We start from the raw sequence: 232,038 nt of genomic DNA, 5'->3' as shown, positions 1-232,038 counted from the left end.
ATGCACAAGGCTCCAGGTTCCATCCTCAGCACTTCAAATAAACAAAGAATAGCATGTATTTTTGTTCATAATGTTTCTGTCCTCTATGCCTTTCACTGGGATTTCTATCAAAATTGTGTTGAGACTGATGCCTTTTGAATTTATGACTTACACATATGAAGACTTTCTGAACTCTGGAAGTGAACACATTCTATGTTTATTAGGTAACCCCTAACAAGAGTGTATCTTTCTATTATTTCAAGGTTCCCTTGAAGAGGCTCTGTTTTGACAGTTAAACTATGTTTAATGAAATACTGTCTGCTTATCCCATTAAACATCCAAGGGGTGTTTTGAAAAAGAGGCTACAAGAAGTCTGTCATTTCTTTGTACTGAGAACTTTATAACCTTGAATCAATTTATTCAACCTCAGCTGCTCATGATAGCTCACATCTGTGATCCCAGCATTTGGGAGGTGAAGGCAGGAGGATCAGGAGTTCAGGGTCATCCTGCCTCTATAGTGATTTCTAGTCCAGCTTAGGCTACACGAGACCACCTTAAAGAGAAATTATATTTCAGTTGATTAAGCTGGAATATGAAAATATAGTTTTCTGTCTTTAACTTTACAATCAAACCTTAAATAGTTAACAGCATATGTCTGTGTGATGTGTATAAATTGAATATTTTAAGATAATAGGATATTTATGCCAGGAAACTAAACAAATTAAGCTTCAAGAGAAAAAAATATATACAAACTCAGCACGCTAAGAATAATATCACTAAAACCATAAAGTATTTGTATGCTTCTGGTGAAAGTCTATAAAGACATCTCATCTTCACTGTATTATCACAACTGATTATGTTAATTTTCTGCAGGAATGTAAGACATGTTCCAAAAAATCAAATGCTCTATTGTAACTAAACTTTGAAGGCAATTGTAAATAAAACAATTGCAGTTAGTTTTGTCTTACTGATTTTTCTTATGGTGCTGGACATCAGGCCCTGGGCCTCATACATGCTAGACTCTAGGCCTTGCTTAGATCGATCTTCAAAATTAAGCTAGGACTGGTTAGATGGTTCAGCTGGTAGAGGTGCTTATTGTACAAGCCTGGAGATGTGAGTTCAGTCACAGGACCCCAGTAAAGGTGGAAGAGAGAACTGATTCTACAGAGTTGTCTTCTGACTCCAACTGCATGTTGTAGCATATATAAGCACTCACTAATAATTAAAAAAAAAAGTTTAATTAAAACCAAGATTTTTTACACAAGTTTGTGGTGGTATTGTGTTCCCCAAAATATTGTGCACCCTAATAAACTTATCTGGGGTCAGAGAACAAACAACCACTAGATATAGAGGCCAGAAAATAGTGGCACACACGCCTTTAATCCTAGCATTCCAGAGGCAGAGATCTGCCTGGATCTCTGTGAGTTCAAGGCCACTTTGGAAACAGCCAGGCATAGTGATACACACCTTTAATCTCAGGAAGTGATAGCAGAAAGCAAAAAGGTATTTAAGGCATGAGGACGAGGAACTAGAAATGGTTAAGCATTTAGGCTTTTGAGCAGCACAGTTCAGTTGAGAGGCATCCAGTATGAGGAAATAGGACCAGCTGAGGAATTGGCAAGGTGAGGTAGCTGCAGCTTGTTCTGCTTCTTTGATCTTCCAGCATTCACCCCAATACCAGTCCTGGGTTTGTTTTTATTAATAAGAACTTTTAAGTATTGTGCTACACAAGTTGATAGTGTTAGAAACGTGAACAACAGGCTGGAAAGCAAGCCTATGTCAATGTTACAATCAGTTTTACCTGTAAGTCAATTTTTTAGTTTTAAAAGCCATTTTATGAAAATAATTAAATATTTTTCAGATTTTCTAAAATTTCTATTTATAAAATGAAAGCCATTGGACAATGTTAAAGTTTGTCATTTGAGAATGCACTTTATTGTGTTAATAATTAATTTTCAAGCTCATGTGCCTAAGCTAGGTCTGGGGAGATGATTCCATCAGTGTTTGCTGTACATGCATGAGGACTTGCGTTCAGATCCCAGAATTCACATAAAGGGCAGTGTATGTCTGTGATACCAGTGTTGTGGAATCAGGGACAGGCAGATACAGCCAAATCAGTGAGCTAGAGGATCAGTGGGAGACCCTATCTCAAAGGATAAGAAAACTGCCAGGGGACATCTGATCGTAACCTCTGGGCCTCTGCACACACTCCCAAATACATATATGCACATGTGTCTGCATGCATCCTCAAATGCACACACATGTACGTACGCGCGCGCGCGCGCACACACACACACACACACACACACACACACACACACACACAAACACCTGTGTGCTGCTAAATTGAGCACTGCAGTTCACACAGTTACAGGAAAAAAAGGCAGAATGTTTGCTGTGTATGCAATATCAAGTTTTTATAATAAAATGTTTGGGAGGAGAATTTTTGTAATTTTCTTTGTGCTTGTCAGGTCAACTGCTAAAGTCATGTGTCCTGGTATTTTAATTTCTTTCCCAAATATGAAGTACTCTCAGCTCTTTCCCATGATCATTACCATTCAGATTGTACTACTTTTCACACATGTATAATTTCCTATAAATATTCAGCTTATAGACTTTTTCCTTCACCAGTACTGTTCCTCCCACCTATAACATCCTGAGAATGTTCATTCTTCGAAGCCCTTTGGTAAAGAAAGCTTATCGTTTCTTTTTCTTTTTCTTTCTTTCTTCCTTCCTTTCTTTCTTTCTTTTTTCCTTCCTTCCTTCCTTCCTTCCTTCCTTCCTTCTTTCTTTCTTTCTTTCTTTCTTTCTTTCTTTCTTTCTTTCTTTCTGTTGTTGTGACAGGGTTTCTCTGTGTAGCCCTGGAAGTCACTCTGTATACTAGACTGGCCTCAAACTCACAGAAATCTGCCTGGCTCTGTCTCCCTGAGTGGTGGGATTAAAGGCCGGCACCACCACCACCTGGCTTTATCATTACTTAATATTTGAAATGATATGAACACATCTTGCTACACATGTTACTGAAAAGGCCTTTCTGTTCCTGCCTTCCTCTGTAGATTTGTTTTTCTAACAACCAGGAGCTTTTCTTCTATCTCTGCTGTCTGGCATATTGTTGATACTTCATGAACTCTTACTATGTGGTGGCTTAAAACAAACGGCACTTGATGAGGCCAGGCAGAATTGGTTTATGAATTTACCAGGCAAAGTATGGTAATGCTACATGCGGTGGGTAGGATACTAGAGTTCAGATAAGGGTTTGTCTACCTAGGAATTCCTGCTCTGTCTTGACCCCCAGAATAGCAGTATGGAAGTGGTACCATCTTTTAAGAGATGGTGCTCAGTGGGAGGTGACCAGGTTTTAAGAGGTACTGATGCTTTTGTCATGGAAATGTGTGCTTCATCTCACAGGGAGGCTCCAAGAGAGCACCTTGCTAGATGAGCCCTATCCTTTGTGTGTGCTGCTGGCTACTCTTGAATATTCTCCCATCCGTTTTAATGCCATCTACTGTGAGACTCTCCCTAAAAGCAAGCAAATGCCAACCATGCTCTTGAGTTTCCTGAAATATAACCTAAATAAAACTTTTCTTTAAAAAGGACTCTACCTTTGGTATTTTATTACAGCAACACAGATGGACCAAGAGAAGGGTGATATTTCTTTTTTTTTTTTTTTTTTTAAGATTTTTTGTAATTAAAAATTTTCATTTATTTTACACACCAATCACAGTTTCCCCTCCCTCATCCCTTCCTGTTTCTTCCCCTCACCTCCTGTCTACCCCACCCACCCAACTACTCCACCTCAGTTCAGATAGGGGTGGGCCTCCAATGGGAGTCAACAAAGCATGGTATATCAAGTTGAGGCAGGACCAAGCTCCTCCCTCGGCATCAAGACTGAGTGAGGCATCCTAGCATGGGGAATAGGTTCCAAAAAGCCAGTTCATGTGCCAAGGACAGGTCCTGATCCCACTATTAGGGGCTTCACAAACAGACCATGCTACACAACTGTCACCCACTTGCAGAGGGCCTAGGTCAGTCCCATGCCAGCTCCCTAGCTGTTGATCCAGAGTCAATGAGCTTGAACAAGCTCAGGTCATCATGATCGTGACTCACCTTGCTTGTACAATCCCTCCTCCCTCTCTTCAAATGGACTCCCAGAGCTCGGCCCAGTGCTTGGCTGTGGATCTCTGCATCTGCATCCATCAGTTACTGGATAAAGGCTCTCTGATGACAATTAAGGTAGTCACCAATCTGATTATAGGAGAAGGCCAGTTCAGGCACCCTCTCCTGTAGTGGGTAGCCATCCTAGCCTTGGACTGGAAGTTCCAACCCCCACTGAGGCTTAGTTAATGGTCATGCCCACAAGGCGGGGCTGAGGGAGGAAGCTGAAGACCTAGGATGGAGAGGAGAGGCTTCTCTTGGTTCTGGGACCCTGGACGCTGGAGGTAGACAGAGCAGAGTTCTCCAGAGAACACCGCCGGACTGCACCATACCTTTCCCAGATCCTGCAACCTATCCCTTCATTTGTAAGTTACCCCACAAAATAAACCTCCCTTTTAACTATGTGGAGTGGCCTTAATAATTTCACCAATACTCTCCACTGTTGCTAGAAGTCCTAGCTGGGATCATCCTTATGAGTTCCTGGGAGTTTCCCTGGTACCAGGTTTCTCCCTAACCCCAAAATGGCCCCCTCTATCAAGATATCTCTTTCATTACCCTCCCCCTCCACACCGCCCCCAACACAACCAACCTGATCCCTCATGTTTCCATTCCCTATCCCCTTACCTTCTCTCCCACCCCAGACCCTAATTTATCTGGGAGGTCTCATCTATTTCCCCTTCCCAGCGAAATCCATGAATCCCTCTTAGGGTCATCCTTGTTAGCTAGCTTCTCTGGGGCTGTGGACTGTAGTCTAATTATCCTTTGCTTTATATCTAATATCTACTCATGAGTGAGTACATACCATATTTGTCTGGAGAAGGGCAATATTTTTTATGCAATAGAGTTATCAACATACAAGCTTCAGAGAGTTTGAAAAACCCTTTAAATTGTTATAGATCTAGTCTTTTGTTTGTTTGATTTCTGCTTTTTGGGTTTTTTTCCTAGTGCAAGATATGTTTAATTGTACTCTTAAAAGGATTAACAGCAGATTCAATATTTTTTTAACAATAGAAATCCTCCCAAGGAATTTAAATTGGTTCAATTGGTAAATTGGTCTTGACATTAAAATATATATATCTAGGACCTAAAAAAGTAGAGACTTCTACACAAGTATTTCTTTACTTTCCAGACTTGTGTGCAAAGTTCACTGAAATGGAAGAAAATTCTAGTTGTTCAACAATAGGGAGATAGCTTAATGCATACACTTGTTGAGATAATATATATCCAGAAAAATTAATAAGAATTATTTAAAATGGAATGAAGCTTAAGAAAAATGGGGTATTTAAAGACAAGCATGAAATTCCACTCCTGGGACTAGATTAAAGAACTGCTTATGTGCATTCACCTGAAGCCATACATCAGATTCCTCATTGTAACATTATTAAAGAAAAATAATTAGAAATGGCCATATGTCTGTCAGTATAAGAATGGCTAGATTACAGTCTATTTATATTCTTATAGAATTCTTTGCAGTAGTGGAAGATGCATGAAATGTAGCTATTCATCAGCTTGATTAGTATGGAGTCCCCTAAAAACAACATTGAGAAGGGAAAGCAAGCATGTTGCAGGGAGTGTATTTATAGTATAATTTATCTTATAAAAGAGCCAAGAATTGGGAAATAAGATATGTTGTTTGGAAATATATGTATTTTGCAACAATGGAATGATTAGTACAAAATGTAAGTTTAGAGGGAAGCAGGAACTGCGCAGATGGCTGTGAATAAATTGGAAGTGCTTATTTCTGAAGCCACATATGAAGACATAGGTTCTCCTGCTGCTCCTGACCCCCACAGAAAATTGGTTTCAGGACTCCAAACATGTCAAAAGCTGCAGATGCCCATGCCCCAAACATAAACTGGTGTATTATTTGCAAATAGTCTACACATGTTGTATAGACTTCAAGCCATTTCTGACTTCTAATAGCTACTGTAATGTACAGGTAAATAGTTGTTAATAGTTGTTTGGAGGTAGCAACAAGGACATTCTACATGTTTTTTACATCACATTTTTTAAAGCATTCTGATCCATGGTTGCTTGAATCAATGGATGTAGAAGATAAGGATATAGAGGGCTGACTATTCTTTATACATCATTGTATAACAGACATTGTTACATATGTAATATTGCATAATGAAAACTTTTAAAATTACACTTATTTGTTTGGGTTGGAGGAAAAATGCCCTGCTGTGGTGTGTGTGTGTGTGTGTGTGTGTGTGTGTGTGTGTGTGTGTGTGTATTTGTGTTTAGGTCAGAGGACAATGTTTGGAAGTCAGTTCTCTCCTTCCAGCTGTGAGTTTCAGGGGTTAATCTCAGGTCATTAGGCTTGGTGACAAGTGCCTTTAACAATTGAGCCAATCTCACTGGTGGGCCATGTACAGTGAAAACAATAGAAGAGAGTTAGTAGATAAGCATGATTTCATCTGTGGAGGTTTGGATAAGAATAACACCGCCCCCCATAGACTCATATGTTTAAATGTTTGGTTCCCAGTTAGTGAAACTGTTTGAGAAGGATTAGGAGGCCTTGTTGGAGGAGGTTTGTCAGTGGAGGCTTCAAAATCCCACACCAGTCCCAGTCTTGTTTTCTCCCTTCAACCACTGCCACCACATAGCAGATCAGACGTGACCTCTTAACTACTTCTCCAGCAGCATGCCTGCTTGCCTGCCACCATGCTCCCTGCCATGATGTTAATGGACTAACCCTCTGAAACTGTAAGCAAGCCCCACATTAATACTATCTTTCAAAAGTTGCCTTGGTCATGGTGTCTCCTCACAGCAATAGAACAGTAGCTGAGACATCATCTGTGTCAAAATATATATCTATAAAGGAGATATTTGGGGAAAATACCATAACTTGATTATTTGTGCTAAAGAACAAACAAAATGAATACAATGTTTTTATTTCATAATGGTAAAAGAATAAATACATCAAGAGACTACAAAATTCCTGTGTGTATGTACCTAATAATATGGGCTCAAAACAGATGAAGGAAAAACTAATAATTCTTTTAAAAAATGGACAAACTCACAATTATGATTGGAGGTTATGATACCTCTCTCAATGCAAATAACAAGTAGACAGATGGATGTTGTATCTATATAGATAGATAGATATGGCTATATCATGTGTACTTGGTGCCTAAGAAGGCTAGAAGACTACATCAGATCCTCTGAAACTGGCATTACAGGTTGTTATAAGTGGCCATGTCAGTGCTAAGAATTGAACCCTGGTCTTCTGGAAGAGCAGTGAGTGCACTTAAACCACTGAGCTCTCCAGACTATTGTTTGTTTTCCTCTCTGTGTAGTTCTGGCTGACATAGAACTTGCTCTATAGACCAGACTGGCCTCAAACTCAGAGATATGCCTGCTTCTATCTCTTGAGTGCTAAGATTAAAGGCATGTGGCACCACCCAAGTGTTCTCAGGTCACCAGGCACAAATGAAAAACCTTTACCACTGAGCCATCTCACAGCTCCAAGATGTTTTTTAATACAATAAAGTTATCACTCAAAATTAACCACCATTGCCTTGCATGGTAGGGCATGCCTTTAATCCCAGCACTAGGAAGACAGAGGCAAGTGGATCTCTGTGCATCCAAGGACAGCCTGATCTACATAGGGAGTTCTAGGCCAGCCAGGGTTACATGGTGAGATCCTGTCTCAAAATGAACAAGAAAGAAAGAAAGAAAAGAAGGAAGGAAGGAAGGAAGGAAGGAAGGAAGGAAGGAAGGAAGGAAGGAAGGAAACCAAATTAACCATCACACTAAGTTTTAAAGAGCCATAGAAATATCCTCACTTATTTGAAAATCTGGGTTTTGTCTCTGGCTCTTGAAATTGTTCCAGAGTAGTAAAGGTAAAGGGGATTTTTTTTTTGAATCCTAAGAAGCCCTTGTCTACCATACCTGAGTTAATAATTGTTGGAAAATACTTAAAGATGGCATAGGTTGCCAAGTGAATCAAACACACTATTTCAGAAGGTCTAGACTTTTAATCTACCTCCTAAGGTCTGGGGAAGAGAAAAAGCCTAAGAGTGATTTTAATTAGCTGTGGCCAGTAACTTCATCAATTAGGCCCAGGAAATGACACCTCCTTAAACCTCTAACTTGAGTTTGGGGATGCTAGGATGGAATGTACCAAGATAGCTCCTGGAATTTCTGTTGCCAGGGCTTTAACATCTCATCTACTTGGTATTTCTAAGGTTTAGCCTCTGTAATAAATAGGTAAACACAAGCAAAGGGTCCTCCTGAATTCTGCAGTCCATTCTATCACAGTAGCAAACTAGAGTAAGAAGTCATAGAAGCATTCAGTCAGAGTCAGCACAGGAGGCCAGGACTTTGACAGACATCTGACCTGGGGCACATCTTAGTGGGACTGTATCCTGAGGCTATAGGACCTTATACCTTGTCCAGGTAAACAGTGTCAGAACAGCAATAAAGTGTGAGAAAGCCTGTTGGTGTCCACATAGAACTGGGGAATAGCCTGCATAGACATTTAGTGTCTGTCTTTGTTGGGGTTTCTATTGCTATGAAGAGACACAATGATCATGGCAACTCTTACAAAGGAAAACATTTGACTGGGGCTGGCCCACAGGTTCAGAGATTTAGTCCATTACTGTCATGGCAGGAAGCTTGGCAGCATGCAGGCAGACATGGTGCTGGAGATATAGCTGAGAGTTCTACATCACGGCAGGCAGCAAGAAGAAAAAGAGACACTGGATATTGCTTGAGTGTTTGAAACCTCAAAGAACACCCCTAGTGATACACTTCCAACAAGGCCACACCTACTCCAGCAAGGCCACACTCTTAATATTACTACTCCCTGGTGATCAAGCATTCAAACCTATGAGCCTATGGGGGCCATTCCTATTCCAACCACCACAGTGTCAAAAGTGGAATATGTGAGAGCATCATAATTGGCTTTTCTCCCTTTTTCTTTTCCTGCTGTGAGATGATGTGTGCAAGTTGATGGCAAGGGCTGTCCTTAGTTTTGCATTCCCACTAAAATACAGGCTAGTGTCCTTCATCCTCAAGAAGCTCAGAAAATACTAATAAATGAGAAACAGAATCCTGGGCAAATGTAGTGGACACTGCCTATGCACTGCAGCCCAGGACTTTGAATTAGTGCCTGATTAAAAAACCAAACAGGCTGGTGTTTGGGTAAGCAGCAACTCCCCTGTAAAGAGAGATGCTTGTAAGGGACCCTGGGAATAGTACAGCCTTCCATTTAGTAGTGTAATGATGCTGATGCAGTGCATTCTTAACGAGGCCTCCTCTGTGGCCTGAGCTAAGGATCCTCACACTTCCACACACCACTCCTCATGCTGAGTGGGTAGGAAGCAAACCTCCTCTGAAGTGTGGATGCTTTGGGTGCCCTCCCCTGACTGCCTTCATTTTCAGAAACTTGCAGAACAGATAGGCTACATTCCACCTTTACACACACACATACACACACACACACACACACACACACACACACACACACACCAATTTCTAAATGAGCCATTGTCTTTAATCACCATGGAAAATGTATTATACAGTCTTGCTTAAAGGGTTTTGTTTTGTTTTGTTTTTTCTTTTCTTGCCAAGAGATGAAGTTCTTCCAGATAAGGATAAAAACATCAAGGATTTTCCAAGAAGATTCTGCTTTAGTTGAGATAATAATTTGGGGATAATTAACTAAATTGTATAGACACAAATCCCCAGAGGAACTGCCTGAGATGCAGAGGACTTTAGGTGCTGAAAGAACAGATCAGAGTTAGGCAGCAGTTACTTTTTTGAGTTTTCTGGCATTAAAATGAAAAGGGAGATCCATGAATGTCTGTCATTCTAGTCACTCAAGAGGAACAGTCTTGTATCCTAGCATTATAGTGAGGCTTGGTGAAGCACCTGGGAACACTCAAGGCTCATCATGCATGGTAGTTCCCTTCCTCTCTCCCTTCGACTTTAGAAGTTTTCAAGGAGAACATTACAGAACAGGAGAGTGTTATTTTTTATCTAGTGAGTGAAGAGCTGGATCATGTACAGTGAAGTTTGGCTTCTGATGAGAAAGCCAACACATAGCCTGAGGTTGCAGTCAGCCCCATTGCTAGGTTTGGGCAACATTTGGAATAGCATGAGATATTTTCCCAGGATGAGTTGCTGCTGTTTCCGTGTTTTCCATAGGTGAGCCAAAGGGCTGACAAAGGCAATGTGATATCTTGGGGGCATCCTATGGCATAATGGGAATCACCGTGCTCACCTGTTGGAAATGGGTGTATGTACACACCTGTGTTTTGTGAAGTGAGAAATATGCATGCTTAAGAGCCTGCATACTTTGAGTCTGATCTATGCCCTAAGTTTGCACTGAGCATGGGCAAACCATTAACCCCCATCTGAAATAATTCAGCTTTCCATGGGTATATCAGGAGACTTAGTTGGTGTTCTTCATGGGGGTCTTCATATTCCTGGCTTCTGTTATGTGAGAGTAAAAGACTGTTTGTGGGGTAAGGTCATTGTTTCTGGTTAAGATTGAGTAATTCATTCTTTAAGCAACATTCACTGAACACTCACCATCTACCAGACACTACAGTAGACCCCAGAATGCAGAAATAGATGATCCTCTTCACAGGAGACTAACTAAAAGGGAACATGCTGTGGAATAATCCTTCTGTTCACTGTATAAATTACACTATGATTGGTTTAATAAAGAAGCTGACTGGCCAATAGCTGGACAGGATAAGGTTAGGCGGGAAAACCAGACTAAGGACACTGGGAAGAAGAAGGGTGGAGTTAGTCACCAATGAAACACGGAGAGGAAATAGGAGGTGCAAGAGGAAATAGAGGTAACACCACATAGCAGAATGTAGATTAATATAAATGAGTTAATTTAAGCTGTGAGAGACAGCTATTAATAAGCCTGAGCTATCAGCTGAGCATTTATAAATAATATTAAGCCTCTTTGTGGTTATTTGGGAGCAGCTGCCATGACACAGAAAAACTCTGCCTACAAGAACACATGGTGCCTTTATAGTTACATGGACACTCAAATCCTAAACATGGAGAAAGAAACTACTAGGTCACTGGGGAACTTTTAGAAGTTAAGAAGAATATAAAACTTCAGGGCTGGGGGTGTGGTTCAGTTGGTAAAGTGCTTTCCTAACAGGCATGAAGCATTGGCTTGGAAACCCCAGCCTCACATAAATTGGACTGATGTCATAAACCTGTAATCCTAGCACACAGGAGGTAGACGAAGGATGATCAGAAGATTAAGGTTATCTTTGGCCTTATGCATTTGAGGCTAGCCTAGGATACATTAAGACCTTGTCTCAAAAAAAAAAAAAAAAAGTTGATAATGGTGTGATGTCTCACATCAAGAAATCTTAGCAATACAGTGGTGGAGACAGGCGGATTTCCATGAGTGCTTTATATAGCGAGTTCCAGGACAGTCTGGGCTGCAATGTGAGACCTTCCCTGTCTGAAAAGGAAATTAGTCCCTCATTCACAAAGTGACACTTGCCTATTTCACTTGACATGTGTAGCTGGTGGTTACTTTATTGGACACTAGAAACTTAGATTCTGTTCCCTCAGAGTTTGATCAGGGAATACCATGAGATATCCTATTTTGGCAATGGCTACATAGATGTAAGCTTTCTGGACATAAAATTGATTCAAAATAAAGTCAGTCTCCAGGAGCTCACAATATAACAGAAGGCTAAGGTCCATCATGAAAGTAAGCTTAAGACAGATGTGATATTGCATGCCTAGGATTACAACATGGGGAAGCTGAGGCAGGAGGATCATGGGTTCAAGACCAGTCTGGTTACACAGAAAGTGAGACTCCCCCAAAAGAGAACTGTCTGGTGAGATGGCTCAGCAGGTAAAGTGCTCATAGCAAAAACAATTGGACTTGAGTTCAGATCCATAGCACCGATGTGTAATTCAGGCATGGACATGAATTTACAGCCATGGTATTCACGGGAGAGTGGATGGGGATAGGCAGATCTGGGTCTTACTAACTAAGCAGTTTAGCTAAACCATGAGTTCCAGGTTCAGTAAGAGAGTGTCTCAAAAAAATAATGGGGAGAACAATAAAGGATATCTGACGTTGACCCATAACTTCTACACATGTGCAGGTGGGCATACATACATATACACTTAAGCAAACACATACATATCATATATATACTTGTTCACAATACACATATTAGACACAGGTGCACTTATGTGCATATCACATACATTCACATACAAGCTCAGAGCATTGTGGAAGTTGGGGCCCAGATGGGGCCCAAAAACATTCTCTTCAACTGTAGCCCCAGGGCTGGGGTTTAGTTGAGAGTGAAGATATTCTGAGGATGCGTGAGGTCCTAGGTACAATTGTTAGTACCAAACACATTTCAAATCTGATTGAGAGGATGTTAGGAAATTCACAGTATAAGCAATAGAAACTGTTTCTTCCATTGACTCATTAAAGGCATGCTTCCCAAGCATAGAACCTTGGCTTGTTGAATGGAGCTTTCACTAATTTTCAGTCTCCTTTTGTTTGTGAGCTTGAAGGATCTGTTCAGGATGAAGCCTGTGCAGGGTGCCTGGTACTCTGCCAGACAGAGAGGCCAGTGTCTGAGAGAAGCAGAGAAGCCTGATGTTCATCCTTCTGTGGCAGGAAGTACTGTAACCTTCCCAGGCCAGTACTATTCTCTACTGTGACTCACTATGTAAGGGGCAGGCAACATTTACCACCCACTTCTGCAACTCATAAGACTCCATTAATCTGCAAAATGTCCAGGCAATTTATTGACTTGATTATTCTTCTTTGCCTAGAGCCATTGTTATTTTACCTATTTAAATAAAGGGCTGGGGATGATGATTGTAAGTACTCTCTGGAATTTGGGGATAGTTTCCCCAGTAGCCTTTGGCTTTCTTACCATCATCTTCTGGTTTTAGACACCCTAAGATCTGCCCTTGACACTGAAGCCCATCCATTGAGGCTCGCCATATATCTGTGTCTCTCTAAGTTTTAAGAAGGTTACAAGGGTCAGCTTTTAAAGAACAGGGATTGAGACTCAAATTATTGAACTCACCCCATGATTTTGACAAAATTGGTTCACAGGTCTGAGCCACAGTTTTGTTTGTTTGTTTTTGTTGTTGTTCCAAAAAGAATGGTAAAAAACTTGTCTTGTGGCTGTTTGGAGGAAGCACTAAGAGATGCAGAACAAAGCTGGGCCTGGTGATGTGGTACTATATTGGGGAGGTTGAGACTGGAGGACTATAAGTACAAGGCCTGTCAAAGCTACTCAATGAGTTCAAAGACAGCCTGGGTAAATTCTCTCTCTCATACAAAACCAAAAATTGCCTTCCTGCCTCTGCTCAAGGTTCAATACTGTAGTATATATCTCCTGTTGTCCAAAACACACACATTGAAGAATGAGACACAGGCTTTATAAGTCATATTAAGTAGTTGTGCATCCAAGGGGAGTTTTATTTTTCTTTCTATGAGCCTCAAAAAGTAATAATAGTATGGTTTCCGTATATTCAGGTTTCTCTTTGTAGGGCATAGAACTTAATCTGTAAAACTTTTCCCAACACTGGATCAGAAGGATTCAATCCCTACCCTCAATTTTATTATTACATGTTTTAGCTTATATCCATAAAATAATTTTTTCCTTTTGTGTGCAATTGTGTATATTTAAAGGAGCTGCTTGAGGACAAAGATTTGAGTAGTCCACTGAAAGGAAAGGCATTTCAGAGTGAAATCTGGGCTCAAATTTCAGCTTTGCTGTTTAGCTCCTCTCAAGGGGTCTGAGAAGGAAATGTTTTTCTCTATCTTCTAAGGGTCAGTAGCTAAGAGATCAATGACTTGAACTAGCAGAAGACACATTACCAGGAACAAAGGAATGCCATGTTTTATCAACAGTCACATGCACAAGAGATTATACAAAAAGAAGTAAACCTCAAGGAAGTGTGGGCCAGTGTGATGTTTAGAAATAAAAGAAAGAAAGAAAGAAAGAAAGAAAGAAAGAAAGAAAGAAAGAAAGAAAGAAAAAAGAAAGAAAGAAAGAAAGAAAGAAAAAAGAAAGAAAGAAAGAAAGAAAGAAAGAAAGAAAGAAAGAAAGAAAGAAAGAAAGGAGAGTTGTCATTCAGGGGATAGTAAGTCATTGGGAACTGATTAGGCAATAGATGGCTGAAACTGGAAAGAGTGATACCTTCATAAAGGGATGTTTATGTGTGGTTTCTGTCACTCAGCTCAATCACCAGAGTTGATTTGGCTGGCTAGGCTAGTGCCCCCTTCCTCTCTCACTGCTTTATGTGTGTCCTTCCAGAAGCTGCAGGCTCTACTGAAGATGACACTCTTCCCTGATGGAGAACTATTCTTCCAACAAGGGCATATGAGAAGTTGGGCTCCCCTGGTAGAACTTACAAACAAGTTCTCATGGTCCACCATCTCCTAATAGCATCATAGCTTGTGACCAAATTTTGACATGTGGAACTTTGGATCCAAACTGTAGTGTTGCTCATCTGTATGGGTGGTGGGGGCAATCATCCTAGTCTACTTATTAGTGTCAGGAAGGAAAAATAGACTAGTACAAAGAGCAATGTCAATGTTGTAGTCTGTAAAAAGTTATTCTTGTTGTTAGTAATAGCAACTGCACTATCTTGAGCTGCTACAACTTCAGAGGGTTCCTGCCAAATCAAAAGCATCTGGACACAAACCACTTCCAGCCACACAGAATGCCTTCGTCCAAAGAAGTAATAATGCCGTCTTTGTGGTTGGATGGCTGTTGTCAAGGAGATGGCTTCAGATAGCCCAAACAGCTGATGGGAGTGATGTCACTTCTGGGCTTGGCAGAAAGAAAAACCACAATGAGAAAAACAGGGCAATGGCCTCTCTGTCTCTAAGCATGAATATGCTACAGTAGCAGGAAAAACAACTTCCGATATAGTTTTCCTTTGTATAACTGATTCTATTTTCAGTTTCACCAAAGGTTAAGCTCATTATCCACAAACATGGTTTTACTAAATAGGACAAGGGATTAATCCTAATGGGAACTTCCTATAGGTTCTTTATAGTTCTCTACTCCATTTTGTGTGTGGGGAAGCCAAAGCACTGAAAGGGGGAGAGGTCACAGAATAAGTAGTAGTTAGAATCTAGGCATCTACAATTCCTGTCCTGCAATCCTATCACAGCTACGTGGAGACAATTGCTTAAAGAATAGAGTCTGGTGATTATAGCATCTAAGTACAGTGCTAGCTATACTAGACTTCATGCCTTTCTTTGATTTCTGTTTTTGTTTTTACATTTCATACATATATACAGTTTGTAATGATCATATTCATCACCTTCCATTACATTCTGTTGTCCCTATGCACCCCTGATGACTCTGTTCTTTCCAACTAGTCTCTTTTCTTCTTTCAGGTCCTTTTTCTCCCTCCTGAGTTTAATTAGGGTTGCCTGTATGAGCATGGGTGGGGGATTATTCACTGGAGTATGTGCAACTTACCATGGAAGATAATGACACCTCCTCAAGCAATCACAGATCTCATGTCTGAATTGTAAGTTCTAAGATGGCAAAAGAACTGAACACTTGGGGAATATGGCCCTTCTGAATCTTTTAGGACATTGGAGTTCAGAGGCATATGGGCTCAAATCACAGCTCTGACTCTTGCCAGTTTGTAAAGAAAGAATGTTTGGGGTTACTGGGGAATGAGCATGAGTATGAACATGTGCACATACAGAATTACTATTGACAGAATTCCTAAAGTTATCTCAGGTCATCCTCACAAAAACCTTATAGGATAGGTACTAGCCCCATTCTCCCAGATTGAGCACTTGAGCTTGTCAGTCGAAGGCACCCACTGGTTCCCCCAGGACCACAGAATATGGCAGGTAAAGGTCTAATCCTACAAGTCTGGAGCTTGTGGCGCCCAGCACAAACAGCCTTGTAACTGCATAGTGCCCTGTCAAAAACGGCAGGACAATCTGCATTGCTACTAGCCACCACTACTGTTCCACACCGATGCATCCTCCCCTTCCCTCCCTCTTTCTCCCCATCCCTCTCTTTCTCTCCTCCCTCCCTCCCTTCCCTCCCCTCCCCTTCCCATTCTTCTCACTGCTGCAGATTCATTTAGGAAGAGTGAGGAAAAACTCCTAAGAGTGGGAGGGGCTCCAAGGGAGGAATAGCTGAAATTCCAGTTCTGTCAGGACCATTATCTGGGACAGCACAGAGTGGCTCTTCTCAGAATATCTTCATTCTGTACAAGAAGGTTAAAACATGGTTCCAGAGAACCCAGATCTTGATGCCAGGAGCTAAGGATCTTGTTTTAGTGGATAGTAAACTTGTATATTACTTTGGACAAGTCATTTCTTCTCTCTGAGTCTCAGTTTACTGATTGTTGGTGCATAAGTCCTAATGGTTACAAAATTCACTTTAGTATGACTGACCCCTTTATAGGTATGAGGCTTCAAACTCAAACTGTAAATTATTGTTTATACCAGCGCTCCACAGGTGGCATTTTTCTAAATCGAGGCAGAACTCAGTTATCTGAGTTTCAACATAAGGCAGAAGCCTTTAGGGTAAAAGAACCAAGGCGCGAGTGTGGAGTCATGATTATAAAACAGCAATCAGAATTAGATACTATGAGCTGTCCCACCTCCCGCTTAAATTAACTGACTAGGGCGGACTTTCACCCTCAACAAATATGGCCCCCGTCTTGGCTTCGGCTCGAGTGCCCTCACACACAAAAAATGGCGGCTAGCCTCTCTCTTAGTATAACGGGCTCAAAAGCGGAGTTTCTGCCCTGAGTTAAGATGGCGCTCACACACGCTTTCCCTGCCCGGTTTTCCCTGCCCGGTTCCAAGCCTGTGCAGGGCGGCTTCAGGGCGGGTGCCTGCTGACCCCGCCTTGTTTCCGTAGGAAGAGGCGAGGGAAAGATGGCGGCGGCTGCGGTTTGAATTCCAGCGGCGCCGCCAGACTGAGAACAAGAGCTGGGTTGGAAGGGGCGGGACCTGGGGAACCCAGCGCGCCGCGACCGCTTGGGGAACCAGTGGCGCCGCCGCAGACACCGGTGCCACCATCTCTGTGTTCATGATGGACTCGGGGATGGAACTGGACGTCACCCTGCCTGGGAGCCTCAGCAGCTGCAGGTGTGCCCCTGGCCTTGGGGTTCGTGGTAACAGGGCTGGGGTTTCTATGGATGGTGGTTCTCTCTCCTGAGGCCTTCGGTTTAATTGAGAATGGTCCCGGGTGCTACCCGTGTGTGTTGGGACCTGGGGGTGTCCAGTGGGGGGTGTCCAGCCCGCTTCCCTTTCGTCTATGGTGTTCTGGAACATACTTTGGGAGAATGTGTAGGATAGGTAAGGGACTTTTTGAGAGTGGGAGGAGGTAGGACTAATTGGGATTTCTGTTAGTAGGGGCTGGTTGGGACCAGACCCGAGGGCACTTGGTGATTCATTATTGTTTGGGGGGTTTGCATTCATTATGCGGAGTGTAGCTGTTATTCTAGACTTTGTTTCTGGGGTCACACAGGAGCCACCCAGGACAGAAGCATCAGTGCAGGAATTAAGAGCCTTGGCTGGAGATGGACAGAATTGGATTCAAGTCCAGCCTATAAAGTGACTTCTGCTCTGTAAAATGGGCTAATGGTAATCTGCACTTATGCACTCACATTATTGGATAAGAATGAAAAGAAACAATGGCTGGCCAGCAGTTCTCTTGGCAAGTGTAGAGCTGACACACACAGTGTTGAAAAGGATGATCTGTGTTACCATCACTACCACTGCTACAAGTTGTGTCTTCTTTCCAAAGCCTTTGGGACCAGAAATTAGATTACTTTGGACGTTTGGAATGGTTTGTTGGCATGAGAACTAAACTAGCCCAGGGTCTAACTCAAGGGATCTGCTAATACACTCCTTTCCTTCCTCTCCCAGCCCTGACAGGACAGATGCTACATTCTTTTCTGGTAATTCACCTCTTAATGGGCTCTAGGCCCTCTAGGCGATCGCCAGCTTCAGGATGAAGCTTTGTAATGTGGCTTCCAACTTTCTTCATAGCCTGCTCCATCTACCTTTCTAGCCTCCTCTCTCTCTGTCTGGTTCCCAACCCTGTCTCTTCCCCAAGCTCTTTGCCCTATGCCTGACTGACAAACTCTGTGTCAGGAATAATCTTGCTTTGTTATTTCTTGCTGCCTCATTTGCCCTTCCTTCACGTTTTGCCTTGTTAACATCCCTGTACCACTACTAGGAAACACTCATTGATATTCCCACCTTTGCTGGGCTATCTGTACTGTTCTAGGTACCCTTGCCTGTCACTGTCAGAACCTTGTCAACAGTCACTAGCACTGTTTAATAGAAATATGACCTGTGGTGTGTATTTAATTAAAAAACTGCCTTATAAGCCAGGTGTGATGGTGTTCACCTTTAATTCCAGCACTCAGGAGGCAAAGGCAGGTGGATCTGAGTTCAAGGCCAGCCTGGTTTATAAAGTTCTAGGACAGTGAAGGCTACACAGAGAAACCCTGTTCCCAAAAGCCAAAATAACAGCAACAATAACAAAAACTTTCAGGTAGTCACAATTAAAAAAAAGAAAAAAAAAAAAGAAGTGAAATTTCTTTCTTTATGGTGTTGGATGTTGAACTCAGGGCCTCACATGTGCTTAGCAAGTGTTCAATCACAGAGCAGCAGCACCATTGGAAGCAGGTGAATTAATAACACACTTTATTTAGCTTAATATTTCTGTATGTAATTCTAGCAAAATCTATAGGAAAACTTGTTAATGAGGTATTTTACACTTTTCAGTCTTAATCTTTGACATATGGTATGGATTTTTACACTTAAATTCCTTCTCAGCTTGGACAAAGTGCATTTCAAGTTATAGTTAATGGCTTGTGTAGGGGACAGTATGAGTGCTGACTGTTAACATATGGTCACCAGATGAGATGGAGACCTATTTTAGAACAGGAACTAGTTTTGTTCATCTTTGTAATCCCACTTCCTGGCCTAGTATCTGGTACACAATAGGAGCAGTGTGGCGCTTATTAAATCACTGAGTGAAAAATGATTCTCTGAGGGGCTGCTTTTGTCTTCCTGTTACCTGTGGGACCTCTGAAGCTCAGGGAGTTGAAATGAATGGTCTGGGGTCACATGAAAACTCCATGATGAATCAGGACTTAAATCCAAGCCTCCTGACTCCAAAGCCTGCCTGCCTTGTGGCTAGTCTGAATTAACCAAACTGAGTATTCAGGGGCCCTTGCAGATCTTCTGGCACTGCACTCACTGGCCCTTCAAGAGTATCAGAAATACACTGGGAGGGATAGGTCTCCATTAGGTGACTACAATGGGAGAAAAGAGTTCCTGTGATAACATTATACCTTTTCATTTTAATATGTTGCTTTCTGAGCATCCTTCTCTTTGTAATTTGCTAACCCCACATTCCCAGCCTAAACTGAGTCCAGTTTGTTTGTGAACTTTTGTTTCATTAGATCAGGGTACACTATTTGCTACAAACCTAATCCTTGTTCATGTTTCAAACAGCTTTATTATCCCTGGGTAATTTGGACCCAGGGACTCTGGTCCAGTTAAGACTTCTACTTTTTTTGTTTTTAATGTAGAAAAACCCTGTGCTTGGCAGTCAGTATGACAGTACAGATGACAGTATAAACCCTCATTCAGCCACTTACTAGTTATGCTGCTTTGAATAAGTCACTTCCCTTCCAAGCCTCAGTTTCCCTTTGTTGATAAACTTATTGATGGCTGTGCAAATGAAGTAAGAAAGAGTGCACATATGAAGCACCTGGCACATGCCAGAGAAGATGTGAACTCAGCTTGTGTTCTTAACTCAAACCACCATGCACACACCGTTGGCTCTACAGGATCCTCAACACTGCAGCCCTCAGTTCATCTCTTCGTTTACATGCCAAGAGTCTGTCTGCACTCAGCTGCGAGTGTCCTGGGGCCTGAGCGCAAGCTTATTGAATCTCAGGTTGCTCTAGCACATGGCCATTAAGTGCTTGCCGCTGTGTTAGGAGCAGACTGGAAGGAAATGTTTAGCCATATGCACAATTTGATTTGTACCATGGTCATGGGTGCCAGGAGAAAGGCTCTGAAAAGAGGATGTGGGGGTGAAATCAGATGAAGGCTTGATGGTAGTGGGAGGGCTAGCTTGGATCCAGGGTATTCTTGGGCCGTGAGGCTTAAGGAGAACGGTGGTTCCTCAGTAAAGGATCTGAGTTTGATCCTCAGGACCCATATATAAAATGCTGGGCATAGTGATGTGTACTAGAGAGGCTGAGATTAGAGGATCCTTTGGGCTGGTAAATTAGCCAGGTTAGCCTAATCTACAAACCCCAGGCCCAAGAAAAAAGACCCTGTTTCAAACACAACACAAAACAAAACAGCCAAGGCAAATGGCTCCTGAGGAATGGGCTCCAGGTTAGCCTCTCACCTCCAGATATGTCTGCACACTGTTGTGCATGCACCACCCACACTGCCATGTGCCCCAAACATGAACAGGTGCATGTACATGAAGAAGTAAAGCTTACCCATTTAAAGTAAACTACAGAATGTAAATGATGTGCCAACATCACCATAATCCAAGTATAGCACATTTTCATTATTTGAAAAGAAACCCGTGTCCCTTAGCAATCCTTCCTCATTTTTCTGTTGTCACCTTGCCCACAATCAATATTTTTACTCACAGTATTCTCTGTTTACATATAAGGTACCTTACAGTACACATTCTTTTGTGAGATCCATATTGCAGCATGTATCACTACCTTTTTCCCTTTTGTGAAATAATAGTCTGTTGTACTTATGTACCGTGTTTTTTTCATGTCAATGGATGTTGCTTCTTTTTTTGTTGTTCATTATGAATACCATTATGGACCTTTATTTGGATATGAGTTTTGTGTGGGTGTGTGTTTTCACTGATATTGGGTTCCACCCAGAAGTAGAACTGTCAGGCTATATGTGCTTGTTATTTGAGGGACTATGGAACACAGTTGTAAAGATGGGGCACCATTTGTCTCTCTCACCAGTAGTGTCTTGCAGGTTCTGGGTTTTTGTACTTCACCAGCACTTTTCATTGGCTTTTTGACTTGAGCAATCATTGCAGGTGTGATATGATATGTCACTGTAGGATATATATCTTTTCATGTGCTTCTTAACCATTTGTATATTTTCTTTGTTGACATGTCTTTTTTGCCCAGTTTAAAAAATGTGAATTATTTCAGCCTGGCAATTTCACTTCCTCATATCTGCTCTAGAGGCATCCTCATACATGTACACAATGGGACCAGTGTACAGATGGTTTTTAAAAGAACTGCTTGGAAACAATTTTTTTTTTTTTTTTTTTTTTTTTGAGACAGGGTTTTTCTGTGTAGCTTTGTGCCTTTCCTGGAACTCACTTGGTAGCTCAGGCTGTCCTCAAACTCACAGAGATCCTCCTGCCTCTGCCTCCTGAGTGCTGGGATTAAAGGCGTGCACCACCAAGGCCTGGCACAAGTTGAATTCTTGTTAGCAGGAGATTGGGTAAATGCACATCCTTTCAAAAGCGTCTTTCAGACTGTTTGCAACCCACTGCTGCCTCTTAAAAGTCAGCTTCCTAGGTTACAGCCAGACCTTTTAAAAGTAGGACAGAACGGAGACAGTTTCAGGCATTAAGGAATTCTTTTATGGATCATTGCCAGTAAAGTTTGAAAATTACTGCTGCAGAATGCTTGGTAGGGTTACAAATATCGACACAGACCCATGTGTATAGTCACCAAAACTTTAGGATGAATCTGTAGCTAGGGGAAGGGTGGTAAAGAGTATCACACACACTATGATTGCATTGTGTGTGTGTGTGTGTGTGTGTGTGTGTGTGTGTGTGTATCCTTTTGTGTACCATCATGCATCTTCCTCTACCTATTGCTCCCCACCTCCATTTTTAAGACAGTTACTCATTGAGCTTGCATATTTTGGCTAGACTGGCTGACCAGCAAGCCCCCACTTGCACATTTTAGCATTACCCCTACCAGTGATGGGGTTACAGGTATGTGCCATTACACCCGGCTTTTATATGGGTTCTTGGTATCCAAACTGAGCTGTTTATGCTTGTACAGTGAACACTTTGCCCACTGAGCCATCTCCCCAGCCTGCATTTGTCTTCTTTTAAACCAGAAAGTAAAACTATGATTCTCTGCATATAAATGCCAAGGAGAAGGCCAGCAGGTACCTTGTTTCTGAAGTCAGTGGTTTCCTCTTAAATAAGTAGGTTGGCACTCTTTAGTGAGAAAGAGCTTTAGGTATATCTGATTTTTATTTTTATGCATTTCTTCTCTAATTAAAATTCATGTCATACAGTGAAAAATAAAGTTCAGAGACAAACAATAGTGAATTTGTTCATGCAGTTGTTTTTTCAGGGTGATGTCCTGTTCTGCCCTAGCTCTGATGGCACTGCCAGTGAAAAGCTTAGTCTCCTTTGGATCTTCCAGTGCAAAAGGATAATTATTTCTGGCAAATAGAGGCACAGAAAGAGATGGCTTCTCTGGAGAGGCAGTAAAATAAGACAGGAGGATGAGGTAGAGAAGTGCCCTGCCCCCTGGTGCCCAAGGCACACCTCTCTTGGCACATGGTAGGTGCTCAGCATTTTATAAATGTTTGCCCATTCATTCAGTAAAGAATGGTGGCCATGGCCTGTACTGAGGACCAGAAGACCCTTCCTCTTCTCATTCATTCTGCATCATCCCTACCTCTGGCATTAGGAGGCCAGAGTAGTGAGGATGTGCAAAGTGTGGGAAGTGAAATCATGGCATTAGTGTAGGTTTTCTACCTTTACTTTTGGAGACCTGTGTTTTCATTTAGAAAGAAAGGAACGAAGGAAGGAAAGTGAGGAAGAAAAGAAGGAAGGAAGGAAGGAAGGAAGGAAGGAAGGAAGGAAAAGCAAATTTAAAAAGTCGCACCCATTCAATGGGTGGCCAAACTCAAATTTAGTTTTTAAAATTCAGTTTAGAAAATGGACTTTGTCCTTTTAGTGATGCTTATTGGAAGAAATAGAAAATTAAGATGAAAGGAAACATCTTATTTCCCTGTGAGTGATACTTTTGGTTCTTTGGAATATTTTCTTGGCGTTAGGTGTTTGTAGCTCACCACCTTTCTAAAAAAGATGTAGAATGACTTTACATATGATTTGTCATGACTGAAGACATGTTTATTTTGTTTTCCCCAGTTATTTTTATAGCTGGCCTTCTTTAAGTGCTCATTTTCTTGGTGTTGGGTTTTTGTTTTTCCAGGTTTTTTCTTGGTCTGATCTTAAAGCTCTTGTTTCAGGTCAAAGTTTGTTTTGATCAGGAATTGTCTGAGATGGGACATGTTCATGGAGTTAGAGGCAGGAAAACAGGTTTGCCCTGGAGTAGTGCTTCCTTTAAATCTTCTTTTTATGTTATATCAGGGAGGTGTTAGACATTGTCTTAGTCAGAGTAACCTTTGCTGTGATGAAACACCATGACCAAAGCAACTTGGGGCTGGGGGAGGGCTTATTTCACTTATACTTTCAACTAACAGTCCATCACTGAGGGAAGTCAGTGCAGGAACTTGCATAGGACAGGAAACTGGGGGCGGGGGTAGAAGCCTTGGAGGAGTGCTGCTTATTGGCTTGTTTCTCATGGCTTCCTCAGCCTGCTTTCTTATAGTACCTGGGACCACCAGCCTAGGGATGGCACCACCCACATTGGACTGGGCCCTCACCCATTAATTACTAATTAAGAAAGGGTCTTACAGTTAGATCTTCTCAATTGAGGTTCCTTTGCTTCAGGTAACTCTAGCCTGTGTCAAGTTGACAGCACAGACATAAAAGACCTGGATTCTAGACTTGGTTCTTCACTTTGCTTTAGGACCTTCTTTTAGAAAAGGCATGCACCTTCAGGGAATTGGCAGTTGGAACAAGTGTAAATATTTCATAAATTGCAAAGCACTGAATGTGTGAGGGTGACAGTGATACTCTGCTCTTGTTTGTGAAGCAGAATAATCTGCCAGGCATCTTGTTGGGTACCACATGTCTTGTTTACTTTTTACCAAGCCTGTTGCTCTGTGAAATAGTTGGTGTTCTCCTATTGGAGTGGAAAAACTGTGAGACTGGGAGAGGTGCAAACAGGACTTAGAACAGACTGCAGTGTCATGTCTGTTGTAGTTTAGATTTCTGTCACTGTCCCCAAATCCTCACTGAACTTCATTAGACAATATGACAATGACAGTGTCTTAGATCAACGACTTCTGCATTTTTGTTTGATGTTCCTCAAAGTCTGAATTTGTGTTTGTATTAATAAACTTTTCTGCTTTCTGAGATAAGATACCATGACCAAGGCAACTTACAGAAAAAAGAAATTTATTTGGGACTTAAGTTTTAGAAGGTTAGATCTGTGACTGTCATAGTGAGAAGCATGGCAGCAGGCAGGCATGGCACTGGAGCAGTATCCGAGGGCATATGTCATGAGACAGCAATCATTGGGCTGAGAGAGGGAAACTAGGAGTGGAGTGGGCTTTTGAAGCCCCATAGCCTTCCCCAAGTGGCATACCTCCAACAAGGCCACACCTCCTAATCCTTCCCAAGCAGTTCCATTGACTGGGGACCAAGCACTCAGATATATGAGCCTCCTGGGGTCATTCTCATTCCAACCACCACAGTGCCTAATTTTTAGAAGTTTAACTTTCGATTGTGATGACCAGTTGATGATGTCTAACAGATAAAATAAACAACCCAAGTGGCTTTTAACTGGCATAGTGCCTCCACTTAGTGCATACTTGTAGGTTAAATAGCTAAATTACTGTCCACCATGAATGTCACTCAGCTCTGAGAACTGGAACTCAGAGCAGGACTTTCAGCTCTAGAGCCTGAATTCTTCAAGTTCATTGCTTACTACCTCCTGGGCAGTTCAGCACTGTGTCCTTCTTGGCTGTGGCCCAAAGACCGTTACATGAGGTCCATGCTGTCTTACAGGTCTCTTTTGATCAAGTGCTAGATCATCTCTCATCCCACTGTGCTCTCTCCTAGTGGCCTTCACCCTATTCTGCCAAGTGATCTGGATGGCATCAGTGACACTGCTGGCTTGGGAAATGGAGGTAAGTGTGCAAACCAAGAAAAAATCAGGAGTAGGCTAAGACCATGAGCATCTGAGACCTGGACTTAGTATCTATTGCTCTGGGGCCCAGAGCCCACTTGGCCTGGTCCACAGTAGCACTCAGCATCTTGTACACATGTGCTGATTTGCTTTTAACCTTCATAAACATGGACTAGAAGAGTCCATGTCCTTAGACTTGAGTTTACTTCCTGTTAATAAACAGCTATGTGGAGGCTGGACATTGAATTGGTACCAGCTCTGACACTCGGTTCTGTTGGTTTCTACTGCTGAATGCTTAAGGCCCAAGAGAGTTGCTGTCTGGATTTCATTGTACCAGGACTTTCTAGCAGGCTGTGTGTGGGCTGGGGTCTAGTCTCAGGAAGTAGCTGCTCAGAATGTAGGAGGTGTTGCTCGATACATTGGTAACATGTTATGTTTAAGCTAGATTATGGGAGACTTCAGTCTGGGTCTTGCATTCTTCATCATTTTCATTCTAGAAGAAGTGTATGCCATCCCAAGTGTCTGTGTGGGTAGTGCTAATAATTTGCCTTGCTGAACTATCTTAGAGATATTTTGACTTGTGCTTGTTTTCTCTTCTCTAAAGTCAGAAGATATGTGCAAAAATAAGCTTTTGGAGCAGACAGAATGTGAATGAGAAGGTTTATTTCTAGGAAATGATATAACATAATAGGTCATCCCTAGGTTTTTCTTTGGGATCTGTTAACTTTTACTTGGAACAAAAATTTGATGAGCAGAAAGTTGTGGGGCCTGCCCTCAAATCAACCCAGGATGTACTTGCCTTCTTGGCAGACTCTGGCCAAGCATTGGGATTCAGCTTGGAATATCATTGCCTTCAGACTGAGAACAGATGGACAAGAAGTTACTCTGATAAATCATTTGATTGAGGTTAGGAACAGAGATGTGTTAGGTGCTGTGATAAGGATGGGTGAGGAAGGCAGTCAGGTGAGCGTTGCCCAAGACACTGGAGCTGAGACTTGGCATGGGACTGAGGTAAGGGAAGGATGAGATCAGCTTCTCCAACACATATGGCTGAGCACCGACTGAGGACAGTAGACAAACCCTTGTGCCCTTAGTTAGGGACACAGGACTCTGCACATTATCTCTGTCCACACTTGCCTGGCCTGGGGTCTTCTGTTCTCTCTGCCTGCTGTGTTGAGAGCTCAGTTCAAAGCTCTCTACCTTCTTAGGCTCTCCCCAGTTATTTAGTATCCTCTCTCCTATTGAGCATTATTTATATTTGTTTTCCTTATTCCTGTTGGCCTCTTTCCAAGTATTCAGAATCAAACACATCCTCACCCGTTTGCACTCATCCCATCCTAGTCCCTGGACTCTGGCCTGGGTTATCCCAGTTGTCCCCTAGCTGTTGCTATTGTTTCTCTCCTGGACCCCTTTACAGTCTGTTCTCAGAGAGGCAGCCAGAGGGAGCCTGGATCTCTCATGTTGCTCTCACTCAGTCCTCCAAACAGCAGTGCAGTGGTTAGCTGAACCTGCAAGGCCAGCCTTCTCACTTTACATTGTTCTGTCCCAAATCACCCTTTAGCATAGTATGTGGTCACCCAGTTTTGTCTCTTTCCTCCCTCCAGGGTGGCTCTATTTGTTTTCTCTTGTAGGCAGACCCAGGAAGCCCTGGCAGGAAGCAACCTTTCAGTACAGCTTTGTCAGAGAGTGGATTGATTGTTCAGTCTTTCTGACACACTAACTAACGAGTGTCATGATAGTTTTTTTTTTTTTTTTCCCTTGGTTTTGCCCACTTGCCTGGGAATCTCTTGGGGGCAGAATCACTGTCTCCTTTACTATTGTTCTCCAGAGCTCAGGCTTGTGCTCAGTGCAGGGCAGGTGAATGGTAAATATTTTAATCAATTAAGGAAGCTCTGGAGAAACTGGCTCCCAGCCAGACCTGTACTCACTCCTCAGCAGAGTTAGAGTTTCCTGCCGTTGCCTGCTTTGGGAAGGAAACTTCTTGGAACATAGGTTCTATGTTTATGAGTTGCTTTAGGAGGCTGTTCTTGTGTGGCGGTAGAGGTTGAGTAGCCATGAAAGATTTTAGGCTTTGTGTATGGCCTACAAAGCCCCAAATCGTCATTGGTGTTTTAAGAAAGTTTGCCAACTCTGCTGTCAAGTCAGTCTGGTTCTGTCTCTATTACTGACATGTGAGGAGGAGGACGTACATGTCCAGGACTGTCTACTTCATCACATGCCCCTTGTATTTTTGGGTTCATCCCTTGACATATGTGGCTACATTGGGATTAATGTAGGTAATTTGCCAGTATTGAGAATGTAGCAATTAGAGCGTTCTCTGGACTCAAATCAGTAAATGCTAACAAGTAAGAAGTGCCTGCAGGTACACTGAGTGCTACTCTGTTTTTCTCTTCTGGGCTCTCAGCCCCAATAGGAATGTTGGGCAGCCTGAATACCCTAATGATTTTCTTTGTCTGTTTTGTCTTCCTATAGTGCTCCCAAATGTGTCAGAAGAAAAGGTCTCTCCCACCAGAGCCCGGAACATGAAGGACTTTGAAAATGTAAGTGAAGATACCAAATCCTCCTCCTGCTCTAAGAATTCATATCCGCTGCCACCATGTAGTCAGAGCAGGAGAGAACTGTTGCTCAAGAACTGTTTGAGTAGTGCCAGACGTGGGGTGTGAGGGTGATATATGCCTTGTGGTGGATCTCTCATTGCTTGGGGCCTTACCTGTGAGGTGTTAACATGTACACACAGCCAGTCTGTCATAAAGGTTCTGGTAGGTTCTCACAGGTAATTGGTTTGTTTCTGGTGTCTTGAAGATGAGAGTTACCGTACAGTTCAGCGAAGTGGAGCTGACAATATCATAGGTACCTGATTTATAAACCCTCATTGGTCCTTGCTACAGCTCTTGACGTATTTTTGCCCCATTTTACAAAGGAGTTCTCAGAGTAGGAGAGACTGATTTATGGTCATATAATAAATTCATAAGAGGCAGAACTGAGATTTAAATTCACATTTTAGAAAATGTAGATTCTTTTAAGATTTACTTTAATCTATTTTTGAGTGTGTGGTATGTGTATGTTGTGTGTGTATGTAGTGCATACATGTGACTATGCTAATGTGTGTTTGTCTGTGTGGGTGTGTGTAAAGGCCAGAGGAAGATGGCAGTTATTTTCCTGTCACTGTCTGCCTTATTTCCTTGAGACAGGATCTCTCACTGAACCGGAAGCTTTTGCAGCTAGGCTGGCAGGCTGACAGCAAAATCCCAGGATTTGTCAGTATTGGTAATGCAGTAATCTAGAGCATCTCTGCCCCTTCCAGTACTGGGTTTGCAGGCATGCATGGCCCTGCCCAGGTTTCCAGGTTTGTATTTTTTAAGTGGGTGCTGGAGATTTGAATTCAGGTCCTGATGCCTGTATAACAAGAATTCCTCCCCCTGAGCTGCCCAGGTTTGTTTTTTTTCGAGACAGGGTTTCTCTGTGTAGCTTTGGAGCCTGTCCTGGACTAGCTCTTGTAGACCAGGCTGGCCTCGAACTCACAGAGATCCACCTGGCTCTGCCTCCCAAGAGCTGGGATTAAAGGTGTGCACCACTACTGCCCAGCCCAGGTTTTTTTAAAATTTATTTGTTTTTATTTTTATTATTATTATTTTTTAAGTGGGTGCTGGGGATTTGGATTCGGGTCCTGATGCCTGTATAACAAGAACTCCTGAGCTGCCCAGGTTTGTTTGTATTTTTTAAGTGGGTGCTGGGGATTTGGATTGAGGTCCTGATACCTGTATAACAAGAACTCCACCCTCTGAGCTGCCCAGGTTTGTTTGTTTAAGTGGATGCTGGGGATTTGGATTCAGGTCCTGACACCTGTATAACAAGACGTCCACCCGCTGAGCTCACTTAAGCATTACTGTTCTGCTGCATTGTCCCTCCCTGTCATTTTGTAGACTTCGTGGCTGGTGAATGGAGTGTCGATAGCCTGTACCCAATGCTGCGCTGTAATTGTCAGAGAATGGATTACTGGTGACAGATTTGGCTTTGATGCACAGTGATTTCCAACATTGTGCCTTTCATTTGTTAGCAGAGGGGGCTTGTTGTCAAGTAACAGGAAAATAAGGTTATTTTCCCAATTCCAATTCTCTTTAACAAGTTACCTGCTCAACACTCTCATTTATCATGGGAAGAATTAAACTCTTCTTCATTTGTAACCAAATGAAATCCATACTATGCAAGACACAGGAGATATTTATCAGAGAGAAGATGGAGGACACAGAGAGAAGGACGCCTACAATTATGCCTCTCTCTCCCCAGTTGTCTTTGCAGAACAGAGCAGTGCTGTCTCTGGATTTAATTTAGAATACTCATTACTGCTAATAGTTATCTGCAAACCACCAGTGACCAATTGAAGAAATGACTTGTCAGATCTCTAATGGAAACAAGTAATTTTTGAGCTCTGAGTTGTTATAATTTCAGCTGTACATGCGCTGTTACGCTGTGGGGTCTGGGGCCTGAACTGAATGAGATTTGATTATTCCACATCATGTATAATTAAAATATGTTCTCCTGTTAAATGCTTGTTCTTATTTGATCATAAGAGTAATAATAGTTGGTGTTTAGGCCCTGGCTCCGAGCTGGGCACTTTCAGTATGAATCTCTTCATGGACATCCTTTTAGTATTAAAGCATCTTTGCAAGATCAAGAGTTATTTATTGTTGAAGAACACAGTTTTAAATTTCATTATCAGATGAAGAAATTTAGCAGCATTGTATAAGTTTGGCCTTTTGAACCCAAAGGAATACTGAATCCTGAATCCTGCCCTAGTTAAGATACATAAGAGATACTGAGGCTTGGGGATGTAATGTAGCAACGGTGTTCTCAGAGGACCTTACTAAGGACCAAAACTTCTTCACATAGACTGTCTGTTGATCCCCTTTTGCTGGTGGCTTTCGGCCAGCCGCTTGACCTCCCTGTATTTCCTCTCCTTTCAGTGGGCTGTTAAGAGGATGAAGCCTCTGTCCTATCATTGGTACACCCATGTGTCTGGTGGCCCCCCTCCTCCTTACTGTCTTATTACTGTCGTTTTTCTCACTAGGCCTTGTGATTGAAGTTTCTCTTGCTCCGACTGTTCTTGATGGCCAAAATCTCATTTTTCTTGAAGGTGAGGGAGAGCTCTCTATGCCAATATGTTTTAGAATTTATGTTTTTTCTTTATGACTGTGGTCCTTTGGCTGCTGTTAGGTTTTTATGGCATTAATATTTTTTATTGTAGCATTTTCGAGAGCAAATTCTGCAGCTGAAATTGAAATGACCACACTGTTCTCACTGTCTCCCTTTCAGGTCTTTATAAGTCACTGACATTTTTCATTTGGCCTGAGCTACATTTTGTAGCTTCAATCTCTGTGGAGGTACTCTGAGCTTTCTGGGAGATGCTTACAGGAAAAGAACTTGGCATCTAAATCGGGATTTAAAGCAGCATGCATATTAGAGGGAGACAGAATAATGTTGAGTTAAAAGGGAAACTCCTGCTTTTCTCCTTCTAGTCTCAGGTGACTACTGTGTGATCAGCAGCAGTTGTGTTTAACTAGAGTTTAGGAAGACATTGATGTGCTTGTGGTTTTGCTCAGAGTTTATCTGTCCAATAAACAGTTTCACAAGGACAAGCCAAGTTGTCTGTCAGGGGTTAGGGAATCTGCAGTGGGTTCTGCCCAGGTAAGTTTCCCTGTTATGATCTGATTGGAAAGATGGGAAGGAAGACAGTTTGGTGATGCAGTGAGTGCACAAGCAGAGGGAACTGTGTGGTCGCCTGTGGATGTCATGCACAGGTAGGGTTGGGCAAGGGAAGAGGGCTTGGAGATACTATGTAGACAAGGATTCATATGTAGTGTTGAGAGAACATGTTAATAAAGCCAGGAAACTGTGAGAATGTTTTGCTCAGAATGACGCTATCTCAAGGAAATATAGCCTAGACTTAGGTCCAGTTCTGGACTCTTGTACTGCTGATTTTTGTCTTGAAGGAGAAAGGGGACCAGTGATAGATAAGGGAAGTAAATGACCGGAAATTGTGCTTTCAAAAGATTACCCAACTCTGTGAATGTAAGGAGTAGAGTTTTGAGGGGGACAAGGCTGGTGGCAAGGTGATAAGGTTAGAGGAGACCTGAGAGGTCTAGTATAGAAAGAGCAGAGGCAGACCCTAGGGCATGAAAGAGATGAATGCAGAGTGGAGTCCAAGCATGGAGGCAAGAGATGTAGAGAGTAGGTTAGATCATGAGCTTAGAGATGTGGAGAGTGGAATCAAAACATGGGGTGAGGAGGGAAGCAATGGAGAGTGAGGTCTTATCATAGAGGCCAGAGATGCAGAGACCTGAGTCAGAGCATAAGAGAAATATGTAGAGAGTGTGATCATAGCTGCAGAGCTAGAGGAGCTCTGGTCATTTGACAAGCCAGGGCCTGGAAGCCCAAAGGACTAGGGACTCACTCAACCTTTGAACCCAAGCCTTATGGCACAAGATCTTCCTTGGGGTTTTACAGTGTTGTACAAACACTAATGTGAACCCTAGGCTCCTTCCTTTGTGTATTGAAATTGGTACCTGGTCATCGACTGTCTGTATTGACTGATGTTAAAGTCAGCTGGACATATGGAAGGCCTTATTTAGTTCACTGAAAGACTGACTTTGAGCTTTCTAGATGTTGTGTAGTAGGGTCTTTGGGACCTGGTGAAGTCGGCATTTTGTGAAGGCCTGTGTTTATCTGCTGGGACCTGGACTAGGCACATTGGGCCTTAAAAAATGATTGTGGATGAGTGAGGAAGACTTCATATCTGGTGTGAATAGAAGAGTTCAACTCTGGCTTTTGACAGAGAGTGGCATGAATACTTTCCCTTTCACTTGTGCTCATGGAAGCATCAGTGAGGGACCAGTGTTCAAAGGGTGTGTTGGACCTTAATTGCCTCCTATTAGACCTTCAGGTTTCTCATTTCTCAAATTTACATATGAGACTATGGTAACTATCCTTGTGCATATTGTCTTTATATTTGCATAATTCTTTTTTGGGGGGATAAATGACTGGAAATGGGAGTTCGGGATGCCCCAAGCTTTAAATCAAAATCACCTGTAGCCCAACAGTAGACCCTAGAGTAGGATTGACTTCCCACTGGTATCTTCTCCAAGGAACTGGGAGAAACCTGGGTAGGTGAGGCTGAAAAGCTGGTCTGCATCATGTCCCAACCTGATCTACTAGAGATTCTGGAGTTCTTAGGTCAAAGCCCTTATTCCTACTTGTTGAAAAGCTTGGCCTCAGCTGAGGCAGTTGCTCAGATTTGAGTGTCTAATCTGATTGGCAAGGTTCGTATCTTGAAATTTGCTCTGTAATACCTGTGCTGCAGGTCGTTTATCACTGGAGAGCAGCCCCCTTGTCCCCTACTCCATGTCTGTCTACAGTCTGTTGGCATTCAGAATCACTGTGATCTGTGACCAGCATGGATTTTAAGGTGGTGAAAATTGGGTTTTAGGTCTCATTTGATAACTTACTGACTGGTGGTCCTGTATAGGTGGCTTCCGGAACTTCCTGTGAAAGTGAAGCTCATGAGTTATTTCAGAGCTACATAGCAATTTTTTTTTGAGCCTTTATAGGAAGAACCTAGCATCATGTCCAGCCTGCTGAAGTCTGCCCTAAGCTGATGGTTTCTAGCCACTGCCCCAAATTCTGCATATCAGTTTCTGTTTTCTGCTGGTCCTTTTGTGTTTCCTTGTCCTGGAAATAAAATCCCTAAGTTCTTGCCATGGCCCCCAGGGTCCTGCCCAATGTGATTGGCAGTTCCTTGTTGCTTGGTGCTTAACATGTTCCTGTCTCTGTGGCACAAAGCGCTTCATCACACAAACTGCTCTTCTCCACCATACCCAGCTTCTTCCTGTGTCAGGGTCTTCACAGATGTTCCACCCTGTCCTGGGACACTGTGTCTCCCTTTCCTTGGTTGTCTGGACCTTCATGTCTTAATTTTAATGTGACCTTCTTAGAAAGGCTATTCCTAGTGCTGTGTCCCAGTTCATTATTTTGTCTTCTAGCAATCAGTCAGCACCCTGTCTTTTTCATTCAGGCTCTTACAGCTGTTTGTCATTATGTATGTATTTGTATACATGCTAACATGTATCACTTTTCTGTCTTGTACTCAACACTGAGCCTAATAAAATAGTAGACTTTTAACAAGCATATGCTGATTGAATGAGGAACTGCATGACATACTGAACCACTAGGTTTTGATTGCTTCCTCTGTGAAATGGGAAACATAATATACATCTCATAAGCTTGTGGTGAACACAGTGCCTGGCATATTAGGCCTTCAACAAATAGGTTATTCTATGGTAGTTGTTAATAAAATGAATGGAGATAGCACAGCTAGACAGAGGCAGATTATAATGAGGATGGGGCATGTGGAACCAGAGTGACAGGAGAAAAAGCAGAAATGAAAAGGAGGTGAGGCTAAGGGTAGGGAGAGTGAGAAGCAGGGCAAAGGAACAAGAACCTGGTGGGATACAGACAAGTGGAAGCAGCCAAGCCTGTGGTGCACAGAAGGAGGTCACAGCCACTCTTTGTGGACTTATCTGTGTGACATGAGCTCTTTGCAGTATCCAGGAGTCATTTGGCTTTTGACTGCTAATTGTTGGGCACAGGAATTTGTGGAGTGGCATGGCATAGATTGAGCCTTCTGAGTTTCCATACTTCTGTGTGTCCTGGCCATGCCCTCCAGAAAACCTGGCCAGATGGTTGGCTGGGCAGTCTAAATTTTTACAATCTTTTTGATGGCCATTTGGAAAGAGATTTTGATAGTCATAAAAATAAAATTACTCTTGAGCCCAATGATCCATTTTGGGGAAATTTATCCTAAACAACCAACCCACTGGAAGGGAAAGAAAAAAAATTTCTGTTCATGAAGGTATTTCTTGCCACATTGTGTATAATTGTGAAAAATTGGGAACAAGGGAAATTATATTTTACATTTGTCATCTCTTTGACTCTTTGGAGCAAGCTTGTTTTGAGGCTATTTCACAAATGAGGAAGCAGCAGTTGCAAGGATGAAATGACCTGCCTGTGAGCCTGGTTTGAGTTTAGACCTTATCTTTGATGTTGTGAAGCCTGTGCACTTTTTACCACAGCACACTGAACCCATGAATGCTCATTAGAATAATGCTGAGTAATTGACTATCACTCAAGGCAGCGAAATTTTATACTATCTTTGTGTGTGTGTGCACACACACATTTATGTGTATGCGTGTGTGTTCATGTATATATGTGTATGTAAAGGTCAGAGGTCATCATTGAATGCCTTTTGCAATCTCTTTCCAACTTGTAATTTGAGACAGAAGTTTCTCACTGAACTTGGAAATTACTGATTTAGCCAGCAAATGCTGGGGATTTTCCTGTCTTTATTTTGGTAGTATAGGATTACAGGCTTACATTCCCACCCCTGACTCCTTTAAATGAGTTCTGGGGGTCAGGCTTGGATCTTTATGTTTGCATAACAAGCAAGCATTTTACTGACTAAGTTATTTCCTCAGTCCTAGTGCAGTCTTTTAAAGTGATAATTAGCACACACATAGTGCATAGACACACATGGAGGCAAAATACCTATATATAATCTTAAATAAAGTGATAATTATGTTTACCTCTGTAACAGCATAAACCATACATAAGGTGTAATATTACATGAAAGCAATGGAATATACAAACTCAGCTATGTTGTGATGCTGTAAATGTTTGTTTATGAGCAGAGACTGAAAAGCATATGCAGAGAACTGACTGATGAGGTGGTTATGTACCATATGTAATCCAGTTGTTTTTAAACCAGCTTTTTTAGATTTAATTTTATTTAAGTTTGTGTGTGTGTGTGTGTGTGTGTGTGTGTGTGTGTGTATATGTGAGATGTGCACATGTGTACAGGTGCCCAAAGAGGCCAGAGGTATGGGATTCCTCTGGAGTTGGAGTTACTGGCAGTTGTATGCTGTCTAATATGGGTGCTGGGACTCCAACACAGGTCTTCTGAAAGAGCAGTACATGCTCTTAACCACTGAGCCATCTCTCCAGCCCTTAGTTTTTTGTTTGTTTTGAGACAGTTTTTTTCTCTAGTCACATAGCTATTGCACTCACTATGTTGCCCAGGCTAGACTTTAACTCACTATGATTCTCTAGTTTCAGATGTACTAGGATTGTTGACATGAGCTGCCATGCTTGGCTGGGATCCATGATATTACTGCTGCAGTTTTGTTTGTGAATCAATAGATATTTGCCTAGGAAAGTGTTCTTGATGGTTTGACGACTCTGGGGAGTGGATTGGCATCAGAAACAAATTCCAAAGCATCCTCCTCACTTCACTAACTCATTTGGCTGCTGTTGGCAGAGTATTCTTATACATGGTATTGCTCACTAGAGATGAAGTTTGGGAGACAAGAGTGCATGGGCTTCATTATGTCTGGGTGAGATAAGAATTTTTGTACATGCAAAGAGGGTAAAAAAAATGTTAACCCAAAGCTGTGCTTGTGGAAGGTTACAGTGAGAAACGGCTCCTTTTAAAAGCTCTGCCCTCTTTACCGATTACTAAGTACGAGGCTCTGCCAGGTGCTTAGCTCATTTAGTTGTCACAACATGCCTTCAAGGTAATTGATTTTATTCTCATTTTATAGATGAGCCAACAGTGACTCAAAGATGTTAAATAATCTTCCCAAGGTCACATGACTCAGAAGCAGCAGCGGAGTTGGTTTCTGCCCTTGCAAAAGAATGACATGCTAGGCCTTTGGCATTGGAGCTCTGGCAAGCCAGGAAACAGAGGGAGGTACTTTGCTTCTGTTGAGGTGGGCCTAGTTCTTTTTTGTGCAGTTGACTTGGTTTTCTTCTCCTTTGGGTGGAGCTTGCAGCCAGCCAAGGCTTTTGGTGGAGAGTGAGAGCAGGAGGGAACCAGAGTCACATCTTGCAAATAGGACCCTCTCATTTCAGATGACTGCAGTTCCCAGCAGAGTGAGCTGAAGGCTTTTGAGGGCTGGAGCGTGGCAGATGCAGCACTAGTGTTAGATTACTTTTGAGCACTATGTTTCTAAGTCATATTTGGTGGGTTTTATATTTGGGAGTGTTTATTCCTCTTGCATAGTAAGCAGTTCTCAGTTCTTCCACATTATGTTTTTTTTTTTCCCCCTTGAATTTGTTTCTCATAGAGGGGAACATATGCACAAGGAAAGCATTATTGTAGTTTGAATTCTTTTCTGCAAAGTGAGTGAGTGTGTGTGTGTGTGTGTGTGTGTGTGTGTGTGTGTGTGTGTGTGTGTGTGTGTGTGTGTGTGTGATAGTGAGTGTGTGAATATGTATGTGCAAGTGTGCTTGTTCAAGTGTATGCTTGTGTGTGTGTGTGTGTGTGTGTGTGTGTGTGTGTGTGTGCGCGCGCGTGCGCGCGTGTGAAAGTCAGAGGCAACCTAAGTGTTGATTCTTGCCTCTTCACCCTGTTTATGTCAGACTAGCTGACCTGAGAGCTTCCTGGGATTCACCATTCCCCTTCTCATGAGAGGGTTGCTAGCAATGCAGATGGGTGCTACTGCATCTGAGTTTACATGAATTCTGGGGTCCTGAAGTTAGGTCTTTGAGCTTATGCTGCAAGCATTTTACTCACTGAGCCATCTCCAAAGTCCTCACGTCGTTTAAATTCTTATGCCTGTGGTAGGCACTATACTAAATACTGTGACTCATTCTTTTAATACTTATTTAATTCTGGCCCATTTCTGCAGGTGGAAGAACTGAAGCAGACAGACAGAAAAAACCTGACTGTGGTTATGCAGCTAGTAAAGTAGTTAGACTGTGTTTTTGTTCATTTATTTATTTATTCACTTAAATGTTCTCAATACAGTGCTTAAATTTGAGAAACTGATGAGGGGTTAGGTCTTACCTAGTCCACAAAAATGCATTAAATTCATGTAATGAATATGATAACAAAGAAGAAACATGTAAATAGGTAAGACGAACATAGATTATGAAAAGGCATAGCTGTTGCAGAGGGTGGCTTGATGGCTGGTGGAGATGGGTACCACTTGGTCTTGCAGTTTGTTGATGATGCTGAAGCTCCAATGGAAAGGATAAGACAGAGGTACCAGAAAATACAGCAGAAAGAGTGCTGAGGCTTAAGGATCAGAAAGGAAGTTAGTGAGGCTGGACCATTGTGAGCAGGGGATATTTTGATCGCCGATGGGTCTGGCATGGTGGGCAGGAGCCAGATCATATTGCACTTTGCGACATATTTGAATGTAAGAGTGATGGGAGAAACAAACAGACAAATGAAAAAAAAAAGCATTGAAGGGTTTATGCAGGAGAGTGGCATGAGCAGATCTGTCTGAAGACAGCAAGGCTCTCTTTCCTTGACCCAAGTATCTGACCAGTGTTCTAGTTCTCTCTTGTGTTTCAGACAAGTGCACACGAGATGGAGATGTTTTCTCTCAGAGGTAAGGTGGGTTGAAAGGTGAGTGACCAGTGGGACAGTCAGTGTTGCTAAGATGGGGAGGACAGAGGAAGCACCAGGAGAGTTACCAGTCCAGCCAGAGAAAACTTGAGGCAAGTGATGCTAGACAGAGAACTGACTGGCCATCTGGCCAGACGGCTGGAAAGACAGTGTTTATGTCAGATTCTTTTCATTTGGGTCTTTTTGACATTTGCTTGACCTTATGAAGGCACATTTGCTTTTTCCTTATGCTTAAAACAATTCTTTATAAATAGGACAAATATTCTTTCAAGTGTTGTTAAGAATTTTAGTTTTATGTACAATGTGAACATTATAAGCAACTGTCATAAATATTTTATTGGTAGCTGAGTAGTAGAATAAGCTTTCTCTTTATAGGAAGCATCTGGCACTGTAGAGTTTTGTTTGAATGAATGTTTTATGTGCTGTTTTCTTAAACATTTAAAAGGAGCTTTAATGAACCTTCCAGTTGTTTCTTGTGCTATTCTTGTTAGCCACAAAATTGAAGCCTTAAGTATTATTAACAAGAGGGCCACGGTAGAAAGCTTAAAAAGTATATTGAACACAGAATATGCTTTTCATTTATCTAGTTCTAAAACTGTATTTGTTAAAAAGAATTGTGTATGCGGGATATGGAGATTGTTCACTGATTAAGAACATTTGTGGGCAGTCATGAGGACCAGAGTCTGGGTCCTAGCACCTATGGAACTAGGAGTCTTGCACATGCCTCTGACTCAGGCTTCAAGGTCAGCAGAGACAGGAGCATTATTGGGGCTTTCTGGCTTCTATTCTATGAGTTCAGGTTCAGGGAAAGACCCAGTCTCAAAGGAATAGACAGGGAGTGGTAGAAATGGATATCTGATGCCCTCTTCTGGTCTCCATGTACATGCATACACATGTACATACACAGACACTACACACATAAATTAATCTTTAAAAACAGAATAGTATATGACCTTAATTATTTTAAAATTGCCAAAAAAAGAAGCCTAATGACTATGTACATGTGATGATGTGCTAGAGTCCAAGTGTGGCTATTCCTAATTTTACCATATTCATCTGCCTATGTCAATTGTCTTTTTTCTTTTTCTTTTCTTTCTTTCTTTCTCTCTCTCTCTCTCTCTCTCTCTCTCTCTCTCTCTCTCTCTCTCTCAGGCCTGGAACTCACTGTGTACACTAGGGCTATCTTATTTAACTTCATTGAAGTATAATTTATATAAAATAAATTTTACCAGTTTTAAGTATTGGATGAATTTTGACTTGTGTGTTCCTGTAACTAATAGTAACTAAAATATATATGATTATAGGTTTGTTTTGTTTTTGTTTTTGTTTTTTGTTTTTGTGTGTGTGTGTGTATGTACAGTTCTAGGCTTTTGCAACCATTACCACAATTAGCATATATAACAATTCCATAGTAACAAAAATTCTCCTGTGTTGTCTCTTTGTGGTCAAACCCTCTCTCTCTCTCTGCCACAAACTTCTGACAAACAGTGGTCTATTTTCTCTGTCCCTATAATTTTCCTTTTCCTGGAATATCACATACCTGGAAGCATGTATTAATGTAATGTTTGGGACAAGCTTCCTTCTGGTGGCATGTCCTTGAAATTCATTCATGGGCTGCATACCATAGCTGCTGATGCTCTTTCAAAGTATTGGTGTAACTGTTTGTCCATTAGAGTTTTGAAGAGCTTTTGACTTCTTCCCAGCTTTTGATGCTTCAAAATAAAGCCACAGCAGCCCTTTGTGTCCAAGTTTCTGTGTGAGCATAGGTTTTGATTTCTTTAGCATCAGTAGGAGTAAAATTGTAGCATCATTGGTAAGTGTAGGTTTTGGTCAGAAACTGCCAAACTGCTAATTGGTGTCGCTGTTCCACTTTACATCCCACAGAGCGAGAATTTTGCTTGCTTCTCATTTCCTTCTGCATTTGCTGTTGTCAGTTAAAAAGTAGTTTTAGCTCTTATAATAGATGTATTTCTCATTATAGTTTTATTTTATAGTTCCCTAAAAGCTAAGGATGTTGAAATGTTTTTTGGTTTTTGTTTTTTGTTTTGTTTTTGGTGCCTGTTTACCGTCTGCATATCTTCTGCTGTGAACTTTCTGCTCAAGTCTTCTGCCTTTTTTTTCTCTAAGAAAAAATTGGGTTTTTGGTTTCTATATTTGGGTTATGTTTGGAGAGGTATTATGTATTCTGGATGTAATTCCTGTGTACATATGTGATATGCCAATATTGTCTTCCGGAGTGCAGCTTGTCTTCTCATTCTCTCAACGCTGGTTTCAGAGCAAGCATGAAATTTTCATGAAGCCCAATTTACTGATTTTTTCTGTATGGATCATGCCTTCAGTGTTATGTCCAAAGAACTGTTTGCCTTGTTCTAGAGCACAACAGTTTTCTTTTATATATATTTAAAACAATCATATTGTTTTATGTGTCACATTTAGATTTGTGAGCTAATTTAAATCAGCTTCTGTTTAAGATGTAATTTAGGTCAAGGTGAGTTTTTCCATAAAAGGATATCCAGTTCTAATGCCATTTGTTGAAAGGAAGACTATCCTTTCTCCTTTTTATTCATTCATTCATTCATTTATTTATTGTGTGTGCATGGGCAGTGTGCACCACACTGCATGTGTGGAGGTCAGAGCACAACTTGACAGCTTTTTCTTCTACTGTGGGGTTCTCTGCCTTGGTGCAGACCCTTGAACTCCTGAACCAGCTCTCTGCTTGCCTTTTCCTTTGCTTGCTTTCACTCAGATGACAGAACTCTCTTGGCCATGTGTGGAAGGGTGTTTTTCATTATTTCCTGCCTCTACATTGCATTCTCCTCTTTGTAGATGGTTTCAATTTATCTGTTTCAAGTAAACTTTATAATCAGCTTGCCTGTGTTTACAAAAAAACCCTGCTAGTGTTTTAATTGGATTTGTGTTAAATCTTTAAGTAAATTTCCAGAGAATTGATACTTTGGTAAGCAGAGTCTTCTAATCCAGGCATTTGTTAAGAATCTTTACTTACATTGGTTATACGGGTGTCATCTATGTTTTGTATTTTTAAATACACAGTTGTGTGTCTTATTGGGCTTATTCTGAAGGGTTTCATTTTTGGAGCTATTGCAGCTGTTGCTTAAAAAGCTCAGTTTATGGTCATTTGTTGCTACTCTATTGAAGTAGAATGGATGCTTGCATGACCTTGCCAGAATGACTTTTAGGTACTAGAAACTTATTGTAGATTCTTTCAGCTCTGTTTCTTTCTTTCTAATGTGAGTGCCTTAAATTTTGCCTGAGTGTGTGTGTGTGTGTGTGTGTGTGTGTGTGTGTGTGCGCGCGCGCGCTCATGCATGCATGTTTTATTATACTGCCCAGGACTTTAAATACAGTGTTGAATAGCAATTCTGAGAGTAGATATTCTTTCTTTATTCCTGAAGTTAGAGTAATAGCATTCAGTTTTTTTTTCCTTTGGGAAATAAACAAACAATATATATATATATATATATATACATATACACATACATATATATATATGTATGTATATATATACACACACACACACACACATATATACACACATATAACATATACGTATATATTATGTGTGCTACACACACACACACACACACACACACACACACACACACAGTAGTTACTTTTAGCAAATTAATGAAGTTTCTAATTCCTAATTGGGCGAGTCCCTCTCCATGTCCCAAATGCAAGTTGAGTTTGGTAAAATGTTTCTTCTGCATGTGCTGATAGGATGATACTCTTTTGACTCTTTGGTTTGTTAGTGTGACCGCATATGTGGCTAGAGTGAGGAGCAGTCAATTACCCTTGCGTTGGTAGAGTAGGTTGTTCTCATAAAGCCAGGTAGAAAAGACCCACAACCTGCCATTTCTGGAAGAAGTTGAAAAGAACGGGCAGTGCTGACATTGCTTTTCATTTAAGTATTTGATAGAAATTGTTACTGAAATCATCAGCATCTGTATTTTCTTTCTTTCCTCTTCTCTCTCTCTCTCTCCTTCCCTCCCTCTCTCCTTCCCTCCCTTCTTTCCTTTTTTTCTTTGAGGCAAGATATCATATAGCCTAAGGCTGTCCTGGAACTCACTGTGTACTCAAGACTGATCCTAAACTCCTGGTCTTCCTGCCTCTGCCTCCCGAGGGCTGGCATTACATCTTATACCATCATGAGTGGTTTATGTGGTGTTGGGGATGGGACCCAGGGCTTCAAACATGCTAGGCAAGCATTCTACCACCTAGGTTACATCCTCAGCCCCTGTAAGACTTTAATTACAAATTTAGTTTTGAAGATAGGTACATCACTGTTTAGATTTTGTTTTCCTTTGGTGAGTTGGTTGTATTTACTCTCTGATGTCTGGACAGATAATCGTGCATGTTATCCTTTTAATCATTGTGGATTCTGTGTTGATTTGCCCTAGTTCACCGTTTTTTCTTGTTTTTTATTTTCTTTGAACACTGGGAATTAAACCTGGGGGCTCAAACAGGCTTCTGTTTTATTTCTTCTCTGATGCTATTATTAGAGATTTGTTAGTTTCATTTGTAATTTGAAAAAAGTAAATTTTAAACTCAAGTTTTCTCTGTTGATTCCCTCCACCCTTTAAAAATTTTTTAACATAATTTCTTTATTGAATTTTTGGGAATTTCACATCATGTACCCCAATTCTGCTCATTTCTCAGTCCCTCCATATCATCCCCTCTCCCCTGCAACAGCCCCCCAAAATGAAAATTAAAAGAAAAATCAAACTAAAACAAGCAAACAAACAAAAACAGAAAGAAAAACAAAACAACAAAACCAAACCCTCTTTGTTTCTCCATCTTTCCCACCTCTCCAACACCTCCTCATTCGTCTTGGAGGTATTGGGAACTGCGATGTGTAATACAGTACACCCTTTTGTCCAATCAGCTTTCCTTGCAATGTTCATTGTAATGAGTCATTGGTTTTGTTCAAGGCCTCTGGTTTCTGGTACACCATCATCACTGGATCCTCACCAAAACTCCTCTCAAATATCCTGCTGTTTCCTCAGTCACGGAGATCCTGCAGTGATCTGTTACACAGGACCAGTCTCTTCCTGAACTCCAGCAGGTCCTAGATGAGGTAGATGTTAGGTCGGGCAACTCCAGGCCCAACTGTGCTTGAGCTGGTAAGTTCAAGCCATTGGGGCCACCCTCCTCAGGCGAGGGGTGGAACCAGCTCCTCTATGCCCATGCCATCAGGGTCATCTCTCTATTACTAGTGGTGAGGGTTGGGAAGTATGGTGCAGCTCTCTTGATGCAGTGTCCAGTGAGTGGCAGGGTCAGTTAATACAGGGCCAGCGAAGGACAGGACTGGCTCAGCATGGCCCTGTGATTCCATTAATGGTTCCTATGGCCCCTGAAGTGGCATGGGCCACTGACATAAACACAGACCCCAGCTGCAGCAGGACCATGGCCCCAAACATGTCCCTTGGCAGCAGCTTGGGCCTGGACAGCGTCCTGGCTCCAGGTGGAAGCACAGCCTACTCAGATCAGGATATCTCTAGTGTGGGCATGACACCCAGACACTAACAAGGCTACAGGTTGGGGCCCCAGCCCTGGGGCTTTTGTCTAACCTTTGGTGGCAGCACAGACCCTAGCTTTGGAGGGACGATGGGCCTAGACATGATCCTTGGCAGCAGCTGGGTCTGGATGTCACCATTGCCTCAGGTGGCAGTTCAGGCCACTCAGATCAGCACAGTCCCAGTGATAGCATGACCCTCAGACACTAACAGGGCTCCAGATCTCAGGCAGCCACATAGCCTTTGATTAGAACAGGAAACTTGGACAACAACACAGACCCTGGCTGCAGTAGGGCCATGGACCCACACATGGCATTGGGTAGCAGCTCAGGCCACTCAGATCTGCATGGCCCCAGCTGCAGTATGCCCCTCAGTCACCAATATGTACTCAGGTGGCTGACCTGATCTCAGTGGCAACATAGACCATGGACTTCAGCACAGACTCCAGCTGCAGCAGGACCACAGACTCAGATGTGGTCCTTGGTAGCATCCCAGGTCTGAATGTCACCAAGGCTCTAGGTGGCAGTGCAGGCTACCCAGACCGGCATGGCCCTGGTGGTGGTGTGGCCCTCAGACGTCAACATGGCCCCAGGTGGCAGCCTCTACCCTGGGAGTCCACATGGCTTTTTAGCAATAGGAGCTATGGACATTAACATAAACCCTAGCTGCTATAGGGCCACAGGCCCAGACATGGCCATTGGCAGCAGCCTAGGCCCAGAATGACACCATTCTGGATGGTAGCACAGGCCACTTAAATCATTATGGCCGGTTGCAGCATGGCCCCCAGAGTCCAACAGGCTACAGGCTGTATCCCAGATTTCAGGCCTTTGCGTGGCCCCTGGTGGCCACATGGGCCATAGACTTGAACACAGATACTGGCTGTGGTAGAACCACGGACATGGTCCTCTGTACCAGCCTGGGTTTGGATGTCACCATGGCCCCAGGTGGCGGTGCAGACCATCCTGATGGGCATAGCCCCAGCAGTATAGAGGCCATCAGACACCAACTTGGCCTTAGGTGGCAGCCCAGACCCTGGAAATCCAAATGTCCCTCATGGTAACAGATGCCACCCACATCAAACAGACCCAGGCTGCAGTAGGGTTTTTTTCCCCTTTCTATTTCACCAATTTCTAGTCTTGTATTTATTTTACCCTTAATTTTGCTTTCTTTAGGTTTATTTTGCTCATTTTCCTGCTTCTGAGCTACAGGCCTCAATTGTTGACTTGAGACCTTTCTTGGCTAAAGTATTTGACAGTAGAGATTTCCTCCTCAGCATTGATGTCACTGTGTCCAGCCATTTTTAATATATGGTATTTTTGTTTTTGTTTAATTCACAGCGTCTTTTAGTTTTTTTTTCCACAGATGCATCTTGATACATGTGTAGACTGGTTAGAAGCATGTTGCCTTATGTCTAAGCATATGGGGATTTTTCACTATTCTTTTTAGTTCCTGACTTTTAGGATAATTGCATTATGATCAGAGAGTATAGTTTGGCTTTGTGTTCCTAAGTGTGTTAAGGTTTGTTTTGTAACCTAGAATATCTTGGCAAAGTCCCTGCTCACTTGAGTGTCTAGTTAGCATCTCTTGAATGTAAGGTAGACCTTGCTGGTTGATAGTATTGTTTAAAGTTGCTATGCATTCTTTCTGACTTTTGCTTTGTTTTTCCCTTCTTGATTAATGAGAAAGGAGTATTGATAACTCAAACAGTAACTAATTGGTGCAATTCTCCTTCCTGTTCCATTCATGAATCTGATACTGCAGTGCCGGGCTTGTGCACATTGGGGTCCTTGCTTTTTATCATCATGCAGCATCCCTCTTGTTCTTGACTGAGTCTTTGCTTTGATGTTATCATAGCTTTCTTGTATTTAGGGTTCACACACTGTATTTTTTTGTATTCATTTAAAATATTTTTAACCTTTATTTTTGTTTTATGTGTGTGAGTGTTCTGCCTGCTTGCATTCAGTGTGTGTGTGTAGACCAGAAGAGGGCATTGGATTCCCTGAGTATCAAACCTGGGTTCCCTAGACAAGCAACCAGTGCTCTTAATCTCTGAATTGTCTCTTAAGCCTTCCTTGTTTACTTTTAACTAACTTACTTCTATCCTTAGGTATATAGTATAAATTTCTTTTGGTTTTTTGAGACAGGGTTTCTCTGTGTAATTTTGGTGCCTGTCCCAGATCTCACTCTGTAGACCAGGCTAGACTCAAACTCACAGAGATCCACCTGGCTCTGCCTCAATTAAAGGCATGTGCCACCACCACCTGGCATATAAATTTCTTGTATATAGCACCTAATTTTCTTTTTAAATATCACATTTACTTATTATTACTATATTTTATGTATGTGTGTACATGTGTGTGCTACAGGCATGAGTGTGGAGTTCTGAGGACAACTTGCAGGAGTTGTTTCTCTTCTTTTGCCGTGGGAGTCCTAGGGTTCGAACTCAGGTTGTCTGGCTTCTTAGCTATCTCATCAGCCCCATAATTGGCTTTAAAATCTTTTCTAACAGTCTCTGTATTTTAACTGGAATATTTATTACATTTGTATTTAATGTACATCAATGTGTTTTGACTTAATTTTTTGACATAAAATTTTTAAACATTTTCTAATTTCTTATTTTTCTTTTCAAATCTTTTTTACAGTATTTGAATATTTTTCATACTTCATGTGAATATACTTGATCTTAAATAGATCTTTGTATAGTTTATCTTCAAATCTTTAAGACATTTTATAGCTGATTTTGAGATGACTTCTCCCTCCATCCCACCCCCTCCTCCCTCCCTTCTTCCATTCTTCCTTCTTCTCTCCCTCTCTCCCTCCGTTGCCCTTCGTGTCTCTTCCCTCCTCTTTCCATTTCACCATAGTAAGATGTGACAAGGTTTCTGTTGTCTTTATCCCAAATGTATTATAGTAACATGCTTGACACCTCTCTCCAGTCTATGTTATGATTTTACTTCAACTGTCACATCCATTTCAAAGAGTTTATGGGCTTTTCATTTGAATAGTTTCTATAACTGAATATACAGGTATTAACAATTGACATTTCTTTTCCTTCTACTTCCAGGGTTCCACACTTCATTTTCTTTCAATCTGAAGAACTTCCTCTGTCATTTCCTTTAGAGCAGGTCTGTTGCTGATGAATCTCTGTATTTTCCTGTATTTGAGAGTGCCTTGTTTTCTTTCATTCATCAGTATTGTTCCTGATATAGCATCTTGCATGGCAGTTTCCTTCAGCCTGTAATGTTGCCCACACCTCTGGCCTCTAGCTGTGATGGAGAAATCTGCTGCCTTTTGACTCCCCCCCAACCTCCCCATGTAATATGTCAAATTTCTCAGGCTTTCAAGCGTTGCTTTTGTCTCTAGTGTACACCATGGTCTAGGTGTGAGGCCTTAAACCATTTTTCCAAATAGAATGTCTTAAATTATTTCTTTGTGTATTTCTTTTTCCTGAAACATACTCCTTTTTTAAAAATTTATCCTTTAATATTTCAGAGACTTTGATGAACATTAGAATTTTGGATTTTGTCTCAGAGGCTATATTAATGTTTTTCAAGTTTTCTTTTGATTCTTCTTTCCTGTTGGATTTTTATTAATTTGAATTTGGGGTTGCCTCTGTTTTAAGTCTATTTAGTTGTATTTTTGGCTATTCTAGTTTCCAGTTTTAAAATTTCTGCTTGATTCTTTTTTATAACATCGGTTTCTATACTGGTACTTTTTCTGATTTATTCATTTCAAGGCACAAGCTCTACATGTTTTTGTGAAAGTGGTTTGAGACAGTGTCACTATGTTGCCCAGGTTGTTCAGCCTTACCACCCTCCTTCATTCGCCTTCTGGATATACCACCATGTCTGGCCCAGCTTTTACATATTTATAGAAGTTGAATGTGTTTATTTTCTTCTCACAGAAACCCATGAGATTGATTTTATCATTTGTACGTTAGAGATAAAGAAACAGGTGCCGAGCTGGGCGGTGGTGGTGCATGGCTTTAATTCCAGCACTTGGGAGGCAGAGCCAGGAGGATCTCTGTGAGTTCGAGGCCAGCCTGGTCTACAGAGCAAGATACAGGAAAGATGCAAAGCTACACAGAGAAACCCTGTCTCGGAAAAAAGAAAAAAAAAAAAAAGGAAGAAAGAAATGGAGGCTCAGAGTCGAAATGAAATGTTGTACCCTTTCTTCATCTCTCCTTTTCCCATTTTACTATCTCTCCTCTTATGTAAGTAATAGTCTACCTAGTCTATTGTAGATGTAACCAGCTTGTTAAATAAGAAACACAGAACCGATTGCAGAGTTAAAAACCACGAGGTCAGAGCAAAAGCAGAAAACCTTACCCTTCACTGCTTCTGCGGTTCTTCCTCTCCGCAAGAGACCTACTTCTGTGCATCCTGTCTATTTAAAGACTTTCTGTTCTGTTTTCTCATTGGTTGTAAACCCAGCCACATGACCTCCTTGTCACTGCCTGTTTGTACAGACCTCCAGGTCGTCTATGGTTGGTATTGAGATTAAAGGCGTGTGTCTGCCATGCTGGCTGTGTCCTTGAACACACAGAGATCTGCCTAGCTCTGCCTCCCAAGTGCTGGGATTAAAGGTGTGCCCCACTACTGCTCGGCTTCTGCTCTGGCTTGCTCTGACCTCAAGGCAACTTTATTGACATACAAATAAAATCACATTTCAATACAAATAAAATATCACTATATTTCCCCTTTTCTATTTTAATAAAAAGAAAAAAAGGAAAAAGTTATAACTAATATAAGAAAAACTATATACAAAAGTACAATAACTATATATACCATATATACAAACAATAAATACCTAAACAATGTCTAGTCCATTTGTATTTGACAAATTCAGAGAAAATAATTCCATTATCTATCCTATTTTGGTAAGTCCAGAATGTACCTGATTCACTTTTTATCCTAACTTATATAGCTAACGGAACTGTCTTATAACGTCTTTCAAATTTATACACTTACAGCTCTTAGTGAGTTTTTCTGAAATCCTTAACAAAGATAATTATAACTATAACTAACTGATCTTCAACTCCCTCAGAGACCCAAGAAGGAAATAATACTACCTAATAAAAAATAAAAACAAGAAGTGCATGCAAGCAGCTTCAAAAAAAAATGTGAGTTGACAGAAACAGCCAGCTGCCTGGACAGTCACCTGAGGTTTCTCCACAGTGTTGGGGCATCATCTTCAGCCTACAGGCTTAGCGTATCTGACAGACTCTTTTGTGAACTAAGATGTATACAAGGTCAACAGTTTGACCTCACATTTGGTGAGAGCAGTCCATGTACCAGAAACACCTGAATTCCATTAGTGTCATGTCATGATTCAGGATTTTAAATTCTGGAAATTATTGATGTCTTTTCAATTCAGCTGTCCATTTTTCTTGGCTGTGTATATGTGGCTTCATCTTGGCATCCTGTTCTTCTCCACATCTCTCTATTAAACGCCAGTCTACTATTGAGAGAGGTGAGCTTAGTTATTCTTCAAGAATAACTGTTTCATCTGCTGTTCCATTGCATATCAGAAGCCATTGGCCCACTCCCTGTTCAGCTGCCTTCGAAGAAAAGGGCATGGTACCTTTTACAGATTGCAAAGGTCACTCACTTCAGGGATGGTGCCATATTGTCCTGGCTTCAGAAGATGCCTTTTGTTAAAGCCACAACCACACTTGTTTTGGCAAGAATTGGTAGTCCTTGGTTTCATGTCCTGTCTGTCCTGTTTGTCAGCAGTTGATTCAAGGATACTTTGTTGTCCAGTGGCTGACTTTTGCAACAATGAAAGTTAGTTCCATATGCAGTTTCTTCAATGCCCATATTTTCTCTGAAGTAGATTGGTACTGCCAGGAGCCGTCATGTCTCATAGTCATAGCAAAAAAGAAAAATTCTTAAGTTATTAAAACATTTTAAATGCCATATTCTGTAGATCTCTGAAGGGTTTGAAGATGACCTGTCTATCTAAAATATATCTGTTTGATCTTGAAAACACACCTAATATGACTACAAGTTCAATTGTAATGTCTAATCACAAATTTTCATTTCTATATATCCTAATAGTTGGTAATACTAACATTCAAGGATTAGCAAATTGCATTACATTGTTAAATGAATGGTATAAATACAATATCTCGAACAAGATTAGAAATACGTATATGGTATATTCTAACAATCTCAATCTCAATAATAATAATTTGTATACAATATAAAACAATCCAATTGAATGTAAAGTATTTAAAACTAGTAATTGTCTTTTTCTTTTCTTTTTTTTTTTTTAACAAGCACCTTTTGCCTAGCCCTTTTCCTAACCCTTAACAACAACTTGTAACCAACCCTCCTAAACAATGAAAACTATCCCAGACCCAATACCCATAAAAAGACCAAAAAACCACCCACCCCACACCACCCCTTTGGGAATGTGGGCGTCGAATTCTTAAAATTGCTTCCTGCTGGGTATGGGCGAAGTTATCTTTATTCTGAAAAGAAAAATTTTGGGTTAATTGACAAATTCTAGGAAAGATAACTATATTCTTTGTTATCCATAATGTCAAAGTTCAGGGTTTATCTCAAGTCCTTATTCAAGTAGTCTTTGAAACTGGATCATCTCAGCTAGCCATCTCAGAATTGCTCTAAGCACTTTGTAGTCCAAAGCTGATCTGTAGATGATGTTTGTCAGCTTAGTGCTATTATATTCCACGTGGAATTGTCATTGTGGGGCCCCATCTTCTTCCTGGAGATTTCAGTTGAGGTTAGGCCTGGCCGTGATTTCCTGCAGAAAACTGAAAAGAGACTCGAACACAAAGACATGTATAGGCAGCTAATCGAAGCCCTTTCTCTAGAATTAATTAGTACTCTATATGACCATTATTATCTTAACAAAGTTTAAAATATATATATATATATATACATATATATATATATATATCATAAATTTTGATATAAAATTCATACTTTAAGAAAAGTTTAAAGAATCAGAATAGAGTCAAAGAATTGAGATTAGTAATAGAATAGTCCCTTAATTAATTTGGTTTTTCTTCTGTCCCATGTCAGAAGATGGCTCTTTCTTCTGGTATGATACAGGGAGTTTTCATTTTCCTTTTAACAACATGCTTGAGTTTAAAGGAGGAGAGAGCCATTCTCCAACTCCAAAATCAGCTTGAAGCTTTAATTGAACTGGGACTACAAGAAGACTAAGAGTATTAATTTTTTAGAGAAAGAGCAGAAACAAACATTTAGAAAGATTTATGAAATTTTGTAGATGATATACCAATAGGCCATTTTACTCTTTTTTCCTGGGACAGATGATTTGTCCTTTTTCTTCAGTTGTCTCATTTGTCCAGTGTTCTTCAGATTCCTTAGCCTTCATTCTCCTAAAAGACAAAAACAAAAACCCTTCCCCAAGACTAATTTTGGGGAGGTTCCCTTTTGGCAAGTTACATCTGATTAAATGAAAAGGCATGTATTAATGTTATAAGTGAGTTTAAACTGGATGGTCATGTTGGTTGATGAACTATCACCTCCTCTAATTAAGAGGTCTCTCTTGTTTAAATCGAACCTTTATCAATTTTGATGGTATCCACAGCTTATCTTCTCCTGCAGAAACAAAAGCAAAACCTCGTCCCCAACGTAACACAAACCCTGGTTTCCATTCTGAGGTCAGCACATCCTTGAAGTATATAGGCTGATTTAATTCTGTTGTTTTTTCTATTAACCAATGTCTCTCTGCAGCTGTTGTTCCTTTCTCATTAGCATTGAGAAAATTCAAAGTTAATAGAGCATTGTGCAGTCTATTTCTGGGGGTTTTTGTTACCCCTTTTTGTTTATTTATCATGTCCTTTAGAGTTCTGTTGGATCTTTCTATAACTGCTTGGCCTGTAGGATTATGTGGTATACCTGTAATATGCTTTATATTATAATAAGCAAAAAACTGTTTCATTTTAATAGAGACATATGCTGGAGCATTGTCAGTTTTAATTTACGCAGGTATACCCATGATGGCCATAACTTCTAGCAAATGAGTGATTACAGAATCAGCTTTCTCAGAACTCAAAGTAGTTGCCCATTGAAATCCTGAATAAGTATCGATAGTATGGTGTACATATTTCAGTTTTCCAAATTCTGCAAAGTGAAACACATCCATCTGCCAGATTTCATTCCTCTGAGTACCCTTTGGGTTACATCCTGCTGGGAATGGTGTCTGATTGTAGAAGGAACAAGTAGGACATTTCTTTACAATTTCCTTGGCTTGTTGCCAGGTTATGGAAAAATCCTTTTTTAAACCTTTACTATTGACATGATGTTTCTTATGAAATTCTGAGGCCTCCAGCACATTTCCTATCAATAATTTATCAATCTCATCATTACCTTGTGCTAGAGGGCCTGGCAGACCAGTATGGGATCGGATGTGAGTTATATATAAAGGATGACTCCTTTCCCTGATTGTATCTTGTAATTGAATAAATAGTGAAGTTAATTCTGAAGCATCAGGGATAAATTCCGCAGTCTCAATATGTAATACCACTCTTTCAGCATACTGAGAGTCAGTAACTATATTGAGAGGTTCTGAAAAATCCATTAATACCAACAGAATAGCATACAATTCCGATTTTTGAACTGAATTCTAAGGACTTTGAACCACTTTACTTAAATTTTCTGATTTGTAACCTGCCTTTCCTTGTTTGTTGGCATCTGTATAAAATGTCCGAACTCCAGATATGGGTTTTTCACGTACAATTCGAGGCAAGATCCAATCAGCTCTCTTTATAAGATCAATTCTATTGCTTTTAGGACATTTGCTGTTAATTTCTCCCAAAAAATTACCGCAAGCTCTTTGCCAAGGTTCACTTTCTGTCCATAATTTTCCAATGTCCTCTTTAGTTAAAGGTACAACAATTTCTGCTGGGTGTATTCCTGCTAATTGACGAAGTCTCAATTTTCCTTTCAAAATTAAGTCAGAGATTTTTTCCACATAAGTTTTTAATTTTTTATTTGGTTTATTTGGTAAAAATATCCATTCCAATATAATATCTTCTCTCTGCATTAATATTCCTGTAGGAGAATGCCTAGAAGGTAAAATAACCAAAATGCAATCCAGCTTTGGATCAATACGATCTACATGTCCTTCATGTACTTTTTTTTCTACCAAGGCCAATTCTTTCTCAGCTTCAGGTGATAATTCTCTTGGACTATTTAAGTCCTTGTCACCTTCTAAGGTTTTGAACAAATTATTCAGTTCATCATTTTTTACCCCAACAATAGTTCGTAGATGAGAAATGTCCCCAAATAATCTTTGAAAGTCATTAAGAGTCTGTAGGCGATCTCTCCTAATTTGTACCTTTTGAGGTCTAATTTTTTGTAGCTCTATTTTATATCCTAAATAATTAATAGAATCTCCTCTTTGTATCTTTTCAGGAGCAATTTGTAATCCCCAGCCAGGCAATATTTTCTTTACTTCTTCAAACATTCTTTCTAAAGTATCTGCATTTGAGTCAGCTAGTAAAATATCATCCATATAATGATAAATTATAGATTTAGGAAATTTTTTTATGTATCACTTCCAAGGGCTGCTGAACAAAATATTGGCACGGGGCTGGACTATTCAGCATTCCCTGTGGGAGGACTCTCCATTGACATCTTCTAACCTGTTGAGAATTATTATAAGTAGGCACTGTGAAAGCAAATCTTTCTCTGTCTTTTTCTTGTAGGGGTATTGAAAAGAAACAGTCTTTTAAATTGATAACTATGAGAGGCTATCCTTTAGGTAACAGAGTAGGCAAAGGAATTCCAGATTGTAGAGAGCCCATTGGCTGAATTAATTTGTTAATTGCTCTAAGGTCTGTTACCATTCTCCATTTACCAGATTTCTTTTTAATAACAAATACAGGAGAATTCCATGGGCTAGTAGATTCTTCAATATGCTGAGCATTTAACTGTTCTTCTACCAGCTCTTCTAAAGCCTGGAGTTTCTCTGATGTTAAAGGCCATTGATGAACCCATACAGGCTTGTCTGTTAACCATTTTAAAGGTAGAGCTGTTGGTGCCTTTGGAAGATCATCAGTTTTTCTGCCCTGTTCTTGTATAATATGGATGGCTGGTGACCACTCATTAGAATAATACCTTCTAATATTTCTCTCAGAAACATGTGCTAGTTTATTATTTATTTCTGAGGTTGGAGGGATGTTAATCTGAGTATTCCATTGTTGTAACAGGTCTCGACCCCACAGGTTCATGGCTATGTTAGCCACATATGGTTTTAATCTGCCTCTCTGTCCTTCTGGGCCTATACATTCGAGCCATCTTGCACTCTGTTTAACTTGAGATAATGTTCCAATTCCTAACAGTTGAACATTTACCTCCTGAAGAGGCCAAGATGGATGCCAAAATTCTGGTGCAATTATGGTAACATCAGCACCTGTGTCTACCAGACCAGACAACAAAACACCATTTATTTTTATTGTTAATTTTGGTCTTTGTTCATTTATAGAAGTTTGCCAAAAAATTTTCTTTATGGTCTCTCCTGAATTTTCTGTTCTCTCTGTCTCAGTTGTTCCATTACTCTGAGTAGCCTGGTTTATTCCAATAGGCATTTGGTCATTTAACTGCTCTGAGTAGGGGTCTCCTCTACGATTGCAGGAAAGGTCTGAACTGGATTCACTGTAGGGGCCTGCCTGAGGCCCCTCTGGGAGTTTCCCAAAGACTGAGGCAAAGTATTACCTTGTCTGTCCCTTGTTGATCTACATTCATTGGTCCAATGTCTTCCCTTACCACACCTTCTACATACTCCTGAAGGAAGGGGCATTCTGTTGCCATTGTTCCTTGAAGAAACATTGTTTCTAGAAGTGCCCTGTTTACAGTCCCTTTTCAAATGTCCTTGCTTTCCACATCCAAAACATCTAACATTCCTCAAACCTCTTGAAATTGCTTCTCCTACCCACATATTATCATGATCATGAGCCTCAACATTAACCGTGTCTCTAATCCAATCTTCCAAGGGTGCAGATCTCGCCTTTAACGGCCTGATTATTCTCTTGCATGCTTCATTTGCGTTCTCAAAACCAAACATTCAATTATTATCTGGCTAGCTTCTGAATTTGGGACCATTCTCTTTACTAAGCTGAAGTCAGTCTTTGTAAGAAATCTGTGAAAGATTCTTTTGGGCCCTGTATAACCTTTGTAAATGACTCAGTTTTCTTCCCTGGTTCCTCAACTCTGTCCCATGCATTCAAGGCTGCCATTCGACATAGAATTAGAGTTTGCATATCATATAAACATTGTGTTTGTACTGCAGCATATTGGCCTTCTCCAACAAGCTGATCCTGGAAGATTTGTATACCTCTATCACTACATTGTTTTGCTATGTTTTTAGCTTCCTGTTTGAACCACATTTGCCACTGGAGCTGTTGTCCGGGTTCCAGAACCGCCTGTGTCAGCTCTCGCCAGTCCTGTGGTATAATTCTATTATAAGTTGACCAGGAGTTTAACATTTGTTTTACATATGGAGAATGCATGCCATAAGATACTATTGCCTCCTTAAACCTTCGTAAATCTAACATTTCAACTAGAGTCCAAATATTTTGTGTAGTCACTTGACCAGGTTGCTGTTGTATGGTTACCAGATAAATTAAGGGTGATTGCGTGAAAACAGGCTTTCTTTCTGTAACCTTATAATCCAATCTTGAAACAACTTCACTGTTAATTTCTTCTGTCTGAATCTGAATTTCTCTATAATTCATTTTGACAGGTTTAACAAGTTTTTCTAAAATTTTTATCCTGGCACTTGTCTTTTTAAATTGTAAAATAAGGATAAGAAGAATAATAATGTACATAATTCAATCAACATTCATCTTCTCATATAGTTGTTCTATTACCATACTGCCTAAAATTTCAAACAAAGCCCAATTTTCTTCCAGTGTACACATAAAACCCATTTTTTTTTAATGTGGAAAAAAATCTCTTTTAAATAATTTCCTTTAAAATATCTAATATAAATGACTTGCCAATTCTGCGTAGAACAGTCCAAGGAAATTTCCAAACAGCTACCTAGCGTCTGAGGTGGGAATCCAGAGAGAGAGTGAGAGAGAGAGAGAAAGCAAGAAAGCGTAGCCACGTTCTGACTAAAAGCTTGAATCCAACCGCTTCAATGTTCCGGTCTGAGCCCAGTCGAGCCTGGGCTCCAGCTTCCTTAAGCTCCGACCGACCACGTGCACTGGCATTTCAGCCAAAAGCAGCCTATCTGCAGTTGCGTATAGCTCCTGCAATTAGCGGTAGCTCCCGCAGGCCTGAGTTGTTTGTAGCACCGGCTTTTTAAGCAAGTAACTGCAGCCCGTAGCTAAGGTAGGTTGGGCCTGAACTGAGCTAGGCCTGGGTTAGACCGGGGCTAAGCCGGAGCTAGGGAGCCAGGCCCGCCCAGGCGGGAAGCCGGACCCACTGCCAAGGCAAGCGGTTTTTTAATGAATTCTTGCCACGTTGGGCGCCAATTGTAGATGTATCCGGCTTGTTAAATAAGAAACACAGAACCAATTGCAGAGTTAAAAACCACGAGGTCAGAGCAAAAGCGGAAAACCTTACCCTTCACTGCTTCTGCGGTTCTTCCTCTCCGCAAGAGACCTACTTCTGTGCATCCTGTCTATTTAAAGACTTTCTGTTCTGTTTTCTCATTGGTTGAAAACCCAGCCACATGACCTCCTTGTCACTGCCTGTTTGTACAGACCTCCAGGTCGTCTATGGTTGGTATTGAGATTAAAGGCGTGTGTCTGCCATGCTGGCTGTGTCCTTGAACACACAGAGATCCGCCTAGCTCTGCCTCCCAAGTGCTGGGATTAAAGGCGTGCCCCACTACTGCTCGGCTTCTGCTCTGGCTTGCGCTGACCTCAAGGCAACTTTATTGACATACAAATAAAATCACATTTCAATACAAATAAAATATCACTATAGTCTATCGTATATAATGTTGTATGACATAATGTTTCTATTTAACAGTACATCTTGGAGATAATTTCATATGCGTACACAAACTGTTCTTTGTTATGTCTTTGTAATACTCCATTCAGTGGGCATACCATGATTTACTTAACCATAGACTATTGGCTTTAGTAATTTAAATTAACCATGTACTATTTAACTTTAAGAACTCTTTAAAGTTCTTTAAGATACATAACATTTAAAATTCTTTAAGATGCATAAGATACATGCTACACATATGTGTGAATAGTTCAGTGAATTATCGAAAAGTTAATGCCACAGCCATCATCAATGAATGACAAGAAACAGTAGTTTTAGCACCCCAGAAGAGTCCTTCATTGATATTCCTAAATGCCACCCAATTTCCTCCCCAACAGGTAATTGTCATTCTAGACTCATTTCAAGTACCTTTCTACCCATGCTTCTGTCATTCCTGATACAGTCAGTTCTGAGGAGAGGAATCCCCCCACACCACCCCCAACCCCCAGGCAAAGATTTAAAGCATGTAGCAAAGAAGCACAATATGGGGATGGTGGGAGGGCTTTGAAAACATTTAGCTGCTTAAGCATGGTGGTAGTGTTTTTTTTGTTTGTTTGTTTGTTTGTTTGTTTGTTTTGTTTTGTTTTTTTGGTCATAGGAAGTTAATTCAGTGTGTAGGTTAATGTCTCCTTAGAATTAGGCTAGTCATTTTGTTAGCCTGCTCAGAATGCTGGATCAATTAATCAAAGTGTCAGCTGTTTCCCATAGTCAGTGAAGTCTACCTGGCAGATCAGGTTGCAGAAGAGTCCAAGCAGTATATGTGCCCAGCTAATGTAATATTGGTGTGATCCTTGATCTTGTTGTGTATAATGGGGGTGGTACTTTCACAGTGTAGCTTAAGAGTTGATTCTCGAAGTGAACCAATTGAATCTACCAGGCTGAGCTGAATCCCCAGGAGAGTCCTTACCCTGGAGGAGGTGGGAGTGGGGGGTGGATTGGGAGGAGGGCTAGAGGGTGCGGGAGGAGGGAGAACAGGGTGGGAGGAGGAAGGACAGGGGAATCCGTGGCTAATATGTAAAATTAAATTAATTATAAAATTAAAAAAAAAGAAATAAACACTTCCACCTCCCCCCCCCCAAAAAAAAAAGAAAAGAAAAGAAAAAGAGTTGAGGCTCCACATACTTATCTAGGTCAATATTTGTCTACACAATTGTATCTCAGTAAATATCATTTTTGTGTAATAGCCCTGCCCCCTTATTTTGACAAATTTTAAACTTACAGAAAAGTTGTGAAATTATAGATCATTATAGATTTACCAGTTAATGTTCTACCTTAATCTTCCTTTTTCTTTTCCTTTATCAGCACTCTTACTTAGCTGTAGGGAATACCATACAGCACGCTATGTACTTAGGTATGGGTCATCTTGTTAGGACACTCTCCTAGAAAATCCTAATGTTACAACCTAAAGTTGTTTTCTAATTTCCCCTAGTTATCATTACCATATGTAATATATATTTAAACATTTGAGAGTCTTCCATGATGCCTACCAGTCTTGTTTCCTGTAAGCTCACATTGTTTAGAAGACCCCCACTCTCATTTTTACCAGATTGTCATTAGGGTTTTTGAAGAAGTCAGCTCTATTGTTTTGCACAGTCCTTCAACTTAGATAATTCTATTTGACTCCTTGATGGGATTTGGGTTAATGACTGCAGGCTGGAGTGCTTTAGGTGAATTGTTTGCTCTCAGTGATTTATTTCCGGAGGCACATGACATGGCTTTGACCCATCAGTGGTGATAATAGTTATAGTCTCTTGATTGAGTTGATATTTGTAAGATTTCCAGATTGTGAAAGCCCCCTTTCTTATGTAACTCGTAAGACATCCGAGGGGGATCTGTTGAGCTTGAATATTTTGCTCTTTGGTGATCTGCCCTCTGATGCCGTTTCAGGTGTTGGTGGTTCTATCTAAGTCGGTATTACTGTAAAGTTATGTAGCAGTGCCTCCTGTTGTCCTTCATTTCTCTCTCTTCCTCTCCCCTTCCTATCCCACCATCCCATCCCCACCCCCAGTCTCCTCTTTTCCCCTCCTCCCACTGATGTGGAGTCATACGTTCTTTTTCACTGTTCAGTCCCCTCAGCATTCATTTTGACGCTCACAGTGTCCTACTTGTGCAGGGAACCATCTGTCCTGGCGGATTGCTATCATTGTAACCGGGGTCAGCTCTTCTGGCATTTGGCCCAGCTGCTGTAGTGACTGTCCTGTGCTTACTTTGCAGCACATCACCGAGCTGAAGAAGGAGAACTTCAACCTAAAGCTCCGCATCTACTTCCTTGAGGAAAGAATGCAGCAGGAGTTTACTGGCCCCATGGAGCACATCTACAAGACAGTGAGTAGGCACTCGGGCTGCTGTCTCTTGTGTCTTTGCTCCTAGTTTTTCCCAGAAGACATTTGACTGGTATTTGTTTTTAGAGTTAGCATGAACAGCTGTTGTCATTTAATTTGGATTGATTTTGGGGAAGAACATGTTGCTAGAGCAACCCTCAGTAAAGTGAGGTGTGTGATCTTAAGGAAGTCTTAATCTTTTTGACATCTGACTTCTGACTCACAGTCCTGGTCTCAGTTGTCTTTTTCTAATTATTTATTCCTTTGAAACTGGCAGTGGAGCAGTAGGATAGTTTTGTAATTGAACGGCAGTGTTAGCAACCAGCCACCCCTCTCTTTGGGCTTGCTTCCACAGTGAAGTGATGATAGCCCTGGGGCTGTTTGGATGGGTGACAGGTGCAAAGGGGGTGATGGGTGAGCGGTTCCAGCCAGCAGTCAGTGCTGAGCAGCCACCATCACTGGCTTGTGGATTCTGGCTACCCAGAGTTAGGCTGGTCAGATTTTCTGCAGTTTGACTCCTCCATCCCTATGTGCTTGCTCAGAAGTGTCAGGAAAAGTCTCTTCGCAGTTGAAGCCTTCACCTGCAGGTCTGTGTCTGTAAACAAACTTTGTTTCTGAAAGCTGCAAGAAGAATTTGGCTTTCTAGAGATGCCATGAGTCCAAACAGTACATAGGTGCCTGTTTCTTAGCTTTTGCTGGTAGATTGGCCCTTGGCCTAGGAATTAGTCCATCTAAAGATGCTCTCGGCGGCATGTGGGATGAGAGTTGGGGGGCCTACATAGGCTTTCTTGAATAGGAATCTCGCTACCTTTCTGAAAAGCTTCCTTTTCCCTGAAGGCACAGTGTCTTCTGCAGTGTCAGTGTAGAAAGACAAAGAGGATGCAGTGGTGATGCAACCAGAATTTGAAGAGGAAGCAATAGTTAGAGTACACTGTGCACTGTGGCCAAACATCTCAGGACTTGAGGTGGCAGATGTCAAACTATCTGCTGCCCCCTGGGTCCACAGCTCTTTGGGGCTCTTACACGTTGGTCATTTTACTGTGATTCTCAAGACAGTCCCAGACAGTGCAGATTATCTGCTCTTACAGTGAGGAAACAGAGGCTTGGGGAATGTCAGTAACCTGCCTACTGTCATGATGATACACAATGGGTTTTAAGTCTGACCTGCTGCTTACTTCTCCTTTTCACTACTGATGGCCTCGTTGAATTATCTCTCACCAAGGTTCAGAATTTTAAGAACATAAAATATGTGTCGGAAAAAGATGTTCTACTCTGATCCTTGGGACCCTGGATCTAACCAGTATTATTGATGTCCTGTGCAGAGGAGTTTTTTGTAGAAATTTATATAAATGTCTATGTGTAACCCCCTTTTGCATAAGTACCATCAAGTTCTTTTCTGCATTTTGCAGTTTTCATTTAATGCTTTCTTGGATGTCTTTCCCGATAGTAGTTTAGGAGCTGTTTTAGCTGTTCTTTTATAGCTTTATAATAGTCCATTTTGTTCTTTGAAGGCTTTCCGACTCTTGTTTTGGAAATGGCTCTCATCTTACACACACATTTAGAACTTGAGATGCTGTGCTTGGGGAACATAGTCATGCTAGCTAGCCATCAGTTCACACACAAGCCATGCCCACAGAACACACTCTGTCAGCTCCTACTCCTATTCTGCCCTGTGGGAGCCGGTGGAGGAACCCAAGGCTTGGAGCGTGTTTCTCACAGGGGCATACATGAAGACTTTGTGCACTACCGCTCAGGGTTTTGTCTGTTATGCAAAGGAATTGTTATTTGAGAGAAAAATTCTGCCTTGTCGAAAGACTTCTTGAGTTCCTGTCTGACAGGGAAGAGGGCAGCACAGGCTTCTTTCTCTCCATGTTATTTGGTTCCCAGTCCTTACCTCATGGAAGCATCTCGGTCCTCTCTTAATAGTGTGGGATCCAACAGCTACAGCTCTGCTTTCTTATCCCCTGGATGTGTCTCTAGGACAGGGGCAGGGTCACACTGCAGGCTGCTTTGTTCACATGAAGGAAAAGCTTAGGTCTGTCATGTTGGCTTCAGTGTCCTTAGTGCTACGACTGTCACTAGCACTCAGGTGTCTGTGAAGCAAATACACGCATGTCCACTGACTTGCAGACATCTTCTTGAAGAGGCCCATGTCCTTCAGTGTGGGCTGCACTCTTGCCTGAGCATGCTCTTCCCCCCAGGGATAGTTGGCAGGAAGGAGGGAGGCATGTCCTTTTGATTACACATTTTATGAAAATGTTATTATTTTTAAAATACAAATGGGTAGAAGAAAATGTAAAATCAGTATGAGTTATTAAAAAAAATAAGAGCAAGAATTTAGAGAAATCTTGGTTTGATATCAGACCTCTGCATGCTGTGTATGAGTCTCCAGGACGTGAGTCCTTTGTGCATTCTTTCTGGACTGCATTTGTGGCTGAGTCAGAAGCCCACCGTTACTCTGCTGCCTCCCACAGGCTGGCACCTGCCAAAAATTCTGTCTTTGTATTCTCATGTGAGTGAATGTGAGCCCAAGGCCATGTGCTACTTCCTTTGTTCCAGTGCCTTAAGGGAAAGAAGGTTGATGACTTTGTGATATCCCTTAGTGAACAGCTCCCCACATAAGCTGGGCTTCTCCAGAAATTTCACACTAAAACAAGACAGGCCATGCTGTGGCCTCCCATTTATCCACTCACAAGTTTTATTTTATTTTTGTTTTTAAATCTGTAGCACGTTCCTACTGCAACAACCACATGCGTGATTGTAAACAACTAGAAGTAATTGCCTTCGAATGAGAAGAGCAAACTGTAAATTTTCTTGGCGGAGGGCAAACAATTTTTAAATCAGCCTCACTTGTATGACATTTATGCCTAGATATTTGAATGCTCCGGCTGTTAGAACATTTACATAATTGTTCCAAGTCTTAAGGAATCCATGGCTTTCATTTGAGACCACCAGTACTTAATAATTTACTTTTTCTGTGCCTCAGGGCTTATGAGGGTTTTGAGTCTAACATCTGCTATTACAAGTGTGGCATTGCCAGTCCAAGTCAGAAGTAGTTTGCCCACCATCAACGCTTGCTACTCCTGTACCTTACTTACACTGTATCTTTTCTTACCTTGTCGTCTTGGAAAGAACATTGAACTCAAGGTGGAAGTGGAAAGTCTGAAGCAGGAGCTCCAGGAGAGAGATCGGTTGCTCGTCAAAGCCTCGTGAGTACCTGTCACCCCAAAAGCTTGGCCATTGGGTCCCGTGGGTGGGTGATGGGCTGGGCAGCAGAGCACAGCCAGCTGCTTTTCTAAGCCATTTGTTTTCCGAGGAGCTTGTAGTTTTCATTTAATTGTTTGTCAACTGTTTTTAAAGTCTACTGTGGTTATAGGAAGATATACAGCATGGTGCATTTTATGAAGCAAGCACATATGTGAAATTCTCATCTGAGCCAGAAAGGAAACATCACCAAGCTTCCTGGAAGCCCCCTTCCCTTCATGTTCTCAGAGCATCCCCTTTTTTTGCAGAATACCCTCTATTCTCAACACAGTTGCTTAGTTCTGCCTATTTTGGAACTTTATAAAAATGAGATTATACATTAGGTCTGCTTTTTGTGTCTAGCTTCTTTCCCTAGCAGTTTGTGAGAGTCAAGTTAGCTGTGTTGTAAGTGTTTAGGGAGTTCATTTGTTCTCACTGATGAAAATGCCTGGGACTAGAAGGGGTTCTGGTGGGTGAGGATGGGAGGCAGAGGGAGGGTTTCAGCCAGTAACTTGTTTTAAGCTTGTTGTGTGTACTAGGGACTCTTGTAGCATTTTATTTAAAGGGGATTATAATGCTTAAAAATTAGAAAACTACTATATTCATTGATTGGTTCATTTATTTAAATTTTTATTGATCAACAACTTGTAGACCTGTTGGTTGGTTCTTCCTCTACCATCAGTATTCATCACACAATTAACAGCACCATACACTGAAGACCTTCAGAGACAGTGAGTGACTTATACCTCAACCTCCCATAGCCATAGGCTACTCTGAGGTGCATTGTGAGCAAGTGGAGTGTTATGGAGCTGTGGTGATGGCATGTGCAGCACATCGGATACCAGAGTGTGTTCAGTTTTGCTCCAGAAGAGTGGGATTTCTTCCCAGGTAGTCCACAAGGGCTGCTTAGAAGTCTGTGTAGCAGTGCTTCTCTTGTCATGGCAGTGGAACTCCTATTGGGTATGGAGGGCCAGGAACATGCTTGCATCACTCTGGGCTGGGCTACAACTGCGTCTGGTGGCTGCAAGTTGGCTGTTGTGGCTTAGGGGCAGACCAGAGACTCCTAGGCCTAGGCTTCTCTGCTGAGTGCTGCTGAATGAGTGAACAAATTAATAAATGTACCCAGACTAAGAGATCTTCATGGTTACTAGTTATTTCTTTTGGAAGTGGCTCATTATTTGGGTACTGAAGCAAGTCTGCTGTACCAGGCCTGAGATGAGCATGTGAGTTTGGTCTTCTCCATACTCATTGCCTCAGTGCTGCAAATCTCGGGTAGTACTTGGTTTTGACAAAGCACATATACATTGGAAACCCAATTCACAAAGGCTCATGTACGTTCCTCAATATTATTACTTTGGATGGGGTGTTTTGGGTGCTTCCATGCATGTTTATATATTTCCCTAATTGCCAGGTACCAGGCTTTGTACTCAAGGCCCTTTGTGATCTGAGTGGTTTTGTTAACTTACTCAGAAAATATATACCAAATGACAATTGTGGGTGGCACTGTGTGAGGCCTATGGTGATCCAAACAGCTACATGAGACTTGCATTCTTCTGGGAATGATGATGATGAGGTATTTACATTAGCAAATGTATGACTCCAGGTTGGGAGAAGAACCGTAAAGAGAAAAAAAGGAACTGTGGGTGTCTATAGCTGTGGCAGTAGATACAGCAACAGTGAAAGAGAGGGAAGGTCTGACTGTAGAGGTGACATTTACATGAAGTATGAGTTGCCAGGAGAATTAGGCAGGTGAGTGGATGGAGGTGTGTCAAAGAAGAGGCTGTGGCAAGTCTAAAAAAGGAGGAGCAGAGTAGCACACTAGAGATTTTTGTCTTTGTTCTAAGGGTAGACAAGTTGTTTGCTTCTTGGAAAGGCCACTCTGAATTTTGGGTGGAAGAGGTATTGTGAGGATGCCGAGAGACCAGTTCGGAAACAGGATGGGTGGGTGAGGTGAGAACTGAGTGCTGACATGAATGGTAGGCTAATGAGAAGACCCCCCGGGAAGCACAGTTCACACACAGGCCTTGGTGATGAGTGAGAAGGGAGATGTTGGTGTATTAGTCACAGCTCTGTCGCTGTGATGAAATAACTTGGCAAAAATGATTTGGGGAGTGAAAAGGTCTATTTTAGCTTACAGTTCCTGAGTGAGAGCATCCACCATGACAGAGAAGGTGTGGCAGGAGCAGGAAGCTGGCTGATAGCATTTATTGATCCACAAACAGGGAGCAGAAAGAGAAAGCGGGAATTGCCAGTCTGCAGAAGCTCAAAGCCAGTCCCCAGTGGCATTCCTCCTCCAGCCAGGTTCTGTAACAGTGCCATCAGTGAGGAACCAAGTGTTTAAATGCAATAGACTGTGAGGGACACTTCGTACTCAAACTACCACACAAGGAGAGGCTCTCTGCAGTTCAAGTCATGAGCTCTAGTGATGGACGCTGACATTGACTTTTAACATTTCACCTCCGTCTGCCACCTCTTCCCCAGCACATCCCAGAGGTTCTATAGCTGTTCTTCCTCTTGCTTCTCTAGCTTCTCCTGAACAGACGCCTTCTCTTCTTAGCCTCCCAGCCCAGTGCCTTCCCATACTCTCTTTGTTCTAAAAGAACCAGACAAGGGTCCTTATAGCTTCTTTTAGCCTGCACTGGCCTCTTCCATAGACTTCTCCATCATATGGTGTCTATCCCACATGGGTAGCTCTTTTCCCTGTCTACAATACTTTCACACCCACACATAGCATTATTCAGGCAAATCTCAAGGAGTACTCCCATCTTATAGAAGAATGAATCAGGCTTAGTAAAGAGAAGGGCTGTGGTCTTAGACAGAAAGGTCAGAACTTGGGTTAGGGGTGCATTCTCTCTCTCTCTCTTTTTAAATCTTTCATGTGTTGATGTAGTGTGTGCACAGTATATCTAAGAAGCCTTTCAGTGTCTACCTCATATCTGCTGATGGGCCTTTCCCTTTTGCTCCTAACTACCCAGAACCTAGCAGTTTGTCTGTGGTAGATGTTGATGGAGATGTTAATGTAATGCTGTCAGCCCTCTTTTTTCTGAGTTGAGTTTTGGTTGGGGAAGGGGTAGGACATGGGCTCTGCCTCAGGAAAAGAACAACTCTAATTTGAATGGAAATAATCTAGAGGAAATGTTGAAGGTTAAAAATAGTAAGTAATGAGAGTGTTTATGGAAGGTTCTTTCACATTGAGTGGAAAGTTGGTGTATACCTCTTAGGTCTGATGGTCTGTCTGCTTGATCTACACTTGTAGCCCAGATTCTACAAAAGAAAAAAAAAAATGGTAGAGGGAGAGAACAAATACTGGTCCTGATCCTCCTTTGTCCCAAACCTGTATGTGCAGTGCTTGATAATCTAATTGTATGAGGCTGCTAGTGTTCCCATTGGAGTGGAGAGAATGCTGAGACCCAAGGAGATTGTAGCAAGTTGTTTCTGGTGCAGCTCCCAAGTCCACCTTGCCTTGATGTGAAGTGAACAGATTTGTATGCTGGTTTTCCATTGTTCTGTGTATCAGTACAATAAGGGGACATTAAAAACAAGAGCAGTCATATTGTTGGGAGTAAATTTTATCTCTGTAGCTTTAAAACACAAACAAAAAATAATAATTCCATTAGCAGAGGAAAATTGCACCATACTGCCGAGTATAAATTTTATTGCTACAGTAACTGTAAAATACAAAGATGATAAATGAAAAGTTGGAACATTTATTATTGTGAATATATTTTATTGGTATAACTAAAACACAAACAAACTGAATAATGCTAGTAGTTGTTAAAAATTGTACAGCCTCTTGACAGTGTATGCGATTCAGGCTGTGAAATGGCAAGATTAGATGGGCTGATGCTGGGGAGACCAAAGCTCAGCAGAGGGAAGGGGCCATACAGGGAACTCCAGAAAGCACCAGAGCTAAAACATCCATGAGCATCCAGGTAGAAGAAATTTAGGACCAGAAACATCCAGATAGGAGCTGGAAAGATGCTGAGTGGGTTAAGTGTTCATTGTGCAAGCCCAGGGATCTGAGTTTGGATTCCCAGCGCCCAGGATCAAGTGTGGGTAAGGTGTTTGTACCCCAAAATGCTGGGGATAGGGCAGCAGGGGAGATGGGGCTTGATGTTTAAGGCGCTTCAGGTTCAGTGATAGATCCTGTTTAAGAGATAATACTAAGGTGGAGAGCAATAGAAGACAGTGTTGTCACCCCTTTGTCCTCCATACATATGTGTGCAAATACGGCACATTCACAGAGAGGGAGGGAGGGAGGGAGGGAGGGAGGGAGGGAGAGGGAGGGAGGGAGAGGGAGAGAGAGAGAGAGAGAGAGAGAGAGAGAGAGAGAGAGAGAGAGAGAGAGAGAGAAATCTTGATCTACAGCTTGGGAAAGAGAGGAGGCCAGTCTAGAATTCATTTTGTTGTCTGTAATGCCCCTTGAGGAGTGATAGAAATGACTGTGAGTCACTGTGAATTGGGGGCCGCACTGATCCCAGAAATGAGCTGAGTGAATGGGGGCTGAGAGCACTTAGGGCAGCTATGGGAAGTGAACATGTTGCCTCTGTTCTGGCCAGGGGATGATCTATTCTGAGCTCAGAGTCCAGCAGAGGGGTGGCAGGAGGTCTCTCAGCAGCACAGCAGGGCTTGTGCTGCCCTGGCCTCACAGGAGAGGCTTCACAGCAGGATGTGTGGGGTTGGGGGGGGGGGCAACATTTAGAGTGCTGAGGCAGGCCTGTGGAGGACCCCCGTGTGGTAGCCCATTAGTTCCAAGAGGTAATCATCTCATTTTTCACATGAGAAGGCTGAGGTGTAACAACTAATTTACTGAGGCTAGGTAATTTACCCAGAGCCACACTGGGGATGGGATAGCGGGAGAATTTAGAAACAGATCTGTCCAGCCCGAGCCGTGGTCCTCCTTTCAGTTATTCACACTGAATTACATTAAGGTGATAGTATGATGGCTTTCTGAAGCCTTGCTGAAAGGAAAAGTAGATATAAATAAGGCCTTTATTAAATAGCATGTGATTTTGAGGGAAACTTGGAGAGCCAGCACAGCCCTCTGGGTGGCACTGTTGTGGATGAATAGTTCATGTGGCCCAGTGTGTGAGCATCTGGTTATGCCGCTTTGGGTTAGGGCATTTTATGTACTCCTGAAGTCAAGTGAGGGACTGAGTGGTAAAGAGTTTCGTTTGGTTTTCTGCTGTGGTTTTTCTGAGAAGCCAGCTTTAGGTGGAGCCGTTTCCTCGGGTGTCCTTCTGGAGAGTGCAGTCATTTATAGTGCAGTGAGGACTCAGGTCTCACAGCCGCCACCACTGCCTTTCTTTCTGCATCACTCACTGGTCATAGCCCTGTGTCTGGCTTTAGTGTCATGCCTGCCTGATTGTCCCCCAGAGAGAATATTCTAAAATGTCATAGCCGAGTGCCCTGAGAGCATTTAACATCACAATTCCAGGTAGAAGGTACTTGCACCCACATCCCTCCCTCTTCACTCATCATGCCCTAAGTCCTAGCCTGTGTTGGATCCATCTTGCTTTACTAAAAATGCTTGTCCTCAGGCTGGTGCAAGGTGGAGCATGCAAGCCTTTAACCTCACAGATCTGTTAGTTGCATGACACTTCTTTATCCACTGGTTTCTAGGTCTCCTTTCTTATACCTCTGATGTAAGAGTACTGGTGGGAAAATTGGCCGTTGCTATCATGAGTGTTAAAGTATGATTACCCTTGGGCTCAGAGATTCCCTTTCCAGGGGTGTGTCCCCAGAAACTATTAAACCATGGCACCGACGTTTAATGAGTGGTTGCTTTGTACTAGGCACCTCTTCCCAGATCTTGGTGTATCAGTCACATATGTTACATCAGAAACAATTTAGGTCTTTAAAATGTCGAGAGTTGACTTAATAAAGTGTATTCTATATAGTGATGTACTCTTTAAGGTGATGATATAGATTTATATTTACTGACTTTTCTAAATGGTGTTCTCAGTATACTAAGTGATCAAGTGATCAAGTTAGTTCATTAGTATACACTAAATGGTTCTGTTTAGGTAGACAGAGCCCAAAAGGCTGTGTGTTAAAATATTAATAAGTATCCTGCGGGATAACCCCCTTCCACTGTTTCTGAATTAAAATATTAATTTTTTAAAGGAAACTTAACTCAGGAGAATGGGAGAAATGACTGGCAAATAACCCTTGTCTTTGGGGCTGACGAAGTTACCATGAGACAGGCACCTGACTGCTGCCCTTTCCCTCTCTGCAGCAAAGCAGTGGAGAGCCTAACTGAAGGGGGTGGTTCTGAAGTCCAGCGTGTGAAAGAAGATGCGAGAAAGAAGGTGCAGCAGATGGAAGACCTCCTGATGAAAAGGATACATCTTCTAGAAGAAGTAAGTCTGGAGATGCCAAGGGCCCTCTACTTACGGTCAATCCTGGGGAGGTGTTCCTTTCTCCTTGTACGTCATGTTTCAGCAGAAATGCAGCCACCCTCGTCATTATTGAGTGCCTTCTGGGTCCCAGCCTCATTGTTGGCATCTTACACATGTAATTTATAACCCCTACCCTGTTGTCTTCCTTCTTGTGAGGACACTGAGGTACAGAGAGGTAGTGACTAGCCTAGGTGGTTGCCGAGGCCCACTGATGGAATGACCATCTAGCCTTTAAGCAAGCCCAGACTCAGATTGCCTGATGCTTGGCTATTTATTGCCTGTCCACCCAGCTCTTGTTCTTAGCCTTTGTCCAGTATCTTACCTGAACTGAGTGGGTACATTTCTCTAGTAGAGCCCTACATAGCTTCTTGGGCTGTTTATTCTGTCAGGCCGTGACTATAGTTGGAACTCAGATGCTTCCTTGCTGAACAACCACCTCTGGAAGGACAGTACAAAGTGTTCCTCAATTTTAAGCTCATATTAAGTACCATAGTTAGAGTAACCCTTTTCTGAAATGCCTGGGACCAGAAGTGGTTTAGATTTGAGCTTATTACTAAACATTTGTGCATAACTAATGAAATGTCTTGGGGATGGGCTCCAAGATTAGACATGGAACTCACTTACATTTCACATCTTCATTATATATGTAGTTAGAAGGGAATTTTATGAAATATTTTAATGTGCCTGTGTTTTGACTATAACCTATCACATGAGGTCAGGTGTGAAATTTTTTTACTTTTGACATGTTGATAATCAGAAAGTTTTATATTTTGAGCCTTTCAGAATTTGGATTGGAATAATCCATATATATTAATAAATTATTATTATGGTGGGATTTTTTGTTTTTTTGCTTTTTTTTTTTTTTTTTTTTTGAGACTGTTAGATAGTGAGGCTGGCCTCAAACTTGCAATCCTCCTGTTTCAGCTTCCCAAATACTATAATTAGAAGCATACACCATTCAGTCTAAGCATTTCTGTTGCTGTAAAAGACATCATGACCACAACATTTCTTATAAAGGAAAGCATTTAATTGGGGCTGGCTTACAGTTCAGAGGTTTAGTCTATTACTGTCATGGCAGGAAGATGGTGGAATGCAGGCAGACATGATGCTGGAGAGGTAGCTGAGAGTTCTACATCTGGACTGGCAGGCAGCACAAAGAGAGAGACACACACTGGGCCTTCCTGGCTTGAACATCTGAAACCTCAAAGCTCACTCCCAGTAACACACTTCCTCCAAAGACACCATACCAAATCCAACAAAGCCACATCTAGGAGTGCCACTCCCTGGTTACCAAGCATTCAAATCTGTGAGCCTATGGTGTTGAGAGTATTGGGGGTGTTTGGGGAAGGGCATTCTTATTCAAACCACCACAACCACACCCTTAATCAAGACACTTGAAAAAATTGTCACCTTGATGCAACACCTTGTTTGTCCCATGAGTACTTGCTGGTGCTTCTGCTCTGTTGTTTGCTGCATTTATCCCATTGGATGAAGAAGCATTTGCCTGTGTGAATTGAGCACAGAAGCATCGGAGTGTAGCACTGACTGCAGTAACAAGAGCATACATGAAACTATGAGAACTCACCACAGGGAGAGGCCCTCTGCTAAGCCTCATATGTGTACTAAGAAACCCATGAGCTAACTACTTCCATTTGTCTCTCTCTTTCTCTCTCTCCCTTTTTAAACATACTGAAATAGCAGGCACAGAGTGGCCAGGTCATTTGCTCCAGGTCACACAGGTGGTAAATGTCAGGTGATCTTGTTGGTTTTAAATAAGTGGCACTGGTTACCGTGCAGAAAGTTCACGAGGCTTGACAAAACCCAGTATCAGAGCTTTGTTAAGAGGAAGGGGGAGGGGGATGGGAGAGAGTGTGGCCAGGCCTGTGGAAGGAACACATGAGGAGGAGGAGAGAGCAGAAGAAAGAGGGGAGGAGTCTGTGTCCAGCTTTTAAGACCTGCACATGCACAGGAAGGCTTACTGAGTTACACCATGCATGCATAGACTGCGTGACCATGCTGTGTGCATTTGCACAATCATGTATCACACTGATGATGTAAAGATGTAAGACCCCTTTCTTAGCTACTGAACTGCACATGTGCAGTCATATAGCTGGAATGGCAGAATCCTAACAGATCTGGCTGTATTTTAGGCTGCAACATTCTACTGTCTCAGTCCAGAGCACTTTGGGGTTAGGTCAAGATCAAATATGATATAAAATTGCTTGCTCAGAGCCTGGCATTTAGTAGGCACTCGTAAATAACAAGCATTATTGTTTGCTGTTGAAGAAATATGAAGTGACAGACAAACTTCCAAGACAGACAATGTTAGTGGAGATAGTGAAGGGAAAGGGCAGGGGAAGAGAAGCCAGTTTGTAGCTTCTGGGATGACAGGTATCGGCAGCCTCACAGCAGCTCCTTGGAATGGTGACTGTCCTGTTTTCTAAAATAAGAACCTGGGGCTTAGAGATTAAATGACTATCCAAAGTCACACAGCAAGAAAGTGGGAGAGCTGCATTTTGAACCTAGTTCTGTTTGACTTTTCTGTCAGCGATGCAATCTGAGGCAGTGGCCTGTGTGGGGGGAGAGTCAGGCCTACTCCAGGTCACTTGTGTGAGCACCAGAGCCTTTCCCCCAACACAGACATGGCTTGAAAGATTTAGAAGATAATTTCCGTGGTGGCTTCTCCGAGCACTCAGGAAAAGCATAGTTTTTTACCTCCTAAATCACCTTGGAGATACAGAAATGCATTTTAGAACTGTGTAGTCATTATCTTAAAAAGAAATAGTGGGGGGTGATGGGCTGTGGGATGAATTTGCATGGAGATTAGGGGACTCTGGGATTTACACATGTTTAGTATTGAAAAGTGCATTTCTCCTTGTTCTCATTGAAGCTGTAAATATTGATCTGATTTTTCAAAACCAAAAGTATAGTTCTTGTAGAGTTGACTCTTTTCCATTGGAAGTGCTCATTACTCTTCCGATACAAGAGGGAAAAAATGGCTGGCAAATGTATTTATTACTGATTCTGTCCATGTATAGTACATTCAGGGAGGGGAAATGTGCCGGAGAAAAAGTCATAAATATTTATATTTTAATCCAATTTCCTTTCAAAATGTTCCCAATTGTATTGAAAAATTGCATCAAATGCATTTAATTTAACTGTAGGATGTGAAAGCCGCCCAAGCAGAACTGGAGAAGGCCTTCGCAGGGACGGAAACAGAGAAGGCTCTTCGCCTCAGCTTGGAAAGCAAGCTCTCAGCAATGAAGAAGATGCAGGAGGGGGACCTGGAGATGGCTCTGGCTCTGGAAGAGAAGGACAGGTCTGGCTCTGCTCCCTGGGAAACGACCCTCATCATCTGGTGGGGAGCGGATCTTCCCCATCCTGCCCTTCCCTCCCGGCTGTCAGTGTTCTTCACTGGAGTGGAATGACTGACCGTGGAGGATCCAGCAGAGCAAGATAGCAAACGGGGATCAGAGCAGGGCAGGAAAAAGGAAGGAGAGGAGTGAGTGAGAGACGGCCACTCCACAGTTCATGTTATGAGTACACTTAGATCCTAAGTCTAGTGTTCAGTTCCGGCTGCAACTTCCTGGTAGCTGAAGGAAGAAGCAATCCTGTGGCTCTGAGATTCACATTTTCCATGAGGTAAAAGAGGCCTTGGATTCAGGATAAGCCCAGTTTTGCTTGGCACTATCAGAGGGAAATTTCTCTTGTGGTGCTTTCCACAGGGTGGAAAAGTGGTGATGTCCCCACAATAACTACTAGTAAATTTTTTGTTATCTCTTTTCCTTCATGTTTTTTAATGCTGGCTGGAGGCCCAAATCAAGCAGTACTATAGGGCAAAGAAGAACATTGTAGATCAAATGCAGAGTTCTTTAATGCACAGTGCTGTTGGCTCTGAGAAATGGACAGGCACTAGGGCTGTTAGGCCAACTTTAATGACCACTGTGTCTTGTAGCCAAGCTTTTGACAAAAACGTCTTAAGACAACGTTGAAATTTTTCTCTGACATTTTGATTCTCATATCTTATTGGTTGGTCTCTAAGTGGAAGGTAGAGCTAATGTAGTGGAGACACACTGCTAGCATAGGTGGCTGAAGAGCCCCACCTATTTGGAATTGGGTGAGATGGTCCCAGAATGAATGGTGTCCTCCAGAGGATTCTGCCTGTGGTTTCTTTTCTCATCCACTCAGTGCCCTGTGGAATGGTATACCTTGCCACATTAGTTAGTTAATTAATAGCCTAGGCTGGCAAAGACTCACTGTGTGGCAGAGGCTGGCCTTGAACTCTTGCTGTTCCCTCCCACCCCCTTCCCAGTGTAGAGTTTAAAGGAGCACGTTACCCTGCCTGGCTGTTTCAGTTCTTGTGACCAAGTGTTATTTGCCCTTACTTCTGACTCAGTGCCACCTTTTGATATTTAGGTTTGCCACTTGGTTTTCAGTTTAGGGTTGGGAAATAGACTGAGCATACCTTCTGGGATTCTCTCTGAGAGAGGTCCGAATCAGTGCTGAGGGAGCCTGTGGTCATGGTCTCCATATTTCAGTGCTCTTTCACTTCAGGAATACAGAGGACTGTATTTATTGTGTATACTGTAATCTTTTTTTAGGTTCCCTTTTTTCCTTTTCAATTTTCTTTTGGCTCATTAGTTAGAGGAGGATTTTTAAATTTAAATTTTGGGGTGTGTGGCTGTGTGTGTCTATTTGTTATGTACATGCATCGAGGTCAGAAGCTGGCCCCCTTTTCCTAGTTTTGATCTGTGAAATGAAGTGTTGTGTCTGGATCTTGGTAGAGGGAATGAGTTATCAGCCCCATCTATCCCTTTTTGATTCATTGTTTTTCTTGACCATGTTGCCAGGAAGAGGAAGGGTTCCTTTCTCTGATTTCTTCCCCCAGGTACCATCCATGAACAGTCAAGAGCTACTTGGACTGGGAAGAAAGGAGAAGGCTCAGAAAGGGTTTGCAAGAAATTATAGGACAGAGTCTTGTGAGGGTCTTGACATATTTAGCACTTATTTAATTGGCTCTGTTGGATGCTTATGCCCTTTATTCAACAGGTATTTTTTGTGTGTCTTCTGTTCCACGCAGCAGTGATTAAAGTAGTCAGGGAGACTTCCATTGTCAAAACCAAAGCTTATCAAGTTGGCTAGGTGGAAGGGATAAAAGGCAGGAACAGAAGGATTAGAACTGGATGGGACAAACATTGGTTTACCATTAATGTTTACAAATTCAATGTAAAGGGTCCAAGAGAAGCTTTCTCATGTCAAGTAGATGTCCCCTTAACTGAGACTCTTACGGATGTTTGAAACCTGACTATATCTAGCACTTCACTTGCTGTGCACCTTTACTTCCCAATACTTATATATCTATGTTAAAGTTTAATTGATAAATTAGAGTGAGAGATTAAAAAAGCAGACAGTTGTGGCAATAGTCTGTAGTAAAAATATGGGAAAGTGGTCTCTTTTATAAAAATATGTACTGGGCTCACCTTTGATGATGTAAGATGATATGTGGTGACATGAAATAGATAGGATAAATGACACAGGCATGATTCACTGTTAGGTGACTGTGTAAGGGTTACTTGATTGTAAGCATCATGAAACTGTTCTGACAGTTGTGACTACTAATTGATTAACAGGGATGTAGCATATATAGTGTGGATATGCTGGATAGGTCACTGGGTCTTGTGCAAGAATCTGGACTTCATCTGAAGGGCATGGGGGAATCCATTGAAGGGTTAAGGGGAGGAGTGTGGAGAAACTAGATTTAAACTTATTGCAAATTTTTTGTTTGCCTTGGGGATGGATTGTCACTGGGCCCTCTTGCTGATGCAGACATCCAGATAGATGATGGCAACCAAGACTGAAAGTCTGGAATGGGATGGAGGTACACAGGTGGTAATAGGAGGTAAAGTGGACACAGTGGGCTTGAAGGGCTTTGGTAGTGAAGGGAAGACATTGTACTGATACCCCTCCTTCAGTTTTGAGAATGAGTGGCTGATGGATGAAGTTTACTCAGTTTGAAGGAAGATGAGCAGTGAGTAGGTTTTTTTGAGGTAGGAATGGGAGGATGATGCTTCTAGTTAGGACAAGAGTTGTATGAGCTGTGAGCATCTATGAGTGGAGGTGTGGATGAGTGAGTGGAGGTGTAGGTGAGTGGAGGTGTGGGTGAGTGGAGGTGAGAATGAGGGGAAGTATGGATTTCTAGATTCAGGCTGGAATTGGAGGAGATGATTCATGCCCAAATCAATGCTAAGCATGCCTTTGGAACTACAGAGACAGAGGTTGTTCTGCTTATATATAATGGACAGATAGGTGTTGTAGAATATTATTTTAAGGTGTGTTACTTTTGTTTATGTTGCATTTGTATAACTCTATGAACCTGTGTTACTGTGCCTGTCTAAAACACCTGATGTCTAATAAAGAGGCAAATGGCTACTAGCAAGACAGGGGAAAGGATAGGCGGGGCTGGCAAGCAGAGAGAATAAATGGAAGGGAAAATCCAGGGGAAGAGGAGAAGAAGCAGTAGCCAGACAAGAAGGAAGACTTCAGGGCTGGAGATGGCTCAGCGGTTAAGAGCACTGGCTGTTCTTCCAGAAGTCCTGAGTTCAATTCCCAGCAACCACATGGTGGCTCACAACCATCTGTAGTGAGATCTGGTGCCCTCTTCTGGCCTGCAAGCATGCATGTAGGCATAACACTGTATACATTATAAAAATAAATTAAAAAAAAAAAAAAAGAAAGAAAGGAGGAAGACTTCAGGGGCCAGCCACCCAGCTACACAGCAAGCCATGGAGTAAGAGTAAAATTTATAGAAGTAAGAGAATGGGAAAAGCCCGAAGGCTAAAGGTAGATGGGATAATTTAAAGTTAAGAAAAGCTGGTCAGAAACAAGCAAAGCTAAGTCGGGGCATTTATAAGTAAGAATAAGCCTCCATGTGTGATTTATTTGGGAGTTGCATGGTGGGCCCCCCAAAAGAGAAAAAAATCCACCACCAATAAACATTTTCATAGAGATGAATTTAGGGCTCTGTGCTTGGGTATAGGAATCCTATTCGGGGAGTCCTAGAAGTTGTCCATGAAGAGTGTTGGCATGTGCAAAGTCACAGTCTGCACACTGTGTACAAAGACTGCACATGTAGGCCATCAGGGTGTGCTGCTTAAGCTTGGTTCCTTCTTTGTTTGGGGAGAGGACATTTGGGAGGGTGTGTACACTGGTCCAGGTGGTGGCTTCTCAATGGATATGGATGGTCAGGTTGGGGTCTTGCTGAAGGCTGCATCTTTCTGGCATTTGCACAGGGCTGGCTAGACAGGTATAGAAACCTGGTTTGTCAGGTCTACAAATGTGTCAGCCTCAGAGATGAAGGTGTCCCAGTTAAACTCCCAGAGACTAGCAACCAGCTGTCACCTTGATTTTTCCCTCAGGATATGACCATTTGGTAAATCTCTAGGGACTAAATCTCACTGAGCCCATTGTTTAAGTCAAGGTCAGAAGGTTAGCCCAGCATAGCAGCAGGGATCATCAGCTCTATCCAGGTGACATGGATATGGATCAGCCACATGGAGGAACCTGCTGTTGGGCATGGCAAGCAGTTGAATCTTGGGGTGGTCCCTGTTTGCATGGTTACTCCCAGTGTCTTCCTGGGCTCCTACCCTCTTTTTCAAAGGGTCATTTTCCCTACTTTAGCTTATTCAGTCTGGGCTTTGAGCTGTTCTGCATCTGAAGGTGGTCATGTTGGGGAGCCCTATAGGTTGACTATAGCCAATGGATAGGTTGTCTTCAAACTAAATAGTAATTTTTAAAAGTTTGAGTTAGTTGCTGGCATTTAAAACATTGAATTTCACACAAGAGTGAGTTCTCACTTTTATTGAGCTCAAAGATGTAATACGTGCGGGTGTCTTATTGGCTCAACACTGCTGCTCCATGTGATGGTCTGAGCCTTCAGTGGTTGTCCTGGTTCCAGCCCCCACCTTTCATTTTAAACCTACATTTGATGCGTTTTAGCTCTCCATTTGCTTATTGATTATATCAGAGCTGAACCCCTAGAGGGCAGTATTGCGCCTCCCTCTAGGTTCCTGGGACATCGAGCAGATCTCACTGGTGTTCTGATGCCAGTGCACTGCTAGGTGTTTTCTGCTGCCGTGTCTCCCTTGTCGCTTTGACAGGGAAGCCAGGTGCTTCAAGAGGGCAGCTCTGCCAGACCTCCAGGCCTCTACTTCTACAAAATTGGGTTGCTTTCTAGGCTTAGCTACCAAAGGGCTTGTTGGAGAGTCCTCCGACAAAATAATTGTTGAATATTTAAAAGGTAGTATTATGTATAGGGCTTGTTTGGAGACATGGCTTAGTGGATAAAATGCTTGCCATTTGAGGATGAGGACCTGAGTTCTGATTTCCAGCACTCATGTAAAAGCTGGGTGTGATGATATACATCCCAGTATTGCAAGGCAGAGACAGATGGTTCCCTGGAGCTTGCTAGCCAGCCAGTCCAGCAAAGCCAAAATAAGGTGGAAACACAATTGAGGAAAACATTTGGAAATTGAGCTCTGATCTCTACAAACCTTCATAGATAAGCACCCATATACAAAACATGCCACACACATATATGCATAATTTAATTAGCACGCCAACTGTCATTTGTTGTTTTCAGCGGTATGTCAGAAGTGCACTTTTGCTTTAACTTGTCCGACACAGGCTCAGAGAAGTAGAAATTTAGCTTGGGCACAGATGTCACAGAGCAGTTGATGAAGGACATTGAATTTAGTTCCAAAGAGGGAAATGTTCACATCTTCTGGAAGGCATTATGGTTGTAGGTGGCAAAGCTTCTCTCAGACTTGGAGATGAAAGGTGCAGTTTAAGGAACTCTGAAGTTTATCAGGCATAGGAGGGGCTTGGGCAGAAGGTATTGAGAGCATATGCAAAGGCATAGAGAGGCATAGAATAGCTTGGGAGTGAGCTCTCTGAGCTGCTGAGGACTGATCAGGATCAAGATGAAACTGGGTTGTTATGACTTAAGAGCTGTGTACCTGGATGCCCTACCCTGAACTTTGGCTGTTAGCTTGAGATAGTGGTGTGTTTTTAAGCATCGTCTGCAAGCTGTGGAGAGATATCCTTGCTTTTTAAATCCTCACTCTCCCAAACAGCTCTTGACGGATTGTTTGCTTAGACTTCAGGGACAGATTTCTTTTGGAGAGGGGATTTCTTACTCAAAACTTAGCAATCTGGTGCTGTTGGTGGTGGGGGCAGCTGAAGGTCTCTGAGCAGGTACATGGCTTGACCAGACCAGGTGCAGCTCAGAGCTAAATTCCTGGATCAGGTAGAGACAATAAATTCTGGTCTTTGCTCTCTGCCCCGCAGAATGTGATTCTGTTTGTGTGTATTCATTGGGCACATCTACTTTGAAGATGTCTGGCCCTGCTTCCTACCTCCTCCTGCTTCACTGAGTTAAGAGAGCAGCTCAGAATTAATATTTAAATTTTGTTCTCTTTTAGACTGATTGAGGACTTGAAGCTGTCTTTGAAGAGCAAAGAAGCTTTAATTCAGTGCCTTAAAGAGGAGAAATCTCAGATGGCATCTCCTGACGAGAATGTGTCATCTGGAGAACTCCGAGGACTTTCTGCCACTCTGAGGGAAGAAAAGGAGAGATACGCTGAGGTGAGGAGACAGGGCACAGCAGGAGGGGGGAGCATATCAGACTGTTCCGTGGGAAGTGGGGCGCTCTTCAGTCTACATGGTTTGCACAGTAACTTCCACATCCGAGAGTTGAGTTCCCTGTCAGCTGAGGAATCTGCAGGAACCGCCTTTGTTAGGGCCTGCCTTTGTTCATGTATCTCACTCATACTTCTGCATCTGTATTTTACCATGTGTTAATTTGCTGTCACCTTGGGGCTTCTTTTTCATTGTTAGGGCTTTCTTAGTGTAAAATTGTGGTGCACTGTTCATGTCCATTTTTCCTTTGTTGTTAGAGGCAGACTTGCAGGCCATATTTGGTGTGAAACATCAGAGGCTGTGGGGGAAAGGGATTAACTGGTTCTGGGCCAGGCAGCACACAAGATGCTCAGCTTACTACCCTGTTCTGGCCTTCCAGCCCTTTGGCCAAGTAGAGATTGTGATCCCCTGGCTGAGTTTAGGACTAGCCTCAGAATAGTCATATTTCTCTAGACTCTAAGAAGTGGGTTGGCAGTAGTTAGGTCCAAATCTCCTGGACTCCTCTTCACTCCTGTGACCATGGCAAGCTATGTTGACCTTCATTCTCCTTGGGTGGAGGATGTCTGCTGCATGGTCTGTTCACACAGGGTATGTTCTGGAAGCTCAAGAAAGCTGGTGATTTATTTACGAGGAGGGTTCCTTGTCCCTGTGACAGTAGCAGACTCCTTAGCCTCGTCAGTTAGTTTTCCTTTGGAACAGGCTTGCCACTTCACTTCTCGGGCTCTGCTCTCTAGTGGGCCCTTCACCTTTTCTCCCGAAGCACCTCTTTACTCTGTGGGACTGATAATCAAACTGTGGGCAGCTGTCTTCACACTTTTCCTCACTCATACCACATCAGGCCGTGCAGGAGGGCACACTTGTGTTAGGAGGTCTGCCGCAGTGGAGGGGAGTGAGAGAATGAGGTGCTCATGGGAATGGCTGTGGAGAAGCCTTCGGGTGGTCCTCCTCTTTCTCACTTGTGAATGCCTTTCCTTAGGCTGCACAAAGGGAATGGCAGAAGGAGAGAAATCACTTGGAAGAGAAGATCCAGGTATGTTGATTCATTTTAAGACTGTATTGAATGAAGACTTGCTCCCTTCTTGCTTCTTCTGTTCTGAGCACAACAGATAATTGTTGGTGACAGTAGCTGCTATTTATCCAATGCTGCTGAGTGTCAGGTATGCATAAAGCACAGTAGAGGAAGTTCCTCGGTCCTTGCCATCACTCAGCTGTGGACATCCCATTTTGTAGATGTGGTAGCTGAGGCTCAGAGGGTGAAGTCACTTGTTCATGATTAAATAGCTGGGAGGGAGGAATCTGTCTGTGTGATTCCAACACCTGGGCTCCAAGGGCCCTTAGTCACAACAGCTGGAATTTGTACAGTGCCTGCCAGCTTAGAAAGTACTTTCACATCTATTATCTCCTCTGATCCTCATAACAGCCCAGGAGGGAGGCAGCAGTGATTATCTTAAGACGTGAACTCAGACTATAAATGTAAGGCTCAGTCCCCATCAAACCAAACTCTCTGCTAGCTTTTGTAGCATTAAGGAATGAAATTAATGATCTGTTATTTCCTCCAAATAACCTGGTGCAGTTTCGAAGACTCTGATGTGACTGTATTCAGATTTTAGCAGGCACTGGAGTCCTTCCCATAGGAATAGCTGTCAGCTTCTCAAGCGATCAGATCCCCTTCCCTTCACCCGGCCCTGTTGCCGTGAGCAGTAACACAGTAACTGGGAGCTGATGCCACGGCGTTCGGCTCACTAGGAAACATTAATCACAGGTTGACAGGAATAAGATAGAATAACTGCGTTTGAGTGTGCTCTTAAAGATATATTTACAGTGCATTTTGGTTGGAACACATCAACTTCGTGAATCTTTTTCTAATCTAATTTAGGCACTTCAGGAGGACCTGAGAGAGAAGGAAAGAGAAATTGCTACAGAGAAGAAAAATAGCTTAAAGAGGGATAAAGCCATTCAGGGCCTAACCATGGCATTAAAATCAAAGGAAAAAGAGGTATGTCTGAGGAGGGAAGTGGGATTTTTCTTCATTAGTTTCTGTGGCTTGCCTGTCCTCTCCTGAAGTTTTAGCTTTAGACAGAAAGTTTGTAAGTGTTGGATAGGGTGGAAAGTAGCTTCTCTAGTCGGCTGGAGTTGGAGCAAACTGCAGTCAGTGCTGTCAGGAACTAACTATGAATAAAACATATATTTTTTAAAAGTTTCTAGCAGAGATGTAAGTAAATTTTAATAGTGTATGAACATCATAATTTCAACATGTAATCAGTAAGACAAGCAATGGTGAGCTATTTAGCATTTCTTCCCTCTGCACCAAGTTTTGTGGAATATTAATTTAAGATGTGTTACATTTGTTTATGCTGTGGAATATTTGTTTAATGATGCAAGGACACAATACATTTGTGTGCTTAAATAAAATTAACCTGGGGTCAGGAGGCTGAGTCAGTAACTAGCTGACAGAAAGTGATAGGGAAGAACCATGTGTAGTTAGGGTTCTTAAGTGGGGAGCTGAGCACAAGGATGCCATGTTTTTCCGGAGACTCGAGCTAGGAGAGAAGGTTAGCTTCTTGCTTTTCAGCGTCTCTGAGTGAGTAGAATTTCACCTCAGCCTTTGAATCTTGAGTTCTTTGAAGGGCTAGAGATCTAGGTAAAGTCTTCTTTAGCGGCTGTGTTAGAGCCGGTGCCTGAGGGAACAGGATTCCTGCCTGGCTACGGCCAGTGCGGCCACACTGCTGCTAGGAGCTGTGGCATCGCAGTTGCTGATTAGGACAGAAGTTGCTTAAGGGGCAGCTGCTGAAATGAATGAAAAACAACCCACGGGTCAAAATTCAGCTGTACTTCTAGCATCCCAATCAAGCCCTCTACCCAGGCATGTGGCTAGTGACTGACCTAAAGGAGAGTACAGACTGACTCTTTGGAAAGACAGCTGAAATTTGAGATGAAGGCATTTGGGAGGCAAGTCTGTGGCTGGGAAGCAAAAAGCCCACCTGGCTTGTTGCCTCTGGGATCCAAGATGGTAGCTGATGGCTCTTTCCTTGTCACTTGGTCCTGAAGTCTGTTATGTCTCAGTGATTAACTAAGCAAGGCCCTCATTCACTGAAGAGACCCTGCTCTACTCCTATGTGATTGGCAGGTCAGAGTGATGGGTGTTGGAACTGAGGGAAGTGTAGGCATTGGGGAGGCAGAGGGAAGGAAACCTGGTCCTGATTAGGGTGGATGTTGGGAATGGATGGTGTTTAGAGGAGAAGATGCTGAGCTGAGTCCTAAATGGTAAGAAGGTGTAGGCTGGGGAAGAGATGCAGATGGGAGAGATTTTGGAGAGAGAGAAAACAATGGCTAAAGACTGCTGTGTGATACCAAAATTGGTCTTCAGTTCCTAGGGCACAAAGTACACACTTTAAATGAGACTGTAGGTGTTTTACATGTTGCAAGAGCCCAGGGGTGATGGGGGCTGATCATATCAGCAGCTTGGGGATGGGGGCCGATCATATCATCTGTTTTGGGTGTTGCCTGGCTTAGTAGCAGAAGCAGTGATCACATTTTTACCTTAGAGAAGCATCTCGTTGTGTTTGGAGAGTGGTTTTAGGGGATAAAGAATGGGGTCAAATGTAAGTAGCTCAGGCAAAAGCCAAGACAGGCTTTATTAGAATACAGGTCACAGCAAGCAAAATGGAGGAAGAGGACTATATTCAAGAAATAAGATTAGAAATAATTAAAAAGTAGAAATAAATTTGGAAAATCTGATGGTTGTATATAAGAATTCAGAAAAAGAACAGTCAAGATGACTCTAGGTGTCTGGCTTACGTGACTGGGGATGTGTGGTGTCACTGACATGGTTCAGAGCATAGAAAGTGGAGCATGACATTGAGACAGGAGCATTGGCCTTGAAAAATGTACAGGCCTTCCTGGTTAGGAGACAGAGCAGTACAAATCAGAAGCATGGGTGAGAGGGATAGCTTGGCCCAATGCAACTGACTTGGGTGTAGTATGAATCTTAAAAGTTCTTATTAATAAAATCAAACCTGAGGCCAGTTATTGGGGTGAATGCTGGAACATCAGAGAAGCAGAACAAGCCACAGCTACCTCACTTCGCCAGTTCCTCAGCTGATACTGTTTTCTTAGACTGGAAGCCTCTGAGTCCTCATCCATAATGAATCTCAGCTGAACTGTTACTCAAAGCCTAAAAGCTTAACAAGCTAAAAGCTTCTAGTTTCTGGTCTTCACGCCTTATATACCTTTCTGCTTTCCGACATCACTCCCTGGGATTAAAGGCGTGAGTCACCATACTTTGCTGTATCCTTGAACACACAGAGATCCAGGTAGATCTCTGCCTCTGGAATGCTAGGATTAAAGGCGTGTGCTACCACTGCCTAACCTCTATGTTTAATATTGTAGTTGTTCTGTTCTCTGACCCCAGATAAGTTTATTAGCAAACACAGTATTTTGGAGAACACAATACCACCACACTTGGGAATCACTTGTATCTAGTCATGAGTTAAAATTCTGAGAGTTGACCAATATATCCCAGGAAAGCATAGACTGGGAAGGGAGGAAGCCAAGAATGAGACTACAGAAATATTATGAATTCAGGGATGGGGCAGGCAAACCCACAGGGGACAGCAGGAATGGTTAGAAGCCAGGGATGAGACTACAGGGATACCATGAATTCAGGGATAGGGCAGGCAAACCCACAGGGGACAGCAGGAATGGTTTCAGAAATAGAAAACTGGTGCTGAGAAGCTAGGGGGTGCAGTGTCAGCTGCAGTTGCAATTTGGCCTTTGAACATAGGAGCTATGATTCATCCATCTGATGCACAGGGGCCCGGATGGATTAGGAGACCTTCATTGTGTTGTAAGTCTAGAACAGTTCCAAGGCGTAGTGGTCAGAGTTCATGGTGGATCCCAGAGTAGAGACGTTGAGACATTTTGGGAGAAACCACACAGTTATTGGATGAGTCATATGAGTGGGCAATGTTAATAGTAGCAATGCTCATTATTTTAGCACCAGTGTACATTATATTGCCACATTTAGCACTAACAACACCATAGTTGGATGAGTGGTGTTCATCATGTATTAGTTTGTTTTTCGTTACTATAATGAAATATCAGAGACAGGATAACTTTATAAAGAGGTTCATTTCACTCATTATTTTCTGATGCTTAAAGTTCAAGATCATACTGTCTGATGTGTTCAGCCTCTGATGAAGGGCTAGTGGCAGATAACAGAAAGGCAGGCAAGAGGAGCAGACCATGTTGTCAGATGAAGCCTGAGAGATTGGGACTCCTCTAGAACCTTCCAGGAGCATGTTCCAAATACCCAAGGACCTCTCACTAGGATTCACTTCTTGAAGTTCCCACCTCCTAACATTGTCATGTGGAGGATCAGGCTTCTGATACATCGACACTTGGGGGACATACTCTGACTTTAAGTAGACCATGGATGGCAACAGGTGAGGGGATTGAGTCTCAGTGAGGGTAAGCTGCCCAGTTAACTACTCAGAGCTTGTCTGCCTATTAAGTACTACAGGTCAGGGGAGAGCATGTGGGCTGTATAGGAAGGAGAGCCCAGCTATGTATGTGGCTGCCATTTGTTGTTTCCCTAGGTTGAAGAACTCAACTCTGAAATCAAAGAGCGCACTGTTGCCTTCACCAAAGCCAGAGAGGCTCCCTTGAAAACACAGGCCACACAATTTCAGGTAAGCGTTTTCATTAGTGTAAGTGGCTATCTTAGGTTCTCATTCCAAGAGAGGCCTAGACTTTGCAACTGAAGGGAAGCTGGGAGATTTTAATAAGGGGAACCATTGGTGGCCTTTAGTGATAGAATTAGTTGAGTCTAATTAAAGGTTGGTCCTCCACCAGTTTTGAGAGCTTCTCTGGCTGCTCTTGTGGTGGTGGTGATAGCCACTCTCATAATTGGGAGTGCTCAGTTTACTTTTAGACAGCATATCTCATTTAACTTTCAAAGTTTTTAGGAAAATAATTATCAGGCCCTTGTATTCATGAGGATTTTAAGGCTCATTGAGGGTGTCACACAGCTAACAAGTGGTAGAGTCAGGATTTAAATTCAGCAGTTAGAACTAATAGTAGCCATTTGATGAACACATACTTTATACCCAGTCCTGCTACATGTTGTCTGTAAATAATCCCCTTTGTGTAACGTTTGACATAGACACTTTTTATATCCTTGTTTGATTGATAAGGAACTTTAGGCTTAGAAATGTGACCAGCTCAGGGTCACCACATGGCCAGTGACAGGGCCAGGATTTGACCTCATGGCTCCTGGCATTACACCATTGGAGTCCTTTGCTTCTCCTCCCTAGCTGCCTCTTCCTTCCTGCTGCTTTTTGAATTTGTGGTCCAGACTTTGATGCCTTTGATCTCTTTTGTGTCTACAATGTTGTACTTCAAAAATGCCTCCCACCCATCTTCATGACACTCTCTTTCCCAAATTTTAGTTTTGTCCTTTTAATTATTTCAGCATTTTCCTATATAAGCCATTTACTGATAAGGAATCGGTGATGTTTCATCATCTGGTTAAGTCCATACTTGCTTAAGCTCTCCTCTCACCTCTGCACTGGGGAGGGACTGCTTCTGGTGGTAGGTTAGAAGTTCAGTCTGATTTAGGACTCTCTGACATCCAAGATCCATACCTTCTGCCTTATCTGTTGCAGAGCTTTGGCTCACAATAAGAATAATTTCAGTAATTTGGTTTAAATCATGGATGCTAGCAGCACAGACAGATCTCTGCTTTTGGGATCTCAGACTTGCTTCTTCTGCTGTTTTGACAGTAGATGATGAAATTAAACTGAGCTTACAGTTTTATACTATTTCCCCCTTGCTTAGAAAATAACAAGCTTTAAAGGCCAAATTCTTTGGAAAACCATCAATATTTTCTGTTGCTTAAAAAAAGATGCTAGCAGTTGATAGCCAGAGTCCTGGCATCCTTATGAGCCCTAGTATAGTTTACTTTTCCATATTATGTTGGGGCTTGAAGGAAAGAAAGCAGCCTTGTAAACTTGACTGCTATTCAAACATACTACATGCATTTAGTAATTTAATGACCCTTGTTCCTGGTCAAAATGCAATATATGTGGAGTGAGGTCTTGAAGTTGCAGCATGGGCTGGGTCCTTGTCTGCAGTCCACAGAGACCATGTATTATTTGTGCATGGCAGATCTCAAAACATCTCTTGATGCTTCATCCAAATAGGAGGCATGCTTTTGACCTTTCCAGAGTTTGTGGAGGCAGGACTAGAGTGGCAGTCTGTTTCCAAAGTGTGTCTTTTGTCCTGTTCTGATTGTGAGTATGCACTGTTTATATGAGTGCTTCATTTGAGGTATATGTAGTTTCAATGTTGCACAAACTTTTCAGTGTGTGTCTTCCATGTAAAAGGACATATTGGGCTGTGGTGTGATTTCAACTTATTGCAGTCTCTGAGTTTAAAAGACATTGTGGGTGCTAGAGAGATATCTCTGTGGTTAAGAATATCTGCAGCTCTTCTGGAGGGCATGAATTCTGTTCTTAGCACCCAGGTAGGACAGCTCCAAGGAGATTTGAAATCCTTTTCTGGACTCTGTGGGTAATTTCACCTATGTGACCTCTCCCAGACATATACAATATACATAATTAAAAATAAAATATATCTTAAAAAAGACAAAGGTCATGGAGTTGATTTGACATCAAACTTGACAATGAAGTAGCAGCAGGTGATAATTAAATTCTTGTGATATTTAAGTTCTTAGAGTGGCTGCCAAGGTACAGATGCACAGATTCAACTTCAGATCACAGGTGTAACTATGTGCAGGTTACTGTGTGGGCTGGCTGGTGCTGCTCTTCTTGCCCATTTAAAGTTATTTCTGGATAGGAAGTGGCATTCTCCTCCAGGTGTAAAAGTGAAAACACTTACTCAGAGTATACTTAAAGTAGTAGAAAGAGAGGAGTAGAAATGACCTGTGGTCAGATTTTTTCTCATTGGGATCATCGGCTCCCCAATATTGACACAGAGACTTATTATAAATTATGAAAGCTCAGCCAATAGCTTAGGCTTGTTAACTCACTAGACCTTATAACTTAACCCTTTTTTATTTACTTTCCACCTTGTGGCTTTATTACCTCATCTCCATAGTGCTCATCCTACTAGCTCTGCATCCCTGGCGTTGCCACCTTCTTCCCAGCATCCTCTCTGCCTGGAAATCTTGCCTAGCTATTGGCCATTCAGCTTTTTTTTTTTAACCAATCAGAGTGACACATCTTCACACTGTACAAAAAGATTATTCCACAACAATTATTAGCAAACTTACCTCTAAGTATGTTCACTGTTAATACCTTCACACACATGCATACACACACACACACACACACACACACACATACACACACAACCTTAAAAAGTTAAACAAAACCATGTGTGTGTGCACATATGTATGTTGTTATGCATGGAAGCCAGAAGTCAACGTCCTCTGTCTCTCTCCATCTTATTTTTTAAAGAAGGGTCTCTTGTTGAACTTGGAGCTCATCTATTAGGCTAGACTGGCTAGTAAACCCCAGGAATTCTGTCTCTACCTTCCTGGTGCTGGGCTTACAGATGTGCAAAGCTGTTTCTGGCCTTTGTGTGGGTATAGGGATTGAACTCTGGTTCTCGTGCCTGCAGAGCACGCACTTTACTAACTGAAATATCCCCAAAGCCTCTTTATTATTTTTTTAAGGAGATTGGGGTTCCCATGTGTTACTCAGTGTGTTAGTTAGGGTAAGTATGTTGTGAAGAGATACCATGACCATGGCAACTATTATAAAGGAAAACATTTAATTGGGGCTGGCTTATAGGTTCAGGGGTTTAATCTATTTTTGTCATGACAGAAAGCATGGTGGCATGCAGGCAGACATGATGCTGGAGAAGGAGTTAAGAGTTCTACATCTGGATTGGCAAGCAGCAGGAGGAAAAAGCCATACTGGGCCTAACTTGAGCATCTTGAGCCAGCCCCCAGTGACAGATATCCTCCAGCAAAGCCACATCTACTCCAACAAGGCCATATCTCCTAATAGTGCCACTACCTATGAGCCTATGGGAGTCATCTTCATTCAAACTGCTACACCCAGGCTGGTCCCAAATCCTAGGCTCAGGTGATCCTCTTACCTTGACCCCTTGAGTATATGGGACTACAGCTATGTACTGGGCCATTATATATTTCTTGTTCTAGAATCCTTTCTTTAACATTCTTGCCATGGCAGCATGGTATAGATCTACTCAGACTTTGTAATTTTCATATTGAAATAATTGTCAGCTCACATGTATGTTTCAGCATCTCTTTATTCAGTCTTCCAAGGTAACATCCCCAAGCCACATAGCTAAAACTGGTCCAGGGTGTTTGAATTCTTTTATAGTGAGCAAGAATAATTTGCCTAATTTTATATTTGGCCTTTAGTTTCTGGCCACGTATAATTGGGCCAAATATTTGCTACTTGGGCATCTTTCAGGAAAAGGTAAAGAAGCCTCTAGGGAAGGTTTTCAAGGGGCCGTTTAAGGAAAATTTAACATGGAAAGTGTTTTTATGAAATGAGTCGAATGTGTGCATTTGAGTTCTTTGTCGTTGGATATTTAAGGTGGCTTTGCCATCATTATTCATGTAATAATCCTGCAGAACTTCCACCACTTGGTAACTGTGAACAATAACTATGTTTAACAATCCACTAACTGATGCCCATCTCTAGCTTTCCCTTCAAATTTAGGCTTCTTGTTTTTATTCTTGCCAGTTTATTGGTGTTAATTAGAGTCTTTACTGGTGAGGGCATGTGGTGCTGTGCCAGAGAAGAACACAGGCTGGGAATAATTTGAATTCCAGATTTAATTATGGGCAGTCTGATGATAGACTAGTCATTTAGCAGCCTTGAGCTTCATTACTTACGGGCATGGTTTGACTCCTTGTTGACGACGAGCATTTTGCAGTCATTGCTGCCTTTGCTTCTTGAGTTCATTTGAGCACCACCATCACCATTAATAACAACTGGGTCTCATATCCCAGGCTTGTGCTTCTTTCTGTTTAACTTCAAAGGAAACAAAACCAGAAGATTCCAGAAAGTTACGTTGGAACAGCTAGTGTTCATTCTCATTTCAAATTCCTGTGTCCTGAATGTCAGTTAGAACATGGGGCCAGATGCCTGGGCTCCGGGGAGCCTGGAACAGGCACAGCTCCTAAGACTCTAGGTTAACTGTGGCTGTAGTCTACCTCCTGAACAAGTTGGTTGACTACCTGAACAGCTAAGAGGTGACTAGTGACAGGCAGAGATGGATTTCCTGAATCTGGAGCCTTAACTTCAGTCTGAGTTGTGACTTGGACAACACAAGTATCATTGTTTCTTGGATCTTTAATCTTGAGCTTCATCTAATTAGAAGGACAAACTTATTAAAAAGTTTACTTTTGGCCTGTGTGATAGTACATGCCTTTAACCCACTTGTGGTACAGCACTTAGGAGGCAGAGGCAGGTGGATCTTTTTAAATTTGAGGTCAGTGTGGTCTACATAGCTTGTTCCAGACCAGTTAGATTTACATCATGAGACCCAGTCTGAAAAAGAAAAAGTAAAAAGAAGTTTATTTTCTTCCTATGGAAATATTACATAGACTTCACAAAATCAAGTTTTTAGGAAACTAGAAAGAATTAAAAATGTGTCATCTGATCATGACTCAAACCATGTTACCAACGACATAGATTTTCTTCTACATATAGACTTGTATTTTTAAGTAATTTATATGCTGGGCTGTGTTTTCACTGAACACTAGCTTAGATGTATCCCTGTGTTTTGATACATACCATATTCTTTCTGCGGTTTTGGATTCCTGTACATTAGGTTGCTTGTTATCAATTGTAGTTAGAGTTTTCCTGCCTGGCCCAGTCAGGACAAATCTCTCTTACCCGCCAGTCCCACAGTCGCTCAGACCCAACCAAGAAAGCACACAGAAACTTACATTGTTTACAAACTGTATGGCCGTGGCAGGCTTCTTGTTATCTGCTTCTTCTATCTTAAATTAACCCATTTCTGTTAGTCTATACTTTGCCACATGGCTTGTGGCTTACCAGTGTCTTTACATGTTGCTTTTCATGGCGGTGGCTGGCAGTGTCTCTTTCCAGCCCTCTACTTCCCAGAATCCTCTTCTCTCTTGTCCCGCCTATACTTCCTGCCTAGCCACTGGCCAAACAGCATTTTATTTGTACAGAGTGATATCCACAGCAATCAATTACTGTTGTAATTCTGTGATGATTCTTTTTTTATTCTCAGAGTAGATCTCAGGAAGGAATCCCTGGGATGTACATAGACTTGTTTTTATCGTGCAAAGAAACTTGGTCAGTTTATAATATCAGTTCATAGAGGACAATGTTAATTTGCATTCCTTCACATATTTCCAGGATTCTAGTTGCTTAGCTGGTTCTTAAAGTGTTACTGAGGAAGAGTGTTATTTCAAAACAAGCTGAATAGCACCAGATAATCCCATTTAAACAATCTTACTTTGTAACTTAGAACTTACTTTTCAATTGGTTCTTTTTATTTTTGGTGGTTTAGAACATTTTGTTCATTTTTGTATATTATGTAAATATTTTCTTAGGCGAATTGTCTATTAATGAAATAAAGATATTCTTGATACAATAGTACTTGAACTCTGATATTAGAATCTTTCAAAGTAGACTTTGACTATCATGTTGATCATTGACTCCTCCTTTTGTAGCTAACTCTGGGTGTGAGACATACTAACAAAGGAGAACATGGCTGGTGCTAGGACCCACCACCGCTTGTCATTTTTTTGTTTGTTTGTTTGTTTTCTATTTGTTATTGATTGGCTGATTGTGTTACTGGAGTTTAAAGCCAGGGCTTCACACATACTACGCAAGTGCTTTAACACTGACTACACTCCAAATCCCATTTTCTGTACCTTTAAAGTTAACTAAATCATCTTTTGAACCATTATGAAAGTAACATGCTCGGTTACCTTAAAACATTAGAAAATACAGAGAAACAGAAAAGTCAACTATATTCCCACTGTATTGAAGTCAGTTTTGTCAACAGTTTGTGTTTCTTCTTCTCCTTCTCCTTCTTCTTTAACAGCACTATGGGTTTTCCTCCCTTCCCAACAAAACCACAACCTAACCTTTGTCCTGTATCCTCCCAAGATGCTACTCCTTGGGCTTTGGATACTGAATGCTGCCTGTTGGGGTTTTTGTTTTAGTTTTTGGTTTCATCCTTTTTTCCTGGAAGGCAAAAACAGGTCTTCTAGGTTTGTTTGTGCAAACCAGCTCTCTTTGCCCTCCCTCTCTCCTAGGGGTCTGAGGACTATGAGTCTGCCCTGGCGGAAAAGGAAGACCTGTTGGCCGAGCTGCACTCAGAAAACCTCACAAAGAGCACTGAGAACCATAGACTGCTCAGGAATGTTAAAAAGGTCACCCAGGAGTTGAGTGACCTGAAGAAAGAGAAGCTGAGACTAGAGAGGGACCTGGAGGAAGCCCACCAAGAAAGGAGCAAACACACCCGCACCATCCATGTGAGTGCCTCCTGCTCTCCTGACATGATGGGTGGTACATCAAGGCTGGGTCCTGTGATGGTTTCTGTTCACAGGAAGGTGGATGTTGTGCAGAAAACTGAAGAATCTCTGAAAAATCTAAGGATTTTTCTTATCTCCTTAGTGGAAATGACAAAGCTTGACACTGCCACTCACCCCTCTCTCATTATTGCCATCAAATTGACAATAGTTTGTGTCCTGCTTATTCATGCATTATGTACTTCTGCTATGCTGGATTGTGAATTGGTTTTGGTCTCTGTATATTTGGTCATCCATCTGGTTGCTCTTCAGTTGACTTAACCAGACTCTTATTTCAAAGCACTGGGTATTTTCACCTTGTAACCTATGCTTCAGCAAATGCCCCTGTGTGTAAGCATTTATCCACTGGCTATTTCTGACAGAGGTTTAATTACTGAGTCAAAAACCACTGACATTTAAAGACTACTTTATAGACATCAAACTGTTCTCCAGACAAATTGTGCTGGCTCCGATCTGTTTTAAGACTGCTCTATTCAACACTGGGTATTAACATTTAAAAATTCTTCCTAAATTTGTTACACTATTAAATTTCAGTTCTATCTGAACTTAAGTACTAAGCATGCTTTAATTGAATCCCTCCTGAGAGTCACGTCTACATCTACAGCCTTGGTGCATCAGGCAGGACTGAGTCTGAGCCCAAGTGGTCATGGATTCTGTGTTATGACTTACCTCTCCAGAGTCTGGAGTGAGCGGTTATCATAGATAAGGCTTGGAGGAGAGCCCACAGGGTACCACTGGCTCTTAGCCGGGATGCCAGGATTCACAGTTGCCATACCCGTGTCAACACTGAGGAGCGAAGTACAAACGTTGGCATGTTGTAGTAAGTATTTCAACAACTGTTTAGAGAACAATAATGGAGGTTTAGAGAAGAAACCATCAGCTACGCTTCCACCACCTGAGTGAAGCGACTCTTTTTTTCTTGTCAGTGTTACTTTCAGGCTTATCACTGCCTGTGCACTGTTGGATCATTCACATTGCCTAGGCTTCTTGCATGTTGTGTAGGACACAGAATGTCCATGGTGAATGGCACATACTCTCACAGATTGCTTTCACATGAGAACTTAATAATTTTCTCCTAGGGTTGGACATTTTGGCTATTTAAATAATGCCACAGTGAACATTTCTGAGTATGCAGACATTTTTCTCACAAAACTTTGCGGAGTGAGGGTGTTAGATCACACAGTGCAAACATTTTATGTTAGGTAATTGTGCTTCCCGGTTGTTATGAGTCCAGAGGGGTATCCCATTGTGTGCTGCCACTAGAGATACTGCAATAGGCCAGTTGTGTTTCCTCTATTTTGGATGCTGATGGGAATGGCTAGTGTGGTTTCTGAAGCTTTTGCTTTTCTGTTGATTGCAGAAAAGGGAGGACACATAATGTACTGCCCCTGCTGTCTTCTCATCGGTCCAGCCAAACAGTCTGGTTCTGAGGCTCCCAGTTTGGGTCATGTGCTGTTTCTGTTGGCAGGAATGTATATGTGTGTGTATGTACATGTATGGCATCATTGGCAGCCTCTGTAAGAATTATAGGGGGTGAGCAGGCACCCAGAGAACATAGTGCTGTTGTAAGGCTCTAGGAAGACCATGACAACAGCTGTATTCGTAATGCTTACCTGGAGTGAGCTGGCTTGGGACACACAGCTTCCTGGCATCTTTTGTGACTGCTTTTATGCATTGTTCTGTATGTGTTTCTGATAGGGAGGTCTGGGCAGTTTCATTATTTTTGCTAACATATTTCACCCCATTGCCATCTCTTGGTTATAGTCTAGGAGTCTAGCTGTGCCCCTCTCAAGAGGCATAGCTTTTTACACTGGATCATGGAGGTACAGTCTGGGGAAACATGCTGAGGTAGTTATTTTGCTTCATGGTACTAGGATAAAAACACAGGTGGAAACATAGCCATGCATATCTTATCAGCTTGTTGCTGTTAAGTAGGTTCTTTAATTATTCAAAATGCCTCCCACTCGACAGCTGCTACTGGCATTGCTTTGTTTTGACAGAGACAAAACCCTAAACCTCCCAGTGGCTTCTGTTTCTGCCCTCAAAAAGAGAAATCTACTCCTAATTCAGCATCATTGAATACCTTATTAAGCCCTCTCTACTAGGCTTGGACATGCTTCCAGAGCAGAGATAGAAACATGCCACAGGAATACATAGGAAGGAAGTGGCTTGCATATTATCGAAAGCTCCTGAGAAAAATAAGTCACCTGGTTTATGTCGTGTGAGAATAGGCAAGTGCTCTACCAACTGAGCCTTGTCCCTAACCTCACAATATTTACATTTTGAGTTTGGCTTACTTTGGCTAACATAATGATTTTTTATTCCATATATTTTCCTTGAAAATATCACAGTTTCATTTTTCTTTAAAGCTGTATAGAATTCTACTTTGTTTATGCATTAGTTATCTTTCTGTCGCTGTGATAAAATACCAGGATAAAATCAACTTAGAGGAAAAAGGGCTTTATTTTGGCTTATGGTTCCAAAGGGATAGAGTCCATTGTTGCAGGAAAGGCTGACAGCAGTTAAGGAAACCATGGTAGCAGGAGCAGGAGGCTGACCGATCATGTTTTCCACCCATATACAGGAAGCAAAGAGAGAGAATAGGAAGTGGAACAAGGCTATAAAACCTCAAAACCCATGCCTCACCGTGTTCCTCTAGCGAGGCTCCACTTATTAAAGGTTCCATAACTTCCCCCCAAAATACCACGAAATAATGCCTCCAGCTGGGGACCAAGTGATAAAATACATGGGGCATTGCTCAGTCAAACCCCCACAAAATATATGTCAGGTTTTCTTTATCAAAGTATTTGATGGGCATCCAGGCTGATTCTATTTCCTGGGTTTTGTCAATGGTACAGCAATAAACAAGGATGTGCAAGCATCTTTGTGGTATGTTGGCTTTGAACCCTTTGGGTGTGTACTTAAGAGGGATGTAGCTGGTTCATATGGTTGTTCTGTTTTCAGTTTTTTGAGGATGCTCCATACTGATATTCATAGTGGCTACACAAGTTTTCATTCCCACAGCAGAGAATAAGGGTATTTCTTTCCCTATAGCCTTGCCTGCATTTCTTGTTTTATTTTATATATATGATATATGTAAATATATATTTATATGTATATATATATATATATATATATATATATATATATTTATATGTATATATATATATGATAGCCATTATGATTAGGGTGTGATGAGTTCTCAGAGTAGTTTTAATTTGCATTTACCTAATGGTTAAGAACCTTGAACACTTTTTCATGTATTTACTGACCATTCTATTTCTTTTGAGAACCGTTTTATTGAGTAGATGATTGGGTTTTGGTGCTTAGTTGTTTCAGTTCTTGGTGCCCTAAATGTTATTCTAGGGCTGGTCTTGTACAGTCAAGCCTTAACCATGAGGACACTGAAATCCAGTGTTAGATCTCTCCTGTACTTGCTTAAGTTTTGCTGTGTTCAATAGGCAGGAAAAGAGTATTGGAAAGGAAAATATTCAAGTCCAGGCCTTCTTCTCTGTCAACATTCAGTTCAGTTTTCAAATCCTTTTTCGTAATGGAGACTGTTGTCAGGAGTGACGGCAGCAGGCAAGCATGATCCCTAGCTGTAGAGTGTACCTGCAGCTTTTAAAGCAGAGGGGGCAGCCTTGTCACATGTGGACACAACCACATGTTTGGGCCCAGAGACTGTTACTCTCTTTACAGATTAACCAAGCCTCAAAATTTAGGTGGCATGGATTTTGTCTCTAATTTCAGAACTTTGCCTAAGACACTGTGTTGCAGTGCTGGCAAATCAGCAGTAGGTAGGAATATGGTGCATTTGGTAGAAAGGAAGATTTTTAAATTCTCTGCTTTCTATAGACCAGATTAATGTGTTCTCACGAAATCAAGCCTGCTGTGTTCTGGTTATTTGAAGCTTTAAAAAGTAATTTTTTCCTCTGTATTTCTCAAACACATCTGGTAGATTTTTTAAAGTTATGCAATTAAATGAGCTTAGGAATACAGGTAAAGGCATCAGACTGTCAAAGGAAAAGATGGCAAGGGCTTTGGAACCATAGCAAATATGGTAAGCCTGTCGTGGTGTCCTTTGTGGGCCTGAAGAGGAGGATTTAATGTTTGGCTGGCAGTTCCTAGTAGCAAGAGCAAAAAGGGAATTCGTGTACAAGGTCTCCAGTGTTTGGGAGATTAACATTTTAAGATAAAAGACTAGCTTCAGCTGACACTGGTGCCCAGGGGAAGAATTGTGTCTGGTGGGTTTTTTTATAAAGAGAACTGAACAGTTACAGAGTCTTGAACAATAGGCCACTCAGTCAAAGCAGAGCTGTTCAAGCAAGATCGATGCTGTTCAAGCCAGTGAGCTTGTAAGTATTGAGGTTTTTAGTTCCTGGGGCTGGGTCTAGCTGTTTCTCATTGTTCTATTCTCTTGGACAAGAACTTGAAAACCAGTTGGAAATACTCCCGCCTTGTTTTTAGAAGAGCCCCAACTTAAAGTTCACACAGAAGACCTATAACAAACAGACTTAGTTTGTGTGACATTCTCTGAATCCTGATAGTAAGCCAACTAGCTCTCTCTTAGATGTGATCGAACCATGCTTTGCCCATGCCAGGAGCATTCATTTCCTGGCTCATTGTGTATGGGGAGACAATGCCTTTACTGGGAGCAGTTTGGATTAGAGACCAGTGGACTTGCTGTGCCTGACTGTGCAAGCACATGAGAACTTGGCCCATGAGGGTCAGCTGTCATGTTGGCTTTAATTGCCTTGATTGCAGACCATGTGCCAATTGACTTAGCACATGCTATAATTTGTAGTTTTGTTTATTCCTCACACATTTATTGAGTGCTTGCAATGTGCAGGCACTGTTAGGCTTTGGTGAATACCAGCTTTAATTTTACTGTAGGGATCTTATAATGAGAGAGGTCAAAAATTGAGGACAGCAGACAGTTCTTCTGTATCTTGTTATATGCCACATCGACACCAGAGGGACCCGGATCCCTTGAATCAAATTCAGAATACATTTATAAGGGAGCATAAACAATTATTCTCAGTTCAGCATCCTGACTGTGACCTCTGTAGGCCTTGACAAGGAGGTGACTTGGACCCTCATGTCCTTCTCTCTCTGACTTAAATGCTCTATTTGGCCCAGAGACTTAAGATTTCTTTCTTTTCTTTTCTTTTCTTTTCTTTTCTTTTCTTTGTCTCTCTCTCTCTCTCTCTCTCTCTCTCTCTCTCTCTCTCTCTCTCTGTGTGTGTGTGTGTGTGTGTGTGTGTGTGTGTGTGTGTGTGTGTAGTGGCCTGTGTTGGGCTGTGGTTGAGCTGTAGTCCCCAGTCTGTCTAACAGTGCTTGCATCTGTCATGGGATCTGTCATCTGCTGCCCTGACAAGTGTGTGCTTCAGTACCTGGGCACTTAGCTCTGTTGGATGCATTTGCTGGCTATAGGCCAAAACTCTAATTAAAGTTCTTACTGTCACCAAGCTGGCCCAATCCTGTGTGCTCTACAAGGAATAGATTTAATTTTAGGGTAGTTCAGCTTGAACCCCTCCAAATCTCATTGTACTCATTGATGGATAGCCCCAAATAAAACTGGGATGGCATAGAGCCTCAGTCAATACATGACATTAGACAATAGAGTTTCAGGCTGATAGGTTAGGCTTAGGACCATAGATCCCAGAGGGAATGTTTTTACCGAGCTCAAAAATCTCCCTTTGCTTTTTTTTTTTTTTGAATCAGGTGTGAAATGTTTTGAATCGATGTCCTTGTAGCATAATGTGCAGTTTAAATGAACTACATAGGACGTTGAGTCCCGGGCTGGTGGGATGGCTGGCTCAAAGGGCAAAGAAAGCTTTCTGTACAAGCCTGACATCCTGAATTCTACCTCCATAACCCACATAAAAGTAGAAGGAAAGAAATAACTCTTACAGTTCTCCACTAACCTCCAAATACCTGCTGCAGCACCTGCACCAACACACACACACACACACACACACGCACGCACGCACGCACGCACACATACAGGTGCACACATTCACAATAATTATAAATGAAATAAGTTTAAAATCCCTTATTTTTCTAAGACAATGATTGAGTCACTGGACTGAGTCCTGTTCCAACACTTATCACCTGTTGGGTGTGAACCATGGTGTCCATTTCTCATCTGCAGGGTTCATGTGGATTGGATATAGCACCTTCCATGATGTCTGCTATGTCATGGTGGTTACTAAGTAGAGAAATGGAGCAGTTTTAGCACGTATCTTTGCAGAAGTGTTCACCAACACTGGGTTTGGGTTGGAGCCAACTACTTGCCTTTTTTAAACAAATTCTCACCCTTCTAAAATGATATGGATCCTACATATTTTAACATTAAAGAAATGAGTAATGAAATGTAATATGTGAGAATGACAGACCACTGTCTACTGGAGTCCTCTGGACAATGCTAAGTGTGGTTTATGCCTTCCTAGCCAACCAAACTGCACATTTGAATCTTCCTTGATCAACAGTAACCTCTACTCTGAGGAGCATGCTTGTCTTTTCTTTTCCAGCTGACTGAAGCCTTGGAAAAAGGGGTCAGAATGCCCTCGGGTAGAGAGGCTTGGATATCCTGGTAGCTCTTGCCCAAGGCTACTGTAAATGCTGCTTTAAAAGGCTGACCTCTTTGTTTCCTGATGGCACAGCTGTGGTCTCCATGAGCCAGCAACAGGGAGACTTTGTTACCACTACTTATTTCATCATTCTGCTGGGCTCTGTTCTGGGTGCAGTAGGAAAGTCAAGTCAGGCACCGTCACTGAAGGCATCTTCTGGAGAACTGGGATGGAAATGCAGACAGAGCTGAGCACAGTAAAGTGCGTTCAGTGTTGATAGCAGGTAGACCAGATGCTCCCAAAGGAGCAGAGCAGCAGTGCTGAGGGGAAGCAGGGTAGATTGTAGCCTAGACTTGAAGAAACCATAGTTCTTGGTGTAGGGGTAGGAGAGGTAGAAATGCCTTCCTGGTAGAGGGAAGATAAGATGACTGCTGTAGTGTGGGGGTGGTAATAACCTGGCACCTAGGAAGCCCGAGTGGGGTGGGAGGGGCAAGTTTGTACCCTTGTATCCTCTAGGTGTGGTTTAGGGAGATGTGGTATCCTGTCTGCTGGCCCAGTCATGCTCTGGTGTCTACTCAGCTTAAGTCCCAGCTTCTTTGTCCATTGTCCAGGCAGGTCTTATTCATCCATCCATCCGTCCGTCCGTTCATCCATCCATCCGTCCGTCCATCCATCCATCCATCCATCCATCCATTCATTAATTTATAAAAGACAAGTGTCTTATATAGCCTCAGTGAACCTTAAACTCACTATGTAGACAAAAATGACCCAGAATATTTGCCCTACCTGCTTTCACTTCCCATATGCTAGAATTTTATGTGTACCATCTGTGCAGGACTGTCTCATTCTAACAACTTCTATTGATTTTTTTTTTTTTATTTTAAGATTCTTTTTTTAATTTTATGTGTATGGATGTTTTGCATATATGTGTAGTATGGGCATGCTTGGTGCCCACAGAGGCCAGAAGAGGGCATCGAATTCTTTTGAACTGGAGTTACAGATAGTTACAAAGTTCTCTTTGGGTGCTGGGATTTGAACCTGGGTCCTCTGGAAGAGCAGGCACTCTTAATTGCTAACCCATCTTTTCAGCCCCTATTATTATTTTAAAATTATGCATATGTGTGTATGCCATGCTTTTGAGTATCCATGGAGGTCAGAAGAGGGTATTGGATCTCCTGGCATTGTACTTACAAGTGGCTACCAGCCACCTGATGTCGGTGCTAGGAACTGAACTCAGGTCCTCTGGAAGACCAATAAGAATTCTTAGCCACTGAGCCATCTCTGCGGCCTCCCTTCTCTTTGTCTTTTATTGTTAACATTATAAGTTTGTTGCTTAAATGAACCAGTGTAGAAAGAAGGACATACAAGTGGCAGCTCCTCAAAGTGCTGTGGGATAGGGGACCCAGTATCATACCCCACTCCTCCCTAGACTGCTTCCAGAAGGCTCAGTGAGACTCGGTGGTGCCCAGCTTACAAATACATCTCATGCTGATTCTGGAAATTGTCCTTGTGCCACTGAATGCCTATATCTCATTAAGATTTTGAAGAAATTGCTTTGTATATTTAAAAGTAACCACTGAGCACTTTGACAAGCTTGCTCACAGCAAAACCTGATAAGGTTGAAATTTGATGGATGAGAACCTTCTCATTCTCCATCTGGCAAGAGATAAAACAGACTCACTGGATGGAGAAGTATGAGGGTCTGGCTTTTCATTTCTAATGTGATGTTAAGATTTGAGGGATATTTTAGTTTTCAAGTAATCCACTTTTAAAACCCAACCCACCTGCTCTGAGAGAGTCCTTGGATGCAAAGACAGCGCTCAGCTCAGTGTTAGGCCTGGAGTGCACCTACAAATCTAAAGGGAAAATTACCCATTAGTGAAGAAATTCAGAGTGCTAGGAGACAGCATCCTGCAAATCTTGGATGCAGTATTCACTGGGGAGCTAGGTGGAACTGGTGTAGGATTGAGGTTTCCAAACTTTCACTCAATCCTATGCTCATAGCAAATAAAGCATCTGCACCCTGGGAACACTGAAGATTCCTTACAATGGTGTTTTTTTTTTTTGTTTGTTTGTTTGTTTTGTTTTTTTTGCACTAAAAGCAAATACAAGTTTCTGTGCTCTTTCTCACCCCTGTTGAGACAGTTTGTGGGGATGCTCAGGAACATATAGTTACATGATTCCTGTAGTCAGCCTAGGTTGGGCTACTTGGGCTTAGTCTGAAAAAAACCAGTGCTGTGAGCCAAGTGTGGTTAGGGCACATCAACAACCCCTTGGCTTGGAGAGGCAGGAAAATCAGAAGTTCAGTGTCATCCTTAGCTTCATAGTGAATTTGAGGCTAGCCTGGGATCCATGAGACCCTGTTTCAGCAAACTCAAAACAACTCATCAGTGTTGTGAAAAAAAGTAACAATAGACTGGCTTTCATTAGTATTGCTTGCTTCACTTATTAGCACATACTGATTGTACACATTCATGGGATTCACCAAGACATTTCCATATATTTATACATTATGTATGTATAGATCATGTCTATGTACCCTTCTATCATCATGTTCTCTCTAGCTTCCCACTTTCTTTCCTGTTACTGAGGAATCCCTATTTTCAGTTTGTTTGTTTCTATGCATGGAGCAAACATACAATGACTTTCTTTCTCTCTGTGGCTTGTTTTTCATGATGTAGTGTCCTACAATTCCATGACAGGCTTGTATTCTTTATGGTAGTATAGCCCTCCACTGTGTGTGTGTGTGTGTGTGTGTGTGTGTGTGTGTGTGTGTGTGTGTAATTTTTTATGTACTCATCTGGTGATGGGCATTTAGGCTGACTCCATATCTAGCTGTTGTGAGAAGTGACCTAATAAACCTAGGCTAGCATCTGAAGGAAGCACAACTTATAATAAGCGTTGGAGAAACCAGAATAGTCAATCATACAGACCTGTTTTCTTCAATGGAAGGAAATAATGATGCTTAGTCACTTGGGAAGCCAGAGTGAAAAGTGGTCAATCAACTTGGTGATCCTTTGCTATTTTGATATTAGCCAGCCTCCATCTGTATCCCCCAATATCATGTGTTTTGTCTCTCAGTGAATAGAACACATTCATATGAAAGAGGACCTTCCTCTTTCCTTCCTCTGAGCCAGTGGCTCTCAACCTTCCTTATGCTGTGACCCTTTAGTACAATTCCTTATGTTGTGGTGACCCCCAAACATAGAATTATTGTTTTGCTACTTTATAACCATAATTTTGCTACTATTATGAATCACAATGTAAATGTCCAATATGCAGGATATTTGATATGCCAATTCCCCAAAGGTGTTGTGACTCAGAGGTTGAGAACTGCTTACTGCTCTAGGCCCTAGCCCTGAGCTCTGTTTATCAACCAGTAGAACTCATTCTTACTGTAAAGTTCACAGTGGTTTGCTACTTTGCAAGGGAATTTCAGTGTAGCCAGCCCTGAAGCTTTGTTTTCTTGGATCGTTTCCCTGCTCACAGTGAGACTTGGAGGCTGGGGGCACAGACAGACAGACAGTGACATGATTACAAGCACAGGCACTGACATGGTCACAAGCAGAGCCAACTTCATTTCTCTAGGAATGGGATCACAGAGTAGTTTTTGGGAACATTATCTTTTTTTGTTTGTGTTTTGACAGTAGTCATGCTTACTTGAGTGAGATGGTATCTCATCGAGTTTTTTTTTTTCTTTAAGATTTTATTTTCTTTATAATTATGAGTATATGTTTGGTTTCTGTGTAGGTATGTACATATGAATGTAGTGCCCATGGAAGCCAGAAGACTTTGAATCCTGTCCTAGTTAGGGCTTCTGTTGCTGTGATGAAACACCATGACCAAAAAGCAAGGTGGAGAGGATAGGATTTATTTGGCTTACACTTCAGCTCTGTTGTTCATCACTGAAGGAAATCTGGACAGGAACTCAAACAGGTCAGGATTCTGGAGGCAGAAGCTGATACAGAGCTGCTTACTGGCTTGCTTCCCATGGCTTGCTAACCCTACCTTCTTATAGAACCCAGGACCAGCAGTACAGGGGTGACCCCACCCACTATGGGCTGGGCCCTCCCCCATTGATCACTGATTGAGAAAATGCCTTCCTGCTGGATCTCATGGAGGCATTCAGCTGAGACTCCTTCCTCTGATGACTCAGGTTGTGTCAAGTTGACACAAAACCAGCCAGTACAAATTCCTTGGAGCTTGACTTACAGGCAGTTGTGAGTTACTTGATGTGGGCGCTAGGAACAGAACATGGGTTTGTTCTTACCTCTGTGAGACCTTGAGGTGCATCTTTGTTTTCTTTTTTTTTTTTTTTTTTTTTTTTTTTCGAGACAGGATTTCCCTGTGTAGCTTTGTGCCTTTCCTGGAACTCCTAGGCTGGCCTCCAACTCACAGAGATCCGCCTGGCTCTGCCTCCCCAGTGCTGGGATTAAAGGCGTGCGCCACCACCGCCTGGCGAGGTGCATCTTTTTAGATTATTTAAAATGTTTTTGATGCAGGCTTTTGTTGCCATATGCTTGCCTCGTAGTACCGCTTTGGCTGTGTCCCACAGGTTTTGGTATGTTTTGTTTCTATTTTCATTTGTTTAAAGGAAATTTTAAATTCCCCTTCCCTTTAATTTTCTTCTTTAATTGACTTCCTCAGTTACCTGCTGTTTGTTCAACAGTGTGTTCAGTTTTCACTTATGTGTGTGTGTGCACTTGTGTATGCCACACAAGTGTGTTGACTGGTGGAGGCCAGAAGAGGGCATCAGACCCCCCAGAGCTAGAGTTAATGGCCGTTGGGTTCTTTTTAACTTCTATAATTTCTTAAGTGTCCTCTGCTGTTGTTTTCTAGGTATCCAACCTCTGTGTATTCCACCACCCCATTATAACCAGAAAAGATACAGAAAATAATTGTTTTTAATTTGTTAAGACTAATTTTCTGGCTTAATATATAGTGTCTTCTAGAGAAAGTACCATGCATTAATTGAAAAAAATGTGTGTTTTGTAAATGTTGTATAGACTGTTCTATAAATACCTGTTAAGTCCAGTTATCTACTAGAAAGTTTAACTGTGGTATGTAGTTATTTATTGTTGTCAGTCTGTCTATTGGGAAGAATGTAGTATTAGCCACTATTGTTTTAGAGCTATCTGTTTCAGTAGGTGTAATGTTTATAACATCCGGTGCTCTAATATTAGTGCCTATACACTTCTAATTTGCTAAATTTACTTTTGAAAACATTTTATTATTATTATTATTGTTATTATTATTATTTGTATATATATGTTGCTGTTTGTGTGTGTACATGTGTGTGTCTGCACATGTGCATGTGTGCATGTGTATTGTATGTATACCTGCTGTGTATGTGGTGTACTCAAGCAGCTCTTGTCTGATGATTACAAGCTCCATTAGATTTTGCTTGTTTTGGACAATCTTTGCTTTCATTTCTGACAGCCTTGTTTAGCATGATAATCTTGGTTGACAGTTACTTTCTTAAGGACTTGAAATATGTCAGTCCACACCCTTTGCAGATTTCTGGTAAGAAATTTGCTGTTAGTTTAATGGGTTTGCCCTTAAATGTAACTTGATGTTTTTCTCTTGCAAACTTTTAAGTTTTTTTCTTTTTCTTTTCTTTGTCCTCCTGTGTGTGGTAAGGAATTTTTTTTGGTGGGGGGGGTATCATCCTTTCTATTTGGGTTCTATAGGGTTATTGAGTCTGAATATCCATGTTTTCTCCACTATTAGGAAGTTCGTTTTTGTTTTTGTTTTCTTGTCTCTCATTGAGTAGTTTTTCAATGCCTTTTCCCTTTATTTCTTTCACGTTAGGAATGCCAGTGACACACATTTGATCTCTTGATGGTGCCCCAGAAACCTCCCATGATGCTTCATACTTAATCTTTTCTGTCTGAATATGATATTTTAAGTTCCAAGGTTCTTTCTTTTGCTTGATTTATCTGTTAAGGCTTTCAATTAAAATTTTAAAAATCTGATTTATTGAGTTTTTTAAAATTTTGATTCATTCTTTTTTAAAATTTCTTATTCATATTGTGTATTGTTTTCCTGATTTTTGTCTAATTGTTTACCTGTATGTTTTTGGAGCTCACTGACTTTCTTTTAAAAGAAAAATTGTGTGTGTGTGTGTGTGTGTGTGTGTGTGTGTGTGTGTGTGTGTGTATGTTCATAGGAGTGCAATGCCCAAAGATGCCAGAAGTGGTTGATCTCCCTGAAACTGGAGTTACAGGTTTTTGAGAGTCATCTGACATGGGTGCTGAGAATCGAAGTGGGGTCCTCTGGAAGAGGAGTATGCCCCCTTAACTGTATAGCCATTATCTCTCCAGCCCTTTTACTGACTTTAAAAACCTTCTTTTTAAATTATTAGGAATTTTATCCATTTTGATAGCTTCAGAGTTTATTATAAGAGAGTTATAATTGTTAGGAGATTGGATTTGGGTGACTTTTTAAAAACAGATAAATAGAATTTAGTATAGTTAAATTTAGTAACATGATTTTAAATCTTGATACTTTAAGTTTCTTGAGCTCCCTCGACTCAATAGGGAGGGTGATTTCATCAAGGAGTGCTTTGTGAAAGAGATGGCTCCATGGTTGGACCTTGGAAGTGGCATGCTGCCTCTATGCAGTTTGTGTGTGTGTGTGTGTGTGTGTGTGTGTGTGTGTGTGTGTGTGTGTGTGTGATATTTTCATGTGGAAGGGGGTTGGTGGAGACAGGCAGAGCACCTGGAAAGTGTCTGAATGAAATGGTGGGGTGACAGGACTGGTTTGAATGAAATGGTGGGGGGAAACAAGGCTGGTTTAAGAGAGCCAGGGATGGGCTGCTCTCTCTTTAATTTCCATCTATAGTTACTGTCTCCATGTGGCTTGTTGAAAATAAAGAGATAGTTGGGAAATTGCCACAGTTGTCTTTGTTCTAAAGGAGGCGTGTGAAGGAGATGCCATGAGAGGAGGGGCTGAGCCCCCTGCACCTAATTCTGCGGTGAGAACCCTTCCTTCTTCTGATTCTTCTTCATGGGAGAGTTACTCAGTAGATTAGTGACCAGAATATTTATGGGGCCATCCTTATTAACTAAGGGGGAGGCATGGTACTTTAAGGTAAGAGCCTGAGTTGTAGATTCTTCTGCTTTCCAATTCAGACCTATGAGGCCCAGCTCTGTTGGGAGGACTGACTCCATTATTTCCTCATGAATCTTCTCTTTCACTCCTGGATTCTTAAGGAAGAGGCTTTAAATGGGTTGATTAAGTTGGGCATGCCCTTTCCCCTCCCCAAATAATGACAGCAACAGCAAAGAACTCAAAAAATTCTTCTTACCAAGTCCTACTTTGGATATGTAATGTCACAAGTTTGTATTTTTACTCTCAGTCTGTTATGTATTCATCTGTACAGGTCCAAGATTAGCTCTGGGGTGCAGAGGTGGTCATTAGGGCAGGATTTGTGGGTTCTTGGCTACAAAGAGCCTCAAGTCCAGGCTCTTTATCTTTCATGTACTCTATCTACTAAGAGGGTAGAGACTTATTGTATCTCATCCTTAGCATTCATGCTGGTCACTCATCCTGCGTTCTTTCATTTAACCTCAAAGCCCAAACAAGCTACCTTATCATCTTCTTTCTGAGAAGGGAACCATTTATGTCCAGGGTTACATAGCTAGTTAGCAGTTGAGCCATGATTCAAGGCAAAGTCTGTCTATTTAGACAGCCCTTGAATATTGAAGGAGATTTGAGGGAACCACCCAAGGTCATCAATTTTCAGTTCTGATTGTTTTGCTTCAGCAAGGCATGCCGTCTCCATGCCTCCCCGAAACATTTATTATAACTCCATGGGTTGTGAGAGCATGAGTCAGTTAGCTGTCTTTGTGTTGCCATGGCAGCTGTTCTCCTCAAGGCCACCTTAACACACATCCTTCCATAGCCTCCAGTCTCTTTGCTTTAAGCCTTTTCTCATTGCTGACCATATGAGTAGGTAGATCCTGTTCCTGCCCCATCTATCTGGAGGAGGGCCTCAGATGTTCAAGTGTAGATACATTGTACAATTGACTTCTGATATTGGAAGTATTGCCTAATGAAAGCCCATGATATAGAGTGATTTAGTAATTTTGGTCTTAACAGTTGGGGTTGAGACCACAGAATTTGGGCCACACTGGTTTGGTTTTCAATTGCAACATTAGAAATTACATAAATCTTTGTCAGGCTCTCTGTCTCTATGAGCATTGTTTACCTTTCTGGGAAGTAAGACTAATGACCCTTACCATGTAGGCAGTTAATAAAGTTAGTAGTATCTCACATCACAATGCCTTGGCCCATTGGTTGGCTTATAGCTGGTGCTCAGAAAATGATGAGTTCCATAGTTCATATAATCATACTAAGGGAAAAGGCTTATCTTCTTACTGTGAGTCATATATCCCCTGATGCATGTATATTCTCTCCCTCCCTCCCTCTCTCCCTCCCTCTCTCCTTCCTTTTAGTCTCTTTATTTCTCTCATAGTGCACCAAGGGCTATGTTAGAACTTAGGCTTGTCCGCCTAATCTTGAAGAGTGATACTTTATAGAATTATGAGACAGGCCATTTTCATGTCTTAACTCTGGGGGACATGTGAGAGAACGTGGTATACTCTAGTAGCCTTTCTCACATGTTCCTCTAGATAGCAGAATTAAAACTCATAAAAAAAATGATAAAGAAGAGTAGAACAAATGATTACCACCAGATACATACTAGAACAGCATTTCTCATCCTAATGGTTGCAGCCCCTCTGGGGATCAAATGACCTTTTCACAGGGGTCACATAACAGATATATCCTGCATATCAGATATTTACATTATGATTCATAACAGTAGCAAAATTACAGTTATGAAGTAGCAGTGAAATAATTTTATGTTTGGGGGTTCACCACAACATTGAGGAACTGTATTAAAGGGTTGCAGCATTACGAAGGTTGAGAACCACTGTGTTAGAACTTGAGTCATCCCTCAAAAAATGAGTCTGACAAGTGTTTAAAGGAAAGAGCTGAACATAGCAGTTGGTGTAAATAGAGTTGTGATACTATGCACATGAAGTATGAATGTTTTAAGGATTGGAATACTATTTTTTATCAAATAGACAGCAAAGCAATTATAATTAAAATATGGTCCTGGGCTAGGAATGAATAACCTCCTCAATGAATGGAGGTGGGACAACAGTCATTGTGGAAATGCAAATTACAACCACCACCACAACAACAACGTATCACCTTGAAGCTGTTAGAATGGTTATTACCAAAGAGAAGAAAGATAACAAGTGCTGGGGAGGATGCAGAGAAAGGGGACTCCTGTGCACAGATTTCCAGATCTGTTGTATGGGGATGTAAAGTAGTAGAATCATTTTGGAGAACAGTATAAAAGTTCCTGAGAAAATGAACTAGAATTATCTTACAATTCAGTAATTGCACTTTTGTGTATATATCCAGAAGGATTGAAGTCAGTATGTTGAAGAAATAGCTCCACTTTCTTTTCTCATTCACTAGAGCACTATTGACAGCAGTCAAGAAAGGAAGCAATGTAAGTGTTCAACACTTCCTGTGGGGATAAGGAAAATGCACACCCACCATACACATACACACAGGATATTTCTTCTTCAGTCATAAAATGAAACTGTCATTTATACCAACGTAAGTGGAGCTGGAATCTAAAGAAGCTGATCCCCCAGAAGTAAAGAGTAGAATGGTACTTCCTTGAGTATGGGGCATTTGTGGAGGAATATGGAGAGATGTTGACCAAAGGGACAGAATTTCAAATAGGAATATTTTTTCCAGATCTGTTGTATGGCATAGTGAATATAATATATTTAAAATTTTTAATATTGTTAAAAGGATAAATTTTAAATGTCACTAAAAGAGACATTTAACTGACAAACATGTTAATTATCTTGATATAGTTGTTCCACAGTGTATACATACATCAAAACATGACATTTTACCCATAAAAATGGTTATTTACCAATTAAAAGTAAAATATTAAATTATTCACAACTAAAACAAAATTCTAAAGAAAGCACACTCTTCTTAAGGTAGTGTGCAGATTTATTGTGTGTGTGTGTGTGTGGGGGGGTTCATGTATGTGTTCATGTGGGCATGTGCACATGTGTGCTAGTGTGTATGCTGAAGTCCAAAAGTTGATGTCAGGCATCTTCTTTGTTGCTCACCGGTAGCCTTAAGTTTCTCTAGTCTCACCCTGGCCCCACCCAGCCCCACAGTCCCACACACTTATAAAATAATTACACAGAGGCTTAATATTAATTGCAAATTATATGGCCTATGGCTCAAGCTTCTTACTAGCTAGCTCTTATAATTTAACTCAACCCATAACTATGAATCTATGTATTGCCATGTGTTCCGTGGCTTTACATGTGTCCCATTATATGTTGCTCCTTGGACAGCAGTTTGGGTCTCCCCCTTACTCTCTTTTTCTTTCTTGTAGTTGGAAGTTTTTCTGTGTCCTGCCTGGTCCTGCAGCCGCTCAGACCCAACTAAACACACAGGGGCTTATATCAATTACGAATTGCATGACCATGGCCTCTGGCTCAGTTTTCTTGCTAGCTAGCCAGCTCTTATATCTTAAATTAACCCATTTCTATTAATCTGTATGTCACCATGTGATCCGTGGCTTTATCTGTGTGCCATTACATGCTGTTCCATGGATGGCAGAATGGTGTCTCTCCTGCCTTTCTTTTTTCTTTTCAGAGTAGATTCAATAATCTACTTCTTATCTATATCTTTTTTCTTTTTCTTTTTTCAAACAAGAACCTTAAATCTAATCTCCTTTGTTTAGCCTTTTTCCTGACCATTAACAATAACCACTTGTAACCAACCATCCTAAACAATGACCATTATCTAAAACTCATTAAAAGACCAATAAACCACCAGCCCCATCTCTTGGGAATATGGGTGTTGTGTTCTTAAAATTACTTTCTACTGTTTGGGGGCAAAGGCATCTTTAGGGGATCATGAAAAAATTTTGGGTTAATTGTCAAGCCCTGGGAGACGTAGCTGTATCATTTGTTGTCCGATCTCTGCATGACGTGAAAGTGCAGGGCTTATCTCAATAAATAAAGCCGTTTGGCTTATGGCAAGGCAGCTTAGAGGCAGGCAGGAAATTCAAGCTGATAGGAGGAAGAAAAGAGAGAAGAGATGCCAGCTGCTGACAGGAGAGAAAAAGCCAGAGACTCTGGCCCATGTGAGTAGAGATCTAACTGTAGCATACATCCAACCTCTGGCAGCTCTGGCCTGAGCCAAGGGGCCTTTAAAGCCACAAGCGACTTTTTCTGTGAATTTGTACCCCACAAGTTGGATTCCAAATGTAACATGAATCTTAAAAGGTCTTATTAAATAAAAAACCTAGAGCCAGATATTGGGGTTAAAACCTGAGAGATCAGAGGAATAGGAAAAGCCACAGCTAACCTCACCTCATCAACTCCACAGAATCCAAAAAGACCCATTTCCTGTATACCCACACCTATATGCCTTTCTGTCCTGCCAACTAATTTCCTCTCTGCCCAGCTACATCACTTCCTCTTCCTGCCCAGCTCTGTCACTTCCTGTCTGTCTGTACAAACCTACAGAGCTTTATGGTTAACTAGTGTTGGAATTTAAGGTGTGTGCCACCACACCTGGCTCTGTTCCCAGTGTGGCCTTGAACTCACAGAGATCCAGATGGATCCCTGTCTCCTAAGCAATAGGATTAAAGACGTGTGCTACCATTGCCTGACTGCTATGTTTAATATAGTAGGTGACTTTTTCCTCTGATCCTCAGATAAACTTTATTGGGGGACACAGATAAAATATCATCACACTATCTCTCTTGGATTTTCCCGCCTGGCTTCATACTGCCTGGCTATAGGCCAATGCAGCTTTATTTATTAACCAATGGGAGTAACACATATTCACAGCATATATTAAGACAACCCATAACACTCACCACCTTATTTTTTGATATGGTTTCGCACTGAACCTGGAACTCACTGATTCTGCCAGGCTGGCCAGTGAACTCTGTGCCTCCTCCCCAGCTGTGGGGTTATAGACTGCCTAGGTCTAGTTTTTGCACAGGTGCTGGTGATCAGACTCAAGTCTTCATGCCTTCTCTCTTGCCCCAAGTGATGTTAGAGAGTTATGTTTAGGTGGTCTTAATGTAAAGTCTTAAACTTCATTGAATTTTGTGTGTGTGTGTGTGTGTGTGTGTGTGTGTGTGTGTGTCTGTCTGTCTGTCTGTCTGTCTCATGGTCTCTCAAAGTGGTGTGGTGGATGGATTGAGGATACTGCATTATTACAAAAAAGACTAGATATGTGCTTTGGTGTAGATGTGCACTGAGAGGGTTTAGAACTAGATACCAGCTAAGTGTCCAAGTGTCATTCCTTAATCATTGTGATCACAAGTAAATTAGGTTCCCATAGCCTCTCTCCTTGCTCATAAAATGGGAGTAGGGCTGGAGTATACCTCATTGATAGAGCATGAGACCCCAAATTTCACCCTCTATCTTTACTTATCAATTTACTCACTTATTCTTTACCTCATTTATCCAGTAGGTGCTTGGATATCTTATTGAGTGCTAATTTGGTTATCTATTGCTATATAACAGATCACCCCCAAAGTTAGTGTCTAAAGTGATGAATTTATATTTCATTTTACTAGCCAAGAATTTAGACAGGCTCATCTGAATGTTTTTTTTTGCTCTACATGCCCCTTACTTGTACTCATTTGATAGGTGAGCTGCTTTGGAGGGCAAATGACTCTTATGTTTGGTACCTTGTTGGAGATCGGTGGAAAATTAAGCTGAAGTTATCAACTGGAATACATGCATTTGGCCTCTCCAGCATAGGAGAATTAGGATGGCCAGGCCTTTTAGATGTAGGACTTGCAAGCCTCCAAAAGAGTACCTGAAGAGACAGGAATTAGAACCTTCCAGGCCTGGTCCAGAAGCAGCCCATGTTCTTTAGGTTGCAATGGTCACTACATTCCTAAACTTTAAAAAGTGGATACATGGACTCCCTATCAAAGAATTTATGGCTCTCTTTAATCTGCTGTAGTACCTTCTATATGTATGGTGTCATTATAGGGGATAGAGTTGCAGCGGTAAAGAAGATATGATCTGCTCTTGTGGGACTGAAAAAGTTTACACAAGATGGGTATACTATATTAGCAGGTACTGTGGGAAGAGATAACAGGTGAAGGGAGTATGGAGAGAGGGAGGTTATGAAAACTGGAGTGATGTGTCAGGCCTGCAGGAGGTGAGGAACAGCCCTGAACCATAGGCGTTGGGTATAGAAAGCATGAAGGTCCTGATTTGAGTACATACCTTCAATCTAAGAGCCAGAGAAAGACAATCAGTTGCCAGTGCAGAATGATTGGGGAGAGCAGTAAGCAGAGAGCTTGAGGTAGCCAGAGTTCAGCTGGAGTCAGGTGGGCTCAAAGGTCATCATACTTTTGTTTTTGAGGCAAGGTCTTACCGGGAGCTCTGGCTGGCCTAGAGCTCAACTATGTAGACCAGGCTGGCTTTGAACTAAGAATTCTGCCTGCCTCTACCTCCTGAGTACTGAGATTAAACACATGCACCGTTTTACCTCTATCATAAATTTTGAGATGAAATAGATTAACTATGACAGTGCCTGGCACATGCTTTGGATCATGGTAGGTGCTTGCCCCAACAGCTTGTGTTCCAGTGACCCTAAATGTGGGAGCATTCCAGGTCCTTCTTGTTGTATTGCCTACTTCTTAGTCACAGCCATTTCTCTGGCACTGGTGTGTATTCACCTTGATTAGAAACAGCAACAAGATCCCAAGGGGAAAATATTTTTTGATATTCTCTTTCTCTTTTTTTTTTTTTTTTGGTTATTGGAGACAGAGTTTCTTTGCATAACTTTAGCTATAGACCAGGCTGGCTTTGAATTCACAGAGATCTGCTTTCCTCTGCCTCCCAAGTGCTGGGATTAAAGGTATGTGCCACCACCTCCTGGTGGGGATAATAAAATGAAGTCCTGTTTGCTGGACAGGTGAATCCTGCCTCTTTTGTAATACCTTTAGAAAGGTTGATGGACTTTTTGCCATGGTAGGTATTTTGATGTGCATGAATTGAATCTGTGTTTTGTAAGTGCACACCTTGGGTGATTCTTTTATTTTTATTTTTAATTAATTTATTTTTTTATGTATATGAGTGCTTTGCATGCATGTATATCTATGCACTGCTTACATGGCTTATGCCTACAGAGGCCAGAAGAGAGGGCATCAGCTCTCTGGGAATTGAAGTTACAGATGGCTGTGAGCTGCCATGTGGGTGCTGGAAATGAAACCCAGTCCTCTAGAAGAGCAGCCAGTTTCATTAACTGTTGAGTCATCTCTCTAGGCCCCTTGTAGATGTTTCTTAAAGGAACAGCATTTGTTTGAACTGTTCTTGAAAGTATTGTCACTCATAGCTAGCCAGAGCAGTGTGCAAGGAGAAAGAACAGTAGTCACTTCTATACAGATGTGGTTGGCGATCAAGAAAATGCAAATTTTAATGCATATGAAGAAGCCTTTACTATCAGTTCTATTGGCAAATATTTTGGAAACTAACAGGGATGTGATGGGCTTTGTTGTGTTTTTTTGGTTCTGTTTGTTTTTTTCATACTGCCTCTTAAGGAAGAGTCCTTAAAATGTACAGACCTTTAGACCTAGAAATTCCTCTCAGAGATTTTCCTGAAAAATTAAATGTAAAGCTAAAAGATACCTTCAGCAATAAAAAAGCAGTAAACTGTAAAAACATATGATGTGGAAGCTCAAATAGTTGGAGATGGTAAGGATACAGTACAATGAATTTTGCCGTACTTGTTCAAATTGCTAAATGAGAAGATTGTGTAGAATTAGTTTAGTTTTTGTTTTTGGAGACAGGGTCTTATTCTGCAGACCTAGCTGTCCTGGAATTTTCTCTGCAGATTAGGCCAGGTTTCACAACAGCCTTCCTTTAAAAAATAAATAAATAAATAAAAAAAATTGTTTTTTAATGTCTTACTTAGTTGCTGTATGTTCTTTGTACGTCATGGTATAATAGAATAAATAAAAATGGGAAAAAGTTGAAACCGAAGTAAAAATAATGTAAAAACTCATTGCAGTTGGAGACGGTCCAAAAGAAGCATTCACAACTTGAACATGGCTGAAGCTGTTGGCAGGACTAGCTCATTGGTTGTTATTCTGTTACTGTTGCTTTAGCATTACAGCTGGCTCTGTGTCTGGATTCTGCATTGACATATTTAACCAAGCTTGAGTTAAAAATTGTGTCTGTATTAAGCATGTAGAGACTTGTGGCCATTATTCTCTAACAATATTGTGTAACAGCTGTGTACAACATTTGCATTGTTCTAAATATTATAGTAATTGGAGGACGTGGGCGGATTCCATGCAAATATTATACTGTTATAGGAAGGACTTGGGTGTTACTTTTGGTATCCTTTAGGGTTCTGGATCCATTCACCCAGAGACACTAAGGGGCAGTTTTGCTTGTAGAATTCAAAACAAACATCTGACTCCAAAAATCCTTAACCCCCTTGAGAATTGAATTTTGGTTTACTGTTTGGAGTTCGTGATAGCTTTGGGATCTTATTTTGGATTAAGGATCTAAGATAGCTTCATGTTTTTCCCTTGGTGGGGGGCATCATTTTATCTAAAAGTATTTGTTTCTCCCCAGTATTTGAGTCTCTGATTTTGTGATTGTTTACAAAATGGTGATTGTCTGATTTTAGTATTTCTTATTTTATAGATGAATATCCCTGTAAAAATATACTTGTTTCTTCTTATCTAGCTGTTTGTTAAGAGGGGCAGTTCATACAGGAAAAGTTAAATGTAAAAATAACAAAAGGAGTTCTGTAGATACCTTGGAAGGCATTTCTTTCTAGCTACAGCACTTTCTCACAGAATAGATGTAGTCTTAACTCTTCTAGAAGGCAGGAGTCTGAGACAGGGCTCCCCAAGTCCAGGTGGAGACTGCTCTTAGGGTTGTATTCTTCTTGATGGCTGGAGATGCTGGAAACTGACTGATTTCTGGACCAATGGCTCCTTTCCATCCTCAGTGCTAGTCATGGTTGCCAGAGGCATCTTCTGCCATCCCTTCCATCTTCAAGGGCCCCTGGAGCCACCTTGATAACCCAGGATGGCATGTGCCCTTTAAAGTCAGCTGATAAACAGCTTGAATTTCATCTGTTAACCTTTATTCCTTTTTGCCATTTAGGGGTTGGAATATCTCTGATGAGCAGTTATTCTCTTATCAGAGCAACTAAAAGTGTTTTCTTATTTGTTTTGTTTTTTAAAGTAGTATGAATTCATAGATTTCCTTACCCCCACTGTGTGTGCATGCCTGTTGAGGACTCAACCCAGGGCTTTGTGTATACTAAGGTTCTTCCATTAAGCCATATCCTTACCACCAAATGTGGATTTTTGATGTATTTGATTACTTGCTCATCCTTATGAAAACTCTATCTTCTCCCCTCGATAGTGGAAAAACCTTTTTCTGGTTGGTTCGCTTGGATGTGATTATTGTTTTCCTTGATCCCTTCCTTCCTCTTGGGCATGAAAAAAAGTCTGGGCTCATCTTGGTGCAGTTAGTCATCTGTTCTTGTGAGATGAACTTTCATGTGCTCCACAGCTCTCTGGAGGACCTGTTACAATTTAGAGTGATGGGTCCACCTTTCTAGAGGTCTGCAGCATTAGTTGTCAGGATGCAGGTGATTGGGTTTTAGGTACTGAACTTTGGGAACACAGAAATAGCACATTCTTTTGGTGGGAAATGGTTGGAAGGAAGGAAACAGCAAAATGTAAACATGTAGATAGCTACGAATCAGATTTACAGAGAGTCTGACTTTGTTTCTGCTGGTATTTCTTTTCAATTGTGTTGAAGTCCTGGATCTAATTTAATAGCTACTCATTTAATAACTATATATTATGTATGTGCATGCATTTCAGGATACTATTACTAACATCATTATTTCTGACACACTGACTTAAACCAATTTCATATATTTTGTCTTCCCCTTAGTAAGGGTATGCCCATTATTCCAACTTCAGGTTACTGAAACTGTTTGCTCAACTCATCAAAGTCATGCAAAATCAGACTCATTGTTGCTTTGCTTGCTTGCTCTATTTTAGTTTTAGGGGAACTTTAAAGGAGATAATTGTGTAAAATTTTAAATGGTCACATCTGTAAAGCTAGTTCTGTTTTTTCTTCTGTTTCTTCTATCCAGCTCTTTCCTGGCTTATGGGCAGCCATTTAGTTTGTGTTAGGAGAGCATACTGCCATGTATTTCACCATATCTCCTTTCTCCTGGCTCTCCCTTCCTCAATATCTACATTAATACATTCTGGAGATTGCTCTGGGGCATCTTCTGAGAGACCCTATTCCTTTTCCTGTGGTGAAACAGTGCCATAGTTAATTCTTGTTGGTGCACATCTGGTTTGTTTACAGTCGTTTGGTTTTCTAAATAGTCAGTTTCACAAAGTCAACCTCACAAGCACCTATTGTAACGTAGTAGCAATCTTACTCTATATTGTTTTTATCCCTGTCTTTTAAAAAACTTTCTACCAAGATTATTTGTGAATTATTACGAGTTCTTTAAGACCACTGTTAAGGCCTCTTTTCTGATGATTACTTGCATTATAGAATCACATTGAAAAAAGTAAAAAAGAATTTTAGAAACTCAGGGAAAAGGTAAAATCTCCTGGATGCCCTTACTGTCCATCTGTTCAGGTGTCTTCTCAAAGGGCTCCCTCAGTTGGATAAGCAGGAAAGAAATAACCAGCATTGTGTTAGACACACAGCTTGATTATCTTGGTTTGTCTTTACTTGTAATTGTGTTTTTAAAAAATATTTTATTCTCTTTAATTTTCTCTTATTTCCTTGTTTGAGGCTGTTTCATTTTCTGTTTTTTTAGCATTATAAATAATACCATGTGCATAAAGACTTTTTTAAATTTGTGACTTCTGAAAATTGGTTTTTGTAAAACTCTAAATGAGAAAGAAGTCTGTATTTTTTTTAAATGCACTGATCAGCAGAACTTTGGAAGTGAAACCGGTAAGAGGTTGTCACCTTGAACTCTGCTTTTGAAGATCGAACCCAGGGCCTTGCGCTTGCTCTACCACTGAGCTAAATTCCCAACCCACATTGAACTCTTTACAAGTAAACTCCATTTTTCTTCTTTTTCTTATGGTAGGACCTTAGAAATGAAGTTGAAAAACTACAAAATGAAGTGAATGAAAGAGAGAAGGCAGTGGAGAAGCATTACAAGAGTCTTCTGAGCGAAAGCAATAGCAAGTTTCATACTCAAGAACAAGTCATCCGACTTCTAACAGAAAGCAGCAGTCAGAAGGACCTGATGCTTCAGGTACCACAGCATCTTTTCCATTCATATGGAAATCACCTTTCAATGCAGCAGTTTATTCTAAACTCTCCAGGGTACTTTTTCTTTGACACAGTCTCAGGTCTCCCTGGCTGCTCTCAAACGCACTATGTAGCTGTGATGACCTTGAGCTTCTGACTTTCCTGCCTCCACCTTTGGAGCACTGGGATTCCAGGTGTAGTCCACCCCTGCCACTTTAACAGAGTCACCACATGTTTGTGGCACTTAGGCCTTCCTTTAAGTTATATGAGCCTCAGCTGATAGGTCAGGAAACAAGGTCAGAGAAGGGGAAGTGCTTACCCTGCTCACATGATAATTGATAGTGCCCTAGCTGGATTTGCTCCTGTGCTCAGCCTGCTCAACGAGGGCAAGTACTTGGGCAGTGGGCCTTCACTCCTTTGCCCATTTCCTCTCCTGTTTAGTGTTGGAATTCACTTCTTATTTGGTCAATTTAGTGGATTTCTGAGATAGAACCCAGGTATCTGTGGTAGATTAAATCCAGGTATTAAATGCTGCTACCAAATACTGATACTTCATTGGAATAGGAGTGTAGGAGTGGGAAAGTGTAAGACCACAGGGCTGTGGAGGACTGTACAGCAGAAACTGCAAGCTAACAAACTTTTGGATGTTATGCATGTTTGACGAGTGGGTACTACATAGGGTTCAGTTTTGCTACTGTCACACAATAAAGACTAGCCAGCAAGAGTCAAGCTGACAAAGGCTACAGCTCAAGGAAGACTCAGCAGCCAGACGACGTGGCCAGTGCTTTTGGAAACAGGAGAATTGGGTTACCTTCTCTCTTCTCCAGCAAGAGATCTCTAGGGCATGCAAAGCAGAAAAATGCCGGCCTAGAGTCATTGGAGGCAGCAGAAACTTACATAGTAGAAATTGCAGTGGGGGGAATCATATGAATGAAGTATGCAGACCCCAGCCAGGAGATTCCTCCTAGAGGAAAAAAAAAAAACGAAAGATGCTGGAAGTTGAAGATCCTTATTCAAACAGCTGGGTTCAGCTGTGCATCCCCCAGTAAGACTGCTTTTGTTCTGTCCATTTCCACACTTAGCGTTTCTGAGCACTTTAATATTTAAAAGGTAAGTGGCCTACATTCATCAAATGGGAGAAAAGAGAATGAAGGGACATAGAAATTGGGACGGGTGGCTCATGCCTAGAATGCTAGCACTTGGAAAGTTCAGACAGGAGGATTGTCAGTGTGAGGCTAGCCTGGGCTAGAGAATGAGACCTTATCCAAAGGGCAGGAGGGAGTATGTAGTAGAAACAGCAACAATGAAAATTGTAGAGATTTTTAAACCTACGGAAATTTGACACCAAAACAAGGTAAAATAGGAAGTAAGATCAGTATCCATGAGATGGCTCAGTGGGCATAAGTGCTTGTCATTTAAGCCTGAAGACCTGAGTTTGATGCCCAGAATCCACAGAGAGTTGGAAAGAGAGAACTTAACTCCACACAGTTGTTCTCTGACCTCCACTAGTGCTGTGGCACACATGCAGTGATACACACTCACTCACACACACACACACACACACACACACACACACACACTCACTCACACACACACACAAAGTAAGATCAGAATCTAAAACAAATAAAGATAACTAGAAAAGAAGAATGGCCTATTGGAAATTCAATGTATAATTGCTGCCTTAAACACTTATAGGGTAAGAGTTAGAAAGTTGAAGATAAATGTGTAAGCCTTCCAGAAAACAATTAAACAAACAAGAAGAGAGGGAAAGGTAAAGATAAGAAAATTAGAAGCATGGTTCAGGAGGTCCAAAATATGACTAACGGGAGCACCAAGAAGCAAAGCAGGCGAAGCAGGTCGAGGTATCAGGAGCTGTGTCACAGAATGGGGGGACAGCTGTTCCTGCACAAGGGATAAAAGAGGATCCATAGGCTGAGGTGAGGCATTGTGATAATGTCAGAGCTTGGTGATTAAGAAAGGATCTGAAAGGCTCCAGAGAGGGGAGCAGCATAGACCTTGTTGGAAGAGCTGGGACTTAGAATGGCATCAGAACTCCCAGCAGCTGCTTTAGACACTGAAGATACGGGAGTGATGCTTTCTAACTTGGGAAGAAAAGTGATTTCCAGTCTAGCATTCTGTCCTCAGCTAGTCTGTCAGCCAGTGTGAGAGCAGAGCAGGGTATTTTCGGATATGTGGTATCTTAGATTGTCTTGCATGCACTCTGCAAGAAGTTCTTGGCAGAAGAGCCGTATGAACAAAGGAATAATCCAGGAGATATAAAAGATCCCAAATAAAGGGGCTTTCTCCTGGATGTACTGAAGGGAAATCCAGAGTGACAGCTGAGCTACTAAGTGAGGAGTCCAAGTTTGGGTCTTTGAGGGAGGGTGCCATCTGGGACTCCTCTGGGAAACTACAGCAGACCTGGTCAATTACTGATGTGTTTGACTCTATTGGGAGGGATTTCAAACTTTTTTTCTGAGAATTTGGAGAAAATTTGCAGTTTGTAATAATTTTATGAGCTAAGTGGGCAAATAGAACAAAGAAGTTACTAATTCTAAGAGTTCAAAGGACTGAATGTGAATGGCAGTGTGATTGTGAATGCTGCATTGCTTGGCAGTATTTATGTGCTATAACGTAGTGCAAATATTGTTTCAACTGGTTGTGACAACAATTGTTAGGAGAGGTCTTGAGATGCAGATGACTGATGCAAGACTAAGTCCCTGCACTCCTGACCAGAGGCAGTTGGTAAAATTGAAATGTAAGAAATCAAGAAACACAAGAGTGAGAATGTCATGTTGATACCTGAAGACAGAGCAGAAGTAGCATCTAAGGATTGCAAGTTGGTTTTGCCTGGGACTGAGGCTTTGATGTGAAAATGGGCGCGCGAGAGGCCTACTGTTTCCTTATTAAGCATTACAGTGTCGTTTGTTGGTCAAAACATGACAACGGTGAAGGTGCAGTTGTGCCAACACAATTCTAGAGAGGCAGCGTTGGCTGATTTCCAGTCTTTCCTATTCCAGTTCAGTGGGATCTTACAGAGAATTGCCCATTTCTTTCTTTGTGGGTACTGAATTCCTTCTAAATGATTGGCATATTAATTCTGCTCCATGCTCAGGAGATAGATGTGGATCTTATCCCTTACTTTCCTGCAAAGAGTGAACAAAACTCTGGCTCAGGTATCACCAGGTTGGGAATAGATTCTGCACTTGAACTTGACCAGAGACCAGAGATGCAGTTTTCCAGTCCTTTTGTAATATTGTAATAAGATATCCTCCCTTAAAGAGTTTTTTTTTAAATCTCTATATTTGATGAAAACTTTGTTACGATTTGTTTCATTTCCTTAGAAATCCAATGAAAAGGATTTGGAAGCAATACAGCAGAACTGTTATTTAATGATTGCAGAGGAGCTCAAGTTTGGGAGCGATGGCTTAATAACAGAACAGTGTTCTCAGCAGTCACCAGGCAGCAAACTCATCTTCTCTAAGGCAAGCTTGACTGAATTTGGGTGTCCACATGCGAATGTATTCATGTTCTTTTCTGAAATGTATTTGATAACTCCTTTGATAGGGACTTTCCAGTGCCTTCTTGCTGATAATTGAGTTTACAACCATTGGGACGGGGAGGCTTTGTCTAGCCACGCTGCAAATTAGTTTCCTTCGTCTGGTCATTCCTGTTAGCTGTGCACCTGATACCAAGAATTTCCAGCTTTCTGGGAGAGGAGCCTGGTATCTGCTCCCTCAAGGATCATCTCTTGGAAAATGTTGGATTCTAAGCAGTAAGGAAGTTGCCCTGATGAAATGCTGGCTCTTCCTCATCTGGCCCCCATTGTTGGTCTAGTCCTTTGCTCTTAACAAACTGTAGAGCTTGCTAAAGCCTGGAAACAAAGTTGGTGCTTTTGCTTATGTCTGCCCATCTGCCTAGGTTTATCTTTTGACCTGTGAGTATCCCTGCAAACACCCATCTAGGCTAACCTTCCATCCTTGACCCCACAACACTGCCCTGGCCCCTCTTGTAGCACACACATATCATCATCTAGTTGCTGTCATTGGCTCTGCCTTTCTGCTTCTCCTCCCCTGCACCAGGTACAACACTATTGGCAGGCACTTCACGGGTGGGAACAGATGCTTGTCTTTGAGTCCAGTGCTTACTTAGCCCTATACTTGGCTCTGAAAACGTGAGTTTAGTGATTATACGAATGATGCAGTGTGGCAGCCTAACCTGCAAAAGAAAAGGTGTTAACTGTAGGTCAAGTCCTTTAAACCTTTTTAAAATTAGGCAAATTAATTCTCTGATGAATGGCTGATTGTGACTTGTGGTTTTGTGAGCAGTGTTTCTCAAAATATTTAACTAATTGAACAGCGTGGGCATCAGCCATCTGGACAGATGTAGGCACTTAGACTGGTGGAGGCTCCCCTTGTGCCATACCACCCTCAGTTATTCTATTGTGGGGTGACAGTTAAGGACCCAAAGGAGGAATCAGAGTGGCTGTAGTGGTTAGAGGGGATGGGTAGGCCAGGATTCATTTTCCAGTAGGCACAGAAATATTTTAGTAGCCAGTGCCTTCCTGGTACTTTAGCGACAGACCCAGTCCTGGGCATGGCTGGTTGAACAGTGAAGCTCCTGTTGGCTCTGACTGGTTTGTGTGTTGGCACCTGGAGGATCCTCATGAGAATGTCAGCATGGGTGAGAGGAGCCCTTGGGCTGCCTGGGTATCTGAGGCCTGGATTTTTCTCTTGTTTCTGTCATTCCACTTAAGGCAAGTCCAAGAACTAAGTCTCAGCCAATGTTTGGTGTTTTGATTTGGACCAAAGTTAGTAGAAGTTTTGAGGTGTACCTGGCCTGTAATAAGCTAGCTATTTTGAAACTAGACAGTTTATGTCTGGTAGTGTCCTGGTTAGTTTTATGTCAACTTGACACAAGTTGGAGTCATCTGAAAGTGGGGAGCCTCAATTGAGAAAATGGTTCTGTAAGATCCAGCTATAGGCTAGGTGGTGGTGGTGCATGTCTTTAATCCCAGCACTTGGCAGGGAAAGCCAGGCGGATCTCTGTGTGTTGGAGGGTAGCCCGCTCTACAGAGCTAGAGCCAGGACAGGCACCAAAACTTCATGGAGAAACCCTGTCTTGAAAAACAAAAACAAAACAAACCCAGGTATAGGATGTTTTCTTAATTAGTGATTGATAGGGGTAGGGCTCAGCCATTTGTGGGTGTGCTATCTCTGTGTTGCTGATCCTAGGTTCTATAAGAAAGCTGGCTGAGCAAGCCAGTAAGCAGCATCCCTCCATGGCCTCTGCCTCCAAGTTCTTGCCCTGTTTAAATTCCTGTCCTGGCTTACTTCAATGATGAACTGTAATGTGGAAGTATAAGCCAAATTAACACTTTCCTCCCCAACTTGCTTTTGGTCATGCTGTTTTGTTGCAACAATATAAACTTTAACTAAAACAGGGAGTATAGAGGGATTCATCTTCACATATTTACATGATATAGTTATTAAACTTGCTGTTGAAATAACATTTTAGTTGTGTATAGTTAATTGAACAAAATGTTTATAATCTTATGAAGCTGGTTGAATATTTTAATATTTATCTTATTTATTTATGTTGTACTGAGTGAAATCGGTTTCTCATATAATCATGGGTCCCAAGACATTGCATGGACGTTTGGTAGTATCTACATCTTGGCAATTTTTAAACTACTGTGCAAAATGCTGAAGTATTTGACAAAAGTTTTAATTCTGTTATGCAGGGCTAATTGTGGACAAAGAATTGTAAATTCCATTTCAGAATTGTTAATTTCTGGGTGTCAGTGTAAGAACTACTGGCTGTTACAACCTTACTGTCTTTGTTCTGTTTCAGTGGTTCCAAACCTTCCTAATTCTGTGACCCTTTAATACAGTCCCTCATGTTGTGGTAACTCCCCACCCCCATAAAATTATTTTCATTGCTACTTCATACCTGCAATTTTGGTACTGTTATGAATTGTGATGTAACTGTGTTTTCCGATGGTCTTAGCTGACCCCTGTTTGGTTGAGAATCACTGCTCTATTCCCTCTAGAAAGGTTTGCTTTTCAAATGGTTGTTCTTTCTGTGTAAAAACTGTGGATTTCTTCTGCTATGCCCTTGGCCATTTTGTGTTGATTTAGGATTTATCCTCTGCCCATTTCTACAGAGAGCTCAAGGCTATGGTGGTGTTTCTGTTCTGCTAAGCATTGTGTGGTCCTGAGAAGTAATGCTTAGGTAATCAGGGAACTGGAGAAGAGTGTGTGAAGCTCTCTGGCTATACGTGACTTGCCACAGCTGTGATTTCTAACTTGTTTGTTGACATGGTTTGGATATGTGGCTGCATTTTGTGAGTGTTAAAATAAATGTCTTTGTTGCAGCGTTGTGACACAGCTGCTGAAATAGGCCCCATCCATCTACCAGGTCACCAAATTGCCCTGATTAGCAGGAAGTGATCCATTAAGCCTTCTTGTTACTGGTCTGCTGTCTCCTCAGATTGTGGTCTGCACTCTACACATTTCCTTCAAGTCCTTAAGGAACCAGTGGCAGAGCAGAAGGTGCCCCTTGTCCTTGTTGAGTACAGAATGTCAGTCATGCTGCTTATGATCTCTGGCCTTTGACAAGTCACCAGATCTCCCTGAAATGTCCCTTCCTAGTCTTTGAAGGCAGATTCTAACCTGTCTTTCTGAGAGCATTAGGACTAATGGGGGCACACTCGTAAGTTTCCTCTAGATTGCATGCTCCAGAAGCCAACATAGAGTGGTCTGAGTTCAGCAGCCCTAAGGAACAACTTTGAGAACAAACTGTAGGTTTTCACAAATACTAGGTGGGATGCTCTAGAAAAACAGAGAGTGCCATGGACTTTAAAGGCAAAAGTCCTGGTCTCTGGCCTCTGTCTTTGACTTAATGTAGACCTGGTCACTCCTAAATGGGTGGGTGATGTCTCCCTCTAAATCTTAATACCCAAGAGAGAATTGTGCTGGTTTAGCCTAGGGCTTTGCTCACAATGGAGCGGTGTCTGCCTGTGGACTGCTGCTACATTTCAGGGACATTCTGATTAGGCAGGCAAGAGAATAGTAATGAGCAGCATGATCACTTCTAGGGCTGTGGAGGATGCAGTGCAGAGCCATACATGGAGATGTGTGTGCCAAGTGCAGTGCCAAGTCTGTGCTGAGAGACCTCCTATTGAGCTGTTCCATGTTTGGAGATGCTGGTGGAGAGGGTTGATGGCACCTGCTCAGCAGGTGGGTCTTACTGCCCACCAACCCCAGGCATCTAGCTCTCTTCTGTGCCAAGGAGATCTACTGGCTGTCAGCTCTGCTGAGGGAGCCAAATGACTTCATTCTAATGGGGCGTGAGTCAGCGCAGGGGAATAGGTGATTGATGAAATGGGACGCAAATGGCTCCGAAGAGTTCATTTATTTAACATGGGTGAGCAATTTGCTTCTAGGAAGACGTTGACTCACTCTGACTTCCATTATGCAAAATATCCACAGGAATCTCTGCTCTTAAGATTCATATCAGTCCCTGTGTTCCCCTCTTACCTATTTAATCATCAGTTCAGCGAGTGTTTATGGCAGGATTTGATTTGTGCCAGACACCAGGCCTGGTTTGGGATAACTGCTATATGCATTACTCAGACTGAACAGGTGGTTGGCAGAAAAGCTCTGGTGAAGGTAGGTGGGAGCTTCTAGGCCAGCGGAGGGTATCTTTCTTGGCGAGAGTGCACTTCCTATGAGATTGGGCTGGAGAGGATCCTATGAAGTGCACTGGAGTGTCGCTGGGGAGTGGTAAACAATATCTTTCCATCTCTGAGGTCTCTGAGGTTCTTCTAGACTTGGGGAGAAATTTCTGAGATCCCTGAGATGGAAGGAAGGAGGAAGGAATGAAGGCAGAAGCTAAGGAGTGCAGTGGCCTCCAAACCCTGGCAAGAGATGGTGTAGCTGCCGGGAAGAAGAGGAGAGGGGAGCTGGGCTGAGCATCAGGACCTTGACATAGCAGTATCCTTCACAGTAATTCAGAGCCTGACCTACTGAGATTCTCTCAGACCACTAGAATTTCATATTTACTACTCTATTTCCTAGCCCTTCTTGATTAATTTGGACATCACATGCAAGCACATATCCTGACTTTACTGATTATCAGTTAAGTGGACTCAACTTACAACTGAACAATGGGAAGAATGATATAGTGCCCCATGATGTTATTACTCTATAGGTTTTCTATGAAGTACATAGCACAGCACCAGACTATTGGGATGGTGCTTATGGCTGACACCAAGTGTCCACTCCATGCACCATGTCCAGGCACCATGCATTGATTAATTCATTTCATCTTTTTAACTTCTTAAGATGGGTATGGATGTGCTGAGGAGCAGAGACTGGGAGCCCATGTCCATACCTCATTATCCTGAGTTGGGCTTCATGATCTTCCTTGTGTCCTCATGTCTAGAATTAGGGGGAAGAGTATCACCTCTCTACCTGGGTTGTATTCACATTCAGTGAGCGACTACCTGGAGAGCACTTAGCATCACAAGCCTATAAAGTCAGCACAGCTAGTAAAGGGACAAGCAGAAATGGTATGCTGTGAGACAGGTTACAATGAAACACCAAGGACCTGTGGGTTTCTTTATCTTGATGTCCCCTCACATGCTTAAGTGCAGCTGAGAGAACTCCAGGGGCACTGTTGTATGCAGAAGCATTTAGGAGTACCTGGGCCAGTGGTCTGTGGCATGATTTACAGAAGTGCTGGATATTTAGCTGGGTGACTAGCATCTCATGTTTGACCTGGTGGTTTACTGTTACAGTCCTGAGTATACAGCCTTGGGCTGAAGATCGCAGGGCCTGGAAGGACAGTTCTGTCTTCCTGGGTCAGGGTGCGTAGCCTTTTTTCCCCCATTCCTTTAGTAGTCCAGCTGAAGCCAAAGACTAGAAAAAAAAAAATGCCCTAGGGGGAAAAATGTTTAAATGCACAGAATTAATATATGTACTGGTTTGTGAAGTGAACCAGTATTTTGAAATTCAGTTATCAAAGTATAAACATTTTGCTATAGAAATGATATTTTAATTAAATATTTAAATAAATTTAGTGGTGAGTATAATGACCACAGTAGTTTTGAAATAGTAGGAAGAATAAATGTTCTGAAATATCATTGGCACTTACAGAATAGCCCTAGTGCATAGGTGGCTTGTGAACTCTCCGGTAGAAGAGAATGGTGGCTTCACTTAGAGGTTAGTGAATCGAAGGTGCAGCTGTGTCTTCTGGTCACATTTGTGTATCCTCTGTATGTTAGTGAGGTTGAGAAGAATGTCTGTGAACAGCAGTCTTCAGCGTTTGGAAAGCACCTAGTCAGGTTGCACACTGCAGGTAGGCTGTACACATTAGCTCAGTCATTTAACTTCATTAATTTTGAGAGAATTTGAAATTCATTTTAAAAAGTCATAAGAATAAAACCCTTTCTGAGTGATCTGAAAGTTGCCCCACGAAGGAAGCCCTGTCACCTCTGAATCCTGTAAGCAGGCGTTCATCTAACTGCCACAGCAGGAAATGAGCATAGCCTCCCCAGTGCCTTCTCATTCTCAGGCAGCTGTCTCAGAAACACTTTGCACAAAGGGTCTGACTCCCAATCTCATCTTGAGATTTCCAGTCTTGATTCTTTAGTCTCTTGGCCTTGATCTTTTGAAGTGTGCAGACCAGGCACTTGCTCTTCATGTGGGCCTGTTTGCTGTGTGTGTGTTTGGTGATTTGATTTAGTTGGTGCATCTGGTGGGAGTGTCAGTGCTGTGGGATATTTGTTCACACAGTGAAATTCTGAGACTGTGTTCATAGAATCAACCTTGGATCAGGGTGTGGAACCAGTGACTAGTTGATAGGAATTAGCCATAGAGAGGATGGAGGAGTCAGGAATATAGATAGAGAGATACACAGGAAGGAGTAGGGAGGTATTTGGAAAGTCACAGGCCTTTTTGGTTTAGGAGTGAGTGGAAAGACTCTCTTGCTGGGTCTCCTGGCAAAAAAAGAAGATCAGCCAATTGCTTCTTGGCCTCTCTGAGCTAGCAGGTTTTCACTCCAAGATCTGACTCCTGAGACTTTTTTGGTAAATAGAACAATAGAGACTTGGTTAAAAACTGCATTTGGCAGCAAAGGCAGGGTGGTTGCTGGCGTGGCAGGAAGTACCACCATGCCATGGCCTGAGCAGCATAGCCTTGATGGGGTTGGGCATGGGGGTGGGAGTGGGAAGTGGGAAGTGGGAGGTGGGGGGTGGGAGGCGCAGCAGATGGTAGTTAAAATACCAGTAGATTCAGGTTTAGCTGCTGTGCCAGAGATAAACCATGCTGGAGTGGTGATGCTGTGTTCACAACCTCTTCTCTTCATGCTGCACAATGCATGTGTTTAGTTACTAGCTGTTAGAAAGACATGTCTTCAGAAATCAGGACTATCCAGTTGCCCTTTTTTCTGTGTACTAAGGAAGAATTTGGGGGTAGTGTTTTGAGTGTTTAAATACCTTGATCTTCAAACACTCACCTTCTAGTTTTAGCATCCTTTTATGTCTCTTGGCTGATTTGTTTATTACAGTGGCAATTGCCAAATGGTTATGTTTTCTAATCCCATCATCCTCCTTTCATTTATTAATTACCCATTTTACTGTAAGGAAAAGCCTTTTCTCATGTACTCATTTGTATTAATTTTGGACTTTGTGAAGTCCTATCTTACATAATTATTTTGATGTTCAAAGTGTCTCATGTTTAGCTGGCAAGAGCTTTTAAAAACTGACCTCAGTATCTTCTGGACAACGTTTCATCATTATTTAGGCATTTATTTATTTATTTATTAGCTTTGTTGGATTATAATTGAAAACATCAAGTTTTGGTGGCTGGGGAATGTTCAGCGCCATGTGGAGTGCTTGCCTAGCATGTACAATTCTCTGGGTTCAGTCCCTAGTATAAGTACCACCAACACATACACACTTAAGATATAGCATTCAATATTTTGATAGCCGTTGTGAAATCACCACAGTCAAGATAGTTAACATATTCATCACCTTGGAGTGGTATCTTTTTCTCATGGTATTTTTGGAGAGCATGTTTAAGATCCACCTTTTTAGCAGATGTCAAGTAGGTGAGAGTTTGTTGTTCATCTTGGTCATCATGCTGTGTACTCCATCTCCAGGACTTCCTTATATAACTGAAACTATGATGGCCTGCACTTTTATTTCTCCTCTTCAGAGGTCCTGGCATTCACTGCTCAGATCTCAAGCATATATTTTCTGGCACAACAGAATGCTGGAGGCACATCTTCTGGTCTTTGATTTTGTCTGTCCAGTACTGGAGTTAGCTGTTTCTCCAGATGTCTCTGGTTCTTTAGCACAATTTGTCTTCATATGCTCCATAATTCCACGATGTGGTAGTCATTTTCAATTGTTCTTTAGGTGGGAATGTCCAAGCTATTAATGAGCAACTTTCCAAATCCCCAAATTGCTAAGTGGCTATACCAGAATTATAACTTGAAGGCTAATTCACATTTGTGAATGAATGCTGACCCACAAAACTGTACCCCCATTTCATGACAGAGGAGCTAAGCCTCATGGGGTTGGCAATCTGCCTTCCCAAGGCTATACTACTAATTAGCAGTGGTCCAGCCCAGCCTCTGTCATCACTCTGTTCTGAATGCCTCGCAGGTGCCACTCACTTGACTTCTTGTACTCTCCTGTACATCTCTTGTTTAAGGTTTTGGTTTGTGAGTTTTTCTGTGAAGCAGCAACCAGTGTGATAAGGCATTCCTTAGAGTGTCATGAAATCAGAGGAGTGTGTTTCACAAATAGCTTTCAGATGTTGGTAGCATGGCTCTCTACTTTGTGTTGAGTATTAGTTAGCTTCATGTTACTATAGTGAAACACACAAGATAATAAACTTATAAAGGGAAAAGGGTTGTTTTAGCTTATAGTTTTGGAGGTTCCAGCCCAGGATTGGGCTTATTGATTGTGTTGGATAGGCAATGAAAGGAACATCTGGTAGAAGAACTGTTCACTTCAGGTCTAGGAAGCAAAAGAGAGAGAAGAAGGGATAGGGTCCTACAGTTCTTAAGGGTGCATCCTCAATGGCCTGAGGACTTCCCACCAGGCCCCATGTCTCAGAGCTTCTACTACCTCCAGGTAACACTATGCTTGATGGGCCTTTGTGCACTGTGCAGACTGTTATTCCCAACTCCTCATGCAGGTGGTGCTGTGTGACTGTGGCCTGTGCCCCAATCTGGCTCAAAGCCTTCAGTCTGGTTTTAAAAATCCAGAGCTAGACACATGTGTTTGCATAATGGCAAGCCGTATTCCTTGGCTTCTGCCCCTGATGTCAGATGCCCATTGTCATTTCCAGGAAAAGCAACTATCAGACTATGAAGGGCTGACTGGAGACTCAAAGACAGAACAGAGCATCTATGCGCATCTGACTAAGACTCTGCAGGACTCAGACAGGTAAGTTTCTCTTCAGACACCACAGCCACACACACTTCCTGGTTAGTACTGCTGGCTTCTGAGCAAAAAAAAGCCACACCAGATGTAGTAAGCCTTCAGAGTAGTTAGCTGGTGAGAGTCTCCTTTAGGTCAGATCTACCTCTTATTAATTGTCTGATTAGAGCAACAACATTAGCATTAAAACAGTTTTCAGTTCTTGATTGTGTATCTAGGAAGTTGTTCCATGTGCCTTCTCACAGATGTTCCTCACAGCTGTTCCATGAGGAAACCAGTAATGTCATCCCTATTGCACATGATCCCCCCAAATCGAAGAAAGGTTAAGTGACTTGTCCAGGATCACACAGATGTTGGCAGAGTCCTAGAATTTGACAGTGACTCATATCTGTAGAATTGCTGAAATCATTTGGTGTCACTGAAGGGTGGTGAGAAGAACCAGCTGTGGACAGTGGGATTGCTGTCGGCCTGCTGCCATGAGCTCTGGCTCTTGCCTTGTCCCCAGGCAAGTGGCCTGTTCTGACTTCTTTTTGCACATCCATGAATGATCTGTCTATATTAGGGTAGTTATAATTGAAAGGCTATGGGATCTGGTATTCATTTCAAAACAGTAGAGAAACAGAAGTGGGTGGTGATTGTGGTGGAAGAAGATTGACCCAGCTTCCTGGTTATTGGTCTAGGGTGTAGAGATGTGGGGAAGGGACTCATTACTTTAGTTTGCCTTTTTTAAAACTCATCCCACAATTTCCATAGTTAAGAGCATGACCCTCCCTTTTCTGTCACCTATACCCTTTGCTGTTGCCACACTGAGCTCTTCAGTGTTGCCTGGACTATGCAAATCTGTCTCTGCCATCACCTGCCATTTCCTGCCCCACTGTCCCAGTGTTTCCCTGCACTGTCTTCACAGCATTCCTTCAGAATTAGCCCAAGTGTTACTCTGTCAGGAGGCCCACTGGTCCTCAAGTCAGTTGTCCCTCTGTGCCCTTCCCCTTATCTCAGGACAGCATTGTCTGCAAGGACCACTTCCTCAGGCCTGGCAGAGCAGAGAAGATGCTGGGGGAGGGCTCTGTTTAGGAATGCCCCTTCTTTAGCACCGATCTTCCAGGTTATGAGGTCGTTTCCAGATTTCAGATCTGCAGTGAGTTTAGAGAAGGCAGAAAACATGCTGATGAAACTAGGTGTGGGTATATCTCCAGAAGCCTGGCCAGTTCCCTGCGGAGAGGGCATGGCATCAGATGGGGAAGCTGAAGGGAGAGAGAGCAAACGTTGCTTTCCTTGAACAGCATCTCTGACAGAAGCTATGTAGATTCTGGGCTCAGAGAGGCTTTATGGGTGGATGCGGTTGCTGTTGAGAACTCTCAGCATCTGAATGACTCCTGGTTTCATAGCTCTTTCCTAATGAATAAAAACATGGATGAGACTGAAGAGGGCCAGGGCTGCAACTAATGAACAAGGATGCTTAAAAGGTTTAATATTCATCTGCAGGCTTAGATCCACATCCCAGCTCCAGCACTTAGCAGGCCTGTGCTTATGGGTTCCATCTCTCACACTGAGCCTCAGTATGTGTGCTTGTAATGCTGAGATGGGCTGGCCTGCCTACTTCCTTAACCTAATCTTTGCCTATCTCCCAACTCATTTTCATGCTTTCCTATTTACCTCCCTTTTCCCCTCCATCCTTCCTTACTCTCCTCCTTTCTATCCTGCCCATCTTTTTTTCCTGTCCACCTCCCAACTTACCTATCTCCAAACCTACTTCATTATCTACTTCTCTATTCACCTCCTTGTCTACCAGCCTTGATAATGTTGCTATATAAGACATAGTAGTTTGAATGAGAATGGCCCCTTGGTCCCTGTTGCTAGAAGTATTTGAGAAGGATTAGAAGGCATATCACTGGGAGTGGGCTTTGAGGTTTGGAAAGCCCACATTCTCAGTTTGCTCTCTGACTTTTGCTTGTGTCTGGTCATGCGCTCTCATTCTCTGAAACTGTAAGCCATAATAAACTCTTCCTCTTTATGCTATCTTAGTCAAGGCATCTTAGTACAACAATAGAAAAGTAACTAAGACACAAGGTCTGATACTATGTAAATGTCAGTGCTGCCTGGCAGGCAGGAAGCTCTCAGTACTTATTAGGAATAGCAACATGAAAAGCCCAGCCTCCATGTCCCCCTGTGCATATACGTAGCTATGGGGTTTTGGATCCTCAGACCTTGGTGCATACAGACAGACACAGTTGTGGATGAGAGCTAGTTGGAGTTCCTGTTTGTAGTTTTAGCACTACTCACTCTGGGAATATAGTAAATGTGGTGACCTATAAGACCTACTTGTGATTAAAGTGAGAAAGGAAAGGATAGCCACCATGAGCTGGGTCACTTCAAACTGGCTATACTCAGAAGTTGGTGACTTTAATTCCATATTGCAGAAGTGGAAAATGCTCTCTAGGGTGTTAAGAGCCAGCTTGCCTCCTGGTAAGTCTCCCAAAGTCCTACTGTGAAGATGATCAGAGTTCAGACCTTCTAGGCTTCTGAACTAAAGTTGTTGATGCACCCTCAACCAGAGTGTGAGTTCAGTTGTTGCTCAGCCTCAGCAGTATGGGGACATTTGGAGCTAGATCTTTATAGATCACAGGGACACATAGATCATATAGTATACACTACGTACTGTAGGCTTTATAGATCGTATAGTATACACTACATACTGTAGGCTTTATAGATCGTATAGTATATACTGTGTACTGTAGGTTTTATAGATCATATAGTATACACTATGTACTGTAGGCTTTATAGATCATATAGTACACACTACGTACTGTAGGCTTTATAGATCATATAGTACACACTACGTACTGTAGGCTTTATAGATCATATAGTACACACTATATATGGTAGGCTTTATAGATCATATAATACACACTATGTACTGTAGGACATTAGTAGTATCCCTACTTCTGCCTGCAAGCTGGTGCCACACTGCCCCATTCCAGTATAGTTGTGACAACCACAGACGTCTCCAGATATAGCCAAATACCTTCTATAGATACAAAATTCTCTCTAGATGAGATTCCCTATTGTAATTCCCAAGAACCAGAATTTCTGACTCATCAGGTGAGGAAGGAGGGAAATGATGTAGACTACCTGAGTATCTACCGAGCTTTCTCATGTAACATCTCACTTAACCCCAAAAGCAGCTCAAAGTAAAGATGTAATTATCTCATTTTATAGCTGAAACAGCTTAGTTGACTAGCCTGGAGCTATAGAGCTGGTTAGTGGTATTGTCGTCTTTTGAACTTTGTATTTCTGCTCCTGGCCATCCCCTTCTGCCATCCTTATCCAAGAAGAATGCACAGTGCTTGTTTCCCTCAGAGCAATACACCTTTGTTCTGTTGACTGCTCACACCTCACAAAGACTCTGGAGTTGGGACCACCTAAGTGATAGACCTGAATCCTCCCTCCTTTGCTTCCTTGGTTAAATGTTTTGGCAGCATGCCACATGCAAGCCTGTGTTGTACTTTGACACTCAAGAAGGATTTCCATCTGCTAAACAAATTGATCGTTGTGATTATTTGGAAGTGGAAGTAGGTACAAGTTTCCTGTAATCCCTTCCTTTGCATGAAGACTGATTTACAATGAACTGTCCTCCACACACAAGCAGAGAAGAGTGGACAGAACAGTTTATTTCCTCCTGCGTATGCTAATCTGTATGTACGATTTCATGGATGGAACTGGAGAAGTGAAGCTTGAGTCTTTCTCACCTAAGCCCAGCATAGCTCCTAACCACTCTGGGGAAATCTGATAAAAGCTTATGAGCCTTCTCTCTAGAAAATTCCATATATTTATACATTTTTACAGGTAGTTACAGAGCAGTGATGAACACTTTCAGGGAACAGTATGTCAGACGTTGGATGAGAGTGATACACTTCTTAGTGTTTAAGAAGGAAACTTTCTTATGTGCCTTGAGAATGCTTGTGTGCTTTCATCCACTGCAATGCTGGGCATCCTTAAGAAAGTAACCCAAATGTCAAACTTCACAGTAGGCTTAGCCCTCTACAGTGTGGACTGTATCTGCAGTGCAGGTGTCAGCCGGATCTCCGTGTGCCTCTGAGAGCTGGGTGTCTTTCAGATCATGTGGTACTTGCAGATGGATGTAAGTCTAAAGCTTTTCTGTGGATCTGCACCATCTAGTAGAACAGCCATTAGCTAAGTGGTTACTTAAACTTACACATACTTTCAGTTTAACAACATTAAACATTCAGTTCCTTGGTACATTAAACCCCATTTCAGATGTTGAGTAGGCACATTAGCTAGTGGCTGCTGTATTAGACAGTATATAGAACTTGCCCATCACTGGAGGAACTTCTGTTGGGAAGAGTTCCTCATGATTACTGCAGCTCTAGGTAGCATGTCCTTTTCATGGCCTCACTGTGTTCTGGGCTTCTTATACTGTATGGACCTACATGTAAAACTTAACATCCCCTCTTCCAGAAAAATTCATTCATACTGTTGCATTTCAAGTTTGGTTGAGTTACTGCAATAGAATTCTGTGGGCCTGAATTGTTCTGTTTCTGTCTTACTGTGAATTCACTTTTCCTTAGTTTTTCATCCCTCTTGACTTTTAACCCTCACCCTACCCCAGTATGACCTCTTTGAGGGAGCATACCAGAAATCTGATTCCTCTCTCCTGAAGCCTAGGAACTGAGAGAGAGAGCCTCTTGTACACTAAGCCTTCTCAAGGCATTATTCCAAACAACGGACTGTTGTGGAGAATTAGATCCTTTCCACCTGCTATGTCTATAGTAGACACTAGTAAGGAATGAGTTATAGTAAATGGAGAATAGTCACCCGATCTAATATAATGCTCATTAAAAATGTTGCCAGAAACTTTCACAAGTGTAGGAGACTATTTAAGCAAGGAATACATAGTTCTGCCTTGCACATCCAGTGGCATTTAGACTGTGTGGAAATACTCATGGAGAAAAAGATTCAGGAGAAATAACATATGTTGATCAGTTGGAGCATCATAGTAATTTTTATTTTCTCTATACTTTTATATTTACCTTTATCTGTAATAAATACATTTACTTTTATAGCCCACCCACCCCCCAAAAAAACAAAACAAAAAACAAAAACAAACATACAAGTGACAAAAAACAAAACCAAAAAACCCACAGCTTTGCTTGGCTCTGCATCTTAAAGCACAAATTGGCCTGTTTTATAATTTCTGGTGTTTTGTTTTACCTAGTGTCAGCAACCTGCAGGCTGAGCTGAAAGAGGTTCTTGCCTTGAGGCAGCAGCTCGAGCAAGAGGTGCTTGCCTATCGGAATCTGAAGAAGGCCCTGCAGGAGCAGCTCAGAGAAATTCAGAGGCGAGAAGGTACACACTCCTTTCTATGGCTTTCCTCTTGGTTGTTTCATGTGGAGGGTCTTGGTTGAACTGGAAGGAACTCCAGGCCAGGAGATGGAATGGCCACATGGTGCTCTCTGGTGGCTGCGTCTGTGTCTGTCTGGCTTCACTTCCTAGGGAGAGGGCTTGCTAACTCTGGTTATTCTGTGGAGGGTCTATGGTAGGGTGCATCCTGCCCTCCTATATACATCATTTGCTACTCCAGATAACCTGAGGGACTGGAAGCCCCATTGTCTGGTAATCAATCCTCATAGAGTAGACTTTTCCTGCTCTAGCTCCACTGAGCAGGACCACATAGCTATGGAGCAAGATTGCTATTTTAGAGTCACATAGAGAGGACTAGGGCCCATGGGATAGCACAGTTCATCTGGGCCCTCTGCTCTGCTCCAAACTGGGCTCCTTATAGTTTGTTGGTGTCTTGTGCTTGGCATGTGTGGTAAAAACTGGTTGTTGCTGTGGTGGGTGATATTTCTTGAGCCTGTTCTGTGCATAATGTGCAGGGCTCTAGGCTCTTGCCTTTTTACCTCTGCTCCTCACAGTCATCCAGTGAAGCAGAGTTGGTATAGATGAATATGTTGAGTTGGGCATGGGGTCATTGATTTGCATCGTTTGACCCAGGATATGCTGCTTGGAGGTCCAGGGCTCTGTCTAGGAACACACCAGCACTGGCTATGTATATTAAATCAGATTCTGTTTGTAGGGGTGCCCCAAATGTCCCCTGGCTCTGCTTCTTCCTACACTATTAGAATGTGATGTGTGCCATGGGAAGCAGACCCTGACACATAGGTAACTGAGACCGCTTTGTATTCACTCTGGTAGACAATTTTTGTATTTTGTGTGCTCTCTTCCTTCAAGAACTTGGGGGCCAGTAAAATACATCAGTCATTGTCTTATCACTTGAGGTCTATGCTTGGGGTCTCATCTATTTTTGTGTATTCATTCCTAAGCAGAACCACTCTTACTTGAACTGAAATTATCTTTTACTTGGGCCATCAAGAGTGGTTTCCAGGTACAGCACTTGATAGGCAAATTGTAATTCAGGATTGGCTGCAGTGACAGCCTACAGACCCAGAGAAACCACACATTGAGACATGAGCCTGTCGAGCAGGCAGAATTACTTTTTCTCTGAAGGTCAGGCTTTAACCCTGTGAGCTTCAGCTCCGCCACCTGACTCCACTGCAATTGCTCTAGGTAGAAGGCATGAGGATTGGGCTTGGGAGGATCTGTTTCTAGTAGAGTTTCTTCTCTTCTCCATCACATTTTTAAATTTTCTTTCTTTCTCTCTCTCTTTTTTTTTTTTTTTTTTTTTGCAGAAGAATCATTTTCATTCTATAGTGATCAAACATCATATCTAAGTATTTGCCTTGAAGAGCCCAATCAGTTTCAAGTGGAACATTTTTCTCAAGAAGAACTCAAGAAAAAGGTATTGACCTGACCTGCTACCTTTTCGGGCTTGTCCTTGTCTCTTTGTTCCTGACTCCAGAAGTGTGTTCTTCTCAAGCTCCTTTCCTCTCCTGCCTGCACTCTTTTCTGCATTGCTTCATGGCTCCTCATGTGCATGGTGCTGACAGGTGCCCCTCAGGGTGGATTCTTGTGTCCAGGCTGGAGACCTTAGCTCAGGCCCACTCTCCAGAGAAGGTGCTTGGCCAGTCCCCCACCCCCCTCCCCACAATGAGCAACCTACTTTTCCTTGGTTCATTCACTTCATTGTACCTAATCCTGATGGATATCCCCTCCCATACTGATTGGTGACTATTTGGTTTCTTTGTGTCTAGATATCTGGAGTATGATCCCCTTAAATGTAGTCTTTGTGTTATGTTTATTTCTGATGTCCCAGGACCTGACTCATCTAGTAGGAACTGATAGATTTGAATGAAAATAGTTTGAAGTAGAATCACTGCATCTTTTTTATATGCAAGGTTTTCAGTCTGTAGATCTGTGATATGGTTAGATTGACACAAAGTTTCAAAGGACCATTGTTAAATTTGAATTTGTGTGTGTGTGTGTGTGTGTGTGTGTGTGTGTCTTGCACATCTATATGCATAGACAAGGTAGATTTTTTTTTTTTTTAATTTTCTTTGAAGGGTAAGAACCTTTTGAAAAATTATCAGACACTGGTATTTGGAGCTCATGGGAAACAAAGTGAGTCTGCTCAGTTGCCTGTGAGCTTGGCCTAGCAAGAGCTGGGCCTGGAGTTGGAGTGCTGGACTGAGCCTAGGTACCCTGTGCTGTGTTCTGTAGAGTCTGCTGCTCTGTCCCCTGTTGGTGTCTTGACTCTTGCTATGCCTTACACAGTTTTCCAGATGCTCTAAACGTGGCAGCCCAGAACAGTGACCTTCTTTGTATCCCTGGTTCCTCATTATAAAACAGTCTCTCTAATTCCTTAGGGGTTTGCTGGCAATGGTTGATAAAAGCTCACAGGGGTTATTGCTTTATTAAGGACCACTTATATGACTGGCACTGCTAACTGGGTATAGAGAGAAGGAGGTCTCTGCCAGCAAGGAAGCTCTGACATAGTTGGAGAAACTTCAGCTCTGGGGCATCTTTCCTCCAGAATGTTCAGACATAAGAAAGAATGTTAGCTGCCATTGACCAAGTGCCTTTAGTGTGTTGTGGCTGTGCTCATGGTGAGTTCTCATTCTATAGAACTGTGCTATTCTAACATCATCTGTAGACACATGTAGTTGAAGTTTTCCTGTTTCACACCTGGTCTGCAGGCTCTCAGACCTAAGTAAACACACAGGGCCTTGCTTATATTAATTAAAGCTGCTCGGCCATTAGCTCATGCTAACTGCTGACTAGCTCTTACATTTAAACTCAGCCCATTTCTGTTAATCTATATGTTGCCACATGTTCTGTGACTTTAACTGTGTGCCATTACATACTGCTGCCTGGACAGCGGGCTGGCATCTCCTGACTTAGCCTTCCTCTTCCCAGAATTCTCCTTGTCTGTTTATCCCGCCCATACTTCCTGCCTGGCTACTGGCCAATCAACATTTTATTAAACCAGTGTGAAAAAGCATTATCCCATAGCAGACATAGAAGCTCAGGCTAGCTCAGGTAACCTGCCCACAAGTCATACTCCTCTGCCTTGAAATGAGACCTCTATCTCTGTGTTTACGTCCAGGTCAGTGACCTCATACAGCTTGTGAAGGACCTCCACACAGATAACCAGCACCTGAAGAAAACCATTTTTGATCTCTCTTCCATGTGTTTCCAGGGAAACGACAGACTTGAGTCAACAAAACAAACAGAGGTAAGAAGAAATGTTCTTGTTGTCCTGTGCTAATTGCAGAAACAACCCCCATACCCATTCCACACCCCTCCCCCTAATTTTTAAGGCTATCTCTCTGAGGGAATTCTTTGAAATTCTCTTTGCTAGAGTGGAGTCTTGAGGGCCCTGTTGGTCATTGGGTCTGTCCCAGCTTCCTTCAACTTTGATCATGTCTTATCAAATATGTCTGATATCCTGTGGTGCTGTTACTATGGCCTGGCTCTGGCTATTTGCTACAGATGCCATATCTGGGATGAGTGGTGTGGTCTCAGAGTTCTTTGGAGAGTGGCCATGGCTCCAGAGAGCGTGGATAATGTAGATGCAGCCCTTAGAATATCCATATCTTAAAGGAAGACGTCTGTACGCCCCCTGTGGCCTCTCATCCTGGCCACTTCTAGGTGCATTGCTGACATTTGTCTCTTTTTACTATGTTTGTAACTAGGACCCTGAAACTGTGTTGGAGAGGGAGACATTGCCTTCCTGTAGCCTTGGCTAGCCCATTTCTCCTGTGAAAGAACCTGGCTCCATATGTGCATTAGCATCATTCTAAAGACAGGGTTGTTTTGACCATGGGTGCAGAGGAATCCCTCAAGATCAAAACTGGGCTTTTCCTGGGTGCATTTGTCTTATCTCAGCTTGGAGCATCAGGTACATACAGGCCTCACTCACATCTGTGGCCACACTATTTCTTGGGAGAGGTTTATGGGCTGTATCTTCCCTGCTTCCCAGTGGGCATTGCTCAGAGGCACTATATTTATGCTGTGCTTTGGCCGTCTGCTTTCTTTGAGACAGGGATTATTATTGATCTTGGCCTCCAGGGCTCCAGATAATTTTGAAAACCAAGAGCAACGGCAAGCCACTTACAGGAGAAACAAGTCTCCCGGCTTACTTCCTCTGAGGCCTTGTTTTTAATAAGCAGCTCCTTCTTCACTAGCTCCATTTGAGCTGTAAATGCCGAGTTTTGTTTGTTCATTTGCCCTTTGAAAAAATCTGTTAAATGTCCCATTATGTCCTTTGGAGAACAGAGGCCTTTTCTTCTGCCCACACTAAGATCTTAATACCAGCCGATTCCAATTTGAGTCATTCGTCACATTGCACATCAATTTGATGTTCCCTCAAAAAGCCTTTTCCTTTATCACACAGTTCCTTGGCTTTCCCCAGAATGGGGTGGAAAGATCTGCATGGAAAGATGACTACAATTTAAAACTGAGGGAGGAAAGGGAGATTAGGTGAGGGGAGATGGCAAAGAGAGGAGCCTGCTGTTCTCTGGGAGGGTGTGTGAATCTCTGTCTTAGTTTGGGGTTTTATTGCTATGAAGAGACACCATGACCATGACAACTCTTATAAGAAAACATTTAATTGGGGTGGCTTTCTTACATTTTCAGAGGCTCAGTCCATTAGCTTCATGATGGGAGAGCATGGTGGCATGCAGGCAGACTTGGTGCTAGAGTAATATCTGAGAGTCCTACATCTGCAGGCACAGAAATGTCCATATTTTCCATACCTATCTCTGAGCAGTAGGACTTACAGACTGGGGGCAGAGCATCATTTCTCGTCTCTTGGAGGCTATAAATCAGAAAATAGAGAGATGAGAGAGGGGAGGGGAAAGAAGAGGAGAGATTTTAGAATATGGAGAAATACCCCTTAATCCTGTTGCTTTAAAGCAGCATAATTGACATTTCATAACTGTACCTTCTGATTGTGCCACTTACGTTGAAATGCAGCTTTCTTTTTTCATTTTTCTTTATTAAGAAAATTTCTACTCACTCTACATACCACCCACAGATCCCACCTCCTACCTCCTCCCATCCCCCCAGAACTCTCTCCTAAGCCACCCTGCATCTCCACATCCCCCAAATCGAGGTCTCCCATGGGGAGTTAGCAGAGCCCAGCATACTGAGCCTAGGCAGGTCCAAGCCCCTTCCCACTGCACTAAGGCTGCGCAAGGCGTTACACCACAGGCACCAAATGTAGTTTTCTTATTGTCATTAAGTCATAGCATCATTTTCCATCAAACTGAGGAACTAAAGTTTAATGGCCTAACTCTTATTGGACACATGAATGGCTTCAAGTCATTTTTGCAAATGTCTGTACACATTTTTTTTTTTTTTTGTCTCTAGGATTTATTTCCTTAGACTATATTCCCAGATGTATAATTAGTGATGGATACAGATATGCAATAAGCATACAGTCTGTTTTCAGGTACCTTCCCCCAACAACTTTTAATTTGATAAAGATAGGAGTAGTTTAGAGTTTTTCATGTTTCTTTCCAAAATGACTGCCCTTAATCACAGCCATTACAGGAGGACCTGAGGATGCACACTTCCCATATGTGGGTAGTTTATGTAGAAGCCATCCATGTGACCAACAGCTATCCTGTTGTCTCAATGAGCTTAATTATAAAAGTCTCTACCGAGGTGCCCCTGCTTTCTTGTATGTGTTTGCCAGTTATTACTTGATGTTAGAGGAGTCACCATCATAAGAGGTCGTTTCAGGAGGACACAGTTAGGGTAGGAATGTTGAAACTCATGACATGCAGAGTGTGGAACTGACATCTCTAGATGGAGACATCTAGAGGGAGGGTGCTGGCAAGATGCAGGACTCATGGGATTAGTTGTATTGTTTTTTGTCATATATGAGGTTAGAAACTTGAGGACTAGGGGGCATGGAGATAGATAAAAGAGCTTAATTTAATTGAGTCCAGTTATTGGTAGGCTGTCACATTGATCAAGAAACAGGCCTTGTGTGACTCTCAAGCAATGTCTTATACATTTTTCCACATGGCAGCCCCTTTTCCCTTGAGGACTCTCTACACATTCTCAGCCACCTAGCTGTACATAACTCATAGTTTTCTAGTAATAAATCATAAAAAAATGGGCTTTAAAGCAAGTCTTTGGTGTACATATAGTTCTACCATTTATTAAAGACAGAAGCAAATTTATATGCTAATGAGATGGATGTGCTTGTTTATTTTTATTTAAAGACTTAAATCTTGGCTGAATATTTACAATGCAGGATGTATAGCATCTTCAACATTTCTCAGAGTTGATTGACATTTTGATTTTATAATATTAATGCTATGAATGTTGCTTCATATAAATATGGAGTAGAAAAATGCAGAAGTATGTTTGGAGACCATTTTAGAAACTGTTAGACAGGGCTGGAGAGAGATGGATGTTTGTAGCATTGTAGGTGTATTTTGTATTCAGCAGATCTATTTGATTTCGTAGTTCAAAGGTAGTAGGTGAGAGTGTCCTGGCCTTGAGAACTTTCTATAAAGTGACATTCCAGATCAATTTGTTTTGTTTTGTGTTTCTTCTGAAGAACAAGCTTCTTCCTCTAAGAAGAAGATGGGGGTTTCAGCTAGGCCAGGAGAGTTAAGATTGCAATTGACTGATTGTAGGAACTCATAAGGTAAAACTCTTGGGATGTAGCCACAGGTATCCCATACACACAGTTGCCTGACAAGTGACTCTGAGCTAAGTGATGCATCAGCAACATGAGATTCCATGTGAGTTTTGGAATAGGTTTGATTGACACCTGTACTGGGCCACCTTGGTGTATGTGGAGAGGGCCTCTTAGTTTCTACTTGAATTCATATGTCTTTTTTTTTTTTTTTAACTTTTTATTGATTCTTTGGATTTTATATCATGCACCCAACCCCACTCGTCTCCCTGTCCCTTCATATCCACGCTCTGCCCTTGCAACTCCCCCTCCCCTCAAGAAATGAAAAATAAAAATGAAAGAAATTAAAACCAAAAATATCTTGGAAAAACCTTGGAAGTTGCAGTGTGTCATGGTTTGTCACCCAGTGTACCCTTTTGCCCAAACAGCTTTGCATGCAAGTAAGTGTTCATTGTGATGAGTCATTGATCTGGTTCAAGGCTACTACTCCACTATCAATACTGGATCCCCACTGAGACTCCTTTCAGATATCCTGTTGTTGCCCTGTGTCATGGAGATCCTGCGGCTTTGGTTTTGCAGGACCAGCCCTTTTATATGCTCCCATAGTTCTTAGATGAAGTAGATGTTGGGCCTGAATCTTGGTACTGGGTGGTAGTTGAGTTGGTCAGCCCACCTGCCCTCCTATGCCAATGCCAACAGGGCCAGCTCTCTTGGCTTTGGTAGCTGGGCAGGACCAGCTCTCCCACATTCACACCATTGGGGCCAGCTGTCCCTCACCCACACCAGGAGGGCCAGTTCTTCATCACTACCCTGATGAGGGGCAGGACCCAGCTCACCCTAGTGCCAATACAGGCAAGGGGCAGGGCCAGCTCTCCCACACACATACCACCAGGGCCAGCTCTCACATGCTGCCCAGGCAGGGGGTGGGGCCATCTCTCCCATACCCACACCTCCATACTGCCTGCAAGGGAATTCATATGTCTTATGACCAAAATTTTGGATGTTTGGAGAGTTGGGCTCTTGCTTTCCTGGGAACTTTGTACCGTCCATTCTGAGGAACACAGAATACAGAAACACTGGGACTTTATAGCTTTTAAGGCATTTCAGATTCGTGCAGTCTCTTTTAAGTCCTTCATTTCCAAAATTGTAAAGTTATCATCAGTAACCTGACACTCTTCTCATTGGAGATGAGGACTTTTTGTCAGCAAAATGACAGTGTTACTGGGACTGTCCATTTCACATGTGTGACATTCTAACAAGAAGTTTATTCAATGTGCTAAATAGAAGTGATGAATAATTTGGGTACACCATAAATTTAATTTACTGCTTTTTTGCTCTTTGCTATTTTCAATTCCATCAATAGCTATTTTTTAAAATCTTGTTACCCTTCTATAATCTGAAAGTGGATTTAGCAAAGGCAGAATGGCAGTGGCCACAGAGAGCATGCTCAGTTTCCAGCCTCACAGGAAGACCATGCAGGACCAGGGAAAGGCCCCCAGTTGTTTTGTGGGGGGATTTATCCATAGCTAGCAGCTCTGACTTCAGCTAATTTTTATCTCATGGCTTGACATTTCTTTGTCTTTTTTTGTTGTTCTTGACTGTTTGGCTTTTTGTTGTTGTTGTTGTTGAGAAAAGACATCACTGACTTGTTTATATTCACGCCGGACACTTTTTTGTTGTTGTTATTGCATTTTTCACCCTAATCCGTGCTCCATATAGCTGCTGGCTAGCAAGGAGGAGAAAGACACAACCAAAATTGAAGCAGATGATGAGAATCATTTCCAGAGTGACTAGCATTTGGAGAGAGTAATATGGTAGAAACATAGTTTACTCCTTACCCTGTCTCAGTGTGTCCAAGTCAGTCTGCAGTCTGGAGAAGTGTGGTCCATTTTCTCTTCATTCTTCCTGCATTATGTTTCTACTTTATGCCAGTAGGCAGCAGAGAAACTGGTTTCTTTTTTATTAGAAGTTATAAAGTGGGTGATGGAGTCAGCCATGAAACATACTTGGACATAAGGACTGGGTAGTTATAGAACAGTAAGAATTGGCTGTTAGACCTGAATAGATATTTAAAGAGCTCATCCACCATTTGTTTTATGTATTGAAAACTGAGGCCTTTGAGAGGAAATGATTTATCTAGAACACAGATAAGGGCTCCAGTGATGGAGGTAGGATATGAATCCTTGTGTCTGGACTCTTATGAACTATCAGGTCATCAGATTGAAGTGCAAGTGTTCCCTGATGGAACAGAGTGTCTCTCTGCAATCTCTTGACCCCTATAACCTAGCTCAGTATTACTCTGGTCAATAAGCCCATCCATATAGAATCTTCTAGTCACATTGCTAATGAACAATTGAAATAGACAATCTCCAAGCTTAAAAGAACCTTAAATATTGAGATATGGTTGGATATGGATTGATTAGATGTAGTAAGAGGTGGATGCTGTAGGTGTGGAACGTTTGGTCTCCAAGGTAACCACATTCACAAGAGTCATGAGTGGCCAGTAGCTGATCTTTATAGTTTGGGAACACGAAGCACTGGAAATGGGTGCTTTGGAATCCCATGAACCTGGTTTGGAGCCTTGGCTGTGCCACTCCAGCCTCTGCTTTCCTTCCTTAACTACCCTTCTGGGAAGGGCATGTAATAAGTACTCAGCAAATAATAATTTCTGCTTTTATTACTATAGTCTATTTTTTTCCTTTTTCGGAGATTGCTTATTTGATGGATTTAATAACTAGATTGGTGACAGAAAAAGAACCTATAAATAACAGCTCATTTGTGTGAATCTTGTCTTCCATTTAAAAAATATTAATCATTTTTCCAGTGTGGAGAGATAGAGTGATGGCTAATATGTGTATATCACTAACAGTAATGAAATCAAGAGGAGTTATTTATAGACTGGTTGAGAAAATTTACAGCTTTGGATAGGGGAGAGAGGATGCTAATTGTACCATCCCAGGACATGCCCAGAACAGGCTTTAATAGAAGTCTCTGGGTAAGTGCTCCTCTGGGATACCCAATGACCCAGGAAGGTGGATCTGTAAATAACATCTCCATGGGAATTAAGAACTCTCCACCCTCCTAATGAGATACATCAAATCCCTGTTAATTAGTTTGTGTCAGTAGAGTAATAATAATGTATGTGTCTATAGTCTAAGCAATGATGTTATATGAAACATACAACTATCCAAAGCAGGATTGAGGACATTCATTCCACATTCTCCTTAGGAAGAATTTCTAAGGAGTGGACTTATGGGATGGGAGAACACGCATCCAGAGGGCTCCTGTAGTGAGTCAGACCCTAACTTGTCCATATTATTTTATTCTCTGAACCATAGCAAGAGATAGGTACCACTTTAGAGTAAGAAAATTGAGGCTAAGGGAAGTGATACAAATGCCTCCCTTTCTTAACATAAGTGTGAATGTATGGGCTCGCAGGCCTGTATCCTCCCTTTCCTTCCTTGTTTCTGCATGTGGACCAGTTCTCACTCGCCTGTACCCCATTCTTATCCACCTGTCCTCCCCATTCTCTATATACCTCTGTCTGACCAAACACTTTCATTTGCAGATCATGGAGGACTATGCCAAGGGCGGCTGCAAAAATGGATATTTAAGACACTTGGATTCCAGTATTTTAGGCCATGATGGGATCCCCACACCTGATATCCCTAGAGACCAAAGCCTGGAAGACGAGCTCCTACGCCTGCTTGACACTTTCTTCCAAAAGAAGGCCACAGTTTCGCTGGAAACCAGGTAGACATGGGCCCAGGTACCTCTTTGTTTGAGGAGGTTTGAGGAGGAATACACTCAGTTTGCTAAATGGACTCAGGTGTTGGTGTGCAGTGTACCTGAGAGCTCCTGAAATGGCTGGGAAAGAATTTTTGCCAGTCGTGCAATTAAGTAATTAGACTGTGTGCTGGTGACTGTGAGGGGACTTGAGCAGAGCCACACTCAGGCCCATTACAAAGAGGTGAGATAAAGCTTCCCCTTAAAATTATTCCTGGGAGTCTCAGAAAGCTGCCTGGCTGTCGAGAGCTAGAAGAGTCAGCCCTCCTGGCATCTCCTCTGGTTTTGGCATCAGCTTAAAAACACCATTGCAGTCGTGACTCCGCTGTTTTATGTTGAGCTTGAACTAAATTATTTTCTCATTGTATCTGCTGGGAGTTGTTCCTATGTGGGGAAATACTACAGGTCGTTTTCCTGACACAAAGAAGGGAAAACATTAGATATGTTTGTATTTTATAAATCAGTCCTTGAGGAGCTATTCCCCTTTCATGTTCCTTGTAGACCACCCATGGCAGCTGCTTGGGCTGTGAAGCCAGTAAGAGCTGTGCCGGTTCTTCTCATTATCTCAGCTCCTCCGACTGCTTCTCAGGGTTGCTGGGCGGTCTAGGAAAAAATAGGAAAGTTGACTAGTCTGAGGTGTAGCTCACCAAAAGTTCTCGGTTCTGATACAGGCAGAAAAACACAAGTTGCTACCGCTTTAACTCTTGGCAAGAGTTAGACACCCTAGTCTTCCTTACATCATTGCATTACTAAGCCTTATAGGACCCTTCTGCTAAAAAGAAAACTGGAGCATTCTGTTTTTGGCAAGCTTGATGAGGCCCAGTCTCTTAATCCCTGATACCTAACATTTTCTGAGTATAAGTCCTCTGGAGGGACATACCCAGTTCATCTTCAAAGAGAATTGGACAATCATAGTTGGTACTCAAGACTAGAGAGTTTCTGGAGCCTCTGAATACCCAACCTTGTAAAGTTTGCAGTAAAAGGTACCACTGCTCCCTGACCATGTAGGACCATATGGGTACTATGAACTGGGGACCGAGGTGAGAACAAGGTGGGTTGGGAGATATGGGCTTGCTTCTAGTGGACAAGCTTTTCTACTCCAGCTAGTTGTCAGAAAAGCATGTGAGCACTCATCACAAGTCTTCAAAATTGGTATTCTTAATCTCATGAGTTATAAAAATTCCAACCTGATTATGGTTTTAGAGAAAGCCCCTTATGAGCCAACACTGAAAGCAAACATGTGATGTTTATACTTGGGTACCTGCTTTCTCTTGCACTTGCCTGTCCCATACGCTTCCCAGCCTCTAGCAGCTGACAGCTAGTGTTAGAAAAAGAGGCCTAACTCTGCGTAACCTTCATTTCGGAGCACTGTTCTTCCCTGTGCACTACTGAACTCATAATGGTTTGGTCATGGTTCCAAGTCCCTATTGAAGGCTTGACTTGTATACATGCTCTAGACCAGGCCCTGGTTAGCTCCTTTCAGGTCCAGCTTTACATGCTGTGGCCAGTAATCTTTTCACAAAGATGGGAGGACCCAGCATTCCCTTAGCCATTGGAGAATTTTCTGGGAATGGGGGAGTGGAGATACTCAATATTTTCCTTGGTCAGGACAACACTAGTCCTGTGCCTAGAAATTCCTTCTAGAAGTGAGATGTTTTTGTTGCTCTTGGCAGCAGTGGGAGGGGGGGGGGGGGGGGTGGGGGGTGTCGTCTAGTCTTTGAACAGAGCTCCTATCTAGCTCTCCCATTCAGATGTATGCCATCTGTCTCCATCTTGATTTCTTCATTCCTAGAGATGATGGTACTTATCCCCTAGGAATCTTAAAAAGATGAAATAAAACAATAGATCTGGAGTATATCTATAGCACTAAGTAAAGTTTTGTGACTATTGCTGCTCAAGTCTTGTGTTACAAGGGTGAGTGTGCCAGTGAGTTTGATGACTCCTTGGGCTACATACCTTTTTTTTTTTTTTTTTTTTTTTTTAAGCTACCTTTCCTATTAATTCCACCCTTTGCCACTCAGGGAAGATTTTATGAATACCATCTGCAGCAGCCAGCTAATGATGTATGTCTTTGTTTATTACCAAGCCAGTGTCTGATGACCCCAGTGCAAACTTTGATAGACTTAGGCCTTTCAGACTTTCTACTTTCTAGCCATCCACCTGGAGGGACTATGAAAATGGAGAGACTCCAGAGTGACTGACTCCACCTGTCTGCCAGAAATGATCAGGAAATGTCTCATTAGTTCTTGTGCACCTTCCCAACTGAGCACCTCACTCTTGTTGGTGATGTGATAAGGCCAGGGCAACCTGCCTTGTGGAATGAGCAATGCTTCCTTTCCTTTTCCTTGGTATTCACCTGGCGTGAATTCCTAGTCCTTGTCTTACATGTTTCCAGTTCACCCTCTAGAGGCATGATTCAGAATTTCTTCATCAAAAGTTTTTGGTCTCTGTAGTTCAATGTCAAATGATATTTGATAGCTGAAAAATCGTAAAAATATGAAAGAGGAGCACTAGGTATGCTTAAGAATTGTTTTTGAAAGGCTCATACAATTTTGAGTTCCAACTGACCACAGAAGATCTGATTTGTAGTTGTGGGCATGGTTGAGAGATAGGTGTAGAACCACCAGACTATGAGGCTGGCAGGGGTTCTAAAGATGGCACCGGAGAAGTGGCCAAAGGGACTGGACTAGGATTAGGTTGTCAGAGAGATGACTTGGCCAGTATTTGGACTATTTTATAGTTCAGAGGGAATAGATACTTGGGGGTTCTAGAAAGGATCTGACCCCAAAAGTCCAGGGATCTCACTGGTGTTCTGGTCTCCACCTCTGAAACCTAGACTGCTTCTTCTCCAGCCCTAGCTTTCCATCATTTTCTCCAGGATGATTGTGGCAGGCTCCTCCCATTTGGGCATCACAGTGCTGCTGATAGGCATTTAAACATGCAGTGTGTTATTCTACCTAGCTGTGCATTTCCAATAGCCATGTATCTGGTAGCCCGCTTCTTAGCTGTCTGTGCTGTTCTTGCCTTGCCTTCTCTGCATAGGCCACGCAGCATCTTGATACTGAGAACAAATCTCAGAATAGCCTACGTAGGCTAAGTCTGTTGCACCCCAGCCTTGGCTAGCTGCTCACATTACCTGTGTCTCTAGGGCCTGTGTGCCTAGCACATTGCTGAACTATTTTTCAGGTTCTCTTTTTCCCTATCCCACTAATTGAGGACCCCATTTCATTGGTCACTAAACAGAGCCCCTGTTTGACTGTCAGCTGCAAACTGCCTTTTCTAGGGTAGAATGGAAGTATCCCTGCTGCTATCCAAGAACAGTCCTCCCCTTGTGACTTCACTTCTGACCTCCTAGCTCCCTCTCTCTTCTGAATCTCCCACCTTTTGGCCTTTTTTTTTTTTTTTTTTTTTGAGCCATTTTCATAAATGTGAGACATACCTGATATTAGATGTTTGGGAAGAGTGCCCCCTTCCCTTCTGATTTCACATTTGTTTCAGCTACTATCCAATTTCTGTATTCCCATTTGAGGTAAAATTTCTCAAAAGAGTTGCTGATATTCACAGCTTCCATCCTCTACGCCATCATAAGAGTCTTCACAGCCTTTGCCTCTATCCAGTCAGTAACAGTTTCTAAACTGTGAAATCCTTTGCCAGCTTTGAGCAGCAGCTGCCCTTCTCCCTGGCCACCTGTTTCTTTTCACCTCCTTGCCCTCTCTACCTCTCTGCCTCCTCTGTTAAAGGATACTGGTGTATCCCAGAGCTGGGGGCTCAACCCTTTTCTTTCTCCATTCCTCCACTCCTTCCTGCCATTGGAATGGGCTATGTAGCTCTGATTTCTTCGTAATGATCCTAACAGCCAGCCAGCTGTGTGCTGGACACCTCCTCCTGACTGTGGATCAGATATTTCAGTGCTGACCTAAGACCCACATGCTGCCACTCTGCTGCTTTCTAGTATTAGTCATGTTTATGTCTGCATTGCCTAATAGCAGTAGCCCAAAGTGCAGGCTCCTCGGTCCCTAAAGCCCGTAGCAAGTCCTCACAGTTGCCCCTCAGATTATAGCCCTAAATCACTCCCTTCTCATCTCCACTCTTACCTTCTCACTGCCGACATCTCTTGTTTGGACTCCTGAAGCTGTGCAGCCTTCTTATTTACCTTCCTGTTCCCATTTCTGCCTTCCGTACTCCATTCTACATAGAGTAGCTAGGGTCTTTTAAGACTTACGTTAGGTTACATCTCTTCTGTGTTAACACCTTTTAGTGGATTACCACTGTCACAGTCAGATCAGAGCTTCTTGACCCAACCTCTGCTCTTTCTCCATCTTTATCAGCCACACTTGTGTTTGCTGGGCCTCAGCCACACTGATGAGCTTGTTTTTAACAGGTCTTCCGGTAGCTAGTGTTAACTCTACTGTAATAGACTCACCAAAGTGTACAATCAGCAGATCCTTAGTGAGCAGTCAGCTTTGTGGAGAGGTTCCTCCTGACCACTTGGTTTAAAGAGATCCCATTAGTATGCTTTCTGTCAGATTTCTTCTCTCCTTCCTTCTCATTCATAATACTTACATTATACCTTAAGTACTATGCATTGATTTAGCTATCACTGTATGCACAGCTGTGTCTGTCATTGCCTTAATGGCATGTCCATTCCTCTTTGGAAGAATGGAAAGTACCCACTCAGTATTTGAATGAATGGCAGATAGTTGAGCATTCCACAGTGCAGCAAAGGTTGTGTTTGGGAAGCCAGAAAGAGTTAGAGCTCTCTTGGAGTTAGAAAGGGCTGGGTTTTAATCTTTGCTGTGCCACTTGGCTGGGAGCTTGTTTCTTTTTGAGCCTCTTTCTTCATCTGGTCTCACAGCCTGTGAGGATGTTGTGTATTTAAAGGACCTGACACATGGCAAGTGCTTAGTAAATGCCAGTGCCTTCTCTTATACCTTCTGCTGGGCACAGATGCTCAGGAGGGTGTAGAAGTGTTCCGCCCAGGCTTTCCGATGAGACCCGTGGACCACGCCAATCCGAAGGTCTTGACTACAGAGACAGCTTAATGAATTCATTGCTCCCATTTCCAGCCAAGCAACACTTGAAATGTTTGATTGGATAGCCACCTCTTTAGTATATTGCAGTGGCTTCCTTTGCCACTGTTTCCTGCCCATTTGTCAAATCTTTTCCTTAGGTTTTATTGTGTGTTGTTTGGTGATGAGTGATTGTCCTCCTTTGACTAGCTGACTGGCAGTTGTCATTTCTTACCTATGCTAAGAAAGAAAAGGAAAGAAAGGAAAATTTAGTTCTGATACTAAGAATATCAGAAATATTTTTAAAGTCGAGGTTTATTATAGCTTTAAGGTGGTCTGTGTAGTCTAAATGATTTCACACCAGAAGTGAGTGAGGCAGTGTACATTTTGCCTTTAATTTTTAAATTTTGAGTTGAATTCACTCCCTTGATCTAGACTGTGGGACTCTGGAAATGAGGTGGGCCTTACTGCTGTCTGCAGAGGGCATGTTGAGAAGATGGACTGACATCAGAGGGAGGCTGGATAGATCTGTCTCTCAAGGTTTCATGAAATAAAGGAGAAACTGAGTGGAAAAGGCAAGAAAAGTAACACAAAGGCTTCTCTGTGACTGCATGAGCTCACCTCTACCTGAGGACCCTTCTAGAAGGCGGTCACAGCTCCTAGACCAACCCTTGCCTGGAGCTCTTTCTCTCAATTTTCTAAGTCTGTTTCACCTGAGCTCCATCTTTTGTTGTCTGTCTTTATTTTATCAGTGATTTAAACTATTCTTGGTGTGTAGGGGAGGGGCTGGAGAGATGGCGCAGAAATTAAGAGTGCTTGCTGCTCTTACAGAAACCCAAGTTTGGTTTCCAGCACCCTTATGGCACTTCAGATCTGTCTGTAACTACAGTTCCAGAGAATCGACCCCCTCTTCTGGCTTCTGCAAGGGACTGCATGCCTTGCTGCATAGACATAAAACAAAAATAGACACACACACAAAATAAAAAGAAATCTTAAACCCTTTTCTGTACTCTTCAGTAGATTGCTTTCTGTTCTCTTGGACATGAATTTTCCGATTTCTTAGTTGTCATCTTTGGCATATTCATATAAATATGGGTGTGATGTGTGGTACATGTATGAGGCAGGTATATGTGCCTGTGAGCACACATGTGGAACACAGAGTAAGGTGCCAGGTGCTTTCCTCTGTTACTGTCTGCCTCATTGCTCTGAGACAAAGGCCTGTCTTTGAGTTGGAAGCTCACCTTTTTAATTACTGTGGCTGGCAATGAGCTCTTGGTGTACACCTATCTCTGCTCGCCAGTGCTTGAATTACAGGCCCATGCATCCATGCCAGTATTTTTACATGGGTGTCGAGAACAACCTTTCTTACTTACTAAGCTGTTTTGCATGCTTGATTGTTGTCTTTTTAAAGAGAGGATTTTACATGCAAGTTTAGTTTGTGTTTATTAACCACCCACACCCTTAGTCTCCTAGGGTGAGAATATTGACGTTGTCTCAGCTTGGCCCTTTGGGGCCTACAACTTCTTTTGGATTTCATTTCTGCCCTGAGGGTGAATTTGTGTATCTGTTGTTATCCCCACCTCAATTCCAGGCTGTGTGTCCTTTTTGGGATCTTTGGTTTTTGTGCCCTGTGATACACCTCTTGTGTATTGTTGTTGTGTATTGAGCCCTGTGGTATACCTCTTGTTGTGTATTGTGCCCTGTGGTGCACCTCTTGTTGTGTATTGTGCCCTGTGGTGCACCTCTTGTTGTGTATTGTGCCCTGTGGTGCACCTCTTGTTGTGTATTGTGCCCTGTGGTGCACCTCTTGTTGTGTATTGTGCCCTGTGGTGCACCTCTTGTTGTGTATTGTGCTCTGTGGTGCACCTCTTGTTGTGTATTGTGCCCTGTGGTGCACCTCCTGTTGTGTATTGTGCCCTGTGGTGCACCTCCTGTTGTGTATTGTGCCCTGTGGTGCACCTCCTGTTGTGTATTGTGCCCTGTGGTGCACCTCCTGTTGTGTATTGTGCCCTGTGGTGCACCTCCTGTTGTGTATTGTGCCCTGTGGTGCACCTCCTGTTGTGTATTGTGCCCTGTGGTGCACCTCCTGTTGTGTATTGTGCCCTGTGGTGCACCTCTTGTTGTGTGTACCTGCTGTCCTTTCTGTGAGTGGATGAGAGTGGAAGGATCACATGTGTGTTACACCACCATTTGTAGAGGAAATCTCTCCTTTGCACAGTTGCTCTTCACCTTTCTGAAGTCCATTTGTGAAGAGGCCTGTCCTTTGCTCAGCACGCTGCAGCATGTGAGATCTTCCTGTGTCCCCTGCCTACTTCCTGGCCTTACTGTTTTCTTCACCACAGAGTGACCATGACTGTTGATAACAGTGCCATGCTTACACCACCATTCAGTTCCCCTGTGACTCCCCGTTGCCTTGTAGATTAGTCCCTTATTTACCATCCCCTTTCTAGCATCAGTTTATATCTTTGCTGGAGTCCTTCTGCCAGTACAGTGTTCAGCACACAAAGGAGCATGTGCCAGACCAGAACCATCCTGACTGCTTCCCATGCTGGCTTTACTCCAAGTCCCTGAAAAGCAGAGCCAGAGACTCAGACTTGTGTAGGGGAGCCGGAAGCCAGTGAAGATGGTTGGTGTGGGCAGCTGGGCAGTTTAGCCTGAGCTTGTGTCCTCAGGATGGAAGCTAGGACATTCATACCATAGCTCCCAGCTCAGAGATCTCGGCTCTCTCCACTCCATCCTGTGTTGCTGGCTGGCTCAGCTTTGGAAAGAGCTCCAGGGTAGCAGAGAAGCATAGGGTGCTTGAAGTGGGACCTTCTGTGTCTCCACTGCCACACCTGCAGCTTCTATCAGAGGTGGGGCAAGGGCACATGGCAAGGGACCCTGAAGAACATCTGCTGCCTGGATGCTACCTCTTTTAATCCTCATTGCTCCTTTAATCTTCCTCTTCTGTAGAAGGAAATTTACCTTCCTGTCAAAGAATCACGTCAAGTTTGGAGCCATTTCATTTGTCTGTTTATTCATTTATTTACTTGAATTTATTTTCTGGCTGGGGTCAAATTGAGAGCCTTGCATGTGCTAAGCAATTGCTCAGTCTCCGAGCAATACTGTCAACCCCTGAAGCCATTTTTATTTGTCCTTTTCCAAGTTTGCTTTCTATTGCTGTGAAAAAGACCTTGTCCAGAAGCAACTTGGGGAGCATGGTGTTTATTTGGCTTATAGGTTATAGTCCATCATCAGAGAAAGCAAGGCAGGAATCTAAGCAGGGACCATAGAGTAATGATGCTTACTGGCTTGCTCAGGCTGCTTTCTTATACATTTCACGACCACTGCCCAGGGATGGTACTGCCTACAGTGGGCTGGGTCCCTCCCTATCAGTCAAGAAAATGCCCCCACAGGCTTGACTATAGGCCAGTCTGAAGGGGCATATTCTCAATTGAGATTCTCTCATCTCAAATGACCCTAGATTATGTCAATTTGACAAAAACAACTGGCACAGCCTTCAAAGCAATATCCTTTGTCCTCTGTCTGCATGCTTGTTATGAAGCATCCCTTCATTAATATCTGTTTATTGAGCACCCGTTATACAGCAAGATGGATCAGGTCACCCATGGAATATCCAGGTTGGCACAATTCATCCAAAGCCAATATTGTGTACTGAACGTAGGAATGGGGCCAATGTCATGGAGTAGGGCATCCTGTTATTGCCATGGGCATCCTGTGAACCCATTTGCACCTTCCTAGGCCAGCCCTCTTTATATATTCATGTGGTCCACTTAATTGGCTTTGTACCTGTGTGACATTATCCATGAACTCAACAGGGTAATATCTGCCTTGTTTGGTTGTTGGGAAGTTGCACGAGATCAAATGCTTGTCATGGTTCCTGGCATATTTGGGAACTCACTATGTTTAATGTAGGTAGAATCTGGACAGGATTGGTGGGGGAACTTGGGTTGGCTGGGTTGTCAATGAAGCTAAAGCAGAAGGCTGATTCTCCTGCTGTCTTCTTTTGGAGAAACAGGCCAGATCTTCTGAAAGCACTCGGTGCCTTACTTTTCGAACGAATATGCTTGGCACAGCAGGGGCTTCCTGGAGATCACCTTGATAATAAAGCTGAGAAGGCACTTCAGCAAGTAGCTGTTCAGTTGAGAGATGAACTTGGCCATTCCTTCCCAGACAACTCATTCTCTAAGTCACACAATGAACTCAAGTCAACATGGGGAACCTGGCTAGTAAAGACAGGTGACGAAACCAAGATGGAGCTGAAGAATGCCTCAGTGCAAACTGACACCAAAGAGGACACCCCACGTGGATTCAAATCTGGAAGGAAGAGAGAAGCTTGGGAAGGGAGACCAGGAGAGGCCATTTTCAGCACTGACCCTGAGTCAGAGGCCTTGTGTGAGATACCAGGGCTACAGGCCACTCCCTTCTCATTCCCCAGTACAATCAACAAGGTAAGGTTTTGTATATAGTAAGTATGTATTTACCTTAAACAACAATAACAAAAAAGTTTGAAAAAATCACCTTCAATGCCACCTCATTTTCTGTTTCTTTGAAGGACAAGTCTGGCAGCTTCCTTTTCCTGTGTAGTCCCCAGCATCTATCTCCAGGCCTCTCCTCTGCCCCCTTCTTCCTCTCCTCCCACTTTTGACTCTGACCCCAGCCCTATCTTATTTACCAGGACACTTTTGTATTTTCACTAGGAAAAACACACATGGAATTCTGTTTATCTATCTGTCTGCACCTTTCTCTTTGGTTTTATGAACTAGGATATTTCCCCAAGTTGGCTGCTTAACATTCCACTGGACCAGAGTTTATATAGTTCTTAACTACTGAAAGGCATTTCTGTAGTTAGAGTTTTCCTGCCTGGCCCAGTCAGGACAAATCTCTCTTACCCGCCAGTCCCACAGTCGCTCAGACCCAACCAAGAAAGCACACAGAAACTTATATTGCTTATAAACTGTATGGCCGTGGCAGGCTGCTTGTTATCTACCGTTTCTATCTTAAATTAACCCATTTCTGTTAGTCTATACTTTGCCACATGGCGTGTGGCTTACCAGTGTCTTTACATGTTGCTTCTCATGGCGGCGGCTGGCGGTGTCTCCCCCCAACCTTCTACTTCCCAGAATTCTCTTCTCTCTTGTCCCGCCTATACTTCCTGCCTGGCCACTGGCCAATCAGAACTTTATTTACACAGAGCAATATCCACAGCACTTCCCCTTTTCTTTTTTTTTTAAAGGAAGGTTTTAACTTTTACATAGTACAATTACATATAACAAAACAATTATCTAGCAAGAATTACAGTTTCAATATTAAAGAAGATTTCCTATCTATCTTATATTTGTGAGTCTAAAGTTTTATATCTAACTTATCTTTTATCATAATTGAGGAAATTATAACTATCTAGTCTTCAACCACATCAAAGACCTCAGAAGGATATAATATTACCTGAGAACCAGGAGAAGGATGTAAGCATTTTTCAGGAGTCTTGCAAGAGTAGACAGAGACAGCTGGCAGCCTGGACATTCACCTAATGTTCCTTTGTAAAGTTGGGGCATTTGTCTTCAGCCCACAGGGCTAGAGTCTCTCGGTCACTTCTCTCAGTGTCCTGTAGAATGTCTGGCAGTTTCCTCGGTGAGGCAGGAACCTGAAGGACCATTTTGTCAAGCAAAGTTCAGTGGTCACCTTTCTATGGGTCCTGCATGTCCAGTCAATCAAGCAGTCCAGGCAAGAACAGTTTCTTGTCCAAATGGCTATTTTTGTCAAGGTGAAGATAAACTCCATATGAAGTGTCTGCAATGCCCATCCTCCTCTCTGAAGTAAAACGGTGCTGCCAGGAGCAGACATGTCTCACTGTCCAGAAAGTCTAAATTTTAAAAGTATTTTACATGCCATATTCTGTAGGTCTTTGAAGTATTTGAAGATTACCTATCTATCTGAAATATCTCTTGTATACCTAGAAGACTTAACTAACATGGCTACAAGTATGATTATCCTAGATGACTAATATTTATCTATTTTTAACTATCCATTGCAATTTAAAATGAGCTATACAAACATAATACCTTAAACATGAGTAGAAATATGCACACAGTATAACAAAATTAACTTTAAGTTTGTATCAATAGACTAAAGTCTATACAAATGTAAAACATTTTAAACAAGTTGTTGGTCTTTAGAAGTAAGTTCCTTAAACTACCCTTTTATCCTATTATATCTATATCATATACCCTTTTCTTCTTTAGAAAGAGATTGTGTTTATAATCAATCTACTTTAAAGAAAAATATTGGTTTTTCTCTGTCCCACACCAGAGGGCTCTTCTGATTTGGGACACAAGAATCTCTTAACCTTTTTTTTTAGCAATATGTCTGGGTTTAGAGAAGGAGTGAGCCAATTTCATCTCCAAAGCCAGCTTGATAATTTTGGGAATGTGGGCGTAGTTTTTCTTACTACTTCCTGCTGGAGGGGGGCGCTGTATCTTATAGGGACACAAAGAAAATTTTAGGATTATGGAGTAGTCCATTAGGGTGAACCTCTGAGCCAGTTGCCTTGAAACCATTCTAGATGTTAGATCATCTGGGCCATGGTGTCATCAGAGACCTTTCAGGTGGTCTTGGCTGATCAAACCTGATGTATCTTAATCTGGAACAAATCCACAGCCTCTGGTTTTCTGTGGAAACAAAAGCAGAGACTCTTTTCCAAAGCAACATATCCTTATATCCAAATTTTGAAGTCAAGGTACCTTTAAAATTTACATATTTGTTTAACTCAACAGCGTCTATGATCAAATCTTTTTTTGTAGTTAAAAATCCCAAAGACAATATAAACCAGATTCTCTGGGTAATATCCATCTTTGTAAGACTGAAATGCCACTGTGGCTGCTGGCTCCGCCCACCTCAGATTTCCAACATGGCGGTGGTACAGTTTACCGCCAGCTCTGGGTCTAGAGCCATGTGTACCATCAACTATCAGAAGCAGTTCTATCAAAGCAGTGCATAGACCAGAAACTTTTTTTCTTTTTTTAAACTAGCAAAGGCTAAATCTACCACACAGCAGAGTAAAGTGCCGCTTGTAGACTCCTCATTCCCGCCACACTGCAGGTCAGACACACACGCCAGGAACCCGCCATAGTAGCTCAAACCGGCAGGCTGCCGCTAACTTGAGAGAGACAACTAGGAAGCTGTTTTTAGCTCCGTTTTAGAATCTTTTTTCTCAGATTTTAGGTGGAAACTCTTGCCAACACGTTGGACGCCATTTGTAGTTAGAGTTTTCCTGCCTGGCCCAGTCAGGACAAATCTCTCTTACCCGCCAGTCCCACAGTCGCTCAGACCCAACCAAGAAAGCACACAGAAACTTATATTGCTTATAAACTGTATGGCCGTGGCAGGCTGCTTGTTATCTACCGTTTCTATCTTAAATTAACCCATTTCTGTTAGTCTATACTTTGCCACATGGCGTGTGGCTTACCAGTGTCTTTACATGTTGCTTCTCATGGCGGCGGCTGGCGGTGTCTCCCCACAACCTTCTACTTCCCAGAATTCTCTTCTCTCTTGTCCCGCCTATACTTCCTGCCTGGCCACTGGCCAATCAGAACTTTATTTACACAGAGCAATATCCACAGCACATTTCCCTTAGCATGTTGCAGTAAAATTGTAACAGCTCAACTTCAGAGGATTAGAGCCTGGCTTCTGTTTTAGAAGGGCTTTGGGTGGGTGTGTGGGGGGCATCATTCTGAGAGCTTTATTTCTATTGGATACCAGAATCTGAGCCCTCAGGGTTAGCCACCCTAAAGTAAAGGGCCGAGGCTGGGGCACCCACTGTGTCTGTCTGAAAGACCACCCCTGATCCCTGCCAGGCTGCCCTCTAGCCACAGTGGTCCAAAATGGAGAGATCTGGTTTTGCTGAGTGAATGTGTGTGTGTGCTGGTGTTCTCTCTGAGCTGCTCTGTAAGCTGTAAGCACAGACCCACAAACCAGATGATTAACTACCAGACTTTCTTATCAGTGCATGATTGGACCTACATTATAGTCCTTTGGGAGTGACGGTTGGTGTTGAGAATCTCTGTAACAGAGATGTGTTCTGATGGAGAAGGAAGGGGTCATGATTCTGATTCCTTTAGTGAAGGCTGTGGGATGCTTGCTGCTGATGGCTGTTTTGTTGCATAGAAATCAACTGTACACACTGCTTCATAGCATCAGAATGGAGAATTAAGTTTATTTTCTGACCACTAAATTACTGCTTTTGTGCCTACCAAAGAGAGTTAGATATATCATTAGCAAAATTGCTTTTGATTGTTTTAAATTATGCACCAAAACTGTAATTTCTAGAAAAGGGTTTTCTAAAGATACCAGTAGAGACTAAAACAAAAAAATATATATACTGCCATTATATTAATGGTACTCAAAATGCAAATTTGTTCAGTTTGGCTAGAATAGAATTGCCCTTGTTTGCTCCAGCTCCTTCAGTTTGTATTAGGAAAACTAGGTAGGGTTTTTTGTTTTGTTTTGTTTTGTTTTTTTCTTGTTTGTTTGCTTACTTGTTGGCTTTTTTCTGGTGTGTGGTAGATACCATCCTGTGTTTAGGAAATTGGATAATTGAATGGACTTAATTTTTCCAAATATATTAACTTTATTTTCAAATAAAATTATCTTTGCCATGTTTTCAAAACAGAAAATGTTATCATTTACTTATATTTATCATCATCTGTATGTCCCAAGGACTGTTCTGAGTTCCCTATATTATTTGACTTAATTTTTTCAACAAATATGAGTAGGTATTACAATCATTGTTCATAGGAAGAAACACAGTGCTGCAAGACTTAGGGACCTGACCAGAATGCCTCAGTTGGCAAGTGCAGAGGGGGTAGTTGCTTGTTTGGCTTCGGAGGAAGGCAGACATTGGCTTCCTTTGTGACTTTGGTAGTAGCAGAATTGATAATCCAGTGACTTAAGCCAGAACTCTGGTATCTAGTTAAAAATAATATCATTGTAGCCTAAGAGTGAGGCAGGGACCAGATAGCCTGCTGGTTGTGTGGTTATAGCAGACTTTATAGATATACTTGTACTTGTATCAGGTCTGGCTGCCCATCTTACCTCTCTCAGTACCTTGAATGGGATCAGTGCAACCCCGATTCCCAGGCTATATGGAAGCCCAGTGAGGTAAGAATGCATGTGCCTAGAGCAGTGTGGCTATGTGGCAGGAGCTCAGAACATGTGAATTCCATTTCTAAGTAAGGCCTTACAGTCTGCCATCATTAATAGTGATGGTAGGTGGGACTGCTCCAGTCCATACGGCAGCGTTTTATGTGGTGTTATTTCAGAACTTGTGTTAGGCTGACTGTTGGCAGTCTTCCATCTTCAAATAGGCTTTGGCATTTGTACACTTCAGATCTCTTCTTTGCTGCCATATGACACAAAGATTTGGGTCCAAGAATAAAGATTGGTGGAAACCCAGGACCAAGAATTTGACTGTTATTTCCCAGTCCTCTGCTGAGGCATTTACCTCATCCCAAGTGGTTCCTCTCACTTCCTCAAACTGCCCTTGTCCTTGAACATTTTCTCTTCTCTTCCTTGGAACTCCAGGGCAGAAAGCACCTCACTTTTCCTATCAGCCTTGGAATCTGAAGAGCTACTTTGACCCCTGAGCCTTTTTGCTGAATGATGTTTGAGTAGCTGTTTGACATCTTGGTTCTTTGAGAACAAGCATGATAGAACATTTCCGTAATTCCCTAAGCAATTCCTTTACTCCTTAGTAGTCAAACCAGTTTCCCACCTTCCCATCCCAAGTGCTAAACAGCCACTAATCTACCTCTGGTCTTGGACATTTCCTGTAGTAGAATCCTGCAAGATGTGACTAGCTTTTCCACTCAACATAATGCTTTCAGCATTCTTTCATATTGCAGTAAGAGATAGTTCTTCCTTTGTTTTTATCACCACATAGCATGCTGGTGTATGGCTATTTCACATTTTATTTTAGATATTGTACATTTCTTTGCTACTCATGCAGATGTTTGTGTGATTAGGTGTTTTTACTTCCCTTGATTAGATACAAAGGATAAAGATGGTGGGCCACATGGTTACTCTGTGTTTAGCCATTTTGAGGAACTTCTGACTTACTGGTTGTGCCACTTCACCTTCTTCCCAGCAGTGTAGGAGTCTTCCAGTTCCACCACTTCCTCACCCACATTTGTACCATCTCGGACTGTAGCTTCCCTAGTGGGAATGAAGAGGCATGGATGTATTCTGTTGAGATTTCAGTTGCATTTCTCTGATGGCCAGTGGTGCTGAGCTTCCTCCCATGTGCTTGTTAGCCCTGTGTTCTCTCCTCCAGAGACATGTCTCCCTGATCGCTTTCCTATTTTTTAATTTGACCACTGTATTTCATTATTATTGAGTTGTAATACTTTATATATTCTAGGTTTGAGTCTTTCTTCTCATTTTTTGAGTGTGTTTGAAATGCACCACTGGAAAGACACCCTCATTTGGCCTCTAGAGTGTCTACTAAATACTGGATTGGAACCTATGATAAGTGTGATAAAGATATGCAGAGGCTGAAACCCTGGGCCTTACATTCAGGTGTTGAAGACAGACAGTGAATATGGATTTTCTCGGTCATTACAATGATGCTGATGTCCTCTGGAGAAAATGGCAGGGGACACTGAGTGTATAACAGGAAGCTTCGGCTTGGACTTGGAAATCAGGGGCTTGTTCTCTTGAGGATGGCACATTTGAACTGTTCTGATGAATGATTGCTTAGTAGGGAAGTGGAGGTGAACAATTATGAGTGTTCTAGACAGAGCATATGCTAAAACCCTGAGTTGCAAGGAGTGTGGTATTTTGAGGAACCTATAGAAGTTTAGTGTGACCAAAGAGTGGGCTAAAGTGGGGATGGGCAGTGACTTTGACTATAGGTCATGCTGTATTTTGTAGGCTATGGTGTGGACATTAACTGACTGAAAATTACCAGGAAACTATTACCACTTTAAGCAACAGGGAATAGACAATTTGCCTTTTTGCTGCAGCATGGAGTAGATTAGAGAGACTCAAAGTGAATGCTACAGTGCCCAGGAGGCTGCCTAGATGAGAGCTAGGAACCTATACTAGGGGTGCCAGAGGAAAATGAGGGGACTTGGAAGAACTAAGAAGCACCTTAAGAATTGTACTTAACTGGAGTCTGCTGAGCCATGAACGGGAATGATGAGAATAAAGGAAGTTTCATGAAGACTCTTATCTTTCTGGATGGCATAGTGAGTGCATGAGCATAATATGATGGTAACCTGCTGGTGGGGATGTGGCATGATGGAATCTAGGATTTGATGGTCTGTAAAGCTCTTGTCTAGGTTAGGCAGGTTGGAACCTCTGAGTTTGAAAAATATACTAGATAGCAACCCAGTCAGTAGCCACTAGAGAAGAGGACTAGCAAGAATATAAGACAGATGGGTTCACAATAGGAATAGTGGGAAATGAGGAAACAGATAAAAACAAAAATAAAAATAAAAACATTTCCTTGAAAACTGTGTTAAAGATGGGATGGCCATATTTATAATGTTTCAGTTATCCACTGAGACCATGGGCCAGGGCCTGGAGGGTGTAAAGAAGGGCTCTTGACAGTCAATGTATATATATGTCTAGCAAGGTGGGTGGGAATCTGCCAAGATCTATGGTCTTTCTTAGGGATGGATAAAAATGATGCTATTATAGGACTAGAGGTAAGCAGTTTGAAACTTATTTTAAAAATGCAAAAATGTTGCCCACGAAACAAAAGAATGTTTTAATCACACTCAGTACTGTACATGTGTGTTTCCAGGATGTTGAGAAGATGGGCTTTCTTATCCAATTAAAAACACCTGAGTTATTGGAAAATAAGTATGATCTTCCTGCCTCCCCAGAGGTGGTGGCTCAGCTCCAGGGCCAGGTTCTAGAGCTGCAGGGGGAGCTGAAGGAGTGTAAAACATGTAATAAGCAACTCCATGACAAGCTAATTCTGGCAGAGGCAATGATGGAGGAGATGACAACACCCAAACCTGTGCTGCTGAATGGTAAGCATCAAGAAAATGTCTTCTGTATGAGCTGGGTGAGTAACCCACAGAACTGCCTAAAATACTATTCCTGTTGTTCAGAATTGTGATAAGTTTGTATGTAAGCTTAATGAACTGCAGTGATTAATCTTAATTCCTGAAAGATACACAGTGGATAAATATGAGAAGGGAAACAATTGGCTTCTTATTTTGGATTCTGGACTAGTGAGACTTGTCGTATTCTTAGGACATGGAGGCAGGGGTCTCTGTTGCATTCTCTTGAAATCCTGTATGGGTGCCTTGGTTTGAATCTGGATTTTTTGGACTAGCTCCCAGGCCTGTGAGAGACTTAGCAGATGGCAATATGGTTTGTTAAGTGATGGTCTTCTTTGCAGAGTTATCTGACTAACCTGAAGTTCACCTCAAATGTTACTGGCTTTCTCTCTTCTGTACACTTAACATAATTCCCGACTCATGGTCCTTCTGATCTATGGGTTAAAATATCCCTAAGGAGATAGAATCCAAAGACTTGGACAAAACATCTCAGACACCTGAACTAGGTGGCTCTTAGTTCAGGACAGTAGTACTTCAAGATTTTGGACCACCAAAATTAGGAGCTGTGGCTTTGTTGGAGGAAGTGTGTCATGTCACTGGAGGTGGACTTTGAGGTCTCCTACATGCTCATGCCATGCCCAGTGAGACAGACTACTTCCTGTTGCCTTCCCATCAAGATGAAGGACTTTCAGCTACAGCACCATGTCTGCCTGCATGCCACCGTGTTGCACCATGATTATAATGGACTAGACCTCTGAAACTGTAAGCAGGCCACCACAATTAAATATTTTCCTTTATAAGAGTTACTGTGGTCATAGTGTCTCTTCAGAGCAATAGAAACCCTAACTAAGACAGAAGTTGGTACCAGGGACTGGGGTATTGCTGTGAAAGACTGGACCATATTTTTGTTGGGAGGAATTTGGGCTTTGGTACTTGGGGTTAGGAAAGAAGGAAAATGTTTTAAGTGCTGCTTAATGACCCTACTAGTAGGAGCATGGAAGATGGTGCTAAGAGTCATTTGAACTGTCAGAGGTCTGGCTCAAGAGGTTTCAGATGAGAAGAGTTTTAGTATGTTGTGTAGAAATCATTCTTGTGATATTTTGGTGAAAAATGTAGCTGCTTTCTATCCTTGTCTGAAGAGTTTGCCTGAGGCTGAAATGAAGAGTTTTGGTAAATCCGTTGGCAGAGGAAATCTCAAAACAGGCCAGTATAGACTCTGTTGTATGGTTACTAGTGTTATCTCTAATGAAGCTATATAATGAGAATGAACAAACTGAGCAAGGAAAAATACAAAATGTAAAATTTGAGGAGAAAAGGAGCACCAGAAAATGGAATGGAGGTATGTCCTGTATTCAATGAGATAAACAGATTAAGAGATGGGATAAAAGAAGTGGTTGACCTCAAGGCAGAATCCCACCCAACTAAGTTTCCAACTTGTAAAAAGGAATTAAAGAAAAGCTTGGAGCCAGCTGTGGTGGTGCATACCTTTAATCCCAGCACTGGGAATGCAGAGGCTGATGGATCTCCGAGTTTGAGGCCAGCCTGGTCCGAAGATTCAGTTCTAGAACAGCCAAGCTTAGGCAGTGAAAGTGACCATTAAAAACGGAAAGCTGGTGAAGATATAATTGATCAAGGGGGCCGTGTTCCTGCTCCAGTAAGCAGGAGAACTTGGCAACTTCAGCTTTAAAGATAGAAGAAAGGACTAAGGAGAGTTACTGAGGCAAGGCATATGTCATGGGTATCCCTGAATGGAGGCCAAGAAAGATCATTGCATGAAATTGTGACATTGAATCCTGGATTGTCTTGGGGACTCCCAAGATGTTGGAGATGCCAGAGCCATGGGATACCTGCCAAGGAAAGCTGCGAACAGGGATTGGAACCAGCCAGGAGAAGTGTGTTGGATGCAAAGTTTGGAGTTTGCCCAGCTAGGTTTTGGTCTTTCTTTGGTCCTTTATTTCCTTGCTGTGCTCTCTTCCCTACCTTTTGGAATGGTAACATATATCATGTGCCATTATATGTTGGAAGTATGTGATATGCTTTTTAATTTTGATTTTACAGGGGATTACAGTTAAGAGATTACATGAATCCCAGAAGAGACTTTGAAGTTTGGACTTTTAAATATGGTTGAGACAGTGGTAGACTATGGGAACTCTTAAAGTTGGACTAAATGCATTTTTGTATTATGATATGGCCACAAGCCTTTGGGGGCCAGGGAGTAGAGTTTGGTAGTTTGAAAGGAAATGGCCCCCAAAAGGAGTGGCTCTATTATGAGGTATGGCTTTGATGGAGTAGCTATGGCCTTGTTGGAGGAAGTGTGTCACTGTGGGGGCAGGCTTTGAGGTCTGCTTTGCTCAAGATACTGCCCAGTGTCTCAGACCACTCCCTATTGCTTTTGGATCAAGATGTAAGGGCTCTCTGCTCCTGCTCCAGCACCATATCTGCCTGATTCCCACCATGATGATAATGGATTAAACCTTTGAACTGTAATCAAGACACCACAATTAAATATTTCCTTTATAAGAGTTGCCATAGTCATGGTGTCTCTTCACAGCAATAGAAACCTTGACTAAGACAGCCAACACTCTGAGAATCTGGAGAGTACAGAGAACCCTCATAGAACACTTTAGGTCAGCACGAAAATAGCATTTACATCTTTGCAAAATTTGTATGAACATACAAATGTGCCTGTGTTGACACTTAATTTTGATCTTCTACTGTAAGCAAATGACAGTCACATGGTGAACCTTTATCCACAATAGGAACCTTTATTAAACCCTGTGTGCCAATCTGTTCAAGACTCTGTGGTGATAGGAGCACAAAACAGATGAGGTCTGTTTCCAGCTTCTGTTCTCAAGTGTGTGTGAAGACAAGCTGCTTAGTGTATAATACAATGCCTGTGAAAAGTGTGGTGGAGAAAGTAGAGCAGGATGAGGGGCTTGTGGAATGAGGACTGAATCGGGTTCAGTAATCCTCATGAATGTTAGGATGCTCAATAACAAGGATGAGGAGCAGTTATTGTCCTGGGGAAAGGAACAAGGACAAAGGCCCTGGTATTACTACACTTGAGAACTTGGGTATAGAGTAGGGAGGCCAGTTACAAGGCTGGTGTGCATGGCATGGGAGAGGGGCGGATGTGGAAGGTGAGGTCAGCAGACCAGGTGGATGTGCTATCAGAGACCATTCTAGGACTTCCCTTGAGAAGAATGGAAACTGTTGGAGGCTTTGATCTACACAGTGACATGATTTGACTTAAGCTTTAGAACAGGGGTTGACAAAGTACTGTCTGTGGCCAAATCAAGCTTGGTGCTTGCTTTTGTGATTTACTCTTATTGATACCCAGCCCCATTCATTCACATATCATCTGTAACTGTTTTATTATGAAGTGGAGTTAAAGGTATGCTAGAGACCCTAAAGTAAAAATGTATCATTTCGCTTTTTGAAGGAAATAAGTCAACTTGTGTTTTAAAGGGATAGTTTCCTTTGCAGTCCATTGGAAGGATGGGGTTGCTTTGCAACAAGATAGGAAAGACCACAGTAGAGACCAGCTTGGGGGATGTTTAATTTCTGGCTAAGGGTTTGTTGAACATCCCAGTAGAGACTTCAGGTAGGAGACAGATAAGTTTGTAGTCTAGAAGAGGAGAATAAGCTTGAAAAGAAACCAGGGAATAGCCACATATACTGATATTTGATATTGTATAGCTCAGATCCATAGAGATGAGACTGAGAAGTTCTAGAGGTTAGAGGTTGGACTGAGGGGGGCAGCAGGTAAGGTGGGACACCATGTAAGGGTGACATCTCAGCATCTCAGAAGATGAATTAGAGTAGTGCTCAGATAGTGATGGTAAGATTGATGGTAAGAGGCTTTGAGGATCTGCCTTGGTGTTTAATGAGGCCTTTAAGAAGAAAATCTCTATGAGAGGGGCCTGGTGGGCATGGCTTCCAGAGGGACAATATGGAGGCCAGAAGTTGGAGACATCAAGGATAGACACATCTTTGGAATTTGAAGGTGTGAAGGGGTAGGGCCACCAGGTTCCAAGTTATCAGTGAAAGTGAAACTGTAGAGACCTAGTGAACCAGGGGACTGAGATGACTGAGGAAAGTGGGGTAATCAGCAGGCAGACTGCAGGAGCTGCACAGTTGGGATTTCTGGAGGAATGAGTGGTCTGCACATGGCAGCAGGGAGCACAGGCTCTTATAGATCTCCAGGCTTATGATACAGGGATGTGGGAATAAGAACCTCTGCCACAGAGGCTGGAGAAGAAGCAGTTTTCCTCAGGACAGCCCAGGTTTTCTTAGAGCAAGTACTAAGACAAATGTTCAGAAAATGTCTTAGTCAGGGTTTTTATTGCTGTGAAAGACACAATGTCCACAGCAACTCTTACAATGAAAACATTTAATTGGGGTGGCTCGCTTATAGTTTCAGAAGTTTAGTTAGTCCTTATCATGGCGGGGAGCATGGTGACATGTAGGCAGACATGGTGCTAGTGAAGTAGCTGAAAGTCCTACATCTTGCAGGTAACTGGAAATGGTTTGAGAACCCTGCGTGGTATCCTGAGCATAGGAAACCTCAAAGTCCATCCTCACAGTGACACACTTCCTCCAACAAGGCCATACCCACTCCAACAAAGCCCCACCTCCTAATAGTGCCACTCTCAAAAAGATTATGGGAGGCAGCTACATTCAAACTACCATAGAAAGCTTGGCTATTTCTAGCTTGCCGATGAAAGATTCAAGTACTGAATAGGAAATTGTGTAAGATCAGGGCATTTCTAGAGTGGGTTAGGCTTGGAGGTAATCCTGGGAGCCCTGGGTTTCCTGTGGCACTAATAAAATGAGTCCTTGATAATTGTTGAACCCATCACACTCATTGAATACATGATCTAATTGAATCTTCCTACTATCTTTGGAGGCGGTTCCAGCAATTATTGTCTCCATCTTGAGCCCAGGCAGCAGTTGAAGAGAGGAAGTGACTTGGACACAGTTACTCTGGTACTCATTGCCAGGGTTCCATATGAAGTAGCCTGAACGATTCCAGACTGCATTCATTCTTCTTCCATGGGGCCTAACACATATTACCTCTCTCCCTCTCTCTCTCTCTCCCTCTCTCCCTCTCTCTCTCTCTCATAGGGATTTTGTGATGCTCTGCAGCCAGAGGCAGCTTCCTTTTAATTTTAGATTGTCTCTTAGGTTCCCTTTCTTGAGGTTTCAGGATCAGTCACATTCTGTAGAATCAGACTTCTTCCCTTCTTTCCGACTTCCCATTAATCCTTCCTTCCATCTGTCTAGGCATCTAGTGCCCCTGTTGGTTCACATTATCTGCCTGCCTGCTATGTCTCCAGCCAGCTTGGGGAGTAGGAGAAAGGCAGACCACATAGAGTTCTCTACCTTCTGAGATCATTAACCAGTGTTGAGGGTGGGGTGGGCCTTTAGAGGTAAAGTGCTGTGGCAGAGGTGACCCAGCCAGCAGAGGGACTGGCATTTGTCTAGGACTTGCCATCTGCTCTACACACTTGCTGAGGCCCTAGACTGCAGCAGCCAGGTGCTGCTCTGGATATCACCCAGAAGCCTCTGGGGCTTCTCTCACTTTGGAAAAGAGCATGGGTTGATGGAAATCATTTTCGCACTCATACTTTTTTGAGAATTTGGACTTAAACCATTTCAGACAAGCTGTACTATATTTATGCTTTTATGTCCTGTTATGGCAGCTCGATAGATTAATTTTATCTTATAAATTGCATTTTGCCTCCCCAGTGTTTTGATTCTCCCAGTTGTATCTTTGTGTTTTTCTCAGTTGCTTGGCTAAATTTCAAGTTCGTTGTTTTATTTTTCTTTCTCATTGCCAGGGTCTGTAGCTCAGCCCATTGTGAGAGCAGCCTACCAGGACAACCCAGGCAAACAAGAAGGACCTGAAAGCATACACTCTGCTTGGAGAGACAAGGAAGTGGACAGTGACCAATACACAAGCTTTGAGATCGGTGAGAATTCAGCCACTGTGCAACAGCTACTGAGTGCTAGACATTGCTCAGGGCTGTTTTACATCAAAGTCCTTACTAGACCCTGAAGATCCATCCCTCTTTGGGGGCTTCATTATTGTTCCCATATAACACAAAGTACAGGTGAGGTTTTGTGAAAATGACTGACTGAGGATCTCACAGCTGGTAAGGAGGCAGGAGAGTCAGGGCACAGCAGAATGTCAGTGGGGCTTACTGGTCTACTATCTGACTCCTCTGCAAGGCAGAGGGCGGGTTCAGGTTGTTTACCATGAGAAGACACAGTGTCATCTCTCAAGAGACCTCACACATCAGGGACATGGGGTTAGAGCAGACTATTACCATACAGCTTGGTGGTGAGTTGTGCTCTGTCCATCCAGGAGGAGTGGGTCCTGGGAGAGCCTGCTACTGAGACCAACTGTGAGCTTCCTAGTAGGTCAGTGGGGATGATGCAGTGGTGAGTGAGGACTCCAGCAAGTTGTACCCCTCCCTTTAATTATGAAGTGTTATACACACACAAATATACACAAAGGACAGTGCAACAATGATGTACATTCCTGTCCAGTCAGGATGAGCTAGTGCTTATGCTTATTCTTTTTACCTTAGATCTTTTATCCTTTCACTAAAAACAGAATCATTCTTGTTCTGGATTGAATTCACTTTGCAAGAAGTTGTGGTCATGGGGAATTCTAAATCGGTGACAGAATGGCAGGGAATAACCAGCCTATTGAAAAAGACTGAGCTGTGGTCCCTGGGCCCCCTGCTGTGCATTCCCTCCCTTCCCCCACCCCAGGCTGGAGGTTGCTGTGCTGATTGCATGGTCTTGTGGTTTGGGGTGGTCTGGCTTTCAAGAAAAAGCTGCTGTGCCCGGCAGCAAAGTGCTGGTTAGCTCAACTGTCAGTCATGGTGTAAATGTGAAATGCCCCTCACTGGCTCATATGTTTGAACACTTGGTCCCTAGTTGGTGGTGCTGTCTTTAGAGGCTGTGGAATGTGGTTTTTGTTCATAGCTAATGATTAGTGGAGGTTTCTGGACCATTCCTTTCCCACTCAGTACCCATTTGTCACTAAGCTGCATTTATCTTTCTGAGTGTGCCTCCAGAGCTGTGCACACATGGCTGTCTCTGCTTGAATTCCCCGTACTCTTCTTGCCTCATTGAAGCTTCATTCTGAAGTTCCCACCCAAGATGTACCTTTTGTGGACAGGGTTTTTGAGTATCCTAGCACTTGAGCACAATTCTTTATTCAGTGACTGGCCATCTCAGGGCTGCATGCCATGGGTACAACTTAGTTCTGGCTCCTTTTTCAAGAACACTGTGGTAGGTGCTTGGGGAAGGAATGGAGGGCATCAATTGTATAGGTACTGTTGGTCTTACTCTTGAAGGTTTAGAGCTATCACTACTCATGTGCCTCTGACCCAGGAAATCCCAGTCAGGATTGGTGTGGCAGAAGGCAACATTTACAGTGTTTCTATTTTTTACTTTGGGTAGCTCCAGCTCTTAAAGCCTTGACTTCCACTCCAGTAACACAACTCAGGTGAGGTGCTAGGCCCATTGGCAGGTCTTGGCACATACATGGTCTAAGTCCCAAGGCCTACCAGCTTGCAAGTTCAGGCATACATACGTGAACACGCACACGCACACGTACACACACACACACACACACACACACACACACACACACACACACCAACATTCATACAGTTCTGACCAAATGTGGAAGTAGTTTGCTTAGACCTTCATCAAGGGCTGCTGAGGACAGAATGGCAAAGTTACCTTGTTTTCCTGGTGGCAGTGAGACTTGCTATGTATTATTAGCCTTGGAATTGGGAAGTCATGTCCCTGCCTCTGCTAAATCACAAATTGTTATAGACTGTGGACTTTCAACAGGACTTCTTTGGGGGGTGGGAAGGGGCATGTGTTTTATCCTTTTCCCCTTTTGTTAAAAATAGATTTTTCTCTCACATAGTGTGTACTGATTGTGGTTCCCTCCTTCTACTCCTCTCAGTTCCTCCCCACCTCCACTCCCTTTCTGTCTCTGATTTGAAAACATGCAGGGTTCTAAAGGATGTAGTCTTGGCAACAGCCTGGGTTGTTTGGAGATTCTTATAGGGCCCCTTTGGCCAATAGCTCAATTAGATATAACCCAATCCCAGGACTAAAAGCTTCGTTTGGTGAAGAGAATTGGACAGTTGGGACTGTCTTCTCCATTATTTGGTGATTTCATTTAAATCACCTTCATATTTGTATATATTTTAGCAAGTGTCTGCTGTATTAAGTTTCTATACTACCTTAAAGGTATGGGAATGTTATGCTTGTTTCATCGTTAGGAGCAGAGTTTAAAGTGGAAGTCTAAGTGTGAATGTGAGCATGCACACTCTCCCTGGCACTCCTAGTATTATATACCCAAATATCAGGGCCATCACAGTCTCTCAAAGTGGCATTTGTATAGGAGTTACATTTATCTTTGCATCATGATTCCTTAACAAAAAACAATGTAACTAATCTTTAGTTCTTTGAGGGAACATTTCTTCTTGCTATCTAATGCAGGCCATAGTATAATGAGACTACTGTGTTTATAGGGGTGCCCAACCTTTTGTCATTGCAGCATGACATTGTGGTCTACAGACGTGTTGGGCTGCATCCTTAGCTTCCTGGAACACATGTAACTTATGGAGCTAAGGTTGAATATGTTTACATATTTCCTCATCTTGGAGGATAACTCCCTGAAACAAAATTTTTATTGAGTGATCTCTTGCTTGTTCTTTCTGTTCCTTACATTCTGAGCTCCAAGAACTTACCACATACCCTTTCCATCACTCATCTTGTGCCAGATACAGAGAAACATGAATGGCATGGTTCCTACTTGATAACACATTGTGCTCTGTAGAAATGCTGTATTGAGAATACTTCCATTAACACATATACCCACTGTTGTCTAAAAACCAAATGATGATGTTGGCATGGTAAACAGAGGTAGTAAGAGTGGACTTGAGACTCAGAGGAACAAATTGTAGAACCTATGGCTCCACAGAATGTTGATGTGATTGTCTTTCAGAGAACTTCCATAGGTCATCTGGTCCAGCTCACATCATTCCCCTCAAAGCCTTTTCTTAAGCCAGCTTTTGCTTGGCTGTCTCCCATGATGATACCTCCCATCTTTGATAGGTTGTTTCTAGGAAAGCAAGGAGCATTCCTTCGTTCCTTTACTGCTGTGTTCAAAAAACTATACTAGCCTTTTCCTAATGTTGTTCAGCTCTTTCTTCTCACTGAGGAGTATTCTTTGTACTTTACAAGTGAAATTCTGGAGGCTCAGAGTGGTTCATTAATTTTCTCAAGTAAGATTATTCAAAACAAAGTGGCAGAGCCAGTGTTGAAAACCAGGTTTGTTGATTTACAAAAAAAAAAAAAAAAAAAAAAAAGGTATTTTTCAGGCCTAGAAAGATGGTCTCGGTAGTTTCAGAACACTTACTGCTCTTGCAAAGGACCTGTCTCAGCACCTTTGTCCAGGCAGCTTTCAGTTGCCTCTGATACCAGTTCTGACACACCCTCCTTACCTCCATGGGCACCTGTATGCATGTGGTGCATAGACAGACAAGCAGGCAGATAAATGCACACAGGGGAGTGCATAGCCCAAAGGTGAGTTCACAGAAAAAGGAAAATTAGACCTGAGTGTGGAAGGACAAGTGGCCCTTCAGGGCACAGTACATGCAAAAGCATGGAAGCATGAAAGAGTGGGATGTGAGCAGAAGATTCTGATGATTTTGTGGGTATTGTCTGTGGGTGGTATGTGGGCCTGAGATGCCTCTAACCAGATCACGGGAGTCTCAGAGTAGGAGTACTGATTGGTTTTAGGTGATGGATTGAGTAGTAAAATGGTGTGATAGTCAGCTTTCTAGAGCATGACAAAAATTCCTAAGACAATAGCTTTCTATTCTAGAAAGTATTTTGGCTCATGGGTTCCAGCCCAGGACTGCCTCTACTTGTTACTCGGACCTGTGGTGAGGGAGAATATCATGGGGCATGGGGTAGAGTATAGTTGTTCACTTCATAGTGTCTAGGAAGCAGAGTGTGGGCAGTAGTCTTAATATCCTTTTCAGTGATGATTTTCTTCTACTAGGCCCCACCTCCTAAACACAGCACAACCTTCCATCCGTGCCATAAAAACCAAACTTTAATGCATGGGCTTTCGACTATTTAAGATTCCTAACTGAACTGTGGAAAACACTATAGGCAGGTGGCTATTGTGTTAACGTTGGCTCAGCCATGGCTCTGGCAACATGAGGGGTTGATTACAGCAGAGATACTGACAAAAGTTAGTATTTGATTTTCAGATTCTGAAATGTGTCCGCCTGATGACCTTGCCGTATTACCAGCATGCAAAGAGATCACTGAAGACTTACTAGGCCCAACCTCCGTAGTCACTTACTTGAATTCCAAGAGTCAGCTCTCTGTTAAAGTCAGTGTGATTGGGAGTGACCAATCTGAGAACATCAATAGCCCCAATGACACAGAAGACTTAAAACAGAAAATCCACAACTTGCAAACTGAGCTGAATGGCTACCGGAACTTCATTGTCCAGTTACAGAAGCACTCTCAGTGCAATGAGGCCATTATCACAGTTTTGTGTGGGACAGAGGGGGCTACAGATGGCTTGAACAAGCTTAAGGGCAGTATTGATGAAGACGAGATGACATTTTCCAGTTTGCACCAAGTACGGTATGTGAAGCACATGAAAATCCTCCGTCCACTTACCCCAGAGATGATTGACAGAAGGATGCTAGAGGGCCTCAAGCAGCAGCTGGTAGAACAGGAGCAGGAGCTACAGAAGGAGCAAGATTTGAACTTGAAACTTTTCAGCGAAATCCATAACCTACAGAACAAGTTCCGAGACCTCTCCCCATCTAGGTACATCCTATTTCTTCCTGCTCCAGCCTCCCTCCTATTAAGCCTGCAGTTCTCCCAGGTTGTTGCTAGGCAGGAGTCCTGGAGCTGTGAGGGGACGCTGCTTCTTGGACAGGTAGAGTGTCCCCTGGGGGAAGCTTTACCTGGGGTTCAGGCAGCCAGGGTGAGAGTGAAAGGCTAGACCACACAGCATTGATCTATGCACATTAGATAGGAGGTGTGCAGCCTCTGAGGTTGGCAGGGCAGGTGCTGCCCTCCTCAGGCTGAGGACTCAAGGTAAAAGCTCCATAGCAATCACTCTGAATGGCTGTGTGTTTGCTGAGCTGCAGTGTTTATTTTTGAACTGTTATTGTTTTTTGCCATGTTGTGGAAGTAAAACGGATGTCCTAGGTAGGTTGGGAGGAATATAAATGTTTTCCATATCTTTACCCTTTAAGGTCATCTTAGAGAAATAAGCCTGTCTTGAAAGCAAGAAATTCTTAGGTCATGAAGATAATGCTTTATGGTTATAAATATATACATTTGCTTCATGAGATATGGCAAAATGGGATCATCTGTAAAGTTGACCTTCATTGGTTACTAATTTGAGACAAACACTGTTCTGAATTGTTAAAGAGCCAGAGAGGTGTTTTTTTTTTTTTTTTCAAGACTTCCCAAGCAGCAAGAATGAGAGAAGCTTATTTATTGATGGACTGTTGTATCAGCCCCCAGGCAGGAAGTGTTTGATTTTTGTTTGTTTGTTTTTTGTTTTGAAACACCCTGTAATTCAGGAGCGCCTCAAACTCACAATCTTCCCTGCCTCTGCCTCCTGAGTTCTGAGGTTGCAGGTGCGTATCACCCCAGTAGCTGAGGAACTCGGATTATTTAACTCCAGACACACTAAGCAGGAGGCACTCTCAACTTGTTTTTGCAGAAAGAGAAACTGAGACTCAAAGAGATTGCTATGACTTGCCTGTGAGTATTCTAGTCAGAGCCACTGGCCAGGGTTCAAGCCCATACTTTCCCAATCTTCCTTCTCCACAGAATTGGCCCCCACCTTTAAGATGGGTGTCATGTGATTTGCTTGTAGGTTATTGGTATTAACAATGGTCATGGTGAACTGAAGTGCCTGTCAGGCCACTCTAGATCAGCTTGCTGTGGCTACTTTTCCTCTCTGAGTTTTTGTTTCTGCTTGCTCTAACACTCCTAGGCCTGCATAGAGAAGGGTAGTACCTGTTGGTAAGGAGGTAGTATTGGATAGTAAAAGTCTTCAATCTGTATGTTTGAAAAGCAAAGCTTTACCACCTAAGTACCTTTGAGAATGATCTCCTTTTCTGCATGAATCCATTTGTGGGAAGCCTGGGAGACCCAGGTATCGTAAGATAACTTGTTTCCATGGCTGATGGGCCCCTATTACTCAGTAAGTGGTAGTTAGGAGTCCGGCCCTTGGAGTTGGAAGTCGAGAGTCCTGTCTTTTTACCCTTGCTTGTATATATGGTTTGTACTTGGTGAGAATTTTCGGTGGGTCCCTGACACTTGGGGTACTTGTTTCTACAATTCAGAATGGTGTCTTTGAAGAGTGTATGGAAACTAATTTTTATCCTGAGTCCTTGCCAATCTATGCTTTAATTGGGGGCTTTCTAAGGTTAAAAATATTGCAGGAGAATCTCTGTTCAAGCATTTGTTGGCTGTTTGAACTCAAAGAAGGAGTGACCTTGTACAGTTTCAATTTTTCTAAAGTATATATGCTTGTACAGCTCCAGGCTTTCAGAAATTATGCTCTGTCATTTTTCCAATTAGTGTTAAGGTCACAAAAATTCAATTCTAAAACGACACACACATTTTCCTTCTCTCTTTTATCAGATACGATTCATTGGTTCAGTCCCAAGCCAGGGAGCTCTCCCTTCAGAGGCAGCAGATTAAGGATAGCCATGACATCTGTGTCATTTACCGTCAACACGTGAGCACCATGATCAAGGCATTTGAGGAGCTTCTGCAGGCCAGTGATGTGGACAGTTGTGTGGCTGAGGGCTTCCGGGAACAGCTAACACAGTGTGCTGAGCTGCTTGAACAACTGGAAAAGCTGTTTCTCCATGGTAAGTGGGTTGAGGCACTGGTCCTAGACTCTCTGTGACTTCTTGCATGGGCACAGGCAGAATTCACTCCTTGGCCTTGCTCATCTCCTCAGCCACACACACGGACTGACTGTTCTGCCATTAGGCCCAAACAGCCTTCTTCCTCATTGCTTCTCTCTTTCCTTCTTTCTTACTCAGCCATCCTATTGGGGAAGTTCTCCTTGACATTCTCTGTAAGACAGCAGTGCTCCTGTCACTCACCAACCTTCTCTGTCCACCTCTCCTGTTTCATTTTTCTTGGTTTTCACAGTTGAAGAGTGAGTCCAGTTTTATGGTGTAGTGACTGTGGCCCATGACAGGAAGTACCTCGTCTGTGATAATGGCAGAATGAATGGCTGAGCTTGGATTTTACATCTTATCTCTTAGTGTAAATCTGTTCCTACTACATCTATTTGTATCCTTCTTGGTATCTTAGTTGTTACTTGATTGAAACATCATAGTGACCTTAGAGTGGGTGGTGATAACTGAGTGTCTTAGTCACTGTTTTATTGCTGTGAAGAGGCACCATGACCACAGCAGCTCACAAAAAGAAAGGATTTATTTAAAATTGGCTTGCAGTTTCAGAGGTTTAGTCCATTGTCATCATGGTGGAGAGCATGGCAGCATGCAGGCAGGCACTGGAATAGTCGCCGACAGCTGCATTGTGATCTTTAGGAAGAGAGACAGAGGCAGAGCCTTGCCTAACACGGGCTTTTGAAGTCCACCCCCAGTGACAAATTTCCCCCAGCAAGGCCACAACTCCCAGTCCTTATAATCCTTTCAAATAGTGCCACTTCCTGGTGATTAAGCATTCAAATATATGAGGCCATTCTGATTCAAACCATCACATTCAATTTTGTTGATGATTAAGCCTGGGGGTTAGGAATATTATTTTCCTATCCAAGTTTGAGGGTCTGCCATGACAAATAATCACTGAGTCAAACTGTTTAGACCAGAGCTCTTGCTGCCCTGTAAGCTATGGACCTTCTGACTTTCCTTACCTATAATCTCAGCACTCCAGTACCTAGTTAGAAAATCACTCTTAAGTGTTAAATGGTAGTTGTGAGGTGTTAACTCTGTAACTATGGCTTTCATGATAAAGTGCTTCCTAACATATGTGTTTATGGTGAGTTAGGGCTTACTCCTCAGAACTATGAGATGTACATGTGAGGAATCAGGCCTCAACTGAGGAATGTGAGCTGCCCAGAGACATAGTGGACTTGGTGAAATCAGGGTTGACTGCCCTTCTGTGTCCATTCACACAGAACAGATAGTTGACTATGGTTCCTGTGTGTGCAGTTTAATTCCAGGATGAGCACCATCTGATCCCCATTGGTGTTTTTCCTTGAAGTTCTGTCATAGATCAGGTTTCTGGTATTTGTTCCCTAAGAGCTTTAAGGGTCCGGGTTTAGGAGCACTAGACAGTTTGCAGTTTTATAAAGTCTGCTGTTTTCTGGCTCATATGTTTTAAATAAGATCACTTTCACTTTACTGATAATGACGATAGACAGATACTTCTTTTTAGGGTCCTGAGAGGTCTCACCAAAGACCATCATCCACATATGCAATCAGCAAGAGATTTATTATCTTGTGAGTAAAGGTACTGGCATGCTGGGGCCCCCCATCTTACACAAAGGTACCAGCATGCTGGGGCCCCCCATCTTACACAAAGGTACCAGCATGCTGGGGCCCCCCATCTTACACAAAGTTACCAGCATGCTGGGGCCCCCCATCTTACACAAAGGTACCAGCATGCTGGGGCCCCCCATCTTACACAAAGGTACCAGTGTGCTGGGCCCCCCATCTTACACAAAGGCAAAATGGCGACTGCCCTGAGAGGAAGCACAACTCAGGGACATTCCTAGGCCAGTTAAGTCATCTCAGGCATGCTTGCTTAAGCAAGTGGCAATCGTGTTAGTACGTTCTAATTGGCTAGAGCTAGTCAAGGGCTAGTTAAGGCTATAGCTTTTCCATTTTGGGGTAGGCCTGGACAAGTCCCAGGCTTGGCCTTTATTTGATATCACCTTTAGGGGAGGTGGGGGGGGGGGTTGGGATGGGGTCAGGCCTAGCAGTGCAGTTCTCCTAGTCCCTATTGCCAGGGGCAACAGTGATTAATTGCCTTTGTTTGTGGCTTCCTCAGAAACTGCCTGCTCACTTTTAAGAGCAGGGACTGAGGCCTAGTTCTTAACTGAGATATTAGGACGGGCTGTCATGATACTTGCCTGGCCCTCTCACTTCTCTGGTTGTATCATTCACACAGCCATGCATGGCAGCCTTGAGTTTCTGTGCCCGGACCCTTTTAGAACATGTGTATTTTTTTTATCAACAGGACTCTTGGCAACCTCTCTCTCCCTTGGCTCAGTGACAGATAACACACATTAAGCTTTAGTGGCTGGAGAACATCCTTCTGTAAAATGTCCCTTGCCTTATTTGATGATTCCCAGGGGATGGACACTTGGGTTGTGTCCATTTGGGGACTGTTGTAAAGAATCCTGGTGCATCTTTGCTATTTCTGTCACAGCATTTGGTGGGCAGTCTAAGAAGCAGGGTGGGGAGTAGTGTGCTTTCTTTCTGCCCATGCTTGCTAAGGGCAGAGGTGGGAACCAATGATCCTACAAGGGTTCTTGAACTCAACAAGATGCTATGGAGTGAGGGTCTGTAACTTTCAAATTCTCCACAGGGCCAGGACCCAGAGTAGATCAGGAGCTGGAGTTGCAGTCAGGTTTCCCAGTGTAGCCTCATTAATGGTGTCTCCAAAGACAAGTATGTTTTCTTCAGATATAATTGAGCAAAGTACTGGATTGGGTGCAAAAATGATTGGGAGAATGAACTTGGTATGGGTTTCAGGGTTTAGCCACTTGAATAGAAGGCAGTCAATGTGGAGCCTTTTCCTTGATGCTCTTCCTCATTCTTCTCAAAACTTTCCATAGTCTGTCTGATGGAGAAAACAGAGGAAATGCAGACAGTGGTTTTCATTTTGTGTTTGCTGTATTCTCAGCCCAGGAGGAAATATGCATTATCCTCATTTCCTAGAGGTGAGGTCACACAGGAGGTGGCAGAGTCTGAATTGCAAGTTTGATTTCACAGCCTTTTCTAACTCTGGGATATATGTGTCCCACTTACATTCCTGTTAGGCTAGGTGCTCAGACCAGGTGTTCCTGTTGCCTGGGCACTGCATTTCCCCTTCTGTAACTGTTCATACCAGTGCCTTTCTACACAGCTGCACCCACTCTTTTATAGAGATTGTGCTGATCTTCTGAAAGCTTTCTTTTTGTTCACCCCAAGTAGAGGAGAGCTGGTTCCTGTTCTTTGCTCTGGGTTATCTGCAACTCATACATAACAGTCTGACTTTGTGATGGAGGCTGTTGCAGGAATATCGCAGGGAATCAGAGATTGGAGCTAATACCCTGGTTTATGGGTTATTCGCCTTTAAGAGTCAGAGATCCTCTGTGGAGGTAGTACACTCACCTTAACAGAGTTGTTTGTAAGGATTAAGTGAGATTATTGAAAGTGTCTCTTGTTGCCCTTGGAAACAGTGCGAGTTTGCGAGGTGACACTAGCGATTACAAGAAAAGTTTGATTGCAGCAGTGGCCCAGGCTGTCAAACAAAGGATCTGACTCCTGCCACTGCCTCCACTTAAATTAGTTCCTGCTCCAGAAATACAGCCCAGAAGCCTGGCAAGGTGGTACAGGCTTATCTCGAAGCGGGGTTGAGGAAAGAGGATTGTGGGCTTGTGATCAGCCTGGGATACATAGAAGATACTGCCTTGAACAAATGAAAGACAGCAGCAGAGTAAAATAGAAAGAAAATGAGAGGCAAGCCTCCCTCCTCCTCCTCTAGTTTCCCCTCTGGCTGAGCCTAGACTGTGCTTATCTTCTTTGGAGTCCACCACCACCATGCTGCCCCTAATCACCATACCCTATAATTGTCCCCTTGGAGGTGAGCTCACCACAGGCCAACAGGACAACTCTTCATCCATCCTTGCATCCACAGTATGTGCCAGGCTTCTAGGAGGAGCCATGGTAGACAGGAAGTAAGACACATGGGGTTGAATTGGAGATGCCAGGTGTTGGGGTTTGAGTGTGTGGGACAGGTGTAGTCTTAGTGAGAAGCGTGTGCCCAAAGAGGCTTCTGAGTATCAGCAGGGGACAGGCTGGGTCAGCCATTCACAAGTTACTCCTGCATGTGGTCCTCTTGCTTGTCACACAAGGAAGGGAAAGCTAGCTTTTGTTTTTTTCTCTTCCTTAATTTCTGTTTTAAAAAGATGACACTCCCTCACTGCATGAGCTCACAGATCTGAGGTTTGCAAGAGAAATGGGAACAGTGTTTCCATGACATGCATCCCAAGCTCCTGCAGGATCTGACAGATGGTATCCTGCCACCTGTGTGTTTCTTTCTTTCCACCAAGAAACTCAGTTTATCAGTTGTTGCAATCCCCTCATGAATCACACAATGATGGCCATTTGTCACTTTCTTTAAAAGGACCCCATTGTGATGGGGGAACAGGTGTAATACAAGCTCCCCAAAAGATCTTTTATTTAACGGTGAGCAGACTCACTCTGGTGGTGGCATTCATTGGAGCACTTCCTGCTGTGGGCATGGAGGCCAGTTCTTGGATGGTTTTAAGATGGGCTCATGGCTCAAGATGCTTGAAGTTATCCCAGACCAAAGGCACCTATCCCGTGCATGAAGGAGATGACTCTCAGGTCACAGTGATGCCCATACGGCAGGCCACCACCTTCTGTTTGCCTGGCAGTACTTGTACAGCTTCTAGCTGTTGGCAAAGCTGGGCTAAGTGGTTGCCTGTCTTGAAGTCTTTGAGATCAGAAGCTTCTCATCTCCTGAAGGGTTGTGAACAATCCCAGTTCCAATCTTTAAGAAGATAAGTGGCCTTCCCATTACAGATTGTCCTTCAGGACTTTGAGATCTGACCTAGTCAGATGTGACTTTCTCCTTTTGAGGAGGAGTGCAGAGAGCAGACTTAGGGACTGCAGACTTGAGAGCATCTACCAGGCTGCTGGACTGTCAGCCTCTGCTCTACGTTGTGGAGGCCCCACATCACACTAGTATGGGAAAGATGACCATGAAGGTCCTGGCATAGGTCTTTGACTACACCTGCCATGACTGCCCTTTACTGAAGTACAGTGAAGTAGGAGTGGAGCATGCAGCCTTGGACTTGCACTTCCTGCTGTAAAGGAAGTAAGTGCTGATTCTCTGGAATTATAGTAAGAGCTGAAGCAGAGAGTGAATGTAAAGGAATTGTACTCAGGGCCTGGTGCCTTCTCACTGGGCCATTTGTCTTCTGCCTCTGGGTGACAGTGCTGTACAGTGCCAAGTATGTGGTGACCTGCTGGGGTGGAGATGGAGCCTGGTTGCCATACAGGCCTCCCCGTGAGAACCATAAGCTGAACCACAAGGCATAAAGCAAGCATGCTTGCTCTGGTGCCCTTTACCTTGCTGGTGATGTTTGGGGACTTTTCCTTTGGGGAGTTTAGAGCACTATAGGTGCAGTCTAATTATAGTCTCATTTTTCAAGGCAGCAATAGAAGGGCTTTTTTTTTTCTTTTTTTCTTTAGCCATGCATCAGTTTCTTCAAAGAGCTCATCCTGGTCTGCAATTTCCAGAGTTTTGAAGTATTTTTAAAATAAAGTTGTTAGTTGCTTTGAAATCTGGGCCCTTGTATCCTTTCAAATGATGACACTCGGGAACAGCGCACAGCGTCTTTTTCCCAACAGCATCCTGCGCTTGATTTTGTTTTCTTTTGTTGTTTCTGTTAGTCATTTCCCCTGCTGTCGCCAGTGGCCTTTTCAACGATGCTCGAATACTGCATTCCCCACTAATCCCAGTTCTGAGAGTCTTTCCTAGGGAAATAATTTAAATGCAGATACAGCCATGTGCACAGATATATTTGTCTCACTTATTTACTAAAATGGAAAATTTGGAGATGACCTAAATACCCAGTAGGGAACTAACTGCAAGATCTAATCCATGTGTGCCTGCCATAGAATGTTAGCATGATCTCCACAATGGAGGTTTCTAAAACAAACTTAGTAAGAGAAATGCTTATAATAAAATGTAATGTGAAAAAATGTAGTCTGTATCATCTCTGCCCACGTGCATGGAAGGGAGAACAGAAGGCAGTTCAGGATCGTGCCTACAGTGAGGAGGGTGGGAAGAGGGAGGCTTTCTGATTCTGTTGCCCACTCCTCACGGTGAGCATCTATCCTGCTAGTGCCAGAGGATTTTTGTGTTGTGTTCTATAGTACTAAGGATGGAACCCAGGACTTCACATATGCTACACTGTACCACTAAGTTGTGTCTCTAGCCCACCTTTTATTTTGTATCTGTGTATGTACATGTTCATGTGTGTGTGCATGTGTTTGTGCAGGTATGTATGTGTGTGTGTATGGAAGATGGGAGCTGCTGGAGTGGAGGGCAGAGGTTGATGTCACATGCCTTCCTTAATTGTTCTTCACCTTACGTTTTGAGGCAGGATCTCTCATTCATCTTGGAAATCACTGCTTTTTTCTCTCCTGCCTGGCCAGGAAGCCCTGGCCATCTTCTGTCTCTGCCTCCCCAGAGGTATTCTTGGCCTAAGCTGCCACATTTAAAAGAAAAATTGGTTATGTGGTAATTTCCACATAAGCTGTGGTAAATTTACCAGCTAAGCTGTACCCCTCCCCTAGAAAGCCTTCTTAAAAACTTTGTTTTGAAAGAGTCTGGCTAAATTGTCTAAGCTGGCTTTAATTTATGATCCTCCTGCCTCAGACTCCTGAATATCTAGGCTGACAGGTCTTTGCCACTAGGCCCTGCTCTTGTCTATGTTTTAGAGATAGGAAGAAGAAGCTACATCCGGAGATCACCACTGTGGCTGCTTTCTAGATTCGTTCCTATCATCAGGAACCAGTGCCTGAGCTAGTGTCTATGAACTGTGTGCACTGGGTGATCCCACTCCCAAGGTCTCTGGTTGAGAACATTAAGGCAGATCATTGCCTCTGCAAACATCTGAACAAGGAAGTGTCAGTGAACAGTTTTTAAATGCTGTCTTCATCCTCTGATGTTCTTTGTGCTTCCAGGAAACTTAGCCGGAGTGGAACCGTGTCCCCAGAGTGAACTGCTAGAGAGGTGAGTGTGTAGCATTTGCTAAGAAAACCCCAGGACTCTCCAGCTTTGGTTTTCCTGCCAGTTGTTAAAATTTAAGGCTCCCCTTCTTTCTGTAACTTTTATGCTTCTTGTAAATAAGGCACTAGCACCCATAGAACCAGCAGTGGCCACACAGCAACCAGAGTCTACCACTGTGAGTCCCGCAGCCTCACTCATTTGGCTCAGGTGACTTGTGGTGTTTCTGTCAGTAACTGGAAGCAGATCCTCCTGTAGATACCTGAGTGTCCCACTGTCCTAAGCCTACCACTTGAGCACATGTCAGCTGATTTGTCTTCCTTCCCTCTCCTCCACCCCCATCCTCTTCCTGCCCCATGCCTCCTTACCTGACTCCATGTTCTTCTGACTATGGGAGTGCGAAGCTGTATACTCTGCCACCGTCATTGAGCAGTGGGAAAGCCATTCCTCAGAGGCAGCTGGAACGGAAATGACCGTGGACATTGCCAACACCGTTTCTCTCTGTTTCAGGATCAGTTATTCTTGCCATACCACTTGACATAGTTACATGAAGCACTTAACCATGTGGTGTGTACTGCATTCCTGTTTGACTCTGATCCTCTCCAAAGAGAGCAGCATTGTCTAGCACCCACGGGGCTTCCCCCAGGTGCTTCTGATGCCACAATTGAAGCACTTTCATTCACACTTCAGGAGGAGAAACTTACGGATCAGAGCTGTGTGCCGCTATTGAGTGGCCGAGCTAGGACTGGAACTGGAGTCGGCCAGGCTGCAGCACCAGTTTTTCTGCGCTGCCATTTGAGGATAAGAAGGGTAACATGGATGATAGACTTTCCTTTGCTCCTTCAGCTGACAGTGTTGAGGACTTTCCCGCTTATGTCTAAAGGTTTTGAAGCTCCAAATGCTGTGAAGCACCTTCTTTAATGTGTATAGCCTTTGGGGAGGTCATTGGAGTAAAATGAAGTGGATAGTCTGGGATGCAGAAGCATAGGCTGCACTGGCATCACAGAGGCCACCAGTGTCTTACAGAGAGTAGGCAGGGAGGGCCCTACCTCACTGGAGGATGTTGTTATCAAGGCGTCTATGGTCGTAAGAAACACTTCCCTCGGCACTCTCACCAGAGACCCCTCCCGGTTCAACCTATGTACCCAGCCTTATTCCACTTCCTGCCGGCAGCTCTGCGGAGGGACAGGAAGGCCTTTGAGAGGGGCTGGTCCAAGTTAGTCAGAGGATCTGAAGAATCAAAGAGACGGTGCTGGGGTCTCCCTGGACTATGCCATGGCCGATGTAAAGGAGGCATGGTTGGAGGGGCAAGCTTGGCCCACTGGTTGGTCCATAGAAGCTGTTTTTAGGACTTCTCTGCCCAGCACTCTTCTACAGGACTAATTGGGTCTTTGAAGTGGGCAAAATAAGGATGAGCTTTTTCAGACTTGCTGTTGAGGAAGACCGAGTGTGTTCAGAGACTGAGTGGGAGGGAGGCAAGGAACCTCTTTCTGTCCTCTTCAAGCAGCTGCTTCTCCTGTCCACCTCTGGTGAGTCTGCGGCTTTTCCTTCTGCTCTGCCATTTTCACGTGTAGACTCAGCACTCACAGGTCACTCCTGAGCTAATGAAATGGGTACTCTTGGCCCCCAGGCTGCTTCTGGAAGGCAGCAGCAAGCCTGGCATCCATCACACTGTCTGGGCTCAGCTGCACCCAGTGTTTACCTGTTAATGGATGCACTGCAGCTTCAGAGTCCTTTGCTCCTGTCTAAGTACATGAATAATGAGACTGGCCACTGACGAGAAGTAATAGGAAAAGGGAGGAGTGCAAAGAGCTTAAATTAAGGAGCTTATCTATAATGGAGATTCACATGGGCTTTTCACAGCATTCCGCTGGTTTGTTTTTTTTTTTTTTCTTGTGGCTTAGGTGGTCCTTGCAAATCCAGGTTACTAACCAGATGATTGCCAGAATGACTCCATGGGAGCCTGCTGGGGGATCATGAAATCTTTGAGATTTTTTAGGTCTAAGGACATCTTATGGCATTGGAATGGACCCCCACATTCTCCTGGGGCTGTGGGGCCAGATAGGCTTAGATAGGTTTGATCTGAGTGGTACCACTTGTGAACCAAGACAGCCCCTGCCTCATGATGAGCCTTGGCTTTCTCGATTGTAAAGGATAGTTGTGCTTCCTTCTCAGAGAGTGTCTGTGAGGACAAAGAAAGATCCTGGGACAGAGCAGCACTTTGTGAACAGGTACCAATGAGGCCTGCCCTGTCTCAGGCTGCTGCCCTGTAAATCACACTATGGGACAAGCACAGTCTCTTCCCTTCTTTTTCTTCCTTGTTTCCAGACTTAAGCCCATGGAGCCCCTTCTGTTTCCACAACTTGACTGCTAATATTACAAGGGAACAAAAGGGCTGACTAAAGTTGCATGGATGGCCAGTCACAAAGACAAAGTTATCCCTAAGTGTTCAAACACACAGTCCAGCCTGGGATCATAGTGTGGGAAATGACATTTGTTTTTAAATTTTAAAAACTAATTTCTTTTCATGTGTTGAGAATTTCATGAGTACTGTGTTTATATTATTGCTTCTTCCCTTCAGTTCCTCCCGTACTCACCTCTTCTCAAATTCACAGGCTCTTCCTCTTTAATTACAATTGTTACATATATACGTATATTAGTTTATAAATACAGTCTTCACTAGATGGTCTCAGTAGGATGTATTTGGAAGTGACTTTTCTTTTGATCTTGAAGGCTAAGGATCAAGGAAGACAACTTAACCTACCAACATCTCCTGCCTGAATCTCCTGAGCCTTCTGCCTCTCATGCACTATCTGATGAGGAAATATCCGATAAGTCCTCCCTTTCCCGAGACCAGAAGCCAGACAGCGAGACTGAGGAGTGTCCAGTGATGGCGAGCTCTTTTCCTCAAGGTAAACGAAGCTTCACTAAGTATCTTAGGCATAACCAGGCCGTCTTGCCTTGAGGAGCAGAATGGGCTGATATCTGACCATTTTGCCAGTGAAGGGAGAGCCTGTGAGAACCAGAGCTGCTCATGGAGGGTGACTTCTCACGGAAAGAGCCGTGGTGTTAGAAGTGTGGGTAGCAGCAAGGAAATCTTGGTTTCTTTTTGAATGATGATTTGGGTGGTCTGCTCTTTGCAAAGGGTGAGTTGAAAGCACTGGAGACGTGTCAGTGTTGTTAGTTATCAATTGTTTCTGCTCATCCTGAAGCAGGTCCCTTAAGGTGTGACTCTTGGCCATGGGGTCAGGGTCTTTATTTTGGTCCACTCAGGCAGCTGCAGCTGAATCCTGGAAACTGAAGACAGCACAAATTCATCTCTCACAATTCTGGTGTGTGGAAAGCAGAGATCAGGGTGCCTCACAGGCAGAGTAGTTGAATTCTGGTGAGCATCCTCTTCCCACTTGAATTCTGACATAGACAAAGAAAGGTCAGGGGAAATCACTGTGGTCTGTGCAAGGGCATTAATCCTATCCCTGAGCATTGCATCCTCATGACCTAATTTCCTTCAGAGGCTCCACCCCCTGACACCATCACACTTGTGGTAAGGGCTTCAACATAGGAATTTCAGAGTCACAGATGTTCTGCCTTGTTCTGTTTCCAGATGTGGACTAAACTGACCAAATCAGCTTCCCAGGGACCTTCCCCCAATCTCCTTTTAGCTTACAGTCTCCATTTCTTCTGTTGGTATAGGAAGTTGGACTTAGTGTTTGTCATTCTGTGTATTTCAAAGATTTAAAGGATCATAGAGGCAGACCAGATGGCTTTGTGATTAGCAAACTTTTCCACCGAAGGGGCAGACAGTGAATGTCTGTGGCTGTTCAGAGGTGTGTCCTCTTGCAGGTGCACAGCTCTGCTCTAAAGCACAACATGGCTATAGATAACGTGCACGGTCCAAATGAGCTGATTCACAAGAAGGCAAGGTTTGAAACATGGCCTATCGTTTCAGGCCTTTGATATTTGTAGACTCCCTCTGTACCTCTCTTGATGGTCTTTGATCTCTTGTTATTCCAGTGGGGTTTTTCTAAGGCACCACAGTGGATTCTGTAGCGCAAACTGGACACTAGCACTCCTTGCTAAAAACTCTTAACACTAAATTACGTAAGCCATTGCTTTAAAAAATATTTGAAGCTTTTGGTTTAAACAACTAGATTTCTTTTAGATAGGGAAGTCCCACCAATATGTCAGTGATACTAGAGCCAAGCCTTTGCCCCATGGTGTCCTCTGAGGCTTCTCTGGACCCTCAGGTCCCACATCTTAGACATACCTAAAATATGACCTGCACATTCTTGGTACAACTCAGGAAGCAATCAAATCTTCCAGTGGCCAGTCACCTGGACCTGATTTCCTGGGGTTTTGGGTGGTATCCCTTAGAGATTTTTGTGAGTGCTTGATTTCTCCATCTCTTCTGGTTGTGGGTTCTGCCTTCACCTACTTCAGGTTAGACTATGAATCGTTTCTGTGTCCTCAGAGCAGCCTCCTTCTGCACTTAGTCCAGTGTGGCACAGGCCCTCTCCAAGATACTGGGCCCACTGCACGAGGTCTGGTGCAGCTGGAACGGATCGTTCAGAGGAGATGTGATCTCTTCCTTTCTATGTGGTCTTGAACAGAGCTCTCTTCTGCCTATCACTCTGTTTTGTTTTTAATGTGATAACAGCTAAAATAGATAAAAGTTTGGTTTTCTGAATTTCCTGGAGGTCCGGGCCTGTCCCCGTCTCGGTTGGGCAGGGGTGTGTCTGAGCTGCCTGTGCAGCTCTAGCTCTTGTCTTGAGAAGGAACGCAGTTCTCCGGAGCCATTGAAGCATAGCCACTGTTTCTTTTGGGGTTTATTGCTCTTCAGCCTTTTCTTTTCTGCATCTGTTTTTCCTTTTGTCACGTTTGTAATCTGTATAGAGAGATAATTTGGCATTTTTTTCTTTGCTCACTTAATATTCTTTCATAGGCTTTCTGGTATGTTTTTAGATAATACCACTTTTAGTGGCTTTGGAGCAGGCCTTTGAATGGTGGAAGTGCAGTTTTCCTTCTGTCCCTAGAGCTCAGCATTTAAGTCGTTTCTACCATGTCACAGTTGTAAACAGTGCTGCTGGGGGTCTTGAACACAAAGCCTTCCTCTTTGAGGGCATTTTCTTAATATAGATTCTCAAAACTGGAACTACCCAGCAGAAGATGCACATTCTTTCTTTTCTGTGTGTGGTAGCTTTTTATAGGATTTATGGTTTTTACAAGTTAGCACTTATCAAAGAGTTTACTGTAAGGTGGGTCCTTTTCTCCCATTTTGGAAAGGCTAGTATAGTATTTCCTTCTCATCAGGATGGCTGCATAATTAATACATGGTGTCTGATTCCACTGGGAGTCTTTCCTCCAGCTCATGTGATAACTCTCACTCCCAGCCAAAGACTCTGTGAAACATGGCTTGTGTGGAGCAGCATCACCCACAGCCAACAGTATTTGACTCAAGTAAACCAGCAAGGAAGGTGGCAGTCCAAACCAGTGAGCTCCTGGCTGACTCTGGGCTGACGGACTTCGGGAAGAAGGTTGGCAGGACCTCGCGGCTGGGCCGGGAGAAGCAGTGCTGGGCACACCACAAGTGTGCCCAGACAGTCTTCACCACAGTGCTGTGGCGGGAGGCAGACATTCCACCAAATGACTTGCCACACTTCTGGCATTAATAGGAGATAGCTGAAGGTCTGGGAATTAAGTCATCTCATAAACATTCAAATTCATGGCAAAATTACTATTTAATTAGGAAAAGATCTGTAACATTGTGCTACTTTTAAATGAAAGCCATTTTGGAGGAATTAAAACTGGGTCATAACATTAGTATAATGTTTTAAAACAAACATTACTAAGACATACTGAGTGTACCCTAATTGATGAATTAAAGACATTAGTTTTGCCTTTGGATACTTAATGTGATTATGTTTTAAACACTGACTCTGAAAATCCACCTCTAGAGTGAAACTATGCTTCCTTCTTTCTCTGTTGAAGTGAGATGTGGCAGAGGGCAAAAAAATAATAATAATACGTGCTTATCCTAAGAAATTTGGAAAAATTAAGTTTTTATCTGTTACGTGATATGCTAAAATGTCAAATGGGGGTTTTAAGAAACCAGAAATCTATCACCCTGAGGTAACTACAATTAATATTTCATTGTAATTGCTTCTTTGGTGTGTTTGTTTCTACTATCTGTATGTTCTTAAATAGAGCTGTGATTATGTTGTAACCAATTTCATATCTTTTGAAATTTAACATAACATAATACATTTTCCATGGTATTTATGGTCTTCATAACATAATTGAATAACTGTGTAATTCCTCATCATAGTGAATGGACCTCGGTTCAGTGAACAATCTGAGCTGTTTCAGTTTCCTGTCATAAGTAATACTCAGATGAGTATTTTCATGCATTCTGGCAAGTGCTTGTGAGCATCTCACATGAGCTCCTTAAATAGACTCCTGGAAGTAGAGCTATATGGGAAAACGACATTGGAGAACTTTCCTAAAACTTAGGATATAAATAGCCCCAGAAGGTCATAAGCATTTATACTCACACAGCAGGAGATCTCAAGATCATGCTTTTTATTACCTCTCTCACTAGCATTGTTTTAAGCCTTGAAATTAATGAATGATAAATGGATAACATACTCCCAGGGGGAAAAAAAAAAGAAAAAGAAAAAGAAACTAGCCTTGAAAACCATCTGAATTCATTATGAAAGTAGCTTAATCAACTCTCAGGCAGTCCAGGCTGACTTGAAAGTGATCTGTTAGTTTCACCGTAAGGAAGATTTTAAATTAATATTTGATATTGAGAAGAATAAAAGGCTACATTAGAGTGAGCATTAAAATTGTATGGAGTATAATTTTTGTGTGTGATGTAAAGTTGCTTCCTCATGGAAGGCTGCAGAGAGCCATTATGGAGCCATGGCTATGGGCTGTGGGAAATAGCTTGGCCTCCCCCTAGCTTGGGAAAGAATTGCCAGCTGCTGACTATTTCAATACATCCAATACTGTTGAAATTTCAAGATCTCTGCATAATCTATAAATTATTCAATTTGTTGGGGGCTTCAGACTTTAAATTTAAAATATTCTTCCTTCCTACAGACTTACTAATGGAACACATACAGGAAATTCGAACTCTGAGAAAGCGTTTGGAAGAATCTATTAAAACAAATGAGAAGCTCCGGAAACAGCTGGAACGGCAGGGGTCTGAGGCTGACCAAGGTAAGAAAGGATTTTCCCAGGCTAAGGAATGGGTTTGGGTGGGTTGCTGCTGTGATGTGTTTGCCTGAAGAGGCTCTCTATGAACCAGGTGGGGTGGAGAAGTTGGCCAGCCTCTGGGGTCCTAAGCTACAGCTGGGTACTCACTGTAGAGGTATAGATAGGGATTCTAAAATAGAATAGAACAGTATTTTGCCTTTTCACCAATAATAGACCATAAATTATCAGCATTTATCAGTCTGGCAAATCTTTCAGGCCAAAGAAGGCCAGCAGTATTCCCACCCCACCACAGTTTGCTTTGAAGGGAGTGGTCTTCCTTGAAAACTGAACACGCATAAGACACTCCCAGTTCTGAAACCAACTGCTCCATGCTGTACCTGTTAACCCTTCCCTCCCTTCTTTTCTCCTCACTTTCTTGGTTTCCTTCATAGCTTCATTGTATTGTTTAAGTAGGTTGGGTTGACCTGGTGTGGATGTAGCTATTCTGTTGATGGGTTTTTTGATTTTGAGCGATTCACTCTAGTCTTAATTGTTTCAGGAAACAGGGTTTTTCTGATGTTAAATGAGGCAGTGTCATGAACAGGGCCTTGCTCAGTGCTCACTTAATAAATAGTTGCTTTTATCACTGTTGGTTTTATTTTACTATTTCATGTAACATGGCCAGTTTAACTTTCAATCTTTCAGTGCTCTGCTATGGGTGAGGACCCTGATGCCATTTTAGAGATGAGATCACTGAAAGGTAGTACTCGTTGGTAAAACTCAAGACTTGGACAGCAGTCCATTTCTTGTTGCTCTATAGTCCACACATAAGGCAGCTTCTGGGAGTTCTGGAAGTACTACAGTTGCTGCTACGGTTTGCAAGAAGCTTCCAATCCTCCACCTGGGCTTCCACTCATCCCATGCATCCTTCATCATCCTCCCTCACAAGGAGGAAATTTGATTAATTTGAATTATTAGTTGTGTCAAACACAGGAAAGAAATACATGCCTGGGCCCTTGATGTCCACTCTTAGTAATGCCTGAGTTAGATTCATTCTGTTTTACATTTTCCCCAGCAAATCCAATTATAGAATTACTTGGGAGTTCCAATAGCCCCCTGCTACAATGGAGCCCAAAATTCCTCTGGAGAGTAATTCCCTCTGACAGGGAAGTTTACAGAAAGGCACTCATAAAGTATTCACCATCCTGGAAAGACTGTTCTCACCATGCTGTTACAGTTTCTGGAAAGACAAAACTAAAAGCAGTCCTGCCTCCCCCTGATCTGAGATGCTCATCTTGGGGACAGGTGTGAAAAGGGCAGGACTCCTTATGATGTCAAGGGATAATGTTATCAAAAACTGTTATCGTATGCCTTAGAGCCTCCAGCTCACTGCCAGGTGTCTGGGCTAACTGTGGAGGTGGTACTCAAAGCAAAGTCTTGCCTCATAGAATCCAAATGGTCCTCACTAGGTCAGTTGGGCCTAGTTAGGCTTAGTGAATCAGGGATGTTTTATGGCTTATTGTTTATTTATTTTCAAGTAATACCTTGACATTGATCAGTGTCTATGTTGGGATTTCTGCTGCTTGTTCTGATCAGTCTGCTGTTTTCTTGAGGCCTCACTCTCCATTCATCTAGATACTAACACTGATGATAACCACGGAATAGCCGCATGAGTGTTTTTGTTTTTTTGGTTTTGTTTTTTCTTGTTTTTCGAGACAGGGTTTCTCTATAGCTTTGGAACCTGTCCTGGACTAGCTCTGTAGACCAGGCTGGCCTCAAACTCACAGAGATCCACCTGCCTCTGCCTCCCGAGTGCTGGGATTACAGGCATGCACCACCACCACCCGGCATGGGTGTTTTTATTGTGCTAACCAAGACTTGAGAGGAGTTAGGCAACTTGCCTGATGCCTTGCAGCTATTAAGAAGCAGGAGATAGGCAGGAACTCTGGAATGATCCCAGAGTTCACAGGGATAAGTAGGGGAATATGGTGGGACGAGATATTTGTGAATAAAAACTAATCTGCTTTCATTTTATATGACTCACTTGCTGGAGAAAAACTTCTGTGGAGTGGGAAGAATATTTCCAGGACAGCTAGCCACACCTTCTTTTTCAAGGATATGGAGCTGCACCACAGGCACTTATTTCTATATACCAGGGTGCTTTCCACTGCAGGTAGCTGGAAAGAAATGTGACAAGATAGCTGTGAAAACAAGGGGTGTTTGTTTATATTTCCATTGATTGCAAGAACCCCAGAGGCAGGTAACTCTTGGGCTGACTTCCGTGGTGACTATTTAGTATCAGCATACCATCCTCCTAGGACAGTGTCCAAGGTATGGGAAGGAAGAGCCTGGGGCTTCCCTCTTCTCTAGTGCGGAATCTCCTTGAGGCCCTCAGCAAGCTTCACCTAGGTCTCACTGGTTGGTTGCCAGAGACCCCTGACTATGTCCTCACCTGGTGTTGGGAGCACTATGGCATTTTGGTTGTGGTGTAGTAAGTGAACTAAGTCAGTACAGAAACCAGGAGGGAAGCATCTGGCTGCCACATAGAGACAACACTGGGCACACTAGAAGTGCTAGGAGGCTAGCTCTGAATGGGACACCTTAATGGTGCAGACAAGAAAGATGTGCAGAGGGGAGTGCTGAGGTTGGGAGGCCAAGGAGGTGCCCAGCAAGAGGCATCCCCTAAATTGATTGACATAAAGCAGTAAAATGTCATCAGATAGACAGCAGCTTGGTAAGATATTTATAGAAGAGGATATGTTCTCTCGTCCGTCTAATTCTAGACCCCAACTCCACTGTGTCCACTCATAGGAGGGAAATTAAGTCAGGAATTGATAGAGGATGGTTTTGACAGGGGAAGTGAGTGTGGTGAGCACACAAGTCACCTGGTTACCTGCATTTTCTGGACACTGGTGTCTGAGTGGAGAAAGAATGGAGTATAGTGTGGTACTGGAGCAGAACAATGGACGGTCTTGAACTCGAGACAGAGAAATTTGGTCTTGTGTTTCATTTGGTCATTTTTTCGTAGTGGTAGGCCACCAGATACGTTTCAGCATGAAGTAGCAGTGAAAGGATTGTGCCTTGATGATAACCTCATTGGCACACACATCAGGGAATGAAGCTAGTCACGGTGCTGAGGCCTAGAGTACAGGAGAGTATGCCTTTCTCTGAGCATTCTGGAGAAGAGTCAGCAGCTCTGGTTGCCTGCTTGGACAGGAGGACAGGGGGAGTTTAGAACAGCTCCCAGGGGCAAGCCTGGGTCACGTCTCCTAAGAGAGGGAGAGGGTGAGAAAGACCAGAGTGGACAGAGTCACACTGAGCTGTTTCAGAGACAAGGCCCAAGGCCTAAGAGGCACTTAGCCTTGATGGTTGCTACTGTCATCTCTCACTCAGCTGTGGTTCATCCTTGTTCATCTTCAGGGTAGCCTCCTCTGCCTCCCCTTTAAGCTCACTTTCCTTGCCCTTCAGGCTCTGGCTGTATGTTACATGGTTCATGGGGCTGGTTTTCATTGCATGCTGTATTTCTTCATTGTTTAAACATGTTTCCTAGGAAGATTCATCCATCCTGCCTGGAGACTCTCTATAAATCACCATTCATGTGTGTTCTTACAGGTTCCACAAATGTTGCTGCTTACGGCTCAGAGCTGCACAGCTCTCTGACATCAGAGATACATTTCTTGAGGAAGCAAAACCAGGCCCTCAGTATGATGCTCGAGAAAGGGGCCAAAGGTAAGAAATCAGGGGCCTCCTGCAGCCTGAGTCCCGAAGCCCTTGTGTCAAAGGATATACAGCGCCGACACCCTCGAGTCCAATGGCATGAGTCTGACATTGTTTATCTTTAACTGCACATCACCTATGGGGCATTCCTGTTTCATAGCTAAGAAGAATAGGGCACAGACTGGTCAAGAATGCCTCACCCAGCTGTTGTAACAACTAGAATATGAATCCCCCAGAGCACTTTCTTTCCCAGGCCCTCAGTACATGTCACTATAGTCTCTCGTCCCATCATGACTAAGGAAGAGAGAAGCACTAGAAATTTATTACTGCCAAATCTCAACTACCAGTGAAACTTATCCAGCATTTCTTATAAAGATCCTTAATTCCTTCTTTTGAAGCTTAACTGCCAAAGAGCTTTTACTTATGTTATCATTCATACCTACAATGATTCTAGAGTAAGGGAGTATTAGCCCTGTTTCTCAAGTAAGAATTCACAACCCAGGCAATTGCCCTGATGTGGTCACTGAGCCAGAGGTGCTTGAGCTGCAATGTAGGCCAGCTTATCCCACAATCGTGGGGGATATAGATACTGATTTTGCCTTCAGAGTCAAAATTGGGGCTCATGCAGTTCGTTTATTCATTCAATAGCCTTTCTCCACCCTGCCCTACAGGGAGCCTTGATAGACTGATACAGAATAAACAAGTCCTGTGTTTTGCACCAGAAGACTTTAGTCTGATGGGTAAAATGGGCAAACCTATAGCAAGGAGGAGTGAGGCCTGCTGTGATAAAGGCAGGCCAGAGAGTGGCAGGACCCTCACTCAGCTCCGAGGCCCTAGTCCTCAAGGGTCAAGTCTAAAAAGGAAAGGAATGATTACCCAAGGTGCCTCAGGATAAGAAGAAAATAGACAAGGCCTAGGTGAGGGAGGAGGATAGTGTGAACCAGTCAGGAATGATGTGGCTGTGCTGATAACATATGGACCAGCAGGAGCCCCAGCATACATGGCAATATTTGAATCATGGTTAAGAGCAGTTCCACATCCTGGCTGTGCCCCTTCCTGTCTATATGGCTACAGGGAAGCCTTAACCCTGTCTCTCATCTGTTTCTCATCTGGAAGATGTGGAGATTCCCAGGATGCTGCAAAGACACAGGACATTGAAACCTGTAAGGCTTGCTGTAGTGCCTGTGCAGTTAGTGCTGGCATGTGTCACCATTACTGTTCCTTTAGCTCTTGTATGGTTCTTCCTAGGCCTGGGCTAATAATGAGCCTGTACAGATAGCAACTTGGCATCCTCACCCCGGCCCAAGGGGAGGAACCTGAGGCACTGAGGAGGGTCACAGCCAGCAAGTGGAGAAGCTGCCCGAGAACTCAGTCACTCTGCTTCCACCTAGGCCTTCTTGTCTCCTGAGCCTCCAAGAGTATTTTATTCCTCTCTGGGGCCCTGCAGGAGTCTTGCAGCTCTCCACACTCACTGACTCTGGGTTCCTGCCTGTTGCTCTACCCACCATGTATACTCTCTAAGGCAAAGTAACAGGTTTTCAAGGCACATTATGTAATAGAAAGTTAAACAGTCCCCTTTCATTCTAGTGATGTTTAATCTGCAGCCTTGATATTGACAGATTTATCTGCCTAAAATGCATAAGATAATTGGAATGCCGGAACCATAAATGCCAGATTAAATCTCATTCTTTTCTGTATTCTTGGAATGCTTGAGCTGAAGTGCTGTACCAGTGTAATAAGGTTGGAGAAAACAAATGCAATCCCTTCTCATTTTTGTATTTGCAGATAAACAGAAAGAGAATGAAAAATTACTTGAGTCCCTGTCCAGGAAGGCGGCAAGTCTTGAGCACCTTCAGCTAGAGTATACCAATGTAAAGGAAGAAAATGAAAGGTTACAGAGAGACATCAGTGAGAAGGAGAGACACAACCAGAAGCTGACCCAGGAGGTCTGTAGCAGCCGCCAGGAACTGAGCAGGTGGGCTTTACTCAGGTGTCCCTGGTGGCCTATTATGCCTGGGGATGTGATCATGGCAAGAGGCACAGTGTCTCCAGCCCTAGTATGCAGAAACAAGTACTGTCAGCTGTGAGTGTATGGCATTTTCACCTAGGGTGGCCAAGGAAGAGCTTTCTGAAAAGACCCCTTTTGAGTGTAGAGCTACACAGTGAGCATGTGAGAGCTGAGACTGTTGGAGATGACCATGTTTGGCAGACAGCACATAGACCCTAAGACAGAGTTGCTGTGGCAAACCAGAGAAGGTTCTGTGCTTAGCTGTAGTGGGAGCTAAGGGAAGAGAGGAGGGTGGATCCTTAATCGTGCTTTGCTGCTAGCCCTATAAAGACTCCAGTTTTGCTCCAGATAGCATAGGCCACTGGGAGACTCTGAGTGAGCCAAGGAGATGCAAATCTACTCACTGTCCCTCTTACACTCTGCCTGATTCCAGGCCTCTCTGTCCTTTCTGAGTGACCATCCTCATCCCTGCCCAGGTGCCATCAGACACCTTCCTTTAGAATGTCTGGAAAGGTTACTTAAGAGAAGGTCTATTAAGCATGAGACATAGGACATGTGGGAGCTGTGAGCTGTGATGGAACTCTTAAAAATGCACGTCTCGGCACATTTTGTCCACACTCTTACTGAGATGGCCTGGTCCTGCCCTGTGGAAACTGGAAAAGCCTCCTGGAGGAAGAATTAACCCCTCCTCCCATGCTGTGACTGTTTCAGGGTACAGGAAGAAGTGAAGTTGAAGCAGCAGCTGCTCTCCCAGAACGACAAGCTGCTGCAGTCCCTCCGAGTGGAGCTGAAGGTGTATGAGAAGCTGGACGAGGAGCATAGGAAGCTACAGCGAGGTACTGTGTGCTCAGGGGCCAGGACTGAGACCTCTCGGGGCTATGAGCTTGGCCCAAAAGCTGTTCATGGGTGTGGGAAGATGGCTCTCATGTTTTCCTATCCTACCATTAAACCCACACTGGCCCATAGGTAGACCAGGTGTATTTAGAAACAAACTCTTTGGCCCACTCCTTGTTTTGAGGTATGGTCTTTCTGTATAGCACAGACTGGCCTTGAATTAAAAATCCTCCTGCCTTAGCCTTACAGGTATACATCACCATTACTGGCTTTTGGCCAAGCTGACATCTAGAGTCTCATTTCTTTCATCTCTGCTTGTTCTGACTTTACCAGAACTGGGTCAGTTACAGTCTCTGTAAGCAGGGCTCTCAGTATCCACTGCATGGGGCCATGAAAATCAAATGAGAGTATTTATTAAAACATTCAAGCCACATTCCTGGCACATAGTAGGCATCATCTGAGAAGTAACTTTGTCATAGATGCCCTGGCCTCCATCCAGCAGCTATTCCAGAGTTGACATTGCTCTTAGATGCTTGACAGCCTTGGTATGCTCTGCTTCTAGAGAACACAGATCAGAATGCCTGACTGTAAGGTCTAATGTTTGAGAATCAATTTGGAGGCACAGTGGGGGGTTTCTAAAACTAATTTTCCAGATGGTTTCTCCCTATTGAAAGTTTATCTAGAAAGGGTCATCTCTCAGCTTTTGCTTCTTCTCAAGTTGCTTCTCTTGTTGCTTCTTCTTGCTATTGTGCCTGCCTTTTTAATATACTGTAGCCCTTAAAATCATCCCCTTTCATTCTATAATTCTGGTCCAAATAGATTTTATTACTACTAGACATAATTTCGGGGTTTGGTGTGCAATTTGCTAGGCTTTTATGGCCAGAAGTGAAATTAATTTCCAGCTCTTACTTAGCCTTTGGAATAGCAGCAATTAAGTCAGCCAATATTTTTGTTTTTAAAGTTGAGTTGTTATTTTAAATTGTACCTAGTTCTTAGGAGGGGGTGGATGGTGATGGTGGGTTGAAATGCCCTTGAGTCTCTTTGATGGCTGACCTTTGATCTTGGGAAATGTCAAGGCTTTCCTTTGCATATGTCTGCAGAGGCCCAAGGTGAGGCATCTGGAGAAGGCTGGAAGGGGCCTGATTCTTTCAGTAACCTGCATGGCCTCCTGACAGAGATGCAGGCTCTCCGTGACCAGCTAGAAAGGAGCATCCAGAACAACAGCACCCTGAGGAGCAAGCTGGAAGAACAGCTGTCACAGGGATCCAAGAAGGCCCAGGAAGGGGCCCTCACGCTGGCTGTCGAGGCCTTGTCTGTCCCCGAGTGGTCCCTTCAGCTGGACAAACACGGTAGGGGACCTCTCACTCTGTGGATGTTCTGCTCTATGGGTCTGTATGGTATGTGAGCTTCTGAGTGCTGCCCTCCTACTGCTCTCCTCTCTCATCTCAACGCTGTTGCATATTCTCTGACTGACTAGACACTGGGTTCTCCCGAATGGAGTTAGGGCTTCCAGTGGCCCGTGCTGTCTCCAGTCTTGCTGCTTCATCCCTCCCACAACTCACCAAGGCCTTTTCATTATCTTGCCTCGATTTTTGTTTTGTTTTTTGAGAGAGGGTTCCACTGGCTATCCTGGAACACTCTCTCTCTCTATAGACCAGGCTGGCCTCAAACTCAGAGACCCGCCTGCCTCTGCCTCCCAGTGCTGGGATTCAAGGTGTGCAACACCACACCCCACTCACTCTCTTATCTTTAAATGAGATCCCAAACCCCTTACTCTGACTTTCATCATCTTGTAAGGCCTGGGAAGCTTCCTGGTAAAAGGTGGGTCTGATTTGCTCTGTTTGTGTACTTGTATAGGATTAGAGATGCTTAGGAAGGGGCAGAGGATAAGACAGCCTTGCCACACACACCCTGGGTGCTGGAACCAACCAGCAAACAGCTCACACATGGGCTTCCAAGTGACTGGATTATTGTCTGTCACCTTACCAGTCCTCTGTCTGTTTGGGGTTCTCGTTTTATTTTTTTTAAAGGGTAGCATGGCTTTTTCTGTTAAGCAGTATTGGATAAAAGCCATTAGGGTTTTGTCTCAGAGGATTGGGAGAGGTCTTATCAAAGCATCTTAGCCTGGAATACCATCACTTCATATCCCTAGTGGGGCATGAGTGAAAGAAACTTGCATGGGAGATCACAACACCTGAACATACGCATTGTTCTGCCACTGGCATGCTGAGTTATCTCAGTCTCTTGGTGTTTTTCTTTAAAAAACAAGGAAAAGGAAATTATGATAAATGAAGACCCCATGGGAATAGGAAGAAGCAAAGTGCTAGAGAGGTCCCCAGAAATCCACAAAGATACCTCCACAATAGACTACTGGCAATGGTTGAGAGAAAGCCCAAACTGACCTACTCTAGTGATAGGATGGCCAAACACCCTAACTGTCATGCTAGAAATCTCATCCAATAACTGATGGAAGTGGATGCAGAGATCTACAGCCAGGCCCCAGGTGGAGCTCCAGGAGTCCAATTGACGAGAAAGAGGAGAGATTGTATGAGCAAGACTTGTTGAGACCAAGATTGGAAAAGCACAGTGACAAATAGCCAAACTAATGGAAACACATGAATTATGAACCAAAAGCTGTGGAGCCCCCAACTGGATCAGGCCCTCTGGATAAGTGAGACAATTGAATAGCTTGAACTGTTTGGGAGGCACCCAGGCTGTGGGACCAGGACCTGTCCTTAGTGCATGAGCTGGCTGTTTGGAACCTGGGGCTTACACAGGGACACTTTGCTCAGTCTGGAAGGAGGGGACTGGACCTGTCTGTACCGAATCTACCAGGTTGAGGGGGGTGGGGGGGGAAGGGGGGGGCCCGGGAGAAAGGAGGGCAGGGGAATCCGTGGCTGATATGTAAAATTAAATCAAATTATAAAATAAAAAAAAAAAAATGTCAGCACTGTTCTGCCCACCAGGCTCTTCAGAGTTAGGCAGCTTCTCAGGAGTGAGAGTGCTTCCTGTATTATCTAACATCACATGGACCTCTAGTAAAGTGTTTGAGATGCATTACCTCCAAGTCCTGTTGCAGGTCACTCATGTTCAGGTCACTCTAGCAACTTCCTCACTAACTCCTCCAGTCTAAACATAGACCTCACCTAACATTGCCCTGCCTTCAGTTGTCACTTAGCCCTCAGGGTGCAAGCCCTGCATCCTGTTACTCCTTCCTCTGTGCCCAGACCTTAGATACAGGAACTGTGTGTCTTCGCCCTGAATGATGGGTGACTCATGCTTGCGTCCTTGTACCTGCTCAGTACTCTGCTTGGTGTTTTCTTCCCTCCTTCCCACAGGGCACTGAAAAAGTCCTAAAAGATGTCAGCTGCTGGGATGCTACATTGGGGATAGCCCCCTCACCTGAGCTCCCCATCTCTGTGCCTCCCTCCCTTATCCCTGACCACCCTGAGATGAAGTTGACTGTTCAGTGTTTTGACAGGAGGGCTCTTTGAGAAAGGGCTCTGGACCTGGCCACTCTGTTACCTGGTGTCAACACAAGAGAGTGAATGGAACATACATGGTCCTGGCTACAGGGCTGTGTGCAGAGAAGGTGTGAGTGAATGTTTTGCTTCTGAAAGGAATGGATGCATGTGAGATACTCTACCATGTTCTAATTTCATCCTTTCTCTAGTGCTAATGATGGTAAAGCTGAAATTTTCCTCTCTTGATTTGTTTTGTTGTAGACGGCAACAAATGTCCTGAGGCCAGTGATAATTCATTTGATCTGTTTGAATCCATCCAGGCAATGGCACCTAAATCAGGTACAAACTGGAGAACTGCAGTAGTATTGGGTATGACATTAGGTTTTGAAATAGAAGAAAAGGAGGTCCCTGGAATCCCTGGCTGCTGGATTTCAGGGTCTCTGGGGTTCGACTTCCACAGTAGTGGACGGCCTCATCTCTCTGCAGTTGGGTGACCACACAGACGATCATTGCCTCTGAATTGGGCTTTAAAATGCTCGCATTGTCTAATTTCTACCAGTCTAGGCCCCCTCGAGACTCAAGAATGCAAATGTCTCTTTAAATGCCTCTCAGCTGCCCCAGTCAGAGACAACCATGTGAAAAAGCAGCTGGATTTTCTACCTGCATAATGCTGGCTTCCTGCCCAGCCTGGCTCATGTTGCCTCTTTCAGGGAGCCTTCCTTGACTTCTCTCCTTGCTCAGACAGTTGTTTTCCCTTGAGCTCTGGCTCACTCTCACTGTGTGTTTGTGTGTTCATACTGATTGCAGCCTCAGGATTCCCATTAGATCCTGAGTAGTTGTCATGCAAGTGAGAGCACGGCTCATCTTGGCAGTCTAGGCTCCACTGCAGAGTGAGTGTTCAATAAACACTGGTTAAGTTGGTCTCACTCTTTGGCTCCACGAACACAGATGCCACCCCAAGTAGATCTAACATTTGCCTCTCCTTTTGTAGCGTCGGAGGCTCCTCTGCTCTCCAGAACTGACGTGGGCTCCCTCTCCTGTGACAGCAGCACTTCTGCCACCAGCCCCCCTTGTATGCCCTGCCTGGTTGCTGACCACCGTGTGTGGGCCAGTAAGAGTGGCCACCATATGCTGGGTCTGATTGAGGACTATGATGCCCTCCAGAAGCAGATCAGCCGGGGCCAGAGACTGCTTGCCAAGATGGACATTCAAACTCAAGAGGCTCTGAGCCCAACAAGTCAAAAGCTGGAGCCAAAGGTAACCCGAGTGCAGGGCTGGTGGAGGGAGACGCTTCCTGCTCTCGATAAGTAGAGTAATCTTCTCTGGAAGATTCCTAATACCCTGAACTTCAGTAAAGCCCTAAAAAAGGAGGAGTCAGGAAATGTTGCACATGAAAGCCCAGAGGTGATGGGGCAGTTTGTTGGTGATCAGTGGACAGCATGTTGAGATCGTACCCTGGGTTACTATGGCCACTGCTCAGTGAAGTGCTGTGCTGCTGTGTGACTTCTCATTTCTCTCCAGTCTCTCAGCCACCCTTTGTCCATGTGTCCTCCTGTCACTCTACCCATCCACCTACACACCATCAGGGCAGACTTATCTGCTGGGCTCTAGGGCTGCTGTGAGCGGTTCCAGGTCCTGACCTTCATGCACACTGTACCACACTGAGCTCACATCTGACTGTGCCAATACTATAACTTCCTACAGCCACTCTGTGATGCATGTGTTCCTGAGAGATGTTCTATGTCCACCTTAAAGTCATCTTCCTGCAGAAGAGTGTGAGTGAGTGAGTGAGTGTGTGTGTGTGTGTGTGTGTGTGTGTGTGTGTGTGTGTGCCTGGAACAACCCTGTGAAGAAGGCGATATCAGTTCATTGTAGAGATGCTGAAAACTGACTGTTCTCAGTCCTGCAACCAATATGCTCTCTGTTGTGACAGTTCTGCCTTTCTGGACGATGCTGGCCGACTGACTCCACTTCTCCCTGGCCAGCAACTCTGAGGACTTCTGGTTGCTGGGCTAACTTCAGTCTGCTCTCCATCATTCACCACTCTTTCCCCGACATGTCCTGCTCTGAACAGGCAGGGTCACAGGTTCCAGTTCCTGTTCCTCTCCATATCTGTCTCCAGCCTGCTTCTCCCGACTCCCCTGGCTTGGGATTGCCCATCTCTACTTCCTTCTTCTCCCTACCTCATCCTGGAGTCCTCCTCATCTCAAGCTGCCTTTTGTCACAGACTTTTGTATCTGACAAACACAAGTCAGGAACTTCCTCCAAGGCACCAGGTGAGAGATGGTAGTAGACCTTTGAGCTTCCACTGGTTAGAGCTTCTGAAGCCCACTTTTGAGGTTTCTTTTCCTTCGCATGCATATGTAGGTATAGTGTGCATGTACATATGTATTACATATGTGATCAGCTGTATGTGGTCACACATATATGTACAGATGCTTATTCTGTGTGGAGGTCTGATGTTGACATCCACTCTCATTGTTCTCTGCATTATTGAGGAGTTTCTCTATTGAACCCAGAGCTTACTGGTAACTAGTGTAGCTAACCCCTAACTCTCTCCCTCTTTAGTACTTAGATTATAGATGTCCACCACACATGCTAAGCTTTTACATGGTTCTTGATCAAATTCTGTTCAGCATACTTGCTCAGCAAGCACTTTATCCACTGAATCATTTCATCAGCTGCTCTGGATTTTTACTGAAGACACCTGAGTTTCCTGTGGTATTTGCTTTGGTTTTGTGTTAGGCTTTGCTTTTTTTGTTTTTTTATATTTAAGAATCAGATTTGCATTTTATCTTCTACTAGATGATAAGCTCCATAAGAGAGGGGAATAGTGTTTGTTTTTTTTAAATCTGATTTTACACATCAGCCATGGGTTTCCCTGTCCTCCCCCTCCCACCCTACCCCCACCTCTCCCCGCCCCGCATCCATTCCCATCTCCTCCAGGGCAAAGACTCCCCTGGGGATTCAGCTCAACCTGGTGGATTCAGTACAGGCAGGTCCACTCTCTTCCTTCCAGGCTGAGCAAAGTGTCCCTGCATAAGCCCAAGGTTCCAAACAGCCAGCTCATGCACTAATGACAGGTCCCGGTCCCACTGCCTGGATTCCTCCCAAACAGTTCAAGCTATTCAATTGTCTCACTTATCCAGAGGGCCTGATCCAGTTGGGGGCTTCTCAGCTTTTGGTTCCTAGTTCATGTGTTTCCATTAGTTTGGCTATTTGTCCCTGTGCTTTTCTAATCTTGGTCTCAACAATTCACACTCTTACAGTCCCTCCTCTTTCTCGACAGTGGGACTCCTGGAGCTCCACCTGGGGCCTGGCCGAGGATCTCTGCATCCACTTCCATCAGTTATTGGATGAGAGTTTCAAGATGACAGTTAGGGTGTTAGACCATCTGATCACCAGACTAGGTCAGTTTGGGCTTTCTCTCAACCATTGCCAGCAGTCTACAGAGGATGTATCATTGTGGATTTCTAGGGACCTCTCTAGCACTTTGCTTATTCCTGTTCTCATGTGGTCTTCATTTATCATGGTCTGTTATTCCTTGTTCTCTCTTTCTGTTCTTCATCCAGCTGGGATCTCCTGCTCTCCCCAAGCCTCCCTAACCTCGAACCTTGCCCTTCAGTACCCCTCTCAAGTCCAGGTTGTTCATGTAGATCTCATCCATTTCTCTGTCATTGGGCAATCCCTGTGTCTTTCTTAGGGTCCTGTTTTCTAGGTAGCCTCCCTGGAGTTGTGAGTAGCAGTCCAGTCATCTTTGTTTTACATCTAGTATCCACCTATGAGTGAGTACATACCATGTTTGCCTTTCTGAGTCTGGGTTACCTCACTCAGGATGATTTTTTTCTAGATCCATCCATTTGCCTGCAAACTTCATGATATCATTGTTTTTCTCTCCTGAGTAGTACTCCATTGTGTATATGTACCATGTTTTCTTTATCCATTCTTCAGTTGGAGGGCATCTAGGTTGTTCCCAGGTTCTGGCTATTACAAGGAATAGTATTTTTATGGAACATTCAATAACCAGTACCTTGTCCCCTTAAGCCTTGTATAATATTGATATATAATATTGAATAAATTAACACTAATAAGATTTCTGTTCTTTTCTGATAAAAAATACTTGTTTTGAAAGCTAAAAATTGTAGAAAAGCATAAAAACAAAATGTCTCTTTAAGTACTGCTTAAAGGTCAGCACTTAAAGTGTGTGTGTGTGTGTGTGTGTGTGTGTGTGTGTGTGTGTGTAAAATAAAGATACAAAAATAAACACATGCTTTTGGGATACTCATAAAGTTTATCAAATAATCAGAAATATGAGGTTCATATATTTCAGTTACATGGTATTAACACTTTTCCTTTTGAGCCCTTGCCTTTTCAGTGGCTGCCAATAAGCTGCTGTAGACATAGCATGGACTGTTCTTTTTCACTGTCTGTGGGCATGTCAGCTTCACCGAGTTATCTTTTTATACAAATTTCTGACTTTATTTTGATGAGGTGTAAAGTGGGTTTCCTAGTTAAAGGCTGTGGAGGTTTTAGGAATCTTGATAACTATTAGCATGTTGCCTTACTCTCTAGAGAGAGCTTGTGTCTATGGTTTTGAGCTAGTATCTGTCTCAGTACACCTTTGTTTTTACTGAATAATATTCATATTTGTGTCATTTTGCTATCTAAACAGGTATGTAGATTTACATATATCAGTTGCAATGAGAAATGTTTTTCACTTTCCGCTTCCTCCTTTCTTTCTTCTTGCCTTTGACACCTCTCCCTATGTGAGTATACCTGCAGCACAGTGAGGGATCGAGCTTTCAAAGGCCCCTGATACCGTACATCTCAGTAAGCTGTCTGCGGCAAATGTATCAGTGTTGTGCCCTAGGCTGTGTTGCTGTCATTTGCTCTGTGGTGGTCTGGATGGTGCTACCATGGGTTACTAATCATGGCTACTGACTGGGCTAAACTTACCACCAAAATTCTCTTCTAATATACAGCTTACCAGCATCACGTAATCCCAGCTCCTGATCATCATGTAAAATAGGAGCCCTAGTCTGAAGCCTTCTGCCTGTTAATCATGCTTGTCTGTGAGTGATCCCTGTCAAGGTAACATGTAATGGCCTTGTTATCCTTTGTAGGGTCCACACTCTGTGCCTCTGAGCAAGTTTCTCTCCATTATGAACATTGCCAAGCTGATCCTGGAAGAAGCCTCAAGATTGCTGAAGCTCTTCTGGAGGGTCTCAGTCCCCACAGATGGCCAGTGTTCTCTTCACTGTGAGCAGGTAGGTGATCCCACATGCTCAGAGGCTCGAGTACACCAGAGAGGCCTGCATCTCTATTTATTTTATTACCAGTCCAGGAAGGGCCCACGCTAAATTCTTACCTAATTCCAAGCATGCCATTATTGAGTGGACTCCCATTCACATTTTGTACATGAGGAAAGACAATCAGGGCCTGGGTTGTGGGGCTGATATAAAAGCATACATGTGTGAACTCTGGGTTTGTCCTTGACTTGATAGGTTTTTCATGTCAGCTTGTCCTTATGGAGCAGCTTGCTCATGTTGCTAGCAGTACCTTGCACTTTAGCTATCTCTGTCTGGACCTTCTGATCTATTGATGGCTTCCACTGTATTTTAGTGAAAAACTGTTTTAACTATTTGAGAGTGAAAGGTCAGCAGCTAGGCAGGTGGAGCCTTCTCTTTCCTTTTATCAGTGGGGCTCATGTGTGTCCTGGCACAGTGTTCAATACTTTGGCTAATCACAAGCCTCCTTGAGAGAGAAGCAAGCAGGAAAAGGATAGTAGAGCTCTTCTTAGCATCCCAGTGGATATTTCCTACTTTATCTGACTGGATGGACAAATGTTTTCCAAAGGTGAGCAGGAAGGCAGAAGGGAAGTTTGCATTTCAGGTCACCCCTCATTTAGTTTTGGCAGCTCTCAGACCTCCAGAATCAGGCAATGAGGTTGTTTGCACTGAAAGTTCCCATGACATGTGTGTTCTGGGGAGGAATTTGGATACCCTAAGCTCTAGGATGTTCATAATCATTGTGTGGCATGGGGCAGTCACTCTGAGCCCACTTTTAGTTGGTGGAACTTTGGCTGAAAAATGAGTGATGATGGGACCACTTGAGCTGTAGCCTTACTGGCTTTTCTTTCTCTGAGCCTACAGACTCTTTTCCATTGGAGGCTTACATGACACAGACAGTCTGCCTGCTGTGTATGTCCTGTGCCTCTCTGCTGGCTGCCTCTTACCCTCGAGTCTTACATGGTACATAAATAGAGAGGGCTCCTGGATCACTCAGCCATAGCATCATCTTCTATTTCATTGAAGCCCTTATCACACAGTGTAATTATATATTTGTTTGCTTTAATGCCTGTCTCCCTGTTTTCCTTCAGGGTCTGTGTCTGTTTTGTTCATGTTTTTTAATGAATGAATGACTAGATGGATGAATGAATAATTTCTTTCCACTCTCCAAAATCAGTACCTGCTTTAAATTATTTTTAAGGTAACATGTCTGAGCTAAACAGTTTACCATCAGTGCAGTGTTTTTGCCCATAGCAGACAGAAGCAGCTGTTTGTTAAGTGGACAGAATCCAGTTTGGTCTAATACATGCACGCATGCAAAATTTGTAACCCTGCTGATCCTCTTCCACTTGCAGATCAGTCTGGGGACTGTCAGTCTTTGTGACGATTCACCCTTCTCCCAGTTGTAAGATAACTGTAAATTCTTTACATTTCTTTATTTTATTTTTTTTATGTGTGGGTACAATACCTCAGGTAATTGATTATGTTCACTTCAGTGTCATAGGATTTCAGAGCTGAGGAGGACCTCAGAGATGCACTGATGTGGTTGCTGGTATACACGGACCCCTGTGTGGTAGGAAGTTGTTTCTGGGCACATTTCTTTTTTTTTTGCCTGTTCGTCATGTGGCACCTTTTGCTTAGTGTGTGTGAAACAGACTTCTGAGTTTAATAGCAGCAAGCCTATGTACTTGACAACCTCCTCTTTTGTCTGTGTTGTTTATTTGCCTTTATATTTAATTCATTTCCTCCTTCAGCCCCTAGCAATGCTCTGGAAAGTGTGCATCAATTTATCTGAGAAATGTATATTAAGGGTTATCAAATGTAGACATATCCTTAAAACAGGAGACTCATAGGATTGTGAGGGCTTAGCTTGAAGGGTCAGGGGTAGAAGATGATTTTTCTAATCAACACTGTTTTGGAGAATTGACTTTGGAGCCATATAAAACTTTACATAACTGTAAGTAGAGTTAATCAAAATGAGAGTGAGGGAGCAATGTCTAAAAGTTCATAGCAATGGGAAATCAGCCAGCCATACTGTGTATCACTGGGGAAATGGCATAGGAGCAGACATGCCAGTGATACACCACACTGGTTTGAGACTTCCCCAAAGCACACAGTTTTCAATGGTTATGTTGTTTGCAGACACTGATGTTAATAATCTGGTACATTCCTGTTGTAAGATAACTGTAAATTCTTTACATTTCTTTCTTTCTTTCTTTCTTTCTTTCTTTCTTTCTTTCTTTATTTATTTATTTATTTATTTATTTATTTATTTTTAATGTGTGGGTGCATGCTTATGCACTGGCATGCAGGAAGAAGTCAAAAGACAACCTGTAGAAGTCAGTTCATTCTTTCCACCATGTGGGGTCTTGTGCTTAACCTCAGGGTAGCAGCTTTGGTAGCAGGTGCCTTTGCCTGTGCTGTGAGATGAACAATGTGTGATTTCATTAGGAACTGAGAGTTTTACTAAAAGAACAATAAATATGAAATCATAGAAATAAAAACCATATAATCCTAAATTTGAATTATAAACATAAAAATGAACTCTTGATGCATTTTTCTGTTTTAAAAGTTGACTGACTCACTCCACATAAAAGGCTGTAGAAATAATTGGATCCAGAGCAGCAAGCCCACTAGATGTCCTAATGCTGGTTCTGAGGGCCTTTTTCCAGGGCTTGGGCCAGGGGTCCTGCAGGAAATGGCTTCTTTCAGGTATGGGCAGATACACAAGATGAGCTTAGAACGTATAACATCCTAGTGAGGAAGAGGGAGGTGGATCCTGGACTTGCACCACATCATCCCCTGGAAGTTTTTGAGAAGACAGCTGCCAGAGCCTCATTTCTGCCAGCCTGGAGTGTCTGTCAACACTCCCAGGAGCTTTGAGAACCACAGATTAAAAGAAAGTAGCTTGTAACAACAGAGTTCTTGTTTGGAGGCTGAGTTGAATGATTGTTTTTGTTTTTAAGAAGTCTGTCTTTGGTTATTATTTTTCAGGATTTGATAATAGACTTTAAATAGATTGAGCATTCCTAATACAATTGCTTTAAAAGTCTGGTATTTGGGGTTTTGTGTCCTCAGATGAGTCCTACTCAAATAGGACTCAGGAGTTATCTTTACTTTCTAGGTGTGCTAATGCTATCACAGGTTCAAAAAACTTTTAAAGTGATTATACTAAAATATTTTATAAATGAAATGACACGATCAGTTTCAAAATAAATTTTGGAGGGAGGCTAACCAGTGTGGCCTTGAATTGATAGTTGCTGGTTCTGGGTGGGTTCCTGGAGATTCCTGTCCAATTCTGTCAACTTTTATAGGTATTTGAAATGTTCATCATGAAAAGGAAAAGGATAACCAGTAATAAGCAGGAAAAGAATAATCTACCCCAGAAGCCAGGCGAAGGACTGATTGTGTGTGTGGCCTGGGGGTGGGGTGGGGTGGTAGTGGTTGTGGTATCTTCCAATCCTATTTGTTGGTCTAAACGGCTGCTTGGTTGGTGATGAATATACTGGTTACACTAAAATCCTACCCCTTATTGTGGCCTCAGGTACTAAGGTAGTATTCTTCTTTTTTTAATTCACAAATGGAGTATATTTAGACAATTAGGTCAAGATGTCGTCATTCATTTTTTCAAAAATTAGTATATTTTATATTTAATTGACCCAATTATACATTTTTATGGAACATGCTGTGAGGTTCCAATGCATGTGTACAATGTGTAACAGTAAGATCAGGGTGATCGCCATACCCATGGTTTATCATTTCCTTGGGTTGCCATCATTCAAAATCCTTCCTGTTAGCTGGAGTTGCACATTCTTACTCCCATTTTCCAGAAGCAGGAGCCAACACTTCAGGATGTCACGTGACTTGCCTCAGAATTGTGCAGCCGGGAAGTGGCAGAACTAGGCTCTAGAATCTTGCTGTATAATTTTGTCATGATGAATGGGAAGATTTAAATCCAGTGGAACAGCAGACATAAATATTTAAATGTCCTTGTTGAAGAGCTAGCTTGAAGATGGACAGTGTCAGGTGAGTGCTAGCAAGCAGTAGCCTGCAAACTGGAGACTGGCACCTGCTTTGCTGCCTTCCGTCATGACATGGCTTCCTGAGCTCCCAGGAGGGAAAGGAGTGTTAGTTGGAGTGTTAAATCAGCATTATAGCTTTAAAGAATATATGAATAAGGCTAGGGAGAGGGCTCAGATGGAAAAGTGCTGTAGAAGCATGAGGACCTGAGCACCCATGTCAAATCTGGGCCTGAAAGTGTGTGTCTATGACCCCAGCATCAAGGGAAGGGGTAGTGGCAGAATTGAGTGACTCCCTAGCTGAGGCAGTGCAGTAAGCTTCAGGGTCAGTGAGATACCCTGCCTCAAAAAATAAGATGGAGAGCAATGAAGAAAAACACCCAGTGCTGTTATCTACACAGCTACAAGCACATGCTCACATACACACAAGAATATGTGTAATACACACTTATGTGTACCCGGGGGTGTGTGTGTGTGGGGGGAGATACCTTTTCAGACAGCTTGAAGTCATATCCCTTGGAATACTAACGTTAATGTTTTATGCCATATCAGTATATACATCTATGTAGATAAGCTGTTCAGTTTTATGAACAGTTATTGTTTTTGGTTCCTTTATCACTAATTATAATCATCTATCAATATTCAGTCCTGAAACATTATTTTAGCTGCAAAATTATTCCTTCCTATTTAAGCCCTATGCTGAGCTGACTATAGAAAGAGCAAAGAAATGGACCAGACAAGCTGGGAAAGGGCCGTCCTCCCCCAGCCCGCCTTCCGGGCTCCCACTGTACCTTTTTCATCTCACTGCTCTACGGTGTGGAAGATGAGCCGGCATTGCTGTCAGTGTAACAGATCAGAACTGCAGGGTGACTTTGTCCTAGGATCTGGGGCCTGTGAAATCTGACTAGATTCGTGGGCTCCTGGCCTGTACTAGAGAATCAAAGCAAACCTAATGATGAAATTAGGGTCCGTTTTGAACAAACACTGAAGCCTTTGTACCTGACATGATTGGTTATCTTAAAAGGAAGTTGAGGCGGGGAATAAAAAAAAAAATGATACATACCTGAAACAGTTTAGCTTAAAACAGATAAATGTGCATTCATTTGCCAGTCTTTTGATGTAGGGCCAGACCCTTTCTTTGAATATGGGCCTGCTGATTGGAGTTCCACATCTTCTTTCTTTCACAAACCACATCCATAATGTATTTCTGTCACTACCAATTTCTGTTTCTTTAAGATGAAGAGGAAACTTGAGGCACTTGCAGAGCAATCTGAATATAGAATTCTTATAGACTGTTCCTCCTACATTTTTTACAGTTGTCTCGCCCACACCTAATTTGCCAGCAAAGTGTTTTTCAGTGACTTGCCTTTATCTGTCTCCCATAAAGCATATGTTAGTTTCCATACGGCCAGCTTTCTGTCCATACATGTGGCTCACAGTTCAACTTAATATGTGATTAGATTCTGTTATTTTATTGAAAGTGCAGATACCATAAACAAATTTGGAAACAAACTAGAAAAGACTCTACAGGTACTGCCAACTACTGTGTCTTCTGGTAGCAAAGGTGGTTTAGTGCAGCCAAGAGAAAGGGGGTGTCCTTAGTCCTGGAGCTACATAAGGGAATCTCTGCTGTGCCACTTCACAGGATGGTGGATTTGGCATCCATGTTCCACTCTAAAAAAACAAAATCAAAATTGGTCTGTACTTGCTGAGTATTGTTGTATTAAGATTAAAACATTTAAAAAAAATCAGCATTATAACTTCTGATAACAAAAAAGAAACTACAAAAATGTAAACTCACTATTGATGTTTGGTTACCACATCAATGTATGTTTATAGCTGTAGGGATCTGTGTTTCCTTTTAGGAAACGTAAGTGCCTCAGATACAGTTTTCAGTCTGTTGATTTAGGCTCTTTCTTTCACTAATTACAATCATCTTTTGAAATCAATAAATAGATCTCTACAGCATCCTTTGTAATAATAGCTGTACAATTTTTTTCAATGTAAGTACCACAGTGTATTTATTCAGATTAATATGAAGCAGCTCAGTTTGCTTTTTGTTCTTGCCACTGACAGTGCCAAGGTGTGTCCATGGAGAAAGACATCCTCCTGTGCTAATGTGAGGATGCTGTGGCACAGAATGGCCAGGTCAGAGAGATACATGCATTTACAGTTCAGTAGATCTTGTATCCTCACTGAGCCACAACCATCCTAAGTGCTACCAAAGTCCTGATAGTTTTCTTCCTCATCCTGGATTCGGTCCAGTTTTGCTAATATGCAAAAAAAGGACTTCTGGCTTATTCAGATATTTTGCTAGTGAAGTTGAGCCTCTTTTGATATTATTTTTGCTTCTTCCTGTGTAATATGGTGTTTTATGTTATTATATTTTTCTAATTCTTTTTTCTTTAGATTGGAGAAATGAAGGCAGAGATCACCAAACTACACAAAAAGTTGTTTGAACAAGAAAAGAAGCTGCAGAACACAGCAAAACTTCTGCAGCAGAAAAAGCACCAGGAGAAAATCATCTGTGATCAGTGTGAGTGAGAAGCAGGGGGTGCCCGCCACAGCTGACCAATCTCCTGCCTCTGGTCAGAGCTGACAGTGCACCCATGGCTTACACTCTTTGGAGCCCAGGCTTCTGAGATCATGCCTCCTTCTCAATGGTCCTTCTTCTGTACACCACCACAGCCCAGGACTGTGCTCTCAGCAGCATTTCTTAGGCACAGGGCCTAGATTATTGCTAAGTAGGTGGTTTCATTAGCTGCCCTTTGGAAAAGACGGGGAATAGTAAGGGTTTGAACTACAAATGAATGAAATTCAGTTATGGCCAGGCCCTGGGCTCATGTCCTATGTCCTTTTCACAGGCTCAGTCATCAAGGACCTTGGACTTACTGAGGGAAGAGAGAGCATAAAACTAGGGTTATCAACTGAGTGCCTGCCTGAGGCAGCCTGAAGGTGGTGTCAAGCTTTGCTCCAAGATTAAATCTGATTGGCCCTGAGGGATGTCAGTCCTACAGCAGAGGAGCAGGAACATGATTCTCAGGCATACTGTAAGCAAGAGAGCAGCGAGTGTACAGGCATGCTGAAAACATGTGAAGCCTTTCACTTGATGAAGAGTGCATATTAGTTCTCTTGTCATGTAATACAGTCCCTGACAGAAGCAACTTAAGGAAGGTTAAGTTTGTTTTGGCTCACAGTTTAGAGGGTGTGAAGCTCACCATGGTGGGGACATGGTGGGATCAGTTCCTGTATGTGGGAATAGTAGCATGAGGTAGCTGGTCATATCATGTGGCAGACAAAATTAGAGGGACCAAGCTATTATCCTCAAATCCTATTCCCAGTGGCCTATTCATACCAGCCAGGCCTCACTGTACAACTCTCCAAATAGTCCCTCCAGTTGGGAATTAGGTGTTCAAACACGGGAGTCCATAGGGGACATTTAATGTCCAAGCCATAACAGAGGGGGAAATGGGACAAAGAGCCTGTGGGCTGGGTTCAAGGAGGAGCAACAGAATTTGTTGTAGTTCTTTTGTGTATCAGATATCACATGACAGCATGGAAGGGTCATGAGGCTTGGGAGATCTATTACAGTCCCTCCAGCACACAGGGCTCTGGAGGAAGGATGACTTTGAAAGACAGGTGATTGCCTAACAGACAGGCTATTGTTGGATTGCCTGAGAGACTTATGTCACTTATGGAAAAGAAGAGCCCTCAGAGATGTGAGTGACAATGGGAGTTGTGGGCATACTCGAGTGCTACGGAGCATTTGGGCCAGACTGCTGGGGTAGCAGGGGTAAGAAGTGGAGCTTCACACAGCCTGAGTTCAGGCAGTAGGACTCTGGCACAAGGTTCCCTCCTGAAGAGCCTTAAGGCTCCTGCTGCTGATTCTGGTTTGGGATGAGGAATTTCAGGAGCCAGCAGAATTCAGCTCAGGTGGTAACCCTTCTGTGGGGAATCAGAACCATGCCATGCCGAATCTTGGGTCAGTATGTGGGGACTGGGAATGTGCCTAGGTCTCAGCTTTACCCTCCTGTGTAACACACATTAAGTGTCTCTGACTCTGAGTTTTAGATTCCTCCTCTCTAGACAGAGACAGCAATTTTAAGCCCAGTTGGCCACAGTAGCATCTGTAGAATTTGGAGAGTGGTACCACCAGTATCAAGGACAGAACAGGTGGCCCACGGGTGCTGGTTGTCCCCCTTTTTCAGTCATTTGGACATAGTGCTGCTCATGTTCAGTGTCACCATCAGTATTTGTTAGGCCTGGTTTGGAGCTGGCCTGACCAAGGACAGGGTGAGGATCTTGCCCCAGGATAGCTGGCATGGGTCTGGCCTGTGACTCCTTGGTACTAGGTCCTGCCTCTTGTCCCAATGAGCTAAGTCCCTGGATGTCCCTAAGCCTTCCAACCCGCCAACTCTGTTCCTGGTTTTGAAGTGACAGTGACATTGACATGGTGTCCCCTACCCCTCCTTCTCCATGTTGTGATGAGGATGAGAAAGATCCAGGGATTGCTCTCGGTGGTTGTGGACTGGCACCGCCTCCTCTCACAATCTGCAGGAGAGACCTGGGAAAGGGTGAGACATGGGAACCTGGGACCCTACCACTTACAAGTCACATGGCTTGGCACTTCCCACTTCACGTTTGTGCCTCAGGTCCTCCTTTGCCAAGTTTGGGTAGTAATCCTGTCTCACAGGATTGGGGTCTTCAGTGAGTCAGTACATGTTTTGTGGCCAGGTGGGGCTTCCAGTGGGCATTTTCCTTTCCAGGCTCTGGTGGGGTGGGAGAGCCCTAGACTGAGTCTGGTGGCCCATGTGTGTGCCTTGTCTCTGTACTGAAAGTCAGTCTGATTTGTGATGTATTCTTTACTACTCTGAGACTTGTCTTCTCATCACAGCATGAATTTCTGAGTGTGGGAACATGGGTGGTTACCTGTTTAGATGTGAGAGAGACTTCAAAACTTGGGCCAGGGGATCCTCAGTGCTTATGACAAGCTTGACTCACTAGGTATATCCAGTGGTCTTTCAAGATTATTTTTAACCTCCATGACATGACAACCTTTTCTGGGTCACAGACCCCTTGATGGATCTTAAGAAAATTGTGGTCTATTCCTAGAAAGATTCACAAATTCCTATCCACACCACAGCTGTATGCTGGGTACAGTATATTGGGCTTCCTAGGGCACATTGTGGAGCCTGCATCCAGGGGTAGGACAGAGACAGGGACAGGGTATTCCTGTGAAATTCTCTTTACTCAGATAAAAATGAAGCTCTGTCAGTTGACCCCTCTACCTCCAGATAGAAGTTTTTTCGTGAAACAAGAAAAATACTTCCTCCAGGCAACCACAGAACTGTTATTCTGCATAAGCGGGCAATAGTCCATGTGCTGGGGTAAGTCACAGGGAGTCTGTGAGCACAAGCCAAGGGGCCAGGATTCTGAGGAGCAGGGTACTCCCTGACCCTCACCGGGTACTAATTAGAATGGGTTCTTCTTTTCTTTGAGCTCCAGCTTGCCTCAAACTCACGGCCATTCTCTTGTCTCTCTGTATCACAAGTTCTGCCTCTAGATTCTGAAGCAGGCTCAGAAACCTGACATTCCTCACTGTTTTAGTCTTTGCTAGACAAGAAGGGACTATGGGAGAAAGCACCTTTGTTCATAGTTGCTCCAAGTGGTAGGCACTCCTATTCTCAAATTCTGACCCAGCTCAAAATCACCCATTACTCACTCCTGTTTAGACACAACACAGCTTGCCCTGGGGAACCATGCTAAACTGATCCACCAGCTGAAGGGCAGGAGGAAACAAACATGCCCTGAATTCTTTCTCCCAGTGGACCAGAAGCATGCTTGAAGAAAGGCTGTGTAAAACTCTTGACTTCACAAGACTTCCCTGGACACTTGGTATGGGCTCCCAAGTGTGGGCCTGTTTCCCACAATGCTTTTCAGAGGGCACAGGATACCAGAGGACTATCAGATCCTGCCCTCTATACCGCCCAGCACCATCATCCTTCTCTATCTACAGAAGGTGATCCAGGTAGCCATGCAGAACTGGCATTGCCTCTCAAAAATAGCATGCATGCTCTTCCCTTTGGGTCCCTGTGAGAAATTGAAGTGTCCACACCATCCTTCCTGAGGTGTTATTTGGCACAGGGAATAGAAAAGGAACAAGTGAGGCCCTCATACTTCTCTCTGGTCTCGATGGTTCAGGGGTGTTTTGTTAGTTACTCAATTTTATAACAAAATACCCGAGAGAAGCAATGTAGGAGGAAGGATTTCTGTTAGCTCATGGTTTGGAGGAATATGGCCCATCATGGTGAGGAAGGCTCACAGGAGCAGCACAGTCTGGGGGGGGGGGGGGGCTAGTAGTAGAAGCCTATAGTTCGTTTTGGTCTTGGTGGATCAGGAAATGTAGAGTGTTGGCCAGAGCCAGAAGCACATACCCCCTTTCAAGTGTTGGCACCAGCAGCCCACTTCTGCTAGCTAGACCACAGTCCCAAAGGTTTCTTAAGCCTCAATGATGATAACCTTTAATTGTGAGTGTGACATAACCTCAAATTGCCTGGGAAGAGAGTCTCAATGGGAGATTGTCTACATTGGGTTGGCCTGTGAGCATGTCTGTAGGAATGGCTTTCTTACTATAGTTAATTGATGTAGGAAGACTCAGCCACTCCCTGGGCAGGGGATTCTGAACTGGTAGTAGAGAAATTGAACTGAACAAAAGCAAGCAAGCCAGAAGCATGCATGCCTCTCTGCTCTTGAGTATGGATGTGATGTGACCAGCTGTCTCAAGCTCCTGCTACCTCGACATCTACAGTGATGTAATCTAGAATTATGAGCTAACATATACCCTTCTCATTGTTGCTTTTTGCCAGAATATCTTATCACAGCCACATAAATGACACTAGGACACTCTCCAAAACCAGCAGAGGGTCCTGTGTTCAAACATGAGCCTGTAGAAGAGCCTTCCAAAGTTGTCCAGTTGTCTGGGTCCGGACTTCTCTCTCACTAGCTTTGTTTCCATTCTACTCTTCTGAGGTCTGTGGCTCTAATTGTTCCCTTCTTTGCTGTCTCCTCAGTGGTCATCACCCACCAAGTCCTTCGGAAGGCCAGGCGAAACCTGGAGGTAATGTCCCCTGAGTTGTTTGCATGGAAAGCTTTGGGTAACTGGGGGGTGGGGACATCCAGACTGTCTTCTTTGGAAGAATAAAGTCAAAGGGGTGACCAAGGGTTACAGTTTCCACAAGCAACTGTAGTTTCTGCTCGAAGAGCATGAAAATTCCATTCTCTCACACCTGTCCTCACTGGACACTGATTCCATTTTCTATGCTGTTTCACTATGAGAAGTTCAGCAAACAGCAGCCCATACAGAGACATGTGTGCAGTCTTTCTGGAATGAATGAATAAGTGATTACACATGTGTGCTCATGGTCATTTTTTCTGATGTTTACTGGCCAACCTGTCTTTGAAAGAAGTTTTGAAACAGTGCCTCGCCTTGAGCTCTGTTTTACTTCAGATACTCCATGACCTAATATTCTCTCTCTTTCTCCTTTTTTTCCCTCCCTTTCCCTTTTCCTAGCGAAGGCCCCGGGCTGCCCATCCAGGAACATCCAGTCCCAGCAGACCGGGCTTGTGAAGAGAGCTTTCAACTAATAAAGCTTGTGGTTCTGAGATCACCTGCCTCTGTCCTTACTGTGACTCCAGATGGTGAAAGAAGCAAAGGCTTCTGGCCACAGGAAGTGTGGTGTGGTGCAGTGATTTCTGTCTGAAAGTTGGCTCGAGGTTCCTGTCTCAAAGGCTCCATTGCTCTGCAGTCGGGCACCAGAAAGACCTTGAGCTCTGAATGCTATGATCTGGAGCACCTTGCACACTGGTGGGCTTCACATCCACTCAGATCTGAGAACTCAGTTCTCAACCAACCCCACAGTTAGAGGATGCTCCTTAATGAATCATCTGGTTTCAAATGCATGATTCATGTATTCTGGATGGAGCCTGAGAGTACAGGTCCTGAACTCTTACACCAATGTCTTAGGAGTCACCGGGCCCTCAGATCTCACATAATTCTAAGCCCACTTCAGGATCCAGAGGAAAGTGAGTCCATGTGGGGTTGCCTTGGCACTGTGTCTCTGCAGGCGGGTCCTCAGCTCCTAACAGCCTGCCCTAGAGCCAGCCATCTTCTAGGCTGCATTGTTTCAGGTTTAGGAACCAGACCAGGGGCCTGGAACTGGGACTTGGCTTTTGCCCTGCCCTCTGATGCTAGCTAGTCTCCCGTCTGCTTAGTTATCCCATATTGCTGCCCTGGTACACTTGCTGCAGCCCTGTCACTGACTTTTTTTTGTTTTGGTTTCTCTGTGTAGCTTTGCGCCTTTTTCCTGGAACTCACTTGGTAGCCCGGCTGTCACTGACTTTCATGTTGAACTGTTCTTAGCCTTGTCCTGAGCTACATGGGCCCCTGAGCATTCAACAAAGCCTGGCTTAGCTCTGGATACAGCTGACTTTTCTTTCAAGAAGAGTCCATCATGCTGACATGCTGCTTCTTACCGTCTTCCATCCTTCCACTTTGCCTGCTACCTCATCTCTTCTGCTCTGACCGCTGGGAGGTCCTTTTTCTGCTCTGGTTCCTCTGCCTTTCCCATCTCTAGAATCCCTTCTAGTCTTTGGTTCCTTTTTCTTGAATCTTCTCCTTTCTCTAAAGCAGCCAAGGTACAGAGACAAACCATGCATCTGAACAGACTCTTCCCTCTCTGCCATGTTGGCAGCTTCCTACTGCGCTCTGGTTCTAGGCCAGGCCCCTGGCAGAGATCACACAGCCCTCAGGTCTGGCTGCTGCCACTCTGCCCTCTTCTCTCCTCTTGCCTCCTTGCTCTTTGGCAGGTTCCAGGCCAGCTGACCTACTCAGCCTAAGATGGCCCTGAATGCCAAGCCCCCCCCCCTTTCTCTTTCCTTCCCTCCCTCCCTCCCCCCCCCCTCTCTCTCTCTCTCTCTCTCTCTCTCTCTCTCTCTCTCTCTCTCTCTCACACACACACACACACACACACACACACACACACACACACACACACACAGTGTTGCTGGCTGTGCTAGCACTTGGAATTACCATTCTTCACTTCCTTCCAGATTCCAGACTGCCTTTGCCCTGCTGCCCCTTGGCTATCCAACAAGGCAACTGTAAGGGGCCTCAACTGCTCAGCTAGAGAGCTGAAGCCCAGGTGCCTGCTCTCTGCCTCTGTCTGTTCAGCTGGGCCCACCTCTAACTGCATGGCTTCTGTCATCTGCTCTCCTCTGCACAGCTGCATCATCTTCTGATGTGCCAGCGTGTGAAAAGCAGGTGTAGGAACTGCTTGGTGTGGGGTTCCTTTCTAAACAAGTTGCCCCTTTTCCTGAGAAGCTTGTCTGCTGAGGAGAACAGCAGACCTGGCTTCTAGTCCCTAGCTCCATGCTTCTGCCTTTACTTTGCACATCTGTTCAGTGGGAGTTAGCTTTCCACCCAGTCCTGGTGTCTTAAGCTGTATAAACTGAAGTTAGCTGAACAATAAGTCTTGTCCTAAATAAACATCTCTTCTTCAGTGTCTCAGTGGCTGAAGTCAGGCCAGTTTTTGATGTGCTGTCTAGAGTGCCTCTGTCAGATGTGCACAAGTGCATATGTGAACAGTGGGTTTGGTACAAGATCGTGGAGAATACCAGACCAGGCCGGATGACAGACCTGGGTTCAGGTGTATCTATGGAAAACGCTATTACTCTGCCTGGCATGCATTTAGCACATTGCCCGTGAGAGGTGAGCTTGGTCTTTGGCAAGGCCATGAGCTTGGGGTTTGGAACCTCTGGTCACTAAGCCTGTGGTGCAGACCCTGCAGGGCAGAATATCTGGGAGCCCAGGGGTACCTCACTTGAGGTCTCCCACAGTCTTTCAGCAACACAGTCATCCAAAGTAACTGTGATGTTATTATGTAGCCTAAAATACTCCCAGACTTGGGCTAGGGGAGGCCCTCCCTCATCTGGGAGGCGGGGGGAGCATGCTGGTTTGTTTGGGCTGGATGAGCGCCAAGAACAAACTGCAAATAAGGACAGTTTGGACCTTGGAAAATGCTTCATTGTCCCTGGTGAGTTAATTTTACCAGCAGCTGAATTCAGGAGGCTCTGAAGCAGTAATCAAAAAAATGCGTCAATTTCCCGTTGGTGAAATTAATCACCACGTGTGCCTGAGCAGCAGCTGCACCTGAGAGACTCAGCTGCAAAGGCTAAATATATAGAGAGAAAAGAGGGACAGGCCGGGCCTCCTACCCGCTCTACCTTGGGAATGGCCTTCAATGTCTTTCTCCCACCCATATGTTCTGTCACTGCCCCACCATGAAGCCCAAGGTGCAATAGCCTTCTGTCAGTCACCTCCCTTATCTGCACCCCTGCACATTTCACCATAGAGGAAACTGAGTCTTTTAGAATCTGCTCGCTAAATGATCCTGCCTTCTGGATCTTTCTCCCAAGAATGAGATCTGTTGGAAGAAACTGTAACCATTCCTCTGCATTATGAGCGTTTAACTCCCACATTTTCTGACACAATGTCCTGAGTGGCCAGGGCAGGGGCTCAGAGACCCACAATTGAATTCCTTGACACAGCAGCCCTGAGAACTACTTGTAAATGAGCCATGAACAGAGAAAGAGTGATCTTGTTAATAAGGTCTCAGTATTGTAGAGGCCAAGAAGCCTGCCTTCGGGAACCTGGCCCTGCCAGATTACCTCTTCAATCTTGGCTGTATTTTAAGTCTAACTCAAAAATTCAATTATCGCAATGAGTCATCCTGTCCCTTGAGAAGCCCAGGCTCTGCCTCAGCAGCAAAGGAGCTTACCTCACCACAGACAGGTCCCCCCAACCTGTGATGTCAGATGTCAGGTGTGTGGCTGTGGACAGACCCAGAGAGCCAATGTCTTGCTCTAGGCTTCAGGGCTCTTGAGCAAACTTCAGGTTCCTCAGCAGGTGTAGTGGGCACTGTGAGACCAGACTGAAGAACCATGTAGTAGCATAAGCTAGTGGCCCTCATATCTTTGGCTCCCTTACTCTCTAGACCCCATATGTCATTGGGTCCACTTGATCCCCAAAGCCATCACTTCCTCTAAGTGACCCATCTGCTCTCACCTGGACCTCTTTATGCAGTGGCTTCACCCTTGAGCTCCCCATATCCACACTGATGCTGCCCAACTGTCAACCACACACTGCAAGTCTCCACACAAGGCTGGTTGTGTTAACCTCTGCTTAACCCCAGTAGGACCTTCCATCACACCTATGGCATGGCATGCAGGCTCCGGGGCTCCTGTAGTCTATCTTCATACAGTTTTTTTTTTCTTTCCAGCCACCAGACCTTGGCACATGCTGCCCATGCCTACCTAGCATGCTCTCACCCTGCTTCCCTTGCTGGTTGACTCTTGGGATTGGGGCTCAGTCTTCATTCTGTCTAGCTTCTGTGTTTATGGGCTTCTCTGATGATTACCCCTCTTTTGAAGCTGCCTGCTGTTTAGAGTCTTGATAGCAATTCTGGGAGTGTTGTCAAACAGGAGGCAAGTGACTTCATTGGCAAATAGCAGGGGAGAAATCTGTATAAGGAGGGTGTGGGCAGGGAATGGCTAGAAGCTGCTGAGGGGTCCATGCTGGAGTTTACTCACATGGGAGCCAAGGTAGGAGTGAGACAGGGCACTCTATGCCTTGGGGATGAGGGGGTAATGGGAGGGTATCAGGCTGCTGTGTCTGCCAGACCATGGGAAGAGAACTTTATAGGGAGGTGACTAATGCCAGCTGCCAGCCTTTTGGAATAAGGATGGGAAAGAGTTCTCCAGGCAGAGGAAACACCCTGTGTAGAGAGGCCTGTAGGCTCCCAGGGGATCCAGGGGAGGAAATGTGGCTGAGTGCTTCACACAGACTGGATGCAAACAGGTTTGAGATCTTTGCATTCTTGGGGAGATCACTGGACACCTTGTGACTGTATTCATAGAATGAAGGAGAAAGTCTAGGGCAGTGGTTCTCAAGCTTGCTAATGCTGCAGCCCTTTAATAAAGTTATTCATGTTGTAGTGACCCCCAACCATAAAATTATTTTTGTTGATACTTCATAACTTTAGTTTTGCTACTATTATGAATCATAATGTAAATATCTGTTATGCAGGATATCTGTTATGCGACCCACTGGTTGAGAACGGCTGGTCTAGGAAGAAGACAGCTTTAAAAGGCTGTGGGTGCTTAGAATCTACACAGAAAGCTGGGCATATAGCTTGCACCTCTAATTCCAGCATTAGAAGGGGAGGAAAAGGAAGGCAGATCCCTGTGTTTTGTCTAACCTAGTCAATAACATACTAACAAGACCCTCTCAACAAACAATGTGGATGATAACTAAACAGTGATACCCCAGCATTGTCTATGGCTTTCATGTACATACACACCTGTGTACCCACACAAACATATAAACATGGAGATGAGGCCTGTCAAAGGGCAGGTAAAGGCCTTGGAACATCTCCAAGAAGGCCAGTCCTATAGCCTCAAGGACCCAGTATCTCTGATCCTGTTTGTAACTGCAGGGCATGTGCTAGCAGGAAAAGGAGCCTATGCAGTAGGGAACTCAAACCTAAAAGTGGGTCCTAAGACTTGTTTAGCACGTTCTGCAAATGTCAACACCTCTGGGCTGTATCATAGAGTGGTCTAGTGATGGCTTCGGGTACTTCCTTTCTAGAAACAGAATGGTAGCCAAGCAGCTGCCCAGGAAGGGTTGTTTTTACCCTCAGGTCCTTTAATCATCTACCTTCAGGGAATGATCCTAGTGCCCCTGGCCTCAACCTTTGAGAGTATGTTCTTTCCTGCCCATGTGGCTTCACTCCTTGGGTATTTCCTGTCTTCGTGATGCACTCTGGGAAAGCCATCCTTGGCATATTCTTCTTACAAGCCTTGAGTCTCTTTCACCCTTGGCTCTTCCTTCTACTGCCCATTCTTCTTTCCCCTGGCATGCAGATGGGTGGAGCACAGGAGAAGGCAACATTCTTCCTCTGGGTCTTCCTACCTTCAGCCCCTTACCTGGTTTCTGCAGATTCAGGGTGAACTGAACTGCAAGCCAATGCGTCTCCCAAACCAGACATCATTCTTTGATAGTTGGCCCTCCAGTGTGACATAGCTTCCTAAATCTCCCAGCCATCAGGACCATCTTTGGTGATGTCCCTAGCCCCATCCACATGGTACCAGTCTCACCACCCTCTTCACGAGCCCTGAAATAGCCTGAAACTCTAGACTGTGTATACACACTTCTATTCTAAAATGCTCATCTCCCAAATCTTTAGCCCAACTACCACAGACACCAAAAGACTCACCCAGGCATCGCATGTAGGCATTTATTGTTTAAATCATAGTTTTCCCTTGTATGAAAAAGACAGTCTTATCCCTCCACCCCTCATTATTAGATTTTACCTACCAGCAGCTAAGTTAACTGAGACCAAAGAAGGGATCTAAAGCTCCATTGATAATTTGTATTAGCAAAGGCATAGCATTGAGATGAGCAAATTGTCTTGTTCTGCCCATAACCTATCAGTATTCTGGCATTCTGGTGATCATTTCCCAATCTTTGCTTCAAGAGGGTTCTGGGCAAAGTTGATTAGGTATCAGTTTACTGGATTTTTTTTCATCCATTGAACATATATGCCAGGAACTACATTTTATGCTGCCACATTTAATCCTATTGAGTAGTGGTTTGGATTTTAATTTTTATGTATATGAGCGTTTTGCCTTCATGAAGTCTATATACATCATGCGTATGCAGTGCTGTAGAGACCAGAAGAAGGCATCAGAATCCCTGGGACTGGAGTTAAAGGTAGGTGCTCATAACCCCTAGGCCATCTCTCCAGCCCTGGTATTATGCTCTTTCAGTAGATGAAGAGGAGTTCAAAGCTTCTTTGGTATTGTATAATAATAAAACAGTCCTTGTGGCAAGCAGAACAGTGGCCCCTTAAGATGCCCACACCTGCCATGGTTGTTTGGAACTGGAAATATCCTTTGTTTGCAAGCATGTATAGAGGTGATCCAGACTCCAGACTTTGACTTGGAGAGTTTGTTTTACCCAGGTGGGCCCATTCTTATCAGAGTCTGTAGAGAGGAAACTTTTCCTGGGTCAGAGAGAGCTGTGACATTTAGAAGAGGGACAAGGGGCATGGTCATGGTGGAGGGCAATGCCAAGAGTCTAGGAATGCAGGTAACCTTGAGAAGCTGCAAAGGACTGCAAGCCAATCCTCCCCTGGATTACCTGCTTTCTTGTCTGGTCACAAAATGCCAGAGAAGCTGATGGGAGAAGTGTAGCGGGCTTGTGGTTTCAAGTGGTGCAGTTCATCAGGAGAGGAAGGTATGGTAGCTGAAGATGTCTTCTATAATAAAAGAAGCTTGTGCTAGCAACTTTTCACATGGTGCAGACCAGAAGCAGAAGCAAGAATGATCCACCTCAAACTACAGCCTCACCCCAAATGCTCCATAGCTTCTTGAAATATCTGCACCAGCTGAGGACCAGACATTCAAACACTGGAGCCTGTGAGGCACTTTGCACATTACTGCACTCCAAGAAAACAACCCTTACCTGGTGCTTGGTGAAACCCATGCCGGTTGCCACCCTAAGACGTTAGGACAGTAGTAAGGTCATGCTATCTGACATTTATGTTTGTGATAATCTCAGATGACAATACAGCAGTGAAAATCTAACATGCCTTAAATAGTGAACACGAATGATCAAATGATTTCACAGGTAATGTGTCATGTTCCTGTAGCAGTGACAGGGAATGTTGAATACCTGGTTTGGGAAGTCATGAGCTGCCGTTCCTGAAGGAGTGCTACAAAGGCTGTGGATATCAGAGAGGGGAATATTGGCTGGGCGGGCAGGTACTGGCAGTGGGCCTTCTATGAAGAGCCTCTGGAGATGATAGCCAGAAGCCATGGGCCCAGGGCTGGGAGACTATGGTTTTCCCTACTCAGGCCTCTGCCACCACCCTCAGCATCCTCCCCTCCAAGCAAGTTGTTATATATGGTTATGCGACTCCATTACTTCAGAATGTGTCTGTGTAATGTGTTGAAGGAATTATTGAAATGTGTAATTACAGTGTGCATTGTAATACAGAACAAGTCTATTATATTCATTTGATGGAACCATGTGCCATAATGTCTACTCTAATATAAGTGATCCTGCCGTTAGAGTGTTATATTGTGTGTGATGGTAATTGTCCCTCCACAGACCTCGGCTTCCCACCTTACCCAGTTGGTTTTCATACTTTACGAGGACACTTCTGCTGCCACAAGACTGAGAAAGTGTTAGTGAGCCACTTTATCTAGTCCCCCATTAGATACGTGGGTAAGTGAAGCCCAAAGGAGTTAGAAGCCCAGAGGAGTTAGACTGTCTGACCAAGTCCCAGAGCTGGTAAGGCTCCCATCTTCTAGGTCCTAGCCAGTGTTTAGTCCAGTGTTTTCCAGGTGTTTCTGAGATTTGGAACCCTAGAGTTCCAAGAGTGCAAAGGCAGACTGAGATGGGCATCCAGGGTCTTGATTCCTGAAGAATCTGTTAGCCCTCATTTCTTGCTCTGAGACCCCCTGGGAAACACTAGAGCTCCAAGGGACACCCATTAAAAAACCAGTGACTCAACCATGCCATTTTTGTCCAGATGGAAAGGTGGGCATTGTGAGTGAAATGAGAACTTATCAGTATTCTAGTTTCATTTCTGTTACTGTGACAAAATGTCCTCACATAAAGCAACTTAAGGGAAAAAGAATTCCAGATTACAGTCCGTTATTATTGAGAAGTCAGGGCAGAAACTTGAAGCAGCTAGTCAAAGCCACAGTCAAAAACAGAGGCATGAATATAAACATGCTTAGTACTCAGCTAGCTCTCTCCACCCTTAGAGTCCAGCACTCCAAAGCAGGGAACAGTACTGCCCACTTTCAGGCTGGGTCTTTGCACATCAATTAACGCAGTAAGACAATCTTGCCCACAGGTCAACCTGATCTCACAATACCTCATTGAGACTCTTCCTAGATTATTCTAGATTGTGTCAGCTGTCTAACTACCACACTGGGATCACCCCCCAAGTTGTGGGGAGAGCTAGGTCAGCATTGATGCCTCCTGGGCCTGCACCCTTCTTTCATGGGTAACTTGAGCTCTGCTCTCTGGCAACATGGACTCTTGAGGGCTTGCTAATCTCAAGAGTTAGGGAGTCCCTAGGGACCTAGGCATATCATGGTATAGTAGGTGCAGAAATCCTTATTTTTGGTTGTGAGCCTAGTCTTTAATGGCTGAGCCACCTTTCCAGCCTGGAATCTTTATTGTAGATGGAAGTCCCTGGGCATCCAGCAGCTCAGAACCATCCCTCCTGAGAGTCTCTACTTCTGAGTCTTTTCTACCGGCCTTTCTGTGCCTGAGTCGGGATGAATCTCCTTCCAAACATTAGCTTTGGGCTTGGCCCTTAATACCCATCCATGGACAATATAAAACCCCTCTTAGCTTCTGTCAGGAGTTCAAGAGCATCATGGATGTACATGGGACTTCTTAGCTAGAGGGGAGCCAAGGGCAGAATAGCCCTAAGAGCAGGAGGGAACAGACCGGCAAGAGATTTGAAAGTGAGCAGGGCTGGGGTGAGCAGGTGAGTGGATCCTGGGCAAAGGGGGCAGCAGCTGCAATCCAGGAGTCCAAAGCACAAGAGTATCCAGTAAGCATTCAAGCATCTCATAAGGATGAGAAGCAACAGGAGGCGAGCTTACAGAAAGGGCCTGATAGCTCCATGGAAGTGACTCAGGGGACAGGGGTGCAGGTGTTGCTTTGCTTCAGGTTTTGTTACCCTGGCCCTCATGTCTAGGTCTCAGGCCTTCCAGCTGAGGACTCTGCTTCCACCGCCTTGCCACCAGATTGATTATTTTTCATAAATGGCCAGGGTCCTCTCTTCTCAGTCTGGTGACAGTTCCATCATCTTAGTTGTCTGAACCCTAGTTTCTCAGTGTTTAAAACCTCCTTGAGGTCCTTTATCTCCCTCATTTATTCCTTGGCAGGTGAGGAAATCTTCTGGGAGGTCACACAGCAAGCAGGTGCTTCCTTTTTGATTTTAGCAGTGAGGAAGAAGTTACCTTCCTAGCCAGGTGCTCCCTTGCCTTGTGATCTGGGCAGCCTCACAGTCATGCAGTCATATTGACTACTGAGAGAGAGCTCTCCTCCCATGAAGGGGCCAGGGAGATCTCTCCAGCTTACAGGAGACTGTAGACAGAGAATAAAGGGATGCATGTACTGAGCTTACACTGAAGGAACAAAAGTGGTCTTATGTTGAGATCAGTGGAGTAGCATGTTCGGAACAGAGAAACAGAAAACACTGCCCCCTCTGCTCTCTCTCTTGTCACTGGACTCTGAACAAGCTCTTCTTAAACTGGGGTTTCATGGTTCCACCTCTCTATATCTATGAGGTTCATAGTTATTAGACCTACAGACCTATGCCTGGCTGGGTCGGGGGCAAGCTCTGGCTCCACCCAAAGGCTCTCTTTCACCGATCCCTTTTCCCTAAAGCCTTCCCAGTCACATGATGAACCCACATAGGCCCTGCCCCTGGTTCATTATGGTTCGGCTCCAAAAATGTGCTTTGTCATGGTTGGGTTTCTCTCTTTTTCAGTGTAGAGCCCAGGGTGAATAGTGTTCTTGCTCAATCAAATGTCCAGTGATCATGAGCTAGCCATTAGGTGTGGCTGACTTCACCTGATCCTCTAGAAGGCAGCTCATCCCCAACCTAACTGGGTAAACTGCTAAGCTTAGTTATGGGCTTGCCCATACACAGTATGTGTTTCAAATCCAGCCAGCCCCTGATTTGTACTAAGTGTCTCAAATGCTGCCCAGGAATATGATCTACATCTTCCTTTGAAATGGGAAATTCCCTATCTCAAAGCCATCACACCTATGTGAAGAGTTAGGAGATGTTAATTCAGCATCCCAGCAACAAGAGCTAAGTAGAAGCTGGTCATCTTTTGAAATGGCACGGAAGTGCTGGTTCCTCACTAAGGCAGCAAGGCTGCATATTTTAATTCCAATCTCTGCAGCTGCTAATGTGCTTATTGCTCAGAGAATAGACACTAATTGACACGCAACTAAATAAACAGTGTGTAACATGAAAGCAAATACAAACCTTTTAAAAAAAACTTTTAGTCTTTTGTCATATATTACATCTTGACCAAAGTTTCCCTTCCCCCCACTCCTCCCAGGCCTTCCCCCACCTCTCTTCTCAAAAGCAACTCAACTCCTCCATTTCCCTGGGGGCAAAAAAAAAAAAGCAGGCTTCCCAGGAATATCCACTGACTATTGCCTAACAAGATACAATAAGACTGGGCACTAACCCTCATATCAAGGCTGTACATGGCAACCCAGTAGGAAGAAAAGAGTCCCAAGCAAGTCAGAGACATCTCCCACTCCCATTGTTGGGAATGCTGCAAGAACAACCTAAACAACTGCAGCATGTGTGCAGAAGACCTAGCCCAGAGACATACAGGGTCCATGTCTGTCACTTCAGTTTCTATGAGCCCCTGTGAGGCCTGCTTACTTGGTTCTGTGGGCTGTGTTCTCATAGTGTCCTCAATCCATGTGGCTCTTATAATCCTCCCTGCCTCTTCTGTGCGGTTCCCCTGGCTCCCCCTAGTGGCAAACACAAGCTTTAAATGAGGGCGAAAACAGCACAAGAATGAAATGAATACTGGGGGCTGAACAGTAGTTTCCACATTCCGTGAAAATGACATCAAAGGGCTTTTCAGAATACTTGATTTATGGTGAGATACAGGTTGCAATCTTCTGGGCTTCTGTTCTCATGTCCCTGTGATAAGAATCAGAGGTGGTACAGTGAGGAGTGGGAAGGGATTCTCCAAAAAGGACTGGAGAGCTGCAGGAAGTGCCTGAGGGAAGACCCACTAATGTCTCTCACAGAGACCTACTGGGCCTCAGAGGAACAGTGGGTCAGGTTCCCAGGAGGCTAAGCTCTCATATGGGTTGAATTGTGTAGCCTCTAAAACTCTGTTACAGTTTCAACCCCTAGTGCCTCTGTGCCTTCATTTTGAAATAGGACATTATGGACAGAATTAGTTAAGGTCATATTGGAGTTTGGTGGGCCCCCAGTCCAATATGATTGGTGGCCTAATATGAGGAGGCTTTTATATGAGGGAAAATCTGTAGAGGGGTCTCTAAGAATCAGAGCCTGTCTAGTTACAAGCTGGGGTAATTACAGAAGAGAGGGCAGAGAAAGGGGGTGAAAATGCCTTCTGTGGCCTCAGATTGACTGTTGCCAGGAGTGAATAGTGAATGGGCAGTTAAACAATGTCAGGTTATTGATAAAGATCTCAGATGGCCAACCATTATGAAGGGTCTTCAGGGAGCAGGGGTGACAGGGAACTAGGAACACCAGTCAGGAATACTGTTTACTATGTTTGGTTTTAGGAAACTGCTACTATTTGACCAAAATGGAGAAACTTTCCAAAGCATGTGGCTATGCCTAATGATAAGCTCCATATAGAGAAAATGATGGTAACAGGTTAGGAGTGATGTGGCTGCAAGTCAAGGAATGCTGAGAATCACTCACTGGTCAACAGCAGAGCTAAGAAGAGGTGCAAGATCTCTTTGGGCTCAGACTTATAGCCTACAATAGTTGGCTGTTCTGAACCATCCAGTTGGTGGTTCTCTGTGGCAGCAGCTCTGTGAACCAGACCGAGCCTTAGTATTCATGTTCCATAGTTGCCCAGCCCACTGTTGATGTGAGTCCCACATCCTGGCCCAAGATGCTGCTTCTTGAGAATATCCCTGACTTATTCTAGCTAATTACTCTCTGATCAACACAAAGCTGTGAATGTTATTTGTGTTTGCCAGTGTTTGTTATGTATGTAGTTCTTGCTCCCTAGATCTGGTGTTTAATCTTCACTGCCAGTTTGACTGGATTTAGCATCACCTGGGACACACACTACTGGACTTGTCTGTGCAGATGTTCTCAGATAGGTTTACCGGAGGAAAGAAGACCCACCCTAGAAGTGGGCGGCACCATCACATGGGCTAAGGTCCTAGACTGAATAGGGAGAAAGTACTGGAACTCTGGTGTCTCAGTTACCTTTCTATTGCTAAGACAACTTGTAAAAGAAAGTGTTTAGTTGGGTTTACAGTTCCAGAGGGTTAGAGTCCACAATGCTCGAACAAAAGCATGGTGGCAGGAACAGCTGAGAGCTCACATCTCCAAGGGCAAGCAGGAGGCGGAGAGCATACTGGGGATGGCATGAATCTTTTGAAACCTCAGAGCCTGTACCCAATGACATATCTTCTCCATCAAGGCCACACTGCTTAATCCTCTCCAAACAGGTCCCCAGCTGGGGACCAGACGTTCAAACATAGAGTATGTGGGGGGTGTTCTCATTCAGACCGCCACGCCAGTATGCATCTGTCTCTGCTTTCTGACTGAGGATGCAGCTTGACCGACCAGCCACCTCATTCTGCCATCATGCCTTTGCACCACCGTTCACTGTGACCTTTCAAACTGTAAGGTAAAATGAGCCCTTCTCTGGCATCGCCTCTCATCAAATGCGTGGTTACGGCAAAAGAGAAGTAGCTAATACACGGGACTATAAGGATCATCTCAAAATTCGTTTCAGCTTATCCTACAATCAAGCGCTGCTTAAGATTCCTAACCAAATATGCCTTCCTTCAGCATCTCCCTCCCATGCTCGCTGCCTTCCTTTGTCAGCACCTTGCTCCTCTTGTTTTCCCCTGCACGCTCCTCCTCAGAGCTCTGCTGCACTTTCTGTTTGGGACGCTCCCTCCTGGATGTTGCTTTCTGACTTGCTGACCTATGTCGATCCCACATTTATAATCATCACCTGTGCCCCACATGCTTGATTGCATTTCGCTGGTGTGGTGCCCTATTATTTTTGAGCGTGCTATCCTCATTGTTTATTGTCTGTTTTCCCCCCACAACCCGTAACCACCACAAGGCCAAAGATGCCATCTGTCTTACTCACCGAAAGTACTGTCTGGTACCTAGTAAATATTTCTTAACAAATGATGCTTTCCCTGTGCTGTGTCCAGGTCCAGGTATGGAGGGGGCTGATACATGCCTTTATGTAGCTTAGGACATCATAAGGAACCACCACAAGCAGGCACCTTAGCTCGGGTGCTGGGAGCAACAATGGTTGACTGCACAGCAGAGAGGAGGGACGGAGTTACTTTTTCTGGAATGAGTGGTCAGAGGCCCTTGAGAGGAAGTGCAACCTGAACAAGTGGACAAGTTATGGTCGGAGGCCTGGCCAAAGGGCCCAGTGTGCAGAAGCACAGAAGCAAATGTCCAAAAGCACAGGCAGTTTCCTCATGCTGCTGTTGTAAGTGAAGTGAGAAGGCTACATGCAAAGACTAGGGTGGGAGAGAAGTTGATAGCATCCAGGCCTGAGCTCTTGAGCCATACACCTTGCATAGCAGTCTTCTTCCTGGAGACTCCTAGGGCCAGGTGCTGAGCACACAGGGGCAGGCCTTCTGGAACTAATTTAAAAGATGATGCACAGAACATCGACATTCACCTCTTTGCAAATGCAATATGCTCCTAATACCCTATCTTTCCTGCCATGGTGGACTGTATTCCCCCAAACTCAGTCCAAACAAACCACTCCTGAAATCATAAGTTGCTTCCTATTGGGTGAGTTCATTTTGAGACCCTGAACCCACACAGTGTCATTTGGCGTGAGGTCATTCTTGGGCATAACAGACAAAGCGCCATTTCCTTTGACCCCTATCAGCCCACCTGCACCACTTAGAACCCTTAGTCAATGTCTGACAAAAATGTCAGAACCAGCTCAGGCCAGTTGAGTCCCTAAGGGAGACTCAGTGTCTTGTAGCTGACTGAATGGGTGAGGGTAGAGAAGCCTGGGAGGAAGATGTGGCCCAAGTCTCACCACTCTCCTTGTTGCCATCAGCGGATTCCCTTCCCTCCCAAGAGTGCTGTCAGTGATGGAGAGGTGGGGCGGGGTGAGGTCAGAGGTAGAGGGGACAGAGATGTTACGTACTATATCTACTTCAAGTCTCATATCCTCTCAGTCATATAACAGGGAACAAGAAGGACTCTGCAGCATCAGTGAGAAATCCCCACTGTATTTGTGTGGTGGGGACAGTCTCCACTTGGCTGGATTTAAGTAGAGCCCTGTAGCAACCACGATCATGGAAAAAGAGCAAGTGTGAGCTAGGAAAGCCATGGGAATGGGCAGGTAGAATGACATCTTCCATTCTCATGAGGCCTCTGGGACCTTCTCAGCTGCTCAGAGGCAGCCCCTTGAAGTGAGAACTAATGAGACAAATTGGTGGTAAGGTGGGCACCCATCATAAAATGAAAATGCTTATCAGAGAAATAATACCAGAAGTAAAATGAATTAGACTTTGCACCAACATCATAATTTTAGAAACTAATTAAGAATAAAAAGAAGATGCATCTCAAAGGAAGGGAGAAGTCTAATTTCAATGGACAGTAATTAATTCCTCTGCTCAGGGATTCATTAACATTCCTGGAGTACAAATTGCTCCTTTGCTGGCCCTGTAATACCCTGGGGACCCTTCCAAGGCATTGATGGGGTCTGAGGGCCCATGGCCAGGAAGATGTTTCTGGGGACCAGGGAACAGGACTTGCTGTTGGCTATGCTACTTTGTGTTTTGGTCCCTGTGCAGTGTGGCTGTGGGCATCCTGCCCCTACTCATTTCCTTGGTCAGGCCTTGGGCCCTGGGCTCTGAGCACCCATTATGCTGCTGGACCCTGGCTGGCTTCTAAAGAACTCATAGTTGTCTTCACTGGCTGAGTCAGATGGTCACGGCAGCCCTGCTTTCGGTACGCTGCACCCTGTACCGTGGCTGGGAAAGGGCACTGCCGAGGGTGCACGGAGGACCTGAGTCCTGAGAGGAGCCTGAGAACCATAAGGCACTCTTTGAGGATGAAGCTGAATAGCAAAGTGCAAGTAGAGAGGCCAGATGCTGGAGCCTGGTCTTTATCCTGAGGCCACAGGACTCAACAAAATGTCTAAGGCAGAAGTGTGGCTAGTATCTTAAAAAGGGACCACAATGTTTTGGAACCCCCGCCATCATGTTCATTTTATACTGAATCCCCTCCATCATGTCCACAGAAGACATTGTTTATTTGTTTGTTTGCTTGTTTTACTGAACATGGCTTACCATAACAATTATCCATAGTGATCCAACACCATATGATATTTTGATATGTATACTGTATCTTGTTTAAATAAGATTAAATACGTCCATCTCCTCAGACATCCATCTTGTCATTATAGTAAGTTCTTCCAGGCCCTTTCTTTTCACTTTATGAAATATGCAGTACATAACTGTCATCTACAGCTCCCTGCTCTGTTGCCGCTACAGAGTGGTTTACTCCTATCAATCTGTAACTGAGTCCCAGTGAGCAACCATTCCTGGTTCCTCCAAGTCTCCAGCCTGGATACATTTCTTCTTTTTAAATAAATGTCTTCATCTGGAACCAATCCTAAATGTATAGAAAGTTTCATATAGGATATGAAAGGCTTTGATTTGATCCACCCAACAACAGCATCCATTGGAATCCCCTCATAGCATTGGTCCAATCACAACTTCCCCCTGAATGTTATTTCACACCAGCAGCAGTAACCCTCCACCACAGGGCTTTCCTCCCAATGTCAATGGCTTGATGCAACATTGACTGTCTCTGAGGCTCATTGTAGCTGGCTGCTTGTGCTTGAGGTCAAGTGGGGGAAGTGAGGAGAGATGCGGTGAATGGGAGAGAGAGAGAGGGTTCCTGACATAATTTCAGAAGAGATGCTCTGTGTCTGCCACCATATTTTCACAAGAAGGCAAACACTAGAGGGGGTACTTGGGGATTACCTCAGAGGGGGCCATCACAATCAGGAGATTCACACTGACCCCATCATATGACCCTCAGACCTCACCCATGTTCCCCCAAATTTCCCAATAATGTCCTTCCTAAAAAAAGGATCCAAGATCAGGGTCACCAGTGTGATCTCTGACTAAATTTTTATGTGTATATGTGTGTGTTCACATGTGTGTGGCCATGACCCTTCTGCCAGACAACGCTGTTGTCAGCCTTCACCTTCCTTCTTATTTGAGGCAGGAAGGTCTCCTTCACTGATGTGTGTGTCAAACTAGCCGGCCTAGAGTTTCTGGAGATTCTCCTATCTCTACCTTCCATCTCGCCATCATAAGAATGCTGAAATCATAGTTGTGTGTAATTGCTTTTGGCTTTACCAGTTCTGAAGATACAAACTCAGGTTCTCAGACTTATGTGGCAAGGGCCTTACATACACAGCCATCTTCCAACCGTCACTTGCCTGTCTCTTGAGTGTCTGCCAGGCTGGACTTGTTTATCAGTCTTGCCTCAGCATTCATGATTTTGTCCATTTACAGGTGTTTTCCAGCTGTCCCTCTGCCTCACGTGTCTGATGCTTTGTGATTAGATCTGGGCTGTGCTTCCTGTGCATTGAAGCAACCTTTCAGGCTTTGTGAGTTTATCTCTGCTGCATCATGTGGCATCTGTATGGCCCTGTCTCTGTGGAGCCACATCTTAGCCCTAGTCATTATTATTAATAAGTAATTATTTGGTGGTAGTGGTGGTGCTTTGAAATGTT

At 43.1% G+C, this 232,038-nt stretch overlaps 1 protein-coding gene across 6 annotated transcripts; it reads left to right on the top strand.

The window, feature by feature from the left end:
* The first annotated feature begins 17,036 nt into the window (after positions 1–17,036).
* Cdk5rap2 (CDK5 regulatory subunit associated protein 2) lies at positions 17,037–215,047 on the top strand. Of its 6 annotated transcripts, none has more exons than XM_036179218.1 (37): positions 17,037–17,248; positions 25,128–25,195; positions 27,667–27,734; positions 58,404–58,514; positions 61,643–61,719; positions 67,992–68,115; positions 71,319–71,473; positions 77,634–77,796; positions 78,827–78,880; positions 79,727–79,846; positions 83,448–83,540; positions 90,152–90,370; positions 115,195–115,365; positions 118,706–118,846; positions 127,727–127,824; positions 133,055–133,185; positions 134,529–134,638; positions 136,343–136,471; positions 143,463–143,647; positions 152,708–153,140; positions 160,493–160,724; positions 166,601–166,732; positions 171,080–171,653; positions 173,493–173,725; positions 180,821–180,869; positions 183,597–183,775; positions 187,965–188,084; positions 191,673–191,789; positions 193,563–193,752; positions 194,497–194,621; positions 195,720–195,968; positions 198,345–198,422; positions 199,075–199,340; positions 203,207–203,350; positions 209,800–209,926; positions 214,461–214,507; positions 214,961–215,047. In XM_036179218.1, the coding sequence occupies exons 1-37, from the start codon at positions 17,190–17,192 to the stop codon at positions 215,015–215,017; spliced, it is 5,628 nt and encodes a 1,875-aa protein (XP_036035111.1). In that variant the 5' UTR covers positions 17,037–17,189; the 3' UTR covers positions 215,018–215,047. The 6 variants fall into 6 exon arrangements, with proteins under 6 accessions (XP_036035111.1, XP_036035115.1, XP_036035110.1 ...); XM_036179222.1 differs by having other exon boundaries at positions 152,702–153,140; positions 171,080–171,464; XM_036179217.1 differs by having other exon boundaries at positions 152,702–153,140.
* The last annotated feature ends 16,991 nt before the right edge of the window (positions 215,048–232,038 follow it).

The sequence above is a fragment of the Onychomys torridus genome, chromosome 2 (assembly GCF_903995425.1).
Source record: "Onychomys torridus chromosome 2, mOncTor1.1, whole genome shotgun sequence".
Lineage (NCBI taxonomy): Eukaryota > Metazoa > Chordata > Mammalia > Rodentia > Cricetidae > Onychomys > Onychomys torridus.
This window is presented reverse-complemented; position numbering and strand designations above follow the sequence as displayed.

What these genes read in the sequence shown, in the direction of transcription:
- Cdk5rap2 (XM_036179217.1), top strand. Translation starts at nt 17,190, where the DNA reads ATGATGGACTCGGGGATGGAACTGGACGTCACCCTGCCTGGGAGCCTC. An exon ending in TCCCCAGTACAATCAACAAG is followed by an intron (nt 153,141 to 160,492) that starts GTAAGGTTTTGT and finishes GTGTGTTTCCAG; the next exon opens with GATGTTGAGAAGATGGGCTT. An exon ending in GGCGAGCTCTTTTCCTCAAG is followed by an intron (nt 183,776 to 187,964) that starts GTAAACGAAGCT and finishes TCCTTCCTACAG; the next exon opens with ACTTACTAATGGAACACATA.